General features: G+C 47.2%; 9 protein-coding genes across 12 annotated transcripts; 3 read left to right on the forward strand and 6 right to left on the reverse strand.

Annotated features, from left to right (window-relative positions):
* Window positions 1–9,925: 9,925 nt before the first annotated feature.
* LOC136157700 (zinc finger protein 470-like) lies at window positions 9,926–37,543 on the reverse strand. Its single transcript, XM_065919503.1, is given in 10 exon segments — window positions 9,926–11,304; window positions 11,307–11,729; window positions 11,815–11,898; window positions 17,522–17,579; window positions 17,666–17,739; window positions 20,461–20,615; window positions 25,241–27,107; window positions 29,378–29,473; window positions 29,634–29,760; window positions 36,745–37,543. Coding segments are annotated over 10 exon segments (3,570 nt in total). The 5' UTR covers window positions 36,973–37,543; the 3' UTR covers window positions 9,926–10,846.
* A 1,405-nt stretch (window positions 37,544–38,948) lies between these two features.
* Window positions 38,949–160,474, reverse strand: ZFP28 (ZFP28 zinc finger protein). 3 transcript variants are annotated; one of them, XM_065926873.1, is made up of 8 exons: window positions 160,056–160,474; window positions 159,533–159,624; window positions 154,865–154,991; window positions 154,682–154,777; window positions 152,878–153,029; window positions 152,067–152,178; window positions 41,494–43,106; window positions 38,949–41,445 (listed from the first exon to the last, which is right to left on the reverse strand). In XM_065926873.1, the coding sequence occupies exons 1-8, from the start codon at window positions 160,261–160,263 to the stop codon at window positions 41,353–41,355; spliced, it is 2,493 nt and encodes an 830-aa protein (XP_065782945.1). In that variant the 5' UTR covers window positions 160,264–160,474; the 3' UTR covers window positions 38,949–41,352. The 3 variants fall into 3 exon arrangements, with proteins under 3 accessions (XP_065782945.1, XP_065782946.1, XP_065782944.1); XM_065926874.1 differs by having other exon boundaries at window positions 38,949–43,106; window positions 152,956–153,029; window positions 160,056–160,473; XM_065926872.1 differs by having other exon boundaries at window positions 38,949–43,106; window positions 160,056–160,473.
* A 600-nt stretch (window positions 160,475–161,074) lies between these two features.
* ZNF835 (zinc finger protein 835) lies at window positions 161,075–166,486 on the reverse strand. The gene is made up of 3 exons (XM_065926893.1): window positions 166,356–166,486; window positions 165,302–165,396; window positions 161,075–164,062 (listed from the first exon to the last, which is right to left on the reverse strand). Exons 1-3 carry the CDS (start codon window positions 166,404–166,406, stop codon window positions 162,463–162,465), a joined length of 1,746 nt encoding a protein of 581 aa, XP_065782965.1. The 5' UTR covers window positions 166,407–166,486; the 3' UTR covers window positions 161,075–162,462.
* Window positions 166,487–202,009: 35,523 nt separating this feature from the next.
* LOC136157701 (olfactory receptor 6Z7-like) lies at window positions 202,010–202,975 on the forward strand. The gene has a single exon (XM_065919504.1). The coding sequence runs from the start codon at window positions 202,010–202,012 to the stop codon at window positions 202,973–202,975; it is 966 nt and encodes a 321-aa protein (XP_065775576.1).
* Window positions 202,976–208,228: 5,253 nt separating this feature from the next.
* Window positions 208,229–209,167, forward strand: LOC136161820 (olfactory receptor 6Z7-like). The gene has a single exon (XM_065926934.1). It carries the CDS (start codon window positions 208,229–208,231, stop codon window positions 209,165–209,167), a length of 939 nt encoding a protein of 312 aa, XP_065783006.1.
* A 13,095-nt stretch (window positions 209,168–222,262) lies between these two features.
* LOC136157702 (olfactory receptor 6Z7-like) lies at window positions 222,263–223,237 on the forward strand. Its single transcript, XM_065919505.1, has one exon. The coding sequence runs from the start codon at window positions 222,263–222,265 to the stop codon at window positions 223,235–223,237; it is 975 nt and encodes a 324-aa protein (XP_065775577.1).
* Window positions 223,238–227,932: 4,695 nt separating this feature from the next.
* LOC136157703 (olfactory receptor 6Z7-like) lies at window positions 227,933–228,871 on the reverse strand. The gene has a single exon (XM_065919507.1). The coding sequence runs from the start codon at window positions 228,869–228,871 to the stop codon at window positions 227,933–227,935; it is 939 nt and encodes a 312-aa protein (XP_065775579.1).
* A 29,680-nt stretch (window positions 228,872–258,551) lies between these two features.
* Window positions 258,552–267,494, reverse strand: ZIM2 (zinc finger imprinted 2). Its single transcript, XM_065926910.1, has 6 exons — window positions 267,116–267,494; window positions 265,253–265,356; window positions 264,604–264,651; window positions 261,186–261,312; window positions 260,898–260,990; window positions 258,552–259,492 (listed from the first exon to the last, which is right to left on the reverse strand). The coding sequence occupies exons 1-6, from the start codon at window positions 267,492–267,494 to the stop codon at window positions 258,552–258,554; spliced, it is 1,692 nt and encodes a 563-aa protein (XP_065782982.1).
* Window positions 267,495–280,119: 12,625 nt separating this feature from the next.
* Window positions 280,120–288,133, reverse strand: LOC136161822 (uncharacterized). 2 transcript variants are annotated; one of them, XM_065926937.1, is made up of 7 exons: window positions 288,042–288,133; window positions 285,684–285,800; window positions 284,982–285,073; window positions 283,608–283,755; window positions 281,337–281,426; window positions 281,056–281,147; window positions 280,120–280,560 (listed from the first exon to the last, which is right to left on the reverse strand). In XM_065926937.1, the coding sequence occupies exons 2-7, from the start codon at window positions 285,754–285,756 to the stop codon at window positions 280,351–280,353; spliced, it is 705 nt and encodes a 234-aa protein (XP_065783009.1). In that variant the 5' UTR covers window positions 285,757–285,800; window positions 288,042–288,133; the 3' UTR covers window positions 280,120–280,350. The 2 variants fall into 2 exon arrangements, with proteins under 2 accessions (XP_065783009.1, XP_065783008.1); XM_065926936.1 differs by having other exon boundaries at window positions 285,684–285,776; window positions 288,042–288,132.
* Window positions 288,134–288,358: the final 225 nt, after the last annotated feature.

Here is a 288,358-nt window from a genome sequence, read left to right on the forward strand (position 1 = left end):
AGTATGTCAAACGATGACAAGTGCTCTAGAGACAAATAAAACAAGTAAGGGAACAGGGAGCTTAGAGAGGATGGCCAGAGGGTGGTGCAGGCAAGCGTGAAAACTCACACACACACACACTCCACAACCAAAGCACAGACCCAGAAGCTTTTAGCAAAAGAGAGCACCCCTGCCCCCGCCGCCATAACCCCTCTGGCTGCAGAAAGAAGGACCCCAGTCTTCCCTCGAGCCCCCTGCAGCCTTGACTTTCTCCTCTGTGATCATTACGGAGAAGGAAGAGGAGGAGTATTTGACAGACAAGGATTAAAAAAAAAAAAAATCTAATTTAGAGACTTCCATGGCGGCCCAGTGGCTAAGATTCCGAGGTTCCGATACGGGGGGCCAGGGTTCCATCCCCGGGCAGGGAACCGACCCACACACCACAACTAAAGATCTGCATGCCGCAAACCCTGAGTGCTGTGACGAAGGCCTGGCATAGCCAAAAATATATAAATAAATACTTCTTTTTTCTTGTCTCCTCCATCCCCCGCCCCCTCACCTGCATTCTCTCCACTTCCCATGCCTTCTCACCCCTCAGTTAAAAACACACGGTTCATTACGTCTCATATTAAAGCCAAAATACAATGTCAGCAAGGACCTACGGAGCGGTACGGGGAACTGGACTCTGTTCTGTACCAGCCTCGATGGGAGAAGAAGAGACACAGGTACAAGTGTAACTGAGTCACCTCCTTCAACGCCTGAGACCAACACAGCACTGCGAACCGGCTGCACCCCAGCATGAGGTGAAAATTAAGCAGCCCAAAGCAATAAACACTACTCCCTACCAGGGCTGTCTCGCTACTAGCCAACGCTAGCTTTTGCTTTTGTTTTCTTGGGAAACGTCCGTGCCCACAGCCTCCTTTCTGCACCCCCTCCACACTCCCCAGCCCACAACGCAGCTGCAAACGGGCAGCCCCAGGGTCTCACCTGGCCCCACCGCCTGTGCAGGTGGCTTACACGATGTCTTCAAGCTTTGGAAATAATTATTGGCATTTTAAAATGTGGACGATGTCAACTGCAAATACAGATTTCCAGTGTTTTCTCCAGAAATCAGATGATGGGGGCTCTGGGCCCGCATCCTCACTGGGCGGAGTGGGGTGGCTTGTCCACATAGAGCCCTACACAACTCCACCACCCGTTTCGTCTCGCCACGCTCGCCTCCGCTGAGACTTCCTCATGCTTCCCTTACAGTAGAGGATGTCTTGGACCCGATTTCATTTTCACAAGAGTGAAAGTAAAGGACAAGGAGGAAGGGGGCTCTCGATCTATTTTTTTACACTCAGCCTGCTCATATGATCTGCTCGACTGCATGCGGGATCTTAGTTCCCCCACCAGGGATCGGGCCTGGGCCCTCTGTTTCGGGAACCTGGTGTCTTGGCCACTCAACACCCAGGGAACCCTGTGCTCCTTTTTAAAGTGATTGTTCAGGAGGATACTCGGTGGGTTGCATTGTGCAAGGTGGGTAATACATGCAACGCCCTAGAACAAGAACACAGAACCAGCTTGTAGCCTCTCGAGGTAAATGATCACATATCAAGCAGTTAACCCTGTGTTTTAGCTGAGGGGTAAGAAGGCATGGGAAGTGGAGAGAAAGCAGGTGAGAGGGTGGGGGATGGAGCAGACAAGAGTCCCCCGACCCAAGTCAGAAGATGAAGAACAGGATTCATGGAGGAGGAGGGAGGGGCCCAGGACAGAGAGAAATCTGCGGGTGTGACAGGGCTGTGTGCGTGTGAATTCACACCTAAGAGCCTCAAGTATTATCTTATCATATTATCACAGTGACCGGTCTTCCTCTGAGAAGGACGGACCACGACACTATCGCAACCAAGCCGGCCCCGCCATTGGCTTTGGTAGGTGTATGACAATCGATTGTCATCTTTATTGCCGCAATGTGTTAAGCGTTGTATACTGGGTACTATCTAGTTTGTTTCAGGTGGAAAGTATTCTTTGAGTTTCCACTTTGAATGTATTTGGACTAAACAAAAAATAAACTACGGATGTCTGAAAAAGGGAGGAAGAGGAAGACGGAGACGCAGTAACCATCACCATCACCACAGTAAAGTAACATGCAACCGCCGCTTCCTGGCGCAGCCCCCGGGAGAACTCCGCCTCTTTCTATAACCTAATCCCCGCCGCCGGCTGTTCTCCGCGGCCCGCAAATCTGTTCTGTTACAGACGGGGAAGGCCCTTGATCAAAGGCACGCAGCTAACAGGGGCCAGGCAGGGACCCTACACCGGACCGACTCCAGCGCGCGCGCTCCTCGCCCGTGCAGGCGGTACGCACGCGCCCAGGCAGACACTCGGCGCACACACGCTCCCGGGCGCACGCGCGGGCACACAGGGACGGCGCGGTTATCACGCGGATCCCGCGAGTCAGACCCGGGACCCCCGCCAGCCCGGAGCACCCACGCACGCAGCTGACGCTCCAGGCAGGCAGGGCGGTTCCCGGTTCCCCCGTGCGACCCGCAGGAGGCAGGCAGACAGGGCGGGACGGAGAAACTGGGCGAACCGCAGCCCCAGCCCAGCCCACTGCCACTCGCGGGACCTGGACACTCCCCCGCCCCAGACCCACACCCCCTGGGGCGCTCCTCGTCCTCACCCCGTGCGCATTCACCCCGGCACGCAGCACGCTCACACGCGCGCGTCCCCGGCCCGCGTCCGACCCCCAGCCCCTTTCCCCCGCCCGGCTCCTGCCCGCGGGGTCCCTCGGAGGACTCACCCGCCCCGAACACACCCAGTCCAGCGCCGCAGAGCTGGCGCCGCAGGGGCCGCGGCTGCGCAGACGCGGAGGCTGCGGGAGGTGGGGAAGTCAGAGCCGGCGAGCGGCCTTCTCCCCTGCGGCCCCCACCTCCCGGGGAGCCGGCGCCTGCAGGGGGCGGGGGAGAGCGGAGGGGCGACGGCGACCACGTGTCAGCAGGGCGGCTGGGGGGCTGCGCACGCGGCGAGCGTGGGCCAGAGTGGAACGAGCCTTCCACCCCCGCCGGCTGGGCAGGCCCCCGGCTGCGCAACTTCGCAGGCCTCTAGGTGGTTCCTAGCCTACAACCAGCGCCTGGGGTGGGGGAGGCGGGAGCAGACGGGGCAGGAGTTTGACAGTGCGGGGACCCTGAGGCCAGACCGCCTGCCCTGGCACTAGCTTCTCCTTGGGTGTCTCACCTGTCATTTTGTGCCTCAGCTTCCCATTCTGTTAAGTGGGAAGAGCTATGCTTACCACCCGCCCGCACTGCTCTGAAGGTGAAAAGTAAAGAGTGTATATACTCCGCTCAACAGCTATTAGCTGTGCTTGCTAACTTTCTCAGTCACGTCTGACTCCTTGTGGCCCCATGGACTGTGGCTCACCAGGCCTCTCCGTCCATGGGGTTTCCCAGGGAGGAATACTGGAGTGGGTTACCGTTTCCTTCGTCAGGGGATCTTCCCAACCCAGGGACGGAACCCTCGTCTCCTGCATTAGCAATCGGATTCTCTACCATTGAGCCACCAGGGAAGCCCCTATTAGCTGTTAGCTGCTATTATCATCAGTAATACAATACAGTGAACTCTGCCAAATCGCTCTCCTGGAGGCTATATCAAAACTTAAAATTTTCGACAAAGTCATAATTGGGGAGGGGGTGGAAACAGTCTTTCTTTATAGTCTTATTTTCTCTTTTTTAAAAATTGTTTATTTATTGGACTGCACCAGGTCTTTGTTGTGGCGTACAAACTCTTGGAGTAGCCCCTGCTTGCCACAACTAGAGGAAACCCGTGCAGAGATGAAGACCCAGCACAGCCAAATCAATTACAAACAAAAACAAAAACAAAAAAACCTTGGGCCAGCACATATGACCACCATTCTGGCAGAAGTCGAGTGCTGTTGACATCTCTTCAGGGCTCCATGACTAGCTGAAAATTCATTCATTCATTCATTCGAAAAATAATTTTGAAACAGCTGCTATGTGTTAGATGCTTTGTTTTGGGTGACTAGGCCAGTCAAGCTATATGACTTAATAAAGTTTACATGCTAGTAATGATGTTAGACAAAAGGCCAATAAATTAAAAAATATAAAACATACTTTGTGCTAATTCTATGAAGTATGTAATTGTATTGTACACTTATTGCACAATAAATCCCTGTATTGTAATCGTATTGTACAATCGTACTGTACATTGTACAATTACAATGTGATTGTAACGGTGAGGCCACTTTAGATGGGAGTTGCTTTTTTGGCCATACTTCAAGGCACAGGGATCGTTTTCTGACCAGGGATCAAACCTGCGCCCCCTGCAGTGGACGTGTGGAATCGTAACCACTGGATCACCAGAGAAGCCCGGGCGGTGATCTTTTTTAAGCGGCAGCATTTTGAGCTTAATCCTGAAAGGTGGCAAGGAACCAGTTATGCAAGAATTCGTGGCAGGGAGAGCAGCATGCACAAAGGTCCAGAGGTACAGCAAGGAGGCCAGCGTGACCAGAGTGGTCAGGCAAGGGAGAGAGTGATGGACGATAATGTCAGAGAGGCATCCAGGGTTTTAAAGCCACAGTAACATCTTTGAATGTTATTGTAGGTGTGCTGGGAATCCATGGAGGGGTGTGATATAATACGATTTAAATTTTCAAAACATCACTAAAACTATTATACAAGAAATTATATACAAGGGGCTATAGGTTCAGTGACTTCCCACGGCGGCGCAGTGGTAAAGAACCCGGCTGCCAATAAGAGACGCGGGTTCCATCCCTGGGTGGGGAAGATCCCCTGGAGGAGGAAATGACAACCCACTCCAGTATTCTTGCCTGGAGAATCCCAAGGACAGAGGAGCCTGGTGGGCTACAGTCCATGGGGGCGCGAAGAGTCGGACACGACTGGGCGCTCACTGGTCTTCACCATCATAGGCACAGTGGGAGGGTCAGTTAGGAGGCTGCTGCAATGAACCAGGTGGGAAACGATGCAGTGCGGTGGTGGCAGTGGGTGTGGAAAACTGTGGACAGATTCAAGGAGTAGTTAGAGTTGCAGCTGAGAGTCCGCAAGCACGGGTGGAAGGAGAGGAGAGGAAAGACTGCTGAGCTTTGAACCTGGCCGGTTGAGTGCCGCGTGCTGCACTAAGGAGGACCGCGTTTAGTGTGTGTGGAGAAAACCCCAAACCCCGTTTGGTGCATGTTAAGTGTTCAGTGCCCGAGCTTCTGAGATCAGCACCAGGAGAGCCCGGATTACTCAGATTATCAGCATTCAAGTACCCTGAGGGTGAGGATTGGGCGCGGGCTCAAAACTCTGCTCAAAGAGGACACCCATCCAGGAGGTGGTGCTGGTTTAGTCGCTAATTGATCTCCGATTCTGCAACCCCATAGACTGTAGCCTGCCAGGCTCCTTGTCCATGGAATTCTCCGGGCAAGAACACTGGAGTAGGTTGCCATTTCCTTCTCCAGGGGATCTTCCCAACCCAGGGACCGAACCCTGGTCTCTCGCAATGCAGGCGGATTCTTTGTGGCCGAACCACCAGGAAGTTCTGAATCCCGCAGAAGCAATGGAGAAAGTAGGTTCCCTGCGCTGTCCGTGGTGCTGAACGCTTTCAGGCGGACCTGTCCGTGGTGCTGAACGCCGCGCGCTAGCTGTCCGTGGTACTGAACCTCTGGGCAAACGAGCTGGAGATTCTCTGTCTCCCCCTCCTCCCTCCCTCCCTCCCTCCCTCTCTGTCACTTTTCAAAGCACACATCTTCCTGACCCTGCTGGTGCCTGGAAACAGAACTCTCTGGGCTCTGGCGAGCGTGGAATGAATGCAAAAGAGCGAAAAACAAACGAAGAAACTGCAGAGTCATTTTGGCTTGTAGGAAGGCAGGACTTGGTTACTTCTTACTGGAATTACTAACACAAAGTTTCCAAAGCATCTGTGACAGAGAAATGCACAAATCTATAAAAAAGAAAACATGAAAAAGATGTGCCAGGACTCAGGTTGTTGGTTACGTTGGATTGGGGGCGGCAGGGAAATGAGATGGGGAAAGCTCGATGAGCGTGTGTGTGTGTGTGTGTGTGTGTGTGTGTGTGTGTGTGTGTGTGTGTGTGTGTGTGTGTGTGTGTGTGTGTGTGTGTGTGTGTGTGTGTGTGTGTATGCGCGTGCGCACTCAGTCACCAAATCATGTCTGATTCTTTGTAACCCCATAGACCGTAGCCCATCAAGCTCCTCTGTTCATGGGATTTCCCAGGCAAGAATACTGGAGTGGGTTACCATTTCTTTCTCCAGGAAATCTTCCAGACCCAAGGATCGAAACCATATCTTTTGCATTGCAGGCGAATTCTTCACTACTGAGCTATCAGGAAAGCCCCTATGTATATAAGTATATGTAACTTACTGACGAGGCTTCGTTTTGATCTTGTGAGGTGGGGACTGCAAGGATATTATTGTAATTTATATAAATACATCAGGGCTATATTTCATGCTACCTTGAATTATAAACATTTGAAATCAGGACCTTTTTAGTGGCACGTTTTGAAATGACAAGAAGCCTTTTGCAATTTAAAAAAACCTCAAAAATCCATACTTGCAAATAACTGTGTAAACTGTGTTGTTTTGCATCATTTTAGTTGGTGAATAAATGTGCCAACCTTCTTTCATTAGGATTAGTCTCAAATTATGTGGGACTTGAATTGGGTAAGATTAAAAATAATTTTTTTCCCCCATGCCACAGGGCATGAGGGATCTTAGTTCCCTGACCATGGATCAAACCCACACCCCCTGCATTGGAAGCTTGGAGTCTTAACCACTGAACCATCAGGGAAGACCTACTAATTTTGTTAAAATGATTAACAAAGCCCAAAAGTTCATGACAGATCATCAAATCTCTTTCTTATTTTCTTTTTCAACTGCGATATCTTAGTTCCCCAACCAGGGATTGAACCTTTGCCCCCTGCAGTGGAAGCACGGAATCCTAACCACTGGGCCATCAGGGAAATCCCAAGACCCTCAAATCTCAGCATGAGAAAGCTCAGGGGTAAAGCTGGTTTTGCCGGAACTCCAGGCTTACAGGGAGCGTTTCCTTATCTGGGGATCAGGAGAAGGGGTGCAAACTGACTTTCCTTCCTGACTGTGGCATACCGTGGCAGGGTGTGGGCAGGGCTGGTCTCTCTGAAGGCCTCTCTCCTTGGCTTGCAGATGGTGGTCCTCTTGTGGCCTCTTCACGTGTCTGTCGCTCTGCCTATGTGTGGCCTCGTGTTTCTCTCTCAGAAGGGAGGAGTCCTCAGAAGGAGGAGTCCCTCAGAAGGGACTGAAGGCCCTCCCGCACGACCTCATAGAGTCCCATTTATCTTCAGTGCAGTCATGTTCTGAAGTTACTGGGTGTGAAGGTCTCAGCATTCGAATTTGCAGGGAACACGTGCAATCTACAACACCCCCAAACGGCTAGAAACTGAGCCTTTTATAACTTGGCTGCTGTCTCCCTGGTACTGGGGAACTTGAGCGCTCGCTTTGCATTTTGCGGGCGGGGGGACAGCGACCCCTCCTCCCCCACCCCCTCTTCACTTTCCTTCCTTCTTGCTGCTGAGTCAGTCCTGCCAGAGACCGCATTTCCCACTTGCAGCTGGGAGGGGGCGTGAACCCCTCCAGTGCTGAGACTGCTGAGTCCAGGAAAACCTGGGCCACCGCCAGCTGCCCTTCCCCCGACCGCTGCCTGGATGCCGACCCCCAGAGCGTCTCCAGAAGCGGGCGGGGGGGGGGGAGGGGGGGGGGCTGGAGGTGGTGCGGACGGACTGACTACACGATCTGCCTGGACAGGCCATCACATGCAGCCCGAGGGACGGGGTCTCCACTTCGTCCTGGACCTGCCCCTAGACGACATCTCCCAGCCGCCACGTAGGTCTGAGGGGAGCCGGCTGTGAACCACGAGGCACATGAGGGGACACGCTGGGCCGCTTCTCCTCCGGGCGCTGAGACATGGATCAGACTCACCTCCTCCAGGCTGGAATGCTGGTGGGCTGACACCCGGCTCTGACCAGCCCTGCGTCCCCAGGGATGGAAGTCCCAATGGCCACAAGGAGCGGGACCGCGTGGGTTTTTGGTCTGAAACAGAGAGAGGTGAGAGAGCAGGAGAGGGACAGAGCGAGCGAGGGCAGGGGCCCTGCTGTCTGCGGCTCTGTGTTGCCAGGACCTGCCGCTTAGCTGCCCCCAACTGCCCTATCATCGACTCCGGAGATGCCCAACTGTTCAGTCGCTCAGTTATGTCCGATGCTTCTGCAACCCCGTGGACTGTGGCTCACCAGGCTCCTCTGTCCATGGGATTCTCCAGGCAAGAATACTGGAATGGGTTGCCTTGTCCTCCTCCAGGGGATCTTCCCCATCCAGGGTTCAAACCTGTGTATCCTAAATTGGCAGGAGGGTTCTTTACCACTGAGCTAGCTGGGAAACCCAGAGATGCCCATTACCCCCATTTTAAAGTACTGAACCGCGGCACAGAGGGCCACAAGGAGCTCGCTCAGTCACGGCTGGTGCTCACCCACGTGTGTGCACCCAGGGCTCACACTTGCCCTGGGAGCCACGGTCACTCTCCTGGCCACACACTACCCCCCAGCCGGAGCAGGAAACCTGGTCACGTGACATCTGGTCTTGCCGATGGAGACCAAAGTTGAAGCAAAGAGATGTCACCTGGAGCCCAGAGGACAGACAGGACTGAAGGCCGTCCCAGTGACCGAAGAAATGTCAGAACAGACATTTGTTGTTCAGCAGAAGCCCACGGTCATGACAAAAATCAGAGAGGCCATCCGACTTTAAATGTTAGCCTCCAGCAGCATCATGACCTTGGGGCTGGCTTCTCCCCGACTGTGACCTGGGTGGAACCGACCCCACACCCACGTCGCGGGTGGACGGTGGTTTCAGGCCGACCTGGGCAGTCACTCCCACTCATTCCCCTTCCCCAGCTACTATTTTGGGGATGAGGGCGGGACCCAGATCTAAGCCAAGCCGCACGTGGCATTCCTCTCCTCAGAATAATCAGTTCCTGCTGAGTACAACTGAAAGAAACTCAGGTTGTTTTGTGTTTTATTTTTTTGCCAATGACTGGAAGAGGCCTGTCTCCAACTGGATGTGACTGAGGAAATGTGTCAAGAGGAGCTGTTGGAAAGCACAGGAAGCCACGAGGGAAGCCAGCCTGAGGACGAGACCAGTGGGCGAAGGGAGTCAGAGCCGTGGCTGATGCACGGCGCCTGGATCAAGCCCACCCCGATGCCCACACCCTGCCAGACATTCAAGAACCGTTCATGTTTATACATGGCTGAGCGGCTGCTCTTTTGACCTGCAACACGAAGCGCACTTATGTAAAAAGTGACAGTGAAAGTTCCTCAGTCGTGTTCGACTCTTTGTGACCCCGTGGACTTTACAGTCCATGGAATTCTCTAGGCTAGAATACTGGAGTGGGTAGCCTTTCCCCTCTCCAGGGGATCTTCCCAACCCAGGGATTGAACCCAGGTCTCCCAGATTGCAGGTGGATTCTTTACCAGCTGAGCCACAAGGGAAGCCCAAAAATACGGGAATGGGCAGCCTATCCCTTCTCCAACAGATCTAAGTGGTTGCTTAAATTGAATTATTTATTCTTTGTAAACACTGGCATCAGGAAGTGTGGGACACTCAGACATACCAGAACATTTGTGACCGGTAGCACTGAACATTAAAATAACAAAAGTGGTGGGAAAGGCCCCGGTATTCCCTGGTGGCCGAGTGGTTAGGGCTCTGGGTTTTCACTGCCTTAAGCTGGGTTCAGTCTTTGCTTGGGGAACTGAGATCCTGCAAGCCTGCAGCAAAACCAACCAACCGAACAAAAAAGGCCCCAGAAAGAGGAGACTCAGGGAACTCGATGTGCACACAGAGCTTCAGGTCAATCTGAGCACATTCCTTCAAGTTCAACTGCAAAAACAGCTATGAAAAGAGACTCCAGCACACAAGCTTATTGAATCCAGTAAGATTTAACCCTGAATATTAGGCCTGCTGCTACTCACTCCCCACCTTCTCCCACAAGCACTGAAACCGACTCTGACTGCACACCCGGTCCCTGTTTCTTTCTCGCCTGATAACTATTTAAAATGACGTTGGACTTGCTTTGTGAAAAGTTTTATTAAAAAGATTTTGAACAGACCACCATGAGAAACTTTGGCATCTGAAGCAGTCACTGGTATTGCTAACTCTGAATAAAAAACTTTCCCCCCTCACGAATAACTCGCCAGCTTCTACCACTTGTTAGCTTGGAGTGGGGTGGGGTCTTCCGGGACGGTTCAGCGAGGCTGCAGCGGGGCTGGGATGCGGAAGGATGGAGGGTCCCCCTCTAGATCTTAGGGAACTCACAGACGGTGACCGCCTGGTTAGGGCTAGACCGCGGGTGTGAGTGCCAAGAGGAGAAAAGTCCCCACGCTCTTATCCAGACACCTCCTCCACGCCCCTCCCCACCGTACTATCAGAACGGAGACCGGAGGCTGGAGACGCTCCAGCCCGGCGCTTATTTACTGAGAGCTCGGATTGGCACTCCGGCGCCCTGGGTTCCTGGTGCTCCTCTGGGTTTCCAGCCACATCCAACTTCGCAGAGTTCCCAGTACACTGAGCACGGAGGAACGTGCCTTCTGGTACAGAGATGAGGACGCCGGGCCAAGCAGCGCGCATAAACCGGGAGCCTGTCCTGGAGCCCCGAACCCTAAGACTGTGTGGGGCTGCGCCACCCTGGGCCCCCAAGCCATAGCGCCCCCGCTTACAGCCGAGGTAAGGGCCCGCCCACCTGGTGGAGATTCAAGCTAATGACCCCGCCCACCTGGCGGAGACTCCGATCCTAGGACCCCGTTCACCTGGTGCAGATTGGGGGGCCCCAGCCTCTCTAGATGTGGACCCTCAGGTGCCGCGTGAGGTTGGTGTTCCTGCTGAAGGCCTTCCCGCACTCGCCGCACGCGTAGGGCTTCTCCGCGGTGTGGATCCGCTGGTGCACGGTGAGCGAGGAGTTCTTGATGAAGGCCTTGCCGCACTGCGCGCACCGGTAGGGCTTCTCGCCGGTGTGCAGGCGCTGGTGCTGGATCAGGTAGGAGCTCTGGATGAAGGCCTTGCCGCAGTCGCCGCACGCGTACGGCTTCTCGCCGGTGTGGTTGCGCCGGTGCAGCGTCAGCGCCGAGCTCCTGTTGAAGGCGCGGCCGCAGTCCCCGCAGGCGTAGGGCTTCTCGACCGAGAGCGTGCGCCGCTGCACCGCCAAGTGCATGCTCTGGCTGAAGGCCTTGCCGCAGTCCCCGCAGGCGTACGGCTTCTCGCCCGTGTGCACGCGCCGGTGGACGGCCAGCGACGCTCCAGAAACTGCTTCCCGCACGCGTCGCACCGGAGGGGCTTCTCGCCGGTGTGGATGCGCTGGTGCTCCGTCAGCGACGAGCTGCGGCCGAAAGCCTTGCCGCACTCGCTGCAGCCGAAGGCGCTCTTCTCCGCGTCCGGCCTGCAGGGATTCCCGAGGTCCGAGTGACCTGCGAGGCCCTTTCCCCGCATGGCTGACCCGGGGGCCGCCGGGGGGCACTCGGGGGCCGACTGCCGGGAGGTTCCCCGCCGCCCCGGACGGGTCGGAGCGCTCCCCCGCGGCGTGTCCACGCGGTCAACCTGCGTGCGCGCTCCGCCCAGCGCGGCACCCCCAGCCCCGTGCCTCACGGGCCCTTCTGCGGATGGTCCGTCTTCCGAAATCTCCTCCTTCGGGTCCGGTTCTTTCACTGTGGGCCGAGTGTCCACGTCTGGAGGGGGCGGAGGAAGAGAGGAGGAAACGCGCAGGGTTAGTGCTGGAAGGAAGGAACTTCCCAAGCCCGGAGATGGACACACCGCGGGGCGCAGACGGAGCCGCTAAGAGCAGAGCAGAGCAGAGCAGTGGGCAGAACCGACCGAGGAGCGGTGTCCCTTTGGGAGCTGGGAGGAGAGCAGGGGGCGGGTCAGTAACGGGTTACTGCAGAATCCATCCTGAACATCCGCTACCGGTTAGGCTTCTGGGAGTACCAGCTTTTATTAGAAAGAGTATCGACACAGCTGCGGTAGGTGGCTTGTGAAGGTGACCCCGCCTTCCACCTCCATCCCTCCCCACCCCGCCCGGCTGGGGGCCTCACTCCCATCCTCAGACGCCCAGTTCTGGGGCGCAGGTATCCCCGTGGGCGGGCTGCAGACCTCTTCTTTTCACCCGTCCATCCTTCCTTGCTAATCCCGGCCGAGGGGACTCTCCAGCCCCCTCCTACAGGTATCCTGTTCAGTCCTATTTCCAGTCTTGAGTTCCCTTAGTGGGAACTCCGTATCCTAGCCTTGATGGCTCCATTCCTGACACTTAAAAACTGAGATCTTACACAACAATGTCGTGAAAAGTGGGAGGATACAGTCACAAAAAGCCCTTACTTCTATGAGGCAATAAAAAGCATATCAATCCGCACCTGGCCTCACCAGCACTTGAGTTTGAGAACCCCTCAGCTAAGTGATGCCAGACCTTCATGGTCTGGACTTAGGTAGCTGCTTCTTTTTAAAAAGTTTACTTATGTTTAGTTGGAGGATAGCTGCTTCACAACATTGCGCTGCTTCGGCATCTTCTGTTTGCGGATGCCTCTCGAGCCTATGCCACCCCTCCACCCCAAACTCTTGGCAGTCCCTTGGACTTCAAGGCGATCAAATCAGTCCATCCTAAAGGGAATCAACCCTGAATATTCATTGGAAGGACTGATGCTGAAGCTGAAACGCCAATACTTTGGCCACCTGATGCGAAGAGCTGACTCACTGGAAAAGACCCTGATGCTGGTAAACATTGAAGGCAGGCAAAGGGGGCGACCGAGGATGAGATGGTTGGATGGCATCACTGACCCGATGGACATGAGTTTGAGCGAACTCTGGGAGACAGTGAAGGACAGGGAAGCCTGGTGTCCTGTGGTCCATGGCGTTGCAGAGTTGAATAACCGGACAACAACAAGGGACGCCGTTCCCTGTCAGCACCTACAAAGAGTGCTCATCTTTGAAAAGCATGGCTTCTATCCTATGCTACACCTTGATACGTTAGTCAGTCTTGTATAGGTGGGCATTTAGGTCGTTTCTTTTTTTTTTTCCCCCCTATGGAAACTTTTGCACACCTAAGAGAAAGATTTCTTAAAGGATAGATCTCTAAAAAATGGAATTGTTCAAAATTGGTTGCTAATGCCAAGCTGTCCTCCAAAAGAGTTGTCCCAACATTATACTCCTAAAAGGACAGAGTCCATTTCTGATAACTTCATAATTCAGGCTATTATTCTTTACCATCTCTGTGTACCTCATGAGCAAAAACTATTTCTTTGGCTCAGTTTATATTACTGGTTCTTTGACTACTAGTAAGGTTTAAAGGGGCTTCCCAGGTGGCTCAGCAGTCCCCCAGACATCCGGTTCCCCCATTGCTTCGACCACAAAAGAAGAAGGACACTCCTCTGCTCTTGCCTCCAACCTGGAAGGTCCAGCAGACTCTGAAACAACCCGCAGCGGAGATCCCGGAAGAACAAACGGAAACCACCAGGACGTCCTGCGCGGGCAACTCAGCAAGCCTCCATACCCACATGGGGGCAAATTAAGTCACTCTGTCATCAAGCACAGAGAATAGCTTTCCTGCAGGGATCCTCAGCCTCTCCCGAAAGGGTTTTCATTGCTATGCTTGCTTTACTGTCTTGTCAGGCAAGTGCTACCTCTACTTCAGAAGAATACTGGGCTTATTTCCCTGGTCCCCTGACCTTCCAAGTAGTTACTTGGAACAGTGACCCTATACAGGTCAACACAGACCAGCCTCATCTCTTGGGAGGATCCTATACTTCTTATGATAAAGATCACTACCCCATCAATTTTAACTATACTTTTAGGGGATTAACGGATGATCTTCCCATTTGCTTTAACCTCCCCCATAGTCACAGAAGTGATCTCATCACTCCCTCTAAGGAGGGGTGTGTTGGAGCCTCCAAGAAAGCAATTCTGACAGATTCTCCAGCATCAAAATTTTCAGACAAAACAGGAGATCGGCTGGTTTGGATATTACAGGCCCATATGCCCGGGGTTCTTGACTCCTATAAATCCTTGTTCCTTAATGCTCCAACAAAATATCCAAATTGTATTGACATTGCTTCGTCAGATGTCGTATGGAAAACTATAGACAACCGCCTTGGATATCCAGTATGGAAATCTTGTACTTATAATTCAAAAATAGATTATAAAATAGTGGGAGGCAGAAACTATTCGGTACAAGACTGGAGCAATCCAAATCCAAGTCAGAATCTAGGATCTGTTTCTGACCATGTCAGTAGGTTTAGCAATTGGAAAAATGATTCCCTCCCTTGGCCACTGGTGGCCAACAGATGACATTATAATCAATTTGTTCCCCCCATGTTGTCCTATACTACTAAGGGCAAAACCTTTTGGCAACCAGAAATTTGTAGAGCCCTTGCTGCCACCTCCCTTGTTACTCTATCTCGGCCAGAAAATGATTCCACCTATTCTGTGCTGGCTTGTTTACCCTCCCCTTACGTTTTTTTGTTCACTAATGATTCAAAAGGGCTTCATATACAAATGAATTATTCAGGTGGACCCAATATAGTCTACTGTGAACCATGCATGCTCTCATCCTGTTTAACCCCTCAATATAATATTTGTTCTTTTGTGGTGCTTCAACGCCCACCTTATCTTATGGTGCCTGTCACAGTGAATGCTTATTGGTATGACAATCACGGTTTAGCCGTTCTGCAACAACTACAAGATTTAATGCGTTCCCGACGGTTTGTAGGACTACTTATCCTAGGGATTTCAGCTTTGATAACAGCAATTACCTCTGTCACTGTGGCGGTGATATTGACTCAACAGGTACATACTGCTCAATATGTCAATGATATGTCAAAAAATGTTTCTTTAGCTCTAGCTATGCAAGAGATTATAGATAGGAAATTAGAAGTAAAAATAGATGCCCTAGAAGAAGCAGTCATGCATATTGGAACTGAGTTGCAAGCTTTAAGGGTAAAGTTAGTGTTATCCTGTCACGCCGACTATCGGGTGGATCTGTGTAACGCCCCTGAAAGTAAATGATACAGATTACAATTGGGAAAGGATTAAAAATCATATTTCAGGTGTATGGAATAGCTCCAGCATTAGTTTAGATCTTGGAAAGCTTCACGGTCAGATAAAAACCTTAGAACATTCCCGCCTGGACTTTACTGCTGCAGGAGCTGCTTATGATTTTTTTTTCATACCTTTTCTAACTTTATTACTGGAAAAAATATCCTATCAACTATCTTCAGTTACGCTGCTGTAGCAGCCCTAGTTTTACTTCTCATTATAATCCTTCCTTGCATTGTCAGAACTCTCTGGCAGAGCACTCAGAAGCTCGCGACCGAGATCCATCTGGCTGTCTTAAAAAGTGAAAAAAGGGAGAGATGCCGGGAGCCAACACATGAGACCCTACCCATGACAAGGTCATGAGGGAGAAAGCCTGACAGGCAAGGCGGATCAGGTTTTCAGGGATTCCGAAAAGCTGCCCCTGTGCTCACCTTAAAGATGATATCTGTCTTTCTGATGCTTGCTTCAATAGACTACTCCCTAATTTCTGTGACACAGGCAGAAGGCCTTCCCTGATCTCTTTCCTAATAAGGATCAATTTAGAACTTTAATCAATAAGTTTCCCAGGTGGTGGTATTTTATGAGATTATCCAGGGTGAAAGGAGTGTTTTAATTTAAACTCCTTTGCTGTATTTTAGTTTGTTTGGCAAATGTGTTTATGCCCTTGGTACTAACATGCATGATTGCTTACAATACCCTAATCATAAAACAGCATAAAGAACCTGATCACATAAGGCCCTAATAGACACAGAGCCCTTCGGTGGTGAGGAAGCCCTATTAGAGAACATAAAAATATTATTCTAAAAGTGGTTATAGTTAAAGATTTAGAAAACTAAGAGTTTTTTTTTTTTTTTTTTAAACGAGTTTAAACCTGTTAATTTTAACCAGGAATGCTAAACAGGGGCTGCCTCACCGGAGCTGCAGAGTCTGTGTGTGGTAAACCTTTTAGATAAATTTAACTGGTTACTTCTGCAAAAGGACTGACCTTTGTGTTCATTAAAGAATAGATTACAGGAAACAGCTTTGCATTCACCTAGGTCACAAAATGTCAATAGGCCCCAAGGCCAGAAGATAATGTATAAGACTCTCACAAAGAAGTTGCAGAAAACACCTTGGTTTCATGAAGGATAAACTGATGTAATATTAAACTATCTTCCCCTTAAAAATGTACTAACTTAGAATATAAAAGCTACGGAAAAAAAATAAAGATTTGGCAGACTCTACTACACCCCTCCAGTCTGGTCTCTCTCTCTCTCTCTCTCTCTCTCTCTCTCTCTCTCTCTCGCCGATGCCGTTCATCCTGAGGGTACCTCCTGGATCCTGCCAAGGCTGAACCCTGGCATGTAACTGTGAACATAATGTGACTTTTCATTTTGATGACTATTTTGCTTTACATTTGTAACTATATAATGGGGTTTTCTAACCGTCTAAAAGCTTTTAATTTACAAATGGTTGTCTGAGCTCCTATGAGTGCCACAGCCTCCTCCAACTATTACTTGGGGCCCCTGAATCAGAGACCCTCAATATGAGGATTAGGAAAATATGTTGCCTCAACAGTTCAGGGACTACGCCCCTAAACAGCAGAAAGTAGTTATGAAATGAAAACAATGCCCCTTTCCCTTGACAACATAATTCTCCTAAAAGAAATGGGGGGAGTGAGTCATTTCCTAGGCAGGTTGATAGGAAGTCTAGGGGTCCCCAAGGAGAGAGAGGTCTGGGATATTCAAGGAGGAAGAAAGGACAAACTTTTTACTTTTTTCCTCTACATTCCTTAGGATTATATAACAATAATGTATCCTGCCTGAGGACAGTCTTTGAATTGAACCCTCTGGCTAATTCTGTTATCTTACAATGTAGATTATGGGAGTAGGTCTGGTCTTTACAAGGATGTATCCTGCCTGGGGACAGTCTTTGGACTAAACCTTCTGGCCAACTGTTATCTTAAAATGTAAATTATGGGAGTAGATCTGGTGAGGTCTTTACAACCTCCAGACATTCTTTGGATTCACTGGAGAGTATATAACTCCATTGCTAAGACTAGCAAGCCGGTACTTTCTACTCCCTTCTGATGTCTATGTCAGAAGCTTTCTCTATCTCCTTTATACTTTAATAAAACTTTACTGCACACACACACACAAAAACAATAAAACATCAGGAAACTTTACACTGAGAGCAGGGACGCCCACCCGCGGGCAGCACCCACGGTGTCCTCCCCTCCCGGGGGATGACTGCTGGCTGAAATGTGTGGGTCTCGTTCCAGCGAGCCTTGTACACATTTAAACCTGCCCTTTCTAGGTGCCCTCCTGCATCTCCTGAGGGCCCCCAGGGCAGAACCGGTCATGCCCCAGCTGTCCTGACCTCCTCAGTTGACCAAAGTCAGTGTCAGGGGCAGGCAAGAGGCTTCGGGGTTTGAAGGGGGCAGAGTGGATAGAAGCATCACCCCTGAACACCGGGTGGGCAGAGTCCCCAGGAGGTGGGGACACAGGCCCTGGGCAGGCCTGGGGGGTCAGAGGGTCATCCCTGGGCAGAAGCCCAAACCCGCGGGCTGAGCCTCTGGAAAGGAAAGGGAGGCAGCAGGACTCACCAGGACCTCATCAGTCAGCAGCTGGGTGGCCATCCCTCCACTGCCCACAGTGACCTGGATTGGCAGGCTGTGGTCTGGGGAGAGAGAGGGAGGCACGGTGAGAGGTCAGGCCTAGGTCTGCCTCACAATGCAGACAGGACAAACACACACTTGCCCCCAGAGAGGCAGGCGGGAGGGACACACACACACACACACACACACGTTAATAGCAAACACTCAGGTGCTTGCCACCCGCAAAGCACTGGACCGACATCTCTCACTTAATCCCCCTAATACCCCTGAAAGGTGGGCACTATTTCCACCCACCCCGTTTCACCATATGGTATCTATATGTGGAATCTAAAATACGACAGAAGTGCACATATGGACGAAACAGACTCACAGAGAGAGCACACTTGCGGTTGCAAGGAGGAGCAGGGGCATCAGGGAAGGATGGACTGGGAGTCTGGGGTTAGCTGATGCAAACTATTATATGTAGACTGGAGAAACAGCAAGGTCCCACTGTACAGCACAGGAATTACAGCCAATATCCTGTGACAAACCATAATGGAAAAGGACATGAAAAAGCATATAAGTGCATATCTAAATTGCTTTGCTGTAGAGCAGAAATTAACACAACATTGTAAATCCACTGCACTTCAATAAAAAAGAACATTACCAATGTTGGTCCCTATAAATTTTAAACAATGAAATTTCAAATAAAAAAGCAATATAATTATTATTTTTTAAAAAGCCCCACTGTGTATCACAAAGGATCATAAACACACGAGGCTGGTGTCTTCCACAAACGTCAGAGCACCATGCCTTGCACACACAAATGCCTGAGCAAGCCCTCAGCAAAAACGTCCTTGAGCTTAAAATTCTAAGGCTTCCCACGGGCATTAGAAATCAGGAGTCTTCACCACTGCCCACGTAGCCCTTATGGTCTGCCCTGGGGACCTTCCCCCTCCCGCTCTACTCCCCTCTCAAACACTTGGCCTCAGGTGCCTTTGCAGCTGCTGTTCCCTCTGCCAGAAATGCTCTTCCCTTAGCTGGCTCCTTCTCACTGTCAACTCAAATGTCACCTCCTTGGAGAAGTTTCCCATTCCCAGGGCCCCAAGCTCAAGCATTAATAGCAACCACCCCTCACCCTCTGCCATCTTCTTATAGCCTGCAACATTGCTGACAACTGTCTTTAAAAAGTTATTTTCAAGCTTGTCATCTGTCTTTCCTCCCCAAGAATAAAAGTCTGGGGGAAGCAGAAATGATATGTGGATTGTGATTCTGGCATCCAGGATAACAACTTGTTGTTGTTTAGTTGCTAAGTCACGTCTGACTCTTTGCGATCCCTTGGAAAAGTGACAGATGAGACAGGTGGACACCTGGATGACACTCTCACAAAGACCCCATGGACAGAAATAAAGGCAGACACACAACTAAGGATGTGGACACGGGTGATTACCCAGAGATATCCCCCAACAGGGACAGGCAAAGACTAGACACAGGGGACACCCACACAGACCAAGACAGGTAGGCGCGCACACATACATGCAGACACACACCGATGTGCATGCAGCCACAGTCACACGCACACAGGGATTCGCCTCCTTTCCCATACCTTCAGATTAGATTGGTAACGGCTTCCAGTTGACTCCAGGCTTCCTCCCCGCCTCTCGCTGAGCCGGCACGCCCCTCACCGGAGCCCCACAGCTTGCCCTCAGTCCACCCGCCCTCACCCAGCTCTTCCTCGCGCTCAATTCCCACCTGGGCCCTCACGCCCCTCCCCTGGGCCCTCACGCCCTCTCACCGCCGGTACACCCTTCCCTCAGCCCTCAGTTCCCACTCAGACCCTGGCGCCCCTCCCGCCCCTCCCGCCTCTCCCCTGGGACCTCCCGCCCTCCCCCTCAGCGCTCCCCTGAACCCCCACGCTCCTCACCTCAGACCTCAATTCCCACCTGGGCCCTCACGCCCCTCCCCTGGGCCCTCACGCCCTCTCACCGCCGGTACACCCTTCTCTCAGCCCTCAGTTCCCACTCAGACCCTGGCGCCCCTCCCGCCCCTCCCGCCTCTCCCCTGGGACCTCCCGCCCTCCCCCTCAGCGCTCCCCTGAACCCCCACGCTCCTCACCTCAGACCTCAATTCCCACCTGGGCCCTCACGCCCCTCCCCTGGGCCCTCACGCCCTCTCACCGCCGGTACACCCTTCCCTCAGCCCTCAGTTCCCACTCAGACCCTGGCGCCCCTCCCGCCCCTCCCGCCTCTCCCCTGGGACCTCCCGCCCTCCCCCTCAGCGCTCCTCTGAACCCCCACGCTCCTCACCTCAGACCTCAATTCCCACCTGGGCCCTCACGCCCCTCCCCTGGGCCCTCACGCCCTCTCACCGCCGGTACACCCTTCTCTCAGCCCTCAGTTCCCACTCAGACCCTGGCGCCCCTCCCGCCCCTCCCGCCTCTCCCCTGGGACCTCCCGCCCTCCCCCTCAGCGCTCCTCTGAACCCCCACGCTCCTCACCTCAGACCTCAATTCCCACCTGGGCCCTCACGCCCCTCCCCTGGGCCCTCACGCCCTCTCACCGCCGGTACACCCTTCCCTCAGCCCTCAGTTCCCACTCAGACCCTGGCGCCCCTCCCGCCCCTCCCGCCTCTCCCCTGGGACCTCCCGCCCTCCCCCTCAGCGCTCCCCTGAACCCCCACGCTCCTCACCTCAGACCTCAACTCCCACCTGGTCCCTCACGCCCCTCCCCTCGGCCCTCTCCTCGCCCCTCACGCGCCTCCCTTCAGTCCGCACCCCTCTCCTCGGGACCCGCCGCCGGACTCACCCACGCCGCTCTGTCTGGACAATGACCAGGCGCAGCGCGGCCTGGCCAAGCACACTTCCCAGAAGCCCGCGCGCGGAGCGGAACCCACCCGAGACCCGACCGCGCCCCTCCACTCCCAGAGGCCCCCGCGGCACCGGAACCGCGGCCAATGGAAGCTGGATAGGAAGAGGGAAGGAATCAAGGTCCGGGAAGAGAGAAGGAAAACGGAGACAGTGCGGAGGAAGAGAGATGGGGGAGGGAAGGGCAGAAGAGTGGAGAGGAGAGTGACTGCTGGATGGAGAAAAAATTCCAGAAAAGGAGGGAGCAAGGTCCACCCATCTCCTGGGCTGGATTGAGGGATGGTTCTGGACAGCTTACTTAAGCGTGATATTATACAAAATAGCTGAATTATAGAAATTTTGTGAAACATACAGAGATGCAAAGCAACAAATGATCATAAGAAAAAAACAGCATTCACCCTCTGGGTCAGGAAGATGCGCCAGAGAAGGGGATAGGGTACTCACTCCAGTATTCTTGGTCTTCCCTTGTGGCTCAGCTGGTAAAGAATCTGTCTGCAATGCAGGAGACCTGGGTTTGATCCCTGGTTGAGAAGATCAAGGGAAAGGCTACCCACTCGAGTATTCCTGCCTGGAGAACTCCATGAACTGTGTAGTCCGTGGAGTCGCAAAGAGTCAGATATGACTGAGCAACTGAACTTATATGCCAGCTCCTGTTGTTGGCGTTTTGATGACTTAAGAACGTGTTTAATCCTCACAACCAAGCTTCCAGATGAGACGGTGGTACAGACAAGAGAGGCGGCACAGGAGCACCATGGAGGGGCTGGGGCGGGAACCAGGCCTCCCGGCTGGGCCTCTTACACGTAAATGACAAAGCCAAGCACAGAAGCATTTGCTCAAATGTCTGGGTGGCCACAGAAATGTGACGAGTCAGCTAGTCTTAAGTCATTAATGACTTCCATTAAATATTTTGACAAGTGTAGATACACATGCAGCTGTAAAAAAAAACAAAACAGAAATCATAGAGATCTAGTGTACCATTTATCTGGTTCCCGTAAGGATGACATCTGTTGTTACCTAACCAGGTTCATTTGCCCAAGGCACAGCAAGAAAGGCAAGGTCTGCAACAAGGAAAAAGTTTATTCCTAGGCAGCCAAGCAAGGAGCTGGGAGAACATTGCATCTGCCTCCCTGAGGGGAGGGGCTGGAGATATTTTGGGTTAAAGAAGCAGAGTGGTCTTAGGCATGGGGAAAGGTACTGGAGGTGGGGGAATGTGAGACAATCTGTGTTTTGTGCAGGTATGTCTGAGTTACTTGCTTCCTCATGTACTCAACTGTAGCACAGGGTATGGCCAGCTACTCAAAGGAAAAGGAGATTATAGTCAAAAGGAGAAGGCAAGGAAAACTGGGCAGAGAAAAACAGAAAAACATGTATTTAGGGTTTACTTTTTATATTATGAGTTCACACTAGACTACAGGTCTGAAAAAAATGCTTTTCATTTAATATAGCACAATATCTTTTATGACTATACACACATTTTTTTCAACAGTTGCATGTAATTCTATTGAATGAATTCAGCGTAATTAACTTACCCATTTGCCCATGACCTAAAATTGATAAGTTTATCATTAAAATTTTTCCCATTATACATTTACCTACCTTTGTACACTTTGGTTTCTGAGGAATATTGATTCAAATGGTCTATATCTATATAGCAATTTATATAATGGGAAATGAAATTGCCTTGTTTTTCACACATTCACCAAAACTGGATTATTATCACTCTTCTATGGTTTAAATCAGTCTATTGGGGAAAAAAATTAGATTATATTATCACTTTATTTTGCATTGCCTTGATTACTAATGATAGTGGGTAATTTTCTTTTGCTGTCTTAATATCAGGGAGTATTGCCCTTGTCATATTTGGTGTAAACATTTTTTTTTTCAGTCTTTCATTTATCTCTTAACTGATGGTTTCACACAGAAGTGTTACTCAGTTTGATGTCACCTCCTGCGTTATGTGTAATGCTTACGAAAGTGTGCCTCAAACCAAGGTTACAGAAATATTCTGTTTTTCTTGCACTTTAGTACTGTACATTTAGCTCTCTAATCTGTCAGAACGTCATCAGGTGCAAAGCATACATCTGTTTTTCCAGAGAGCTAACTGTCCCAAGGCCATCTGATGAATCTGCCTTCGCCCCACTGAAATGAAAACCCCCTTTTATCATATATAAGGGCAATCAAAAATCTCCACGTGCTCTTGGTAAGACCACCCATCTCCTAGCCTCTATGCCCAAGTAAAGAGGAAGCCCCAAACTCCATTTTCCAGTGGTTGTGTCCTCCGGACACGAGCTCCCCTCACGTGGCCTTAACTGGCAGCCGAGAGGAGACAGGAGAGCTCTGGATGCTCCAGGAGCCTCCAGAGGTGTGCAGTGCTCCAGGTTATGTGTTCTCCACCAGGAGTGAGAGCGTCCACTGAAGGGCAGGGGATCTCTGTTTAGGTGATGGTTACCCAACCCTGAACTTAGAAAAGTTACTGAATTTTATCTATGTATATATGTGGCTTCCTAAGTGGTTCAGTGGTAAAGAACCCTCTTGCTAACATAGGAGACACAAGAGACTCGGTTTCCTTTCCTGGGTCAGGAAGGTACACTGAAGGAGGAAATGGCAACCCACTCCAGTATTCTTGCCTGGAATATTCCATGGAGAGAGGAGCCTGATGGGCTACAGACCAGGGCATTGCAGAGAGTCAAACACCACTGAGCGCGCGTGCACGTGCGCACATGCACGCATGCGCGCGCGCGCGCACACACACACACACACACACACACACACACACACACACACACACACACACACACACACACCTCACAGCAGTGAAAGTACTGAGTCTCAACCACTGGACTGCCAGGGATTTCCTTGAATCATATACTTTACATGGCGAGTCACAGCTCAGTAACACTGCTGCCAAAACAAAATGAAAACATTTGATCCCTGGTCAGGGAACTAGATCCCTTATGCTGCAACTGAGGATTCTGCATGCTGCAACTAAGACCCAGCACAGCCAAATACATATAAAGGAAAAAAATAAAAACAAAAACCTCTAACAGCCTCTAAACCACGATTCACAATGGGTGAAAAGAACTCTCATGAACCTTGTTAAACCATCAGTTCTCCCTGAATCACTCAAAGCATCGTAATTATCCACTTTGAGACTATCACAATTATTCTCATTCTGTCCTTTGTGGCTGACATTTTTTCCTAGTTCTTCCCTCATTCCTTGGCTCTAATGCCCATATGTTCTGGGGGAGTAAGGCATCCCCTGCCAGAACCCTGGATCCACCTGGATCCCCCTTTAGATCATTTGGCATCACGGCACACGTCACATACTTACAATATAGTATTGCACTTCAAATTTTAGTTTGCTTTTTCCCACTAGATCTGCAAGATCAAACTTTTTTTGGTACATTTCGCACCTGGCTGCACCCCCAGTACCCCAAACAGTGCCTGGAACATTAGTAAATGTTCAAGTAATCTTAATTTAATGAGCATTAGAGAACTATACTTCTTGCTATATCACAATACCATATAGATGGTCTAGATGAGCCTGTCAACTTACACATTTGGACTTCTACTGGAATACAAGTGAATTCACGTATTTAACTTGGGGAGAAATGTCTCTGCCAGACTCAGTGTGTCTATAGAGAGACATGTCTAGCTTTTCATTTCCTCTGCTTTTTAATATTTAAAGAATATCTGCTTTAACATCTACATTCGTAAGCCAACTGCAATATATGTGTTTTCCTGTTTTGGTATTTGTCTCGTCAGTCTCACAGAACAAGATGGGAAGCTTTACTGTATTTATTTTATACGCTAGAACAATTCAGTATCACAGGAACTGTCTGTGGTACTTTCCCACAGTTGAAAGTTTTGAACTATCTTTTGTAGTTTATTTCATGGCTATTAACCTACTCAAGTTTTCCAGCTAGTTCATTTTAGTTTTTTTTAAATACTCTCCCCTGGCAAATCCCACATTCTATCAAATGTTTTTGTTCTAACTGGCCTAGTCTCACTTCTAAGTGCCAGGTGAGGTGAGATTTCCTCATCAACGATGCTAGATGTCTCCTTTTTTTTAAGCCTTATTCTGCTAAAGGTTGTTGTTCAGTCATTATATACTGTCTGACTCTTTTGTGACCACATGGACTGTAGCCCACCAGGCTCCTCTGTCCATGGAATTTCCCAGGCAAGAATATGGACTGGGTTGCCATTTCCTCCTCCAGTAGATGTCTTTTTATTTATTCATACAGAAGGAAGGGCAAGCCACCGTGTTACCTTAAATGTCATAGAATCTTTCAATTCTGAATGTGCTCATCTTTCCGACCTACAAGGAGAGTAAAGAGTTCTCTGTCTACTCTAAAGTTTTAGGCTTCTTAATCTTGACCTACTGGCTCATTATACTTATAGCTGAACATCCCTGTAAGGAAAACTCTACCTTACTGGCACTAACTGTAAGTCTAGGATATCATGCTAAATGCTTTAAGTGGATTACCTAATATACTTTTCAAAATAAGTGTTTTAAATGAAAAAGTAACATGAATAAATTCTTTATTTTTAAAAGATTCAGTTGGATACAGTGTTAAAAATGCACCTGAGGGGAGCAAAAGGAAATATGGTTGTAACGCTATGCGGAAATCCAAATGAGATGGTTGCATCTTGGACTGTGATAATGGCATGCTGCACTGGAAAAAAGTGATAGAGTCTAGAAATGTTTAGAAGATTGAAACTAGAGGACATGGTGGTAGGAAGAGGAGGGAATCACTGCGGATGACTCTCCAGTATGAATTCGCTGATGGTGAGCCAGATGTACAGTCTGCCTAAACGCTTTTCCACATGCTTTACACTCATACGGCCTTTCTCCAGTATGGATTCTCCTGTGCAGCGTCAGATGGGCAATCTGGCTGAAGGCCTTGTTGCATTCCTTACACTCATAAGGTTTCTCTCCTGTGTGAATTCTCTGATGCAGAGTAAGGGATTTACGATGACTAAAGGCTTTCCCACAGATGTTGCATTTGTAAGGCTTCTCGCCCGTGTGACACCTTTGGTGACAGATCAGGGATGCCCTCTGTCTGAATGCCTTCCCACATTCGAGACACGCATAGGGCCTTTTGCCAGTGTGAAGTGTCTGATGCTGAGCAAGATAGGAGCCATCACTGAAGGCCTTCCCACACTGAAAACATTCATAAGGCTTCTCGCCAGTGTGAACTCTCTGGTGCTGAATAAGGTGAGCAATCTGACTGAAGGCCTTACCACATTCCTTACATTCATATGGCTTCTCTCCAGTGTGTATCTTCTGATGCTGTGTGAGGTGGGCATTCTGGCTGAAGGTTTTGCTGCATTCCTTACATTCGTAAGGTTTCTCCCCAGTGTGGATTCTCTGATGGTGGGCGAGGTGCGTGCTCTGCCGAAAAGCTTTCCCACAGTCCTTACATTCATAGGGTTTCTCTCCAGTGTGGACTCTCTGATGAAGAGTGAGCGAGCCACGATGGCTAAAGGCTTTCTCACAGACACTGCATTCATAGGGTTTCTCTCCTGTATGAATTCTCTGATGGACGGTCAGGGAGGAGCCATGGCTAAAAGCCTTTCCACACACATCACATTTGTAGGGTCTCTCTCCAGTGTGAATTCTCTTATGCTGGATAAGTCCTATGTGATCGGTGAAAGCTTTCCCACAGTCGATACAATCAAAGGGCTTTTCTCCGGTGTGACAGTACCTTCGATGACGTATAAGAGAGGCGTTCTGCCGGAAGGCCTTCCCACAGTCGATGCACTTGTAGGGTCTCTTTCCAGTGTGAATCCTTCGATGATGAGCCAGGGATGAACAGTCACTGAAGGCCTTCCCACATTCGATACACTCATAGGGTTTCTCTCCAGTGTGGACCCTCTGGTGTTGGGCAAGATGCGCCAGCTGGCTGAAGGCCTTGTTACACTGCTGACACCGATAAGGTTTTTCTCCAGTATGAACTCTCTGATGTTGAATGAGATGGGCATTCTGGCTGAATGCTTTTCCACACTCGGTACATTTGAAGGGTTTTTCTCCTGTGTGGATTCTCTGATGCTGAGCAAGGTGGGCGCTCTGGCTGAAGGCTTTTCTGCATTGGAGACATTCATAGGGTCTCTCTCCAGTGTGGATTCTCTGATGAAGAGTGAGAGTTGAGATTTTGCTGAAAGTTTTCTCACAACCATTACATTTCAAAAGTTTCTTCTCTCCATAGACCTGCTTGTCTTTTTGCACAAAGGAATGTGTCTTTAAGCGTTTCTTATCTGTGTCAAAATTACATATGCTCTCTTTGATGGGAAATACCTGTTTTATATAACATAATGTATTCAGATGAAAAACTGTCCCGGATTTATTAAAGTGGTCTCCTTTCTCAATAAGGGTATCTATGTGACTGACTGTCTCTTGCCTAAAATGTGTCTTTGGACTTACCAGCTCCCTCTCAAACAGGTCTTCATATTTCCAGTTTTCCCCTAATGTGGAACATTCAAGGTCATAGCTTGTAAGGCTTTCCATTATCATTGCTTGGGATAATTGTTCCTCATAGATGTCCTGGTTTAGAGATAATTCCTTTTTCATCCACACATACTCCAAGTCTGAAAGATATTAAGAAAGCAAATGTCTCGTTTATTTAATGCTTGAAGAACAGAAACTTGCAAAACAAAACCATGTGAATCACAACAGCTGCCGAAGCCTATAAAGGGACATGTTTTTGACAGTTCTTCAAGTCAGGTGGTGTGACCATCTCTGCATTTCTAGAATAAACCCTCCTTGGCTATGGTATATTATTTCACCATGACTTTTTATTTAAGATATTGCACCAGTATTTATTATTGCATTAATAATTCCATTTTTTGGGATGCTATTTTGTTTTTTGTGGTTTTTTTTGGAATTTTTTTTTTTTTTTAATTAGTGGAGGCTAATTACCTCACAACATTTCAGTGGGTTTTGTCATACATTGACATGAATCAGTCATAGAGTTACACATATTCCCCATCCCGATCCCCCCTCCCACCGGGATGCTATTTTGGTATCAAATGTTACACTATCTTCACAATAACATTTTAAAATAGTTCTTTTTATTCTCTGTCAAGGAAAACTTCAAACAATGATTTTTTTCTTTACAAGCTTTATATAATTACTGTGTGAAACTATTCGGGGTTAATTGCTTCTTTTTTGGGAGGAGGCAGTTCTTAAATGACTTCCTACATATTTTTAGTGGTACCTGGTCTGTTCAAATTTTCTATCTCTGGTGTCAGTTCTGGTAATTATAGTCTCATAAAGCATCATCCATTTCATTCAGATTTTCAAACTGTTTACAAATAGTTGAGTTTCAAAAATGGATTCATATGATTCTTTTAAGTACTTAGGCATCATTTACCATCATTTCTTTCCCTGTGTCTTCTCGCATTTGTCCCAACAGTTTATATACTTTCATCTCTAGCAATATAAATCACTATGTGTAACTTATTTCCGTTGTCCCGAGGGTCATTGTTTTTTCTAATATCTTGAATTGAATGCTTAATTCATTTAAAATTTATTTATTGTTTATTAACATACAGTTTTAGTGACCTACCAACATCCAATTCTTGAAACTCTGAGAAATGAAAGCAGGAAAAGGCCACACAACAAGCCTCAGAATAAACTAACCTTCTCACTTGAAGCTCATTTCCCTGCAACATATGTCCACAGGCTCTCATCTATTGCTCTAAACCAGAAAAACAGCTTTTAAGCAGGACAGGATTAAAAAAACTAATAAACTGAAGAAAGTAACCTGAGCCAAAAAATTCTAGTAAGTACAGTAAAAGGGAGAAGACAAAGAGGTAGGAAGGAGATAACATTAGTGAGTTAATTTCTTCATCTTTCATATGGGTATCAAAAGATGTTATTTTGAATTTCAAGTGGATGAGTTTTAAAATGCAAATTAAAAAATACATGAAGTCATAAAGTTAACAACTTTCAGAACTAAACTTTTTCAATTCAAGGGGTGCAATGGTGTGAAGGGGGATTAAAGAAGAAGCACAGACAGCAAAACAAAAAGAAATAACAACAATAAAAAAGAAACAACAAAGAGAAAAATGATTAAAGGCAGAGAGAAAAACATAGCTATATACTGGCTAACTTGATAAGTCACATTTTAAAGGAAGGAAAATATTTAAACAAGTTTGAAAAACTAGACACAAACCTGTCTGAAGAATTAAAAAATGGCTCAAAATCAGGAATAATTATAACAATATAGTACTTGAGCAGAACTAGGTACACATCAATGGAACATAACAGAGTTCAGAAAATCAGAGTGGTAGAAAATCAGTAAAGGTAAAGGTGGTATATTGTACCAGTGCGGAAGAGAAGAAAAGACCCACTTAAAAAATACTAGTAGAGCATTTCCCTGGTAGTCCAGTGGTTTAGAACTGGCCTGCCAATGCAGGGGACATGGGTGTGGTCCCTGGTCTGGGAAAATCCCACATGATGCAGGGCAACTAAGCCTGTACACCACAGCTACTAGGCCCATGTCCCGTGACTATTAAAGCCTGCTCACCTAGAGTCCATGCTCTGCAACAAGAGAAGCCACCCCAGTGAGAAGCCCGTGCACTGCAGTGAAGGGCAGCCCCTGCCCACTGCAACAAGGACCAGGACAGCCAAAAATAAACGGACAAATAAAGGGCTGTGTATGCGTGTGTGCTCGGTCGCTCCGTTGTAGCCCAACAGGCTCCTCTGTCCATAAAATTCAAAATGGTACAAAAAAAAAGTTGTAGAACAAAAAGTTTCAATTTGGGAAGGACTCTGAGAGGTATTTTCCAACAAGTATCAGAGGGAAGAAACACCTTTAGAGTTGTTTTCCTAGCTCTACTCATCCTGCATTTACCTGCGCACGGGCCTCTTGTCAACTCTCCTTTCATCGTCCAGGGCTCTTTATCTTGCTCCAGTAAGCAGATCACATCTGGTTTAGAAACGCAAAGACCTGCATGTAAGAGAAAACAAGAAAATGACCTATGCTGTGGGTGTTCCAGAGCTACATGGTACTGAGGGAAGAGAAACTCTGTAGGAACATGTTGATGAGGACATGAGACCACTGAGGCGGAAAGACTCCTAAGGGGAGACATGAGGAGGCATGTTCTCACCCAGTGAAGCCAGGTTGCTGTAGTTCTCTATCATCACTTTCTTGTACAGAGTCCTTTGAGCAAGAGTCAGCCATTCCCACTCATCTTGGGAGAAGTCGACGGCTACATCCGTGAAAGTCACTGCATCCTGAAATGACACAATTAGTGTTCATCCCCTGACTTAGCTGGCTCTAGGGTTATAAATTAGGGAAAAAAAAAAACTGGGTGAGTAATTGCAGTGGGGTGTCTAAATGATAGAGATCAAGTAGTTAGTTGAGAATTGAACAACTTTTCTGCCTAGTTACACTGTACATATTAGGAAAAAGAAAAATACAGAGATGCTCTCCGTTCTTAAGGCATTTTATGGTGTGAGGAGATATTCTCACATGAAAAAATGTTGACTGCATTCAAAACACAGTATCATGGGAATTTCGGTTACCTGATGCAAAGAGCCACCTCACTGGAAAAGACCCTAATGCTGGGAAAGATTGACAGCAGAAGGAGAAGGGGGTGGCAGAGGATGAGATGGCTAGAAAGCATCCCCGAGTCAATTCACGTGAATTTGAGCAAACTCCAGGAGACAGTGAAGGACAAGGAAGCTTGGTGTGCTGCAGTCCATGGGGTCTCAAAGAGCAGGGCATAGCTTAGTGACTGAACGACGACGACAATCATGGGAATTTCCCTGGCAGTCCAGTTGTTAAGACTCCATGCTCCCACTGCAGGGGACACGGGTTCAATCCCTAAGATCCTGCATGCCTTGCAGTGCAGCCAAAAACATAACACAACAGAACAAACAAAAACCCTAGAATATTATGAAGCAGGAAACTATTTTATATGTTAGAAGTTAGCTCACTTTTCTACATGGAGAAACAAAAGAGCAGTGGGACTGCAATAGAAAGTTTCAAGGAATGAGGCTGACCTGATGAGCATGACTTCAAGCTCCACAATATATTCTAAGAAATCTTAGTGTTCTCAAGATACTGAGGTATGCCTAAAAAATGAAAGAAAAAATGCCTAGCAATACTACTCTCTTTTGAAATACAAATATATTTGGATTAGGAGACAACTCACTCGGCAAAGTGTTTTTTGAAAATCTGCTGAGAAGGATCAGGAGAGATAAGCACATGACAAGCAACCTGGGTTTTGTTACGTGAGCTGAATTTATAACCAAGCATGAAGTGAGGTTGATTCTAGGATTGATGGGATATTTTCCGTTCCTCTTTTTGTGATTTCATTTATATCAATATCTTAGAAGGAGTTTTAAATATACACCAGTCTTGAGTAAGACCAGAGGAAAAGGTCAGATTAGTCAAAGAGTTCAGACTCTGACACTGGCCAGCTGGGTGAGCTATGCCAAGTTGATCAACCCCTTCGTGCTTCAAGATTTCCCTCCTAAAAGAATGGGAATAATTTCAGTACATACCTTAGAGCAGCACTGTGAGAATTAAATGAAGTAACAGGCACACTGCAGGCTAAGTACTCAAGAATTGTTATCGATGATAATGATGAAGGAAAGATGGGAATAAAAGAAGAGGAGGCCAGAAAGAGGTGAAACATTTGGTTTAATATTTCAATAAAAGCTTTGCTTATATTTTTACTAGTTTCAGTTTGTTATGGTAGTTAAGAACACGGCTGTGGTGGTGTCTCGCAGAAATAATTCTCATAAGCACACAGGATTATGAGAGAGAGTGCAGAGAGAGCTCATGGAAGAACAACTCCCTGAGGAAACTGCTGAGAGCATGTTTATGAGAAGCTCATCTGACAGTGCTCAGCGGAGTACGACAAAAACCGGAAATCAAGCACAAAGGCAAACATCTGAGGGAAATGGAATGCGCGTGTACACGACTTCTTTGAGGTCAGCCAAGGATCACATGGGATTCACAAGGAGTTGTTCTGTGTGCAGAACAACATCTGCAGTGGGCTGATATGTCAGCCAAAATATCTGTCTTATGGGCACGAGCAAGGTTACACAAGAAATAGCACAGCTACAAGATAGCAGAGCTCATAGGAAGACTAGAAAGGATATTCTCCCACACGTGGTCGCTGAAGCCAGAACACCTATGTTCAAGTCCTGTTCTGCTCAGCAAACCTAAGCTATTAGTTTTGTTTTCAACCACTTAAGATATTTTAAATTAAAAAGAACAGTTGATTGCATTTACATAGAAATATCACTGACTTGATGGACACGAGTTTAAGTAAGCTCTGGGAGTTGGTGATGGACAGGGAAGCCTGGCCTGCTGCAGTCCATGGGGTTGCAAAGAGTCGGACATAACTGAACGACTGAACTGAACTGATCTACCATTTCCGCTGCTGCTGCTGCTAAGTCATGTCAGTCGTGTCCGACTCTGTGCAACCCCATAGACGGCAGCCCATCAGCCTCCCCCATCCCTCGGATTCTCCAGGCAAGAACACTGGAGTGGGTTGCCATTTCCTCCTCCAATGCATGAAAGTGAAAAGTGAAAGTGAAGTTGCTCAGTCGTGTCCGACTCGTAGCGACCCCATGGACTGCAGACCACCAGGCTCCTCCATCCACGGGATTTTCCAGGCAAGAGTACTGGAGTGGGGTGCCATTGCCTTCTACACTTCCTTAAATCCCCATGTTCCAATTTTCAGAAGAAAATAAACCTGCCAAAATCCTGAAAAGCAAGCTATTACTTTAGGAGAAAAAAGGGAATACTAACCAGGGACATGGCTTTAAGAAGTTCAATTCCCATCACCTCTTCATCCTGGCTCCTCATGGGGAGAAGGGCTTTACCCCGAGAGGGCAGAGCTGGGAGGAGGAGAAAGGAATGAGGAGAAAGTGAGTGGCTCTGATGGTCACAGCCCAGAAACACTTCCCTTCAGCTCGCTCTGTCCTCTACTCCACGCTCCTATTCCCACTGCACCCTGCCCTCCCAGTCCAGGAAGTTGCTAGGAAACCTTTAAGTTACAGCTGGGGTTCTGCTCTGCTCTGGATTTTCAGGCTAAGCACAATCTCTTTCTCGCCCCAATCCCCCCTTTCATTAACAATAGAGATGTATGAGGTGTGCTGCATGTGTTAAAACTCTTATGTGACTTCAGAATCTTCAACAAAAATGGGGAATCTGGTCACAGTTTCACACATGAAAGCTCTGGGAAGTGCAGTCTTTTGCACAAGTCACAAGCTTGTAAACAGTGGAGCCTAGTCACCAACGTAGATCTGCCTGACGCTTCCACCCAAGTTATTTACTCAAGCAGACACCAGAATATAACAGAAAAAAATCCCCCATGTACAACTAACTACTAAGGATTTGCAAAGAGTCCCTGAGACTTGAAAAAAGCCATCTTCCTGAGAAAGAAGTATTATTATCTTGGTTACAACAGAGTTCATGTGGCTTGCAGAGAGTTGGACCAGAAACCTGTCAGGAGGCTCAGGTTCCCATCTTGCTCTGGGACAAACTATTTAGTTCTGAAGAAGTCCCCTGTGCCCTGGAGCCAAGCTTCTTCAATCAGGAAGAGCATAAAAATATCTGACTTGATTCTGGTTTCTTTCTTCTAAACTCCAGTGCTTTTTCAAAGCATTATAATCATGATTAAAAGAACGAACACTTATTAAGCACTGGTTATTATGTGGTAGGGACTACATCATGCACGTCGCAGGCATGAGCTCACTTAATCCTTATAACAGTCTTATGATGTATATAACATCATCCTCATTTTACATAACAAAAGCTGGATCTGAAAGTTTAAAGGAAAAAACTAGTGCAGTGGAGGTCTTGGGATCTGAACTCTTGAGGTTATTTAACCCTCTCAGGGTCAGTTTCTCAACTGTCAAAGGTGGTTAAGAACGTCACCTCAAGCAGTTGTGGAGGGGCTTACATGAGACCCAGTACAAGGGGGACTCTAGACTCAGCCTGTCCTGGATGTGAATCCTGGCTCCTCTACTTACTGATTACTTGTTCCTTCTATGCGTCAGTATCCTCATCTGTAAAAAGGAGACAAGACAGCTTCCACTTCATACTGTTTTGAGGTTTGGTGTTAATATCCCCCAAAGGTCATAGAACCGTGTCTGGCCTAGAGAAAGCACTCAGCAAACATTAGCTACCGTTGCTGCATGCAGAAAAACAAGTGAAGAACAATAAGGCTATGGGCACTCTTTCTCCCCCTCCTCTCTTTACTCACTCTGGTTGTAACAGAGAAGTGTGAGGTAGGAATGGGGGAGTACTTTTATTCACCTACTAAAAGGTGACTAAGTCATGGAAAGGCTGGGATCCCTCAGCACTTCCAAATGAAGCTGTGAATCTCGCCTTCCTCCCATGTCTCACCCCGGGATAAATGGGACAGGACTCTAACAGATTTTTTAATTCATTAATTTTTAATTGGAGGATTACTGCTTTACAATGTCATACTGATTTCTAACATACATCGACATGAATCAGCCATAGGTATACTCATGTTCCCTTCATCTTGAACCTCCCTTCTACCATACCTCTAGGTCATTAGAGCACCAGGTTTGAGTACCCTGCATCACACGGCAAATTCCCACTAGATATCTATTTTATACAAGGTAATATATATGTTTCCATGGGACTCTCCCTATTCCCCACCCTCTCCTTCCCCAGCTGTGTCCACAAGTCTGATCTCTATGTCTGCCTCTCTACTGCTACCAGGCAAATAGGATCATCAGTACCATTTTTCTAGACTCCATATGTATGTGTTAATATATGATATTTGTTTTTCTTTCTGACTTACTTCACTCTGTATAACAGGCCCCAGGTTCATACACCTCATTAGAACTGACTCAAATGTGTTCCTTTTTATAGCTGAGTATCAAATCCCTTATGATTATACAGTGGAAATGACAAACAGACTCAGGGCATTAGATCTGATGGACAGAGTGCCTGATGAACTATGGATGGAGGTTCGTGACATTGTACACGATGCGGTGATCAAGACCATCCCCAAGAAAAATAAATGCAAAAAGGCAAAATGGTTGATTGGGCCTTACAAATAACTGAGGAAAGAAAAGAAGCTAAAGGCAAAGGAGACAACGAAAGATAAATCCATTTGAATGCAGAGTTCCAAAGAATATCAAGAAGAGAGAAAAAAGTCTTCCTCAGGGATCAATGCAAAGAAATAGAGGAAAATAATAGAATGGAAAACACTAGAGATCTCTTCAAGAAAATTAGAGATACCAAGGCAACACTTCATGCAAAGATGAGTACAATAAAGGACAGAAATGGTATGGACCTAACAGAAATAGAAGATATTAAGAAGAGGTGGGAAGAATGCACAGAACTATACAAAAAAGATCTTCATGACCCAGATAACCCAGATAATGATGTGATCATTCATCTAGAGCCAGACATCCTGGAATGTGAAGTCAAGTGGGCCTTAGGAACCATAACTACAAACAAAGCTAGTGGAGGTGATGGAATTCCAGTTGAGCTATTTCAACTCCTGAAAGATGATGCTGTGAAAGTGCTGCACTCAATATGCCAGCAAATTTGGAAAACTCAGCAGTGGCCACAGGACTGGAAAAGGTCAGTTTTCATTTCAATCCCAAAGAAAGGCAAGGCCAAAGAATGCTCAAACTACCGCACAATTGCACTCATCTCACACGCTAGTAAAGCAATGCTTAAAATTCTCCAGGCCAGGCTTCAATAATATGTGAACCGTGAACTTCCAGATGTTCAAGCTGGATTTAGAAAAGGCAGAGGAAGCAGAGATCAAACTGCCAACATCTGCTGGATAATCAAAAAAGCAAGAGAGTTCCAGAAAAACACCTACTTTTGCTTTATTGACTATGCCAAAGTCTTTGACTGTGTGGATTACAACAAACGGTGGAAAATTCTTAAAGAGATGGGAATACCAGACCTCCTGACCTGCCTCCTGAGAAATCCGTATCCAGGTCAAGAAGCAACAGTTAGAAATGGACATGGAACAACAGACTGGTTTCAAACCAGGAAAGGAGTATGTCAAGGCTGTATACTGTCACCCTGCTTGTTTAACTCATATGTAGAGCACATCATGAGAAATGCTGGACTGGATGATGCACAAGCTGGAATCAAGATTGCCGAGAGAAATATCAATAACCTCAGATATGCAGACACCACCCTTATGGCAGAAAGTGAAGAACTAAACAGCCTCTTGATGAAACTGAAAGAGGAGAGTGAAAAAGCTGGCTTAAAACTCAACATTCAGAAAACTAAGATCATGGCATCAGGTCCCATCACTTCATGGCAAATAGACAGAGAAACAATGGAAACAGTGAGACTTTATTTTCTTGGGCTCCAAAATCACTGCAGCTGGTGACTGCAGCCATGAAATTAAAAGACGCTTGCTCCTTGGAAGAAAAGCTATGACCAACCTAGACAGCATATTAAAAAGCAGAGACATTACTTTACCAACAAAGGTCCATTGAGTCAAAGCTATGGTTTTTCCAGTAGTCATGTATTGATGTGAGAGTTGGACTATAAAGAAAGCTGAGCACAGAAGAATTGATGCTTTTGAATTGTGGTGTTGAAGACTCTTTGAGAGTCCCTTGGACTGCAAGGAGATCCAACTAGTAAATCCTAAAAGAAATCAGTCCTGAATATTCTTTGGAAGGATTGATGCTGAAGCTGAAACTCTAATACTTTGGCTACCTGATGCCAAGAACTGACTCACTGAAAAAGACGCTGATGCTGGGAAAGATGGAAGGCGGGAGAAGGGGACGACAGAGGATGAGATGGTTGGATGGCATCACCGACTCAATGGACATGAGTCTGAGTAAACTGCAGGAGTTGGTGATGGACAGGGAAGCCTGGCATGCTGCAGTCCCCAGGGTCGCAAAGTCAGACACGACTGAGCGACTGCACTTAACTGAATATTCTGACAATAACAGATTTGAAAAAAAAAATTAAATACTGAGGTCCTCCTTGAAGAGCAGCAGAGCACTCAGCTAATGTTCTAAATGTGAATGCTCTCTCTCCTCGGTCCTTGGGGACACCCATACAGATCTCTAAGAGGAGGGCAAGTCAAGGTCCCTCCCTGAATTCAGGTCCATACTCTAGTCCTAGGTGACCGTTCAAATTTTTGAACTTCTGCGTCCACCACAGTCTGAGGCAAGGGCCATCATCCTCCAGTCCCTGGGCCCACGAGCAGCACCCCCAACCCCAATTTCCACTCTTACCTCCATCCTCAGGCCCGTGGACAGGTATGGTGTCCCGACTTCCACATCCTCCAGGCGGGCAGGCAAGAAAGGCTTCAGGCAAGAAGGTGCCCCGAGCGGGCACCTCACCAAGATTCCAAGGCTTTGGGCCACACCGAACGTTCGGGGGGAGAGTCGGGCGTGCTGGACTGGAGTGGGATGGTCTCCTCCGGGGGCGCTTCCCGCTCTCAGCCACGTAAGATCCTTCATTCGTTCCGGTACACGCGGCTGGGACAGGCAAAGTGCAGAAGAGACACGCGCAGAAACACGCGCCCCAGTCACACACCAGCCTGCTCTGCGGCCCGCCAGTCACGCGTCACACCTGCACACACACCCTCTGTTCACACACGTACCCGCCTCTCTTCCCGGTCACAGTCGCCAAGTCAGGCGCGCACGATCACGACCCCCGCCCTCCCGCGCGCAGACCGAAACGCCGACCCCGAGGCGCCTCCCCGGGCCGGCTCAGCAGCGGCCGCCACGCGGACCGGACTCTTCCTCAGAACCGGCCGGACTCGGTCCGGGCTTCAAGTCCTCGCCAGAGGTGGGCGAGTCCTCACAGCACAAAGGCCCCTGGGAAATGTAGTCCCAGTAGGGACGCCGGCTTTCTGAGGCCGGGCGACCGGGGTTCCTCTCCCCTGCCCGGTGCCCGGTGCCCGGTGCCCGGTGCCCCCTCTCGGTGCCTCCTGTTCCGGAATGGGGCGGCCTGGAAGCCTTACAGCTCCGACCCTGGGTCCTAGAAATACCGCTACCTCCATGAAGGGAGCGGAGTCCCGGGGGCTTCTGGGAAGCGTCTCCGGGCTCGGAGTGCGCAGGCGCAGCGAGCTGAGGCCGGGGGAGCGGAGGTCGATAGTGGGCGGGGTCACAGGGTGCGTGGAGCGCGCAGGCGCTAGGAGCCGGAGGATGGCGTACGACGTGGGCGGAGCCTCCAGGATAGAACGCGATGGGAGATTTCAGATTTCTTCTGATGCTTTATAACTGTGTATACTTACGTGGTGTCTGGGGTCGGGGGCAAGGGGAGGCAGGTAATTTCCAAAGGTCTGCAGATTGGAGAGGACTTCCTAAGGGGCGCTAGCGGTAAAGAACCCGCCTACCAATGCAGGAGACGTAAGAGACACCGGTTGGATCTGTGGATTGGGAAGGTCCCCTGGGGCAACCCACTCCAGTATTCTTGCCTGGAGAATTCCATGGACAGAGGAGCCTGGAGGGCCACAGTCCATAGGGTCGCATAGATTCAGACACGACGGAAGCGACTTAGCCCTCACAGGTCGAAGAACTGACGTTTCACTTTAATTATCTAATTCACTTGTAAAAGAGCATCACATTTACCCTTAGAGCCAGCATATCTCATCGCCGTTAGTTTTTGCTAAGAGCTCTCCAGACCCTGTGCACAGTGGGCTTGTGACCCTGCTGTATCACAAGTATTCCTTCCTAATAAAACATGGGATTTCGTTTCCCTTTTGACCTCTTTCAACCAGTCCATACCAGCTTCTCTGTAGTTCTGAGAATCACCCTCTAGTACCAACTTCTACATGAGAATAAAAGATGACTTTAACTTCGAAGTTACAGTATTGGAAGGATACCAGGGGCCTTGAAGATTTAAAGAACTTAGCAAAACTAGGATGTGGGGAAGCAGGAATCATTTTAATGCATCAGATTGGTAGGGATGCAGAAATCTTCAGGATGCTTCCAAAGCTTGACTCAGTTCCACCTATTTGCAGTCCAGGAGTGATATTCCACATCCTTAACAGCTAGTACAAGGAGGGGCAGAGCCAATCAAAATGAAGAGTGAGCTATAAGAAAACATCCCTTATGGCCCATGAAAGTAAAAGTCTCTCAGTGGTGTCTGACACTTTGCGACCCCATGGACTATACAGTCCTGTACAGTCCGTGGAATTCTCCAGGCCAGAATACTGGAGTGGGCAGCCATTCCCTTCTCCAGGGGATCTTCCCAACCCAGGGATCGAACCCAAGTCTCCCGCATTGCAGGTGGATGCTTTACCAGTTGAGCCACAAGGGAAACCCATAAATGAAGCCTAATATTGGCCCTGAGTCTCCAATCAAAATACAAAGAATGAAAAATCTGACTGGCTTGTTGTACTGTTCAACAGAAAATACAAAATGAAGAAAGACAAAGTGCCAACAAAGAGCTAACGTGTGTTAAAGACAAAAACAGATTTCAATATATATATTGAGAAAATAGATATATTGGGTTGGTCAAAAACTTAACTTGGGTTTTAACACGGAAAACCTGTATCAACATTTTAGTGAACTCATATACAGACACACATGCACACACACACACACATATATTAAATATTTTGACTCTATATGACAAGATCATTTTACACATAAGGTTCTGCAAATCACATATTTCATTTAATATAATTGTGTACGACAATACTCCATAGGAGCAAATATAGAATTTCATCTTTCTACTAACTGGGCAATATTGTATTGAATAATCACAATTGCATCAATCTGTGTTGTAATTAAAACAACTTTGCAATAAACATTATTTATACTTATATATTTATTCCAGTGGGATGAAACTCCTAGATCTAGAGTTACTGTTTCAAAAGGAACTCATGTTTATAAAGTGAACAGGTCATGCCACATTGCCACTCCAAAACAGAGCAGACACATTGACACAGGTAATGATGACCAGCCTCCGGTTTTCCACACTGATAAAGGTATGGCATATTAACCAGGTAAGATTTTAACCCATCTGAGAGCCAAGATTTGTACTAAATCTGTAGTTTTCTGACCAATGGGGTTAAGAACCCAACATGTGTTCTTTATTGGAGTTCTTCGAGCATGACGCATCTGTTGGCATGCACCACCTATTTCCCTGCTTTGTATGTGTCACAGCACTCTGTTCTTAAATGACACATTTATTCCTACGCAATGTTATTTTCTGCCAGTTGTCTATTACATCTTTTTGGCACCTTCTGCCATGCCAAAGTTGATTTAGTCGTGTCTGACTCTTGCGACACCATGGACTATAGCCTGCCAGTCTCCTCTGTCCATGGGATTCTCCAGGCAAGAATACTGGAGTGGGTTGCCATTTATTTCATAATTAGAGCTGCTAAATACAATTATCTCATATTTCTTTGTAAGGTCTAGGTATGTTTTTTTGGAGAGTGGACAATTGACTGTTAAAACATCATTTCCCCAATGATGAAAACCTGATCTTAAATATAGGTTGTTGTTTAGTCACTAACTTGCATCTCTTTGGGACCCCATGACTCTTTGGGACAGCCAGGTCCTCTGTCCGTGGGATTCTCCAGGCAAGGATACTGGAGCGGGTTGCCATTTCCTTCTCCAGGGGATCTTTCCCACTCAGGGTTTGAACCTGCATCCTGCACTGGCAGGTGGATTCTTTACACCCAGGGAAGCCTCTGATTATAAACCAAAACATTTTTTAAATGTCCTGCTATGTTTGACAAATCACCCTTCGGTGTTTTTCACTGAAATTATCAGAGCAAACATATCCTACTGGGAGTCTGTTGTGAATGGCAGTTTACATTTTAATGGCATTACTTCATCTAGAAAAATATCGTATTTCTCCTTTCGTGGACATTGTTTCCTCATATTTCCTATTGTCTGATGCTTTAATAATGTCCTTTCACCTCTATTCACAAATTGGTTTAGTTTTTCTTGTTTTTGACGGGAGAGTTCTATTATTGTCAGGGAAGTAATTAGAACCTTTTGTATGCTTTTTTTCCTCTGCACGGAGGGGAGCTGGCGAGCTTTTGCCGCAGGAGGATGGTAAGTAAATACTCGAGGCTTTGCGGATGACAGGGTCTCTGCTGCAGCGTCTCAGCTCTGCTACTGCGGCCTCACAGCCGCCGCAGGCAGCAGGGAACCGTGCGGTCAGCCACGGCTGCGAGTCAGTCTCAGGCTTTATTTACGGACTCTGAAATTTAAATTTCATGTAAGTTCCATGTTGTCATAAACTATTTTTCTTCTCACTTGTTCCTCCGTTAAACTGGTTTTTAAAAATTAGGCCATGGGCTGTTGGAACAGTCAGTGACACTTGGGCCGTGAGTCACACGGTCCAGATCAACTTGCCTGAGGGTTAGCGGTTCCTTGGGTTTAACGGAATTCACTCACAGCCCTGGTGGCTTGAAATGATCAAGTCTTGCTGAGTGTAAAGCAATTCTCTTACCAACGTCGCAGCACCACACAGGCAGATAAATGACCAGCCCCCATAGTAACTCAACATTGTGGAACTGAGTTTTAAACCGAAACCGGAAAAGCCTCGCTGTCTTGAACCGCCCTTTCCTGACCTAAAAGCCGGCCTCTCTTAGCTTCGCTCTGGGCACCGTTTTTCCTCAGCTGCCAATGGTAACTTTTCCGTGTCCAAAAATAGCGTCCTGTAAAGAGCTAAGCTCACTCAGCCCTTGGTACGGACCACTCCTCGCGCTACACACCCCTCACGCGTTCACCGCATCCCCGGTTTTCACGTGAGGAGCACCGGGTTCGCGCTCACTCTACCTGGCAACCTGAGGAGAAACGCAGGAGCGGGGCGGTGCTCGGGGAAGAGGGGCGCGGGGCTCGAGGCGCGGCCGCCGGCCGCAGAGCAGCGCCTCAGGACGGCAGGGACGGCAGCGAGGGCGGGCTCCAGAGGAACGCGGGCAGCAGGTCCGCGGGGCCGGCCGCGCGCGCGGGCTGCGCGGGCGCCTCCCCCCGGAGCGTGTGCGCCTCTCCCCGGAGCGTGTGCGCGTGCGCCTCCCCCGGGAGCGTGCGCGCGTGCGCGCAGTGCGCGCCCTGCCGGAAGGCCCGGCGGCTCCTCCGGGGGCCGGGCGGCCTCTCCCCCGAGTGCACCCTCTTGTGCTGGTTGAGGTGGCCGATCTGGATGAAGGTCTTGCGGCACTCCTTGCACTCGTAGGGCTTCTTCCCGGAGTGGATCCTCTGGTGCACGCTGAGGGACTGCCGGTGGCTGAAGGCCTTGCCGCAGGCGCCGCACTCGTAGGGCTTCTCGCCGGTGTGGCTCCGGCGGTGGCAGATGAGCGACGACTTGGTCTTGAAGGCCTTCCCGCACTCCGCGCAGCCGTAGGGCCGCTGGCCCGTGTGGAGCCTCTGGTGCTGCGTGCAGGACGAGTTGTCGCCGAAGGCCTTCCCGCACTGCAGGCACTTGTAGGGCTTCTCCCCGGTGTGGACGCGCTGGTGCTGGGCCAGGTGCGTGGTCTGGCTGAAGGCCTTGCCGCACTCCTTGCAGGCGTAGGGCTTCTCCCCCGTGTGGGTCTTCTGATGCTGGGCCAGATGGGCCTTCTGCGTGAAGGCCTTGCTGCACACCTTGCAGGCGTAGGGCTTCTCCCCCGTGTGGATCCGCTGGTGGGTGGCCAGCTGCGAGCTGATGCTGAAGGCCTTGCCGCAGTCCGCGCACTCGAAAGGCTTCTCCCCGGTGTGGATCCGCAGGTGGCTGGCCAGGTGGATGTTCTGCCTGAAGGCCTTCCCGCACTCCTTGCATTGGAAGGGCTTCTCCCCCGAGTGCACGCGCTGGTGCTGGGTGAGGGAGGCATGGTGGCTGAAGGCCTTGCGGCACACCTCGCAGGCGTAGGGCTTCTCGCCGGTGTGGATGCGCTGGTGCACGGTCAGCGACGAGCCGTAGCGGAAGGACTTGCCGCAGGCCTCGCACCTGTACGGCTTCTCGCCGGTGTGGATCCGCCGGTGCTGGTTCAGCCCGATGTGGTCGCTGAAGGCTTTCCCGCAGTCCAGGCAGTCGAAGGGCTTTTCCCCGGTGTGGTAGTACCTCCAGTGGCGGACGAGCGATGTGTTCTGGATGAAGGCCTTCCCGCAGTCCAGGCACTCGTAGGGCTTCTTGCCCGAGTGGCACCGCTGGTGGCGGGCGAAGGACGAGCCGTCGCTGAAGGCCTTGCCGCACTCCTTACACTTGTAGGGCTTCTCGCCCGTGTGGATCCTCTGGTGGACGGTGAGGGACGAGCTCTGCGTGAAGGTTTTCTTGCATTCGTGACATTTGAAGAGTTTTTTCCCTGCGTAGATTCCTGCATGTTTTATCAGCACTGAGTTTGGGGTCAAAGCTTTCTTAACCGAGTCACGGCTGTGGAACCGCTCGTCTGAGACGTCCAAGTGGAACCACCTTCCTGGTCTGTTATATGGACACTCTCTCCCCTCAGAGAGGGTTTTGTGGCAAGCGACTGCCTCCTGCCTGAGCACTGTCTCCTCACCTGCCAGTTTCCTTTCAAACAGACCCTCAGTGTCCCAGTTTCCGCTGAGCGTGGAACGCTCTAAGTTAGTGTCTGAAGTTCTGTCTGTCACCACTTCAGCAAAGGAACTCTGCTTTGGAAGTAACTCCTGAGTCTCCTGTATAGACTGCTGGCCTGAAAGATACCAAGGAGATAAAACAACAAACACACGTGCTTTATTGTACACAGGGGAAAACAGGAATCTGCTAAGAGGGAAACTGTGTAGAAACTCACAGGTGAATGAAACCCTAATGGAACCACTAAATCATGCACCGCTGAACCAAGGGAAAGGGAACTCACTGCGGAATGAAACCCTAATGGAACCACTAACACGCGCACTGCTGAAACACGGGAAAGTGAACTCGCTGGTGAATGAAACCCTAATACAACCACTAAACTGTGCACAGCTTAAACACGGGAACGTAGACTCACTGTTGAATGAAAAACTAATGGAACCACTAAATCGTGAACTGCGGAAACAGGGGAAAGTGAACTCGCTGGTGAATGAAACCCTAATATAACCACTAAACCGTGCACCGCTGAAACACGGGAATGTGATCTCACTGGTGAAGGAAACCCTAATGAAACCACTAAACTGTGCACAGCTTAAACACGGGAATGTGGACTCACTGTTGAATGAAAAACTAATGGAACCACTAAATCGTCAACTGCTGAAACAGAGGAAAGTGAACTCACTGGTGAATGAAACCCTAATAAAAGAACTAAACCGTGCACCGTTGAACCATGGGAAAGTGAACTCACTGGTGAATGAAACCCTAGTACGACCACTGAGCCATGCACCGCTAAACTGTGGGAAAGTGAACTCACCGGTGAATGAAATCCTAAAGAAACCAGCAAAGCATGCACCGCTGAAACATGGGAAAGTGAACTCACTGGTGAATGAAATCCTAAAGAAACCAATAAACCGTGCACCGCTGAACCATGGGAAAGTGAACTCTCTGGTGAATGAAACCCTAATGAACCACTAAACCGTGCACTGTTAAACCATGGGAATGTGAACTCACTGGGAATGAATCTGTAAAGAAACCAATAAACTGTGCACCGATGAATCATGGGAAAGTGAACTCACAGGTGAATGAAACCCTAACAAAACCACTAAACCGTGCTCCGCTGAAGCATAGGAAAGTGAACACACTGGTGAATGAAATCCTAATGAAAACATTAAAACATGCACTGGTGAAACACGGGAAACTGAACTCACTGGTGAATGAAACCCTAATGGAAACACTAAACCGTGCACTGCTGAAACACGGGAAAGTGAACTCAGTGGAGAATGAAACGTTAATGAAACGACTAAACCGTGCACTGCTGAACCATGGGAAAGTGAACTCACTGGTGAAAGAAACCCTAAAGAAAGCAATAAAATGTACACCGCGAAACACGGGAAAGGGAACTCATTGTTGAGTGAAACCTTAAAGAAACCACTAAACCATGCAAGCTGAAACACGGGTAAGTGAACTCCCTGGTGAATGAAACCCTAAAGAAACCACTAAACCGCGCATCGCTGAATTACCGAAAGTGAACTCCCTGGTGAATGAAACCCTAATGAAACCACTAAACAGTGCACCTGAACCATGGGAAAGTGAACTCACTGGTGAATGAAACCCAAATACAACCACTGAGCCTTGCACCGCTGAACTGTGCGAAAATGAACTTACTGGTGAATGAAATCTTAATAAAACCACTAAACCGTGCAGGGCTGAAACACTGGAAAAGTGAATTGACTGGTGAATGAAACCGTAAAGAAACCAATAAACTGTGCACCGCAGAAACATAGGAAAGTGAACTCACTGGTGAATAAAACCCTAATGAAACCACTAAACCGTGTCCTGCTGAAACACAGGAAAGAGAAGTCACAAGTGAATGAAACCCTAATAAAAGCAAAAAACTGTGCACCGCTGAATAACGGGAAAGTGGACTCACTGGTGAATGAAACACTAATGAAACAGCCAAACTGTGCCCGCCGAAACACGGGAAAGTGAACTCACAGGTGAATGAAACCCTGATGAAACCTCTAAACCGTGCACCACTGAACCACGGGAAGGTGAACTCACTAGTGACTGAAACCCTAAAGAAACCACTAAATCATGCTCCACTGAGATACGGGAAAGTGAACTCACAGGTGTATGAAACCCTAATGAAACCACTAAACTGTGCTTCACTGAAACACGGCAAAGTGAACTCACAGGTTAATGAAACCCTAATGGAACCAGTAAACCATATACCGCTGAAACATGGGAAAGTGAACTCCCTGGTGCATGAAACCCTAATGAAACCATTAAATCGTGCACCGCTGAAACACGGAAAAGTGAACTCACAGGTGAATGAAACCCTATGAAACCTCTAAACTGCGCGCCGCTGAAGCGTAGGAAAGTGAACTCACTGGTGAATGAAATCCTAATGAAACCATTAAACCGTGCATCAATGAAACAAGGGAAAGTGAACTCACAGGTGAATGAAACCCTAAAGAAACCACTAAATCGAACACCGCTGAAACAAGTGAAAGTGAACTGACAGGTGAATGAAACCCTAATGAAACCATTAAACCGTGCTCAGCTGAAACACGGAAAAGTGAACTGACAGGTGAATGAAACATTAATGAAACCTTTAAACTGCGCACTTCTGAAGTGTAGGAAAGTGAACTCACTGCTGAATGAAATTCGAATGAAAACATTAAAAGTGCACCGCTATAACACGGGAAAGTGAACTCGCTGGTGAATGAAACCATAATGGAACCACTAAACCGTGCACCGCTGAACATGGGAAAGTGAACTCACTGGGAAATCAAACCCTAATGAAACCACTACACCGTGCACCGCTGATTCACGGGGAAATGAACTCACTGGGGAATGAAACCCTAATAAAAGCATTAAACCCTGCACCGCTGAAACACGGGAAAGATAACTCACTTGTGAATGATCTAAAGAAACCACTAAATCGAGCACCGCTGAATCATGGGAAAGTGAATTCCCTGGTGCATGAAACACTAATGAAATCACTTAACCGTGCACCAATAAAACACGGGAAAGTGAACTCACAGGTGAATGAAACCCTAATGAAACCTCTAAACCGAGCACTGCTGAACATTGGGAAAGTGAACTCACAGGTGCATGAAACCCTAATGAAATCACTAAACCGTGCTGCGCTGAAACATGGAAAAGTGAACGCACAGGTGAATGAAAACCAAATGAAACCTCTAATCTGTGCTCTGCTGAAACAAGGGAGAGTGAACTCACAGGTGAATGAAATCTTAATGAAACCTCTAAATGCACACGGCTTTATTGAACGAATGTGAACTCACTGGTGAATGATATCCTAATGAAACCGATAAACCGTGCTCCGTTGAAATACGGGGATGTAAACTCACAGGTGAAAGATACCCTAATGAAACCACTAAACCATGCCCTGCTTAAACACGGGAGAGTGAAATCACAGGTGACTGAAACCCTAATGAAACCACTAAATCCTGCCCTGCTGAAACACGGGAAAGTGAACTCACAGGTGAATGAAACCCTAATGAAACCAAACTACCTGGCCTGCTGAAACACGGGAAAGTAAACTCACAGTGAATGAAATCCGAAAGAAACCACTAAACCGAGCACGGCTAAACCATGGGAAAGTGAACTCTCTGATGAATGAAACCCTAATGGAACCACTAAACCGTGCTCAGCTGAAACACGGGAGTGTGAACTCACAGGGGAATGAAACCCTAATGAAACGAAAAAACCGTGCCCTGCTGAAACACAGGAGAGTGAAGTCACAGGTGAATGAAACCCTAAGGAAACCAAAAAACCATACCATGATGAAAGACGGGAGAGTGAACTCACAGGTGAATGAAATCCTAAGGAAACCAAAAAACCGTGCCCTGCTGAAAGACGGGAGAGTGAACTCACTGGGGAATGAAACCCGAATGGAACCACTAAACCTGGCCCTGCTGAAACACGGGAAGGTGAACTCACAGGTGAATGACACCCTAATGAAACCACTAAACCGTGCTCCGCTGAAACACGGGAGAGTGAACTCACAGTGAATGACACCCTAATGAAACCACTAAAACGCGCTCCGCTGAAACACGGGAAAGTGAACTCACAGGTGAATGAAAACCTAATGAATCCTCTAAAACGTGCCCTGCTGAAACACGGGAGAGTGAACTCACAGGTGAATGAAACCCTAATGAAATCACTAAAGCGTGCTCCGCTGAAACATGGGAAAGTGAGCTCACTTGTGAATGAAACCCTCAGAAACCACTAAACTGTGCACCGCTGAACCATGGGAAAGTGAACTCTCTGGTGAGTGAAACCATGGTGAAACCACTAAACCACGCACATCTGAAACATGGGTAAGCGAACTCACAGGTGAATGAAAACCTAAGGAAACCAATGAACCGTGCCCTGTTTAAAGAAGGGAGACTGAACTCATAGGTGACTGAAACCCTAATGAAACCACGAAACCCTGCCCTGCTGAAACACGGGAAAATGAACTCACTTGTGAATGAAATCCTGAAGAAACCACTAAACCGCGCACCGCTGAACCATGGGAAAGTGAATTCTCTGGTGAATGAAACCATGGTGAAACCACTAAACCATGTACGGCTGAAACATGGGAAAGTGAACTCACAGGTGAATGAAAACCTAACGAAACCAATGAACCGTGCCCTGTTTAAACACTGGAAAGTGAACTCACAGGTGAATGAAACCCTAATGAAACCAAAAAGCGTGCCATGCTGAAACACGGGAGTGTGAACTCACAGGTGAATGAAACCCTAATAAAACCACTAAACCGGGCTCCGCTGAAACACAGGAAAGGGAACTCACAGTGAATGACACCCTAATGAAACCACTAAAACGCGCTCCGCGGTAACACGGGAAAGTGAACTCACAGGTGAAGGAAACCCTAATGAAACAGTGAAACCGGGATCCGCCGAAACAGTGGAAAGTGATCTCACTGGTGAAGAAATCCTAATGAATCCTCTAAAACGTGCCCTGCTGAAACACGGGAGACTGAACTCAGTTGTGAATGAAATGCTGAAGAAACCACTAAACCGCGCACCGCTGAACCATGGGAAAGTGAACTCTCTGGTGAATGAAACCATGGTGAAACCACTAAACCATGCACGGTTGAAACATGGGAAAATGAACTCACCGAGGAAGGAAACCCGAAAGAGACCAATAAACCGTGCCCTGTTTAAACACGGGAAAGTGAACTCACAGGTGGATGAAACACTAATGAAACAATTAAACTCTGCCCTGCTGAAACACGGGAGAGTGAACTCAGAGGTGACTGAAACCCTAATGAAACCTCTAAATGCGCACGGCTGTATTGAAGCATGTGAACTCACTGTTGAATGATATCCTAATGTAAACTGTAAAGCGAGCACCCGTGTAACACGGGAAGGTGAACTTACTGGGAAATGAAACCTAAAGAAACCGCTAACCTGTGCCCTGCTTAAGCACGGGAAAGTGAACTCACAGGTGAATGAAACACTAATGAAGCCAAAAAAACGTGCCCTTCTGAAACACGGGAAAGTGAACTCACAGGTGAATGAAACAATAATGAAACCACTAAACCCTGCCCTGCGGAAACATGGGAAAGTGAACTCACAGGTGAATGAAACCCTAATGAAACCACTAAACCCTGCCCTGCGGAAACACGGGAAAGTGAACTCAGAGGTGAATGAAACCATAATGAAACCACTAAACCCTGCTCCAATGAAACACGAGAAAGTGAACTCCCTGGTGCATGAAACCCTAATGAAATCAATAAACCGAGCTCCGCTGATTCATGGGAAAGTGAATTCTCTGGTGAATGAAACCCTAGTGAAACCACGAAACCATGCACGTCTGAAACAAGGAAAAGTGAACTCACAGGTGAATGAAAACCTAAGGAAACCAATGAACCGTGCCCTGTTTAAACACTGGAAAGTGAACTCACAGGTGAAGGAAACCCTAATGAAACCAAAAAGTGTGCCATGCTGAAACACGGGAGAGTGAACTCACAGGTGAATGAAACCCTAATGAAACCACTAAACCGTGCTCCGCTGAAACACGGGAAAGTGAACTCACTTGTGAATGAAATCCTGAAGAAACCACTAAACCGCGCACCGCTGAACTATGGGAAAGTGAACTCTCTGGTGAATGAAACCATGGTGAAACCACTAAACCATGCACGGCTGAAACATGGGAAAATGAACTCACTGAGGAAGGAAACCCCAAAGAGACCAATAAACAGTGCCCTGTTTAAACACGGGAAAGTGAACTCACAGGTGGATGAAACACTAATGAAACAATTAAACTCTGCCCTGCTGAAACACGGGAGAGTGAACTCACAGGTGACTGAAACACTAATGAAACCACTAAACCCAGGCCTGCTGAAACACGGGAAAGTGAGCTCACAAGTGAATGAAACCCTAAAGAAACCACGAAACCCTGCCTTGCTGATACACGGGAAAGTAAACTCACAGGTGAATGAAACACTAATGAAACCACTAAACCCTGCCCTGCTGAAACACGGGAAAGTGAACTCACAAGTGAATGAAACCCTAAAGAAACCACTAAACCCTGCCCTGCTGATACACGGGAAAGTGAACTCACAGGTGAATGAAACAGTAATGAAACCACTAAACCGTGCTCTGCTGAAACACCGGAAACTGAACTCACTTGTGAATGAAATCCTAAAGAAACCACTAAACCGTGTACCGCTGAACCATGGGAAAGTGAGCTCTGATGAATGAAACCCTAATGGAACCACTAAACCGTGCTCAGCTGAAACACGGGAGTGTGAACTCACAGGGGAATGAAACCCTAATGAAACGAAAAAACCCTGCCCTGCTGAAACACAGGAGAGTGAAGTCACAGGTGAATGAAACCCTAAGGAAACCAAAAAACCATACCATGATGAAAGACGGGAGAGTGAACTCACAGGTGAATGAAATCCTAAGGAAACCAAAAAACCGTGCCCTGCTGAAAGACGGGAGAGTGAACTCACTGGGGAATGAAACCCGAATGGAACCACTAAACCTGGCCCTGCTGAAACACGGGAAGGTGAACTCACAGGTGAATGACACCCTAATGAAACCACTAAACCGTGCTCCGCTGAAACACGGGAGAGTGAACTCACAGTGAATGACACCCTAATGAAACCACTAAAACGCGCTCCGCTGAAACACGGGAAAGTGAACTCACAGGTGAATGAAAACCTAATGAATCCTCTAAAACGTGCCCTGCTGAAAGACGGGAGTGTGAACTCACAGGGGAATGAAACCCTAATGAAACGAAAAAACCGTGCCCTGCTGAAACACAGGAGAGTGAAGTCACAGGTGAATGAAACCCTAAGGAAACCAAAAAACCATACCATGATGAAAGACGGGAGAGTGAACTCACAGGTGAATGAAATCCTAAAGAAACCACTAAACCGTGCACCGCTGAACCATGGGAAAGTCAACTCTCTGGTGAATGAAACCATGGTGAAACCACTAAACCATGCACGGCTGAAACATGGGAAAGTGAACTCACTGAGGAAGGAAACGCTAAAGAAACCAACAAACCGTGCCCTGTTTAATCACGGGAAAGTAAACTCACAGGTGAATGAAACCTTAATGAAACCAAAAAAGCACGCCCTGCTGACACTCGGGAGAGTGAACTCAGTGGTGAATGAAACCCTAATGGAACCAGTAAAACGTGCTCCGTTGAAATACGGGAAAGTGAACTCACAGGTAAATGAAACCCTAATGAAACTTCTAAATGCGAAAGGCTGTATTGAACGAATGTGAACTCACTGGTGAATGATATCCTAATGAAACCAGTAAACCGTGCTCCGTTGAAATACGGGGATGTGAACTCACAGGTGAAAGATACCCTAATGAAACCACTAAACCGTGCCCTGCTTAAACACGGGAGAGTGAAATCACAGGTGACTGAAACCCTAATGAAACCACTAAATCCTGCCCTGCTGAAACACGGGAAAGTGAACTCACAGTGAATGAAATCCGAAAGAAACCACTAAACCGAGCACGGCTGAACCATGGGAAAGTGAACTCTGATGAATGAAACCCTAATGGAACCACTAAACCGTGCTCAGCTGAAACACGGGAGTGTGAACTCACAGGGGAATGAAACCCTAATGAAACGAAAAAACCGTGCCCTGCTGAAACACAGGAGAGTGAAGTCACAGGTGAATGAAACCCTAAGGAAACCAAAAAACCATACCATGATGAAAGACGGGAGAGTGAACTCACAGGTGAATGAAATCCTAAGGAAACCAAAAAACCGTGCCCTGCTGAAAGACGGGAGAGTGAACTCACTGGGGAATGAAACCCGAATGGAACCACTAAAACTGGCCCTGCTGAAACACGGGAAGGTGAACTCACAGGTGAATGAAACACTAATGAAACCACTAAACCGTGCTCCGCTGAAACACGGGAGAGTGAACTCACAGTGAATGACACCCTAATGAAACCACTAAAACGCGCTCCGCTGAAACACGGGAAAGTGAACTCACAGGTGAATGAAAACCTAATGAATCCTCTAAAACGTGCCCTGCTGAAACACGGGAGAGTGAACTCACAGGTGAAGGAAACCCTAATGAAATCACTAAAGCGTGCTCCGCTGAAACATGGGAAAGTGAGCTCACTTGTGAATGAAACCCTCAGAAACCACTAAACCGTGCACCGCTGAACCATGGGAAAGTGAACTCTCTGGTGAGTGAAACTCTAATGAAACCACTAAACCACGCACATCTGAAACATGGGTAAGCGAACACACTGAGGAAGGAAACCCTCAAGAAACCAATAAACAGTGCCCTGTTTAAACACGGGAGACTGAACTCATAGGTGACTGAAACCCTAATGAAACCACGAAACCCTGCCCTGCTGAAACACGGGAAAATGAACTCACTTGTGAATGAAATCCTGAAGAAACCACTAAACCGCGCACCGCTGAACTATGGGAAAGTGAATTCTCTGGTGAATGAAACCATGGTGAAACCACTAAACCATGTACGGCTGAAACATGGGAAAGTGAACTCACAGGTGAATGAAACCCTAATGAAACCAAAAAGCGTGCCATGCTGAAACACGGGAGTGTGAACTCACAGGTGAATGAAACCCTAATGAAACCACTAAACCGGGCTCCGCTGAAACACAGGAAAGGGAACTCACAGTGAATGACACCCTAATGAAACCACTAAAACGCGCTCCGCGGAAACACGGGAAAGTGAACTCACAGGTGAAGGAAACCCTAATGAAACAGTGAAACCGGGATCCGCCGAAACAGTGGAAAGTGATCTCACTGGTGAAGAAATCCTAATGAATCCTCTGAAACGTGCCCTGCTGAAACACGGGAGAGTGAACTCACTTGTGAATGAAATCCTGAAGAAACCACTAAACCGCGCACCGCTGAACCATGGGATAGTGAACTCTCTGGTGAATGAAACCATGGTGAAACCACTAAACCATGCACGGCTGAAACATGGGAAAATGAACTCACTGAGGAAGGAAACCCGAAAGACACCAAAAAACCGTGCCCTGTTTAAACACGGGAAAGTGAACTCACAGGTGGATGAAACACTAATGAAACAATTAAACTCTGCCCTGCTGAAACACGGGAGAGTGAACTCACAGGTGACTGAAACCCTAATGAAACCTCTAAATGCGCACGGCTGTATTGAAGGATGTGAACTCACTGTTGAATGATATCCTAATGTAAACTGTAAACCGAGCACCCGTGTAACACGGGAAGGTGAACTTACTGGGAAATAAAACCTAAAGAAACCGCTAACCCGTGCCCTGCTTAAGCACGGGAAAGTGAACTCACAGGTGAATGAAACACTAATGAAGCCAAAAAAACGTGCCCTTCCGAAACACGGGAAAGTGAACTCACAGGTGAATGAAACAATAATGAAACCAAAAAAAGGTGCCCTTTGAAACACGGGAAAGCGAACTCACAGGTGAATGAAACCCTAATAAAACCAAAAAACTGTGTCCTGCTGAAACACGGGAAAGTGAACTCACAGGTGAATGAAACCCTAATGAAACCAAACAACCGTTTCCTGCTGAAACACGGGAAAGTGAACTCACAGGTGAATGAAACACTAATGAAACCACTAAACCCTGCCCTGCGGAAACACGGGAAAGTGAACTCACAGGTGAATGAAACCCTAATGAAACCACTAAACCCTGCCCTGCGGAAACACGGGAAAGTGAACTCACAGGTGAATGAAACCCTAATGAAACCACTAAACCCTGCTCCAATGAAACACGGGAAAGTGAACTCCCTGATGCATGAAACCCTAATGAAATCAATAAACCGGGCTCCGCTGATTCATGGGAAAGTGAATTCTCTGGTGAATGAAACCCTAGTGAAACCACGAAACCATGCACGTCTGAAACAAGGAAAAGTGAACTCACAGGTGAATGAAAACCTAAGGAAACCAATGAACCGTGCCCTGCTTAAACATTGGAAAGTGAACTCACAGGTGAAGGAAACCGTAATGAAACCAAAAAGCGTGCCATGCTGAAACACGGGAGTGTGAACTCACAGGTGAATGAAACCCTAATGAAACCACTAAACCGTGCTCCGCTGAAACACGGGAAAGTGAACTCACTTGTGAATGAAATGCTGAAGAAACCACTAAACCGCGCACCGCTGAACTATGGGAAAGTGAACTCTCTGGTGAATGAAACCATGGTGAAACCACTAAACCATGCACGGCTGAAACATGGGAAAGTGAACTCACTGAGGAAGGAAACCCCAAAGAGACCAATAAACAGTGCCCTGTTTAAACACGGGCAAGTGAACTCACAGGTGGATGAAACACTAATGAAACAATTAAACTCTGCCCTGCTGAAACACGGGAGAGTGAACTCACAGGTGAATGAAACACTAATGAAACCACTAAACCCAGGCCTGCTGAAACACGGGAAAGTGAGCTCACAAGTGAATGAAACCCTAAAGAAAACACGAAACCCTGCCTTGCTGATACACGGGAAAGTAAACTCACAGGTGAATGAAACACTAATGAAACCACTAAACCCTGCCCTGCTGAAACACGGGAAAGTGAACTCACAAGTGAATGAAACCCTAAAGAAACCACTAAACCCTGCCCTGCTGATACACGGGAAAGTGAACTCACAGGTGAATGAAACAGTAATGAAACCACTAAACCGTGCTCTGCTGAAACACCGGAAACTGAACTCACTTGTGAATGAAATCCTAAAGAAACCACTAAACCGTGTACCGCTGAACCATGGGAAAGTGAACTCTCTGGTGAATGAAACCATGGTGAAACCACTAAACCATGCACGGCTGAAACATGGGAAAGTGAACTCACTGAGGAAGGAAACGCTAAAGAAACCAACAAACCGTGCCCTGTTTAATCACGGGAAAGTGAACTCACAGGTGAATGAAACCCTAATGAAACCAAAAAACCATGCGCTGCTGACACTCGGGAGAGTGAACTCAGTGGTGAATGAAACCCTAATGGAACCAGTAAAATGTGCTCCGTTGAAATACGGGAAAGTGAACTCACAGGTAAATGAAACCCTAATGAAACTTCTAAATGCGAAAGGCTGTATTGAACGAATGTGAACTCACTGGTGAATGATATCCTAATGAAACCAGTAAACCGTGCTCCGTTGAAATACGAGGATGTGAACTCACAGGTGAAAGATACCCTAATGAAACCACTAAACCGTGCCCTGCTTAAACACGGGAGAGTGAAATCACAGGTGACTGAAACCCTAATGAAACCACTAAATCCTGCCCTGCTGAAACACGGGAAAGTGAACTCACAGGTGAATGAAACCCTAATGAAACCAAACTCCCTGCCCTGCTGAAACACGGGAAAGTGAACTGACAGTGAATGAAATCCGAAAGAAACCACTAAACCGAGCACGGCTGAACCATGGGAAAGTGAACTCTCTGATGAATGAAACCCTAATGGAACCCCTAAACCGTGCTCAGCTGAAACACGGGAAAGTGAACTCACTTGTGAATGAAATCCTGAAGAAACCACTAAACCGCGCACCGCTGAACTATGGGAAAGTGAACTCTCTGGTGAATGAAACCATGGTGAAACCACTAAACCATGCACGGCTGAAACATGGGAAAGTGAACTCACTGAGGAAGGAAACCCCAAAGAGACCAATAAACAGTGCCCTGTTTAAACACGGGAAAGTGAACTCACAGGTGGATGAAACACTAATGAAACAATTAAACTCTGCCCTGCTGAAACACGGGAGAGTGAACTCACAGGTGACTGAAACCCTAATGAAACCACTAAACCCAGGCCTGCTGAAACACGGGAAAGTGAGCTCACAAGTGAATGAATCCCTAAAGGAACCATAAAACCCTGCCTTGTTGATACACGGGAAAGTAAACTCACAGGTGAATGAAACACTAATGAAACCACTAAACCATGCCCTGCTGAAACACGGGAAAGTGAACTCACAAGTGAATGAAACCCTAAAGAAACCACTAAACCCTGCCCTGCTGATACACGGGAAAGTGAACTCACAGGTGAATGAAACAGTAATGAAACCACTAAACCGTGCTCTGCTGAAACACCGGAAACTGAACTCACTTGTGAATGAAATCCTAAAGAAACCACTAAACCGTGTACCGCTGAACCATGGGAAAGTGAACTCTCTGGTGAATGAAACCATGGTGAAACCACTAAACCATGCACGGCTGAAACATGGGAAAGTGAACTCACTGAGGAAGGAAACGCTAAAGAAACCAACAAACCGTGCCCTGTTTAATCACGGGAAAGTAAACTCACAGGTGAATGAAACCCTAATGAAACCAAAAAAGCACGCCCTGCTGACACTCGGGAGAGTGAACTCAGTGGTGAATGAAACCCTAATGGAACCAGTAAAACGTGCTCCGTTGAAATACGGGAAAGTGAACTCACAGGTAAATGAAACCCTAATGAAACTTCTAAATGCGAAAGGCTGTATTGAACGAATGTGAACTCACTGGTGAATGATATTCTAATGAAACCAGTAAACCGTGCTCCGTTGAAATACGGGGATGTGAACTCACAGGTGAAAGATACCCTAATGAAACCACTAAACTGTGCCCTGCTTAAACACGGGAGAGTGAAATCACAGGTGACTGAAACCCTAATGAAACCAAACTCCCTGCCCTGCTGAAACACGGGAAAGTGAACTCACAGGTGAATGAAACCCTAATGAAACCAAACTCCCTGCCCTGCTGAAACACGGGAAAGTGAACTCACAGTGAATGAAATCCGAAAGAAACCACTAAACCGAGCACGGCTGAACCATGGGAAAGTGAACTCTCTGATGAATGAAACCCTAATGGAACCCCTAAACCGTGCTCAGCTGAAACACGGGAAAGTGAACTCACTTGTGAATGAAATCCTAAAGAAACCACTAAAGCGAGCACGGCTGAACCATGGGAAAGTGAACTCTGATGAATGAAACCCTAATGGAACCACTAAACCGTGCTCAGCTGAAACACGGGAGTGTGAACTCACAGGGGAATGAAACCCTAATGAAACGAAAAAACCGTGCCCTGCTGAAACACAGGAGAGTGAACTCACAGGTGAATGAAACCCTAAGGAAACCAAAAAACCATACCATGATGAAAGACGGGAGAGTGAACTCACAGGTGAATGAAATCCTAAGGAAACCAAAAAACCGTGCCCTGCTGAAAGACGGGAGAGTGAACTCACTGGGGAATGAAACCCGAATGGAACCACTAAACCTGGCCTTGCTGAAACACGGGAAGGTGAACTCACAGGTGAATGAAACACTAATGAAACCACTAAACCGTGCTCCGCTGAAACACGGGAGAGTGAACTCACAGTGAATGACACCCTAATGAAAGCACTAAAACGCGCTCCGCTGAAACACGGGAAAGTGAACTCACAGGTGAATGAAAACCTAATGAATCCTCTAAAACGTGCCCTGCTGAAACACGGGAGAGTGAACTCACAGGTGAATGAAACCCTAATGAAATCACTAAAGTGCGCTCCGCTGAAACATGGGAAAGTGAGCTCATTTGTGAATGAAACCCTCAGAAACCACTAAACCGTGCACCGCTGAACCATGGGAAAGTGAACTCTCTGGTGAATGAAACCATGGTGAAACCACTAAACCATGCACGGCTGAAACATGGGAAAGTGAACTCACTGAGGAAGGAAACGCTAAAGAAACCAACAAACCGTGCCCTATTTAATCACGGGAAAGTAAACTCACAGGTGAATGAAACCCTAATGAAACCAAAAAACCAGGCCCTGCTGACACTCGGGACAGTGAACTCAGTGGTGAATGAAACCCTAATGGAACCAGTAAAACGTGCTCCGTTGAAATACGGGAAAGTGAACTCACAGGTAAATGAAACCCTAATGAAACTTCTAAATGCGAAAGGCTGTATTGAACGAATGTGAACTCACTGGTGAATGATATCCTAATGAAACCAGTAAACCGTGCTCCGTTGAAATACGGGGATGTGAACTCACAGGTGAAAGATACCCTAATGAAACCACTAAACCGTGCCCTGCTTAAACACGGGAGAGTGAAATCACAGGTGACTGAAACCCTAATGAAACCACTAAATCCTGCCCTGCTGAAACACGGGAAAGTGAACTCACAGGTGAATGAAACCCTAATGAAACCAAACTCCCTGCCCTGCTGAAACACGGGAAAGTGAACTCACAGTGAATGAAATCCGAAAGAAACCACTAAACCGAGCACGGCTGAACCATGGGAAAGTGAACTCTCTGATGAATGAAACCCTAATGGAACCCCTAAACCGTGCTCAGCTGAAACACGGGAAAGTGAACTCACTTGTGAATGAAATCCTAAAGAAACCACTAAACCGAGCACGGCTGAACCATGGGAAAGTGAACTCTGATGAATGAAACCCTAATGGAATCACTAAACCGTGCTCAGCTGAAACACGGGAGTGTGAACTCACAGGGGAATGAAACCCTAATGAAACGAAAAAACCGTGCCCTGCTGAAACACAGGAGAGTGAAGTCACAGGTGAATGAAACCCTAAGGAAACCAAAAAACCATACCATGATGAAAGACGGAAGAGTGAACTCACAGGTGAATGAAATCCTAAGGAAACCAAAAAACCGTGCCCTGCTGAAAGACGGGAGAGTGAACTCACTGGGGAATGAAACCCGAATGGAACCACTAAACCTGGCCCTGCTGAAACACGGGAAGGTGAACTCACAGGTGAATGAAACACTAATGAAACCACTAAACCGTGCTCCGCTGAAATACGGGAGAGTGAACTCACAGTGAATGACACCCTAATGAAACCACTAAAACGCGCTCCGCTGAAACACGGGAAAGTGAACTCACAGGTGAATGAAAACCTAATGAATCCTCTAAAACGTGCCCTGCTGAAACACGGGAGAGTGAACTCACAGGTGAAGGAAACCCTAATGAAATCACTAAAGCGTGCTCCGCTGAAACATGGGAAAGTGAGCTCACTTGTGAATGAAACCCTCAGAAACCACTAAACCGTGCACCGCTGAACCATGGGAAAGTGAACTCTCTGGTGAGTGAAACTCTAATGAAACCACTAAACCACGCACATCTGAAACATGGGTAAGCGAACTCACTGAGGAAGGAAACCCTCAAGAAACCAATAAACAGTGCCCTGTTTAAACACGGGAGACTGAACTCATAGGTGACTGAAACCCTAATGAAACCACGAAACCCTGCCCTGCTGAAACACGGGAAAATGAACTCACTTGTGAATGAAATCCTGAAGAAACCACTAAACCGCGCACCGCTGAACCATGGGAAAGTGAATTCTCTGGTGAATGAAACCATGGTGAAACCACTAAACCATGTACGGCTGAAACATGGGAAAGTGAACTCACAGGTGAATGAAAACCTAAGGAAACCAATGAACCGTGCCCTGTTTAAACACTGGAAAGTGAACTCACAGGTGAATGAAACCCTAATGAAACCAAAAAGCGTGCCATGCTGAAACACGGGAGTGTGAACTCACAGGTGAATGAAACCCTAATGAAACCACTAAACCGTGCTCCGCTGAAACACAGGAAAGGGAACTCACAGTGAATGACACCCTAATGAAACCACTAAAACGCGCTCCGCGGAAACACGGGAAAGTGAACTCACAGGTGAAGGAAACCCTAATGAAACAGTGAAACCGGGATCCGCCGAAACAGTGGAAAGTGATCTCACTGGTGAAGAAATCCTAATGAATCCTCTGAAACGTGCCCTGCTGAAACACGGGAGAGTGAACTCACTTGTGAATGAAATCCTGAAGAAACCACTAAACCGCGCACCGCTGAACCATGGGAAAGTGAACTCTCTGGTGAATGAAACCATGGTGAAACCACTAAACCATGCACGGCTGAAACATGGGAAAATGAACTCACTGAGGAAGGAAACCCAAAAGAGACCAACAAACCGAGCCCTGTTTAAACACGGGAAAGTGAACTCACAGGTGGATGAAACACTAATGAAACAATTAAACTCTGCCCTGCTGAAACACGGGAGAGTGAACTCACAGGTGACTGAAACCCTAATGAAACCTCTAAATGCGCACGGCTGTATTGAAGCATGTGAACTCACTGTTGAATGATATCCTAATGTAAACTGTAAACCGAGCACCCGTGTAACACGGGAAGGTGAACTTACTGGGAAATGAAACCTAAAGAAACCGCTAACCCGTGCCCTGCTTAAGCACGGGAAAGTGAACTCACAGGTGAATGAAACCCTAATGAAGCCACTAAACCCTGCCCTGCTGATACACGGGAAAGTGAACTCACAGGTGGATGAAACACTAATGAAACAATTAAACTCTGCCCTGCTGAAACACGGGAGAGTGAACTCACAGGTGACTGAAAGCCTAATGAAACCTCTAAATGCGCACGGCTGTATTGAAGGATGTGAACTCACTGTTGAATGATATCCTAATGTAAACTGTAAAGCGAGCACCCGTGTAACACGGGAAGGTGAACTTACTGGGAAATGAAACCTAAAGAAACCGCTAACCCGTGCCCTGCTTAAGCACGGGAAAGTGAACTCACAGGTGAATGAAACACTAATGAAGCCAAAAAAACGTGCCCTTCCGAAACACGGGAAAGTGAACTCACAGGTGAATGAAACAATAATGAAACCAAAAAAAGGTGCCCTTTGAAACATGGGAAAGCGAACTCACAGGTGAATGAAACCCTAATAAAACCAAAAAACTGTGTCCTGCTGAAACACGGGAAAGTGAACTCACAGGTGAATGAAACCCTAATGAAACCAAACAACCGTTTCCTGCTGAAACACGGGAAAGTGAACTCACAGGTGAATGAAACCCTAATGAAACCACTAAACCCTGCCCTGCGGAAACACGGGAAAGTGAACTCACAGGTGAATGAAACCCTAATGAAACCACTAAACCCTGCTCCAATGAAACACGGGAAAGTGAACTCCCTGGTGCATGAAACCCTAATGAAATCAATAAACCGGGCTCCGCTGATTCATGGGAAAGTGAATTCTATGGTGAATGAAACCCTAGTGAAACCACGAAACCATGCACGTCTGAAACAAGGAAAAGTGAACTCACAGGTGAATGAAAACCTAAGGAAACCAATGAACCGTGTCCTGTTTAAACATTGGAAAGTCAACTCACAGGTGAAGGAAACCCTAATGAAACCAAAAAGCGTGCCATGCTGAAACACGGGAGTGTGAACTCACAGGTGAATGAAACCCTAATGAAACCACTAAACCGTGCTCCGCTGAAACACGGGAAAGTGAACTCACTTGTGAATGAAATCCTGAAGAAACCACTAAACCGCGCACCGCTGAACTATGGGAAAGTGAACTCTCTGGTGAATGAAACCATGGTGAAACCACTAAACCATGCATGGCTGAAACATGGGAAAGTGAACTCACTGAGGAAGGAAACCCCAAAGAGACCAATAAACAGTGCCCTGTTTAAACACGGGAAAGTGAACTCACAGGTGGATGAAACACTAATGAAACAATTAAACTCTGCCCTGCTGAAACACGGGAGAGTGAACTCACAGGTGAATGAAACACTAATGAAACCACTAAACCCAGGCCTGCTGAAACACGGGAAAGTGAGCTCACAAGTGAATGAAACCCTAAAGAAACCACGAAACCCTGCCTTGCTGATACACGGGAAAGTAAACTCACAGGTGAATGAAACACTAATGAAACCACTAAACCCTGCCCTGCTGAAACACGGGAAAGTGAACTCACAAGTGAATGAAACCCTAAAGAAACCACTAAACCCTGCCCTGCTGATACACGGGAAAGTGAACTCACAGGTGAATGAAACAGTAATGAAACCACTAAACCGTGCTCTGCTGAAACACCGGAAACTGAACTCACTTGTGAATGAAATCCTAAAGAAACCACTAAACCGTGTAGCGCTGAACCATGGGAAAGTGAACTCTCTGGTGAATGAAACCATGGTGAAACCACTAAACCATGCACGGCTGAAACATGGGAAAGTGAACTCACTGAGGAAGGAAACGCTAAAGAAACCAACAAACCGTGCCCTGTTTAATCACGGGAAAGTAAACTCACAGGTGAATGAAACTCTAATGAAACCAAAAAAGCATGCCCTGCTGACACTCGGGAGAGTGAACTCAGTGGTGAATGAAACCCTAATGGAACCAGTAAAACGTGCTCCGTTGAAATACGGGAAAGTGAACTCACAGGTAAATGAAACCCTAATGAAACTTCTAAATGCGAAGGTCTGTATTGAACGAATGTGAACTCACTGGTGAATGATATCCTAATGAAACCAGTAAACCGTGCTCCGTTGAAATACGGGGATGTGAACTCACAGGTGAAAGATACCCTAATGAAACCACTAAACCGTGCCCTGCTTAAACACGGGAGAGTGAAATCACAGGTGAATGAAACCCTAATGAAACCAAACTCCCTGCCCTGCTGAAACACGGGAAAGTGAACTCACAGTGAATGAAATCCGAAAGAAACCACTAAACCGAGCACGGCTGAACCATGGGAAAGTGAACTCTCTGATGAATGAAACCCTAATGGAACCCCTAAACCGTGCTCAGCTGAAACACGGGAAAGTGAACTCACTTGTGAATGAAATCCTAAGGAAACCACTAAACCGAGCACGGCTGAACCATGGGAAAGTGAACTCTGATGAATGAAACCCTAATGGAACCACTAAACCGTGCTCAGCTGAAACACGGGAGTGTGAACTCACAGGGGAATGAAACCCTAATGAAACGAAAAAACCGTGCCCTGCTGAAACACAGGAGAGTGAAGTCACAGGTGAATGAAACCCTAAGGAAACCAAAAAACCATACCATGATGAAAGACGGGAGAGTGAACTCACAGGTGAATGAAATCCTAAGGAAACCAAAAAACCGTGCCCTGCTGAAAGACGGGAGAGTGAACTCACTGGGGAATGAAACCCGAATGGAACCACTAAAACTGGCCCTGCTGAAACACGGGAAGGTGAACTCACAGGTGAATGAAACACTAATGAAACCACTAAACCGTGCTCCGCTGAAACACGGGAGAGTGAACTCACAGTGAATGACACCCTAATGAAACCACTAAAACGCGCTCCGCTGAAACACGGGAAAGTGAACTCACAGCTGAATGAAAGCCTAAGGAAACCAATGAACCGTGCCCTGTTTAAACACTGGAAAGTGAACTCACAGGTGAAGGAAACCCTAATGAAACCAAAAAGCGTGCCATGCTGAAACACGGGAGAGTGAACTCACAGGTGAATGAAACCCTAATGAAACCACTAAACCGTGCTCCGCTCAAACACGGGAAAGTGAACTCACTTGTGAATGAAATCCTGAAGAAACCACTAAACCGCGCACCGCTGAACTATGGGAAAGTGAACTCTCTGGTGAATGAAACCATGGTGAAACCACTAAACCATGCACGGCTGAAACATGGGAAAATGAACTCACAGAGTAAGGAAACCCCAAAGAGACCAATAAACAGTGCCCTGTTTAAACACGGGAAAGTGAACTCATAGGTGGATGAAACACTAATGAAACAATTAAACTCTGCCCTGCTGAAACACGGGAGAGTGAACTCACAGGTGACTGAAACCCTAATGAAACCACTAAACCCAGGCCTGCTGAAACACGGGAAAGTGAGCTCACAAGTGAATGAAACCCTAAAGAAACCACGAAACCCTCCCTTGCTGATACACGGGAAGGTAAACTCACAGGTGAATGAAACACTAATGAAACCACTAAACCCTGCCCTGCTGAAACACGGGAAAGTGAACTCACAAGTGAATGAAACCCTAAAGAAACCACTAAACCCTGCCCTGCTGATACACGGGAAAGTGAACTCACAGGTGAATGAAACAGTAATGAAACCACTAAACCGTGCTCTGCTGAAACACCGGAAACTGAACTCACTTGTGAATGAAATCCTAAAGAAACCACTAAACCGTGTACCGCTGAACCATGGGAAAGTGAACTCTCTGGTGAATGAAACCATGGTGAAACCACTAAACCATGCACGGCTGAAACATGGGAAAGTGAACTCACTGAGGAAGGAAACGCTAAAGAAACCAACAAACCGTGCCCTGTTTAATCACGGGAAAGTAAACTCACAGGTGAATGAAACCCTAATGAAACCAAAAAACCACGCCCTGCTGACACTCGGGACAGTGAACTCAGTGGTGAATGAAACCCTAATGGAACCAGTAAAACGTGTTCCGTTGAAATACGGGAAAGTGAACTCACAGGTAAATGAAACCCTAATGAAACTTCTAAATGCGAAAGGCTGTATTGAACGAATGTGAACTCACTGGTGAATGATATCCTAATGAAACCAGGTAACCGTGCTCCGTTGAAATACGGGGATGTGAACTCACAGGTGAAAGATACCCTAATGAAACCACTAAACCGTGCCCTGCTTAAACACGGGAGAGTGAAATCACAGGTGACTGAAACCCTAATGAAACCACTAAATCCTGCCCTGCTGAAACACGGGAAAGTGAACTCACAGGTGAATGAAACCCTAATGAAACCAAACTCCCTGCCCTGCTGAAACACGGGAAAGTGAACTCACAGTGAATGAAATCCGAAAGAAACCACTAAACCGAGCACGGCTGAACCATGGGAAAGTGAACTCTCTGATGAATGAAACCCTAATGGAACCCCTAAACCGTGCTCAGCTGAAACACGGGAAAGTGAACTCACTTGTGAATGAAATCCTAAAGAAACCACTCAACCGAGCACGGCTGAACCATGGAAAAGTGAATTCTCTGGTGAATGAAACCATGGTGAAACCACTAAACCATGTGCGGCTGAAACATGGGAAAGTGAACTCACAGGTGAATGAAAACCTAAGGAAACCAATGAACCGTGCCCTGTTTAAACACTGGAAAGTGAACTCACAGTTGAATGAAACCCTAATGAAACCAAAAAGTGTGCCATGTTGAAACACGGGAGAGTGAACTCACAGGTGAAGGAAACCCTAATGAAACAGTGAAACCGGGATCCGCCGAAACAGTGGAAAGTGATCTCACTGGTGAAGAAATCCTAATGAATCCTCTAAAACGTGCCCTGCTGAAACACGGGAGAGTGAACTCACTTGTGAATGAAATGCTGAAGAAACCACTAAACCGCGCACCGCTGAACTATGGGAAAGTGAACTCTCTGGTGAATGAAACCATGGTGAAACCACTAAACCATGCACGGCTGAAACATGGGAAAATGAACTCACTGAGGAAGGAAATCCTAAAGAGACCAATAAACAGTGCCCTGTTTAAACACGGGAAAGTGAACTCACAGGTGGATGAAACACTAATGAAACAATTAAACTCTGCCCTGCTGAAACACGGGAGAGTGAACTCACAGGTGACTGAAACCCTAATGAAACCACTAAACCCAGGCCTGCTGAAACACGGGAAAGTGAGCTCACAAGTGAATGAATCCCTAAAGAAACCATGAAACCCTGCCTTGCTGATACACGGGAAAGTAAACTCACAGGTGAATGAAACACTAATGAAACCACTAAACCATGCCCTGCTGAAACACGGGAAAGTGAACTCACAAGTGAATGAAACCCTAAAGAAACCACTAAACCCTGCCCTGCTGATACACGGGAAAGTGAACTCACAGGTGAATGAAACAGTAATGAAACCACTAAACCGTGCTCTGCTGAAACACCGGAAACTGAACTCACTTGTGAATGAAATCCTAAAGAAACCACTAAACCGTGTACCGCTGAACCATGGGAAAGTGAACTCTCTGGTGAATGAAACCATGGTGAAACCACTAAACCATGCACGGCTGAAACATGGGAAAGTGAACTCACTGAGGAAGGAAACGCTAAAGAAACCAACAAACCGTGCCCTGTTTAATCACGGGAAAGTAAACTCACAGGTGAATGAAACCCTAATGAAACCAAAAAAGCACGCCCTGCTGACACTCGGGAGAGTGAACTCAGTGGTGAATGAAACCCTAATGGAACCAGTAAAACGTGCTCCGTTGAAATACGGGAAAGTGAACTCACAGGTAAATGAAACCCTAATGAAACTTCTAAATGCGAAAGGCTGTATTGAACGAATGTGAACTCACTGGTGAATGATATCCTAATGAAACCAGTAAACCGTGCTCCGTTGAAATACGGGGATGTGAACTCACAGGTGAAAGATACCCTAATGAAACCACTAAACTGTGCCCTGCTTAAACACGGGAGAGTGAAATCACAGGTGACTGAAACCCTAATGAAACCAAACTCCCTGCCCTGCTGAAACACGGGAAAGTGAACTCACAGGTGAATGAAACCCTAATGAAACCAAACTCCCTGCCCTGCTGAAACACGGGAAAGTGAACTCACAGTGAATGAAATCCGAAAGAAACCACTAAACCGAGCACGGCTGAACCATGGGAAAGTGAACTCTCTGATGAATGAAACCCTAATGGAACCCCTAAACCGTGCTCAGCTGAAACACGGGAAAGTGAACTCACTTGTGAATGAAATCCTAAAGAAACCACTAAAGCGAGCACGGCTGAACCATGGGAAAGTGAACTCTGATGAATGAAACCCTAATGGAACCACTAAACCGTGCTCAGCTGAAACACGGGAGTGTGAACTCACAGGGGAATGAAACCCTAATGAAACGAAAAAACCGTGCCCTGCTGAAACACAGGAGAGTGAACTCACAGGTGAATGAAACCCTAAGGAAACCAAAAAACCATACCATGATGAAAGACGGGAGAGTGAACTCACAGGTGAATGAAATCCTAAGGAAACCAAAAAACCGTGCCCTGCTGAAAGACGGGAGAGTGAACTCACTGGGGAATGAAACCCGAATGGAACCACTAAACCTGGCCCTGCTGAAACACGGGAAGGTGAACTCACAGGTGAATGAAACACTAATGAAACCACTAAACCGTGCTCCGCTGAAACACGGGAGAGTGAACTCACAGTGAATGACACCCTAATGAAAGCACTAAAACGCGCTCCGCTGAAACACGGGAAAGTGAACTCACAGGTGAATGAAAACCTAATGAATCCTCTAAAACGTGCCCTGCTGAAACACGGGAGAGTGAACTCACAGGTGAATGAAACCCTAATGAAATCACTAAAGTGCGCTCCGCTGAAACATGGGAAAGTGAGCTCATTTGTGAATGAAACCCTCAGAAACCACTAAACCGTGCACCGCTGAACCATGGGAAAGTGAACTCTCTGGTGAATGAAACCATGGTGAAACCACTAAACCATGCACGGCTGAAACATGGGAAAGTGAACTCACTGAGGAAGGAAACGCTAAAGAAACCAACAAACCGTGCCCTATTTAATCACGGGAAAGTAAACTCACAGGTGAATGAAACCCTAATGAAACCAAAAAACCAGGCCCTGCTGACACTCGGGACAGTGAACTCAGTGGTGAATGAAACCCTAATGGAACCAGTAAAACGTGCTCCGTTGAAATACGGGAAAGTGAACTCACAGGTAAATGAAACCCTAATGAAACTTCTAAATGCGAAAGGCTGTATTGAACGAATGTGAACTCACTGGTGAATGATATCCTAATGAAACCAGTAAACCGTGCTCCGTTGAAATACGGGGATGTGAACTCACAGGTGAAAGATACCCTAATGAAACCACTAAACCGTGCCCTGCTTAAACACGGGAGAGTGAAATCACAGGTGACTGAAACCCTAATGAAACCACTAAATCCTGCCCTGCTGAAACACGGGAAAGTGAACTCACAGGTGAATGAAACCCTAATGAAACCAAACTCCCTGCCCTGCTGAAACACGGGAAAGTGAACTCACAGTGAATGAAATCCGAAAGAAACCACTAAACCGAGCACGGCTGAACCATGGGAAAGTGAACTCTCTGATGAATGAAACCCTAATGGAACCCCTAAACCGTGCTCAGCTGAAACACGGGAAAGTGAACTCACTTGTGAATGAAATCCTAAAGAAACCACTAAACCGAGCACGGCTGAACCATGGGAAAGTGAACTCTGATGAATGAAACCCTAATGGAATCACTAAACCGTGCTCAGCTGAAACACGGGAGTGTGAACTCACAGGGGAATGAAACCCTAATGAAACGAAAAAACCGTGCCCTGCTGAAACACAGGAGAGTGAAGTCACAGGTGAATGAAACCCTAAGGAAACCAAAAAACCATACCATGATGAAAGACGGAAGAGTGAACTCACAGGTGAATGAAATCCTAAGGAAACCAAAAAACCGTGCCCTGCTGAAAGACGGGAGAGTGAACTCACTGGGGAATGAAACCCGAATGGAACCACTAAACCTGGCCCTGCTGAAACACGGGAAGGTGAACTCACAGGTGAATGAAACACTAATGAAACCACTAAACCGTGCTCCGCTGAAATACGGGAGAGTGAACTCACAGTGAATGACACCCTAATGAAACCACTAAAACGCGCTCCGCTGAAACACGGGAAAGTGAACTCACAGGTGAATGAAAACCTAATGAATCCTCTAAAACGTGCCCTGCTGAAACACGGGAGAGTGAACTCACAGGTGAAGGAAACCCTAATGAAATCACTAAAGCGTGCTCCGCTGAAACATGGGAAAGTGAGCTCACTTGTGAATGAAACCCTCAGAAACCACTAAACCGTGCACCGCTGAACCATGGGAAAGTGAACTCTCTGGTGAGTGAAACTCTAATGAAACCACTAAACCACGCACATCTGAAACATGGGTAAGCGAACTCACTGAGGAAGGAAACCCTCAAGAAACCAATAAACAGTGCCCTGTTTAAACACGGGAGACTGAACTCATAGGTGACTGAAACCCTAATGAAACCACGAAACCCTGCCCTGCTGAAACACGGGAAAATGAACTCACTTGTGAATGAAATCCTGAAGAAACCACTAAACCGCGCACCGCTGAACCATGGGAAAGTGAATTCTCTGGTGAATGAAACCATGGTGAAACCACTAAACCATGTACGGCTGAAACATGGGAAAGTGAACTCACAGGTGAATGAAAACCTAAGGAAACCAATGAACCGTGCCCTGTTTAAACACTGGAAAGTGAACTCACAGGTGAATGAAACCCTAATGAAACCAAAAAGCGTGCCATGCTGAAACACGGGAGTGTGAACTCACAGGTGAATGAAACCCTAATGAAACCACTAAACCGTGCTCCGCTGAAACACAGGAAAGGGAACTCACAGTGAATGACACCCTAATGAAACCACTAAAACGCGCTCCGCGGAAACACGGGAAAGTGAACTCACAGGTGAAGGAAACCCTAATGAAACAGTGAAACCGGGATCCGCCGAAACAGTGGAAAGTGATCTCACTGGTGAAGAAATCCTAATGAATCCTCTGAAACGTGCCCTGCTGAAACACGGGAGAGTGAACTCACTTGTGAATGAAATCCTGAAGAAACCACTAAACCGCGCACCGCTGAACCATGGGAAAGTGAACTCTCTGGTGAATGAAACCATGGTGAAACCACTAAACCATGCACGGCTGAAACATGGGAAAATGAACTCACTGAGGAAGGAAACCCGAAAGAGACCAATAAACCGTGCCCTGTTTAAACACGGGAAAGTGAACTCACAGGTGGATGAAACACTAATCAAACAAACTCTGCCCTGCTGAAACACGGGAAAGTGAACTCACAGGTGAAGGAAACCCTAATGAAACAGTGAAACCGGGATCCGCCGAAACAGTGGAAAGTGATCTCACTGGTGAAGAAATCCTAATGAATCCTCTGAAACGTGCCCTGCTGAAACACGGGAGAGTGAACTCTCTTGTGAATGAAATCCTGAAGAAACCACTAAACCGCGCACCGCTGAACCATGGGAAAGTGAACTCTCTGGTGAATGAAACCATGGTGAAACCACTAAACCATGCACGGCTGAAACATGGGAAAATGAACTCACTGAGGAAGGAAACCCAAAAGAGACCAACAAACCGAGCCCTGTTTAAACACGGGAAAGTGAACTCACAGGTGGATGAAACACTAATGAAACAATTAAACTCTGCCCTGCTGAAACACGGGAGAGTGAACTCACAGGTGACTGAAAGCCTAATGAAACCTCTAAATGCGCACGGCTGTATTGAAGGATGTGAACTCACTGTTGAATGATATCCTAATGTAAACTGTAAACCGAGCACCCGTGTAACACGGGAAGGTGAACTTACTGGGAAATGAAACCTAAAGAAACCGCTAACCCGTGCCCTGCTTAAGCACGGGAAAGTGAACTCACAGGCGAATGAAACACTAATGAAGCCAGAAAAACGTGCCCTTCCGAAACACGGGAAAGTGAACTCACAGGTGAATGAAACAATAATGAAACCAAAAAAAGGTGCCCTTTGAAACACGGGAAAGCGAACTCACAGGTGAATGAAACCCTAATAAAACCAAAAAACTGTGTCCTGCTGAAACACGGGAAAGTGAACTCACAGGCGAATGAAACACTAATGAAGCCAGAAAAACGTGCCCTTCCGAAACACGGGAAAGTGAACTCACAGGTGAATGAAACAATAATGAAACCAAAAAAAGGTGCCCTTTGAAACATGGGAAAGCGAACTCACAGGTGAATGAAACCCTAATAAAACCAAAAAACTGTGTCCTGCTGAAACACGGGAAAGTGAACTCACAGGTGAATGAAACCCTAATGAAACCAAACAACCGTTTCCTGCTGAAACACGGGAAAGTGAACTCACAGGTGAATGAAACCCTAATGAAACCACTAAACCCTGCCCTGCGGAAACACGGGAAAGTGAACTCACAGGTGAATGAAACCCTAATGAAACCACTAAACCCTGCTCCAATGAAACACGGGAAAGTGAACTCCCTGGTGCATGAAACCCTAATGAAATCAATAAACCGGGCTCCGCTGATTCATGGGAAAGTGAATTCTATGGTGAATGAAACCCTAGTGAAACCACGAAACCATGCACGTCTGAAACAAGGAAAAGTGAACTCACAGGTGAATGAAAACCTAAGGAAACCAATGAACCGTGTCCTGTTTAAACATTGGAAAGTCAACTCACAGGTGAAGGAAACCCTAATGAAACCAAAAAGCGTGCCATGCTGAAACACGGGAGTGTGAACTCACAGGTGAATGAAACCCTAATGAAACCACTAAACCGTGCTCCGCTGAAACACGGGAAAGTGAACTCACTTGTGAATGAAATCCTGAAGAAACCACTAAACCGCGCACCGCTGAACTATGGGAAAGTGAACTCTCTGGTGAATGAAACCATGGTGAAACCACTAAACCATGCATGGCTGAAACATGGGAAAGTGAACTCACTGAGGAAGGAAACCCCAAAGAGACCAATAAACAGTGCCCTGTTTAAACACGGGAAAGTGAACTCACAGGTGGATGAAACACTAATGAAACAATTAAACTCTGCCCTGCTGAAACACGGGAGAGTGAACTCACAGGTGAATGAAACACTAATGAAACCACTAAACCCAGGCCTGCTGAAACACGGGAAAGTGAGCTCACAAGTGAATGAAACCCTAAAGAAACCACGAAACCCTGCCTTGCTGATACACGGGAAAGTAAACTCACAGGTGAATGAAACACTAATGAAACCACTAAACCCTGCCCTGCTGAAACACGGGAAAGTGAACTCACAAGTGAATGAAACCCTAAAGAAACCACTAAACCCTGCCCTGCTGATACACGGGAAAGTGAACTCACAGGTGAATGAAACAGTAATGAAACCACTAAACCGTGCTCTGCTGAAACACCGGAAACTGAACTCACTTGTGAATGAAATCCTAAAGAAACCACTAAACCGTGTAGCGCTGAACCATGGGAAAGTGAACTCTCTGGTGAATGAAACCATGGTGAAACCACTAAACCATGCACGGCTGAAACATGGGAAAGTGAACTCACTGAGGAAGGAAACGCTAAAGAAACCAACAAACCGTGCCCTGTTTAATCACGGGAAAGTAAACTCACAGGTGAATGAAACTCTAATGAAACCAAAAAAGCATGCCCTGCTGACACTCGGGAGAGTGAACTCAGTGGTGAATGAAACCCTAATGGAACCAGTAAAACGTGCTCCGTTGAAATACGGGAAAGTGAACTCACAGGTAAATGAAACCCTAATGAAACTTCTAAATGCGAAGGTCTGTATTGAACGAATGTGAACTCACTGGTGAATGATATCCTAATGAAACCAGTAAACCGTGCTCCGTTGAAATACGGGGATGTGAACTCACAGGTGAAAGATACCCTAATGAAACCACTAAACCGTGCCCTGCTTAAACACGGGAGAGTGAAATCACAGGTGAATGAAACCCTAATGAAACCAAACTCCCTGCCCTGCTGAAACACGGGAAAGTGAACTCACAGTGAATGAAATCCGAAAGAAACCACTAAACCGAGCACGGCTGAACCATGGGAAAGTGAACTCTCTGATGAATGAAACCCTAATGGAACCCCTAAACCGTGCTCAGCTGAAACACGGGAAAGTGAACTCACTTGTGAATGAAATCCTAAGGAAACCACTAAACCGAGCACGGCTGAACCATGGGAAAGTGAACTCTGATGAATGAAACCCTAATGGAACCACTAAACCGTGCTCAGCTGAAACACGGGAGTGTGAACTCACAGGGGAATGAAACCCTAATGAAACGAAAAAACCGTGCCCTGCTGAAACACAGGAGAGTGAAGTCACAGGTGAATGAAACCCTAAGGAAACCAAAAAACCATACCATGATGAAAGACGGGAGAGTGAACTCACAGGTGAATGAAATCCTAAGGAAACCAAAAAACCGTGCCCTGCTGAAAGACGGGAGAGTGAACTCACTGGGGAATGAAACCCGAATGGAACCACTAAAACTGGCCCTGCTGAAACACGGGAAGGTGAACTCACAGGTGAATGAAACACTAATGAAACCACTAAACCGTGCTCCGCTGAAACACGGGAGAGTGAACTCACAGTGAATGACACCCTAATGAAACCACTAAAACGCGCTCCGCTGAAACACGGGAAAGTGAACTCACAGCTGAATGAAAGCCTAAGGAAACCAATGAACCGTGCCCTGTTTAAACACTGGAAAGTGAACTCACAGGTGAAGGAAACCCTAATGAAACCAAAAAGCGTGCCATGCTGAAACACGGGAGAGTGAACTCACAGGTGAATGAAACCCTAATGAAACCACTAAACCGTGCTCCGCTCAAACACGGGAAAGTGAACTCACTTGTGAATGAAATCCTGAAGAAACCACTAAACCGCGCACCGCTGAACTATGGGAAAGTGAACTCTCTGGTGAATGAAACCATGGTGAAACCACTAAACCATGCACGGCTGAAACATGGGAAAATGAACTCACAGAGTAAGGAAACCCCAAAGAGACCAATAAACAGTGCCCTGTTTAAACACGGGAAAGTGAACTCATAGGTGGATGAAACACTAATGAAACAATTAAACTCTGCCCTGCTGAAACACGGGAGAGTGAACTCACAGGTGACTGAAACCCTAATGAAACCACTAAACCCAGGCCTGCTGAAACACGGGAAAGTGAGCTCACAAGTGAATGAAACCCTAAAGAAACCACGAAACCCTCCCTTGCTGATACACGGGAAGGTAAACTCACAGGTGAATGAAACACTAATGAAACCACTAAACCCTGCCCTGCTGAAACACGGGAAAGTGAACTCACAAGTGAATGAAACCCTAAAGAAACCACTAAACCCTGCCCTGCTGATACACGGGAAAGTGAACTCACAGGTGAATGAAACAGTAATGAAACCACTAAACCGTGCTCTGCTGAAACACCGGAAACTGAACTCACTTGTGAATGAAATCCTAAAGAAACCACTAAACCGTGTACCGCTGAACCATGGGAAAGTGAACTCTCTGGTGAATGAAACCATGGTGAAACCACCAAACCATGCACGGCTGAAACATGGGAAAGTGAACTCACTGAGGAAGGAAACGCTAAAGAAACCAACAAACCGTGCCCTGTTTAATCACGGGAAAGTAAACTCACAGGTGAATGAAACCCTAATGAAACCAAAAAACCACGCCCTGCTGACACTCGGGAGAGTGAACTCAGTGGTGAATGAAACCCTAATGGAACCAGTAAAACGTGTTCCGTTGAAATACGGGAAAGTGAACTCACAGGTAAATGAAACCCTAATGAAACTTCTAAATGCGAAAGGCTGTATTGAACGAATGTGAACTCACTGGTGAATGATATCCTAATGAAACCAGGTAACCGTGCTCCGTTGAAATACGGGGATGTGAACTCACAGGTGAAAGATACCCTAATGAAACCACTAAACCGTGCCCTGCTTAAACACGGGAGAGTGAAATCACAGGTGACTGAAACCCTAATGAAACCACTAAATCCTGCCCTGCTGAAACACGGGAAAGTGAACTCACAGGTGAATGAAACCCTAATGAAACCAAACTCCCTGCCCTGCTGAAACACGGGAAAGTGAACTCACAGTGAATGAAATCCGAAAGAAACCACTAAACCGAGCACGGCTGAACCATGGGAAAGTGAACTCTCTGATGAATGAAACCCTAATGGAACCCCTAAACCGTGCTCAGCTGAAACACGGGAAAGTGAACTCACTTGTGAATGAAATCCTAAAGAAACCACTCAACCGAGCACGGCTGAACCATGGAAAAGTGAATTCTCTGGTGAATGAAACCATGGTGAAACCACTAAACCATGTGCGGCTGAAACATGGGAAAGTGAACTCACAGGTGAATGAAAACCTAAGGAAACCAATGAACCGTGCCCTGTTTAAACACTGGAAAGTGAACTCACAGTTGAATGAAACCCTAATGAAACCAAAAAGTGTGCCATGTTGAAACACGGGAGAGTGAACTCACAGGTGAAGGAAACCCTAATGAAACAGTGAAACCGGGATCCGCCGAAACAGTGGAAAGTGATCTCACTGGTGAAGAAATCCTAATGAATCCTCTAAAACGTGCCCTGCTGAAACACGGGAGAGTGAACTCACTTGTGAATGAAATGCTGAAGAAACCACTAAACCGCGCACCGCTGAACTATGGGAAAGTGAACTCTCTGGTGAATGAAACCATGGTGAAACCACTAAACCATGCACGGCTGAAACATGGGAAAATGAACTCACTGAGGAAGGAAACCCCAAAGAGACCAATAAACCGTGCCCTGTTTAAACACGGGAAAGTGAACTCACAGGTGGATGAAACACTAATGAAACAAACTCTGCCCTGCTGAAACACGGGAGAGTGAACTCACAGGTGAATGACACAATTATGAAACCAAAAAAAGGTGCCCTTTGAAACACGGGAAAGCGAACTCACAGGTGAATGAAACCCTAATAAAACCAAAAAACTGTGTCCTGCTGAAACACGGGAAAGTGAACTCACAGGTGAATGAAACCCTAATGAAACCAAACAACCGCTTCCTGCTGAAACACGGGAAAGTGAACTCACAGGTGAATGAAACCCTAATGAAACCACTAAACCCTGCCCTGCGGAAACACGGGAAAGTGAACTCACAGGTGAATGAAACCCTAATGAAACCACTAAACCCTGCTCCAATGAAACACGGGAAAGTGAACTCCCTGGTGCATGAAACCCTAATGAAATCAATAAACCGTGCTCCGCTGATTCATGGGAAAGTGAATTCTCTGGTGAATGAAACCCTAGTGAAACCATGAAACCATGCACGTCTGAAACAAGGAAAAGTGAACTCACAGCTGAATGAAAGCCTAAGGAAACCAATGAACCGTGCCCTGTTTAAACACTGGAAAGTGAACTCACAGGTGAAGGAAACCCTAATGAAACCAAAAAGCGTGCCATGCTGAAACACGGGAGAGTGAACTCACAGGTGAATGAAACCCTAATGAAACCACTAAACCGTGCTCCGCTGAAACACGGGAAAGTGAACTCACTTGTGAATGAAATCCTGAAGAAACCACTAAACCGCGCACCGCTGAACTATGGGAAAGTGAACTCTCTGGTGAATGAAACCATGGTGAAACCACTAAACCATGCACGGCTGAAACATGGGAAAATGAACTCACTGAGGAAGGAAACCCCAAAGAGACAAATAAACAGTGCCCTGTTTAAACACGGGAAAGTGACTCACAGGTGGATGAAACACTAATGAAACAATTAAACTCTGCCCTGCTGAAACACGGGAGAGTGAACTCACAGGTGACTGAAACCCTAATGAAACCACTAAACCCAGGCCTGCTGAAACACGGGAAAGTGAGCTCACAAGTGAATGAAACCCTAAAGAAACCACGAAACCCTGCCTTGCTGATACACGGGAAAGTAAACTCACAGGTGAATGAAACACTAATGAAACCACTAAACCCTGCCCTGCTGAAACACGGGAAAGTGAACTCACAAGTGAATGAAACAGTAATGAAACCACTAAACCCTGCCCTGCTGATACACGGGAAAGTGAACTCACAGGTGAATGAAACAGTAATGAAACCACTAAACCGTGCTCTGCTGAAACACCGGAAACTGAACTCACTTGTGAATGAAATCCTAAAGAAACCACTAAACCGTGTACCGCTGAACCATGGGAAAGTGAACTCTCTGGGGAATGAAACCATGGTGAAACCACTAAACCATGCACGGCTGAAACATGGGAAAGTGAACTCACTGAAGAAGGAAACGCTAAAGAAACCAACAAACCGTGCCCTGTTTAATCACGGGAAAGTAAACTCACAGGTGAATGAAACCCTAATGAAACCAAAAAACCACGCCCTGCTGACACTCGGGAGAGTGAACTCAGTGGTGAATGAAACCCTAATGGAACCAGTAAAACGTGCTCCGCTGAAATACGGGAAAGTGAACTCACAGGTGAATGAAACCCTAATGAAACCAAACTCCCTGCCCTGCTGAAACACGGGAAAGTGAACTCACAGTGAATGAAATCCGAAAGAAACCACTAAACCGAGCACGGCTGAACCATGGGAAAGTGAACTCTCTGATGAATGAAACCCTAATGGAACCCCTAAACCGTGCTCAGCTGAAACACGGGAAAGTGAACTCACTTGTGAATGAAATCCTAAAGAAACCACTAAACCGAGCACGGCTGAACCATGGAAAAGTGAACTCTGATGAATGAAACCCTAATGGAACCACTAAACCGTGCTCAGCTGAAACACGGGAGTGTGAACTCACAGGGGAATGAAACCCTAATGAAACGAAAAAACCGTGCCCTGCTGAAACACAGAAGAGTGAAGTCTCAGGTGAATGAAACCCTAAGGAAACCAAAAAACCATACCATGATGAAAGACGGGAGAGTGAACTCACAGGGGAATGAAATCCTAAGGAAACCAAAAAACCGTGCCCTGCTGAAAGACGGGAGAGTGAACTCACCTGGGGAATGAAACCCGAATGGAACCACTAAACCTGGCCCTGCTGAAACACGGGAAGGTGAACTCACAGGTGAATGAAACACTAATGAAACCACTAAACCGTGCTCCGCTGAAACACGGGAAAGTGAACTCACAGGTGAATGAAAACCTAATGAATCCTCTAAAACGTGCCCTGCTGAAACACGGGAGAGTGAACTCACAGGTGAATGAAACCCTAATGAAATCACTAAAGCGTGCTCCGCTGAAACATGGGAAAGTGAGCTCACTTGTGAATGAAACCCTCAGAAAACACAAAACCGTGCACCGCTGAACCATGGGAAAGTGAACTTTCTGGTGAGTGAAACTCTAATGAAACCACTAAACCACGCACATCTGAAACATGGGTAAGCGAACTCACTGAGGAAGGAAACCCTCAAGAAACCAATAAACAGTGCCCTGTTTAAACACGGGAGACTGAACTCATAGGTGACTGAAACCCTAATGAAACCACGAAACCCTGCCCTGCTGAAACACGGGAAAATGAACTCACTTGTGAATGAAATCCTGAAGAAACCACTAAACCGCGCACCGCTGAACCATGGGAAAGTGAACTCTGGTGAATGAAACCATGGTGAAACCACTAAACCATGTACGGCTGAAACATGGGAAAGTGAACTCACAGGTGAATGAAACCCTAATGAAACCAAAAAGCGTGCCATGCTGAAACACGGGAGTGTGAACTCACAGGTGAATGATCCCTAATGAAACCAGTAAACCGGGCTCCGCTGAAACACAGGAAAGGGAACTCACAGTGAATGACACCCTAATGAAACCACTAAAACGCGCTCCGCGGAAACACGGGAAAGTGAACTCACAGGTGAAGGAAACCCTAATGAAACAGTGAAACCGGGATCCGCCGAAACAGTGGAAAGTGATCTCACTGGTGAAGAAATCCTAATGAATCCTCTAAAACGTGCCCTGCTGAAACACGGGAGAGTGAACTCACTTGTGAATGAAATCCTGAAGAAACCACTAAACCGCGCACCGCTGAACTATGGGAAAGTGAACTCTCTGGTGAATGAAACCATGGTGAAACCACTAAACCATGCACGGCTGAAACATGGGAAAATGAACTCACTGAGGAAGGAAATCCCAAAGAGACCAATAAACAGTGCCCTGTTTAAACACGGGAAAGTGAACTCATAGGTGGATGAAACACTAATGAAACAATTAAACTCTGCCCTGCTGAAACACGGGAGAGTGAACTCACAGGTGACTGAAACCCTAATGAAACCACTAAACCCAGGCCTGCTGAAACACGGGAAAGTGAGCTCACAAGTGAATGAAACCCTAAAGAAACCACGAAACCCTGCCTTGCTGATACACGGGAAAGTGAACTCACAGGTGAATGAAACAGTAATGAAACCACTAAACCCTGCCCTGCTGAAACACGGGAAAGTGAACTCACAAGTGAATGAAACCCTAAAGAAACCACTAAACCCTGCCCTGCTGATACACGGGAAAGTGAACTCACAGGTGAATGAAACAGTAATGAAACCACTAAACCGTGCTCTGCTGAAACACCGGAAACTGAACTCACTTGTGAATGAAATCCTAAAGAAACCACTAAACCGTGCACCGCTGAACCATGGGAAAGTGAACTCTCTGGTGAATGAAACCATGGTGAAACCACTAAACCATGCACGGCTGAAACATGGGAAAGTGAACTCACTGAGGAAGGAAACGTAAAAGAAACCAACAAACCGTGCCCTGTTTAACCACGGGAAAGTAAACTCACAGGTGAATGAAACCCTAATGAAACCAAAAAACCACGCCCTGCTGACACTCGGGAGAGTGAACTCAGTGGTGAATGAAACCCTAATGGAACCAGTAAAACGTGTTCCGTTGAAATACGGGAAAGTGAACTCACAGGTAAATGAAACCCTAATGAAACTTCTAAATGCGAAAGGCTGTATTGAACGAATGTGAACTCACTGGTGAATGATATCCTAATGAAACCAGTAAACCGTGCTCCGTTGAAATACGGGGATGTGAACTCACAGGTGAAAGATACCCTAATGAAACCACTAAACCGTGCCCTGCTTAAACACGGGAGAGTGAAATCACAGGTGACTGAAACCCTAATGAAACCACTAAATCCTGCCCTGCTGAAACACGGGAAAGTGAACTCACAGGTGAATGAAACCCTAATGAAACCAAACTCCCTGCCCTGCTGAAACACGGGAAAGTGAACTCACAGTGAATGAAATCCGAAAGAAACCACTAAACCGAGCACGGCTGAACCATGGGAAAGTGAACTCTCTGATGAATGAAACCCTAATGGAACCCCTAAACCGTGCTCAGCTGAAACACGGGAAAGTGAACTCACTTGTGAATGAAATCCTAAAGAAACCACTCAACCGAGCACGGCTGAACCATGGAAAAGTGAATTCTCTGGTGAATGAAACCATGGTGAAACCACTAAACCATGTACGGCTGAAACATGGGAAAGTGAACGCACAGGTGAATGAAAACCTAAGGAAACCAATGAACCGTGCCCTGTTTAAACACTGGAAAGTGAACTCACAGGTGAATGAAACCCTAATGAAACCAAAAAGTGTGCCATGTTGAAACACGGGAGAGTGAACTCACAGGTGAAGGAAACCCTAATGAAACAGTGAAACCGGGATCCGCCGAAACAGTGGAAAGTGATCTCACTGGTGAAGAAATCCTAATGAATCCTCTAAAACGTGCCCTGCTGAAACACGGGAGAGTGAACTCACTTGTGAATGAAATGCTGAAGAAACCACTAAACCGCGCACCGCTGAACCATGGGAAAGTGAACTCTCTGGTGAATGAAACCATGGTGAAACCACTAAACCATGCACGGCTGAAACATGGGAAAATGAACTCACTGAGGAAGGAAACCCCAAAGAGACCAATAAACCGTGCCCTGTTTAAACACGGGAAAGTGAACTCACAGGTGGATGAAACACTAATGAAACAAACTCTGCCCTGCTGAAACACGGGAGAGTGAACTCACAGGTGACTGAAACCCTAAGGAAACCTCTAAATGCGCACGGCTGTATTGAAGGATGTGAACTCACTGTTGAATGATATCCTAATGTAAACTGTAAACCGAGCACCCGTGTAACACGGGAAGGTGAACTTACTGGGAAATGAAACCTAAAGAAACCGCTAACCTGTGCCCTGCTTAAGCACGGGAAAGTGAACTCACAGGTGAATGAAACACTAATGAAGCCAAAAAAACGTGCCCTTCCGAAACACGGGAAAGTGAACTCACAGGTGAATGACACAATAATGAAACCAAAAAAAGGTGCCCTTTGAAACATGGGAAAGCGAACTCACAGGTGAATGAAACCCTAATAAAACCAAAAAACTGTGTCCTGCTGAAACACGGGAAAGTGAACTCACAGGTGAATGAAACCCTAATGAAACCAAACAACCGTTTCCTGCTGAAACACGGGAAAGTGAACTCACAGGTGAATGAAACCCTAATGAAACCACTAAACCCTGCCCTGCGGAAACACGGGAAAGTGAACTCACAGGTGAATGAAACCCTAATGAAACCACTAAACCCTGCTCCAATGAAACACGGGAAAGTGAACTCCCTGGTGCATGAAACCCTAATGAAATCAATAAACCGTGCTCCGCTGATTCATGGGAAAGTGAATTCTCTGGTGAATGAAACCCTAGTGAAACCATGAAACCATGCACGTCTGAAACAAGGAAAAGTGAACTCACAGCTGAATGAAAGCCTAAGGAAACCAATGAACCGTGCCCTGTTTAAACACTGGAAAGTGAACTCACAGGTGAAGGAAACCCTAATGAAACCAAAAAGCGTGCCATGCTGAAACACGGGAGAGTGAACTCACAGGTGAATGAAACCCTAATGAAACCACTAAACCGTGCTCCGCTGAAACACGGGAAAGTGAACTCACTTGTGAATGAAATCCTGAAGAAACCACTAAACCGCGCACCGCTGAACTATGGGAAAGTGAACTCTCTGGTGAATGAAACCATGGTGAAACCACTAAACCATGCACGGCTGAAACATGGGAAAATGAACTCACTGAGGAAGGAAACCCCAAAGAGACAAATAAACAGTGCCCTGTTTAAACACGGGAAAGTGAACTCACAGGTGGATGAAACACTAATGAAACAATTAAACTCTGCCCTGCTGAAACACGGGAGAGTGAACTCACAGGTGACTGAAACCCTAATGAAACCACTAAACCCAGGCCTGCTGAAACACGGGAAAGTGAGCTCACAAGTGAATGAAACCCTAAAGAAACCACGAAACCCTGCCTTGCTGATACACGGGAAAGTAAACTCACAGGTGAATGAAACACTAATGAAACCACTAAACCCTGCCCTGCTGATACACGGGAAAGTGAACTCACAGGTGAATGAAACAGTAATGAAACCACTAAACCGTGCTCTGCTGAAACACCGGAAACTGAACTCACTTGTGAATGAAATCCTAAAGAAACCACTAAACCGTGTACCGCTGAACCATGGGAAAGTGAACTCTCTGGTGAATGAAACCATGGTGAAACCACTAAACCATGCACGGCTGAAACATGGGAAAGTGAACTCAATGAGGAAGGAAACGCTAAAGAAACCAACAAACCGTGCCCTGTTTAATCACGGGAAAGTAAACTCACAGGTGAATGAAACCCTAATGAAACCAAAAAACCAAGCCCTGCTGACACTCGGGAGAGTGAACTCAGTGGTGAATGAAACCCTAATGGAACCAGTAAAACGTGCTCCGTTGAAATACGGGAAAGTGAACTCACAGGTAAATGAAACCCTAATGAAACTTCTAAATGCGAAAGGCTGTATTGAACGAATGTGAACTCACTGGTGAATGATATCCTAATGAAACCAGTAAACCGTGCTCCGTTGAAATACGGGGATGTGAACTCACAGGTGAAAGATACCCTAATGAAACCACTAAACCGTGCCCTGCTTAAACACGGGAGAGTGAAATCACAGGGGACTGAAACCCTAATGAAACCACTAAATCCTGCCCTGCTGAAACACGGGAAAGTGAACTCACAGGTGAATGAAACCCTAATGAAACCACTAAATCCTGCCCTGCTGAAACACGGGAAAGTGAACTCACAGTGAATGAAATCCGAAAGAAACCACTAAACCGAGCACGGCTGAACCATGGGAAAGTGAACTCTCTGATGAATGAAACCGTAATGGAACCACTAAACCGTGCTCAGCTGAAACACGGGAGTGTGAACTCACAGGGGAATGAAACCCTAATGAAACGAAAAAACCGTGCCCTGCTGAAACACAGAAGAGTGAAGTCACAGGTGAATGAAACCCTAAGGAAACCAAAAAACCATACCATGATGAAAGACGGGAGAGTGAACTCACAGGTGACTGAAACCCTAATGAAACCTCTAAATGCGCACGGCTGTATTGAAGGATGTGAACTCACTGTTGAATGATATCCTAATGTAAACTGTAAACCGAGCACCCGTGTAACACGGGAAGGTGAACTTACTGGGAAATGAAACCTAAAGAAACCGCTAACCCGTGCCCTGCTTAAGCACGGGAAAGTGAACTCACAGGTGAATGAAACACTAATGAAGCCAAAAAAACGTGCCCTTCCGAAACACGGGAAAGTGAACTCACAGGTGAATGAAACAATAATGAAACCAAAAAAAGGTGCCCTTTGAAACACGGGAAAGCGAACTCACAGGTGAATGAAACCCTAATAAAACTAAAAAACTGTGTCCTGCTGAAACACGGGAAAGTGAACTCACAGGTGAATGAAACCCTAATGAAACCAAACAACCGTTTCCTGCTGAAACACGGGAAAGTGAACTCACAGGTGAATGAAACCCTAATGAAACCACTAAACCCTGCTCCAATGAAACATGGGAAAGTGAACTCCCTGGTGCATGAAACCCTAATGAAATCAATAAACCGTGCTCCGCTGATTCATGGGAAAGTGAATTCTCTGGTGAATGAAACCCTAGTGAAACCACGAAACCATGCACGTCTGAAACAAGGAAAAGTGAACTCACAGGTGAATGAAACCCTAATGAAACCAATGAACCGTGCCCTGTTTAAACACTGGAAAGTGAACTCACAGGTGAAGGAAACCCTAATGAAACCAAAAAGCGTGCCATGCTGAAACACGGGAGAGTGAACTCACAGGTGGATGAAACACTAATGAAACAATTAAACTCTGCCCTGCTGAAACACGGGAAAATGAACTCACTTGTGAATGAAATCCTGAAGAAACCACTAAACCGCGCACCGCTGAACTATGGGAAAGTGAACTCTCTGGTGAATGAAACCATGGTGAAACCACTAAACCATGCACGGCTGAAACATGGAAAATGAACTCACTGAGGAAGGAAACCCCAAAGAGACCAATAAACAGTGCCCTGTTTAAACACGGGAAAGTGAACTCACAGATGGATGAAACACGAATGAAACAATTAAACTCTGCCCTGCTGAAACACGGGAGAGTGAACTCACAGGTGACTGAAACCCTAATGAAACCACTAAACCCAGGCCTGCTGAAACACGGGAAAGTGAGCTCACAAGTGAATGAAACCCTAAAGAAACCACGAAACCCTGCCTTGCTGATACACGGGAAAGTAAACTCACAGGTGAATGAAACACTAATGAAACCACTAAACCCTGCCCTGCTGAAACACGGGAAAGTGAACTCACAAGTGAATGAAACCCTAAAGAAACCACTAAACCCTGCCCTGCTGATACACGGGAAAGTGAACTCACAGGTGAATGAAACAGTAATGAAACCACTAAACCGTGCTCTGCTGAAACACCGGAAACTGAACTCACTTGTGAATGAAATCCTAAAGAAACCACTAAACCGTGTACCGCTGAACCATGGGAAAGTGAACTCTCTGGGGAATGAAACCATGGTGAAAACACTAAACCAGGCACGGCTGAAACATGGGAAAGTGAACTCAATGAGGAAGGAAACGCTAAAGAAACCAACAAACCGTGCCCTGTTTAATCACGGGAAAGTAAACTCACAGGTGAATGAAACCCTAATGAAACCAAACTCCCTGCCCTGCTGAAGCACGGGAAAGTGAACTCACAGTGAATGAAATCCGAAAGAAACCACTAAACCGAGCACGGCTGAACCATGGGAAAGTGAACTCTCTGATGAATGAAACCCTAATGGAACCCCTAAACCGTGCTCAGCTGAAACACGGGAAAGTGAACTCACTTGTGAATGAAATCCTAAAGAAACCACTAAACCGAGCACGGCTGAACCATGGAAAAGTGAACTCTGATGAATGAAACCCTAATGGAACCACTAAACCGTGCTCAGCTGAAACACGGGAGTGTGAACTCACAGGGGAATGAAACCCTAATGAAACGAAAAAACCGTGCCCTGCTGAAACACAGAAGAGTGAAGTCACAGGTGAATGAAACCCTAAGGAAACCAAAAAACCATACCATGATGAAAGACGGGAGAGTGAACTCACAGGGGAATGAAATCCTAAGGAAACCAAAAAACCGTGCCCTGCTGAAAGACGGGAGAGTGAACTCACCTGGGGAATGGAACCCGAATGGAACCACTAAACCTGGCCCTGCTGAAACACGGGAAGGTGAACTCACAGGTGAATGAAACACTAATGAAACCACTAAACCGTGCTCCGCTGAAACACGGGAGAGTGAACTCACAGTGAATGACACCCTAATGAAACCACTAAAACGCGCTCCGCTGAAACACGGCAAAGTGAACTCACAGGTGAATGAAAACCTAATGAATCCTCTAAAACGTGCCCTGCTGAAACACGGGAGAGTGAACTCACAGGTGAAGGAAACCCTAATGAAATCACTAAAGCGTGCTCCGCTGAAACATGGGAAAGTGAACTCTCTGGTGAATGAAACCATGGTGAAACCACTAAACCATGCACGGCTGAAACATGGGAAAGTGAACTCACTGAGGAAGGAAACCCCAAAGAAACCAATAAACAGTGCCCTGTTTAAACACGGGAAAGTGAACTCACTTGTGAATGAAATCCTGAAGAAACCACTAAACCGCGCACCGCTGAACTACGGGAAAGTGAACTCTCTGGTGAATGAAACCATGGTGAAACCACTAAACCATGCACGGCTGAAACATGGGAAAGTGAACTCACTGAGGAAGGAAACCCCAAAGAGACCAATAAACCAGGCCCTGTTTAAACACGGGAAAGTGAACTCACAGGTGGATGAAACACTAATGAAACAATTAAACTCTGCCCTGCTGAAACACGGGAGAGTGAACTCACAGGTGACTGAAACCCTAATGAAACCACTAAACCCAGGCCTGCTGAAACACGGGAAAGTGAGCTCACAAGTGAATGAAACCCTAAAGAAACCACGAAACCCTGCCTTGCAGATACACGGGAAAGTAAACTCACAGGTGAATGAAACACTAATGAAACCACTAAAACCTGCCCTGCTGAAACACGGGAAAGTGAACTCACAAGTGAATGAAACCCTAAAGAAACCACTAAACCCTGCCCTGCTGATACACGGGAAAGTGAACTCACAGCTGAATGAAACAGTAATGAAACCACTAAACCGTGCTCTGCTGAAACACCGGAAACTGAACTCACTTGTGAATGAAATCCTAAAGAAACCACTAAACCGCGCACCGCTGAACCATGGGAAAGTGAACTCTCTGGTGAATGAAACCATGGTGAAACCACTAAACCATGTACGGCTGAAACATGGGAAAGTGAACTCACTGAGGAAGGAAACGCTAAAGAAACCAACAAACCGTGCCCTGTTTAACCACGGGAAAGTAAACTCACAGGTGAATGAAACCCTAATGAAACCAAAAAACCATGCCCTGCTGACACTCGGGAGAGTGAACTCAGTGGTGATTGAAACCCTAATGGAACCAGTAAAACGTGCTCCGTTGAAATACGGGAAAGTGAACTCACAGGTAAATGAAACCCTAATGAAACTTCTAAATGCGAAAGGCTGTATTGAACGAATGTGAACTCACTGGTGAATGATATCCTAATGAAACCAGTAAACCGTGCTCCGTTGGAATACGGGGATGTGAACTCACAGGTGAAAGATACCCTAATGAAACCACTAAACCGTGCCCTGCTTAAACACGGGAGAGTGAAATCACAGGTGACTGAAACCCTAATGAAACCACTAAATCCTGCCCTGCTGAAACACGGGAAAGTGAACTCACAGGTGAATGAAACCCTAATGAAACCAAACTCCCTGCCCTGCTGAAACACGGGAAAGTGAACTCACAGTGAATGAAATCCGAAAGAAACCACTAAACCGAGCACGGCTGAACCATGGGAAAGTGAACTCTCTGATGAATGAAACCCTAATGGAACCCCTAAACCGTGCTCAGCTGAAACACGGGAAAGTGAACTCACTTGTGAATGAAATCCTAAAGAAACCACTAAACCGAGCACGGCTGAACCATGGGAAAGTGAACTCTGATAAATGAAACCCTAATGGAACCACTAAACCGTGCTCAGCTGAAACACAGGAGTGTGAACTCGCAGGGGAATGAAACCCTAATGAAACGAAAAAACCGTGCCCTGCTGAAACACAGGAGAGTGAAGTCACAGGTGAATGAAACCCTAAGGAAACCAAAAAACCATACCATGATGAAAGACGGGAGAGTGAACTCACAGGTGAATGAAATCCTAAGGAAACCAAAAAACCGTGCCCTGCTGAAAGACGGGAGAGTGAACTCACTGGGGAATGAAACCCGAATGGAACCACTAAAACTGGCCCTGCTGAAACACGGGAAGGTGAACTCACAGGTGAATGAAACACTAATGAAACCACTAAACCGTGCTCCGCTGAAACACGGGAGAGTGAACTCACAGTGAATGACACCCTAATGAAACCACTAAAACGCGCTCCGCTGAAACACGGGAAAGTGAACTCACAGGTGAATGAAAACCTAATGAATCCTCTAAAACGTGCCCTGCTGAAACACGGGAGAGTGAACTCACAGGTGAATGACACCCTAATGAAATCACTAAAGCGTGCTCCGCTGAAACATGGGAAAGTGAGCTCACTTGTGAATGAAACCCTCAGAAACCACTAAACCGTGCACCGCTGAACCATGGGAAAGTGAACTCTCTGGTGAGTGAAACTCTAATGAAACCACTAAACCACGCACATCTGAAACATGGGTAAGCGAACTCACTGAGGAAGGAAACCCTCAAGAAACCAATAAACAGTGCCCTGTTTAAACACGGGAGACTGAACTCATAGGTGACTGAAACCCTAATGAAACCACGAAACCCTGCCCTGCTGAAACACGGGAAAATGAACTCACTTGTGAATGAAATCCTGAAGAAACCACTAAACTGCGCACCGCTGAACCATCGGAAAGTGAATTCTCTGGTGAATGAAACCATGGTGAAACCACTAAACCATGTACGGCTGAAACATGGGAAAGTGAACTCACAGGTGAATGAAAACCTAAGGAAACCAATGAACCGTGCCCTGTTTAAACACTGGAAAGTGAACTCACAGGTGAAGGAAACCCTAATGAAACCAAAAAGCGTGCCATGCTGAAACACGGGAGAGTGAACTCACAGGTGAATGAAACCCTAATGAAACCACTAAACCCAGGCCTGCTGAAACACGGGAAAGGGAACTCACAGTGAATGACACCCTAATGAAACCACTAAAACGCGCTCCGCGGAAACACGGGAAAGTGAACTCACAGGTGAAGGAAACCCTAATGAAACAGTGAAACCGGGATCCGCCGAAACAGTGGAAAGTGATCTCACTGGTGAAGAAATCCTAATGAATCCTCTAAAACGTGCCCTGCTGAAACACGGGAGAGTGAACTCACTTGTGAATGAAATCCTGAAGAAACCACTAAACCGCGCACCGCTGAACTATGGGAAAGTGAACTCTCTGGTGAATGAAACCATGGTGAAACCACTAAACCATGCACGGCTGAAACATGGGAAAATGAACTCACTGAGGAAGGAAACCCGAAAGAGACCAATAAACCGTGCCCTGTTTAAACACGGGAAAGTGAACTCACAGGTGGATGAAACACTAATGAAACAATTAAACTCTGCCCCGCTGAAACACGGGAGAGTGAACTCACAGGTGGATGAAACACTACTGAAACAATTAAACTCTGCCCTGCTGAAACACGGGAAAGTGAACTAACTCACAGGTGAATGAAACCCTAATGAAACCAAACAACCGTTTCCTGCTGAAACACGGGAAAGTGAACTCACAGGTGAATGAAACCCTAATGAAACCACTAAACCCTGCCCTGTGGAAACACGGGAAAGTGAACTCACAGATGAATGAAACCCTAATGAAACCACTAAACCGTGCTCTGCTGAAACACCGGAAACTGAACTCACTTGTGAATGAAATCCTAAAGAAACCACTAAACCGTGTACCGCTGAACCATGGGAAAGTGAACTCTCTGGGGAATGAAACCATGGTGAAAACACTAAACCAGGCACGGCTGAAACATGGGAAAGTGAACTCAATGAGGAAGGAAACGCTAAAGAAACCAACAAACCGTGCCCTGTTTAATCACGGGAAAGTAAACTCACAGGTGAATGAAACCCTAATGAAACCAAACTCCCTGCCCTGCTGAAGCACGGGAAAGTGAACTCACAGTGAATGAAATCCGAAAGAAACCACTAAACCGAGCACGGCTGAACCATGGGAAAGTGAACTCTCTGATGAATGAAACCCTAATGGAACCCCTAAACCGTGCTCAGCTGAAACACGGGAAAGTGAACTCACTTGTGAATGAAATCCTAAAGAAACCACTAAACCGAGCACGGCTGAACCATGGAAAAGTGAACTCTGATGAATGAAACCCTAATGGAACCACTAAACCGTGCTCAGCTGAAACACGGGAGTGTGAACTCACAGGGGAATGAAACCCTAATGAAACGAAAAAACCGTGCCCTGCTGAAACACAGAAGAGTGAAGTCACAGGTGAATGAAACCCTAAGGAAACCAAAAAACCATACCATGATGAAAGACGGGAGAGTGAACTCACAGGGGAATGAAATCCTAAGGAAACCAAAAAACCGTGCCCTGCTGAAAGACGGGAGAGTGAACTCACCTGGGGAATGGAACCCGAATGGAACCACTAAACCTGGCCCTGCTGAAACACGGGAAGGTGAACTCACAGGTGAATGAAACACTAATGAAACCACTAAACCGTGCTCCGCTGAAACACGGGAGAGTGAACTCACAGTGAATGACACCCTAATGAAACCACTAAAACGCGCTCCGCTGAAACACGGCAAAGTGAACTCACAGGTGAATGAAAACCTAATGAATCCTCTAAAACGTGCCCTGCTGAAACACGGGAGAGTGAACTCACAGGTGAAGGAAACCCTAATGAAATCACTAAAGCGTGCTCCGCTGAAACATGGGAAAGTGAACTCTCTGGTGAATGAAACCATGGTGAAACCACTAAACCATGCACGGCTGAAACATGGGAAAGTGAACTCACTGAGGAAGGAAACCCCAAAGAAACCAATAAACAGTGCCCTGTTTAAACACGGGAAAGTGAACTCACTTGTGAATGAAATCCTGAAGAAACCACTAAACCGCGCACCGCTGAACTACGGGAAAGTGAACTCTCTGGTGAATGAAACCATGGTGAAACCACTAAACCATGCACGGCTGAAACATGGGAAAGTGAACTCACTGAGGAAGGAAACCCCAAAGAGACCAATAAACCGGGCCCTGTTTAAACACGGGAAAGTGAACTCACAGGTGGATGAAACACTAATGAAACAATTAAACTCTGCCCTGCTGAAACACGGGAGAGTGAACTCACAGGTGACTGAAACCCTAATGAAACCACTAAACCCAGGCCTGCTGAAACACGGGAAAGTGAGCTCACAAGTGAATGAAACCCTAAAGAAACCACGAAACCCTGCCTTGCAGATACACGGGAAAGTAAACTCACAGGTGAATGAAACACTAATGAAACCACTAAAACCTGCCCTGCTGAAACACGGGAAAGTGAACTCACAAGTGAATGAAACCCTAAAGAAACCACTAAACCCTGCCCTGCTGATACACGGGAAAGTGAACTCACAGGTGAATGAAACAGTAATGAAACCACTAAACCGTGCTCTGCTGAAACACCGGAAACTGAACTCACTTGTGAATGAAATCCTAAAGAAACCACTAAACCGCGCACCGCTGAACCATGGGAAAGTGAACTCTCTGGTGAATGAAACCATGGTGAAACCACTAAACCATGTACGGCTGAAACATGGGAAAGTGAACTCACTGAGGAAGGAAACGCTAAAGAAACCAACAAACCGTGCCCTGTTTAACCACGGGAAAGTAAACTCACAGGTGAATGAAACCCTAATGAAACCAAAAAACCATGCCCTGCTGACACTCGGGAGAGTGAACTCAGTGGTGATTGAAACCCTAATGGAACCAGTAAAACGTGCTCCGTTGAAATACGGGAAAGTGAACTCACAGGTAAATGAAACCCTAATGAAACTTCTAAATGCGAAAGGCTGTATTGAACGAATGTGAACTCACTGGTGAATGATATCCTAATGAAACCAGTAAACCGTGCTCCGTTGGAATACGGGGATGTGAACTCACAGGTGAAAGATACCCTAATGAAACCACTAAACCGTGCCCTGCTTAAACACGGGAGAGTGAAATCACAGGTGACTGAAACCCTAATGAAACCACTAAATCCTGCCCTGCTGAAACACGGGAAAGTGAACTCACAGGTGAATGAAACCCTAATGAAACCAAACTCCCTGCCCTGCTGAAACACGGGAAAGTGAACTCACAGTGAATGAAATCCGAAAGAAACCACTAAACCGAGCACGGCTGAACCATGGGAAAGTGAACTCTCTGATGAATGAAACCCTAATGGAACCCCTAAACCGTGCTCAGCTGAAACACGGGAAAGTGAACTCACAGGTGAATGAAATCCTAAAGAAACCACTAAACCGAGCACGGCTGAACCATGGGAAAGTGAACTCTGATAAATGAAACCCTAATGGAACCACTAAACCGTGCTCAGCTGAAACACAGGAGTGTGAACTCGCAGGGGAATGAAACCCTAATGAAACGAAAAAACCGTGCCCTGCTGAAACACAGGAGAGTGAAGTCACAGGTGAATGAAACCCTAAGGAAACCAAAAAACCATACCATGATGAAAGACGGGAGAGTGAACTCACAGGTGAATGAAATCCTAAGGAAACCAAAAAACCGTGCCCTGCTGAAAGACGGGAGAGTGAACTCACTGGGGAATGAAACCCGAATGGAACCACTAAAACTGGCCCTGCTGAAACACGGGAAGGTGAACTCACAGGTGAATGAAACACTAATGAAACCACTAAACCGTGCTCCGCTGAAACACGGGAGAGTGAACTCACAGTGAATGACACCCTAATGAAACCACTAAAACGCGCTCCGCTGAAACACGGGAAAGTGAACTCACAGGTGAATGAAAACCTAATGAATCCTCTAAAACGTGCCCTGCTGAAACACGGGAGAGTGAACTCACAGGTGAATGACACCCTAATGAAATCACTAAAGCGTGCTCCGCTGAAACATGGGAAAGTGAGCTCACTTGTGAATGAAACCCTCAGAAACCACTAAACCGTGCACCGCTGAACCATGGGAAAGTGAACTCTCTGGTGAGTGAAACTCTAATGAAACCACTAAACCACGCACATCTGAAACATGGGTAAGCGAACTCACTGAGGAAGGAAACCCTCAAGAAACCAATAAACAGTGCCCTGTTTAAACACGGGAGACTGAACTCATAGGTGACTGAAACCCTAATGAAACCACGAAACCCTGCCCTGCTGAAACACGGGAAAATGAACTCACTTGTGAATGAAATCCTGAAGAAACCACTAAACTGCGCACCGCTGAACCATCGGAAAGTGAATTCTCTGGTGAATGAAACCATGGTGAAACCACTAAACCATGTACGGCTGAAACATGGGAAAGTGAACTCACAGGTGAATGAAAACCTAAGGAAACCAATGAACCGTGCCCTGTTTAAACACTGGAAAGTGAACTCACAGGTGAAGGAAACCCTAATGAAACCAAAAAGCGTGCCATGCTGAAACACGGGAGAGTGAACTCACAGGTGAATGAAACCCTAATGAAACCACTAAACCCAGGCCTGCTGAAACACGGGAAAGGGAACTCACAGTGAATGACACCCTAATGAAACCACTAAAACGCGCTCCGCGGAAACACGGGAAAGTGAACTCACAGGTGAAGGAAACCCTAATGAAACAGTGAAACCGGGATCCGCCGAAACAGTGGAAAGTGATCTCACTGGTGAAGAAATCCTAATGAATCCTCTAAAACGTGCCCTGCTGAAACACGGGAGAGTGAACTCACTTGTGAATGAAATCCTGAAGAAACCACTAAACCGCGCACCGCTGAACTATGGGAAAGTGAACTCTCTGGTGAATGAAACCATGGTGAAACCACTAAACCATGCACGGCTGAAACATGGGAAAATGAACTCACTGAGGAAGGAAACCCGAAAGAGACCAATAAACCGTGCCCTGTTTAAACACGGGAAAGTGAACTCACAGGTGGATGAAACACTAATGAAACAATTAAACTCTGCCCCGCTGAAACACGGGAGAGTGAACTCACAGGTGGATGAAACACTACTGAAACAATTAAACTCTGCCCTGCTGAAACACGGGAAAGTGAACTAACTCACAGGTGAATGAAACCCTAATGAAACCAAACAACCGTTTCCTGCTGAAACACGGGAAAGTGAACTCACAGGTGAATGAAACCCTAATGAAACCACTAAACCCTGCCCTGTGGAAACACGGGAAAGTGAACTCACAGATGAATGAAACCCTAATGAAACCACTAAACCCTGCCCTGCGGAAACACGGGAAAGTGAACTCACAGGTGAATGAAACCCTAATGAAACCACTAAACCCTGCTCCAATGAAACACGGGAAAGTGAACTCCCTGGTGCATGAAACCCTAATGAAATCAATAAACCGTGCTCCGCTGATTCATGGGAAAGTGAATTCTCTGGTGAATGAAACCCTAGTGAAACCATGAAACCATGCACGTCTGAAACAAGGAAAAGTGAACTCACAGCTGAATGAAAGCCTAAGGAAACCAATGAACCGTGCCCTGTTTAAACACTGGAAAGTGAACTCACAGGTGAAGGAAACCCTAATGAAACCAAAAAGCGTGCCATGCTGAAACACGGGAGAGTGATCTCACAGGTGAATGAAACCCTAATGAAACCACTAAACCGTGCTCCGCTGAAACACGGGAAAGTGAACTCACTTGTGAATGAAATCCTGAAGAAACCACTAAACCGCGCACCGCTGAACTATGGGAAAGTGAACTCTCTGGTGAATGAAACCATGGTGAAACCACTAAACCATGCACGGCTGAAACATGGGAAAATGAACTCACTGAGGAAGGAAACCCCAAAGAGACCAATAAACAGTGCCCTGTTTAAACACGGGAAAGTGAACTCACTTGTGAATGAAATCCTGAAGAAACCACTAAACCTGGCCCTGCTGAAACACGGGAAGGTGAACTCACAGGTGAATGAAACACTAATGAAACCACTAAACCGTGCTCCGCTGAAACACGGGAGAGTGAACTCACAGTGAATGACACCCTAATGAAACCACTAAAACGCGCTCCGCTGAAACACGGGAAAGTGAACTCACAGGTGAATGAAAACCTAATGAATCCTCTAAAACGTGCCCTGCTGAAACACGGGAGAGTGAACTCACAGGTGAAGGAAACCCTAATGAAATCACTAAAGCGTGCTCCGCTGAAACATGGGAAAGTGAGCTCACTTGTGAATGAAACCCTCAGAAACCACAAAACCGTGCACCGCTGAACCATGGGAAAGTGAACTCTGTGGTGAGTGAAACTCTAATGAAACCACTAAACCACGCACATCTGAAACATGGGTAAGCGAACTCACTGAGGAAGGAAACCCTCAAGAAACCAATAAACAGTGCCCTGTTTAAACACGGGAGACTGAACTCATAGGTGACTGAAACCCTAATGAAACCACGAAACCCTGCCCTGCTGAAACACGGGAAAATGAACTCACTTGTGAATGAAATCCTGAAGAAACCACTAAACCGCGCACCGCTGAACTATGGGAAAGTGAACTCTCTGGTGAATGAAACCATGGTGAAACCACTAAACCATGCACGGCTGAAACATGGGAAAATGAACTCACTGAGGAAGGAAACCCCAAAGAGACCAATAAACAGTGCCCTGTTTAAACACGGGAAAGTGAACTCACAGGTGGATGAAACACTAATGATACAATTAAACTCTGCCCTGCTGAAACACGGGAGAGTGAACTCACAGGTGACTGAAACCCTAATGAAACCACTAAACCCAGGCCTGCTGAAACACGGGAAAGTGAGCTCACAAGTGAATGAAACCCTAAAGAAACCACGAAACCCTGCCTTGCTGATACACGGGAAAGTAAACTCACAGGTGAATGAAACACTAATGAAACCACTAAACCCTGCCCTGCTGAAACACGGGAAAGTGAACTCACAAGAGAATGAAACCCTAAAGAAACCACTAAACCCTGCCCTGCTGATACACGGGAAAGTGAACTCACAGGTGAATGAAACAGTAATGAAACCACTAAACCGTGCTCTGCTGAAACACCGGAAACTGAACTCACTTGTGAATGAAATCCTAAAGAAACCACTAAACCGTGTACCGCTGAACCATGGGAAAGTGAACTCTCTGGGGAATGAAACCATGGTGAAACCACTAAACCATGCACGGCTGAAACATGGGAAAGTGAACTCACTGAGGAAGGAAACGCTAAAGAAACCAACAAACCGTGCCCTGTTTAATCACGGGAAAGTGAACTCACAGGTGAATGAAACCCTAATGAAACCAAAAAACCATGCGCTGCTGACACTCGGGAGAGTGAACTCAGTGGTGAATGAAACCCTAATGGATCCAGTAAAACGTGCTCCGTTGAAATACGGGAAAGTGAACTCACAGGTAAATGAAACCCTAATGAAACTTCTAAATGCGAAAGGCTGTATTGAACGAATGTGAACTCACTGGTGAATGATATCCTAATGAAACCAGTAAACCGTGCTCCGTTGAAATACGGGGATGTGAACTCACAGGTGAAAGATACCCTAATGAAACCACTAAACCGTGCCCTGCTTAAACACGGGAGAGTGAAATCACAGGTGACTGAAACCCTAATGAAACCACTAAATCCTGCCCTGCTGAAACACGGGAAAGTGAACTCACAGGTGAATGAAACCCTAATGAAACCAAACTCCCTGCCCTGCTGAAACACGGGAAAGTGAACTCACAGTGAATGAAATCCGAAAGAAACCACTAAACCGAGCACGGCTGAACCATGGGAAAGTGAACTCTCTGATGAATGAAACCCTAATGGAACCCCTAAACCGTGCTCAGCTGAAACACGGGAAAGTGAACTCACTTGTGAATGAAATCCTAAAGAAACCACTAAACCGAGCACGGCTGAACCATGGGAAAGTGAACTCTGATAAATGAAACCCTAATGGAACCACTAAACCGTGCTCAGCTGAAACACAGGAGTGTGAACTCGCAGGGGAATGAAACCCTAATGAAACGAAAAAACCGTGCCCTGCTGAAACACAGGAGAGTGAAGTCACAGGTGAATGAAACCCTAAGGAAACCAAAAAACCATACCATGATGAAAGACGGGAGAGTGAACTCACAGGTGAATGAAATCCTAAGGAAACCAAAAAACCGTGCCCTGCTGAAAGACGGGAGAGTGAACTCACTGGGGAATGAAACCCGAATGGAACCACTAAAACTGGCCCTGCTGAAACACGGGAAGGTGAACTCACAGGTGAATGAAACACTAATGAAACCACTAAACCGTGCTCCGCTGAAACACGGGAGAGTGAACTCACAGTGAATGACACCCTAATGAAACCACTAAAACGCGCTCCGCTGAAACACGGGAAAGTGAACTCACAGGTGAATGAAAACCTAATGAATCCTCTAAAACGTGCCCTGCTGAAACACGGGAGAGTGAACTCACAGGTGAATGACACCCTAATGAAATCACTAAAGCGTGCTCCGCTGAAACATGGGAAAGTGAGCTCACTTGTGAATGAAACCCTCAGAAACCACTAAACCGTGCACCGCTGAACCATGGGAAAGTGAACTCTCTGGTGAGTGAAACTCTAATGAAACCACTAAACCACGCACATCTGAAACATGGGTAAGCGAACTCACTGAGGAAGGAAACCCTCAAGAAACCAATAAACAGTGCCCTGTTTAAACACGGGAGACTGAACTCATAGGTGACTGAAACCCTAATGAAACCACGAAACCCTGCCCTGCTGAAACACGGGAAAATGAACTCACTTGTGAATGAAATCCTGAAGAAACCACTAAACTGCGCACCGCTGAACCATCGGAAAGTGAATTCTCTGGTGAATGAAACCATGGTGAAACCACTAAACCATGTACGGCTGAAACATGGGAAAGTGAACTCACAGGTGAATGAAAACCTAAGGAAACCAATGAACCGTGCCCTGTTTAAACACTGGAAAGTGAACTCACAGGTGAAGGAAACCCTAATGAAACCAAAAAGCGTGCCATGCTGAAACACGGGAGAGTGAACTCACAGGTGAATGAAACCCTAATGAAACCACTAAACCCAGGCCTGCTGAAACACGGGAAAGGGAACTCACAGTGAATGACACCCTAATGAAACCACTAAAACGCGCTCCGCGGAAACACGGGAAAGTGAACTCACAGGTGAAGGAAACCCTAATGAAACAGTGAAACCGGGATCCGCCGAAACAGTGGAAAGTGATCTCACTGGTGAAGAAATCCTAATGAATCCTCTAAAACGTGCCCTGCTGAAACACGGGAGAGTGAACTCACTTGTGAATGAAATCCTGAAGAAACCACTAAACCGCGCACCGCTGAACTATGGGAAAGTGAACTCTCTGGTGAATGAAACCATGGTGAAACCACTAAACCATGCACGGCTGAAACATGGGAAAATGAACTCACTGAGGAAGGAAACCCGAAAGAGACCAATAAACCGTGCCCTGTTTAAACACGGGAAAGTGAACTCACAGGTGGATGAAACACTAATGAAACAATTAAACTCTGCCCCGCTGAAACACGGGAGAGTGAACTCACAGGTGGATGAAACACTACTGAAACAATTAAACTCTGCCCTGCTGAAACACGGGAAAGTGAACTAACTCACAGGTGAATGAAACCCTAATGAAACCAAACAACCGTTTCCTGCTGAAACACGGGAAAGTGAACTCACAGGTGAATGAAACCCTAATGAAACCACTAAACCCTGCCCTGTGGAAACACGGGAAAGTGAACTCACAGATGAATGAAACCCTAATGAAACCACTAAACCCTGCCCTGCGGAAACACGGGAAAGTGAACTCACAGGTGAATGAAACCCTAATGAAACCACTAAACCCTGCTCCAATGAAACACGGGAAAGTGAACTCCCTGGTGCATGAAACCCTAATGAAATCAATAAACCGTGCTCCGCTGATTCATGGGAAAGTGAATTCTCTGGTGAATGAAACCCTAGTGAAACCATGAAACCATGCACGTCTGAAACAAGGAAAAGTGAACTCACAGCTGAATGAAAGCCTAAGGAAACCAATGAACCGTGCCCTGTTTAAACACTGGAAAGTGAACTCACAGGTGAAGGAAACCCTAATGAAACCAAAAAGCGTGCCATGCTGAAACACGGGAGAGTGATCTCACAGGTGAATGAAACCCTAATGAAACCACTAAACCGTGCTCCGCTGAAACACGGGAAAGTGAACTCACTTGTGAATGAAATCCTGAAGAAACCACTAAACCGCGCACCGCTGAACTATGGGAAAGTGAACTCTCTGGTGAATGAAACCATGGTGAAACCACTAAACCATGCACGGCTGAAACATGGGAAAATGAACTCACTGAGGAAGGAAACCCCAAAGAGACCAATAAACAGTGCCCTGTTTAAACACGGGAAAGTGAACTCACTTGTGAATGAAATCCTGAAGAAACCACTAAACCTGGCCCTGCTGAAACACGGGAAGGTGAACTCACAGGTGAATGAAACACTAATGAAACCACTAAACCGTGCTCCGCTGAAACACGGGAGAGTGAACTCACAGTGAATGACACCCTAATGAAACCACTAAAACGCGCTCCGCTGAAACACGGGAAAGTGAACTCACAGGTGAATGAAAACCTAATGAATCCTCTAAAACGTGCCCTGCTGAAACACGGGAGAGTGAACTCACAGGTGAAGGAAACCCTAATGAAATCACTAAAGCGTGCTCCGCTGAAACATGGGAAAGTGAGCTCACTTGTGAATGAAACCCTCAGAAACCACAAAACCGTGCACCGCTGAACCATGGGAAAGTGAACTCTGTGGTGAGTGAAACTCTAATGAAACCACTAAACCACGCACATCTGAAACATGGGTAAGCGAACTCACTGAGGAAGGAAACCCTCAAGAAACCAATAAACAGTGCCCTGTTTAAACACGGGAGACTGAACTCATAGGTGACTGAAACCCTAATGAAACCACGAAACCCTGCCCTGCTGAAACACGGGAAAATGAACTCACTTGTGAATGAAATCCTGAAGAAACCACTAAACCGCGCACCGCTGAACTATGGGAAAGTGAACTCTCTGGTGAATGAAACCATGGTGAAACCACTAAACCATGCACGGCTGAAACATGGGAAAATGAACTCACTGAGGAAGGAAACCCCAAAGAGACCAATAAACAGTGCCCTGTTTAAACACGGGAAAGTGAACTCACAGGTGGATGAAACACTAATGATACAATTAAACTCTGCCCTGCTGAAACACGGGAGAGTGAACTCACAGGTGACTGAAACCCTAATGAAACCACTAAACCCAGGCCTGCTGAAACACGGGAAAGTGAGCTCACAAGTGAATGAAACCCTAAAGAAACCACGAAACCCTGCCTTGCTGATACACGGGAAAGTAAACTCACAGGTGAATGAAACACTAATGAAACCACTAAACCCTGCCCTGCTGAAACACGGGAAAGTGAACTCACAAGAGAATGAAACCCTAAAGAAACCACTAAACCCTGCCCTGCTGATACACGGGAAAGTGAACTCACAGGTGAATGAAACAGTAATGAAACCACTAAACCGTGCTCTGCTGAAACACCGGAAACTGAACTCACTTGTGAATGAAATCCTAAAGAAACCACTAAACCGTGTACCGCTGAACCATGGGAAAGTGAACTCTCTGGGGAATGAAACCATGGTGAAACCACTAAACCATGCACGGCTGAAACATGGGAAAGTGAACTCACTGAGGAAGGAAACGCTAAAGAAACCAACAAACCGTGCCCTGTTTAATCACGGGAAAGTGAACTCACAGGTGAATGAAACCCTAATGAAACCAAAAAACCATGCGCTGCTGACACTCGGGAGAGTGAACTCAGTGGTGAATGAAACCCTAATGGATCCAGTAAAACGTGCTCCGTTGAAATACGGGAAAGTGAACTCACAGGTAAATGAAACCCTAATGAAACTTCTAAATGCGAAAGGCTGTATTGAACGAATGTGAACTCACTGGTGAATGATATCCTAATGAAACCAGTAAACCGTGCTCCGTTGAAATACGGGGATGTGAACTCACAGGTGAAAGATACCCTAATGAAACCACTAAACCGTGCCCTGCTTAAACACGGGAGAGTGAAATCACAGGTGACTGAAACCCTAATGAAACCACTAAATCCTGCCCTGCTGAAACACGGGAAAGTGAACTCACAGGTGAATGAAACCCTAATGAAACCAAACTCCCTGCCCTGCTGAAACACGGGAAAGTGAACTCACAGTGAATGAAATCCGAAAGAAACCACTAAACCGAGCACGGCTGAACCATGGGAAAGTGAACTCTCTGATGAATGAAACCCTAATGGAACCCCTAAACCGTGCTCAGCTGAAACACGGGAAAGTGAACTCACTTGTGAATGAAATCCTAAAGAAACCACTAAACCGAGCACGGCTGAACCATGGAAAAGTGAACTCTGATGAATGAAACCCTAATGGAACCACTAAACCGTGCTCAGCTGAAACACGGGAGTGTGAACTCACAGGGGAATGAAACCCTAATGAAACGAAAAAACCGTGCCCTGCTGAAACACAGAAGAGTGAAGTCACAGGTGAATGAAACCCTAAGGAAACAAAAAAACCATACCATGATGAAAGACGGGAGAGTGAACTCACAGGAGAATGGAATCCTAAGGAAACCAAAAAACCGTGCCCTGCTGAAAGACGGGAGAGTGAACTCACCTGGGGAATGAAACCCGAATGGAACCACTAAACCTGGCCCTGCTGAAACACGGGAAGGTGAACTCACAGGTGAATGAAACACTAATGAAACCACTAAACCTTGCTCCGCTGAAACACGGGAGAGTGAACTCACAGTGAATGACACCCTAATGAAACCACTAAAACGCGCTCCGCTGAAACACGGGAAAGTGAACTCACAGGTGAATGAAAACCTAATGAATCCTCTAAAACGTGCCCTGCTGAAACACGGGAGAGTGAACTCACAGGTGAATGAAACCCTAATGAAATCACTAAAGCGTGCTCCGCTGAAACATGGGAAAGTGAGCTCACTTGTGAATGAAACCCTCAGAAACCACAAAATCGTGCACCGCTGAACCATGGGAAAGTGAACTTTCTGGTGAGTGAAACTCTAATGAAACCACTAAACCACGCACATCTGAAACATGGGTAAGCGAACTCACTGAGGAAGGAAACCCTCAAGAAACCAATAAACAGTGCCCTGTTTAAACACGGGAGACTGAACTCATAGGTGACTGAAACCCTAATGAAACCACGAAACCCTGCCCTGCTGAAACACGGGAAAATGAACTCACTTGTGAATGAAATCCTGAAGAAACCACTAAACCGCGCACCGCTGAACTATGGGACAGTGAATTCTCTGGTGAATGAAACCATGGTGAAACCACTAAACCATGCACGGCTGAAACATGGGAAAGTGAACTCACAGGTGAATGAAAACCTAAGGAAACTTCTAAATGCGAAAGGCTGTACTGAACGAATGTGAACTCACTGGTGAATGATATCCTAATGAAACCAGTAAACCGTGCTCCGTTGGAATACGGGGATGTGAACTCACAGGTGAAAGATACCCTAATGAAACCACTAAACCGTGCCCTGCTTAAACACGGGAGAGTGAAATCACAGGTGACTGAAACCCTAATGAAACCACTAAATCCTGCCCTGCTGAAACACGGGAAAGTGAACTCACAGGTGAATGAAACCCTAATGAAACTAAACTCCCTGCCCTGCTGAAACACGGGAAAGTGAACTCACAGTGAATGAAATCCGAAAGAAACCACTAAACCGAGCACGGCTGAACCATGGGAAAGTGAACTCTCTGATGAATGAAACCCTAATGGAACCCCTAAACCGTGCTCAGCTGAAACACGGGAAAGTGAACTAACTCACAGGTGAATGAAACCCTAATGAAACCAAACAACCGTTTCCTGCTGAAACACGGGAAAGTGAACTCACAGGTGAATGAAACCCTAATGAAACCACTAAACCCTGCCCTGCGGAAACACGGGAAAGTGAACTCACAGGTGAATGAAACCCTAATGAAACCACTAAACCCTGCTCCAATGAAACACGGGAAAGTGAACTCCCTGGTGCATGAAACCCTAATGAAATCAATAAACCGTGCTCCGCTGATTCATGGGAAAGTGAATTCTCTGGTGAATGAAACCCTAGTGAAACCATGAAACCATGCACGTCTGAAACAAGGAAAAGTGAACTCACAGCTGAATGAAAGCCTAAGGAAACCAATGAACCGTGCCCTGTTTAAACACTGGAAAGTGAACTCACAGGTGAAGGAAACCCTAATGAAACCAAAAAGCGTGCCAGGCTGAAACACGGGAGAGTGAACTCACAGGTGAATGAAACCCTAATGAAACCACTAAACCGTGCTCCGCTGAAACACGGGAAAGTGAACTCACTTGTGAATGAAATCCTGAAGAAACCACTAAACCGCGCACCGCTGAACTATGGGAAAGTGAACTCTCTGGTGAATGAAACCATGGTGAAACCACTAAACCATGCACGGCTGAAACATGGGAAAATGAACTCACTGAGGAAGGAAACCCCAAAGAGACCAATAAACAGTGCCCTGTTTAAACACGGGAAAGTGAACTCACTTGTGAATGAAATCCTGAAGAAACCACTAAACCTGGCCCTGCTGAAACACGGGAAGGTGAACTCACAGGTGAATGAAACACTAATGAAACCACTAAACCGTGCTCCGCTGAAACACGGGAGAGTGAACTCACAGTGAATGACACCCTAATGAAACCACTAAAACGCGCTCCGCTGAAACACGGGAAAGTGAACTCACAGGTGAATGAAAACCTAATGAATCCTCTAAAACGTGCCCTGCTGAAACACGGGAGAGTGAACTCACAGGTGAAGGAAACCCTAATGAAATCACTAAAGCGTGCTCCGCTGAAACATGGGAAAGTGAGCTCACTTGTGAATGAAACCCTCAGAAACCACGAAACCGTGCACCGCTGAACCATGGGAAAGTGAACTCTGTGGTGAGTGAAACTCTAATGAAACCACTAAACCACGCACATCTGAAACATGGGTAAGCGAACTCACTGAGGAAGGAAACCCTCAAGAAACCAATAAACAGTGCCCAGTTTAAACACGGGAGACTGAACTCATAGGTGACTGAAACCCTAATGAAACCACGAAACCCTGCCCTGTTGAAACACGGGAAAATGAACTCACTTGTGAATGAAATCCTGAAGAAACCACTAAACCGCGCACCGCTGAACTATGGGAACGTGAACTCTCTGGTGAATGAAACCATGGTGAAACCACTAAACCATGTACGGCTGAAACATGGGAAAGTGAACTCACAGGTGAATGAAACCCTAATGAAACCAAAAAGCGTGCCATGCTGGAACACGGGAGTGTGAACTCACAGGTGAATGAACCCTAATGAAACCACTAAACCGGGCTCCGCTGAAACACAGGAAAGGGAACTCACAGTGAATGACACCCTAATGAAACCACTAAAACGCGCTCCGCGGAAACACGGGAAAGTGAACTCACAGGTGAATGACACCCTAATGAAACAGAGAAACCGGGATCCGCCGAAACAGTGGAAAGTGATCTCACTGGTGAAGAAATCCTAATGAATCCTCTAAAACGTGCCCTGCTGAAACACGGGAGAGTGAACTCACTTGTGAATGAAATCCTGAAGAAACCACTAAACCGCGCACCGCTGAACCATGGGAAAGTGAACTCTCTGGTGAATGAAACCATGGTGAAACCACTAAACCATGCACGGCTGAAACATGGGAAAATGAACTCACTGAGGAAGGAAACCCGAAAAGAGACCAATAAACCGTGCCCTGTTTAAACACGGGAAAGTGAACTCACAGGTGGATGAAACACTAATGAAACAATTAAACTCTGCCCTGCTGAAACACGGGAGAGTGAACTCACAGGTGACTGAAACCCTAATGAAACCTCTAAATGCGCACGGCTGTATTGAAGGATGTGAACTCACTGTTGAATGATATCCTAATGTAAACTGTAAACTGAGCACCCGTGTAACACGGGAAGGTGAACTTACTGGGAAATGAAACCTAAAGAAACCGCTAACCTGTGCCCTGCTTAAGCACGGGAAAGTGAACTCACAGGCGAATGAAACACTAATGAAGCCAGAAAAACGTGCCCTTCCGAAACACGGGAAAGTGAACTCACAGGTGAATGAAACAATAATGAAACCAAAAAAAGGTGCCCTTTGAAACACGGGAAAGCGAACTCACAGGTGAATGAAACCCTAATAAAACTAAAAAACTGTGTCCTGCTGAAACACGGGAAAGTGAACTCACAGGTGAATGAAACCCTAATGAAACCAAACAACCGTTTCCTGCTGAAACACGGGAAAGTGAACTCACAGGTGAATGAAACCCTAATGAAACCACTAAACCCTACCCTGCGGAAACACGGGAAAGTGAACTCACAGGTGAATGAAACCCTAATGAAACCACTAAACCCTGCTCCAATGAAACACGGGAAAGTGAACTCCCTGGTGCATGAAACCCTAATGAAATCAATAAACCGTGCTCCGCTGATTCATGGGAAAGTGAATTCTCTGGTGAATGAAACCCTAGTGAAACCACGAAACCATGCACGTCTGAAACAAGGAAAAGTGAACTCACAGGTGAATGAAAGCCTAAGGAAACCAATGAACCGTGCCCTGTTTAAACACTGGAAAGTGAACTCACAGGTGAAGGAAACCCTAATGAAACCAAAAAGCGTGCCAGGCTGAAACACGGGAGAGTGAACTCACAGGTGAATGAAACCCTAATGAAACCACTAAACCGTGCTCCGCTGAAACACGGGAAAGTGAACTCACTTGTGAATGAAATCCTGAAGAAACCACTAAACCGCGCACCGCTGAACTATGGGAAAGTGAACTCTCTGGTGAATGAAACCATGGTGAAACCACTAAACCATGCACGGCTGAAACATGGGAAAATGAACTCACTGAGGAAGGAAACCCCAAAGAGACCAATAAACAGTGCCCTGTTTAAACACGGGAAAGTGAACTCACAGGTGGATGAAACACTAATGATACAATTAAACTCTGCCCTGCTGAAACACGGGAGAGTGAACTCACAGGTGACTGAAACCCTAATGAAACCACTAAACCCAGGCCTGTTGAAACACGGGAAAGTGAGCTCACAAGTGAATGAAACCCTAAAGAAACCACGAAACCCTGCCTTGCTGATACACGGGAAAGTAAACTCACAGGTGAATGAAACACGAATGAAACCACTAAACCCTGCCCTGCTGAAACACGGGAAAGTGAACTCACAAGTGAATGAAACCCTAAAGAAACCACTAAACCCTGCCCTGCTGATACACGGGAAAGTGAACTCACAGGTGAATGAAACAGTAATGAAACCACTAAACCGTGCTCTGCTGAAACACGGGAAACTGAACTCACTTGTGAATGAAATCCTAAAGAAACCACTAAACCGTGTACCGCTGAACCATGGGAAAGTGAACTCTCTGGGGAATGAAACCATGGTGAAACCACTAAACCATGCACGGCTGAAACATGGGAAAGTGAACTCACTGAGGAAGGAAACGCTAAAGAAACCAACAAACCGTGCCCTGTTTAATCACGGGAAAGTGAACTCACAGGTGAATGAAACCCTAATGAAACCAAAAAACCATGCGCTGCTGACACTCGGGAGAGTGAACTCAGTGGTGAATGAAACCCTAATGGATCCATTAAAACGTGCTCCGTTGAAATACGGGAAAGTGAACTCACAGGTAAATGAAACCCTAATGAAACTTCTAAATGCGAAGGCTGTATTGAACGAATGTGAACTCACTGGTGAATGATATCCTAATGAAACCAGTAAACCGTGCTCCGTTGAAATACGGGGATGTGAACTCACAGGTGAAAGATACCCTAATGAAACCACTAAACCGTGCCCTGCTTAAACACGGGAGAGTGAAATCACAGGTGACTGAAACCCTAATGAAACCACTAAATCCTGCCTGCTGAAACACGGGAAAGTGAACTCACAGGTGAATGAAACCCTAATGAAACCAAACTCCCTGCCCTGCTGAAACACGGGAAAGTGAACTCACAGTGAATGAAATCCGAAAGAAACCACTAAACCGAGCACGGCTGAACCATGGGAAAGTGAACTCTCTGATGAATGAAACCCTAATGGAACCCCTAAACCGTGCTCAGCGGAAACACGGGAAAGTGAACTCACAGATGAAGGAAACCCTAATGAAACAGTGAAACCGGGATCCGCCGAAACAGTGGAAAGTGATCTCACTGGTGAAGAAATCCTAATGAATCCTCTAAAACGTGCCCTGCTGAAACACGGGAGACTGAACTCAGTTGTGAATGAAATCCTGAAGAAACCACTAAACCGCGCACCGCTGAACTATGGGAAAGTGAACTCTCTGGTGAATGAAACCATGGTGAAACCACTAAACCATGCACGGCTGAAACATGGGAAAATGAACTCACTGAGGAAGGAAACCCCAAAGAGACCAATAAACCGTGCCCTGTTTAAACACGGGAAAGTGAACTCACAGGTGGATGAAACACTAATGAAACAATTAAACTCTGCCCTGCTGAAACACGGGAGAGTGAACTCACAGGTGACTGAAACCCTAATGAAACCTCTAAATGCGCACGGCTGTATTGAAGGATGTGAACTCACTGTTGAATGATATCCTAATGTAAACTGTAAACCGAGCACCCGTGTAACACGGGAAGGTGAACTTACTGGGAAATGAAACCTAAAGAAACCGCTAACCCGTGCCCTGCTTAAGCACGGGAAAGCGAACTCACAGGTGAATGAAACCCTAATAAAACCAAAAAACTGTGTCCTGCTGAAACACGGGAAAGTGAACTCACAGGTGAATGAAACCCTAATGAAACCAAACAACCGTTTCCTGCTGAAACACGGGAAAGTGAACTCACAGGTGAATGAAACCCTAATGAAACCACTAAACCCTGCCCTGCGGAAACACGGGAAAGTGAACTCACAGGTGAATGAAACCCTAATGAAACCACTAAACCCTGCTCCAATGAAACACGGGAAAGTGAACTCCCTGGTGCATGAAACCCTAATGAAATCAATAAACCGGGCTCCGCTGATTCATGGGAAAGTGAATTCTATGGTGAATGAAACCCTAGTGAAACCACGAAACCATGCACGTCTGAAACAAGGAAAAGTGAACTCACAGGTGAATGAAAACCTAAGGAAACCAATGAACCGTGTCCTGTTTAAACATTGGAAAGTCAACTCACAGGTGAAGGAAACCCTAATGAAACCAAAAAGCGTGCCATGCTGAAACACGGGAGTGTGAACTCACAGGTGAATGAAACCCTAATGAAACCACTAAACCGTGCTCCGCTGAAACGCGGGAAAGTGAACTCACTTGTGAATGAAATCCTGAAGAAACCACTAAACCGCGCACCGCTGAACTATGGGAAAGTGAACTCTCTGGTGAATGAAACCATGGTGAAACCACTAAACCATGCATGGCTGAAACATGGGAAAGTGAACTCACTGAGGAAGGAAACCCCAAAGAGACCAATAAACAGTGCCCTGTTTAAACACGGGAAAGTGAACTCACAGGTGGATGAAACACTAATGAAACAATTAAACTCTGCCCTGCTGAAACACGGGAGAGTGAACTCACAGGTGAATGAAACACTAATGAAACCACTAAACCCAGGCCTGCTGAAACACGGGAAAGTGAGCTCACAAGTGAATGAAACCCTAAAGAAACCACGAAACCCTGCCTTGCTGATACACGGGAAAGTAAACTCACAGGTGAATGAAACACTAATGAAACCACTAAACCCTGCCCTGCTGAAACACGGGAAAGTGAACTCACAAGTGAATGAAACCCTAAAGAAACCACTAAACCCTGCCCTGCTGATACACGGGAAAGTGAACTCACAGGTGAATGAAACAGTAATGAAACCACTAAACCGTGCTCTGCTGAAACACCGGAAACTGAACTCACTTGTGAATGAAATCCTAAAGAAACCACTAAACCGTGTACCGCTGAACCATGGGAAAGTGAACTCTCTGGTGAATGAAACCATGGTGAAACCACTAAACCATGCACGGCTGAAACATGGGAAAGTGAACTCACTGAGGAAGGAAACGCTAAAGAAACCAACAAACCGTGCCCTGTTTAATCACGGGAAAGTAAACTCACAGGTGAATGAAACCCTAATGAAACCAAAAAACCACGCCCTGCTGACACTCGGGACAGTGAACTCAGTGGTGAATGAAACCCTAATGGAACCAGTAAAACGTGTTCCGTTGAAATACGGGAAAGTGAACTCACAGGTAAATGAAACCCTAATGAAACTTCTAAATGCGAAAGGCTGTATTGAACGAATGTGAACTCACTGGTGAATGATATCCTAATGAAACCAGGTAACCGTGCTCCGTTGAAATACGGGGATGTGAACTCACAGGTGAAAGATACCCTAATGAAACCACTAAACCGTGCCCTGCTTAAACACGGGAGAGTGAAATCACAGGTGACTGAAACCCTAATGAAACCACTAAATCCTGCCCTGCTGAAACACGGGAAAGTGAACTCACAGGTGAATGAAACCCTAATGAAACCAAACTCCCTGCCCTGCTGAAGCACGGGAAAGTGAACTCACAGTGAATGAAATCCGAAAGAAACCACTAAACCGAGCACGGCTGAACCATGGGAAAGTGAACTCTCTGATGAATGAAACCCTAATGGAACCCCTAAACCGTGCTCAGCTGAAACACGGGAAAGTGAACTCACTTGTGAATGAAATCCTAAAGAAACCACTCAACCGAGCACGGCTGAACCATGGAAAAGTGAATTCTCTGGTGAATGAAACCATGGTGAAACCACTAAACCATGTGCGGCTGAAACATGGGAAAGTGAACTCACAGGTGAATGAAAACCTAAGGAAACCAATGAACCGTGCCCTGTTTAAACACTGGAAAGTGAACTCACAGTTGAATGAAACCCTAATGAAACCAAAAAGTGTGCCATGTTGAAACACGGGAGAGTGAACTCACAGGTGAAGGAAACCCTAATGAAACAGTGAAACCGGGATCCGCCGAAACAGTGGAAAGTTATCTCACTGGTGAAGAAATCCTAATGAATCCTCTAAAACGTGCCCTGCTGAAACACGGGAGAGTGAACTCACTTGTGAATGAAATGCTGAAGAAACCACTAAACCGCGCACCGCTGAACTATGGGAAAGTGAACTCTCTGGTGAATGAAACCATGGTGAAACCACTAAACCATGCACGGCTGAAACATGGGAAAATGAACTCACTGAGGAAGGAAATCCTAAAGAGACCAATAAACAGTGCCCTGTTTAAACACGGGAAAGTGAACTCACAGGTGGATGAAACACTAATGAAACAATTAAACTCTGCCCTGCTGAAACACGGGAGAGTGAACTCACAGGTGACTGAAACCCTAATGAAACCACTAAACCCAGGCCTGCTGAAACACGGGAAAGTGAGCTCACAAGTGAATGAATCCCTAAAGAAACCATGAAACCCTGCCTTGCTGATACACGGGAAAGTAAACTCACAGGTGAATGAAACACTAATGAAACCACTAAACCATGCCCTGCTGAAACACGGGAAAGTGAACTCACAAGTGAATGAAACCCTAAAGAAACCACTAAACCCTGCCCTGCTGATACACGGGAAAGTGAACTCACAGGTGAATGAAACAGTAATGAAACCACTAAACCGTGCTCTGCTGAAACACCGGAAACTGAACTCACTTGTGAATGAAATCCTAAAGAAACCACTAAACCGTGTACCGCTGAACCATGGGAAAGTGAACTCTCTGGTGAATGAAACCATGGTGAAACCACTAAACCATGCACGGCTGAAACATGGGAAAGTGAACTCACTGAGGAAGGAAACGCTAAAGAAACCAACAAACCGTGCCCTGTTTAATCACGGGAAAGTAAACTCACAGGTGAATGAAACCCTAATGAAACCAAAAAAGCACGCCCTGCTGACACTCGGGAGAGTGAACTCAGTGGTGAATGAAACCCTAATGGAACCAGTAAAACGTGCTCCGTTGAAATACGGGAAAGTGAACTCACAGGTAAATGAAACCCTAATGAAACTTCTAAATGCGAAAGGCTGTATTGAACGAATGTGAACTCACTGGTGAATGATATCCTAATGAAACCAGTAAACCGTGCTCCGTTGAAATACGGGGATGTGAACTCACAGGTGAAAGATACCCTAATGAAACCACTAAACTGTGCCCTGCTTAAACACGGGAGAGTGAAATCACAGGTGACTGAAACCCTAATGAAACCAAACTCCCTGCCCTGCTGAAACACGGGAAAGTGAACTCACAGGTGAATGAAACCCTAATGAAACCAAACTCCCTGCCCTGCTGAAACACGGGAAAGTGAACTCACAGTGAATGAAATCCGAAAGAAACCACTAAACCGAGCACGGCTGAACCATGGGAAAGTGAACTCTCTGATGAATGAAACCCTAATGGAACCCCTAAACCGTGCTCAGCTGAAACACGGGAAAGTGAACTCACTTGTGAATGAAATCCTAAAGAAACCACTAAAGCGAGCACGGCTGAACCATGGGAAAGTGAACTCTGATGAATGAAACCCTAATGGAACCACTAAACCGTGCTCAGCTGAAACACGGGAGTGTGAACTCACAGGGGAATGAAACCCTAATGAAACGAAAAAACCGTGCCCTGCTGAAACACAGGAGAGTGAACTCACAGGTGAATGAAACCCTAAGGAAACCAAAAAACCATACCATGATGAAAGACGGGAGAGTGAACTCACAGGTGAATGAAATCCTAAGGAAACCAAAAAACCGTGCCCTGCTGAAAGACGGGAGAGTGAACTCACTGGGGAATGAAACCCGAATGGAACCACTAAACCTGGCCCTGCTGAAACACGGGAAGGTGAACTCACAGGTGAATGAAACACTAATGAAACCACTAAACCGTGCTCCGCTGAAACACGGGAGAGTGAACTCACAGTGAATGACACCCTAATGAAAGCACTAAAACGCGCTCCGCTGAAACACGGGAAAGTGAACTCACAGGTGAATGAAAACCTAATGAATCCTCTAAAACGTGCCCTGCTGAAACACGGGAGAGTGAACTCACAGGTGAATGAAACCCTAATGAAATCACTAAAGTGCGCTCCGCTGAAACATGGGAAAGTGAGCTCATTTGTGAATGAAACCCTCAGAAACCACTAAACCGTGCACCGCTGAACCATGGGAAAGTGAACTCTCTGGTGAATGAAACCATGGTGAAACCACTAAACCATGCACGGCTGAAACATGGGAAAGTGAACTCACTGAGGAAGGAAACGCTAAAGAAACCAACAAACCGTGCCCTATTTAATCACGGGAAAGTAAACTCACAGGTGAATGAAACCCTAATGAAACCAAAAAACCAGGCCCTGCTGACACTCGGGACAGTGAACTCAGTGGTGAATGAAACCCTAATGGAACCAGTAAAACGTGCTCCGTTGAAATACGGGAAAGTGAACTCACAGGTAAATGAAACCCTAATGAAACTTCTAAATGCGAAAGGCTGTATTGAACGAATGTGAACTCACTGGTGAATGATATCCTAATGAAACCAGTAAACCGTGCTCCGTTGAAATACGGGGATGTGAACTCACAGGTGAAAGATACCCTAATGAAACCACTAAACCGTGCCCTGCTTAAACACGGGAGAGTGAAATCACAGGTGACTGAAACCCTAATGAAACCACTAAATCCTGCCCTGCTGAAACACGGGAAAGTGAACTCACAGGTGAATGAAACCCTAATGAAACCAAACTCCCTGCCCTGCTGAAACACGGGAAAGTGAACTCACAGTGAATGAAATCCGAAAGAAACCACTAAACCGAGCACGGCTGAACCATGGGAAAGTGAACTCTCTGATGAATGAAACCCTAATGGAACCCCTAAACCGTGCTCAGCTGAAACACGGGAAAGTGAACTCACTTGTGAATGAAATCCTAAAGAAACCACTAAACCGAGCACGGCTGAACCATGGGAAAGTGAACTCTGATGAATGAAACCCTAATGGAATCACTAAACCGTGCTCAGCTGAAACACGGGAGTGTGAACTCACAGGGGAATGAAACCCTAATGAAACGAAAAAACCGTGCCCTGCTGAAACACAGGAGAGTGAAGCCACAGGTGAATGAAACCCTAAGGAAACCAAAAAACCATACCATGATGAAAGACGGAAGAGTGAACTCACAGGTGAATGAAATCCTAAGGAAACCAAAAAACCGTGCCCTGCTGAAAGACGGGAGAGTGAACTCACTGGGGAATGAAACCCGAATGGAACCACTAAACCTGGCCCTGCTGAAACACGGGAAGGTGAACTCACAGGTGAATGAAACACTAATGAAACCACTAAACCGTGCTCCGCTGAAATACGGGAGAGTGAACTCACAGTGAATGACACCCTAATGAAACCACTAAAACGCGCTCCGCTGAAACACGGGAAAGTGAACTCACAGGTGAATGAAAACCTAATGAATCCTCTAAAACGTGCCCTGCTGAAACACGGGAGAGTGAACTCACAGGTGAAGGAAACCCTAATGAAATCACTAAAGCGTGCTCCGCTGAAACATGGGAAAGTGAGCTCACTTGTGAATGAAACCCTCAGAAACCACTAAACCGTGCACCGCTGAACCATGGGAAAGTGAACTCTCTGGTGAGTGAAACTCTAATGAAACCACTAAACCACGCACATCTGAAACATGGGTAAGCGAACTCACTGAGGAAGGAAACCCTCAAGAAACCAATAAACAGTGCCCTGTTTAAACACGGGAGACTGAACTCATAGGTGACTGAAACCCTAATGAAACCACGAAACCCTGCCCTGCTGAAACACGGGAAAATGAACTCACTTGTGAATGAAATCCTGAAGAAACCACTAAACCGCGCACCGCTGAACCATGGGAAAGTGAATTCTCTGGTGAATGAAACCATGGTGAAACCACTAAACCATGTACGGCTGAAACATGGGAAAGTGAACTCACAGGTGAATGAAAACCTAAGGAAACCAATGAACCGTGCCCTGTTTAAACACTGGAAAGTGAACTCACAGGTGAATGAAACCCTAATGAAACCAAAAAGCGTGCCATGCTGAAACACGGGAGTGTGAACTCACAGGTGAATGAAACCCTAATGAAACCACTAAACCGGGCTCCGCTGAAACACAGGAAAGGGAACTCACAGTGAATGACACCCTAATGAAACCACTAAAACGCGCTCCGCGGAAACACGGGAAAGTGAACTCACAGGTGAAGGAAACCCTAATGAAACAGTGAAACCGGGATCCGCCGAAACAGTGGAAAGTGATCTCACTGGTGAAGAAATCCTAATGAATCCTCTGAAACGTGCCCTGCTGAAACACGGGAGAGTGAACTCACTTGTGAATGAAATCCTGAAGAAACCACTAAACCGCGCACCGCTGAACCATGGGAAAGTGAACTCTCTGGTGAATGAAACCATGGTGAAACCACTAAACCATGCACGGCTGAAACATGGGAAAATGAACTCACTGAGGAAGGAAACCCAAAAGAGACCAACAAACCGAGCCCTGTTTAAACACGGGAAAGTGAACTCACAGGTGGATGAAACACTAATGAAACAATTAAACTCTGCCCTGCTGAAACACGGGAGAGTGAACTCACAGGTGACTGAAACCCTAATGAAACCTCTAAATGCGCACGGCTGTATTGAAGCATGTGAACTCACTGTTGAATGATATCCTAATGTAAACTGTAAACCGAGCACCCGTGTAACACGGGAAGGTGAACTTACTGGGAAATGAAACCTAAAGAAACCGCTAACCCGTGCCCTGCTTAAGCACGGGAAAGTGAACTCACAGGTGAATGAAACACTAATGAAGCCAAAAAAACGTGCCCTTCCGAAACACGGGAAAGTGAACTCACAGGTGAATGAAACAATAATGAAACCAAAAAAAGGTGCCCTTTGAAACATGGGAAAGCGAACTCACAGGTGAATGAAACCCTAATAAAACCAAAAAACTGTGTCCTGCTGAAACACGGGAAAGTGAACTCACAGGTGAATGAAACCCTAATGAAACCAAACAACCGTTTCCTGCTGAAACACGGGAAAGTGAACTCACAGGTGAATGAAACCCTAATGAAACCACTAAACCCTGCCCTGCGGAAACACGGGAAAGTGAACTCACAGGTGAATGAAACCCTAATGAAACCAAACAACCGTTTCCTGCTGAAACACGGGAAAGTGAACTCACAGGTGCATGAAACCCTAATGAAACCACTAAACCCTGCCCTGCGGAAACACGGGAAAGTGAACTCACAGGTGAATGAAACCCTAATGAAACCACTAAACCCTGCTCCAATGAAACACGGGAAAGTGAACTCCCTGGTGCATGAAACCCTAATGAAATCAATAAACCGGGCTCCGCTGATTCATGGGAAAGTGAATTCTATGGTGAATGAAACCCTAGTGAAACCACGAAACCATGCACGTCTGAAACAAGGAAAAGTGAACTCACAGGTGAATGAAAACCTAAGGAAACCAATGAACCGTGTCCTGTTTAAACATTGGAAAGTCAACTCACAGGTGAAGGAAACCCTAATGAAACCAAAAAGCGTGCCATGCTGAAACACGGGAGTGTGAACTCACAGGTGAATGAAACCCTAATGAAACCACTAAACCGTGCTCCGCTGAAACACGGGAAAGTGAACTCACTTGTGAATGAAATCCTGAAGAAACCACTAAACCGCGCACCGCTGAACTATGGGAAAGTGAACTCTCTGGTGAATGAAACCATGGTGAAACCACTAAACCATGCATGGCTGAAACATGGGAAAGTGAACTCACTGAGGAAGGAAACCCCAAAGAGACCAATAAACAGTGCCCTGTTTAAACACGGGAAAGTGAACTCACAGGTGGATGAAACACTAATGAAACAATTAAACTCTGCCCTGCTGAAACACGGGAGAGTGAACTCACAGGTGAATGAAACACTAATGAAACCACTAAACCCAGGCCTGCTGAAACACGGGAAAGTGAGCTCACAAGTGAATGAAACCCTAAAGAAACCACGAAACCCTGCCTTGCTGATACACGGGAAAGTAAACTCACAGGTGAATGAAACACTAATGAAACCACTAAACCCTGCCCTGCTGAAACACGGGAAAGTGAACTCACAAGTGAATGAAACCCTAAAGAAACCACTAAACCCTGCCCTGCTGATACACGGGAAAGTGAACTCACAGGTGAATGAAACAGTAATGAAACCACTAAACCGTGCTCTGCTGAAACACCGGAAACTGAACTCACTTGTGAATGAAATCCTAAAGAAACCACTAAACCGTGTAGCGCTGAACCATGGGAAAGTGAACTCTCTGGTGAATGAAACCATGGTGAAACCACTAAACCATGCACGGCTGAAACATGGGAAAGTGAACTCACTGAGGAAGGAAACGCTAAAGAAACCAACAAACCGTGCCCTGTTTAATCACGGGAAAGTAAACTCACAGGTGAATGAAACTCTAATGAAACCAAAAAAGCATGCCCTGCTGACACTCGGGAGAGTGAACTCAGTGGTGAATGAAACCCTAATGGAACCAGTAAAACGTGCTCCGTTGAAATACGGGAAAGTGAACTCACAGGTAAATGAAACCCTAATGAAACTTCTAAATGCGAAGGTCTGTATTGAACGAATGTGAACTCACTGGTGAATGATATCCTAATGAAACCAGTAAACCGTGCTCCGTTGAAATACGGGGATGTGAACTCACAGGTGAAAGATACCCTAATGAAACCACTAAACCGTGCCCTGCTTAAACACGGGAGAGTGAAATCACAGGTGAATGAAACCGTAATGAAACCAAACTCCCTGCCCTGCTGAAACACGGGAAAGTGAACTCACAGTGAATGAAATCCGAAAGAAACCACTAAACCGAGCACGGCTGAACCATGGGAAAGTGAACTCTCTGATGAATGAAACCCTAATGGAACCCCTAAACCGTGCTCAGCTGAAACACGGGAAAGTGAACTCACTTGTGAATGAAATCCTAAGGAAACCACTAAACCGAGCACGGCTGAACCATGGGAAAGTGAACTCTGATGAATGAAACCCTAATGGAACCACTAAACCGTGCTCAGCTGAAACACGGGAGTGTGAACTCACAGGGGAATGAAACCCTAATGAAACGAAAAAACCGTGCCCTGCTGAAACACAGGAGAGTGAAGTCACAGGTGAATGAAACCCTAAGGAAACCAAAAAACCATACCATGATGAAAGACGGGAGAGTGAACTCACAGGTGAATGAAATCCTAAGGAAACCAAAAAACCGTGCCCTGCTGAAAGACGGGAGAGTGAACTCACTGGGGAATGAAACCCGAATGGAACCACTAAAACTGGCCCTGCTGAAACACGGGAAGGTGAACTCACAGGTGAATGAAACACTAATGAAACCACTAAACCGTGCTCCGCTGAAACACGGGAGAGTGAACTCACAGTGAATGACACCCTAATGAAACCACTAAAACGCGCTCCGCGGAAACACGGGAAAGTGAACTCACAGGTGAATGAAACACTAATGAAGCCAAAAAAACGTGCCCTTCCGAAACACGGGAAAGTGAACTCACAGGTGAATGAAACAATAATGAAACCAAAAAAAGGTGCCCTTTGAAACATGGGAAAGCGAACTCACAGGTGAATGAAACCCTAATAAAACCAAAAAACTGTGTCCTGCTGAAACACGGGAAAGTGAACTCACAGGTGAATGAAACCCTAATGAAACCAAACAACCGTTTCCTGCTGAAACACGGGAAAGTGAACTCACAGGTGAATGAAACCCTAATGAAACCACTAAACCCTGCCCTGCGGAAACACGGGAAAGTGAACTCACAGGTGAATGAAACCCTAATGAAACCACTAAACCCTGCTCCAATGAAACACGGGAAAGTGAACTCCCTGGTGCATGAAACCCTAATGAAATCAATAAACCGGGCTCCGCTGATTCATGGGAAAGTGAATTCTATGGTGAATGAAACCCTAGTGAAACCACGAAACCATGCACGTCTGAAACAAGGAAAAGTGAACTCACAGGTGAATGAAAACCTAAGGAAACCAATGAACCGTGTCCTGTTTAAACATTGGAAAGTCAACTCACAGGTGAAGGAAACCCTAATGAAACCAAAAAGCGTGCCATGCTGAAACACGGGAGTGTGAACTCACAGGTGAATGAAACCCTAATGAAACCACTAAAACGCGCTCCGCTGAAACACGGGAAAGTGAACTCACAGTGAATGACACCCTAATGAAACCACTAAAACGCGCTCCGCTGAAACACGGGAAAGTGAACTCACAGCTGAATGAAAGCCTAAGGAAACCAATGAACCGTGCCCTGTTTAAACACTGGAAAGTGAACTCACAGGTGAAGGAAACCCTAATGAAACCAAAAAGCGTGCCATGCTGAAACACGGGAGAGTGAACTCACAGGTGAATGAAACCCTAATGAAACCACTAAACCGTGCTCCGCTCAAACACGGGAAAGTGAACTCACTTGTGAATGAAATCCTGAAGAAACCACTAAACCGCGCACCGCTGAACTATGGGAAAGTGAACTCTCTGGTGAATGAAACCATGGTGAAACCACTAAACCATGCACGGCTGAAACATGGGAAAGTGAACTCACAGAGGAAGGAAACCCCAAAGAGACCAATAAACAGTGCCCTGTTTAAACACGGGAAAGTGAACTCATAGGTGGATGAAACACTAATGAAACAATTAAACTCTGCCCTGCTGAAACACGGGAGAGTGAACTCACAGGTGACTGAAACCCTAATGAAACCACTAAACCCAGGCCTGCTGAAACACGGGAAAGTGAGCTCACAAGTGAATGAAACCCTAAAGAAACCACGAAACCCTCCCTTGCTGATACACGGGAAGGTAAACTCACAGGTGAATGAAACACTAATGAAACCACTAAACCCTGCCCTGCTGAAACACGGGAAAGTGAACTCACAAGTGAATGAAACCCTAAAGAAACCACTAAACCCTGCCCTGCTGATACACGGGAAAGTGAACTCACAGGTGAATGAAACAGTAATGAAACCACTAAACCGTGCTCTGCTGAAACACCGGAAACTGAACTCACTTGTGAATGAAATCCTAAAGAAACCACTAAACCGTGTACCGCTGAACCATGGGAAAGTGAACTCTCTGGTGAATGAAACCATGGTGAAACCACTAAACCATGCACGGCTGAAACATGGGAAAGTGAACTCACTGAGGAAGGAAACGCTAAAGAAACCAACAAACCGTGCCCTGTTTAATCACGGGAAAGTAAACTCACAGGTGAATGAAACCCTAATGAAACCAAAAAACCACGCCCTGCTGACACTCGGGAGAGTGAACTCAGTGGTGAATGAAACCCTAATGGAACCAGTAAAACGTGTTCCGTTGAAATACGGGAAAGTGAACTCACAGGTAAATGAAACCCTAATGAAACTTCTAAATGCGAAAGGCTGTATTGAACGAATGTGAACTCACTGGTGAATGATATCCTAATGAAACCAGGTAACCGTGCTCCGTTGAAATACGGGGATGTGAACTCACAGGTGAAAGATACCCTAATGAAACCACTAAACCGTGCCCTGCTTAAACACGGGAGAGTGAAATCACAGGTGACTGAAACCCTAATGAAACCACTAAATCCTGCCCTGCTGAAACACGGGAAAGTGAACTCACAGGTGAATGAAACCCTAATGAAACCAAACTCCCTGCCCTGCTGAAACACGGGAAAGTGAACTCACAGTGAATGAAATCCGAAAGAAACCACTAAACCGAGCACGGCTGAACCATGGGAAAGTGAACTCTCTGATGAATGAAACCCTAATGGAACCCCTAAACCGTGCTCAGCTGAAACACGGGAAAGTGAACTCACTTGTGAATGAAATCCTAAAGAAACCACTCAACCGAGCACGGCTGAACCATGGAAAAGTGAATTCTCTGGTGAATGAAACCATGGTGAAACCACTAAACCATGTGCGGCTGAAACATGGGAAAGTGAACTCACAGGTGAATGAAAACCTAAGGAAACCAATGAACCGTGCCCTGTTTAAACACTGGAAAGTGAACTCACAGTTGAATGAAACCCTAATGAAACCAAAAAGTGTGCCATGTTGAAACACGGGAGAGTGAACTCACAGGTGAAGGAAACCCTAATGAAACAGTGAAACCGGGATCCGCCGAAACAGTGGAAAGTGATCTCACTGGTGAAGAAATCCTAATGAATCCTCTAAAACGTGCCCTGCTGAAACACGGGAGAGTGAACTCACTTGTGAATGAAATGCTGAAGAAACCACTAAACCGCGCACCGCTGAACTATGGGAAAGTGAACTCTCTGGTGAATGAAACCATGGTGAAACCACTAAACCATGCACGGCTGAAACATGGGAAAATGAACTCACTGAGGAAGGAAACCCCAAAGAGACCAATAAACCGTGCCCTGTTTAAACACGGGAAAGTGAACTCACAGGTGGATGAAACACTAATGAAACAAACTCTGCCCTGCTGAAACACGGGAGAGTGAACTCACAGGTGACTGAAACCCTAATGAAACCTCTAAATGCGCACGGCTGTATTGAAGGATGTGAACTCACTGTTGAATGATATCCTAATGTAAACTGTAAACCGAGCACCCGTGTAACACGGGAAGGTGAACTTACTGGGAAATGAAACCTAAAGAAACCGCTAACCCGTGCCCTGCTTAAGCACGGGAAAGTGAACTCACAGGCGAATGAAACACTAATGAAGCCAGAAAAACGTGCCCTTCCGAAACACGGGAAAGTGAACTCACAGGTGAATGAAACAATAATGAAACCAAAAAAAGGTGCCCTTTGAAACACGGGAAAGCGAACTCACAGGTGAATGAAACCCTAATAAAACCAAAAAACTGTGTCCTGCTGAAACACGGGAAAGTGAACTAACTCACAGGTGAATGAAACCCTAATGAAACCAAACAACCGTTTCCTGCTGAAACACGGGAAAGTGAACTCACAGGTGAATGAAACCCTAATGAAACCACTAAACCCTGCCCTGCGGAAACACGGGAAAGTGAACTCACAGGTGAATGAAACCCTAATGAAACCACTAAACCCTGCTCCAATGAAACACGGGAAAGTGAACTCCCTGGTGCATGAAACCCTAATGAAATCAATAAACCGTGCTCCGCTGATTCATGGGAAAGTGAATTCTCTGGTGAATGAAACCCTAGTGAAACCATGAAACCATGCACGTCTGAAACAAGGAAAAGTGAACTCACAGCTGAATGAAAGCCTAAGGAAACCAATGAACCGTGCCCTGTTTAAACACTGGAAAGTGAACTCACAGGTGAAGGAAACCCTAATGAAACCAAAAAGCGTGCCATGCTGAAACACGGGAGAGTGAACTCACAGGTGAATGAAACCCTAATGAAACCACTAAACCGTGCTCCACTGAAACACGGGAAAGTGAACTCACTTGTGAATGAAATCCTGAAGAAACCACTAAACCGCGCACCGCTGAACTATGGGAAAGTGAACTCTCTGGTGAATGAAACCATGGTGAAACCACTAAACCATGCACGGCTGAAACATGGGAAAATGAACTCACTGAGGAAGGAAACCCCAAAGAGACCAATAAACAGTGCCCTGTTTAAACACGGGAAAGTGACTCACAGGTGGATGAAACACTAATGAAACAATTAAACTCTGCCCTGCTGAAACACGGGAGAGTGAACTCACAGGTGACTGAAACCCTAATGAAACCACTAAACCCAGGCCTGCTGAAACACGGGAAAGTGAGCTCACAAGTGAATGAAACCCTAAAGAAACCACGAAACCCTGCCTTGCTGATACACGGGAAAGTAAACTCACAGGTGAATGAAACACTAATGAAACCACTAAACCCTGCCCTGCTGAAACACGGGAAAGTGAACTCACAAATGAATGAAACCCTAAAGAAACCACTAAACCCTGCCCTGCTGATACACGGGAAAGTGAACTCACAGGTGAATGAAACAGTAATGAAACCACTAAACCGTGCTCTGCTGAAACACCGGAAACTGAACTCACTTGTGAATGAAATCCTAAAGAAACCACTAAACCGTGTACCGCTGAACCATGGGAAAGTGAACTCTCTGGGGAATGAAACCATGGTGAAACCACTAAACCATGCACGGCTGAAACATGGGAAAGTGAACTCACTGAAGAAGGAAACGCTAAAGAAACCAACAAACCGTGCCCTGTTTAATCACGGGAAAGTAAACTCACAGGTGAATGAAACCCTAATGAAACCAAAAAACCACGCCCTGCTGACACTCGGGAGAGTGAACTCAGTGGTGAATGAAACCCTAATGGAACCAGTAAAACGTGCTCCGCTGAAATACGGGAAAGTGAACTCACAGGTGAATGAAACCCTAATGAAACCAAACTCCCTGCCCTGCTGAAACACGGGAAAGTGAACTCACAGTGAATGAAATCCGAAAGAAACCACTAAACCGAGCACGGCTGAACCATGGGAAAGTGAACTCTCTGATGAATGAAACCCTAATGGAACCCCTAAACCGTGCTCAGCTGAAACACGGGAAAGTGAACTCACTTGTGAATGAAATCCTAAAGAAACCACTAAACCGAGCACGGCTGAACCATGGAAAAGTGAACTCTGATGAATGAAACCCTAATGGAACCACTAAACCGTGCTCAGCTGAAACACGGGAGTGTGAACTCACAGGGGAATGAAACCCTAATGAAACGAAAAAACCGTGCCCTGCTGAAACACAGAAGAGTGAAGTCTCAGGTGAATGAAACCCTAAGGAAACCAAAAAACCATACCATGATGAAAGACGGGAGAGTGAACTCACAGGGGAATGAAATCCTAAGGAAACCAAAAAACCGTGCCCTGCTGAAAGACGGGAGAGTGAACTCACCTGGGGAATGAAACCCGAATGGAACCACTAAACCTGGCCCTGCTGAAACACGGGAAGGTGAACTCACAGGTGAATGAAACACTAATGAAACCACTAAACCGTGCTCCGCTGAAACACGGGAAAGTGAACTCACAGGTGAATGAAAACCTAATGAATCCTCTAAAACGTGCCCTGCTGAAACACGGGAGAGTGAACTCACAGGTGAATGAAACCCTAATGAAATCACTAAAGCGTGCTCCGCTGAAACATGGGAAAGTGAGCTCACTTGTGAATGAAACCCTCAGAAAACACAAAACCGTGCACCGCTGAACCATGGGAAAGTGAACTTTCTGGTGAGTGAAACTCTAATGAAACCACTAAACCACGCACATCTGAAACATGGGTAAGCGAACTCACTGAGGAAGGAAACCCTCAAGAAACCAATAAACAGTGCCCTGTTTAAACACGGGAGACTGAACTCATAGGTGACTGAAACCCTAATGAAACCACGAAACCCTGCCCTGCTGAAACACGGGAAAATGAACTCACTTGTGAATGAAATCCTGAAGAAACCACTAAACCGCGCACCGCTGAACCATGGGAAAGTGAACTCTGGTGAATGAAACCATGGTGAAACCACTAAACCATGTACGGCTGAAACATGGGAAAGTGAACTCACAGGTGAATGAAACCCTAATGAAACCAAAAAGCGTGCCATGCTGAAACACGGGAGTGTGAACTCACAGGTGAATGATCCCTAATGAAACCAGTAAACCGGGCTCCGCTGAAACACAGGAAAGGGAACTCACAGTGAATGACACCCTAATGAAACCACTAAAACGCGCTCCGCGGAAACACGGGAAAGTGAACTCACAGGTGAAGGAAACCCTAATGAAACAGTGAAACCGGGATCCGCCGAAACAGTGGAAAGTGATCTCACTGGTGAAGAAATCCTAATGAATCCTCTAAAACGTGCCCTGCAGAAACACGGGAGAGTGAACTCACTTGTGAATGAAATCCTGAAGAAACCACTAAACCGCGCACCGCTGAACTATGGGAAAGTGAACTCTCTGGTGAATGAAACCATGGTGAAACCACTAAACCATGCACGGCTGAAACATGGGAAAATGAACTCACTGAGGAAGGAAATCCCAAAGAGACCAATAAACAGTGCCCTGTTTAAACACGGGAAAGTGAACTCATAGGTGGATGAAACACTAATGAAACAATTAAACTCTGCCCTGCTGAAACACGGGAGAGTGAACTCACAGGTGACTGAAACCCTAATGAAACCACTAAACCCAGGCCTGCTGAAACACGGGAAAGTGAGCTCACAAGTGAATGAAACCCTAAAGAAACCACGAAACCCTGCCTTGCTGATACACGGGAAAGTGAACTCACAGGTGAATGAAACAGTAATGAAACCACTAAACCCTGCCCTGCTGAAACACGGGAAAGTGAACTCACAAGTGAATGAAACCCTAAAGAAACCACTAAACCCTGCCCTGCTGATACACGGGAAAGTGAACTCACAGGTGAATGAAACAGTAATGAAACCACTAAACCGTGCTCTGCTGAAACACCGGAAACTGAACTCACTTGTGAATGAAATCCTAAAGAAACCACTAAACCGTGCACCGCTGAACCATGGGAAAGTGAACTCTCTGGTGAATGAAACCATGGTGAAACCACTAAACCATGCACGGCTGAAACATGGGAAAGTGAACTCACTGAGGAAGGAAACGTAAAAGAAACCAACAAACCGTGCCCTGTTTAACCACGGGAAAGTAAACTCACAGGTGAATGAAACCCTAATGAAACCAAAAAACCACGCCCTGCTGACACTCGGGAGAGTGAACTCAGTGGTGAATGAAACCCTAATGGAACCAGTAAAACGTGTTCCGTTGAAATACGGGAAAGTGAACTCACAGGTAAATGAAACCCTAATGAAACTTCTAAATGCGAAAGGCTGTATTGAACGAATGTGAACTCACTGGTGAATGATATCCTAATGAAACCAGTAAACCGTGCTCCGTTGAAATACGGGGATGTGAACTCACAGGTGAAAGATACCCTAATGAAACCACTAAACCGTGCCCTGCTTAAACACGGGAGAGTGAAATCACAGGTGACTGAAACCCTAATGAAACCACTAAATCCTGCCCTGCTGAAACACGGGAAAGTGAACTCACAGGTGAATGAAACCCTAATGAAACCAAACTCCCTGCCCTGCTGAAACACGGGAAAGTGAACTCACAGTGAATGAAATCCGAAAGAAACCACTAAACCGAGCACGGCTGAACCATGGGAAAGTGAACTCTCTGATGAATGAAACCCTAATGGAACCCCTAAACCGTGCTCAGCTGAAACACGGGAAAGTGAACTCACTTGTGAATGAAATCCTAAAGAAACCACTCAACCGAGCACGGCTGAACCATGGAAAAGTGAATTCTCTGGTGAATGAAACCATGGTGAAACCACTAAACCATGTACGGCTGAAACATGGGAAAGTGAACGCACAGGTGAATGAAAACCTAAGGAAACCAATGAACCGTGCCCTGTTTAAACACTGGAAAGTGAACTCACAGGTGAATGAAACCCTAATGAAACAGTGAAACCGGGATCCGCCGAAACAGTGGAAAGTGATCTCACTGGTGAAGAAATCCTAATGAATCCTCTAAAACGTGCCCTGCTGAAACACGGGAGAGTGAACTCACTTGTGAATGAAATGCTGAAGAAACCACTAAACCGCGCACCGCTGAACCATGGGAAAGTGAACTCTCTGGTGAATGAAACCATGGTGAAACCACTAAACCATGCACGGCTGAAACATGGGAAAATGAACTCACTGAGGAAGGAAACCCCAAAGAGACCAATAAACAGTGCTCTGTTTAAACACGGGAAAGTGAACTCACAGGTGGATGAAACACTAATGAAACAATTAAACTCTGCCCTGCTGAAACACGGGAGAGTGAACTCACAGGTGACTGAAACCCTAATGAAACCTCTAAATGCGCACGGCTGTATTGAAGGATGTGAACTCACTGTTGAATGATATCCTAATGTAAACTGTAAAGCGAGCACCCGTGTAACACGGGAAGGTGAACTTACTGGGAAATGAAACCTAAAGAAACCGCTAACCCGTGCCCTGCTTAAGCACGGGAAAGTGAACTCACAGGTGAATGAAACACTAATGAAGCCAAAAAAACGTGCCCTTCCGAAACACGGGAAAGTGAACTCACAGGTGAATGACACAATAATGAAACCAAAAAAAGGTGCCCTTTGAAACATGGGAAAGCGAACTCACAGGTGAATGAAACCCTAATAAAACCAAAAAACTGTGTCCTGCTGAAACACGGGAAAGTGAACTCACAGGTGAATGAAACCCTAATGAAACCACTAAACCCTGCTCTGCGGAAACACGGGAAAGTGAACTCACAGGTGAATGAAACCCTAATGAAACCACTAAACCCTGCTCCAATGAAACACGGGAAAGTGAACTCCCTGGTGCATGAAACCCTAATGAAATCAATAAACCGTGCTCCGCTGATTCATGGGAAAGTGAATTCTCTGGTGAATGAAACCCTAGTGAAACCATGAAACCATGCACGTCTGAAACAAGGAAAAGTGAACTCACAGCTGAATGAAAGCCTAAGGAAACCAATGAACCGTGCCCTGTTTAAACACTGGAAAGTGAACTCACAGGTGAAGGAAACCCTAATGAAACCAAAAAGCGTGCCATGCTGAAACACGGGAGAGTGAACTCACAGGTGAATGAAACCCTAATGAAACCACTAAACCGTGCTCCGCTGAAACACGGGAAAGTGAACTCACTTGTGAATGAAATCCTGAAGAAACCACTAAACCGCGCACCGCTGAACTATGGGAAAGTGAACTCTCTGGTGAATGAAACCATGGTGAAACCACTAAACCATGCACGGCTGAAACATGGGAAAATGAACTCACTGAGGAAGGAAACCCCAAAGAGACAAATAAACAGTGCCCTGTTTAAACACGGGAAAGTGAACTCACAGGTGGATGAAACACTAATGAAACAATTAAACTCTGCCCTGCTGAAACACGGGAGAGTGAACTCACAGGTGACTGAAACCCTAATGAAACCACTAAACCCAGGCCTGCTGAAACACGGGAAAGTGAGCTCACAAGTGAATGAAACCCTAAAGAAACCACGAAACCCTGCCTTGCTGAAACACGGGAAAGTAAACTCACAGGTGAATGAAACACTAATGAAACCACTAAACCCTGCCCTGCTGATACACGGGAAAGTGAACTCACAGGTGAATGAAACAGTAATGAAACCACTAAACCGTGCTCTGCTGAAACACCGGAAACTGAACTCACTTGTGAATGAAATCCTAAAGAAACCACTAAACCGTGTACCGCTGAACCATGGGAAAGTGAACTCTCTGGTGAATGAAACCATGGTGAAACCACTAAACCATGCACGGCTGAAACATGGGAAAGTGAACTCAATGAGGAAGGAAACGCTAAAGAAACCAACAAACCGTGCCCTGTTTAATCACGGGAAAGTAAACTCACAGGTGAATGAAACCCTAATGAAACCAAAAAACCAAGCCCTGCTGACACTCGGGAGAGTGAACTCAGTGGTGAATGAAACCCTAATGGAACCAGTAAAACGTGCTCCGTTGAAATACGGGAAAGTGAACTCACAGGTAAATGAAACCCTAATGAAACTTCTAAATGCGAAAGGCTGTATTGAACGAATGTGAACTCACTGGTGAATGATATCCTAATGAAACCAGTAAACCGTGCTCCGTTGAAATACGGGGATGTGAACTCACAGGTGAAAGATACCCTAATGAAACCACTAAACCGTGCCCTGCTTAAACACGGGAGAGTGAAATCACAGGTGACTGAAACCCTAATGAAACCACTAAATCCTGCCCTGCTGAAACACGGGAAAGTGAACTCACAGGTGAATGAAACCCTAATGAAACCACTAAATCCTGCCCTGCTGAAACACGGGAAAGTGAACTCACAGTGAATGAAATCCGAAAGAAACCACTAAACCGAGCACGGCTGAACCATGGGAAAGTGAACTCTCTGATGAATGAAACCCTAATGGAACCCCTAAACCGTGCTCAGCTGAAACACGGGAAAGTGAACTCACTTGTGAATGAAATCCTAAAGAAACCACTAAACCGAGCACGGCTGAACCATGGAAAAGTGAACTCTGATGAATGAAACCGTAATGGAACCACTAAACCGTGCTCAGCTGAAACACGGGAGTGTGAACTCACAGGGGAATGAAACCCTAATGAAACGAAAAAACCGTGCCCTGCTGAAACACAGAAGAGTGAAGTCACAGGTGAATGAAACCCTAAGGAAACCAAAAAACCATACCATGATGAAAGACGGGAGAGTGAACTCACAGGTGACTGAAACCCTAATGAAACCTCTAAATGCGCACGGCTGTATTGAAGGATGTGAACTCACTGTTGAATGATATCCTAATGTAAACTGTAAACCGAGCACCCGTGTAACACGGGAAGGTGAACTTACTGGGAAATGAAACCTAAAGAAACCGCTAACCCGTGCCCTGCTTAAGCACGGGAAAGTGAACTCACAGGCGAATGAAACACTAATGAAGCCAAAAAAACGTGCCCTTCCGAAACACGGGAAAGTGAACTCACAGGTGAATGAAACAATAATGAAACCAAAAAAAGGTGCCCTTTGAAACACGGGAAAGCGAACTCACAGGTGAATGAAACCCTAATAAAACTGAAAAACTGTGTCCTGCTGAAACACGGGAAAGTGAACTCACAGGTGAATGAAACCCTAATGAAACCAAACAACCGTTTCCTGCTGAAACACGGGAAAGTGAACTCACAGGTGAATGAAACCCTAATGAAACCACTAAACCCTGCTCCAATGAAACATGGGAAAGTGAACTCCCTGGTGCATGAAACCCTAATGAAATCAATAAACCGTGCTCCGCTGATTCATGGGAAAGTGAATTCTCTGGTGAATGAAACCCTAGTGAAACCACGAAACCATGCACGTCTGAAACAAGGAAAAGTGAACTCACAGGTGAATGAAACCCTAATGAAACCAATGAACCGTGCCCTGTTTAAACACTGGAAAGTGAACTCACAGGTGAAGGAAACCCTAATGAAACCAAAAAGCGTGCCATGCTGAAACACGGGAGAGTGAACTCACAGGTGGATGAAACACTAATGAAACAATTAAACTCTGCCCTGCTGAAACACGGGAAAATGAACTCACTTGTGAATGAAATCCTGAAGAAACCACTAAACCGCGCACCGCTGAACTATGGGAAAGTGAACTCTCTGGTGAATGAAACCATGGTGAAACCACTAAACCATGCACGGCTGAAACATGGAAAATGAACTCACTGAGGAAGGAAACCCCAAAGAGACCAATAAACAGTGCCCTGTTTAAACACGGGAAAGTGAACTCACAGATGGATGAAACACGAATGAAACAATTAAACTCTGCCCTGCTGAAACACGGGAGAGTGAACTCACAGGTGACTGAAACCCTAATGAAACCACTAAACCCAGGCCTGCTGAAACACGGGAAAGTGAGCTCACAAGTGAATGAAACCCTAAAGAAACCACGAAACCCTGCCTTGCTGATACACGGGAAAGTAAACTCACAGGTGAATGAAACACTAATGAAACCACTAAACCCTGCCCTGCTGAAACACGGGAAAGTGAACTCACAAGTGAATGAAACCCTAAAGAAACCACTAAACCCTGCCCTGCTGATACACGGGAAAGTGAACTCACAGGTGAATGAAACAGTAATGAAACCACTAAACCGTGCTCTGCTGAAACACCGGAAACTGAACTCACTTGTGAATGAAATCCTAAAGAAACCACTAAACCGTGTACCGCTGAACCATGGGAAAGTGAACTCTCTGGGGAATGAAACCATGGTGAAAACACTAAACCAGGCACGGCTGAAACATGGGAAAGTGAACTCAATGAGGAAGGAAACGCTAAAGAAACCAACAAACCGTGCCCTGTTTAATCACGGGAAAGTAAACTCACAGGTGAATGAAACCCTAATGAAACCAAACTCCCTGCCCTGCTGAAGCACGGGAAAGTGAACTCACAGTGAATGAAATCCGAAAGAAACCACTAAACCGAGCACGGCTGAACCATGGGAAAGTGAACTCTCTGATGAATGAAACCCTAATGGAACCCCTAAACCGTGCTCAGCTGAAACACGGGAAAGTGAACTCACTTGTGAATGAAATCCTAAAGAAACCACTAAACCGAGCACGGCTGAACCATGGAAAAGTGAACTCTGATGAATGAAACCCTAATGGAACCACTAAACCGTGCTCAGCTGAAACACGGGAGTGTGAACTCACAGGGGAATGAAACCCTAATGAAACGAAAAAACCGTGCCCTGCTGAAACACAGAAGAGTGAAGTCACAGGTGAATGAAACCCTAAGGAAACCAAAAAACCATACCATGATGAAAGACGGGAGAGTGAACTCACAGGGGAATGAAATCCTAAGGAAACCAAAAAACCGTGCCCTGCTGAAAGACGGGAGAGTGAACTCACCTGGGGAATGGAACCCGAATGGAACCACTAAACCTGGCCCTGCTGAAACACGGGAAGGTGAACTCACAGGTGAATGAAACACTAATGAAACCACTAAACCGTGCTCCGCTGAAACACGGGAGAGTGAACTCACAGTGAATGACACCCTAATGAAACCACTAAAACGCGCTCCGCTGAAACACGGCAAAGTGAACTCACAGGTGAATGAAAACCTAATGAATCCTCTAAAACGTGCCCTGCTGAAACACGGGAGAGTGAACTCACAGGTGAAGGAAACCCTAATGAAATCACTAAAGCGTGCTCCGCTGAAACATGGGAAAGTGAACTCTCTGGTGAATGAAACCATGGTGAAACCACTAAACCATGCACGGCTGAAACATGGGAAAGTGAACTCACTGAGGAAGGAAACCCCAAAGAAACCAATAAACAGTGCCCTGTTTAAACACGGGAAAGTGAACTCACTTGTGAATGAAATCCTGAAGAAACCACTAAACCGCGCACCGCTGAACTACGGGAAAGTGAACTCTCTGGTGAATGAAACCATGGTGAAACCACTAAACCATGCACGGCTGAAACATGGGAAAGTGAACTCACTGAGGAAGGAAACCCCAAAGAGACCAATAAACCGGGCCCTGTTTAAACACGGGAAAGTGAACTCACAGGTGGATGAAACACTAATGAAACAATTAAACTCTGCCCTGCTGAAACACGGGAGAGTGAACTCACAGGTGACTGAAACCCTAATGAAACCACTAAACCCAGGCCTGCTGAAACACGGGAAAGTGAGCTCACAAGTGAATGAAACCCTAAAGAAACCACGAAACCCTGCCTTGCAGATACACGGGAAAGTAAACTCACAGGTGAATGAAACACTAATGAAACCACTAAAACCTGCCCTGCTGAAACACGGGAAAGTGAACTCACAAGTGAATGAAACCCTAAAGAAACCACTAAACCCTGCCCTGCTGATACACGGGAAAGTGAACTCACAGGTGAATGAAACAGTAATGAAACCACTAAACCGTGCTCTGCTGAAACACCGGAAACTGAACTCACTTGTGAATGAAATCCTAAAGAAACCACTAAACCGCGCACCGCTGAACCATGGGAAAGTGAACTCTCTGGTGAATGAAACCATGGTGAAACCACTAAACCATGTACGGCTGAAACATGGGAAAGTGAACTCACTGAGGAAGGAAACGCTAAAGAAACCAACAAACCGTGCCCTGTTTAACCACGGGAAAGTAAACTCACAGGTGAATGAAACCCTAATGAAACCAAAAAACCATGCCCTGCTGACACTCGGGAGAGTGAACTCAGTGGTGATTGAAACCCTAATGGAACCAGTAAAACGTGCTCCGTTGAAATACGGGAAAGTGAACTCACAGGTAAATGAAACCCTAATGAAACTTCTAAATGCGAAAGGCTGTATTGAACGAATGTGAACTCACTGGTGAATGATATCCTAATGAAACCAGTAAACCGTGCTCCGTTGGAATACGGGGATGTGAACTCACAGGTGAAAGATACCCTAATGAAACCACTAAACCGTGCCCTGCTTAAACACGGGAGAGTGAAATCACAGGTGACTGAAACCCTAATGAAACCACTAAATCCTGCCCTGCTGAAACACGGGAAAGTGAACTCACAGGTGAATGAAACCCTAATGAAACCAAACTCCCTGCCCTGCTGAAACACGGGAAAGTGAACTCACAGTGAATGAAATCCGAAAGAAACCACTAAACCGAGCACGGCTGAACCATGGGAAAGTGAACTCTCTGATGAATGAAACCCTAATGGAACCCCTAAACCGTGCTCAGCTGAAACACGGGAAAGTGAACTCACAGGTGAATGAAATCCTAAAGAAACCACTAAACCGAGCACGGCTGAACCATGGGAAAGTGAACTCTGATAAATGAAACCCTAATGGAACCACTAAACCGTGCTCAGCTGAAACACAGGAGTGTGAACTCGCAGGGGAATGAAACCCTAATGAAACGAAAAAACCGTGCCCTGCTGAAACACAGGAGAGTGAAGTCACAGGTGAATGAAACCCTAAGGAAACCAAAAAACCATACCATGATGAAAGACGGGAGAGTGAACTCACAGGTGAATGAAATCCTAAGGAAACCAAAAAACCGTGCCCTGCTGAAAGACGGGAGAGTGAACTCACTGGGGAATGAAACCCGAATGGAACCACTAAAACTGGCCCTGCTGAAACACGGGAAGGTGAACTCACAGGTGAATGAAACACTAATGAAACCACTAAACCGTGCTCCGCTGAAACACGGGAGAGTGAACTCACAGTGAATGACACCCTAATGAAACCACTAAAACGCGCTCCGCTGAAACACGGGAAAGTGAACTCACAGGTGAATGAAAACCTAATGAATCCTCTAAAACGTGCCCTGCTGAAACACGGGAGAGTGAACTCACAGGTGAATGACACCCTAATGAAATCACTAAAGCGTGCTCCGCTGAAACACGGGAAAGTGAGCTCACTTGTGAATGAAACCCTCAGAAACCACTAAACCGTGCACCGCTGAACCATGGGAAAGTGAACTCTCTGGTGAGTGAAACTCTAATGAAACCACTAAACCACGCACATCTGAAACATGGGTAAGCGAACTCACTGAGGAAGGAAACCCTCAAGAAACCAATAAACAGTGCCCTGTTTAAACACGGGAGACTGAACTCATAGGTGACTGAAACCCTAATGAAACCACGAAACCCTGCCCTGCTGAAACACGGGAAAATGAACTCACTTGTGAATGAAATCCTGAAGAAACCACTAAACTGCGCACCGCTGAACCATGGGAAAGTGAATTCTCTGGTGAATGAAACCATGGTGAAACCACTAAACCATGCACGGCTGAAACATGGGAAAATGAACTCACTGAGGAAGGAAACCCGAAAGAGACCAATAAACCGTGCCCTGTTTAAACACGGGAAAGTGAACTCACAGGTGGATGAAACACTAATGAAACAATTAAACTCTGCCCCGCTGAAACACGGGAGAGTGAACTCACAGGTGGATGAAACACTACTGAAACAATTAAACTCTGCCCTGCTGAAACACGGGAGAGTGAACTCAGAGGTGACTGAAACCCTAATGAAACCTCTAAATGCGCACGGCTGTATTGAAGGATGTGAACTCACTGTTGAATGATATCCTAATGTAAACTGTAAACCGAGCACCCGTGTAACACGGGAAGGTGAACTTACTGGGAAATGAAACCTAAAGAAACCGCTAACCCGTGCCCTGCTTAAGCACGGGAAAGTGAACTCACAGGCGAATGAAACACTAATGAAGCCAAAAAAACGTGCCCTTCCGAAACACGGGAAAGTGAACTCACAGGTGAATGAAACCCTAATAAAACTAAAAAACTGTGTCCTGCTGAAACACGGGAAAGTGAACTCACAGGTGAATGAAACCCTAATGAAACCAAACAACCGTTTCCTGCTGAAACACGGGAAAGTGAACTCACAGGTGAATGAAACCCTAATGAAACCACTAAACCCTGCTCCAATGAAACACGGGAAAGTGAACTCCCTGGTGCATGAAACCCTAATGAAATCAATAAACCGTGCTCCGCTGATTCATGGGAAAGTGAATTCTCTGGTGAATGAAACCCTAGTGAAACCACGAAACCATGCACGTCTGAAACAAGGAAAAGTGAACTCACAGGTGAATGAAACCCTAATGAAACCAATGAACAGTGCCCTGTTTAAACACTGGAAAGTGAACTCACAGGTGAAGGAAACCCTAATGAAACCAAAAAGCGTGCCATGCTGAAACACGGGAGAATGAACTCACAGGTGGATGAAACACTAATGAAACAATTAAACTCTGCCCTGCTGAAATACAGGAAAATGAACTCACTTGTGAATGAAATCCTGAAGAAACCACTAAACCGCGCACCGCTGAACTATGGGAAAGTGAACTCTCTGGTGAATGAAACCATGGTGAAACCACTAAACCATGCACGGCTGAAACATGGAAAATGAACTCACTGAGGAAGGAAACCCCAAAGAGACCAATAAACAGTGCCCTGTTTAAACACGGGAAAGTGAACTCACAGGTGGATGAAACACTAATGAAACAATTAAACTCTGCCCTGCTGAAACACGGGAGAGTGAACTCACAGGTGACTGAAACCCTAATGAAACCACTAAACCCAGGCCTGCTGAAACACGGGAAAGTGAGCTCACAAGTGAATGAAACCCTAAAGAAACCACGAAACCCTGCCTTGCTGATACACGGGAAAGTAAACTCACAGGTGAATGAAACACTAATGAAACCACTAAACCCTGCCCTGCTGAAACACGGGAAAGTGAACTCACAAGTGAATGAAACCCTAAAGAAACCACTAAACCCTGCCCTGCTGATACACGGGAAAGTGAACTCACAGGTGAATGAAACAGTAATGAAACCACTAAACCGTGCTCTGCTGAAACACCGGAAACTGAACTCACTTGTGAATGAAATCCTAAAGAAACCACTAAACCGTGTACGGCTGAACCATGGGAAAGTGAACTCTCTGGTGAATGAAACCATGGTGAAACCACTAAACCAGGCACGGCTGAAACATGGGAAAGTGAACTCAATGAGGAAGGAAACGCTAAAGAAACCAACAAACCGTGCCCTGTTTAATCACGGGAAAGTAAACTCACAGGTGAATGAAACCCTAATGAAACCAAAAAACCACGCCCTGCTGACACTCGGGAGAGTGAACTCAGTGGTGAATGAAACCCTACTGGATCCAGTAAAACGTGCTCCGTTGAAATACGGGAAAGTGAACTCACAGGTAAATGAAACCCTAATGAAACTTCTAAATGCGAAAGGCTGTATTGAACGAATGTGAACTCACTGGTGAATGATATCCTAATGAAACCAGTAAACCGTGCTCCGTTGAAATACGGGGATGTGAACTCACAGGTGAAAGATACCCTAATGAAACCACTAAACCGTGCCCTGCTTAAACACGGGAGAGTGAAATCACAGGTGACTGAAACCCTAATGAAACCACTAAATCCTGCCCTGCTGAAACACGGGAAAGTGAACTCACAGGTGAATGAAACCCTAATGAAACCAAACTCCCTGCCCTGCTGAAACACGGGAAAGTGAACTCACAGTGAATGAAATCCGAAAGAAACCACTAAACCGAGCACGGCTGAACCATGGGAAAGTGAACTCTCTGATGAATGAAACCCTAATGGAACCCCTAAACCGTGCTCAGCTGAAACACGGGAAAGTGAACTCACTTGTGAATGAAATCCTAAAGAAACCACTAAACCGAGCACGGCTGAACCATGGAAAAGTGAACTCTGATGAATGAAACCCTAATGGAACCACTAAACCGTGCTCAGCTGAAACACGGGAGTGTGAACTCACAGGGGAATGAAACCCTAATGAAACGAAAAAACCGTGCCCTGCTGAAACACAGAAGAGTGAAGTCACAGGTGAATGAAACCCTAAGGAAACAAAAAAACCATACCATGATGAAAGACGGGAGAGTGAACTCACAGGAGAATGGAATCCTAAGGAAACCAAAAAACCGTGCCCTGCTGAAAGACGGGAGAGTGAACTCACCTGGGGAATGAAACCCGAATGGAACCACTAAACCTGGCCCTGCTGAAACACGGGAAGGTGAACTCACAGGTGAATGAAACACTAATGAAACCACTAAACCGTGCTCCGCTGAAACACGGGAGAGTGAACTCACAGTGAATGACACCCTAATGAAACCACTAAAACGCGCTCCGCTGAAACACGGGAAAGTGAACTCACAGGTGAATGAAAACCTAATGAATCCTCTAAAACGTGCCCTGCTGAAACACGGGAGAGTGAACTCACAGGTGAATGAAACCCTAATGAAATCACTAAAGCGTGCTCCGCTGAAACATGGGAAAGTGAGCTCACTTGTGAATGAAACCCTCAGAAACCACAAAATCGTGCACCGCTGAACCATGGGAAAGTGAACTTTCTGGTGAGTGAAACTCTAATGAAACCACTAAACCACGCACATCTGAAATATGGGTAAGCGAACTCACTGAGGAAGGAAACCCTCAAGAAACCAATAAACAGTGCCCTGTTTAAACACGGGAGACTGAACTCATAGGTGACTGAAACCCTAATGAAACCACGAAACCCTGCCCTGCTGAAACACGGGAAAATGAACTCACTTGTGAATGAAATCCTGAAGAAACCACTAAACCGCGCACCGCTGAACTATGGGACAGTGAATTCTCTGGTGAATGAAACCATGGTGAAACCACTAAACCATGCACGGCTGAAACATGGGAAAGTGAACTCACAGGTGAATGAAAACCTAAGGAAACTTCTAAATGCGAAAGGCTGTATTGAACGAATGTGAACTCACTGGTGAATGATATCCTAATGAAACCAGTAAACCGTGCTCCGTTGGAATACGGGGATGTGAACTCACAGGTGAAAGATACCCTAATGAAACCACTAAACCGTGCCCTGCTTAAACACGGGAGAGTGAAATCACAGGTGACTGAAACCCTAATGAAACCACTAAATCCTGCCCTGCTGAAACACGGGAAAGTGAACTCACAGGTGAATGAAACCCTAATGAAACCAAACTCCCTGCCCTGCTGAAACACGGGAAAGTGAACTCACAGTGAATGAAATCCGAAAGAAACCACTAAACCGAGCACGGCTGAACCATGGGAAAGTGAACTCTCTGATGAATGAAACCCTAATGGAACCCCTAAACCGTGCTCAGCTGAAACACGGGAAAGTGAACTCACAGGTGAATGAAATCCTAAAGAAACCACTAAACCGAGCACGGCTGAACCATGGGAAAGTGAACTCTGATAAATGAAACCCTAATGGAACCACTAAACCGTGCTCAGCTGAAACACAGGAGTGTGAACTCGCAGGGGAATGAAACCCTAATGAAACGAAAAAACCGTGCCCTGCTGAAACACAGGAGAGTGAAGTCACAGGTGAATGAAACCCTAAGGAAACCAAAAAACCATACCATGATGAAAGACGGGAGAGTGAACTCACAGGTGAATGAAATCCTAAGGAAACCAAAAAACCGTGCCCTGCTGAAAGACGGGAGAGTGAACTCACTGGGGAATGAAACCCGAATGGAACCACTAAAACTGGCCCTGCTGAAACACGGGAAGGTGAACTCACAGGTGAATGAAACACTAATGAAACCACTAAACCGTGCTCCGCTGAAACACGGGAGAGTGAACTCACAGTGAATGACACCCTAATGAAACCACTAAAACGCGCTCCGCTGAAACACGGGAAAGTGAACTCACAGGTGAATGAAAACCTAATGAATCCTCTAAAACGTGCCCTGCTGAAACACGGGAGAGTGAACTCACAGGTGAAGGAAACCCTAATGAAATCACTAAAGCGTGCTCCGCTGAAACATGGGAAAGTGAGCTCACTTGTGAATGAAACCCTCAGAAACCACTAAACCGTGCACCGCTGAACCATGGGAAAGTGAACTCTCTGGTGAGTGAAACTCTAATGAAACCACTAAACCACGCACATCTGAAACATGGGTAAGCGAACTCACTGAGGAAGGAAACCCTCAAGAAACCAATAAACAGTGCCCTGTTTAAACACGGGAGACTGAACTCATAGGTGACTGAAACCCTAATGAAACCACGAAACCCTGCCCTGCTGAAACACGGGAAAATGAACTCACTTGTGAATGAAATCCTGAAGAAACCACTAAACTGCGCACCGCTGAACCATGGGAAAGTGAATTCTCTGGTGAATGAAACCATGGTGAAACCACTAAACCATGCACGGCTGAAACATGGGAAAATGAACTCACTGAGGAAGGAAACCCGAAAGAGACCAATAAACCGTGCCCTGTTTAAACACGGGAAAGTGAACTCACAGGTGGATGAAACACTAATGAAACAATTAAACTCTGCCCCGCTGAAACACGGGAGAGTGAACTCACAGGTGGATGAAACACTACTGAAACAATTAAACTCTGCCCTGCTGAAACACGGGAGAGTGAACTCACAGGTGACTGAAACCCTAATGAAACCTCTAAATGCGCACGGCTGTATTGAAGGATGTGAACTCACTGTTGAATGATATCCTAATGTAAACTGTAAACCGAGCACCCGTGTAACACGGGAAGGTGAACTTACTGGGAAATGAAACCTAAAGAAACCGCTAACCCGTGCCCTGCTTAAGCACGGGAAAGTGAACTCACAGGCGAATGAAACACTAATGAAGCCAAAAAAACGTGCCCTTTCGAAACATGGGAAAGTGAACTCACAGGTGAATGAAACAATAATGAAACCAAAAAACTGTGTCCTGCTGAAACACGGGAAAGTGAACTAACTCACAGGTGAATGAAACCCTAATAAAACCAAACAACCGTTTCCTGCTGAAACACGGGAAAGTGAACTAACTCACAGGTGAATGAAACCCTAATGAAACCAAACAACCGTTTCCTGCTGAAACACGGGAAAGTGAACTCACAGGTGAATGAAACCCTAATGAAACCACTAAACCCTGCCCTGCGGAAACACGGGAAAGTGAACTCACAGGTGAATGAAACCCTAATGAAACCACTAAACCCTGCTCCAATGAAACACGGGAAAGTGAACTCCCTGGTGCATGAAACCCTAATGAAATCAATAAACCGTGCTCCGCTGATTCATGGGAAAGTGAATTCTCTGGTGAATGAAACCCTAGTGAAACCATGAAACCATGCACGTCTGAAACAAGGAAAAGTGAACTCACAGCTGAATGAAAGCCTAAGGAAACCAATGAACCGTGCCCTGTTTAAACACTGGAAAGTGAACTCACAGGTGAAGGAAACCCTAATGAAACCAAAAAGCGTGCCAGGCTGAAACACGGGAGAGTGAACTCACAGGTGAATGAAACCCTAATGAAACCACTAAACCGTGCTCCGCTGAAACACGGGAAAGTGAACTCACTTGTGAATGAAATCCTGAAGAAACCACTAAACCGCGCACCGCTGAACTATGGGAAAGTGAACTCTCTGGTGAATGAAACCATGGTGAAACCACTAAACCATGCACGGCTGAAACATGGGAAAATGAACTCACTGAGGAAGGAAACCCCAAAGAGACCAATAAACAGTGCCCTGTTTAAACACGGGAAAGTGAACTCACTTGTGAATGAAATCCTGAAGAAACCACTAAACCTGGCCCTGCTGAAACACGGGAAGGTGAACTCACAGGTGAATGAAACACTAATGAAACCACTAAACCGTGCTCCGCTGAAACACGGGAGAGTGAACTCACAGTGAATGACACCCTAATGAAACCACTAAAACGCGCTCCGCTGAAACACGGGAAAGTGAACTCACAGGTGAATGAAAACCTAATGAATCCTCTAAAACGTGCCCTGCTGAAACACGGGAGAGTGAACTCACAGGTGAATGAAACCCTAATGAAATCACTAAAGCGTGCTCCGCTGAAACATGGGAAAGTGAGCTCACTTGTGAATGAAACCCTCAGAAACCACGAAACCGTGCACCGCTGAACCATGGGAAAGTGAACTCTGTGGTGAGTGAAACTCTAATGAAACCACTAAACCACGCACATCTGAAACATGGGTAAGCGAACTCACTGAGGAAGGAAACCCTCAAGAAACCAATAAACAGTGCCCTGTTTAAACACGGGAGACTGAACTCATAGGTGACTGAAACCCTAATGAAACCACGAAACCCTGCCCTGCTGAAACACGGGAAAATGAACTCACTTGTGAATGAAATCCTGAAGAAACCACTAAACCGCGCACCGCTGAACTATGGGAACGTGAACTCTCTGGTGAATGAAACCATGGTGAAACCACTAAACCATGTACGGCTGAAACATGGGAAAGTGAACTCACAGGTGAATGAAACCCTAATGAAACCAAAAAGCGTGCCATGCTGAAACACGGGAGTGTGAACTCACAGGTGAATGAACCGTAATGAAACCACTAAACCGGGCTCCGCTGAAACACAGGAAAGGGAACTCACAGTGAATGACACCCTAATGAAACCACTAAAACGCGCTCCGCGGAAACACGGGAAAGTGAACTCACAGGTGAATGACACCCTAATGAAACAGAGAAACCGGGATCCGCCGAAACAGTGGAAAGTGATCTCACTGGTGAAGAAATCCTAATGAATCCTCTAAAACGTGCCCTGCTGAAACACGGGAGAGTGAACTCACTTGTGAATGAAATCCTGAAGAAACCACTAAACCGCGCACCGCTGAACCATGGGAAAGTGAACTCTCTGGTGAATGAAACCATGGTGAAACCACTAAACCATGCACGGCTGAAACATGGGAAAATGAACTCACTGAGGAAGGAAACCCGAAAAGAGACCAATAAACCGTGCCCTGTTTAAACACGGGAAAGTGAACTCACAGGTGGATGAAACACTAATGAAACAATTAAACTCTGCCCTGCTGAAACACGGGAGAGTGAACTCACAGGTGACTGAAACCCTAATGAAACCTCTAAATGCGCACGGCTGTATTGAAGGATGTGAACTCACTGTTGAATGATATCCTAATGTAAACTGTAAACTGAGCACCCGTGTAACACGGGAAGGTGAACTTACTGGGAAATGAAACCTAAAGAAACCGCTAACCTGTGCCCTGCTTAAGCACGGGAAAGTGAACTCACAGGCGAATGAAACACTAATGAAGCCAGAAAAACGTGCCCTTCCGAAACACGGGAAAGTGAACTCACAGGTGAATGAAACAATAATGAAACCAAAAAAAGGTGCCCTTTGAAACACGGGAAAGCGAACTCACAGGTGAATGAAACCCTAATAAAACTAAAAAACTGTGTCCTGCTGAAACACGGGAAAGTGAACTCACAGGTGAATGAAACCCTAATGAAACCAAACAACCGTTTCCTGCTGAAACACGGGAAAGTGAACTCACAGGTGAATGAAACCCTAATGAAACCACTAAACCCTACCCTGCGGAAACACGGGAAAGTGAACTCACAGGTGAATGAAACCCTAATGAAACCACTAAACCCTGCTCCAATGAAACACGGGAAAGTGAACTCCCTGGTGCATGAAACCCTAATGAAATCAATAAACCGTGCTCCGCTGATTCATGGGAAAGTGAATTCTCTGGTGAATGAAACCCTAGTGAAACCACGAAACCATGCACGTCTGAAACAAGGAAAAGTGAACTCACAGGTGAATGAAAGCCTAAGGAAACCAATGAACCGTGCCCTGTTTAAACACTGGAAAGTGAACTCACAGGTGAAGGAAACCCTAATGAAACCAAAAAGCGTGCCAGGCTGAAACACGGGAGAGTGAACTCACAGGTGAATGAAACCCTAATGAAACCACTAAACCGTGCTCCGCTGAAACACGGGAAAGTGAACTCACTTGTGAATGAAATCCTGAAGAAACCACTAAACCGCGCACCGCTGAACTATGGGAAAGTGAACTCTCTGGTGAATGAAACCATGGTGAAACCACTAAACCATGCACGGCTGAAACATGGGAAAATGAACTCACTGAGGAAGGAAACCCCAAAGAGACCAATAAACAGTGCCCTGTTTAAACACGGGAAAGTGAACTCACAGGTGGATGAAACACTAATGATACAATTAAACTCTGCCCTGCTGAAACACGGGAGAGTGAACTCACAGGTGACTGAAACCCTAATGAAACCACTAAACCCAGGCCTGTTGAAACACGGGAAAGTGAGCTCACAAGTGAATGAAACCCTAAAGAAACCACGAAACCCTGCCTTGCTGATACACGGGAAAGTAAACTCACAGGTGAATGAAACACGAATGAAACCACTAAACCCTGCCCTGCTGAAACACGGGAAAGTGAACTCACAAGTGAATGAAACCCTAAAGAAACCACTAAACCCTGCCCTGCTGATACACGGGAAAGTGAACTCACAGGTGAATGAAACAGTAATGAAACCACTAAACCGTGCTCTGCTGAAACACGGGAAACTGAACTCACTTGTGAATGAAATCCTAAAGAAACCACTAAACCGTGTACCGCTGAACCATGGGAAAGTGAACTCTCTGGGGAATGAAACCATGGTGAAACCACTAAACCATGCACGGCTGAAACATGGGAAAGTGAACTCACTGAGGAAGGAAACGCTAAAGAAACCAACAAACCGTGCCCTGTTTAATCACGGGAAAGTGAACTCACAGGTGAATGAAACCCTAATGAAACCAAAAAACCATGCGCTGCTGACACTCGGGAGAGTGAACTCAGTGGTGAATGAAACCCTAATGGATCCATTAAAACGTGCTCCGTTGAAATACGGGAAAGTGAACTCACAGGTAAATGAAACCCTAATGAAACTTCTAAATGCGAAGGCTGTATTGAACGAATGTGAACTCACTGGTGAATGATATCCTAATGAAACCAGTAAACCGTGCTCCGTTGAAATACGGGGATGTGAACTCACAGGTGAAAGATACCCTAATGAAACCACTAAACCGTGCCCTGCTTAAACACGGGAGAGTGAAATCACAGGTGACTGAAACCCTAATGAAACCACTAAATCCTGCCTGCTGAAACACGGGAAAGTGAACTCACAGGTGAATGAAACCCTAATGAAACCAAACTCCCTGCCCTGCTGAAACACGGGAAAGTGAACTCACAGTGAATGAAATCCGAAAGAAACCACTAAACCGAGCACGGCTGAACCATGGGAAAGTGAACTCTCTGATGAATGAAACCCTAATGGAACCCCTAAACCGTGCTCAGCGGAAACACGGGAAAGTGAACTCACAGATGAAGGAAACCCTAATGAAACAGTGAAACCGGGATCCGCCGAAACAGTGGAAAGTGATCTCACTGGTGAAGAAATCCTAATGAATCCTCTAAAACGTGCCCTGCTGAAACACGGGAGACTGAACTCAGTTGTGAATGAAATCCTGAAGAAACCACTAAACCGCGCACCGCTGAACTATGGGAAAGTGAACTCTCTGGTGAATGAAACCATGGTGAAACCACTAAACCATGCACGGCTGAAACATGGGAAAATGAACTCACTGAGGAAGGAAACCCCAAAGAGACCAATAAACCGTGCCCTGTTTAAACACGGGAAAGTGAACTCACAGGTGGATGAAACACTAATGAAACAATTAAACTCTGCCTTGCTGAAACACGGGAGAGTGAACTCACAGGTGACTGAAACCCTAATGAAACCTCTAAATGCGCACGGCTGTATTGAAGGATGTGAACTCACTGTTGAATGATATCCTAATGTAAACTGTAAACCGAGCACCCGTGTAACACGGGAAGGTGAACTTACTGGGAAATGAAACCTAAAGAAACCGCTAACCTGTGCCCTGCTTAAGCACGGGAAAGTGAACTCACAGGTGAATGAAACACTAATGAAGCCAAAAAAACGTGCCCTTCCGAAACACGGGAAAGTGAACTCACAGGTGAATGAAACAATAATGAAACCAAAAAAAGGTGCCCTTTGAAACACGGGAAAGCGAACTCACAGGTGAATGAAACCCTAATAAAACCAAAAAACTGTGTCCTGCTGAAACACGGGAAAGTGAACTCACAGGTGAATGAAACCCTAATGAAACCAAACAACCGTTTCCTGCTGAAACACGGGAAAGTGAACTCACAGGTGAATGAAACCCTAATGAAACCACTAAACCCTGCCCTGCAGAAACACGGGAAAGTGAACTCACAGGTGAATGAAACCCTAATGAAACCACTAAACCCTGCCCTGCGGAAACACGGGAAAGTGAACTCACAGGTGAATGAAACCCTAATGAAACCACTAAACCCTGCTCCAATGAAACACGGGAAAGTGAACTCCCTGGTGCATGAAACCCTAATGAAATCAATAAACCGTACTCCGCTGATTCATGGGAAAGTGAATTCTCAGGTGAATGAAACCCTAGTGAAACCACGAAACCATGCACGTCTGAAACAAGGAAAAGTGAACTCACAGGTGAATGAAAGCCAAAGGAAACCAATGAACCGTGCCCTGTTTAAACACTGGAAAGTGAACTCACAGGTGAAGGAAACCCTAATGAAACCAAAAAGCGTGCCAGGCTGAAACACGGGAGAGTGAACTCACAGGTGAATGAAACCCTAATGAAACCACTAAACCGTGCTCCGCTGAAACACGGGAAAGTGAACTCACTTGTGAATGAAATCCTGAAGAAACCACTAAACCGCGCACCGCTGAACTATGGGAAAGTGAACTCTCTGGTGAATGAAACCATGGTGAAACCACTAAACCATGCACGGCTGAAACATGGGAAAATGAACTCACTGAGGAAGGAAACCCCAAAGAGACCAATAAACAGTGCCCTGTTTAAACACGGGAAAGTGAACTCACAGGTGACTGAAACCCTAATGAAAGCACTAAATCCTGCCCTGCTGAAACACGGGAAAGTGAACTCACAGGTGACTGAAACCCTAATGAAACCAAACTCCCTGCCTGCAGAAACACGGAAAAGTGAACTCACAGGTGAATGAAACCCTAATGAAACCACTAAACCGTGCTCCGCTGAAACACGGGAAAGTTAACTCACTTGTGAATGAAATCCTGAAGAAACCACTAAACCGCGCACCGCTGAACTATGGGAAAGTGAATTCTCTGGTGAATGAAACCATGGTGAAACCACTAAACCATGCACAGCTGAAACATGGGAAAATGAACTCACTGAGGAAGGAAATCCTAAAGAGACCAATAAACAGTGCCCTGTTTAAACACGGGAAAGTGAACTCACAGGTGGATGAAACACTAATGAAACAATTAAACTCTGCCCTGCTGAAACACGGGAGAGTGAACTCACAGGCGACTGAAACACTAATGAAACCACTAAACCCAGGCCTGCTGAAACACGGGAAAGTGAGCTCACAAGTGAATGAAACCCTAAAGAAACCACGAAACCCTGCCTTGCTGATACACGGGAAAGTAAACTCACAGGTGAATGAAACACTAATGAAACCACTAAACCCTGCCCTGCTGAAACACGGGAAAGTGAACTCACAAGTGAATGAAACCCTAAAGAAACCACTAAACCCTGCCCTGCTGATACACGGGAAAGTGAACTCACAGGTGAATGAAACAGTAATGAAACCACTAAACCGTGCTCTGCTGAAACACGGGAAACTGAACTCACTTGTGAATGAAATCCTAAAGAAACCACTAAACCGCGCACCGCTGAACCATGGGAAAGTGAACTCTCTGGTGAATGAAACCATGGTGAAACCACTAAACCATGCACGGCTGAAACATGGGAAAGTGAACTCAATGAGGAAGGAAACGCTAAAGAAACCAACAAACCGTGCCCTGTTTAATCACGGGAAAGTAAACTCACAGGTGAATGAAACCCTAATGAAACCAAAAAACCACGCCCTGCTGACACTCGGGAGAGTGAACTCAGTGGTGAATGAAACCCTAATGGAACCAGTAAAACGTGCTCCGTTGAAATACGGGAAAGTGAACTCACAGGTAAATGAAACCCTAATGAAACTTCGAAATGCGAAAGGCTTTATTGAACGAATGTGAACTCACTGGTGAATGATATCCTAATGAAACCAGTAAACCGTGCTCCGTTGAAATACGGGGATGTGAACTCACAGGTGAAAGATACCCTAATGAAACCACTAAACCGTGCCCTGCTTAAACACGGGAGAGTGAAATCACAGGTGACTGAAACCCTAATGAAACCACTAAATCCTGCCTGCTGAAACACGGGAAAGTGAACTCACAGGTGAATGAAACCCTAATGAAACCAAACTCCCTGCCCTGCTGAAGCACGGGAAAGTGAACTCACAGTGAATGAAATCCGAAAGAAACCACTAAACCGAGCACGGCTGAACCATGGGAAAGTGAACTCTGATCAATGAAACCCTAATGGAACCACTAAACCGTGCTCAGCTGAAACACGGGAGTGTGAACTCACAGGGGAATGAAACCCTAATGAAACGAAAAAACCGTGCCCTGCTGAAACACAGGAGAGTGAGTCACAGGTGAAGAAACCCTAAGGAAAGCAAAAAACCATACCATGATGAAAGACGGGAGAGTGAACTCACAGGTGAATGAAAACCTAATGAATCCTCTAAAACGTGCCCTGCTGAAACACGGGAGAGTGAACTCACAGGTGAATGAAACCCTAATGAAACCACTAAAACGCGCTCCGCTGAAACACGGGAAAGTGAACTCACAGGTGAATGAAAGCCTAAGGAAACCAATGAACCGTGCCCTGTTTAAACACTGGAAAGTGAACTCACAGGTGAAGGATACCCTAATGAAACCAAAAAGCGTGCCATGCTGAAACACGGGAGACTGAACTCATAGGTGACTGAAACCCTAATGAAACCACGAAACCCTGCCCTGCTGAAACACGGCAAAATGAACTCACTTGTGAATGAAATTCTGAAGAAACCACTAAACCGCGCACCGCTGAACCATGGGAAAGTGAATTCTCTGGTGAATGAAACCATGGTGAAACCACTAAACCATGTACGGCTGAAACATGCGAAAGTGAACTCACAGGTGAATGAAAACCAAAGGAAACCAATGAACCGTGCCCTGTTTAAACACTGGAAAGTGAACTCACAGGTGAATGAAACCCTAATGAAACCAAAAAGCGTGCCATGCTGAAACACGGGAGTGTGAACTCACAGGTGAATGAAACCCTAATGAAACCACTAAACCGGGCTCCGCTGAAACACAGGAAAGGGAACTCACAGTGAATGACACCCTAATGAAACCACTAAAACGCGCTCCGCGGAAACACGGGAAAGTGAACTCACAGGTGAAGGAAACCCTAATGAAACAGTGAAACCGGGATCCGCCGAAACAGTGGAAAGTGATCTCACTGGTGAAGAAATCCTAATGAATCCTCTGAAACGTGCCCTGCTGAAACACGGGAGAGTGAACTCACTTGTGAATGAAATCCTGAAGAAACCACTAAACCGCGCACCGCTGAACTATGGGAAAGTGAACTCTCTGGTGAATGAAACCATGGTGAAACCACTAAACAATGCACGGCTGAAACATGGGAAAATGAACTCACTGAGGAAGGAAACCCGAAAGAGACCAATAAACCGTGCCCTGTTTAAACACGGGAAAGTGAACTCATAGGTGGATGAAACACTAATCAAACAAACTCTGCCCTGCTGAAACACGGGAGAGTGAACTCACAGGTGACTGAAACCCTAATGAAACCTCTAAATGCGCACGGCTGTATTGAAGGATGTGAACTCACTGTTGAATGATATCCTAATGTAAACTGTAAACCGAGCACCCGTGTAACACGGGAAGGTGAACTTACTGGGAAATGAAACCTAAAGAAACCGCTAACCCGTGCCCTGCTTAAGCACGGGAAAGTGAACTCACAGTGAATGAAATCCGAAAGAAACCACTAAACCGAGCACGGCTGAACCATGGGAAAGTGAACTCTCTGATGAATGAAACCCTAATGGAACCCCTAAACCGTGCTCAGCTGAAACACGGAAAGTGAACTCACTTGTGAATGAAATCCTAAAGAAACCACTAAACCGAGCACGGCTGAACCATGGAAAAGTGAACTCTGATGAATGAAACCCTAATGGAACCACTAAACCGTGCTCAGCTGAAACACGGGAGTGTGAACTCACAGGGGAATGAAACCCTAATGAAACGAAAAAACCGTGCCCTGCTGAAACACAGGAGAGTGAAGTCACAGGTGAATGAAACCCTAAGGAAACTAAAAAACCATACCATGATGAAAGACGGGAGAGTGAACTCACAGGTGAATGAAAACCTAAGGAAACCAATGAACCGTGCCCTGTTTAAACACTGGAAAGTGAACTCACAGGTGAATGAAACCCTAATGAAATCAAAAAGCGTGCCATGTTGAAACACGGGAGAGTGAACTCACAGGTGAATGAAACCCTAATGAAACCACTAAACCGGGCTCCGCTGAAACACAGGAAAGGGAACTCACAGTGAATGACACCCTAATGAAACCACTAAAACGCGCTCCGCGGAAACACGGGAAAGTGAACTCACAGGTGAAGGAAACCCTAATGAAACAGTGAAACCGGGATCCGCCGAAACAGTGGAAAGTGATCTCACTGGTGAAGAAATCCTAATGAATCCTCTAAAACGTGCCCTGCTGAAACACGGGAGAGTGAACTCACTTGTGAATGAAATCCTGAAGAAACCAGTAAACCGCGCAACGCTGAACTATGGGAAAGTGAACTCTCTGGTGAATGAAACCATGGTGAAACCACTAAACCATGCACGGCTGAAACATGGGAAAATGAACTCACTGAGGAAGGAAACCCGAAAGAGACCAATAAACCGTGCCCTGTTTAAACACGGGAAAGTGAACTCACAGGTGGATGAAACACTAATCAAACAAACTCTGCCCTGCTGAAACACGGGAGAGTGAACTCACAGGTGAATGAAACAATAATGAAACCAAAAAAAGGTGCCCTTTGAAACACGGGAAAGCGAACTCACAGGTGAATGAAACCCTAATAAAACCAAAAAACTGTGTCCTGCTGAAACACGGGAAAGTGAACTCACAGGTGAATGAAACCCTAATGAAACCAAACAACCGTTTCCTGCTGAAACACGGGAAAGTGAACTCACAGGTGAATGAAACCCTAATGAAACCACTAAACCCTGCCCTGAGGAAACACGGGAAAGTGAACTCACAGGTGAATGAAACCCTAATGAAACCACTAAACCCTGCTCCAATGAAACACGGGAAAGTGAACTCCCTGGTGCATGAAACCCTAATGAAATCAATAAACCGTGCTCCGCTGATTCATGGGAAAGTGAATTCTCTGGTGAATGAAACCCTAGTGAAACCACGAAACCATGCACGTCTGAAAGAAGGAAAAGTGAACTCACAGGTGAATGAAGCCTAAGGAAACCAATGAACCGTGCCCTGTTTAAACACTGGAAAGTGAACTCACAGGTGAAGGAAACCCTAATGAAACCAAAAAGCGTGCCATGCTGAAACACGGGAGAGTGAACTCTCAGGTGAATGAAACCCTAATGAAACCACTAAACCGTGCTCCGCTGAAACACGGGAAAGTGAACTCACTTGTGAATGAAATCCTGAAGAAACCACTAAACCGCGCACCGCTGAACTATGGGAAAGTGAACTCTCTGTTGAATGAAACCATGGTGAAACCACTAAACCATGCACGGCTGAAACATGGGAAAATGAACTCACTGAGGAAGGAAACCCCAAAGAGACCAATAAACAGTGCCCTGTTTAAACACGGGAAAGTGAACTCACAGGTGGATGACACACTAATGAAACAATTAAACTCTGCCCTGCTGAAACACGGGAGAGTGAACTCACAGGTGACTGAAACACTAATGAAACCACTAAACCCAGGCCTGCTGAAACACGGGAAAGTGAGCTCACAAGTGAATGAAACCCTAAAGAAACCACGAAACCCTGCCTTGCTGATACACGGGAAAGTAAACTCACAGGTGAATGAAACACGAATGAAACCACTAAACCCTGCCCTGCTGAAACACGGGAAAGTGAACTCACAAGTGAATGAAACCCTAAAGAAACCACTAAACCCTGCCCTGCTGATACACGGGAAAGTGAACTCACAGGTGAATGAAACAGTAATGAAACCACTAAACCGTGCTCTGCTGAAACACCGGAAACTGAACTCACTTGTGAATGAAATCCTAAAGAAACCACTAAACCGTGTACCGCTGAACCATGGGAAAGTGAACTCTCTGGTGAATGAAACCATGGTGAAACCACTAAACCATGCACGGCTGAAACATGGGAAAGTGAACTCACTGAGGAAGGAAACGCTAAAGAAACCAACAAACCGTGCCCTGTTTAATCACGGGAAAGTAAACTCACAGGTGAATGAAACCCTAATGAAACCAAAAAACCACGTCCTGCTGACACTCGGGAGAGTGAACTCAGTGGTGAATGAAACCCTAATGGAACCAGTAAAACGTGCTCCGTTGAAATACGGGAAAGTGAACTCACAGGTAAATGAAACCCTAATGAAACTTCTAAATGCGAAAGGCTGTATTGAACGAATGTGAACTCACTGGTGAATGATATCCTAATGAAACCAGTAAACCGTGCTCCGTTGAAATACGGGGATGTGAACTCACAGGTGAAAGATACCCTAATGAAACCACTAAACCGTGCCCTGCTTAAACACGGGAGAGTGAAATCACAGGTGACTGAAACCCTAATGAAACCACTAAATCCTGCCCTGCTGAAACACGGGAAAGTGAACTCACAGGTGAATGAAACCCTAATGAAACCACTAAATCCTGCCCTGCTGAAACACGGGAAAGTGAACTCACAGTGAATGAAATCCGAAAGAAACCACTAAACCGAGCACGGCTGAACCATGGGAAAGTGAACTCTCTGATGAATGAAACCCTAATGGAACCCCTAAACCGTGCTCAGCTGAAACACGGGAAAGTGAACTCACTTGTGAATGAAATCCTAAAGAAACCACTAAACCGAGCACGGCTGAACCATGGGAAAGTGAGCTCTGATGAATGAAACCCTAATGGAACCACTAAACCGTGCTCAGCTGAAACACGGGAGTGTGAACTCACAGGGGAATGAAACCCTAATGAAACGAAAAAACCGTGCCCTGCTGAAACACAGGAGAGTGAAGTCACAGGTGAATGAAACCCTAAGGAAACCAAAAAACCATACCATGATGAAAGACGGGAGAGTGAACTCACAGGTGAATGAAATCCTAAGGAAACCAAAAAACCGTGCCCTGCTGAAAGACGGGAGAGTGAACTCACTGGGGAATGAAACCCGAATGGAACCACTAAACCTGGCCCTGCTGAAACACGGGAAGGTGAACTCACAGGTGAATGAAACACTAATGAAACCACTAAACCGTGCTCCGCTGAAACACGGGAGAGTGAACTCACAGTGAATGACACCCTAATGAAACCACTAAAACGCGCTCCGCTGAAACACGGGAAAGTGAACTCACAGGTGAATGAAAACCTAATGAATCCTCTAAAACGTGCCCTGCTGAAACACGGGAGAGTGAACTCACAGGTGAATGAAACCCTAATGAAATCACTAAAGCGTGCTCCGCTGAAACATGGGAAAGTGAGCTCACTTGTGAATGAAACCCTCAGAAACCCCTAAACCGTGCACCGCTGAACCATGGGAAAGTGAACTCTCTGGTGAGTGACACTCTAATGAAACCACTAAACCACGCACATCTGAAACATGGGTAAGCGAACTCACTGAGGAAGGAAACCCTCAAGAAACCAATAAACAGTGCCCTGTTTAAACACGGGAGACTGAACTCATAGGTGACTGAAACCCTAATGAAACCACGAAACCCTGCCCTGCTGAAACACGGGAAAATGAACTCACTTGTGAATGAAATCCTGAAGAAACCACTAAACCGCGCACCGCTGAACCATGGGAAAGTGAATTCTCTGGTGAATGAAACCATGGTGAAACCACTAAACCATGTACGGCTGAAACATGCGAAAGTGAACTCACAGGTGAATGAAAACCTAAGGAAACCAATGAACCGTGCCTTGTTTAAACACTGGAAAGTGAACTCACAGGTGAATGAAACCCTAATGAAACCAAAAAGCGTGCCATGCTGAAACACGGGAGTGTGAACTCACAGGTGAATGAAACCCTAATGAAACCACTAAACCGGGCTCCGCTGAAACACAGGAAAGGGAACTCACAGTGAATGACACCCTAATGAAACCACTAAAACGCGCTCCGCGGAAACACGGGAAAGTGAACTCTCTGGTGCGTGAAACTCTAATGAAATCACTAAACCGTGCTCCGCTCAACCATGCGAAAGTGAACTCTCTGGTGAATGAAACCCTAGTGAAACTACTAAACCATGCTCAGCTGAAACACGGGAAAGTGAACTCACAGGTGAATGAAATCCTAATGAAACCTATAAACCGTGCCCTACTGAAACACGGGAAAGTGAACTCAGAGGTGAATGAACCAAAAATTGTGCAAGCAGTTATATTCCAATAAATATACGTAAATAAAAGTCGTATCGGGGAGAGAGATGATGCAGAGTCAGCTGTCTGGGAAAATATCTTAAAAGAGGGAAAATAAAAGCACTTTTTAAAAATGCCACATGAACACTGAAGACTTTTCTTGTCAGTTCACTGACAAGACAAGCATGCCTGGGAAATTCCAGCCAGAGCGAGGAGACATAGAAATAAAAGGCATCCAAGTTAGAAAGGAAGAGATAAAACTTACTTGCAGACGATATGATCTCACATATAGAAAACCCTACAGAATCCATAAGAAGAGTATGAGGGCGAACATAGCAAGTCACCAAAACTGCAGAATATAGGATCAAAGCAAAAAAATCAGCTGTATTTCCATACACTAGGAATGAACAATCTGAAAAGGAACTATGAAAACAATTCCATGAAATACAGCACTGAAAGAATAAATTATTTAGGAATAAAATTACCTAAAAAGGTGCTAGACTGTACCTGAAAAGTACCAATGTTGATTAATAAGAGTAAGGAGACCTAGGTAACTGGAAAGACGTCTGTGCTCGTGGACAGAAACAAGATTACTAAACTAGCCAGAGCAGCTCGGCCCCCACCCCCGCCCCGCAGAGGCACCTTCGCCCGGCCGCCCGGCCGCCTGAGGACGGGGCCCTGACCAGCCCTCCACCCACCGTCCAGGGCGCCTTCCTGTGCTCCAGCAGAGACCGGGTCTGGCTCGGACGCACGGCGTCCTGCAGACAGGAGGAGACACGACGTCTGGCACACCCTGGGCGGCCTCGGACGGACAGCCAGCGCCCTGGCTTGGACGGAAGAGTGTCACTACAGCAAGGCCCAGGAAGAGAAGCGAAGAGCATCTATGGCGAAGATACCAACTTTCAACTCTACAAACACCACACTCTTAAGGAGCGGAGTAAGAATTCAACCCACGCTTTAGAAGGCGGCTCCCCCTGCCGCCCCCCACAAACACGCACAATTCACAACCGAGGACCGAGCACGGGGGCTCCTGGAGAGTCAGGTCTGGGAGAGGAAGGGCCTTACCTCCTGTCCGCGGATGGCGGTGCTGCCACACCACGCTCCTACAGAAACTCCCCGCAGCGGGGTCTGGCTGCTGCGAGACGTCTGAAGCCACGTCCGTGACGGCCACCATGCCCTGCAACGGCAGACACGCGTTTCCATCGAGCCGTGATCATGACCCTAAGATGGCTCTGGGGGTGGCCATGTCCACACGCCACGAGACACTGCGTACCAGGAATTCTCACCAGTTCTGAGTGATCCCCTCATGTAACGACAGAGCTGGTTGTGTTGTTTAAGTTTGAGGGGAGGCGGGGAAGGACTGAAAAATCGGGAAAACCATTTCTGCCACGGAGAACTTGCAACGTGGTGGAGAGTGAATGCCCACGGGATGGACATTCATGGACTTTCTAGAGCTCACTGGAGGCTTCCTCACACCTGACACACGGGGTTCACTTAATCCTGCAGAGGGCTGTCCCCTGGTATGAGATCTCTGATGACAAGGAAGGGCTGAGATCCTGCTCAGAGCTCTCTCACACCCACGACATGTGGAACGACCCTGCTTTAAAGGCCGCTTTAGGACTCTCTGGGCCCCAGTGCTCCCCCCACGTGTGTGTCCGACTGCAGCCGCTCTCCCTTGCGGGGAGCACTCTGTGTGAGAAGTCCTGGACTCAAACGGAAATCCGCCCACACTTGCTAGAGACAAGATCCCTCTCCAAAGCCGCACTTCTCTGTGAAGGAGACTTTGTCTCCCGCCAGCCCTGTCCTGCTGAAGCAAGGAAGCCTCTGGAACCCCGCAAACTGCCTCCTGCCAGTTTTTTGCTTGTGCCCGACTCACTGGCGCCGCCTCACACCCAGCGGCGTAAGCCCAGCCTTCCCCGAGGACGGCGCGCTCCGCGGGCCTCTCCGTGTGCACCTCCTGGGACAGCGCCTCTTCACTGAACTTCTTCTCTGAAGGCAACTCCTGGGTCTTCAGCGGAATCTGCAAGTCTAAAGGATAGTTTTAAGACAGTATCTCTTTTACTACACGTTAGTATGAAGACATTTTCCCAAATGCAACCAGATGGAAAAAGATTCTCAGAAAATACACATCGTTTTGAAAGCTTTTACACGGCCCGCTGGCCTTCCAATCCCAAACTTGTGTGGCTTTAAAACTACCACACACAATGTGAGCTTTCACACCTAGATGTTGAGCGAGTACTGCATGTTATATTTTTGGCAGGAGACTAGAGAAAGAGATACAAATGCAGGAGATGAGGGAGTTCACAGAGATTTAAATCTAAGATGAAATGTGGCTGGGAGAAAGAGTGGGCAGAGGTCATAGAAGTAAACACTTATTAAGTCTCTCTTTGAATCTGTCTCCATTTTATTTAGCAAAGGTTTCTTTGCTTGCTCTTTTCTTTTTTAATAATATAAACTTTAAAAAAATTATGATGATGCTAACTAGCCAATGTTCAGATCCTGGCTTATGTGACAAGTCTTCAAAATCAACTAGAATCTCAGCAAGAGAGAAAGCATCAACAGAAGGGGAAAAAAAACAGTTCTGTCTCAGCAAACCAGCTCAGAGAAAGCCACTGAGTTCTACGATAAGAGGAAAACTTTCCCCCAAAACACCATTCCCGTTCTCCTGGGTGTACAACGACCCTGGGAGTACGATGACCCACGGGAGTCGACACAGTTGTTAACTGTCCCGTGGATATAAACTTTCCTCTGAAGTACGCTTTGAACAAAGGGGTCTTACAAGATTCTCAACTCTAGGAACAGTAGTCATTTCCGATTACTGGACCCACCACGAGGAATCTGTACTTCTGACTCCTCGTGACTAACCTGCTGTCCCAGAAATAATGCTGTGACAGAACACTCTGCACTCCCCGTGGTATACATACTGGCAAACGTCTGCAAGAACGTGCCATCGGATCAGGATCAGAGTCCTCTCCTGAGAGCCGGTCGCCTGCCCGCCCGGCGGCCTGCACACACGTGTCCACCCAAAGCCCAGACCGATCACGCCCAGCCCCGATCGCCTCCAGACCTACCAACCTGTCCTCCCCTTCTCACCTGTCTCCTCGAGGCTCTGTGCTCCTGCCTTGTCCTCCTGGCGTGAAACCGAGAGGGACTTTCTCTTCCTCCCGAGTCCCTCCCTACACTGTCACACGTGGGACAGCCCTTTCTACCGCGCTTGTGTGCACAGAGACGTGCCATCTCGCCCACGGGAGGGTGACTTCTCTGACAGCTCCCCCTCGACTTCCCAGCCGGCACCTGCAGCCTCACTCAAAGCTGACACAGTGAAAGTCAGTCAGGGGAGGCCCTGAGTGCAAGTCATTTCATCAAAGGGAGATAGACAGAACCACAGCACCGTCAGCCGTGCGAAGAGCAGAGATGCCTGCGTGAGTCTGAGTGACGGGAGGTCACAGCGGGAGCTGGTGACAGACGCGGTCCAGAGAGAGGACCCGGGGTACGTGTGGAGGGAGGGGAGCGCAGGTGGAGAGGAGAGGTGGGGCAGGGGAGATGTGCAGAGCCCAGGCCTCGAGTCCTCGATTTTCCCTGCGGGGCAGGGCGGTTCAGGAGCCTGGTGACGGTCCCAGGTGTCCGAGGGCGGGGAGCCGTGGGATCCCCCCGCCTCCAGCCCTCCCCCCCATGCTCACCTGGGCACCTGCCTCTGGTCGACTTTGCCTTCACAGCCCAGGGCTCCTTGCTCTGTTCCAACGACGAGATCATCTCGGGCTTAGACATGCAAAGCCCTAAATGCGTAAGAGACAGGCACAGGTCGGTCCTTGGGGCAGCGGTGAGGGGGCGGGGCGGGCGGTGAGGGGGCGGCCGGCCCTTACCCAGCGAGGCCAGGTTCCTGTAGTTCTCCAGCATCACGCTCCGGTGCAGGCTCCTCTGGGCCGAGTCCAGCCAGGCCCACTCGTCCCCGGAGAACTCCACCGCCACGTCGCCGAACGTCAGCGGGCTCTGGGGCGACAGGACCGCGTGCGCGCTGGACCAGAGCTCACGCCCCCCGCCCCGGCGCCGCCCCCAGGATGTGCCGGGACCTGGGGCCGGGGCCTTCAGAGAGGTGACCAGGAGCTGCGCGCTCTTGTAGGAGGGAGAACCCGGGGGTGGTGGGCGCAGAGGGGGACCCCGGGGGAAGCTCCCCTGCTGACCCCGGAACTGTGAACAGTCACTGTGTCGCTGAAGCTGCCCGCCCCGTGGAGTTCTGTTACGGCAGCCCTCACAGACTAACACAACGGGAGAGTTATCTCCTCTTCATTTTAGGTAGACTGTACGTGTAGAGAGCCATATCCAGTAATGTGGAAATCTGGTTAATGATTGGGCCTCATCCAGTCAAACTCCAAAGGAAGAGAGAGAGAGAGAGCGCCCCCACCCTTGGAGCAGCGCAATCTTGTGCAGGAGAGGGGGGCCCACAAGTGAAATCCGGGACGCCACCTCAAGCAACAAGCCAGGGAGGCGGAGCTGTCCCAGTCCCCTGCACAGCCGGTCCCAGAGCGCTTTCTACTGAGAGGACGTCAGGGGGTCCGGATCGGCGCAAGAGTGGGGACGCAGGCATGCTGTGGGAAACGTCCCCCCGTTCCTGACTTCCTGCGGGTAATAACAAGTCCTCTCCCTCTCCAGGGGAAAAGAGAAAAAAGAATGGGGAAGTAAACCCCGTGACCCACGTCACGAGCGCGGCACTCAGAACGTGCGGTGCTTCAGAAACGCTGGCGACGCTGACCAGGCCCACCCGCTCCGCCTAAAGACTGCCATCGTGTTACCGGGAACACGAAGCCCCTCGGAGGGCCGCGATCTGTGGGACACTACACAGTCACATGTTCTCTAACTCACACAAACTCTGAAGACATCTTTAACCAAACTGTGTGAAGACGGGTCACAAGGGTTCTGTGAGTGCACACTTATCCTCATATTCATAGAGTCGTACGTATTAAAAACCTGTCAATCTTGCCTCAATAAAGTGGTTTGGAAACAAACTAAAAGACAAAACATTTCAATGAAGATACTTTTTTGGCAGATACTTTCAACTGCGTTCAAAGGCACAGGTGCTCAGACAGGGGCTACTTTTCTGCTTCTTTTCTGACCCAGTTCTAAAAGACAGGTTTTTGCAGATTCCAGTCTAAGTCTTCCTGCTCCTCGGCTGGCAAGGAGCTTACGCTTTCCCCCCCCAATATTCAAACATCTTTCAGATATCCCTTACTAAATGAAGCAAAACATATACAGTATATGTAGCATATCAACTGTGCACAGATTACTCTATCTTTATACAGCATATTGCCGCATACACTACAGCTATACATACTACAGATGCATATACTGCAGCATCATTATAGTAACTCTTTAAGCTAGAGCCAGAGAAAACGTTGCCTGTTTTTTTCAGCATCTGTCACTACTTTGTCTTTGGTAAAACTGGAATTTGGGGGCCCTTAAGGAGAAGAATACAAGTTCACATATTTTCTTGTACTTGGCAACTGGGTTTTTCTGGCTTCGTTTTTTTCCTTGATAAGAACCGTCCCTTCCCCACCTCTCTAACCCCGTGTTAGAGAGGGGCCCCGTGTCAGAGTGAGTGCACATCCTCTGAACTCTTTTCCCAATTTCTACAGACGGCTCCTCATACACAGGACTAACGACTCTGGTTAGTTCTCCATCTGACTGTTTCTGTCCCCCTCCCTGTCACGGGCTGAGATCCCAACCCCCGTGTGATGGTATTACTTGGAGACAGGGACTGTGGGGAAACCCTCTCCCCAAGAATGGGATGAGTGTCCTCACAGAAGAGACCCCAGAGAGCTCCCCAGCTCCCTCCATGTGAGGACGAGAAAGTGCAGGTCCTGTTCTCATTCCTCTTGCCATCATATAGACGCGTAAATTTTCAAATGGGTTTCACAGAGTCACACTACACCCAGAGAAAAGACACAGCTATAGAATCTGTACCTCACGTAAGAATGTGATCGGTGCCTTAACGCTGCCATAATAAAGATGAGATGGACTTCAAAAACAAACAGATAAAAACTAAAAAGCAAGCTTATCCTCACAGAAAAATATTGTGCTAATATTTTACAGGAAAAGATGAATAGAAAGTAATATTTTATAGAAAAAATACATTAAAGAGGGTCTTTTTTGTTCAATTCAGGTAATTTTTCAAGTGCACAAATGAAAAGTTGGTAATAAATTATTTTGGTGACATTTACTGTATTTCTTTAGTAAAAAAGTAAAAACTAGAATTCTAGCTTTTGAGGCCATACTGCCACTTCACCCACGTATAATTTTTAAAGTATTTTGCTTTCATGTAAGTTTGGTGAACTTTAATCCACAAGGTAAGAAAAACTTCTGGGAATATACTTAGAGGAAATAATCAGAGACAATGCATATTCTACGTATAAAAATTATTATTGTGACACTATATTAAATAGTGAAACACTGGCTTCCACGAGCACTTTAATATGACTACGTTCACACATTCATCCACCCTATACTTGCTGCATCAGGCACTGGGGCAAAACTACCGAGAACTCCTGCCTCTGTCAAATGTACTTTCTGGTAAGAGAATCCGACAAGAGAAAAGCGTGTAAATGAAGTATACGGAATGCTGAAAAGTGCTGAGTCTTTAACAAGTAAAGCAGGGATGTGAGGAATTCGGGTGGAAGGCTCTGAAGCTTTAGACTGCGCAGTCGGGAAAAGGAGAAGGCAACTTTTGAGAAGGCAAAGTGAGTGATTGGGGGCGTGTGGTCCATGTCAAAGGCAGGGCCAGGTGGCCGGGGGTGGGGGGGGCCGTCAGCCCCGAGAAGGGGAAGCCACAGGAGTGTCTGAGCAGACCTCGCAGCACAAACTTCTCTGGCTGCGGCGGTGGGCGGGGACTATGGGGGGCGTGAGCTGAAGATAAGAGGACAGAGGTGGGGGCGGTGACAGCTGTCAGACTGTGCGCACCACGTGAAAACAGTGCCGACAGGATTTGCCAATGAACCAAATACAGGAGGTGAGGGCAGGAGAGGAGAGGAGGAATGACGCCAGCTTTGGCCCAAGGAACTGGGGCATGAAACTGCCGCAGATGGACAGACACAAGGGCAGGGGCTGGTTTATGGGGGGACCCCAGGAGCCTGGGGCTGAATGTGTCTGCTGTGAGTTCCCTGCTGGACACACAGCTGGACACCGAGGCCTGGAGCTCAGAGAGAGGACTGGGCTGGAAAGGGGACCAGGAGAAGCCAGGCAGACAGACAAGAACAGAGAGGCTAGTACAGGGCCCGGAGGCCCAGCGACAGCTGCAGCTGAGGACGATGAAGAGCTGTGACAGCAGAGAAGTCAGGAAGCGGGGAGGGCCCGGTGAGCTCTTTCAGGGGTGACTGTCACCCGTTTCTGTCAATCAAGTTTCACTGGAACACAGCCTCGCCCAATCACTTACATATGGTCTGTAGCTGCTTCTAGAAGGCAGAGGGGAGCAGCCGCAGCAGAGACCTCACAGCCTGCGGAGCCTGAATATTTACTACCCGGCCCTTTACAGTGACAGCCTGCCAACCCTGAATGACTTCAGATGCCAACAACAGTCAAGACAGACCAAGCCCTGACCACCGCCTTTGGTAGTGTGGATGGAGCTCACTGGGCGACTGAACCGGGCTCCTACATGGATGAGCTGGCGATGACACGTAGGAGACACAGCGGACAGACACAATTTATCAGCATTCTAAGAAGCAACACAACCAAGCGGGGAAAAGACAGCCTTACACACTGCACCAGGGCTGCCCTTCCCTCTTCTATTTGCCAAACTCTTCCTGCAAACCATGAGGCCTGGGACTTCCCTGGTGATCCAGTGCTTAAGAATCCGCCTAGCAATGCAGGAGACGGAGGTTCAATCCCTGGTGGGGGAACAAAGTTTCCACACCCTGCAGGGCAACTAGAGAGCCCACGTGTCACCATGAGAAGCCCTTGCACTCTAACTAGAGAGAGTCCATATGCTGCAATGAAGACCTAAGCATAGCCAAAGAAAAATACTGAAAAAAAGAAACATGGGGCTCAGAGATCCCCTCCCTGCCTTTCCGGGACAGGCACCAAGACGCCAAGAGTTCCTCCAGCCCACTCGCACCGTGATAGAACTCACACTCAGAACCCTGTATGCTTCCACAACTCTCCACTAACAGGCTGTGAGCTCCCAGGGGGCAGGGGCCAGAGCTCAGCCATCTGTCTCTCCAGGGGTTGGCTCAAAGAGAACATCAGACAAACCGGGTTCAACACAAGGGGCTGTCCTGTCTGTGCTGAGGAGTACCTTTCTGCTCTAGGGAGGGGCTGACTCAGTCCTTCAGTGACCACCAAACAGAGAAAGACATGGAGAGGAGGCAGGGAGGGAGGTCCTGGGCTGCCCCTGTAGCCCACCACTCACCAGGAATGTGGGCAAATGGGAACCAGCTCCCCCGACAGGTCTCTGATACTGAAAACTTCTACAAGAAAATAAACGTCATTAAGCCCTGAAGAGCAAGCTTGCCTTTTAGAGAGGAGAAGAGGGAACGCCCCCTCACCTGGGACGTGGCTCGCAGGTCAATTCCTGTCCCGGCCGCCTCCTGCTTGGGCCTCCTCTCCCGGAGGGCGGCCGTGTCCCTGGAAGGCAGAGCTGGGGGAAGAGAAAAAAGTTAGCTAGAGGCCAGGTCTCCACCTGGCTCCCTTCCTGCTGAGTCTTAAACGACGGCCACAAATACGAAACGGATTCAACACGTGGAGAGTCAAACGCTCCAGCATGAGCGGCCAGGGACCAATTTTGAAGGGGCAGCCGGAATAAGGTCACCAGCCTACGAGGGGCAGGCACGGTCTGGAGCGGGGTTTCTGGGAGCACTGAAACAGGGGTGTCCAGTGAGGGTGACCCTGACCGACGCTCTCAGGCTGAGTTTCCAAGCTTTGGATGCCCGCCCCCACCCCTCACAGCCCAGGGACGCCATTCACCAGCACCTGGGCCCCGGGAAGCCTCCTGCCCCAGACGCCACGCTCCCCTCACCCTGAGAGGAGGGGTTCGTCCCGTCGGCTCGCCCGGTCACCCGCCACCCTCACCTCTGTCCTCAGGTGCCGTGGTCACCGCTCCTCGCCGGCCCTTAGGCGTGGGGCCACTTCTTGAGCGCGGCCTTCCCCGGGCGGGGCGGGCGAAGGCGACCGGGGTCCCCGCGCTCCGGCCTCGGCCCGCCCTGGGCTTGGTGCGGGGGGCGCCTCGCCGCGGCGGCGACACCAGCCCGCGGGGCCCCGCGCTCACCGCCCCCCGCATGTCGGCGCGGAGCACGCCCGCCGCCGGCCGGCCACACCCCGCCAGCGCGCGGCCGGCAGCCGAGCCCACCGCCCGCCGGGCCCGCTGGGAGCCGGGCCCCGCGCGCCGCCGCCGGAAGGGGGCGTGTCCACCGCCGCGGCGCCCTCTGGGAAACGGAGTCCCGGCCGGCGGCGCCAAGGGTAGCTCGGGCGGCGGCGAGGCCCGCGCCCGTCAGCCCCGCCCCAGGTCAGCCGCTCCCGGCCCTTCCGGCCCGCGGCTGCCCGCACAGGCCGCGGGTCTGGCTGAGCGTACGGGTTGCCTCGCGAGACAGAAGCGTACCCCGAGGGCTTCTGGGAGTCGTGCCGGCCGTGGAGGGCGCAGGCGCAGTTGCAGGGGGGTAGAGCCTGCGGCGAGGGGCGGGGCCGTGGGATCGGAAAATGATTTGATGGGCAGGGCAGGTAGCGTGGTCCTTGCCGGGTATCACCCATCAGAATTGGGGGACGCGCAAACAGACGGGCAATACTGGGCCTGGGCGGGGTCGAGACGTGATTGTGACGGGGTGTCTGAGGAGCAGCGTGCCTTCGGCGTCCGGTCTGAATTCCCCCATGACCTCAGGTGGTCCCCTCTCCTGTTACAGGTGCATCCCTCATCTGTCAGCCCCATCCTCCAAATGCCAGACCCCAGAGCAATCTTTCCCCAAACTTCTCTCTGGGTTGGCTCCTTTCTTTCATTCGCTTGTCATCCCCTGGGAGTGATCTGGCCAGCCTCGTAAGTACCACCAATTCCCTGTCAATGAAAATAATCGATGAATACTGTGTAATAAAAATAGGAAAGAGTTTTATTTGAGTCAAATTGAGGACTACAACCCAGTAGACAGCCTCTCAGATCATTCTGAGAAATTGCTCCAGAGAAACATGGTTTTCAGCAGTTTTACGTATTGTCAGAACAAAATGTTAAACAAGTCAGGGATATGTTTCTTCAAGTTTTCAAAACAAATGGACTGCCATGCATACATGATGCTTTGGCAGTATGGCCTTGGCACCTGGAAGGAAGTATTAGTGATGGAGTACCAGCACTGGCGTCCCAGGAAGGGAGGCAGCACATGCTTTACTTCTGGTCCATGTCCCCTTTTATAATTAAAGCAGATGTACAATGCGTATTTGATACACCGAAAACAAGCTAGTTTAGTTCAGTTCAGTCGCTCAGTCGTGTCAGACTCTTTGCGAACCCATGTGCAGCAGGCCAGACCTCCCTGTCCATCACCAACTCCCAGACCTTGCTCAAACTCATGTCCATTGAGTCAGTGATGCCATCCAACCATCTCATCCTCTGTCGTCCCCTTCTCCTCCCACCTTCAATCTTTCCCAGCATCAGGGTCTTTTCCAATGAGTCAGTTCTTCGCATTAGGTAGCCAAAGTATTGAAGGATTTTAGTTAGAGTAAAATTAAAATTAACACATATAAGACAGAATGACTTCCCCATATCTTTTAAAATCCTGTCCATAACATTTATCTTTATCTGAGTTAGCTGACCCTTTTATGGGCTTACCTGGTGTAAAGCTCAGTTGTAAAGCATTCTCCTGCAATGCAGGAGTTGAGGGTTTGATCCCTGGGTCAGGAAGATCCCCTGGAGGAGGAAATGGCAACCCACTCCAGTATTCTTGCCTGGAGACTCCCAAGGACAGAGGAGCCTGGCAGGCTACTGTCCATGGGGTCACAAAGAGTTGGACACGACTGAGCGACCACACACACACAATTCTATGATTTTGAACCAGGGAGACTGGCAGATGTGGGCTTGATCTTGGCACTGGCATGTCAGCCTCAAGTGAGGAGAGAACCTCACGGAGCCTCTCAGAGCCTCGCTTTCCTCACGGGCATCACCGGGGTGGTGGTATGTCTCCTCGCCGGCGCCAAGATCCTGCGCACGAGGTAGAGAAGGTTCAGTGAGCCCCCGCCTGTAGGAGGTCCCCGTAGACCTCAGCCTTCATTCGTGGGCTGGTCCTCCGAGGTTATGTCTCATAGCATGTACAGAGGATGAGGGTCAGATGGTTAGACAGCATCACCGACTCAGTGGACATGAGTTTGCGACCTCCGGGAGATACTGAAGGACAGGGAAGCCTGGCGTGCTGCAGTCCACGGGGTCGCCAAGAGTCAGGCGCGCCTGAGCGGCTGACAGCAACCACACCAGCACCGAGGCTCCTGCAGGCTCGCCGCTGTCAGATCAGCAGGCTCCTCCTCCGGCCGGGAGCTCGGGAGTGGAGGCGGCTGCGGCCGTGGGGCTGAGCGGTCCCCCAGCCTTCTTGCCCGCAGCGTGCGTCTTCTGGTGCCGGATGAGCGCGGAGGAGAAGCTGAAGGCCTTGCCGCAGCCGCCGCACTCGTAGGGCTTCTCGCCAGTGTGCACGATGTGGTGCTGGACCAGGTAGGCGCGGTTGCTGAACGCCTTGCCGCACTCGGGGCAGGCGTAGGGCCGCTCGCCCGTGTGCGTCCGCCGGTGCAGCGTCAGCGACGAGCCGTGGCTGAAGGCGCGGCCGCAGTCGCCGCAGCGGAAGGGCTTCTCGCCCGTGTGCACCTTCTGGTGCTCCAGCAGCGAGGACACGTGGCCGAAGGCGGCGCCGCACTCGGGGCACTTGTAGGGCCGCGCGCCCGTGTGCGCCAGGTGGTGCTGCACCAGATGCGAGCGGTTGCTGAAGGCGCGGCCGCAGGCCCCGCACGCGTAGGGCCGCTCGCCGGTGTGCGTGCGCCGGTGGCGGCTCAGGTGCGACACCTGCGTGAAGGCCTTGCCGCACTGCGCGCAGGCGAAGGGCTTCTCGCCCGTGTGGATGCGCCGGTGCTCGGTGAGCGAGGCGCTCTGGCTGAAGCGCGCGCCGCACTCGGTGCAGGCGAAGGGCTTCTCGCCCGTGTGCACGCCGCGGTGCTGCGACAGGTGCGCGGCCTGCGTGAAAGCCTTGGCGCACTGGCCGCACGCGTAGGGCCGCTGGGCCGTGTGCGTGCGCTGGTGGCGGAGCAGCGCCGACGAGAAGCGGAAGGCCTTGTCGCAGCGCGCGCAGGCGAAGGGCTTCTCGCCCGTGTGGATGCGCTGGTGCTCCCGCAGCGACGAGCGGCTGCGGAAGGCCTTGGCGCACTGGCCGCACGCGAAGGGCCGCTCGCCGGTGTGCACGCGCCGGTGCTGCGCCAGGTGCGTGGGGCGCGCGAAGGCCTTGCCGCAGTCGGCGCAGCGGTGGGGCCGCTCGCCCGTGTGCACGCGCCCGTGCGCTGCCAGGTAGGAGCCCTGGCTGAAGGCCTTGCCGCACTCGGCGCAGGCGAAGGGCCGCTCGCCGGTGTGCACGCGTCGGTGTTGCGCCAGGTGCGCGCTCTGGCTGAAGGCGCGCCCGCAGTCCGCGCAGGGGAACGGCTTCTCCCCGGTGTGCGTCCTCTGGTGCAGCGTGAAGGCCGAGCAGTAGCTGAAGGCCTTGCCGCAGTCCCCACACTTCCACGGCTTGCTGGGGCCGTCGCCCCCTCGCTCCGCCGCCGCCGCCTCCGCGCTGGCGGCAGCCTTCTTCAGGGTCCTGCGCTTTCTTGGGGCACCGCGCCTCTGGAGGGGAGTCGGGGGGCTGCAGCTGGTCTCGGGGGTTCCGGCGGCTAGCTCATCCTGCTCGGGCACCCCGTCCCCGGTGGGGTCTTCCTTGCAGGCCTCCTGCTTCAGACAGCTTTCCGGGTTCTCCGACCCGACCTTGAACCCATCCTCGGGTTTGGGGGTTCCCCCCGACTCGCAACTCTGGGGAGCGGTGTCCTCCAGGAGTGCTTCCATCCCGGCTTTCCGAGCTGCTGCCTCGATTTCACATCTTTGTTACGGGAAAAGTAGGGGAGGAGGAGGGGCAGGGGGACGGAGGGATGGAGAAAGAAGGAAGGAAAGACAGAAAACAACGGAGAACCGAACCGGTCTGTCACCTGTCTCAGGCCGGAAAAGGGTCAGCGCTGGGGCTGTCTACTGGCCAGACCGTTCTTTGTCCTGGGGCCACCCCGTGCGTTCTATTCAACAGGACATGGAACAGGATCTCGAGCCTCTCTGATGCCAGCAGCTCCCCCACTCCCCCCAGGAGTGACAACGGAAAACCTGTCTAAACCCTGCTGCTAGGGGTTCAACTGCGTCCACGCAAAATGCATACTGAAGCCCTCACTGCCGGTGCGAGCGAACGTGCTCACGTGTGTAATGGGGCAGCCCCCTAGGGCAGGCGGGCCAAGTGGGGGGCCATCCTGGGGGTGATGGGTTTCTCCTGGCATCACCCTCTGAACACACCCTTCCCTGAAAGACCCTGGACCCAGAGGGCCGTGTGTCTGCCCCCTGGGCTTGAGCCTTGGGTGAAACTGTCTTCCATGAAATTGGTCCCTGGTGCCAAAAAGGCTGGGGCCTGCTGCTTTAAGCTCTTGCCACATATGTGCTCTTTTATTCCACAGCGAGGCTCCTGGAAGCAGAGACGCCAGGCCCACACTGAGGCTGCGGGGCTCCAGAGCTTTCCCCCTTTCTCTCTCCCCTCCACGTAAAGTCACCAATGGCTCCATGAAAGCCTTTCTGCTCTCCGTGGTCTGCACAGCAGCCCCCTAACCTCAGCCTCTACCCCACCCTCCCCTGCTCTGAGCTTGCCCGTCTCCAGTCAAAGGCCTCCTCCCTGTTCCACAAATGACTCCAGGCATGCTCCTGCCACAAGGCCTTTGAACTGGCGTTCCATCTGCCTGGAAGGCTCGTCCTCCAGTGCAGGCCTCACTGAGGAAGTGATGGAGTGAGCATTCCGGGCTGTAAGCACTGCCAGTACAAAGGGCCTAAGGTGGGACCACAACCAGGGTGACAGAGGAAATGTAAAGGGGCTGGATGCGGGGCGAGGGCTGGAGAAGTGTGACCCGGGCAGAGAGCAGGGAGGCTTGGGATGACGCATGAGGGCAGGTGACGCAGGGTCTTTGTGCAGAGTGAGAACTCTGCCGGCGGGAGCCAGGCTGGGCTGGTCCCAGTGTGGGGTCACCCCTCCGGCAGCCCTCAGGCGTGAGCAGGGCCTGGCTGGGTCCCCAGGGCAGGCGGTGGTACCCACCTTGTGGGTTCAGGAGCACCGGGTCCCATCCACGTCTCTCGGGCTGTGGCGCCTGTCCCGGCTGCACGTGCCTCCCGCGTGGGTCCAGCTGACGTCTGTGTGAGAAAGCAGCAGGGACGTGAAGGCAGACGCCCGGGGAGACGGACACAGGGTGTCCCCTCCGTGTGCGTGCGGGGACGGCAGGTGGAGTCGGGGCGGGGCGGACCTGGGTCGGGCAGGTACACAAACGGGCAACCGAAGGGAGACACAGACATGCTCAGAGGCAGTCCCATCACCCACAGACTGGGGTGTCACGCGACCATTCTGGGGGAGGAGGCGGTTAACACCATCCCTCCCCTTGGCACCCGGATGCCCTTACACACCCATATGTTGTGATGACAAGGAGGCCGGCCCCCTCACACACGTGCACAACTCCAAGTGCTCCGGCAGTCACGCTTGCCCCCGCACACACACGGCTACACACACCGTGAGTCCCACGTGGCAGCTGCCCAGCAGGCAGGCCCGGCCTGCGGCTGCACCTGCATTGGCACGCCCTCCACACGCAGGCACGCTCAGGCACACGCAGACCATGCGGCTCCAGGCAGACACACCTGCGGAGCCTTCCCGCGCGGGTGCACGCCCAGGAACGGTGGAATGATGTACCTCACACCTACCCAGAAGAACAAATTCCACACAAGACAGAGGTCCCCAAGTGCTCGAATTCTGGGGCAGAGGCCGCGAGGGCCAGGCACGTGCAAAGCGACGGACCCTTGAGGACGGACTCACGAAGTCACACGCACAGGTGCACGGGCACCCAGCTCCGGTGTGGCAGGCGGGCTCACACGCACGGCGACACACGCGGACACACGCCGCACCGGGACAAACTGGAGCGGCACGCGGGGCGGGTGAGGACGTGCCGGGGGCACACGGACACACACCGGGACGCGCGCACAACACCCGCACAGGCGCACACCACCCCCGGCGCCCTCGCCGCAGGGTCAGCCTCGAAGGCCTCGGGCGGCCCCCGCCAGGCCTGGCGGGTTCGGGTCAGTTTCTCCACCGTCTCTGGCCCTACCTGGTCCACGCGGACCCCCTGCGGCCCCTCGTCCCGCGGTGGCGCGGACATGCAGGCCTCACGGGCGGGCTCAAGCGCCGGGTCGACCCGCAGTGTGCACGCGCGCCGGGAGAGCTGCGGCCCGCTCGGGGTTGCCAAGAACTACAACTCCCAGAAGGCGCCGCGCTGCGTCCACACAGCGACTGAGCCCCTCGCCCCCGTGCCGGCGTCACCGAAACTACCATTCCCAGAAGGCCCTGCGTCAGCACGCGATGTGATGAATACTCTCAGCCTCTCCAGGAGCCCGAGGAGGGCGGGGCCGGCAAATGGGGGCGGGACCCCGCCTCCTCAAGGAGGGGGCGGAGTCCGCAGAGCCTCAAAAGACTGAGGACCAGAGAGGTTAAGTCAGTCACCCCAGGTCACACAGCACTGTGGTTTACAAGCCATAGTTCACCATTAAGCAATGGAAGTCATTTGTCTCAGACGATTACTGTAGTCCCAGCTCAGAGTAGAGAAAGTGAAAAACTCACTGACGTGGGCAAATGATTATAGTAGAGAGCTTGAATAGGAGTCATTATTGGCCTGCCATTACTGTAAAGTGCTTCTCCATAGAATTAGACTTCCTAAATTATTCTCTTCATAGGGTGAACCTTTGTAAATTATTCACTTGTCTATTAGAGAAGTGGGCACAAGCTCATTTTTAGATCGTTGGAAAGGCAGAGAAACGTGCGAACGTACAATCATGTATGACGTGACAAATGTATGTCCCTGGAATCACAACTTCCTGTGAGACATCATATTACTTTATGTACTCCCAAGGCTGCCCATTAAACCATAACACCTGCTTTTATTATTAAATTCAAGTATAGTCGCTGTACAATATTATATGTTTCAGGTAGACAGCATAGTGATGCACGATTTTTGAAGATTATATTCCATTTAGTATATCGGAATATATATATATTTCAGTTAGTATAAAATATTAGCTATATTTTGTATTTAGCACAATATGTGCTTGTAGCTTATTTTATACATAGTAACTTGTGTTTCTTAAGCCCATACTCCTATTTTACAGCTTCCACCTTCGCTGTCTCTGCTGAACCTGCTCTCTTTACCCTTCAAATTTTTATTTTGTTTATAGACCCCCACAGGCATTGTGGGTTTCCTCCATCCTTCTGGAAGCTTCCAGCTCTGTATGGTAAGAATACACCCAGTACCCCTCCCAGCTTGGGCCTCAAGGAGCAGAACCTCCCTCCAACCTACAGACCCTGGAGCATGACATTAAAGGATTGTTCTCTTAAGCCACCAAGTCTTTTTTTCATTTTTTTCTGGTTTAATTTTACATTTGAAGATTTAAAAACATCTCTTTAACATTCCATAAACCATACAGGTTTATGGGAGGAAGCTCAGAAGACAAACATCTTTTTTCTAATCACTAAAAAGCTTTTTTTCCCCATTAAAAGAAAGTGGGAATTAATCCAATACAAGAAAGGACTTTTCTATTCAAGTACATGGTGTGGAGGTATCATGAAGAAAAACATTTTATTATGCTCATTATTCCGTGCTTGTCAGAGAAAACGGTCTATGAGTAGAAAGTGGGGCACAAAGGGAGGGCAGCATCTCCGCCCCATCCCGCTGTGGACTGCACGGAGGGGCGCGTGTGAAGGGCGGGGGGGTGGCTGAGGCTGACTCAGTTGACCCGAACGTCTGGGGCCTGCCTCTTTTCCCCATAGTGGCGGCTGGGAATGGTCAGACACCTCCACGTGGCCCGCTTGGGCCTCCTCACGGCATGCTGGACTCAGAACAGGAGCACTTCTTATGTGGTGTGCTTTAGGGCTTCAGTAGGAATTGCATAAACCAGGAGCAAGCCACTGGTGTGATGAACCAACTCACTGGAAAAGACCCTGATGCTGGGAAAGACTGAGGGCAGGAGGAGAAGGGGACGACAGAGGGTGAGATGGTTGGATGGCATCACCGACTCGATGGACATGAGTTTGAGCAAATCTGGGAGATGGTGATGGACAGGGAGGCCTGGCGTGCCGCAGTCCACGCGGTCACAGAGAGTCAAACAGGCCTGAGCGACTGAACAGCAAAGCTCCTGAGTGGGGGGGTGACTCATTATTACACAGCAGTTTATTGGCAGTAAGCTGACTGAGACAGAGGCAGGGCCAGAGATGAGGCCGAAGGGGTAGGCCAGGTAGTTCAGGGTGCTGCTGGCCGCGCGAAGAACCTTCCCTGAGGGGCTTCCCTGGAGGGCCAGTGGTTAAGGCTCTGCAATTCCACTGCAAGGGGGCACGGATTCGAACCCTGATGTTGGAACTAAAATCCCACAAGCTGTGCAGCATGGAGGAAAAAAAAAAGCAGACTGACGTTAGCTGTTGACCACATCTACAGAATAACTTCACAGAAACATCTGAGTCTGATCCAATCCCTGGGTACCACAGCCTGGTCGAGGTGACACGTGAAACTAACCATCACAGGAATTCTCCCGGGAAAAGTGGGTGGGGAGAGAGTGTGCAGAGAACTGACAGGGAGAGAAATGAGATCAAAGTCAGCTCTCGGGATAGTTAGAAAAATCACCAATAAGCCTTAAAAAAAAAGGAAATCAGCCAACTGTAAACCAGGGTAAATACAGTTTCTTCGCAGTCCCCTGCGGAGACACCACCGAGACGCGCTCACACGCATTTCTCAAACGAGGTGGCGCCAAGCCTTAGTGAACACTTGAGGGCGCTGTGGCTCCACAGAAAGAAGACTAAAATCCGCTCAAACGAAATCGTTTTCTTTTTTCCCGCAGAAATAGGAAGGATAAAAGGAGATTTCCGTGGAAGGCTCTGAGGTCAAGGGCTAGGGAAGGAGAGGCAAAGAAGTCACTCTAAGCTGGATTGGGGTCCTCTTCCCCTTAGGCCAAGAGATGCGATGCTAGCAACCCCCTCTCCCGGACAGTAATCCTTGGAAAGGGGGCTGCTGGAGGCGCAAGAAATACACTTGAAATGGGCACGTTTTCCCGAACGCAAATTGGTAAGCAAAGGGATACGATCCTCAAAAGTCACCACGTTCCTGTACCCCTCCTCCCCAGGGCCTGGGTCCAAGCGCACGGGGTGGGAGAGGGGATCAAGGTTGTCATGACGACGGTGGGACTGGGACTGACGCGATGCTGTCTTTAACCCTCGCAGCGTGGGGCTGACTGGGCGATGATGAAGCTGCCGCGGCGCCTGGTGGTTAGGGGTCCACGCACTTGCCTTGGGTGGGACCCGGTTCAGATCCTGATTCCACTACCTCCTAGCTGAACGTCCTGGGGCAAGTTATTTAACCTCCCTGTGCCTAGTATCACAGATGGTGACTGGAGCCATGAAATTAAACGAGGCTTGCTCCTTGGAAGGAAAGCTATGATCAACGTAGACAGCATATTAAAAAGCAGAGACATTACTTTGCCAGCAAAGTCAATCTAGTCAAAGCTATGATTTTTCCAGTAATCTTGTATGGATGTGAGAGTTGGACCATAAAGAAAGCTGAGCACCATAGAATTGATGCTTTTGATCTGTGGTGTTGGAGAAGACTCTTGAGAGTCCCTTGGACTGCAAGGAGATCCAACCAGTCCACCCTAAAGGAAATCAGTCCTGAATATTCACTGGAAGGACTGATGTTGAAGCTGAAACTTCAATACTTTGGCCACCTGAAGTGAAGAACTGGTTCATTGGAAAAGACCCTGATGCTGGGAGAGATTGAAGGCGGGAGGAGAAGGCAATGACAGAGGATGAGATGGCTGTATGGCATCACCAACTCCATGGACATGAATTTGAGTAAATTCTGGGAGTTGGTGATGGACAGGGAGGCCTGGTGTGCTGCAATCCATGAGGTTGCAAAGAATTGGACTGAGCAACTAAACTGAGATGAACTCTGCCTTGTCTGTGAAATGGGCAAATTAGCTTGTGGAGAGGAGCAAATGAATTAAATCTGTGACGTCTTTGGAAGAAAAAGCCGATGTCTTAAGTACTTACTCCCCCTAAGATATTAGTGTAACAGAAAAGCGACAATGTTAATTTACCAGGTTGTTGTTGTTGTTTAGTCCCTAAGTCTGACTCTTTGTGACCCCATGCATGGACTGTAGCCCGCCAGGTTCCTCTGTCCATGGGATTCTCTAGGCAAGAATGCTGGAGTGGGTTGCCATTTCCTCCTCCAAGCCATCTTCCCGACCCAGGGATCGAACCTGCAACTCTTGCATCTCATGCATTGGCAGGCATATTCTTTACCACTGTGCCACTTGGGAAGCCCATATATGTTTATATCACATTACAAACACATTTATAATTATAGAAAATACAGAATAGAAACTGGGGTTTCTTCATCCCAAACCTTTCCTAGGCTTTTTTATTTTAAAACTTTATATTTTGTATCAGGGTTTAGCTGATTAACGAACCCTGTTGTGATCCTTTCAGGTGAACACGCTATGTACAGCAGAAATTAACCCAACGTTGTAAAGCAATTGTACTTCAATAAAACTCTTTTAAACAGTGGAAGGACCAGTGCAGCTGGGCCGCCAGTGGGGTCAAAGCTCTGGGGGCTCAAGTTGTGGAGAGAGGGGCTCGTCAAGGTCTAGGAGGTGACCTGGGGACGAGCAGCTGAGGTCCTTTGCAGGACGAGATCACTGCGCGGAGATCAGACCCTCGGAAGGTCAGGGAGATTTCCTTCATCCTGCAACCATGACAGTTACTTAGTGATGGGCCGTGCGTGCGTGTTGGGCACTGCACAAGTTCTCAGACCTGGGGTTCAGACTGAACCTCCCCCACCCCCCGAATTTCCTACTCCAAGGTGATTTTCACAGGCCACTTGTTTCTTTACAGCAATTACTGACAGCCCGGCCTCACAAAGATCTTCTGTCAGAGAACGGAATGTAGAGAGAGCGAATGTTGAAAATGTGATCCGCTGGAACTGGTAGCTCCTGAGGTGTCAGACAGATGTTAAAATACTGCAGATTTAAAATATCCAGGTGAAAAATGATAAAGATGATCCTATTGGCAAAGCAGAAGTAGAGACACAGGCATAGAGAATGGATACCAAGGGGGGAAGGTGGGGTGGGATGACTCGGGAGATTGGAGTTGGCATACATACGCCATATGGATAAAACCGGTAGCTAATGAGGACCTACTGCAGCGCACAGAACTCTGCTTAATGCCCTGTGGTGATCTAAGTGGGGAGGAAAGAGGAAAGGGAGAGGATCTGCATATATGTCTATGTGTGGCCGATTCACTTTGCTGTACTGCAGAAATGACCACACCATAAATCAACTACACTCCAATACAAATTAATTAAAAATAAAATGAAATAGCCAAGATGCCTCGGTGTACAGTTTGGGAACCATTGGTATATTCCCTTCCCAAACATGTATTCTGGGCATGTAAAGAGATTATATGGAGGAGGAAATGGCAACCCACTCCAGGATTCTTGCCTGGGAAATCCCATGGACAGAGGAGCCTGGCAGGTACAGTCCATGGTGTTGTGAAGAGTCGGACATGAAGGAAGTGATTTAGCAGGCATGCAAAGAGATTATATGGTGTATAAGGCTTGGTAATCATGCTTTTTATCCTTTAACAACACATAGCAAGAACTATTTTTTCTTGTCATTAAGACTTTTTTTTTCTGCAATGTATTTAAATGGCTGCCAGTTTTTGGGCCAGCACTTTCTAAAAACGTTGACTTTATTCGCTGTTACTATATTTAACACCCACAGAGGTTCATTCAATACCACCATCACCACCACAGTCAAGATGCAGAATGTTTCCACTGCCCTCAAACCCTCCTCTGTTTCCCGCTTTTATAATCACTTCCTGCCTTGTCCCCCAGACCCTGTCAACAACCAATCTGGTTGCCGTCTCTATAATTTCGCCTTTCCCAGGCTATCAGACAAGTGGATCAGAGACATCTTCAAGAGGATGGAATGTCCTGGTTGCCATGGTAACCTGCAGCAGGAAGTGCCACTCAATCAGAGAAAGGAATTCAGAAATCAAGAGAAAGAATGTACACAGTGATTTATTTCTTGGTGGTGGTGGGGGGGGGATAATTAGATCAGTCCCCTCCCCTGCAGCTCATGTCATGCTATGTCGCTTCAGGCGTGTCTGACTCTCTGCGACCTCATGGCCTGCAGCCCACCAGGCTCCTCTGGCCATGGGATTCTCCAAGCAGGAAAACTGGAGAGGGTTTCCATGACGTTCTCCAGGGGATCTTCCCGACCCAGGGATCGAACCTGCATCTCTTGCGTCTCCTGCATTGCCAGGCAGGTTCTTTACTACGAGCGCCACCTGGGAAGCCCTCATGTCAGGGATTCCTAACCCTCCTCTGTAGCTGGGGTGAGTTTCGAGGTGAAATTCCCTACAGGCGTCTCCCCAGGGCCCCCTCCTCACTGATTCCCAGGGTGGCCGCTGCTGCCCGAGCCTGCACAGAACACGCTCTCTTTACGTTAGACGTAATCTCCACGCACAGACGTCTTGTGGTTTTCCACTGTTAGCTATCAATACAGATTGGCACTTGCTATGGGTGCTCACCACCCACCTCCGCAAAGATTAAATCGGGTGCCGCTGCAGCTGCTGACCTTCAGCACCCCCTGAAAGGCGTTCAGGGTGAGGAGCATAAATGAGGTGCTCTGTGCTCTGGGAAAAACTGGCCGGACAGGCCTTCAGATAGTTAGATACACTCAGGAGCTGAGTTTAGGAGCCCAGTTCTTGTAACGCCTCATATCTAGAAAAGCACTGAACTCCTTCATGGTGATGACTGCTTCTTGTAACTAGCAGAAAACCTCATCAAACTAGCAGAAGCCTTCTGGGAAATCATGTGCTTGATTGCATGCATTCCCCCTCCACCAAAACCACATCTATACTGACCTTACCCCACCTCTGAGCAGTTTCTCAGAGCTACCTGAGGTGCTGTCTCCTGGGCTGCAGTCCTCATTTTAACCAAAATACAAATTAACTCGCAACTTTCATGTTGTGCATTTTTTTTACCTGGACCATACTCAGTAACAAAAGTATCTCACTTGTTTTCTGTTTCAATTTAAGGGAATGCCTCTGAGTTCATGAAGGCTGGGACCGTGGCTCAGACGGTAAAGAATCTGCCTGCAATGCAGGAGACCTGGGTTCAATCCCTGGCTTGGGAAGATCCCCTGGAGGAGGAAATGGCAGCCCACTCCAGTATCTTGGCCTGGAGAATTCCATGGACAGAGGAGCCTGGCTACAGTCCACGGGGTTGCAAGGAAGCGGACATGACTGAGCAACCAACTCGCTGAGTTCATAAAGTGCCTGTCAGACCACTAGATGGCGCCCTTGGATCGTGAAAAAGTTAGGTCTTTTTCATGAAAAACAATTTTTTTCCCCCTATTGTGAAACATAACGCATGTAGAAAAGTACACAGGCCAAGATTTTACAACGCAGTAAAATTCAACAGTAATCACATATAACCATAGCCCCTTCTTCGTAAAACCATACCTTTTGTTATTCCCAACGATTTTTTTTTCTTGTTTCCCTTCATCACTAGCCTCTGGCCTCCCTCTAGACATGAGTATTGATACAGTACTGGTGTCTGACAGTATAATTTTGTTTTAGCTGTGACTGGATTTTGCATATGTAGATTCGTGTGCTACCCATGGTCCTGGAAATCATGTTCAAAGGGACTTCCCTTGTGGCGCTAGTGGTAAAGAGCCCCCCTGCCGATACAGGAGGCGTCAGAGACACGGGCTCCATCCCTGGGTCTGCAAGATCCCCTGGAGGAGGGCATGGCCACCCCCTCCAGTGTTCTTGCCTGCAGAGTCCCACGGACAGAGGAGCCTGGCGGGCTACCGTCCGTGGGGTCGCCAAGGGGCAGATGAGACTGAAGGGATTTCGCACACACGCACGCGTCTTGTTTAACACATTTGTGAGGCTGAGCTGTGTGGTTGCATGTAGGTGTCATTTTTAAAAAGTATTTGTTTATTTATCTGGCTGCACGGGAGTGTTAGTTGTGGCCGCAGGATCTTCAGTTGCGGCGTGTGGGGTGTAGGTCCCTGACCAGGGAGCGAACCTGCGCCCCATACACTGGGAGCTCAGTCTTAGCCACTGGCTCATCAGGGAGGCTCTCATTTGGTCATTTTAACAATTTTTTTGTGTGTGTAATTTAGGTCCATTTTGTTTACAGTGAAATTTTATCTCCAGAATGTTATATTTTTCTTTTTTTTTTTTTGGTTAAGTTTTCCCTATATTTTGATGTCAATGGGCATTCATGTGGTTTCTGGTTTGACACTGCTAGAGGCTCTTGTACGTGTCTGGGTGCTCAAGGCATCACCGTCAAGTGCACATGCAGGAGTGGAACTGCTTTGTCATAAATTTGTGTATGTTCAGCTTTGGTAGATTCTGCCAAATTGACTGTGGCAGCCTCAGCAGTGGTGGACGAGGATTCCCACGTACCTTCCACCGTAAAACTTGGCGGGAAGCCCCGTACATGAGGGTTTGCAGTCCTACCTCATTACGTCTTCCTTTTGCATTTCCCTGACTGCTAACCAGCTGGTGGATCCTTTTTCATCTGTTGAATGGCAGTTCAATACTGCTCTTTCTGAGGGGTTAGTTTAAGTTTCTTCCCCAATGTTTTCTTCTCAAGCTTTTTCCTCTGCTTTTGGCTTTATCGAAGTTATTTCCAGGTTCAAGACATGAACATATGTTCAAAGATAGGTGTTGGGCATAATTTCCCACATTATAGCTTGACTTTTCATCCCTTCCATTGTGTGTGTGTGATTAACAGAGTCCTTAATGTGGTCAAAACCGTTGTTCTGGTTTAGCAGTCTAAACAGACCTCAAAGAATGGATCGCCTGCTATCTTCTCTGAGCTTTATTGATTTTGAATTTACTTTTTTTCTTCCTTTTTGTCTTTTACGTTTTAAATTTTCTTGGCATATAGTTGATTCACTATGTTCTGTTAGTTTAGATTTTGTTTATATATAGAGGGAACATAATTTTAAGAATAATTTGGGCTTGAGGAAATTTCACATTCTCTCCTAATAGTGCAGAATCGGCCTAAAGCCATTTATTGAAATGCCTTTACTTTCTTCACTTCCCGGCAATGCTGTATTTTTTTGTATAAATAAACATTTGTGTGTTGGCTCAGTTCTTTGCTATCTTTGGTAGCTCATTGGTCAGATTTCCTTAATTTTAGTTTAACTGACATTTTAATTTTAATTAAAGTTTGATTTTAATTTAAGTTTTAATTTAATTGAAATAAAAAATGTTTTTTTGATTGACACTTTAATTTCAATTTAATTTCTGTAGCTTTGAGATAAGCATTGCTTTTCAGTAGAGTAGGTCCTTTATCTTCCCACATAACTTTTAGATTTGGTTTGTCTAGTTTTACACACACTTACACACACACACCCCCGCGTGGGATTTTCACTGGGATGGCACAAAATATAGACCAACATGACTGCAGCCATGAGATTAGCAGACGCTTGCTCCTTGGAAGAAAAGCTATGACAAACTTGTTGTTTCTCAGTCTCTGAGTTCCCCGCGGGTGGTCACGCCTCACGGTGGCGGCCCTGCTCCCCGGCACGGCCAAATCCACGGACATGATGCCCCAAGACAAGACCATCCACGACCGAGACCAGGTCGTGTCCGTGGCCCACGGCGTCCTCATCCCCGCGGTGAGGCCCGTCATCTGCAGCCTGTGCAACAAGGACGGGAAGGGGCCTTCAGGACAGTCCCTGACCTCTGAGATGCGGTGTCAAGGGGAGAAGAAATAAATTAACACTGTGACTTGCTTAATCTAGGCTGTGGACTCTGTCCTTGCAATAATTCTATGGATGATGTGTTAGACAAACACACACACACACACACACACATACACAGACATACACACACAAACTCAAACACACGAAACTTATTTTTAAAAAGCAATCATATACTATTTCCTCTGAGGACGTGAAGCAGGAGGCAATTGCTGTTTAGTCCTTAAGTCATTCCCGACTCTGAGACCCCATGGACTGTAGCCCGCCAGGCTCCTCTGTCCATGGGATTCTCCGGGCAGGAATACTGGAGCGGGCTGCCGTGTCCTCCTCCAGGGGATCTTCCCGACCCAGGGGTGGAACCCGAGCCTCCTGCATTGGCGGGTGGATTGTTCCCACTGAGATACCAGGAACCCAAGACCCATTAAGCAGGACAAAGGCTAGAGCCTAGGTTCCGTGTGCGCGCGTGTGTGTGTGTGTGTGTGTGTGCGTGTGCGTGTGTGTGCGCGTGTGTGTGGTGTGGATGAGAAAGGGACTGCCCCAGAAATTCTGAGTGGCTGGAGGGGGAGGTGTGGACAGGCGGTCCCAGCCCGTGCTGACCTTCTCCCACGGCTGGTTTCGGGGCCCAGCGGCCCGCCCCCAGCAAGGCCGACCCCAGCCTCTGCGGCTGCCTCAGCGCCTCCCTCCAGAAGCTGAAGTTGGCGTGTGTATTTCAGAGGCACTGGGGTGGCCGCCCTCGTGGTCCCTGCCCGCCTGTACAGCCTGTCAATAAGAGTGTGGGAAGGGCGGGGGTAAATCAGGAACGCGGGGTGAACACACACACCCCGCTACACATGAGACACACGACCAGCAAGAGCCTACCATGAGCACTGGGCCCTGGACCCGACATTCCACAATGACCTCTGTGAGAAGAGAGCCTGAAAACCAATGAGAACATGTGTATGAGAAAATGAACCACTTTGCTACACACCTGAAACTATCACAACATTTTTAACCAACTATACGCCAATAGATTTAAAAAAAAAAAAAAGGAAGTGTGAAAGATTTGGATTTGACCTACTTACAAACTCGTCTATTAAGTGGATGCTGGAAAACAAACATGAGGTGGGACTTCTCAGGCGTCCAGGGCTGGTTGAGACCCCGTGCTTCCAATGCAGGGGGCAGGGGTTTGATCCCTGGTCTGGGGAAGGAAGATCCCACATGGTGTGGGCAGGGCCTCCCCCCAAAGACATTAGGTTCTGAGCCAGAGACACAGCGCTTTGCCACTCACGGCTGAAGCAGGCCCAAACGCTTCGTGTGTGTGCCTCGGTTATCCGCACCCCCTGAGAGTCAGAGGGAGGCCCACAAAGAGCTCATTAGCGGGAACTGCACGTGGGGTGGGCCGTAAAACAGGAGAGGAACACTCAGCTGCAAGGACCTGCTTCTCTTCTGGTCAAAGGGAGTTTGCTCCGTGTGTAGGAGACGTTCTTCTGCTTCTGCAAGCTTTCTCCTTGCACACACATCCCTGAGAAGTGACCCGGGGGAGGAGAAGTCAGCTCGCTGTCCCGGCCTTCCCAGTGAGAACGTGCACCAACAGTCGGGGACTAGCGGTGATCTTCCCAGCATCGCCCCCTTCCTCTCCAGTACTCGGTCTTGTGGCCCCATTTGGTAAGAGTGGAAAGTTGACAGCGGGTAGCCCCGAGACCCGTCGCTGGGTGATGGGTACAGGCCAGATGCAGGGCAGTACCCCGATGTCACGCCCCCTTGCAGCACAGCGCGGCTGCACAACGAGAGGAAAAGGCGGGGAGGTGAGTCGCCCGCTGGCCATCCTGGCGTCCTTCTATCCCGGCCTGGCTGACTTGAGACCGTCCCCTAGGCCCGAGGTGTCATTTCCCCCTGTGTTGGAAAGGACTGGGAAATTCATGATCATAGCTGGCATATTCAACTACTGTTGTGTTCCTAACTCTCCAAGTCACTCTGTATTGCTTCTTTGTCCATAAGTTATAAACTCGGTAGTAAAGATTAATACATCACATCCGTAATGCAGGCAGACATTTCTCTGCTCAAATCTCTTCCCTTTATCTGCCCGGCCCCGTCATTGACTAAAATCCGTCCCTGCTGCTGAAACGACATTGAGATTGTGGATTCTATGACAGCTAAGGGAGGCAGATGATGCTAACCAACTTGTGCCAAGGTGACCTTGAAACATACTGATGTGAAGTCAGGACCCACTGTTTTTATAAAGAAGAGGAAAGGTCCCAACTGGGGACACGCTGTGGCTTCAGCCACACGAGGAGTCCGCATATGCCCTTATTTCAGCCTCAAGAGTCACTTAGTACAGGCCACGTGACAGGAGTCGAGCTGGTCCTGGAGCGACAGCACAGAGATAATGCATCTATGACTCCTCTTTTCCTCCCCAAACCCCAACACCTATGATTCCTGAATCCACAATGCTTTATGGTGTGTTTAGGGTGTGCCTATGGGCACTATGGTGACTTTGTAGAACATTCACATGCCTGTCTCCCCAATTTAGAACAGTTCCTGAATGCAAAACGTGCCTACAAAATTGGCTTTGGCAACCCTGAAAAAAAATCATACTATTTTGAAGACTGGATAAGAAAAAGGAAAAAAGAGGGTGACATGGGAGAAAGAGAGAAGATACAGCGGGAGACAAGGTCAAAGAACGGAAGGACAGCACATTCAGAAGGAAGGAGATTCTAGGAGAGAAACGGACAGGCAAACGGAGGATGCTGGAGAGAGCCAGGGGGTAGAAGACACCCGCAGAGATGCAGGTATTGACCACGGGCGTCAGAGAGGTGATGAGAAATGAAACGGAGCGAAAGACAGAACTGAGGTGGCCAGGAGACCCGTAAAGACTTTGCAGAGACGGCAACAGAGAAAGATGACGTGGAAAAGGCAGACACAGACACAGAGGAGGATGAGAAACTGAACTGATGGCGCCCAGGGTGAGGGAGACGGGACGTCCGCAGAAGTGGACTGAGGTATTTAGAGAGCCGAGCGAGGAGGGGGGATTACACGGCGTGCCTTCAATTCCCACCTCCAGGGAGGGCAGGCGGGGCTCCCCGCAGAGCCAGGGGGAGCCGGTGCTCTTGTGCCGAGGTCTCCCCCGAAGCGTCGTCGGGAGCGATGGCCAAATACTAGGGGGCCTATGGGGGTCAAGGGCGCTGCCCAGAGCCCTGCGCGGCGGCTGGGCACAGCGAGTCTGTGGCTTCCTCCAGTCCCGGGAGACAAGGCTCTCAGAGGAGCCAGTCAGCGCGCTTTAATTCTTCCTGCGAGGAGGCCGGTCTGGACGTCTGGCCACCTTCCTCAGCGTCTGAGCTCGGGCTCCAGGAACCCAGACACGCGGGCCGTCCTTGCTCCTGGAACCGGAGGCTGCCCTGCGGTGGGGACTTGGAGCTTCGAAGCTGCCTCAGGAGGAAGGAGGTGGGTGTGTGGGAGGCTGCGGAATTTGGGGGGACTCACAGGTAGGCAGCATGGGGTTTTGTGCTCCAGAGACCCCGATACACAAAACTGTGTGAGTGAGTGCGGGAGGGCAGCGTTGGCGGGCATGGTGTCCGCTCTCTGAAGACTCCTGACACGGAAGGCGCACACGACGGCACGCGGCCCTCCAGCCAGGACTCACCGCACCCACGGCTTCAGCGGGCCTTCAGAGGTGAGGGCGTCTGAGCATCTCAAACCTCAGTCTCCACTCATCAACTTTCCCAAACCCCAGACTCAGGTATACAGCTGCCTGTTGGAGATAGTCATTTTTTTTTTTTGGACTCCCAAACCCCTAAAAACACAGTCAGTCTAAAATATCAAGTTCCCTTCCAAAATTTGTGACTGCTTGGAAAACAGGGTTTCTCTTCTCTTTTTTTTTTTTTTGAATTGGAGTATAATGGCTTTGGGCTTCCCTAGTGGCTCAGATGGTAAAGATCCCCTGGAGGAGGAAATGGCAACCCACTCCAGTCTTCTTGCCTGGAGACTCCCAGGCACAGAGGAGCCTGGTGGGCTGTGGTCCAGGGGGTCGAACAGAGTCGAGGACTGAGCTCACGTCATCGCTTACAATGTTGCGTTAGTTTCTGCTGCACAACATCCTGAAGCAGCCATAGGGATACACACGTCCCCTCCCTCTTAAACCTCCTCCCCCGCCGCTAGGCCATCACACGGCACCGAGCTGAGCCCCCTGTTCGGTACAGCAACATCCCCCTAGCTGTCTATTTGACACATGGCACTGCGTATACTGGGCTTCCCTGGTGGTGCAGTTGGCAATCTGCCTGCAGTGCAGGAGACCCAGGTTCTATCCCTGGGCAGGGAAGATCCCCTGGAGAAGGGAATGGCAACCCACTCCAGTCTTCTTGCCTGGAGACTCCCACGGACAGAGGAGCCTGGCGGGCTACATACAGTCCATGGGATCGCAAAGACCACACATGACTGAGCGCACACACACAGCGCACATATATGTCAATGCTTCTCTTTCAGTTGGTCCCCCCTCTCCTTCCCCCACTGTGCCCCAAAGTCTGGAGAACAAGTATTCTTAAATTTCAGGTTCATTACGGTGGTCCAGCTGTAAGCACGGCCGTGCACACGGCGTGTGCCTAAGACCCATACTCACTGCAAGACCAGAATCCGCAACTTCTCTCCAGCTGCGGCAGGTTTTACAGATGGGTCTTGTGCCGTCTGGTCGCCTCTGTGCATGGTCTGCTCGTCCCCACAGGGTCCACCTTCCACTCGCTTCCGTGGCCCTTCCCTTAGGGACAGCACTCAGCCACGCATCCTGTCTGTTCCGCCCACCAAGCGCATTCCTGCCTCGGGAGGCTTGCACTTGCAGTGTTCTCTGCCTCCAACGCTCAGTCCCCGGATAGTTAGGGCAAGGATCCTCCTCCTCTTCACGGCGTGAGAGTTACAGAGGTCGGGCAGAAGAGACGGGCCGGGGGTCTCCTCTGCTCACTGTCCACCCTGGGCTCGACCCTTCCCCGCCCTTGTGCTGGGGGAGGAGGAGCAGAGTCCCGGACTCGGCTGTCCCCACCAAGGCCGGACCTCAGCGGCTGGTACGGAGGAGGGCGGAGCCGGAGGAAGAGTCTGGAAGGATGATGAGAGAGGGAGATGGAGGGGAGGGAATGACGGGGTGCAGGAAGAGCCCAGGAGACGGAGAAGTCCAGAGGAGAGAAGGAAGCCGAGAAGTGAGCGACTGGGGGTGTGGGAGAGAAAGGGGGCAAGAGGGGTGACACGCGTGTATCACCGTCTCATCATCATTCTTATGAGGCTTGGGCAGAAGGAGAGAGACAGGGGGGTGAATAAAGCCAGGACACGTGAAGACGAGGGAGGGGAGAGAAGCGGGGAGAAATCAAGGAGGGAAGGAAGGGGGAGGGCGGGAGGGGAGATCAGCGATTCGGGAGGTGATCCGCAGCCGGGGATGCGATGGATAGACAGCGCCGGAAAGAGCAGGTGAGCGCACGGGGCGGGACAGGAGTGCGGGGCAGAGGCCGAGGGAAAGGCCCGGCGCCCGGCCCCTCAGCCCCTCCGGGGACCCTCCCCCAGGATGGGCCGGGCCGTCGGGAACCGGGCGGGGACCTCGGACTTGCTGCTGCGGCGTTTGCTGCCGACGGCGCCCTGCTGGGGCGCATCGCCCCGGACCAGCGGCCGCAGCGGCCGGTGTGCCGCCCGCCCGCCCCGCTGGCGCCGCCGGCCACGGCCTGGGTGAGCGCCCCGCTCCCGCAGGCTCCGGCGCAGCCCGGGGCTCCCGTGCGCCCACAAGCTGGTGGCTGTTCTCTGCCTCGTCGTCACGCCCGTCCTGAACCCGCTCATCGACAGCCTTCGGAACCGTGAGGTCCACCCGGCGGCTGCTCTCCCCTGGCCGGGCTCCGGGGGTCAGGAACGGCGCGGGGCTGACCCTGGGGACACGCGGACACCTACCCGGGAGCCCCCTCCTGGCTCCGAGGAGTGGGTCTGTAATCTTGTGCGCCCAATCTCTGCGCGTTTTGGTGCGCTCAGCCTCGAGGGACCCGCTGGGCCCAAGTCAGCGGCCCACCAACATTTCTTTTTTCTTTTCATTTATTTTTATTAGTTGGAGGCTAATTACTTCACAACATTGCAGTGGGTTTTGTCACACATTGACATGAATCAGCCATGGAGTTACACGTATTCTCCATCCCGATCCTCCCTCCCACCTCCCTCTCCACCCGATTCCTCTGGGTCTTCCCAGTGCACCAGGCCTGAGCACCTGTCCCATGCATCCCACCTGGGCTGGTGATCTGTTTCCCTATAGATAATATACATGCTGTTCTCTCGAAACATCCCACCCTCACCTTCTCCCACAGAGTCCAGAAGTCTGTTCTGTACTTCTGTGTCTCTTTTTCTGTTTTGCGTATAGGGTTATCATTACCATCTTTCTAAATTCCATATATATGTGTTAGTATGCTGTAATGATCTTTATCTTTCTGGCTTACTTCACTCTGTATAATGGGCTCCAGTTTCATCCATCTCATTAGAACTGATTCAAATGAATTCTTTTTAACGGCTGAGTAATATTCCATGGTGTGTATGTACCACAGCTTCCTTATCCATTCGTCTGCGGATGGGCATCTAGGTTGCTTCCATGTCCTGGCTATTATAAACAGTGCTGTGATGAACATTGGGGTGCACGTGTCTCTTTCAGATCTGGATTCCTCAGTGTGTACCCACCGACATTTCTATAGAGGGCCAGAGAGGAAATATTTTCAGCCTTATCACCTATTGTTCTCTGTTGCTACTGCTCAGCTCTGCCATCACAGCCTGGAAGCCACAGAGGATCCACGGATGAATAGGACTCTGTTCACCAAAAACTCTCTGCTGTTATTCAGTCGCTAGGGACTCTTTGTGACCCCATGGACTGCAGCACCAGGCTTCCCTGTCCCTCACCATCTCCCAGAGTTTGCTCAGACTCATGTCCATTGAGTCACTGATGCCGTCCAACCATCTCATCTTCTGTTGGCCCTTAAAAGCTCATTAGGGATGTCAAAATTTGAATTTTATGTAAATGCTTATTGTTCACAAACTATTACTCTTCTAATTTTGTTTCCAATCATTTAAAAATTTGAATACTGTGAGCTTTTTTGGGGGGGTGCTTGAGGACGGTAGGCAATGGGCAAAGGGCCACAGTTCGCTGACCCTTGATATAGGATAAAAGACTGACCCAGGGACTTCCACGGTCGTCCAGTGGTTAGGACTCCCAGCTTCTGCACAGGTTCTATCCCTGGGTGGGGAGCTAAGATCTTGCTTGGCTATGCAACACGGAAAACAAAACAACAAAAAAGGGGAGCAGCGCCTCAAGTAGCGGGAAGAGCAAGTGCAAAGGCCCTGAGGTGAGCAGGAGAGGCAAGTTCCTGGGTCATGAAGTCCCTGAGGCTGGACTTAAGAGAGCAAGACCAGAGGGAGCTGGTGCTGGAGAGGTGGCCGTGAACCGGCTCCCAAGGGACCCTGGAAAAGGGAGGCCGCGCTGCAAACAGCAGGTGGCGCTAGTGGTAAAGAGCCCCTCTGCCGATGCAGGAGACTTGAGAGAGGCGGGTTCTGTCCGTGGGTGGGGAGGATCCCCTGGAGGAGGGCACGGCAGCCCCGTCCAGTATTCTTGCCTGGAGAGTCCCATGGACAGAGGAGCCTGGCGGGCTACAGTGCATGGGGTTGCAGAGTTGGACACGACTGAAAGGACTTAGCATGCACGCAGGGTGCACGCACCAGGGGAAGCGTGTTTCACTGGCAGGACAGCAGTGCAAAGGCCCTGAGGCCCAACCAGGCCCTGAGAGTGGACCTCAGGGAAGCAGAGTCCGAGGGGTGTGGCCGCAGGCCAGCCAGGGCCGCCCGGCCTCAGTAAGGCCCTGGGGTCTCACCCCACGTTCACCGAGCCTGCAAGGCGGGTCCTGCTTGTGGGGGTGCAAGCATCCAGTTTACCAATCTGACCTCTTCGAAGTTGCAGAATGCTTTGAAATTCTAACAACACCCGGAATGTCAGCTCATAGAGAATAATAAAATTTCTGGTCACCTTAAATAAGAAATTTCGATTTGGTTCAAACATACAATTTAGAAGCTTGATCCATTATATTATCTTTAAAAAGCTAATATAGAAAAGGTAGGAGTCTGTTATTAAAAGAATTAAATCTCAAACAATAACAACAGAAAAACCAACCCTGTTTGTCTACTAGCCTGTCTAGTCAGATTTACGCTTTAGTAAGACCCTCTCCCTGGGCTTCCCAGGCGGCGCTAGTGGTAAAGAACCTGCCTGTCAGTGCAGGAGACATAAGAGATGCAGGTTCGATCCCTTGGGGGGGGGGGGAGATCCCCGGGAGGAGGAAATGGCAACCCACTCCAGTATTCTCACCTGGAGAATCCCGTGGACAGAGGAGCCTGGCGGGCTACAGCCCATGGGGTCTCAGAGTCAGACACGACTGAAGGGATTAAACACACACACACACAGACACTCACTCTCTACTCACACTCACACTCACACTCACACACACACACACACACTCACATACTCACACACAGTCACACACGCTCACACAGTCACACACACACACTCTCACACACACACACACACCCTCTCACTCACACACACACACTCTCACACACACTCATACACACACACACACACTTATGCTCACACACACTTACTCTTACACACACTCACACACCCTCACAACACACCCACTCCCACACACACACTCACACACACACTTATGTTCACACTCACACACTCACTCTTATACACTCACACACACATGTGTGCACACACTCACGCACACACTCACACACACACGCACGCACACACTCACATACACACACACACACACACACACACACACACACACACACACACACACACTTGCACACGACGCCCCCTCTGTGCAGAGGCCAGGCAGGCGCAGCTTTCCTGTACCTCTTCCCTCCCCCAGGCCCCTTCTTCCCCTGGGTCTGTGTCCTGGCCACGGTGCCAACCCGGGAGGTGCCGGCGACGTCACCCCCGGGCTCTGCTCGCGTGCCCACGCTGGCCCCGCCGCTCGCTGCGCTCTCCCACCTGCATCCCTGCTTGCTCCTCGGGGCACCTGTGCTCCCGCCCTGCCGGCCCTGCTGGAGACCTGCCTCCTCTGGACGTCACACCCCGGCTGCGGCCCGGGGCGGCGTCTCCCCCGCGGGCGGTGCCCGGCAGCCGCTCCAGTGCTGTCCTGTGTCTTGGGCGGGCCCCCCTGATCCCCGGGGCCGGGGGGTGCTGCGTGTCTGTCTGCAGGCACGTGCACTCTGGGGCCATCACAAGCCGGCAGCTCTGCCAGCTCCTGGCTGCCGCCTGCTGGCTGGCCGGAGTCCCCGTGTCGCTGGTCCTCACCATCAGGCCGTCTGCTTCCCCTTCAGCGAGCCCCCAGTGTCCACTGCTGCTGTGACATTGCCCGTCTGCTGAGCCCCGTGTGTGCGGACCCCAGGGTCTTCCAGGATGATGCACTGGTGGCCACAGAGCTGGTCATCACGGTTCCCCTCTTTCTGATAGACATGTCCTACACCAAGATTCTGGCCACTGTGCTCCGGAGGCCAGCGGCCCTGTCCACGTGTGCCTCCTACCTCGTTGCATTAGTTCTGCTTTATGGCGCAACAGGGGTCATCCACCCACGACCCAAGGCCAGCTGTTCCCCAGAGAGCAAGCAGGTGGTGTCCTGTTCCTCCACCCTGGGGACCACCAAGCTCGTTTCCTCATCTACAGCCCTCAGAACAAGGAGGTGAAGGCTGCCCTGGGCCGACGGTGCCGTCCTTACCAGGGGTCTGGATTCCAGGAATGGCCTTTTCAGGACGACATTTCAGAGTCCGGAATGGTCAGTGTCCGACTTTGCAGAGGAACTGTCTACAGATACGTGATGCACTTGGATTTTTTTTTTTCTGGGAAGTGTGCTTTTTCCTCAAAGTCATAACGGTGCTGATTTCACCTTTCTGTCCAAGAAAAGGCACAGACGGAGTGCTCATGATGTTTGGTAGTGGTGGGCAAATGAAACTAATTTGGGTCAACTAGAGTGTATCAGTCAGCGACTGGCACAGAACTGCTATGTAACAAACCATCCTAAAAATGAAGTGTCTTAAAATGGTCATTTGTCCTCACGAGTCTTCAGTCAGCTGGGGGGTTAGCTAATGTCTTCTGGGGTCATTTGAATGGCTCTTCTGCTCTTGGTTAGGCTTGCTTGTGCAAATGAATGAGGGCTGACTGATGTGGGTGTGGCTTAGTTAGAGACACCCTGGTTTATACTTCCTGTCTTTATTATGGGACCAGAGGACTAGATCAGGCATGAGTTTTCTCATTGCAATAGCTGAGTGAGAAGGTCCCAGTTGGGGGGTGGAATTTCAGAGCTTTGGTAAGGCCACAGAACACAGGTCCCGTTGTTGTACAGTTGCTGAGTTGCGTCCTGCTCTTGTGACCCCATGGACCATAGCACTCCAGGCTCCTCTGTCCTCCACTATCTCCCAGGGTTTGCTCAGATTTGTGTCCATCGAGTCAGTGATGCCATTTAAGCATCTCATCCTCTGTCACCCCCTTCTCCTCCTGCCTTCCATCTTTTCCACCATCAGGGTCTTTTCCAGTGAGTCGGCTCCCTGCATCAGATGGCCAAAGTATTAGAGCTTCAGCTTCAGCATCAGTCCTTCCAATGAATAGTCAGGGTTGATTTCCTTTAGGATTGACTGGTTTAACCCCTTTCAGGTCCCATGGCCTAAGTCAGACTCATGGGGGAAGGAAGTACATACTATCTGGGGGAGGAACAGTAGAGTTACTTGACAAATAACCTTGATATAGGGAAGAGTGAGGAACTGGGAGCGTTAGAATCTACTTCAGAGAGCCCGACAGTTCAGTTCAGCTCAGTCGCCATGTCCGACTCTTTGTAGACCCACGGACTGCAGCACGCCAGGCCTCCCTGTCCATCACACTCCCAGAGCTTACTCAAACTCATGCCCATTGAGTCGGTGATGCCATCCAACAATCTCATCCTCTGTCGTCCCCTTCTCCTCCTGCCCTCAATCTTTCCTGGCTTCAGGGTCTTTTCAAAGAGTCAGTTCCTTGCATCACGTGGCCAAAGGATTGGAGTTTCAGCTTTAACATCAGCCCTTCCAATGAATATTCAGGAGTGATTTCCTTCAGGATGGACTGGTTGGATCTCCTTGCAGTCCAAGGGACTCTCAAGAGTCTTCTCCAACACCACAGTTCAAAAGCACAAATTCTTAAACGCTCAGCTTTCTTTATAGTCCAACTCTCACATCCATACATGACCACTGGAAAAACCATAGCCTTGACTAGATGGAACTTTGTTGGCAAAGCAATGTCTCTGCTTTTTAATATGCTGTCTAGGTTGGTCATAACTTTCCTTCCAAGGAGTAAGTGTCTTTTAATTTCATGGCTGCAATCAGCATCTGCAGTGATTTTGGAACCCAGAAAAATAAGGTCAGCCACTGTTTCCACTGTTTCCCTGTCTATCTGCCATGAAGTGATGGGACCGGATGCCATGATCTTAGTTTTCTGAATGTTGAGCTTTAAGCCAACTTTTTCACTCTCCTCTTTCACTTTCATCAAGAGGCTTTTTAGTTCCTCTTCACTTTCTGCCAAAAGGGTGGTATCATCTACATATCTGAGGTTATTGATATTTCTCCCGGCAATCTTGATTCCAGCTTATGCTTCATCCAGCCCGTGCTTCATCCAGCCCAGCGTTTCTCATGATGTACTCTGCATATAAGTTAAATAACCAGGGTGACAATATACAGCCTTGATGTACTCCTTTTCCTATTTGGAACCAGTCTGTTGTTTCATATCCAGTTCTAACTGTTGCTTCCTGACCTGGATACAGATTTCTTGGGAGGCAGGTCAGGTGGTCTGGTATTCCCATATCTTTCAGAATTTTCCACAGTTTGTTGTGATCCACACAGTCAAAGGCTTTGGCATAGTCAATAAAGCAGAAGTATATGTTTTTCTGGAACTCTATTGCTTTTTTGAAGGTCTAATGAATGTTGGCAATTTGATCTCTGGTTCCTCTGCCTTTCCTAAAACCAGCCTGAACATCTGGAAGTTCACAGTTTACGAACTGTTGAAGCTTGACTTGGAGAATTTTGAGCATTACTTTGCTAGCGTGTGAGATGAGTGCAATTGTGCAGTAATTTGAGCATTCTTTGGCATTGCCTTTTTTTTGGAATTAGAATGAAAACTGACCTTTTCCAGTCCTGTGGCCACTGCTGAGTTTTCCAAATTTGCTGGCATATTCAGGGCAGTACTTTCACAGCATTATCTTTTAGGATCTGAAATAGCTCAACTGGAATTCCATCACCTCCACTAGCTTTGTTCATAGTGATGTTTACAAAGACCTACTTGACTTCGCATTCCAGGATGTCTGAGTCTAGGTGAATGATCACACCATCGTGATTATCTGGGTTGTGAAGATCTTTTTTGTATAGTTCTTCTGTGTATTCTTGCCACCTCTTCTTAATATCCTCTGCTTCTGTTAGGCCTATACCATTTCTGTCCTTTATTGAGCCCATCTTTGCATGAAATATTCCCTTGGTATCTCCAATTTTCTTGAAGAGATCTCTAGTCTTTTCCATTCTATTGTTTTCTTCTATTTATTTGCATTGATCACTGAGGAAGGTTTTCTTATCTCTCCTTGCAATTCTTTGGAACGCTACATTCAGATGCGTATATCTTTCCGTTTCTCCTTTGCTTTTTGCTTCTTTTCTTGTATTCTTTGATTATATTCTTTGCAGGCAAAGATGGAGAAGCTCTATACAGTCAGGTAAAACAAGACCGGGAGCTGACTGTGGCTCAGATCATGAACTCCTTACTGCCAAATTCAGACTTAAATTGAAGGCAGTAGGGAAAACCACTAGACCATTCAGGTATGACCTAAATCACACCCCTTACGATTATACAGTGGAAGTGACAAATAGATTTAAGGGACTAGGTCTGATAGACAGAGCGCCTGAAGCACTATGGACAGAGGTTCGTGGCACTGTACGGAAGAGCCCGATACTGAGAATTTTATTCAGACTTCTCTTCACCCAGAGACTTGGAGGGTGAAGATGTAGGTTTGTATAACTAATAAGGACCCTCTGTGGAGCACAGGAAACTCTGCTCAGTACTCTCATGGCCCAGGTGGGAAAAGAGTCTGTGAAAGAGTGGATATGTGCAATGTATAAGGGCTTCACTTGGCCGTACACCTGAAAGTAACTCATCGTTGCTGACACAGTACCTCAGCTCTACTCCAGTGAGGAGTCCACTTGCCAATGCAAGAGACGCGGATTCAGTCCCTGGGTCGGGAAGATCCCCTGGAGAAGGAAGCGCAGCCCACTGCCGTATCCCGGGCTGGAGAATCCCACGGACAGAGGAGCCTGGCGGGCTAGTGTCAGCGGGGCCGCGCTATGACAGAGAGCTGGACACGACACACAGAGAGCACACACACGTGCGTGCGTGCTAAGTGGCTTTAGTCGTGTCCAGCTCTCTGCAACCCTGCGGACTGTGTCCTGTCAGCTCTTTCTGTCCGCAAGGTTCTCCAGGCAAGAATACTGCGGTGGCTTGCCACGCCGTCCTGTAGGGAATCTTCCTGACCCGGGCACTGAATCCGAGTCTCCTGTGTCTCCTGCATTGGCAGGTGGGATCTTTACCACGTGGGAAGCCCGCGCGCAAACACACACAGACACACACTAATAAGGACCCACGGCAGGCACAGAGAGCTCTACTCACCACTCTCACGGCCCAGGTGGGCAAAGATTCTGTGAAAGAGTGGACATATGTGTAGAGAGAAGTTTATATACCAATACATTTTAAAAAGAATTACCGATGATCCTACCTGCAGGGCAAGCAAAGGAGACACAGACGTAAACATCAGACTTTCGGACACAGTGGGAGGAGGAGAGGGTGGGACGATTTGAGAGAATAGCATTGAGACATATACAGGACCATATGTAAGACAGACAGCCAGAGGGAGTTTGGTGTAAGATGCAGGGAACCCTAAGCCGGTGCTCTGTGACAGGCTGGAGGGATGGGGCGGGGAGGGAGGGGACACACGTGTGCCCATGGCCGATCCATGTGGATGTACGGTGAAAACCGTCAGAATATTGCCGAGTAATCATCCTCCAGTTAAAAGAAATTAATTTTAAAAAAGAAATACATCAATAAAACATTTTCAAAAAGATGTAAGCTTGGAGATGTCAGCAACTACCTACTCTTTACTGGGCGAATCCCTTCTTCATGATGGAGTCAATGCAAAGAAAGTCAGAATCAGTGGCGGAGAGGAGAAAAATGCGGCGCTAATGACTCTGTTGAGTGTTGGGGTCCAGGCATGCCTGGAGGCTGTTCCACCCTTGGGACTTCCTCTTACGTGAACCAATCAATTCACTTTTCACCGAAACCACGTTGGGTTGATGTTCGGTCTCTTTTAGTGACCTTATTTACTGATTTCATTTCCAACAACTAATGTGGCATGTAAGCTACCTTATTTCTTCTCTCAAGCTCATTAGGAATTTTTTTGAAATATGGGGAACTCGCTGGAGGTCCAGTGGTTAGGACTCCTTGCGCCCATCATGAGGGGCCAGGATTTAATCCCTGATCTGGGAACTAAGACCCTGCATGCTCCTCGGTTTGGCCAAAATAAATAAATAAAAACTAAAGTGTCAGTTAAAAAGGGATTTTTAAAAATATAAGTAGATGTATCAGAGAAGTTTTCAGCTCATAGACAACCAGTGATGGGCTCTAGTTTTATAGAGGGGAAGAGTTTCTCACTCATCTCTGTACTCCAGGATCTAAGTGAAGGGCCTGTGATCTGGGAAGACATCAGTCAGCACCTGATGGCCTGGACTAATGGAGGCTCTAAGGCTGACTTTCCTTTGCTCCTCCTCCCTTCAAACCTCTCAGAGCATCTGTAAAAAGCGTTCTCTGCTCTGTGCCTTCTACAAATCCACAGAGACCGCAGAAGGTCTCTGAGGTCCGGAGCTCCAGGTTAAGCCTGCCTCCCTCTCACCGTGCCAGCAGCTCAGAGCCGCCAGACCTGCAAAGACAAGCAAGGGCGGAAGCGGTGGGCGCCTTGCTCAGGAGTAGGTCCTCCCATGATGGACTGAGCGGCACTTCCTCCAGTCCTCAGCATCTCCTCCTCTGGGCAGGAGCTCGGTCCTCCTGGAACCAGAGCCTCCTCCAGGTTCAGAGTCAGCAAGAAGGAATCCGGACCTCTTAACCTTCAGCCGTTGAATGAAGAGACCCCATGCGATCTTTTGGGGGTGAGGAGAAGAGACCCCAGAAAGGAACTTTCTCTTACAGAACACCCAAGCTGCACCAGGTACGGACTTGAGATACTTTAGATGTGTTAACTGATTTAACCCTCGCCCAGGGGTTACTCCATATCGCATGTTGATTCACCAGGCGCCGTGGGTGAGCCAGCTTGTTGAAGACGAGACCGTTATAGAGAGAGAGCTTGGGTTTCTCTCTCTCTTCTTGGCCGTGCTGGGTCCCCACTGCTCCGAGGGCTTTTCCCCTGGCCGTGGTGCGCGGGGGCCACCCTCTAGTCACAGCACCTGGGCTTCTCTCGCTGCGGCTCCTGGGTGCTGAGCACAGGCTCAGTAGCTGTGGCTCGTGGGCTTAGCTGCCCCACGGCATGTGGGAGCCTTCTGGACCGGGGATCGAGCCCCGTCTCCTGCACTGACAGGCGGATTCCTCACCACTGAGCCACCAGGGGAGACCAACAGGTATCTTGCTCCTCGTGTCTGTCTGACTTCACAAGTCCTTGCTCCGGAGCACTGTGTCCTACCATCCCCAGAGTTCTTGCATGAAGTGTCTGTTAGTATACATAATTTATTAATGATAAGGGAAAGACCAGGGCTCCCAAATTACAGAGGTGGTCCAGTGGTTAGGACAACACACTTCCACTGCAGGGGGCGTGGGTTCGATCCCTGGTTGGGGAAGTAAGGTCCCGCGTACCATGTGTCATGGCTAAAGAAACAGAAAAAGGAAAAAGAGCTTTCCAATGAGAGAAAGTCCGAGTTTCATTCAGGACAATAGAATTTGACACCAGTTCTGGGTTTAAGTTCTGAGGCCCAGTGTAACTATCACACTCTACTGTCCCTTTTCCTACAGCCTAGAGATTATATTGTTCAAGGGGTCAGTGATGACTTATAATTTGAATAAGATAAAACAGGCTTGAAGAGGTTAAGCAGAATATGCAAGGAGACAATGGAGGCAGAAAATATTGTGGCCTGAATTCTTCTGAGAGTGAGTATTTATTCAACATCATGTCTCCTTCAAAACTAGCATAGATGTTAAAAACGATCCGTGAATAAAAAATATTTGGGGAGATGGAATAGTCTCTGAGTGCTCTAGTTCTGGGATTCAGGATACTAGCATGAGGCTTTGTTGGGCGTGTTTATAGTTTTTCTATAAATTACCCGTGACCACTTTGGTTAACCTGAAGTCCTAAGTTAGGGAGGGTGACTATGACCTCTGCTGCGTTGTTACTTGTGACAGACGACTGTAAAAGCCTGATTTGCCAAGGTTTTGTGCTGACCACTCCTTCCCTACCTCTCCATCCTCATCTTCTGCTCCTCTCTGTTGTGGTCTAAAGTGGATTCATTTATTTTGTTAATAATTGTTACAATTTATAAGTCTAAGTTACCCTGAAGATATGATATTCCTTCAGTAGATACGATTAGCAAATGGAACATTTCAGTTTTCCTCAGAGATAAACAGAAGCCTCAGGAGAGAAAGACGAAGCTTCTTACATGGAAGTTCATGCATTCTAAATGTCAGTGTCTTAATATACTCTAAACTCTTCCTAAAGGGAGTTAAGGCAAATGGCCTCAAATGTGCTTCCAGTTATATTTCAACATGTTTTTTCCTAGACAAACAGGTTGCACATGCATGAACAATTTATGAAGCCTAACGGCTCTGTGAACAATCATAAACAGCGCTTTTCACTGAGCGTGGGCTTCCCAGGTGGCTCAGTGGTAAAGAATCTGCCTGTTCTGCAGGAGAATGGGTTTGATCCCTGGGTTGGGAAGATCCCCTGGAGAAGGGAATGGCAACCCACTCCAATCTTCTTGCCTGGAGAATCCCATGGATCGAGGAACTTGGGGGGCTATAGTCCCCATGTCCCAAAATAGTTGGATATGATTGAGCGACTAAACAACATTTGTTGAGCATAAACATAAGAACTCCGTGAAGTGTGCATAAACGGGCATGATACATCTGCAATCAAGAACACCACAACCCAACTAGTTGTTATCTTCATGATGGCTACTGAATCCTTGTCCAGCCTCTACAATTGCCAGATGTACCCTGACCGACATAAATTAGGTCTATATACGTGTGAAACTTTGAGCTGTGTATCCTACATCCCTGTAGAACATTTGCTCACTGAGCCCAGCTGCAAAGACCTCCTCAGGACCCCTGATAACTGCCATCTCTCTCATGCTAGGCTCTTGGCGCTTGCTGTCCTTTCTGCCTGCGGGGCTGCTCCCCTCAGCTCGGTGCATGTACGGATCATCCCCACCCTCTCCGTCTCTGTTCAAACAGCGTCTTCTAGGGTCACGTCCCTCGTGGTCAGAACTAACGTAGCCAGATACCCGCCCACCCCACCACATCTAATTATCGGAAGTCATCTTGGAATTCAGACTTTGTTTAATAAGGCCTATTTCCACCTATAACTCTGAAGCCCATTGAAATAGACACATTCCCTCCTAGGGCCCGATACAATCTTTTCCCACCAGATACTGTCAGAAGTCCTACATCCTAAGGGGTTTTGTGAAGAACACATGAGTTGCTAGTGCTGGGGCTGCTGTAGAGGAAGCACTCGATAAATGTGGGACCATGTGTTCATCAGCTTCGGCGTTTCTTAAATATTGCTTCATTTATTTTCGGCTGTGCTGGGTCTTTGTTGCTGTCCACGGACTTCCTGTAGTTGCGACCTGGGGGCTGCTCTCTAGGTGCGGTGCACGCTTCTCCCTGTAGTTGCGACGAGCGGGGGCTGCTCTCTAGGTGCAGTGCACGCTTCTCCCTGTAGTTGCGACGAGCGGGGGCTGCTCTCTAGGTGCGGTGCACGGCTTCTCTCTGCAGGGGCTTCTCCTGTTGCAGAGCTCTAGGGCTCTAGGGTGCTGGGGCTTCACGAGTTAGCAGTTCCCGGGCTCTAGAGCACAGGTTCCATCACCGGGACACGGGCGCTTAGTTGCTCTGTGGCAGGTGGGATCTTCCCAGACCAGGGATCAAACCCGTGTCTCCTGCATCGGCAGGCAGGGTCTTGACTGCCGTGCCACCAGGGAAGCCCTGTTTGTTTGTTAAATAAATCCAAAACCTCCATAAGAGGTTCTTCTCCCTGCATGCACGTTACCCAGAGGGTGAAGCCCAAATGCACTGTCGTCATTGCACTCAAGCTACCTGTTAGCGTTCCCTGTTGGTTCACTCATCTTCATCACACCACAGTCGTCACCCTCAGACCCTGTGCTGGGATCTGAGGACTGAACAGACAGATCAGACCTCCTCTCATCAGGATCTTCACGATGTCTTGGGATAGCTTGGGAGACACCTCCTGTGGAAGTGGTGGTTACGACGCCTCCACACCAGAGACCATCCTGCAGCTTTTAAAGGGATGAGGTCAGCTCCGGGCTGCTGCAGAATCAGCTTCAAGACATGTTATTAGTGAACATTCAGGATGCAGAACGTATGCCTAGTATGTCGCTCTTCGTGTTTATCGGGGCCACGCACCTACAAACGATGGTGATGACAAGATCTATTTCTCCGGACCTCCCTGGTGGTCCAGTGGTAGGGGACATGGATTCGATTCCTGGCCGGGGAACTAAGATCTCACGTGACTCGGGGCCAGGAAGCCCAAGCTCCACAGAAAGAGAAGCCTGCCTGCCACAGCAAAGATCCAGCACAGCCAAACAAACAAAACAAAAACAGAACCAAGATCTATTTCTTGAGGATCCCCCGAGAGACTGGTCAGGTGGTTGCCTCAAAAGAAGGTCTAAGGACGAGGTGTCAGCAGTTAGAGTGAATTGACTTGATTTTTTAACCTTAAGATGTATTATCTTATAAGAGTAAGTGGCAAAATACAATGCCTATTGCTAATGAGAATGGAGAGAGAGGGACTGTCTCCGATCATAGGTAAGAACATTGAAGTGACGGTTGTCAGGCCCTTGAGGTCTTGGAACCAAATATGGCAGCTGCAGTTTTGAACGTCATCTGGCTGGTGTTGGTCGAAGAGAGAATGGCCAACTGGCTCCTTGCACACCGTCTTGTTGACGGGCTCACTTAGCGTTGTGCAAAACAGTGGCCACTACGGAGAAGGGCTGGGAAGGCTTGGCCCATGACAAGTGGTTGAAGGACAGGAGACCCTTCACATTTGCAATTGAGATTCCTCTGGTCAGAATGCCGTCCCTATCTTTTCCCGTGTGGGATCTCTCACCGCTGACCGTGTTAGCTTTTGTAATCCCCAGTGCCTTATCTCAGGGCCCTTCATGCACTTCACCACAACCTTAATCCCTTCAAAAAGGCTTTGCCTATTATTGGCTTTTTTCTTCATTATCTGTTTTCCTCACAAGTCAGCACACTGCAGATACACTCATGTATTCTTGAAAGCGTTAGCTGCTCAGTCACGTCTGACTTTTTGCGACCCCCATGGACTGTAGTCTGCCAGGCTTCCCTGTCCATGGAATTCTTCAGGCAAGAATACTGGAGTGGGTTGCCATTCCCTCCCCCAGGGGATCTTCCCGACCCAGGGATCTAACCCTGGTCTCCTGACCTCGCAGGCAGGCTCTTTACCAGTGGACCACCAGGGAAGCCCATTCCTGAATTAATTATCAACTCAATAAAAGTAGATGGGGCACCCTTGGAAGGCGTATGGAAAAGGAATGAAATAATTGTTTCTCCTGCCATGAAAATCAGACCTTCAAAGACAGGACCTGAGCCATACTAATTTTTTCTGATTTTCAGAGTAGAAATGAAGGGGTAGATTAAACAGGAAAGGGGGATTGACTTGAGACATATATAAGGGTTGAAATCGATAAGCCTTGGAAAGTAGCTGGTTGTGGTTGGCAGTGGGGGCTAAGGGGAGTTTCAGGTAATTTTCACATTAACCTGATAAAAACAGTGTTTGCCTGTTGAGATGGGGATGACAGAAGAATCAGAGCGGATTTGAGTTTAATGTGGAGTGACTTAGAGAGGCTTGGGGGGCTCCTCAATGAAGAAATTCTGAGAGTCTAAGAAACTGAAAGCGGTAGTCGCTCAGTCGTGTCCGACTCTTGGTGACCCCGTGGACTGCAGCCCGCCAGGCCCCGCCGTCCGTGGGATGCTCCAGGCAAGAGCACTGGAGCGGGTGGCCATTTCCTTCTCCAGGGGATCTTCCCCACCCAGGCATCAAACCGGGTATCCTGCATTACAGGCAGATTCTTCACCATCTGAGCCAGCAGGGAGCCTAAGGAACCACTTAAATTTAGAAAATCAAGCCATGGGGAGTGCCCAGTCTGGAGACAGAGGTTTTGATGCTTCAACTTTTAGGTGTCGTTTTCAGCTGAAATAGGTTGATACTCTGGACATTGTCAGTAGCGCTGCCCTAAAAATAGGGGTGCAAGTATCATTTCACATTATGATTTTCCTGGGGTCCAAGTCAAGGAGTGGGCTGGTTGGACAGGTAGTAACTCCGTATTTAGTGTCTCTGGTCGGTGGTTGGTGAGAGGTGATACCTCATTATAATTTTGGTCTGCTTTGCTCTAAGATTTCAGGAGGTGAAATTTTTCCACTAATTTTATTTATTTATTTATTTATTTTTTGGGGTGTGTGTAATAAAGTTTTATTAAAGTATAAAGGAGATAGAGAAAGCTTCTGACATAGGCATCAGAAGGAGGCAAAAGAGTACCCCCTTTGCTAGTGTTAGCAATGGAGTTATATACTCTCCAATGAATCCAAAGAATGTCTGGAGGCTGCAAAGACCTCACCAGACCCACTCCCATAATTTACATTTTAAGATAACAGAATTAGCCAGAAGGTTTAATCCAAAGACTGTCCTCAGCCAGGATACATTATTGTTATATAACGCTAAGGAATGTAGAGGAAAAAAGTAAAAAAGTCTGTCCTTTCTTCCTCCTTGAATATCCCAGACCTCTCTCTTCTTGGGGACCCCTAGACTTCTTATCAACCTGCCTAGGAAATGACTCTCACTCCCCCCTTTCCTTTTAGGAGAATTATGTTGCCTAAGGAAAAGGGGCATTGTTTTCATTCCATAACTGCTTCCGAGCTGACAAGGGGCGTTGTTCCTAAATTGTTGAGGCAACATATTCTCCTAATCCTCATAGTGAGGATGTCTGATCCAGGGGCTCCAAGTAATAGTTGGAGGAGGCTGTGGCACTCTAGGAGCTCAGACAACTATTTGTAAATTAAAAGCTTTTAGACGGTTAGAAAACCCCATTATACAGTTACAGATGTAAGGCAAAATAGTCATTAAACCAAGTTAAAATCAAAATGAAAAGTCACATTATGTCCATAGTTAAGGTACAAAGTATTGCACCAGTTCATTCTAGGGTTGTTAGATGTCGTCAGACGGAGAAGAGGCATCACATGTGATTGTTGAAGGTATTCGCAGACTTGGAGAAAGTCTTTTCCTTGAAGTGGAGATGTCCACCACGGGAAGCCTTCCACCGATGAAGTGGGGAGTGCTCCGCAGACCCAGCAGTTAGACCGATTGTGGAATGCAACATAAGAGTGAGCCCAGGACAGGAAGGCATTGTCTTGAGGATCAAACGGCAGACTCAGGATTTCTGGAGTCAGCAGAAGTAGGCTGACACAGATTATCAGGCCCATCTTGTCCTGAAGGATCCCGGACGAGCCCCCAAGATGAAAGGTTGTTACTGAACGATGAGACGTGGGATTCTTGGCCTCCGGAGGAGATGAATTCAATCCGGGGCCAGAGACGAGGCTGGATCGCTCAGAGCTTTTGTGTAATAAGGTTTTATTAAAGTATAAAGGAGATAGAGAAAGCTTCTGACATAGGCATCAGAAGGGGGCAAAAGAGTACCCCCCACTAATTTTATTTTTAAGCAGTGTGAGTAAAACTGACCTCTCCAGAGTGGCCTCTCGATTGTCTGCCCTGTTTTGAATCTCTCTCCAGGACCTACCCGAGGATCTTTGTTGAGGACAACTGCTTTCTCCCTCTGTCCTCCTGGCTGCTGAATATGAAGAGCCCAGTTAAGAGATGTTTTCAGTTCATGTGCCACGTGGTTTTTTTGTTATTTTACTAGTTTAGTTCTTTTTCCCCTTTGGAGTAAGCTTGATTTCTGTTGTTCTGTTTGCTTTGGGCTTACAGGAACGTGATTGAGCTCTACACAGATGTGCACCTATTCTGTTCTTCTCAGGGGTCTTTTCCCATATCGGTTCTCGCAGTGTGTTCAGTAGACTTCCTTGTGCTTCAGTAGGTCCTTTTGTTTTATCTTTGATAATAGATAGTGTGTGTGTGTTAATCCCAACCTCTTAAGGTCTCCCTTCCCCTACCTTTTATTTTAATTATCATAAATGGGTTTTCTCAGTCCATGTGTAGATGGACCAGCTACTCTTCATTTTTCTATTGATGGACATTTTAGTTGATGCTGTCAATATTGTCAATAGCGCTGCCTTGAAAATAGAGTTGCAAGTATCATTTTACATTATGATTTTCTCTGGCTCTAAGGCAAGGGGTGGGCTTGCCAGATCATGTGGCAGCTCTATATTTACTGTTTTAAGGAATCTCCATACTGCTTTCCTCTGTGGCCGCACCCACCCATTTCCCTCCCTGCCCACACTGTAGGAGGATTCCTTGTTCTCCTCACCCTCGGCAACACCGAATCTCTGCAGCTCTTTCGGAGGATGGCCATTCTGAGCGGTGCGAGTTGAAATGTTGCTGCAGTTTTGATTGGCATTTCTCTAACAGTGACGCTGAGCATCTTTCATGGGCTTTATGACTATCTGGATGCCTTCTTAAGACAAAGGTCTGTTTAGATCTCTGGCCTGTTTTTCTATTGAGTTGATTGTTTTATGATACTGAGCTGAATAAACTCTTTGCTTGTTTGCAGGTGAATCAATTGTTCTTAAATTTTATCACAACCATTTTTCCCCATTTGAGGGTTGTCTTTTTCTTTCATTTAGAATTTCCCTTGCTGTGCAAAAGCTTTTGAGGTTACTTTTATTGGGTTTTGTTATTTTTCATTTTTCTAAGAGTGAAATCAAAAAGTTGCTGTGATTGATTTCAAAACCTCTTCTGCCCATATTTTCCTCAAGAAGTTTAGAGTATCCATCCCTCCATGTAGCTCTTTAAGATATTTGGAGTTTCTTTTCTGTATAAGGTTAGGGAGAGACATAATTTTATTCCATTTTCCCTTGTTTAAGAAATCTCCATACTGTCCTCTGTTCTGGCTGTTTATTTACATTGCCAGCATCAATATAGGAGAATTAATGTTCCCCCAAAACCTCTCCACCATTTACAGTTTGTAGACTTTTTTTTTTAAGGTGGAAAGTGTATTTTACTTTATTTTTAAAATTGATTTCTTTATTTTAATTGGAGGCTAATTACTTTACAACACTGTAGTGGTTTTTGCCATACATTGACATGAGTCAGCCACGGGTGTACGTGTGTCCCCATCCTGGACCCCCCTCCCACCTCCCTCCCCACCCCATCCCCATGGCTGTCCCGGTGCACAGGCTTTGAGTGTCCTATTTCATGCATTGAACTTGATGATCTATTTCAAATATGGTAATATACATGTTTCAATGCTATTCTCTCAAATTATCCCACCCTGACCTCCACCCACAGAGTCCAAAAGTCTGTTCTTTACATCTGTGTCTCTTTTGCCATCTCCCATATAGGGTCATCATTACCATCTTTCTAAATTCCATATATAAGCGTTAATATATTGCATTGGTGTTTTTCTTTCTGATTTACTTCACTCTGTATAATAGGCTCCAGTTTCATCCACTTCATTAGAACTGATTCAAGTGTGTTCTTTTTAATGGCTGAGTAATATTCAATTGTGTATATGCACCACAGCTTCCTTATCCATTCATCTGCTGATGGGCATCTAGGTTGCTTCCATGTCCTGGCTATTATAAACAGTGCTGCGATGAACATTGGGGTGCATGTGTCTCTTTCAGATCTGGTTTCCTTGGTGTGTATGCCCAGAAGTGGGATTGCTGGGTCATATGGCAGTTCTATTTCCAGTTTTTTAAGGAATCTCCACACTGTTCTCCACAGTGGCTGTACTAGTTTGCATTCCCACCAACAGTGTAAGAGGGTTCCCTTTTCTCTGCACCCTCTCCAGCATTTATTGTTTGTAGCCTCTTTGATAGCATCCATTCTGACCAGTAGGAGCTGGTACCTCATTGTGGTTTTGATTTGCATTTCTCTGTTAATGAGTGATGTTGAACATCTTTTCATGTATTTGTTAGCAATCTGTATGTCTTCTTTGGAGAAATGTCTGTTCTTTGGTCCAATTTTTATTGGGTCATTTATTTTTCTGGAATTGAGCTGCATGAGCTGCTTGTATATTTTTGAGATTAGTTCGTCAGTTGCTTCATTTGCTATTATTTTCTCCCATTCTGAAGACTGTCTTTTCACCTTGCTTATAGCTTCATTCATTGTGCAAAAGCTTTTAAGTTTAATTAGGTCCCATTTGTTTATTTTTGCTTTTATTTTCATTACTTTGGGATGTGGGTCATAGAGGATCCTGCTGTGATTTAAGTCAGAGAGTGTTTTGCCTATGTTCTCCTCTAGGAGTTTTATAGTTTCTGGTCTTATGTTTAGATCTTTAATCCATTTTGAGTTTATTTTTGTGTATGAGGTTAGAAAGTGTTCTAGTTTCATTCTTTTACAAGTGGTTGACCAGTTTTCCCAGCACCACTTGTTGAAGAGGTTGTCTTTTTTCCATTGTATATCCTTGCCTCCTTTGTCAAAGATAAGGTGTCCATAGGTTCGTGGATTTATCTCTGGACTTTCTATTCTGTTCCATTGATTTCTGTCTTTGTGCCAGTACCATACTGTCTCGATGACTGTGGCTTTGTAGTAGAGTCTGAAGTCAGGCAGGTTGATTCCTCCAGTTCCATTCTTCCTTCTCAAGATTGCTTTGGCTATTCAAGGTTTTTTGTAGCTCCACACAAATTGTGAAATTATTTGTTCTAGTTCTGTGAAAAATACTGTTGGTAGCTTGATAAGGATTGCATTGAATCTCTAGATTGCTTTGCATAGTATACTTATTTTCACTATATTGATTATTTCAATCCATGAACATGGTATATTTTTCCATCTGTTTGTGTCATCTTTGATTTCTTTCACCAGTATTTTATAGTTTTCTATATATAGGTCTTTTGTTTCTTTAGGTAGATTTATTTCTAAGTATTTTATTCTTTTCGTCACAATGGTGAATGGAATTGTTTCCTTAATTTCTCTTTCTGTTTTCTCATTGTTAGTATATAGGAACTCAAGGGATTTCTGTGTGTTAATTTTATATCCTGCAACTTTACTATATTCGTTGATTAGCTCCAGTAATTTTCTGGTGGTGTCTTTAGGGTTTTCTATGTAGAGGATCATGTCATCTGCAAACAGTGAGGGTTTTACTTCTTCTTTTCCAATCTGGGTTCCTTTTATTTCTTTTTCTTCTCTGATTGCTGTGGCTAAAACTTCCAAAACTATGTTGAATAGAGGTGGTGAGAGTGGGCAACCTTGTCTTGTTCTTGACTTTAGGGGAAATGCTTTCAATTTTTCACCATTGAGGACAATATTTGCTATGGGTTTATCATATATGGCTTTTATTATGTTGAGGTATGTTCCCTCTATGCCTGCTTTCTGGTTCACAAGTCTACAGCATTTCTCTTCATAACAGCCCATTTCCAAGAGAATTTGGGTTTGCCAGTATCTGAGTTCCCAATACACTGTGAACTTTTTCCCAATATTGTATACTATGTGTCTTTGCAGGAATCAGGATGTCGATAAACCTTGTCTCTCCACAGACAGAGAGATCCCTAGAGTTGGGCAACATGACAAGGGTCCAGGAATTCATCTTGCTGGGCTTGTCCACGAGCCCAGAAACAAGGGAAGTCCTGTTTCTCGTCTTCCTGATCCTCTACCTGCTGACCCTCCTGGAGAACGCCCTCATCGTCTTCCTCGTCTGCAGCCACGCCGAGCTCCACAAGCCCATGTACTTCTTCCTGGGCAACCTGAGCTGCCTGGAGATGTGCTACGTGTCCGTGACCATGCCCAGCCTGCTCGCGGGGCTGTGGACGGGACCCTACCACGTGCCCTTCACAGCCTGCATGACCCAGCTCTTCTTCTTCATCGTCCTCATCTGCACAGAGTGCACCCTCCTGGCCTCCATGGCCTATGATCGCTATGTGGCCATCTGCCGCCCGCCGCACTACCCGCTGCTCATGCGGCCCCAGGTCTGCCGGGGCTTGGCCAGGACTTCGTGGCTTGGTGGGCTGCTGGTCTCGGCGGTCAAGACAACATGCATTGCCAGCCTATCCTACTGCGGTCCCAATGTTCTCAATCAATTTTTCTGTGACGTCTCCCCGCTGCTCAACCTGTCCTGCACCCACGTGGCCCTGACCGAGCTGGTGGACTTCCTCTCAGCCATCGTCATCCTCTGGGGCTCCCTCCTGGTGGCCATAGCCTCCTATGTGGCCATTGGCAGGGCCGTGCTCCGCATGCCATCAGCAGCTGCCCGGCGCAAGGCCTTCTCCACCTGCGCCTCCCACCTGCTGGTGGTGGGCATCTTCTACTCGGCGGCCCTCTTCATCTACTGCCGCCCCAGCCGCATCAGATCCATGGACCTCAACAAGGTGCTGTCGGTCATCTACACGGTAGCCACGCCCATGTGCAATCCGGTCATCTACTGCCTGCGGAACAGGGAGGTCCATGCAGCCCTGCTCAGAACTCTCCACTCGACTTGATCCTGGTTGGGACATTAACCCCCATCTCCTAATTTACATTTTCTCATGGCTTGAAACACCTTAAGGGATATTGGAAAAGCAAGTTACATACTGAAGGAATACATTTCTCACTTCTCATTATTGCTCACAAAGAAAGTGAAAGTGTAAGTCACTCAGTCATGTCCAACACTTTGTGACCCCATGGATTATAACTGGCCAGGCTCCTCTGTCCATGGAATTCTCCAGGCAAGAATACTGGAGTGGGTTGCCAGTTCTTTCTCCAGGGGATCTTCCTGACCCAGGGATCAAATCCAGGTCTCCTGCATTACAGGTGGGTTCTATACTATTAATATATATTAAGGCTATCCAAGAAGCCTTAATATATGTACGAATTTGAAGCAATCCATGACAAGATCATAGCCACCCAAGGGAAACGTGAACATTGTCTATGAGAAAGTAGATCATCAAAGATGACTGATAAGTGGCTGGTGACCCTGATGACAAGATGTTTTACTTTATGAGTAAGCCAGAAAAGTAAATCTAACCATCTCACCAGTTTTATTAAGGGAATATTGACAAATATTTATTTCCTAAATGTGTCTATATGTCCCCACAAGTAGAAATAAATATGTACAAGGACATTCATTGGATCTTTGCTTGTAAAGAAAAATAATAGGAAACAGCCTACATGTCCATCCAGTGCATAAATTAAAAATAGTACATTCATTGTAAGATAAGCATTAGGCTGTTAAAAAGAAATCAGTTTGTATGTTTTGACATGGATATTTGGTTCATATATATATGCTAAATTAAAAATAAAATAAAATGTAGTATGAAATAGTTTTGTATTTTTCTAAATTAACTTTTAAGTTTACAAGTGTACATTGAGCCAGAAGACCATTTTCTCTGCTCTTCAGATGCCCTGGTGCTTCTCAGAGCAAGTTGTGAACATGTGTTTCCATGAGAACATGCACCCTAGGATTGATTCAATGAAGGCAGGAGCAGTTTCTCGTTCATCTTTGTTTTTTTTTTTTTTAATTTTTGGCTGCACCCCATGGCATGAGGGACCTTCGTTCCCAGACGAGGAATGGAACCCTTGCTCCCTGCACTGGATGTCCAGGTCTTACCCACTGGACCAACAGGGAAACCCCTCTCACCCATCTTTATACTCCAGGCTCCAGGCACAGAGCTAGGCATTTGAGAAGGGATCCGTGAATGCACGATGGCCTCAACTAAGGGTGGGTCTGAGGCTGACTTTCCTCTTGTGTGTGTGTGTGCTAAGTCGCTTCAGTCATGTCTGCGATGTTTGTGATCCCATGGACTGTAGCCCCCCAGGCTCCTCTGTCCATTGGATTCTCCAGGCAAGAATACTGGAGTGGGTTGCCATTTCCTCCTCTAGGGGATCTTCCTGATCCAGGGATCTAAGCCGAGTCTCTTACATCTCCTGCACTGGCAGGCGGCTTCTTTACCACCAGTGCCACCTGGGAAGTCCTCTCCTCCCCTAAGCCTCTGAAAAGTTATAAAAAAAAAAAAAAAAAAGATTCCTCTTCCCAAATCCACAGAGATGGGGGAAGTCTCTGAGGTCCAGAGCGCCAGCTTAAGCCTGCCTCCTTCTCACTATGAGGGCAGTCCCCTTAGCAAGTCAGAGCATCCAGAACAACGGAGAGAAACAAGGGTGGGGCGGTTGGTTGAGGTGGGTGCCTCACTCAAGACCAGGAGCAGATCCTTCCAAGATGGACTGGAAGGTCATTCCTCTGTTCGTTGGCATCTCCTCCTCTGGGCAGGAGGCCGACCTGCCTGAACACCAGAGCCTCCTCCAGCTACAGCATCAGCAAGAAGGGATCTGTACCTTCTGTCTTTAAGCCATCAGGTGAGGGAACAAAGTCCTTATGGGTGCAGACAAGTAACAATGGAAAGACGTGATCTTTATAGAACACCCAAGGCATACCTCGTACCAACTCTAAAAGTTTGTACCTGTCTCTATAGAGAGCATGGACATGTTCTACCAGACATGACTTCTCTGGGCAAGTAGGTCAAGTGTATTCGTGAAGAAAATCCAGCTACTAAGGGAGCAATATCCTGAAAGTCACGTCTATCTGGCTCCGAAGTGGTTTTCAACCACCATGTTTTACCACCCCAAGAGATCAGGTATACAGTAGCTACTATTATATGAACTTGATAAATTCTAAGGGAAGAAAAATTACCTATACGTTACAGATAAGGAAAAGGAAGCTAATGGATGAAGTAGCTTTCAGTCACTGTCTGAGAGTTGTCAGTGTCGTTGTCATTGTTGTTCAGTCGCTCAGTCGTGTCCGACTCTTTGTGATCCCACGGGCTGCAGCACACCAGGCTTCCCTTCATTATCTCCTGGAGTTTGCTCAAACTCATGTCCATTGAGTCGGTGATGCTATTTCAGTCGTAGGTTGTTAGAACAAATTAAGTGAAGCAATTGATGGCACATCGCAATACCAAATAAATTACAATTTTTGTCACTTAGGGTCTGAGAAGCACTGGGCCCACTGCTTGGCACACAGAAAGAGCTTAATATATAGTAATCATGCTGGCTACTACATCTGCCATTATAACCTGTGTGCTGACTGGAGTATTAGCATTAAATGTTTACAATAACCAGGATGGGTGGATAGAGTGCATTGTTTACAAATACTATAGCTTTTTCCTTTTCCCTTGTTGGACATAAGACTTTAGGCAAGCCACTTTTACTTCCTGAAGCTCAGTGATCCCCCTTGAAAAATAAGATAATGAGAGCAGTTCTTACAGGTTCCTTGAGGCAAATGAATAAAATAACATGAAAAACTCCTAGCACGGTGCCTGGAATGCCATGTTGAAGAATAGACTTCAGAAACACTCTGATCTTTGCTGCATTGTTCATTGTGGCAAATGACTGCAAAACTCTTACACTGCCAAGGCTTCACGTGGACCAGTCCTTGGCCAACTATCCATCCTCATCTCTTTCTGTTCTTCGTGTTCTCTAAGACCAGTCTAAAGTGTGTCCAGTATTTTGCCTGAAGCGTCTTGACTGTGGACATCTTTGCCCCCCAAGCATTTTTGCCACAATGATTTTCACTGCATAACTGATGGTCTGTTTTGCAATGTGTGTGTGGCGTCTGACTCTTTGCAGTCCGTTGGACTGTAGCCCGCCAGGCTCTGCTGTCCATGGGATTCTCCAGGCAAAAATACTGGAGAGGGTTGCCATTTCCTTTTCCAGGGGATCTTCCCGACCCAGTGATAGAACCAGCATCTCTTGCGTCTTCCGCACTGGCAGGCGGATTGCTTACCCATGAACCATTGGGGAATAAAAGATTAAATGACTGGCTGACAGTTTGACATAAATGATTCAGCACCAAAGTCTGTCTCACCTGTGACTGATCCTGGGGTTGTCACTTCCCGGCTGTGAGGTCGTGGGGCAGCGAATTGACCTGTCTGGGCCCCACACATGCATTTTTGCATAGAACTGAGAGGATAACCAATAGGAAGGCCAGAGGTCCCCAAGCAGCAGGAGGAAATAAACTGCAAATGGCAGACTTTTTTTCCCCTTTTCTGCTGATGAAACTGGTTTTGGCTAAGACTACCATTTGTTTTTTCTTTTCTCAAACCTTGGGCTGATAATGGCTCAACAAACCAGTACTCATGCCAATTGTTTTATGGCCAGGGATGACACAGCTTGTGCCATTCCATCTCAAAAATGCATATTTTGGGAGAGGGGCCTGGGGAGACTCCCTCAGCCTTGAAGTGTTTCTTTTACCTGATTAGAAGCTTGCTAACAGACATAAAAATGCCTTGTTAAAAATGAGCAAAAAGTGGGCACTCTTTCTGTCCCCTTCTGATGTCTATTTCCGATCTTTGTTATACTTCAATAAAACTTTGCCACACAAAAATCTCCAAGTAGTCAAGCCTCGTCTCTGACCCCAGATTGTAATCCTCTCCTCCAGAGGTCACGAATCCTGGCATAACACACAGCTCGCAGCAGCCACCTTTCAGAACCAAGAATACAACTACAGTTTCTGGCAGTTTACTGGCTCATAGTAAGGGCTCAATGGAATTATAGATGTTTCCATGATTAGATTGTGTGCCCCGGTTTATATCAATAGTTTCCTCTGTGAGCCTCAAGTGCCTTAAGTGTAATGGTGGGGAAATGATGTGCATGCCTGTGTATGATCACACTGATTGAATACAGAACTTACATTTTCAACCTTCTGCTGGAAAGCCAATTCATTTCTGTGGGAATCCCTCTGTGATTCAGCGACAAAGCTGTCCCTTTGTCCTTCTTGAACACTGTAATTGAGAGTCATATAATCTAGAAAATAAAATCACATTAAAGGTAGAGGAATATTTTTACAGAAAGAGGGAACTGACTGTCTTGGATTTTTATTTAGAATACTCATAAATTTTTGTGTGGGCTTCCCTGGTGGCTCAGTGGTAAAGAATCTGCCTGCCAATGCAGGAGATATGAGTTCAGTTCCTGGGTCAGGAAGCTCCCCTGGAGAAGGAAATGGCAGCCCACTCCAATTTTCTTGCCTGGAGAATCCCATGGACAGAGGAGCCTGGCAGGCTGCAGTCTATGGGGTCCCAGAAGAGCTGGACATGACTTAGTGACTAAATAACAACAACAAATTCCTGTTCAGTGTGTAAAGAGAATGGAAAAATTAATTTGGAGAGAATTGTCTTTCAGGACAGAAATGACAAAAAAAATCTAATTTATTTGATACAGCAATTTGCTCTCAATTGCTTCACTTAATTTATTATAACAACCTAACTGGCTTGGCTGGTGGCTCAGTGGTAAAGAATCTGCCTGCAATGCAAGATCTGCAGGAGATTCAGCTTCAATCCTTGGGTTGGGAACATCCCCTGGAGGAGGAAATGGCAACCCACTCCAGTATTTATTCTTGCCCAGAGAATCCCAAGGACAGAGAAGCCTGGCAGGCAATAGTCCATAGGGTAGCAAAGAATCAGTTAAGACTGAAGTGACTTAGCATGCAAGCAACTGGAGGTAAGTGTTATTTTTCCAATTTTCAGTTGGCGTAGTTTGTGTTAAGACCTAGAGTCACTACAGAGAATAAGCAGAATACCCAAGCTGTCTGCTTTCACGGATCTAAAGTGTATTTCTCTGTAACAGTCAATTTCCAAGAGAAGCTGGGCGGCCACTTCACTAGGGCACCCACACGTTGTGAACGTCTTCCTAATATATATATATCTTCCCCCCACTACTGTGCCTCTGCAGAAAACAGAATGTCTGCAAACTTTGTCTCTCTGCAGATGGAGCGGTCCCTGGAGTTGGGCAACGTGACGAGGGTCCAGGAATTCATCTTGCTGGGCTTGTCCACGAGCCCAGAAACAAGGGAAGTCCTGTTTCTCATCTTCCTGGCCCTCTACCTGCTGACCCTCCTGGAGAACGCCCTCATCGTCTTCCTCGTCTGCAGCCACGCCGAGCTCCACAAGCCCATGTACTTCTTCCTGGGCAACCTGAGCTGCCTGGAGATGTGCTACGTGTCCGTGACCATGCCCAGCCTGCTCGCGGGGCTGTGCACGGGACCCTACCACGTGCCCTTCACAGCCTGCATGACCCAGCTCTTCTTCTTCGTCTCCCTCATCTGCACAGAGTGCGCCCTCCTGGCCTCCATGGCCTGTGACCGCTACGTGGCCATCTGCCGCCCCCTGCACTACCCGCTGCTCATGCGGCCCCAGGTCTGCCTGGGCTTGGCCGGGACTTCGTGGCTTGGTGGGCTGCTGGTCTCGGTGGTCAAGACAGCGTGCATCGCCAGCCTGTCCTACTGCGGCCCCAACGTCCTCAATCAATTTTTCTGTGATGTCTCCCCGCTGCTCAACCTGTCCTGCACCCACGTGGCCCTGACCGAGCTGGTGGACTTTCTCTCTGCCATTGTCATCTTCTGTGGGACGCTGCTGGTCGCCCTGGCCTCCTACTCGGCCATCGGGGTGACGGTGCTCCGCATGCCATCAGCAGCCGCCCGGCGCAAGGCCTTCTCCACCTGCGCCTCCCACCTGCTGGTGGTGGGCATCTTCTACTCGGCGGCCCTCTTCATCTACTGCCGCCCCAGCCGCATCAGATCCATGGACCTCAACAAGGTGCTGTCGGTCACCTACACGGTAGCCACGCCCATGTGCAATCCGGTCATCTACTGCCTGCGGAACAGGGAGGTCCATGCGGCCCTGCTCAGAACTCTCCACTCGACTTGATCCTGGTTTTGGGACATTAGACTTCTCCTCATGTCCTGAACGTAGGCAGCTTTTTCACTTTCCTCTATCACTCTCATCAAGAGGCTCTTTGGTTCCTCCTCACTTTCTGCCCTTAGAGTGGTATCATCTGAAAGTCCCTTGGACTGCAAGAAGATCAAACCAGTCCATCCTAAAGGAAATCAACCCTGAATATTTATTGGAAGGACTGCTGCTGAATCTGAAGCTCCAATCCTTTGGTCACCTGATTTGAAGAGCTGACTCACTGGAAAAGACCCTGATGCTGGGAAAGATTGAGGGCAAAAGGAGAAGGGGGCTCCAGAGGATGAGATGTTTACCTAGCATCAACCACTCAATGGACATGAATTTGAGCAAACTCTGGAAGATAGTGGAGGGTAGAGGAACCTGGGGGGTTATAGTCCATGGGGTCTCAAAAAGTCAAACAAATTTAGGGACTGAACAACAACAACGTGTTTTAATTTAAATGTTTTACGATTCCAAATGCCATAATATCAAAGGCAAGTAAAGTGCTGGAGAAATATATTTCCCACTGGGTAGACATGAGCAATCAATATATACTGATTGCTATTGATTGATTATTATAGCAATCAACAGCAAACTCTGAATTACGCTTGTGAAAAAGGAGCAATGTCCACAAGAAAGCAGGTCGTTAAAGATGAGCTGTAATTGACTGGCAACTCACATTACTAGAGGCTCAAATTGACTAGTAAAGGGGGAAATGCAGGTATAACAACCCCATCAGTTTATTCCTAGAAAACAGACAAGTATTCCCCCAACCTTTCTGTATGTTCCGACAGATAGAAATAGATAATACATACAATGATATTCTTTGCATCCTTGTAAAGAAAAAAGAGAAACAACCTAAGTGTCCATCAAAAGTGAATGGATAAAATACATTATACTACATTCATCTGAGGTGAACACTGGGCTATAAAATTAACAGAAACAGATTTTAATATTCTCTTAAAAAATGTTTTTTGACCGCACTCTGCAGTAGGTGGGACCTTAGACCCCTCACCAGGGAACCAACCTGTGGCCACTGCATTGGAAGACAGAGTCTTAACCTCTGAACTATCAGGGAGTCCCAAGAGATAGATGTTTATGTTTGATGTGCAAATATGGTTGAGATATATATGCTAAATAAAAACCATGACAAACAACTACGGGTTTCGTTAGTTTCATTTTTTTGTTTGTTGACCATTATTTTTACATAATTTCAGACTTACAGAAAAGTTGCAAGCATGTTTTTAGCACTCTAATGTATTTGCTGTGGTATTGTCACAAATTGTATGTTCCTCCATTTGTTTGCCCCCTTTTTCTCCCCATCACACCCATTTATTTCTTTCAAAATGATGTGAACATGGTTTAGAGATATTGTACCCTTTTACTCATATACGCTTTAGTGTTTATTTCCTAAGAACAAGGATATTATTTTGCAGTTCAGAGCAGAGGAATTAACTGACTTCTAACCCATACCTCTTTGAAAAGCAACTCTATTAATTAGTGCTTAATATTTGTTTTTAGTTTTCTGTATATAAAATTTACGTACAGTGATATACACAAATATTAAATGTTCAAGTCAATATTTTTTTTACAAATGTGTATATCACCACCTCCATTAATATAAAGGGCATTTTTCACCCTGAACGTTCCCTTGTGCCCCTTTTCTGTTAGTTCTGCCAGAGGTAATCACTTTGGCTTCTTTTTAAATCATTGATTAGTTCTTACCTGTGCCAGAATTTCATGTAAATGGAGTCCAGACATGGAAGCAACCTAGATGTCCATTGGCAGATGAATGGATAAGAAAGCTGTGATACATATACACAATGGAATATTACTCAGCTATTAAAAGAATGCATTTGAATCAGTTCTAAAGAGGTGGATGAAATGGGAGCCTACTATACAGAGTAAAGTAAGTCAGAAAGAAAAACATCAATAGAGTATATTAACGCATATATATGGAATTTAGAAAGATGGTAACAATGACCCTATATGGGAGACAGCAAAAGAGACACAGATGTAAAGTACAGACTTTTGGACTCTGTGGGAGAAGGTGAGGGTGGGATGATTTGAGAGAATAACATTGAAACATGCATATTACCACATGTGAAATAGATCGCCAGTCCAGGTTCAATGCATGAGACAGGGTGCTCAGGGCTGGTGCGCTGGGATGACCCTGGGGGATGGGATGGCGAGGGAGGTGGGAGGGGGGTTCAGGATGGGGACACATGTACACCCATGGCGGATTCATGTCAATGTCAATGTATGGCAAAAACCCCTAAAATATTGTAAGTAATTAGCCTCCAATCAAAATGAATAAATTTTTAAAAACCTTGGTAAATTCAAAAAAATTGAAATCATTTCAAGCAACTTTTCTGATCACAATGCGGTAAGATTAGATGTCAATTACAGGAAAAAGACTATTAAAAATACAAACATATGGAGGCTAAACAACGTGCTTCTGGATAACCAACAAGTCACAGAAGAAATAAAGAAATAAAAAAAATGTCTAGAAACAATGGAAATGAAAACACGACAACCCAAAACCTATGGGACTCAGTAAAAGCAGTGCTAAGGGGAAGGTTCATAGCAATACAAGCTTACCTGAAGAAACAAGAGAAAAATAAAATAAATAACCTAACTTCACACCTAAGGCAACTACAAAAAGAAGAAATGAAGAACCCCAGGGTTAGTAGAAGGAAAGAAATTATAAAAATTAGGACAGAAATAAATGAAAAAGAAACAAAGGAAACTTTAGCAAAAATCAACAAAACTAAAAGCTGGTTCTTTGAGAAGATAAATAAAATAGACAAACCATTGGTAGACTCAACAAGAAAAAAGAAGATTCAAATCAATAAAATTAGAAATGAAAATGGAGAAATCACAACAGACAACGCAGAAATACAAAGGATCATAAGAGACTATTATCAGCAACTATATGGCAGTAAAATGGACAACTTGGAAGAAATTGATGAATTCTTAGAAAAGTATAACCTTCCAAAACTGAACCAGGAAGAAATAGAAAATCTTAACAGACCCATCACAAGCATGGAAATTGAAACTGTAATAAAAAATCTTCCAACAATCAAAATCCCAGAACCAGATGGCTTCACAGGTGAATTCTACCCAAAATTCAGAGAAGAGTTAACACCTATCCTACTCAAACTCTTCCAGAAAATTGCAGAGGAAGGTAAACTGCCAAACTCATTCTATGAGGCCACCATCACCCTAATACCAAAACCAGACAAAGATGTCACAAAAAAGAAAACTACAGGGCAATACCATTGATGAACATAGATTCAAATACCCTCAACAAAATCCTAGCAAACAGAATCAAACAGCATATTATAAAGAACATACATCATGACCAAGTGGGCTTTATCCCAGGGATGCAAAGACTCTTCAATATTTGCAAATCGATCAATGTGATACACCACATTAACAAATTTAAAGTTAAAAACCATATGATTATCTCAATAGATGCAGAGAAAGCCTTTGACAAAATTCGACATCCATTTATGATTTAAAAAAACCCTCCAGAAAGCAGGCATAGAAGGAACATACCTCAACATAATAAAAGCCATATATGATAAACCCACAGCAAACATTACCCTCAATGGTGAAAAATTGAAAGCATTTCCGCTAAAGTCAGGAACAAGACAAGGGTTCCCACTCTCACCACCTCTATTCAACATAGTTTTGGAAGTTTTAGCCACAGCAATCAGAGAAGAAAAAGAAATAAAAGGAACCCAGATTGGAAAAGAAAAAGCAAAACTCTCCCAATCAAAAAATGGGCCAAAGAACTAAACAGACATTTCTCCAAAGATGACATACAGATGGCTAACAAACACATGAAAAGATGCTCCACATCACTCATCATCAGAGAAATGCAAATCAAAACCACAATGAGGTACCATTACACGCCAGTCAGGATGGCTGCTATCCAAAAGTCTACAAGCAATAAATGCTGGAGAGGGTGTGGAGAAAAGGGAACCCTCTTACACTGTTGGTGGGAATGCAAACTAGTACAGCCACTATGGAAAACAGTGTGGAGATTTCTTAAAAAACTGGAAATAGAACTGCCATATGACCCAGCAATACCACTTCTGGGCATACACACTGAGGAATCTAGATCTGAAAGAGACACGTGCACCCCAATGTTCATCGCAGCACTGTTTATAATAGCCAGGACATGGAAACAACCTAGATGCCCATCAGCAGATGAATGGATAAGGAAGCTATGGTACATATACACCATGGAATATTACTCAGCCGTTAAAAAGAATTCATTTGAATCAGTTCTAATGAGATGGATGAAACTGGAGCCCATTATACAGAGTGAGGTGAGCCAGAAAGATAAAGAACATTACAGTATACTAACACATATATACGGAATTTAGAAAGATGGTAACAATGGCCCTATATGCAGGGCAGAAGAAGAGACGCAGAAGTACAGAACAGACTTTTGAACTCTGTGGGAGAAGGGGAGGGTGGGAAGTTTCGAAAGAACAGCATGTATCAAGTGCTCGGGCCTGTTGGGCTGGGAAGATCCAGAGGAATCGGGTGGAGAGGGAGGTGGGATGGGAGACCGGGATGGGGAATTCGTGTAACTCTAGGGCTGATTCACATCAATGTATAACAAAACCCACTGAAAAATAAAAAAATTAAAAAAAAAAAAAAAAAAAAAAAAAGCAAAACTCTCACTGTTTGCAGATGACATGATCCTCTACATAGAAAACCCTAAAGACACCACCAGAAAATTACTGGAGCTAATCAATGAATATAGTAAAGTTGCAGGATATAAAATTAACACACAGAAATCCCTTGAGTTCCTATATACTAACAATGAGAAAACAGAAAGAGAAATTAAGGAAACAATTCCACTCACCACTGTGACAAAAAGAATAAAATACTTAGAAATAAATCTACCTAAAGAAACAAAAGACCTACATATAGAAAACTATAAAACACTGGTGAAAGAAATCAAAGATGACAGAAACAGATGGAGGAATATACCATGTTCTTGAATCGAAATAATCAATATAGTGAAAATGAGTATACTACCCAAAGCAATCTATAGATTCAATGCACTCCCTATCAAGCTACCAACGGTATTTTTCAGAGAACTAGAACAAATAATTTCACAATTTGTGTGGAAATACCAAAAAACCTCGAAAAGCCAAAGCAATCTAGAGAAAGAAGAATGGAACTGGAGGAATCAACCTGCCTGACTTCAGACTCTACTACAAAGCCACAGTCATTAAGACAGTATGGTACTGGCACAAAGACAGAAATATAGATCAATGGAACAGAATAGAAAGCCCAGAGATAAATCCACGAACCTATGGACACCTTATCTTTGACAAAGGAGGCAAGAATATACAATGGAGAAAAGACAACCCCTTTAACAAGTGGTGCTGGGAAAACTGGTCAACCACTTGTGAAAGAATGAAACTAGAACACTTTCTAACCTCATACACACAAAAAAACTCAAAATGGTTTAAAGATCTAAATGTAAGACCAAAAACTATAAAACTCCTATTGGAGAACATAGGCAAAACACTCTCTGACATAAATTACAGCAGGATCCTCTATGACCCACCTCCCAGAGTAATGGAAATAAAAGCAAAACTAAACAAATGAGACCTAATTAAAGTTAAAAGCTTTTGCACACACACACACAAAATAAATAAATAAAATCTTTTGCACAATGAAAGAAACTATAAGCAAGGTGAAAAGACAGCTTTCAGAATGGGAGAAAATAATAGCAAACAAAGCAACTGACAAAGAATTAATCTCAAAAAATATACAAGCAGCTCATGCAACTCAATTCCAGAAAAATAAGTGACCCAATCAAAAAAATGGGTCAAAGAACTAAACAGACATTTCTCTGAAGACCTACAGATGGCTAACAAACACATGAAAATATACTCAACATCACTCATTATCAGAGAAATGCAAATTAAAATCACAACGAGGTACCATCTCACACTGGTCAGAATGGCTGCTATCAAAAAGTCTACAAACAATAAATGCTGGGGAAGTTGTGGAGAAAAGGGAACCCTCTTACACTGTTGCTGGGAATGCAAACTAGTACAGCCACTATGGAGAACAGTGTGGAGATTCCTTAAAAAACTGGAAATAGAACTGCCATATGACCCAGCAATCCCACTGTTGGGCATACACGCCAAGGAAACCAGATCTGAAAGAGACACGGGTACCCCAGTGTTCATCGCAGCACTGTTTATAATAGCCAGGACATGGAAGCAACCTAGATGCCCATCGGCAGATGAATGGATAAGAAAGCTGTGGTGTATATACACATCAGCTAGTGAATCAGTTCTAATGAGGTGGATGAAACTGGAGCCTATTATACAGAGTGAAGTAAGTCAGAAAGAAAAACACCAATACAGTATACTAATGCATATATATGGAATTTAGAAAGATGGTAATGATGACCCTATATGGGAGATGGCAAAAGAGACACAGATGTAAAGAACAGACTTTTGGACTCTGTGGGAGAAGGTGAGGGTGGGATGATCTGAGACAATAGCACTGAAACATGTATACCATCATATGTGAAACAGATCACCAGTCCAGGTTTGATGCATGAGACAGGGTGCTCAGGGCTGGTGCACTGGGATGACCCTGGGGGATGGGATGGGGAGGGAGGTAGAAAGGGGATTCAGGATGGGGACACATGTAAACCCATGGCTGATTCATGTCAATGTATCACAAAAACCACACAATATTGTAAAGTAATTAGCTTCCAATTAAAACAAATAATTTTTTTTAAAGTAAAAAAAGAAAAATCGAGTCCAGGGTATACACTTGTTTGTATATGACTTCTTCAGACCACAGTGTTTACCAGAAGCAACTGGAAGCTATACAAATATTTATTTATTTTAAAGATTTTTTTTAATGTGGACCATTTTAAAGTGTTTATTGAATCTGATGCAATATCGCTTCTGTTTTATGTTTTGGGTTTTGTTTTTTGCTGCAATGCATGTTAGTTCCCCAACCGGGGAACAAACTCCTGCCCCCTTTGCTGGAAGCTTGGAGTCTTAGTCACTGGACCAGGGAAGTCCTGTCAAAAATATTTCTTGGGAGGTAGAGAGGCTTAAGAGGGAGAGGATGGAGATATATATTATATATATATATACACACACACACAGCATTATGACTGATTCTAGGTGAGGTACTGCAGAGACCACCGCGACACTGTAAAGCAATTATTCTCTAGTAAAAACAATGCTTGCTTATCAACTGCAGCATAATGTGGACTGATGGTCTTACTGCTCAAGAAAAAATGCTCTGCTAGAATTATGAACGCACTAAGTTTATTTTATTTGATCACACAAAAGGGGAAAATAAACATAATAAAAAACAATACATTGATAGTACTTCCCCCAAATATGCATTCTTCATTCTAGGAATGGATATTTGGTGGGGAGTCCAAGGCATAGAGGCTTCCCAGGTGGCTCAGAGGTAAAGAATCTGCCTGTCAGTGCAGGAGACGTGGGTTGGATCCCGGGGTTGGGAAGATCCCCTGGAGAAAGAAATGGCAACCCACTCCAGCATTCTTGCCTAGGAAGTTCCATGGACCAAGGAGCCTGGGGGTTACAGTCCAGGGGGTCACAGACAGTAGGACACGATCTAGTGACTGACAACAGCAACAGCAGTGGCCAAGTTGTGTCTGACTCTTTGAGATCGTGGATGGTAGCCTGCCACCAGAAAAAAAAGTCTTTCCTCTTAATCAGGTTCCTTTGGGGTGCAAGACGCTGGGTGGATGCCTCGGAGACTATTTTGGGCTTAATCGTCACAGCAGCCTGAAGGAGTCAGGATTATTATCCCCCTACTGAAGATAAAGACGTGAGGCTCAGACCATAAGAGCTTTTGTCAGAAAGAGCTTAAGTCAGAGAGAGCCCGGGCTACACCCAGAATTTAACTCCAAAACCCTCCTGTTAACCTGAGCAACAGTATATTTACTGAGGCTCATAAAATAAGTTATTAGGTTGATACTAGCAATAAAAATCACACGGCACAGAACACAAGAGAAAATCTTTAGAGGACTCAAAGTGAGGGTAAGTATTTTTTGTTAAACTTCTCTCCCTTTCTCCCTGTATTTGTGATTTTGACTGGAGGAGCACAATGTGAAATGTATTTCTTATTGTGGGCCATGGCAAAAACACTATATTATGCTGCACCTAAATTCCTTCATACAGAGATAGGTAATAAAGGAAAGCTATCATCATACAGTATCTTTTTTTATTCCTGATGCAAGTATTATTATCTTAAGCAATAGGCAAGTTGGGGGCTTCCCAGGTGGCTCAGTGGTAAAGAATCCACCTGCAATGCAGGAGACCTGAGTTCAGTCCCTGGGTCGGGAAGATCCCCCAGAGAAGGGAATGGCAACCCACTCCAGTATTCTTGTCTGGGAAATCCATGGGCAGAGGAGCCTGGCAGGCTGCAGTCCATGGGGTCAAAAGACTCGGACACCGCTGAGCAACTGAACAGCGGTAGCAATGGGTAAATCAGGCTTGGAGAGATTAAGAACCTTACAGTTAGTCAAAGAGAGAAGAACAGGTATCGTGTATTAAGGCATACATGTGGAATCTAGAAAGACGGCTGATGCACCTATTTGCAGGCAGCAGTGGAGACGCAGACATAGAGAGACTTGTGGACACAGTGGGGCAAAGAGGGCGGGATGAACTGAGAGAGTAGCATGGAAGCATATGCACTGCCATGTGTAAATAGAGAGCTGGTGGGGAGTCGCGTATGACCCAGGGAGATGGGTGGGACGGGGTGGGGGTGGAGGGAGGCTCGGGATGGAGGGGATATGTGCACACTTATGACTGATCCCCCTGCTGTAAGCAGAAACTAACAACATTGTACAGCAATTACACTCCAATAGAAAATTAACACACCTAAAATGGGTACTTTGGTGCATAGTGACATGAATTTTAACACATGTAGAAGGTCTTTTTATGCATGACTTCCATATGAATAGTGAGTAGATGCAAAAGAAAATATGCAACCCAGGAGGCACAATATAAAAATAACAAAGCAGGGAGTCCCTTGTACGCAGTGAATCAGAACCACATCTAGCATCATGCCCCTTTATAGGGGCTTCCCAGGTGACGCTAGTGGTAAAGAACCTGCCTGCCAATGCAAGAGACATAAAGAGATACGGGTTCGAGCCCTGGGCCAGAAAGATCCCCTCGAGGAGGGCATGGCAACCCACTCCAGTATCCTTGCCTGGCAAATCCCATGGACAGAGGCGCCCGGCAGGATACAGGCCACGGGGTTGCAAAGAGTTGGACACGACTGAAGTGACTTAGCACGCATGCACTCCTTTATAGAAAGAGATCACAATTCGCTTTTCAATTTTATTATTGAATACTTGGAATGTTTACATTCTCTTTTTTGCTAGTAAAATTGTACTTCTATGAACATTACTCTGGAAATATATATACGCTTGGAAACAGAGTTTCTGGGGCATAATCATGTCTTACCATTTACTTGATAATGACAAATTGTTTTCTGAAGTTATCAAACCAATTCAGACTCCCAGAGGCAGTGTATGAAACTTTCTATTGTTAATATTTTCAGAAGTTTGTAGTTATCCCAATTCCACAGGTATGAATTGGTACCTAGTTTTGGTTTTAATTTCCATTTCTTTGGTTCCTAATAAGGTGAGTATATTTTTGTTTTGAGTGATGAATATTTTTTGGTGAGGTATGCATTCAGAACTTTTGCCCAATTTTCTGCTAAAAAACTTTTTTGCATATTAACTGACCAATTTCTCTGTATATCCTACACAAGGATCCCTCCACACTTATACATGAAGGTGAAGGTATCAGTCACTCAGTCATGTCCAACTCTTTGTGACCCATGGACTGTAGCCCGCCAGGCTCCTCTGTCCATGGGATTCTCCAGGCAAGAACACTGCAGTGAGTTGGCATTTCCTTCTCACTTATGTATACTGCAAGTATATTTTTTCCAGTTTGTGGATTTTCCTCTAATAATCTGTGGTGTTCAGAATTTTTCAATGCTGCTAATTTTTTTTAATTTTAAAGTGTAAGGTTTTTTCCTCTCTTCTTATTGTAGTCTAAACCCCCAGTGACATAAAAGAGCTCTCCCTGTAGCTCAAACAGTAAAGAATCTACCTGTGCTTCAGGAGACCAGGGTTCGATCCCTGGGTTGGAAAGATCCCCTGGAGAAGGGAATGGCATTCCATCACTATTCTTGCCCAGAGAATCCCATGGACAGAGAAGCCTGCGGGGCTACAGTCCATGGGGTCACGGAGTCAGACACGACTGAGCAACTCACACACAATGTCATAAAGGCAAGCTTCTGCATGGTTTTCTAAAATCTCAGAGGTTCGCACTCCACATGTGTGTTTTTTAGCTCACCTGAAACTGATTTTTCACGTGTGTTGTGTGATGTAGGGTTCCAATCTCTTTTTATTTTTATTTTTTAAAACCATGTATTTATTTTAACTGAAGGTGGATTGCCTTACAGTTGTTGCGCTGGCTTCTGCCGCACACCAGCATCAATCCACCACGGGCACACGTGTGTCCGCTCCCTCCCTCCCAGCCCACCCCTCTAGGCTGTCACCCAGCGCCAGGTGAGTTTCCATGGGTACCCCAATTATTTGAGAGCCATTTCTTGCCAAATTCATCCTTTTCCTCACTTGTCTCCAGTAAAGTTATGTCATCAATCAAGTCTGTATGCCTGCTTGGTGTGTTTCTGGGTTTTATTCCATTCTACCATTCTGATTACCTCTGAAACAATTTTCTTTTTCTTTTTTTTTTTTTTGAAACAATTTTCATTGGGAGTGTTTTAAAGATTTTTTTTTTTTGATGGGGACCATTTTAAAGTCTTTATTGAATGTGTTACAATACTGCTTCTGTTTTAGGTTTTGGGTTTTTTTGGCCCTGAGGCATGCGGGATCTTATCTCCCCGGCCAGTGATCGAAACCACACCCCCTGCATTGGAAGGAGACGCCTTAACCACTGGACCAGCAGCGAAATTCCTCATTGGGAGCGTTTGGCACAGAGATGGGAACACTGCGAGTCGCTTAGAAAGTGTTGGGGAGGAGATGAAGCCACAGAGAAGTAGGTTTTGCTGATATAGATGGAAGAACTCTGATTTCCTCCCCTTTCTCTTACTTCTCTATCCTTCAGCTATACTGGCTTTTCTTTTTTTTTTTTTTTCTAGAAGACACTAAACTCCTTCCTGACTTAAGTTTTTTGCAATTGCTTTTCCTCGTTCCACTTAAAATACTCTTCTGCCAGCTCAATGCTCACTCATCCTTTCCCATTAGTTAAAAACAAGCTCAAACGTCACTACCCACCTCAAAGAAGTTTTCTCCGACTGCCCATCCTAAAATAACCTCCTTCAGACCTTGTGGACCATCCTGCTTTGCTTTCTTCTTAGCCCTGACCCGCTGAAATTCTGTATTTGTCCTCTGTCAGCCTCCTCTATTCCTCACTACCTAGAATGAGAATTTGAACACACTCACTGGTTGATTTCATGCACCTCATGTATAGTATACACTCAATAAGTATTTGCTCCTGAATACATAGAATAGGGCTTCCCTGGTGGCTCAGATGGTAAAGAATCTGCCTACAATGCAGGAGACCTGGGTTTGATTCCTGGGTCAGGAAAACCCCCAGCAGAGAGAATGGCACCCGCTCCAGTATTCCTGCCTGGAGAATCCCATGGACAGAGGGGCATGGTGGGCTACAGTCCATGGAGTTGCAAAGTCAGACACGACTGAGTGACTAACACTTTCACAGTTTTTTCAAACATAGGATAAGCGATAAGTCAGAAATAAGTCCAAAGAGCACTGTCTGTGTATCTCAGTCACCTGAAACTCTAAGTGAATTCCTCATATTAATGGTAGAGGCAAAGATCCCTTATTTATGTAACTCCATCCTTTTGTGCAAGTTACTTGCTGCCTATGAGTTTCAGTTATGTATATGAACTGGTAGAATAAAGCCTATTTTTGAAGGGTCATGAAAGTCCATTGATCTCCATGTGTTCAAAAAAAACGCCACACAGTGTAAGAGTGCCTAAGTGATTCTCAGCATATGTGTTTCGTTTCTTTCCTTAGAAAAAAAGACACTCTCTTTCTGGAAGGGGTCACCTTTAGAAGTATTCAGGCAAAAAACTTATCATTGGTCTTTTTTTTTTAATTCATTTTTGGCTGCTCTGAGTCTTTGGTGCTACGCGGGTTTTCTCTAGCTGTGGTGAGCTACCCTCTAGTTGCAGGGCTTCTCATTGCGGTGGCTTCTCGCGTTGCAGAGCACACACTCTAAGGCATGCAGGCTTCAGCCGCTGCAGCCCGTGGGCTTAGCTGCCTGGGGGCATGTGGAATCTTCCCAGACCAGGGATCAAACCCGCTTGCATTGGTAGGCAGATTCTTAACCACTCGCCCACCAGGGAAGTCCATCTCATGGGTCTTTTGTTTGTTTGTTTGTTTAAAGAAACCATTACTGCTGGACCTTCTCTCTAATAAACAGTGGCAAATTTCCTCTAGAAATCTAACCCAGTTTAGAGAAGTGTCTCACATTAAGGAACTGTGAATCTTCCTTTACTGAAAACAGCACGACAACTTCTGGAGTCCTGGAACATTTTCTTCAAAACAAAAAGAAAGAAATCCAATCCGGAAAACACCACTTAAGGTCCCCAGATGTAAAGGAATAATTGTGCCTTGCTTTATAGAGCACTTTCTCATCTGTTCCCGTGTTTAGTAGCCGTAAGGACCAAAGGTTCTGTGGGGTCCCATAGCTTTGAGCTCCCTCTCACAGATGACGTGATCGAGATCATGCAAATGCACACTCGTTCAGGACTTGTGTCTTCTCTGTGGTTACAGATGCAGCAAGGACAGTGTTAACCTTCCTGTTTCCAGTTTTGCAATCTCCCCGTTGCTCCTTGCCGTGCTCCTCACAACGGCCAGGCTGTAGCAAAGCAGCCTTGTCCCAAAGCCCCTAACTGCACATGCTCTTCCTTGCTGGCCTGCTTATTTCTGGTGGACGCTCTCCAAGAGCCTGTTTCTTCCTCACTTAGATGGAGAGGGCTCTGTCCTTGGTCAATGTGTCCGGAGTGCAAGAGTTCGTCCTGCTGGGTCTGTCTGCCAGGCAAGGCATGAGGCTGGCGGTGTTTGTCGTCTTCCTGGCCCTCTACCTGCTGACCCTCCTGGAGAACGCCCTCATCGTCTTCCTCGTCTGCAGCCACGCCGAGCTCCACAAGCCCATGTACTTCTTCCTGGGCAACCTGAGCTGCCTGGAGATGTGCTACGTGTCTGTGACCATGCCCAGCCTGCTCGCGGGGCTGTGGACGGGACCCTACCACGTGCCCTTCACAGCCTGCCTGATTCAGCTTTTTTTATTCCTCTCCCTCATCGGCACCAAGTGTAGCCTCCTGGCCTCCATGGCCTGTGACCGCTACGTGGCCATCTGCCGCCCGCTGCACTACCCGCTGCTCATGCGGCCCCAGGTCTGCCTGGGCCTGGCCGGGACTTCGTGGCTTGGTGGGCTGCTGGTCTCGGCGGTCAAGACGGCGTGCATCGCCAGCCTGTCCTACTGCGGCCCCAACGTCCTCAACCACTTCTTCTGTGACGTCTTCCCGCTGCTCAACCTGTCCTGCACCCACGTGGCCCTGCCGGAGCTGGTGGCCTTCCTCTCCGCCATCGGCATCTTCTGCGGGACGCTGCTGGTCGCCCTGGCCTCCTACTCGGCCATCGGGGTGACGGTGCTCCGCATGCCATCAGCAGCCGCCCGGCGCAAGGCCTTCTCCACCTGCGCCTCCCACCTGCTGGTGGTGGGCATCTTCTACTCGGCGGTCCTCTTCATGTATTCCCGCCCCAGCCGCGTGGAGCCCACTGACCTGCACAAGGTGCTGTCGGTCGTCTACACGGCGGTCACGCCCGCCTGCAGCCCGGTGGTCTACTGCCTGCGGAACAGGGAGGTCCACGCGGCCCTGCGGAGAGCCCTCCACCCCCGCAAGGGCTCCTCCGCGATCTCGGACATCTCCCGCTCCTGATTTTAAAGCTTCCACGGCCAACACACACACACACACACACACACACACACACACACGCGCGCGCGCGCGCAACCTCCAAAGCCAAATAGAAACCCAGAGGGAAGTATTTGCAATATAACAAAGGATTCTTTAAATAAAGGAGAAACATATGAAGACTCAAGAGAAAAAACAAAATGAAAATTGTCATGAACAAGAAGATTCTTGAAGGAAACATGTAGGTGGCTGATAACCTACCCCCAAATGTGCATCCTCTCCAGTAATCCAAGAAATGGAAATTTACTCCTTGCCTGCTGAAAAAAGGTTATGCAATATTTAAGCTTAAGTACAAGCTTTTATTATTACATTGTGAAATTTGGAATAAACGTTATTTTATTGAAAAATTTTGCAAATAATTGCCCACCAACATGAAATTATTTAAACGTTGTGTTATATGTTGTGCTGTGCTGTGTTTAGTCGCTCAGTCGTGTCTGACTCTTTGCAACCCCATGGGCTGTAGCCCACCAGGCTCCTCTGTCCATGGGGATTCTTCAGACAGGAAGATTGGAGTGGTTGCCATGCCTCAGGGGATCTTCCCAATCTAGAGCTTGAACCCAGGTCTCCCACATTGCAGGTGGATTCTTTACCATCTGAGCCACCAGGAAAGGCCATGAATACTGGAGTGGGTAGCCTACCCCTTCTCCAGGGGATCCTCCTGACTCAGGAATCGAACTGGGGTCTCCTGTATTGCAGGCGGATTCTTTACCAGCTGAGCTACCAGGGAAGCCCATTATGTTCTATATACAGTGTGAAATCACATGCATTCATTAAAGAGATTAAACCAGATACTGTCATGGGGAGATGGTATGTTGTTGAGTTAAACATGAAAGAAGCAGTATAAAAGTATGTCAAAGATTTGTAGAGCAATAATAGTAAATAGACTAGTTGTAGTAGTTATTTAAGTTAATATTTGCCTAGAAAGTTGGACCAGAAAGAAGGTTGAGTGCCAAAGAATGGATGCTACTGAACTGTGGTGTTGGAGAAGACTCTTGAGAGTCCCTTGGACTGCAAGGAGATCCAACCAGTCCATCCTAAAGGAAATCAGTCCTGAACATTCACTGGAAGGACTGATGCTGAAGCTGAAGCTCCAGTACTTTGGCCACCTGATGGGAAGTGTGGACTCACTGGAAAAGACGCTGATGTGGGGAAGAGTGAAGGCAGGAGGAGGAGGGGACGGCAGAGGGTGACAGGGCTGCGTGGCATCACTGACTCGGTGGACATGGGTTTGAGCAAGCCCTGGGACATGCTGAAGGACAGGGAATCCTGCTGTGCTGCAGCCCCTGGGGTCACAAAGAGTCGGATACGACTTAGCAACTGAACGAAACAGTAATGCCTAGAAAAAGGGCTTCCCAGGTGGCTCAGTGGTAAAGAACCTGCCTACCAGTGCAGAAGGCACAGGAGACGTGGGTTCAATCCCTGGGTCAGGAAGATTCCTTGCAGAAGGAACTGGAAACCCACTCCAGTTTTCTTGCCTGGGAAATCCCAAGGACTGAGGAGCCTGGCGGGCTACAGTCCAAGCGGGTCGCAGAAAAGTCAGACACAGCTGAGTAAACACACAGGGGCTTAGAGGATATCTAGAAAGGAACCTGAAAAGATGTATATCAGTTATTAGCTGTGATTTTAGGTGTGAGACCTCAGGGGACTTGTATTTTCTATTTTATACATTTGACTATTTTTCAATTATCTAGGATTACCTGTATAATTGAAAAACTAAGCATATTATAAGAGAAAATAGAAATTCCAAGAATGAACTTCTGTAGAATGATCTACTCATCATCCTAGCATATTTTTACTTTAAGTAATAAAAATTCATGTTGACAGTGCCTCAAGAGAAATGCCCATGTTCTAGTGTGGTTTGTGAGAGTTAATGTCGGTATGTTTTAGAATAGCAGTTTACTAATAAATAACAAAAAGCCTTGAAAGTTTGGATGGCCTTGCATTCATTAATTCTACTTTGGGAATTTATCCTGGAGAAGAAAGGGGTTGATATGGGCAAAACTGACCTATCACAGGGCCTTCTCTGCTGGTCCAGTGGATAAGACTCAATGCTCTCAATGTAGAGGGCGTGGGTTCAAACTCTGGTTAGGGAACTAGATCCCACATGCTGCAACTAACACCTGGTGCAACCATTAAATAAAAAATTTCTGAAAAGTTGACCTACACTGTCACACATTCTAAACTATTTGTGCACAAATAAACCAATAGTTCATCCCCCAAAAGTCAACAGGAATGGCCAATAAACTATGGAATACTGTTCCACCTCCACCTCTACTAAAGAAATGAAACCCAAAGTGGTGGAATGAAAGCTGGTAGTGGAACATCTTTTAATATGCTCACAGCACATTAAAAGGAAATCCTCTGAGAAAACGCAGTGTTGGTTGGACGTGGGGGCAGCTTCCCTCCCAGACTGCTGTGGGCATGTAGGTTGAAGCTGTGTTTCTGGAAAGCAATTTGCTAGTATTTATCAAATTTTGAATTCACGTGAACTGACATGGCTATTACCATTCTTATCTTCATGTTCTAGAGCTTCACATAGCCTTGGATTCTGTTCATCAAAGTTTCCAGCCCTCTGTCCTCCATGCTCTTTCTGCCTGGGTGGGATGATGTGAGTGGCCAGTCCTAGACCAAACCACTTAATCCCTGGCACTTTAATCTAGAATGCTACTGGAATCATTCTCATATGTCTATTTTTATAGATCAGTGCTTTAATCTTCCTGTGAGATATCTGCAGAAGTGGAGATTCTGCGTCAAACTGTAGGCAAAATTCAAATACCAGTTTGTTCTCAAAGAGGGTTTCAGCAATTTATGCCTCCACCAGCAGTCTTTGAGAGGGAATTACCATGCTTCAAAGCCACCTCAGCTGTTAGTTGCTCAGTCGTATCTGACTCTGAGACTGCCCATGGACCCCAGGCTCCTCTGGAATCCATGGAATTCTCCAAGTATGAATACTGGATTGGGTTGCCACTCCCTTCTCCAGGGGATCTTTCCAACCCAGAGATCAAACCCAGGTCTCCTGCACTGTAGGCAAATTCTTTACCGTCTGAGCCACCAGGGACACCCCAACCTCAGCTCAGCTTTAGGTGTTAACAGTCTCTTGAATCTTTCCTGATCTGATACAGTGATGGAAAAACACCATAACTAGCATTTTTGCTGAGTATTAAGGAGATTTATTAGATTCGTTGGTCATTTGCATGATCTCATCTATAAATTGCCATTTATAATTGCCCTGCTTACCCTGCCACATATATATTTTGAAAGCAGAATATCGGTCACTTTGAAAGAGCTTGACAGTTCTTCAAAAAGTTAAACATAGCATTAGCATGTGTGCTGCATGCTAAGTCGCTTCATTTGTGTCCGAATCTTTGTGATCCTGTAGACTGTAGCCCACTAGGCTCCTCTGTCCATGGGATTTCCCAGGCAAGAATACTGGAGTGGGTTGCCATTTCCTCCTCTAGGGGATCTTCCTGACCCAGGGATTGAACCCATGTCTTTTACGTTTCCTGCGTTGGTAAGCAGGTTCTCTACCACTTGCACTGGGAAGCCCCTAGCATTAGTATATGACCCAGCAATTCCACTGCTATGCATATACCCAAGATAGAAGAAAATGTGTTTCCACAGAAAGGGTGCTATAAACATGTTTACAACAGCACCATCCCTAACAGCTAAAAAGTGAAAACAAATGAAATGTCTTTCAGCTGAGCAATGGGCAAACTCGATGTGATATATACATATAATGGAAAATTGTGCAACCATAAAAAGGAATAGGGTACTGAAGCATGCTGCAATATGCACAAACCTGAAAATACTATGCTAAATGAAAGAAGCCGCATTTAAAAGCCCACATATTATCTGATTTCAATTATGTAAAACGTCTAATCAGGCAAATCCATACAGAGAGAAAGATGAATGGTTTCTTAGGGCTGGAGGGTGGAATAGGGGATTGCGAGTGTCTTGTGGTGTGTACAGGTTTCTTGTTTAAAACATTGGAATATAATCGCTTTACAATGCCATTAGTTTCCGCTGCACGGCAGTGTGAATCAGCCTTATGAATACATAGATTCCCCTCCCTCCTGAACTTCTCACCCCGCATCCCACTCCACCAGGTCGGCACAGGGCGCTGCGCTGAGCTCCCTCTGCCGTATGTCACATTCCCCTCAGCCATCTGTTTTACTCAGGATAGTGTATACATGTCAATGCCACTCTCTCCACTCATCCCACCCTCCCCTCTGCCCTTGTGTGCCCACAAGTCCATTCTCTACATCTGTATCTCTATTCCTCCTCTGGAAATAGGCTCATCTGTACCATTTTTCTAGATTTCATATGTATGCATTAATATACAACATTTGTTTTTCCTTTTTCTGATTTACTTCACTCTGTATGACAGACACTCGTTTCATCCAGATCACGACAAATGACCTGATTTTGATCCTTTTCACGGCTGAGTAATATTCCATTGTACATCTCTACCACATCTTCTTTATCCATTCGTCTTGGTGGTGATGAAAATGTCCTGGAATCAGATAACGGTATTGGTTGCACAATGTTGTGAATGTGCTAAATACCCACTGATTCATACATTTTCAAAGGATGACGTGTATGCTGTGTGAATATCAAGTATTGACAACTTGAGTTGTCCACCACGCCCTTAGCTGGTCAGCCTCAGGACCCACGTAGAGTTCTACGGAAAGCTGCCTGGACCTCCCTGTTCCGCAGGCAGTAGATGACCGGATTGCACATGGGCGTGACCACCGTGTAGGTGACCGACAGCACCTTGTTGAGGTCCATGGCTTCTATGCGGCTGGGGCGGGCGTAGATGAAGAGAGTGGCTGAGTAGAAGATGCCCACCACCAGCAGGTGGGAGGCGCAGGTGGAGAAGGCCTTGCGCCGGGCAGCTGCTGATGGCATGCGGAGCACGGCCCTGCCAATGGCCACATAGGAGGCTATGGCCACCAGGAGGGAGCCCCAGAGGATGACGATGGCTGAGAGGAAGTCCACCAGCTCAGTCAGGGCCACGTGGGTGCAGGACAGGTTGAGCAGCGGGGAGACGTCACAGAAGAAGTGGTTGAGGACGTTGGGGCCACAGTAGGACAGGCTGGCGATGCACGCTGTCTTGACCACCGAGACCAGCAGCCCACCAAGCCACGAAGTCCCGGCCAAGCCCCGGCAGACCTGGGGCCGCATGAGCAGCGGGTAGTGCAGGGGGCGGCAGATGGCCACGTAGCGGTCACAGGCCATGGAGGCCAGGAGGGCGCACTCTGTGCAGATGAGGACGATGAAGAAGAAGAGCTGAGTCATGCAGGCTGTGAAGGGCACGTGGTAGGGTCCCGTGCACAGCCCCGCGAGCAGGCTGGGCATGGTCACGGACACGTAGCACATCTCCAGGCAGCTCAGGTTGCCCAGGAAGAAGTACATGGGCTTGTGGAGCTCGGCGTGGCTGCAGACGAGGAAGACGATGAGGGCGTTCTCCAGGAGGGTCAGCAGGTAGAGGCTCAGGAAGACGACAAACAGGACTTCCCTTGTTTCTGGGCTCGTGGACAAGCCCAGCAAGACGAATTCCTGGACCCTCGTCATGTTGCCCAACTCCAGGGACCTCTCCATCTAAGCACAAAGCATACTGCAAAGTAGTTCACAGTTCTGCCTCTGTATACCTTGCCTCACCCCAGATCCCAGCCATCTGTCGCTCGGGTGCATGAGACACCCTCTTCTCTGGCCTCCCTGATTCCATGCTTGCTGCTACAATCCTCCACAAAGTGGCTAATGGAGCCTCTGAAAAACACAGTCCTCTAGGGTCACTCCTCTGCTTAAAGCTTTCAATCTCTCCCCCATGATTCTTAGAGTAAACCTCATGTTCCTCATCAAACTTTGTCAGTTGCTTCAGGTTTTGTTTTTTGGTTTTTGGAGGGGGAAGAGGACTTTTTCAACATTAATTTTTATTGGAGTATACTGGCCTTACAATGTTGTGTTAGTTCCTGCTGTAAAACAAACCAAATCAGCCCTGCGCGTACATATACTCCCCCCGTCAGGACTTCCTTCCCCGTGAGGTCCCCGCAGATTGCTGAGCAGAGTTCCCTGAGCTCTACAGTCGGTTCCCATTACTCGTCTATTTTACAGACAGTACCAACAGTGGATACGTGTCAATCCCGGTCTCCCAGCTCATCCCACCCCACCACTCCACATTCCCCTTTGGTATCCACACGTTCATTCTCTATGTCTGTCTCTCTTTCTGCTTTGCCAATAAGATCATCTGTACCACTTCCCTATATTCCACGTACGTGTGTTAATATATGATATTTGTTGTTCCCTTTCTGGCTTACTTCACTCTGTGTGACAGTCTCGAGCTTCGGCCACATCTCTACAAATGACCCCGTTTCATTCTTTTTTATGACCGAGTACTATGCCATTTGTATATATGTGCCACATCTTCTTTATCCATTCCTCTGTCGACGGACACTTGCGTTGCTTCCATATAGTGCCTATTGCAAATAGTGCTACAATGAACATTGGGGGATGCATGTATATTTTGAATTATGCTTTTCTCTGGGTATATGCCCAGGAGCGGGATTGCTGGGTCATATGGTAGCTCTAGTTTTAGTTTTTTAAGGAACCGCCATACTGTTTTCCCAGTGGCTGTATCAGTTTTAACTCACATCATCGTTCCTCTTCTTCCATCTATCAAAGCCATACAGGGACATTTCCATTTCCTCAAACGTTGCAAGGTCCTGCCAGCCTTATAGAACTCCCACATGTCCCTTTTGTCTGGAACACTTTCTCCCCCTTCTTGCTGTTCCCATTTCTGGGAATCCTAGACATCTTTGGCATAGTTTTTCAATTTCTTGTCTTCAGATAAACCTCCCTTAAAAAATTCTCTATCAAACCGTGTGTCTTTACTTTCTCTCTGTGTATTACAAACTGTTATCATGTTAAACTACTTGTATGTTTGTGCAGTTGTTCAGTGTCTCTCCAACTGGGCTGTAAGCCTGGGGGAAGGAGCTAGGTCTATCTCACTCAGAACTCTACCCTGGAGACCTAGCAAAAGAGCACGTTGCCCGGTACATTATAGGTACTCAGGACATGCTTATCTAATGTGTGATGGCTCAACGTTGGATTTAAGGGCATCGCATTTTCTAGGAGGTGCAGACACCCAGGTGGGGTGTTGGCTGGGAGCACCTGATCTCGGCCTTGGTGACTGTCTTCAGTTGCTGGTGGTTGTTGGTTTGGAAGGGAGCTGACATGGTGTGGGTGGAAGAATACACAGCTGGAGTCAGGACTCCTGCCTTGTCTGCTTATCCCATCCCACAGACATTTCGGGAGCATCGACATGCACTCTGCCCAGTACAGAGTGGGTGTGAAGATAAACATCGTGGCCCGTCCAGTAGGCGTTTTCTCTCTGCGTATGAGTGTGTGCGTGCATTAGTTGCTCGGTCGTGTCCAACTCTTTGTGAGCCCATGGACTATATCCGCCGGGCTCCTCTGTCCATGGGATTTCCCAGAGTACTGGAGTGGGTTGCCCTTTCCTTCTCCAGGGGATCTTCCTGACCCAGGGATTGAATCCAGGTTTGCTGCACTGCAGGCAGATTCTTTCCCCCCTGAACCACCAGGGAAGCCCAGTGTTCTATCTAAGTATCCTTTATTGGCTAAACTTGGGCAAGTTATTTAACCTCTTCTACCCTCAATAGACTTTCAAGGGAAAAAAAGAAAGTACATGTAATTAGCTTCATCTCAGATGATCTAATATCTGCATCATTAAATAAAAGTCAGATAGACCTTGATCTGAACATTCAATCTTCCACCAAATAGCTGTGTCCACGGGGTCGCAAAGAGTTGGACACGACTTAGCGACTGAACGACAATGACTGAATAGCCGTGAGATTTAGACAAGCTACAGATTCTTGTAAAACCTCATATGCAAGTTGGGGATAATTTTAGTTCTTGTAGAGTACTCATAGGGTTGCTATGTATCAAGTTTCTGACACAGGGTACACAACCAATGTTATCTGTTAATATTAAATAGTATGCCAGGGGCTTTCTTGGTGGTTCAGTGGTTACGGCTCCATGCATGCTTCCACTGCAAGGGGGTGTGGCTTTGATTCCTGGTCAGGGAACTAAAATCTTGCACACAGTGTGGCCAAAAAAAAAAAACTAAACAAAAAGTATGCCATCCAAATACAGGTATCATCTCTCATTAATTATTACTAATGAATAACAATTGAATGAATAAATGACGTAAAATAATAATAATTAATGAATACTAATTGATAACTATTAATTAACAATTTCAATAGATATACGTTATTTCATCAACACAATTTGCGACCATTCTGTGAGTGAAGTGTTATGTGCTGCATTTTGCAGACAAGGAACTAACGCTTGGAGAAGGGAGGAGACTTGCTCAGGGTCACACTGGGTCCCTAGTCCTGAAGCCAGAGATCATTCCTTTAGACTCTGCCGCTTCTGCAAGTGAAATGACTCACACGTGCTTGAACCTGTACCATGAAGTTGTCCTTTGCTCTGACCTCCAAACTGGATTTCAGCCCTGGCTCATTCCTTTAACCCGTTCTCACAGAGGAAGCACTCATGCACACGGCAAGAAAGGGCAGAAGTTTGATGAAGGGGTATCTATTTGCACAAGGAAGGGCTGGGGGAAACCTCTGACATTTTAGCTGAGCCTTGAAGGGTTCCTGGAATTCTGAAAGTTGGAAAATGGATACAACGATGGGCTACCCAGGGAGAAGGAACAGCTCCAGCAGAGACGTAAAGCTGTGACCAGAGTTGGACCCAAGTCACTCAGCTTTCTGGGAACTCCAGCCCTGATTCTTAGCTCCCAGCCCAGCTGTTCCTTCTCCAGCATGCCTGAGTGACATCTTGGTACAACAGAAAGAATTCAGGGTTCAGAATCACGTGGACCTGAAGTCCAGCTCCAAATTCTCTGTGCTTACTGGGATCAAGTCAAGCATTTTTACTTACTCTTACTGAACTTCAGTTTCTCCGTTCATAAAACAGGAGCCATATTTATAAGTTTGTTGTTGTTCAGTTGCTAAGTTATGTCTGCCTCTTTGCAACCTCATGGACTGCAGCACTCCAGGCTTCTCTGTCCTTCACTATCTCCCAGAGTTTGCTCAGACTCATGTCCATTTAGTCAGTGATGCCATCCAACCATCTCATCCTCTGTCGTCCCCTTGTCCTCTTGCCTTCAATCTTTCCCAGAATCAGGGTCTTTTCCAATGAGTTGGCTCTTCACACCAGGTGGCCAAAGTATTGGAGTTTCAGCTTCAGCATCAGTCTTTCCAAAGAACACTCAGGACTGATCTCCTTTAGGATGGACTGGTTGGATCTCCTTGCAGTCCAAGGGACTCTCAAGAGTCTTCTCTGACACCACAGCTCAAAAGCATCAATTTTTTGGCGCTCAGTGGCTCAGATGGTAGAGTCCCATCTGCAATGCAGGAGGTCCAGTTTCAATCCCTGGGTCGGGAAGATTCCTTTGGAGGAGGAAATGGAAACCCACTCTAATATTCTTGCCTGGAAAATCCCATGGACAGAGGAGCCTGGTGGGTTACAGTCCATGGGGTCACAAAGAGTTGGAAATGACTGAATGACTAACACACACAGCCTTCTTTATGGTCCAACTCTTATATCTGTACATGACTACTGGAAAAACCATAGCTTTGACTAGGCAGACCTTTGTTGGCAAAGTAATGTCTCTGCTTTTTAATATGCTGTGTAGGTTTGTCATAGTTTCCTTCCAAGGAGCAAGCATCATTTAATTTCATGGCTTCAGTCACCATCTGCAGTGATTTTGGAGCCCAAGAAAATAGTCTATCACCATTTCCACTTTTCCCCTATATACTTGCAATGAAGTGATGGGACCAGATGCCATGATCTTAGTTTTTTTTTAATGTTGAACTTTAAGCCAGCTTTTTCACTCTCCTCTTTCACCCTCATCAAGAGCTCCTTTAATTCCTCCTTGTAAGTATATCATAGGATTATTTAGAGAATTTATGGAGATAACACAGGGGAACCACTCAGCAAAGCATCTGACACAGAGTAGCTGTCTGTATGTACCGTTTCCTGTCTTACCTTCTTTACATTTCCTTCACTTGGTTCCCCAGCAAATGAAATACCCAGTATCCTTACCAGAAAATCTGGAGTAAGATGAGTCTATCAGAATGGATACAGTTAAGTCTCTTTCCTTCTTGATGTCTCTGGTCAGTGCCAAGATGGTGAGAGCATCCACTTGGGGACAGAATTTTCAGGAAGCGGCCAGAGGGTTCAGCAGTCGGAAGACAAGGGCAGCTCCTTGAATTCATGCCAGCGTGGGAGGAGCTGACCTTGATGCTGAGCGGGAGGTCCCAGCAGAGCCACCGCACACCGTGACCCACCACATCCTCCAAACTGCGTGAGTCTGGACACAGCCAGGGTGCCTTTGTCCTCCCTGCCGACCAGCAGGGAGAACGTCTTAAGCTAAAGCTGAGGCTCTCTGACACCTCCCTCCCCTGTTCTCTGTGGAATTACAGAACCACTGGGAAAGTTTTTTTTTTCCCCTCTAAATTTCAACTGGACTTGGCATAAGTAGGCAAAAGCATCCCTAATTTGCAATCTGTCTTTAGGCCATATCAGTAAGCACTCATTGATAGCCTACTGTGTGCTAGAATGTGATCTGTATGCTGGGAACACAAAACTAACAGATTTCACTTCTGTCCAAGGTCTGTAGTAGAGGTGGACATGGATCTAGATGAGGACCAGAAATCGGCAAAGTGGAGAGGAAGGAGACTCGGCTAGTCATGGGGACTTACAGGAGAATTCTGGCTTCCCAGGTTGCTCAGAAGGTAAAGAATCTGCCTGTCAGTGCAGGAGAACCAGGTTCGATCTCTGGGTCAGGAGCATCCCCTGGAGAAGGAAATGGCTACCCACTCCAGTATTCTTGCCTGGAGAATCCCATGGACAGAGGAGCCTGGCGGGCTACAGTCTCTGGCATCACAAAGAGTCAGACATAACGGAGAGGCTAACACTTAAAAAAACACTAGAGCAGATTTTCCAAAAAATGTAGTAACCGAATTAAAGGTTGAGAAAGACGTCTAAGATTACCTTCACTCAGCACAAGTCAGAGGCACTTTGTATGTAAGGCAGGCACACAGTAGGTCACGAGTAAGATTCTTTCAAGCACTCCCCTCTTTGTCTGCTGTGTGAACTTAGAATTTCTCAGCGTGACATTTCAGCTTACATTGTGTGTACCCAAGCTATGACCCTGCCTAAGTCCTCTTAACTAGATGAGTCTATTTCCATAGTCCTGGACACCTCCCCAGGTCTGGGACACCTAGTTGCCTTTCATAATTGTTATCTGGGCTTATTCTGATCCATCTCCCTGGAATACGCTCCCCCGTTTCCCTTCCTCCTGCAGAAATACGAGCCTTCTCTTCCTGGTTTGTTCATTTTGCTTTGGTCTGGCCACACTATGCGGCATGCGGGATCTTAGCTTCCCGACTCGGGGTGGAACCTGCACCCTCTGCAATGAAAGCGTGGGTTCTCAACCACTGGAGCACCAGGGACGTCCTCTGAGTCATCTTCTGAGGCTGAATAATTTGGGAAAGCTACCACTAGCCTCCTTTATCACTGACCCCAATCATCCCTTTTCTTTTCTTAATGGAATTTCAATTGGCAAAGTATGCCTAACAAAATGTACCATTTTAGCCAGGCTATCAGCATACAGTCCAGTGACACTGGTGGTGGCCGTGGCTTAGACTCTAAGTCATGTCCGACTCGCATGTCTAACTCTTACGACTCCCTGGACTGCAGCCCGCCAGGCTCCTCTGTCCTTGGGAGTCTCCAGGCAAGAACAACCAGCGGGTGGCTCTGCTCTAGGGGATCTTCCCGACCCAGGGATCAAACCTGTGTCTCTTATATCTGCTGCATTGGCAGGTGGGTTCTTTACCACTAGCACCATCTGGGAAGACCTAGGTGATATCCTTGTGCTTTAATAGCTGAGGGCTTGGTATGACTTTTCTACCAATATACAAAGGTTGGAGAAGTATTAAAAATATGTGAAGCTTTTAATTCTTCCAATTACGAAGCAAATTTGGGGGGGAGGGGGGACTATGCCCACAGCTTACAAAATCTTAGCTCCCTGACCAGGGATTGAACCCAGGCCCAAGGCAATGAGAGTGCCAAGTCCTAACCTCTGGACTGCCAGGGAGTTTCCAATATTTTCTTTTAATAAGAAGCTTGAATCTTATGAAACCATATGGCAGAAAGTGAAGAAGAACTAAAGAGCCTCTTGATGAAAGTGAAAGAGGAGAGTGAAAAAGTTGACTTAAAGCTCAACAATCAGAAAACGAAAGTCATGGCATCTGGTCCTATCACTTCATGGCAAATAGATGGGGAAACAGTGGAAACAGTGGCGGACTTTATCTTTTTGGGCTCCAAATCACTTCAGACGGTGATTGTGGCCATGAAATTAAAAGACGCTTGTTCCTTGTAAGGAAAGTTATGACCAACCTAGACAGCAAATTAGAAAGCAGAGACATTACTTTGCCAACAAAGGTCCGTCTAGTCAAGGCTATGGTTTTTCCAATGGTCATGTATGGATGTGAGAGTTGGACTGTGAAGAAAGCTGAGTGCTGAAGAACTGATGCTCTTGAACTGTGGTGCTGGAGAAGACTCTTGAGAATCCATTGGACAGCAAGGAGATCCAGCCAGTCCATCCTAAAGGAAATCAGTCCTGGGAGTTCATTGGAAGGACTGATGCTGAAGATGAAACTCCAATACTTTGACCTCCTGATGTGAAGAGCTGACTCATTTGAAAAGACCCTGCTGCTGGGAAAGATTGAGGGCAGAGGGAGAAGGGGACGACAGAGGATGAGATGGTTGGAGGGCATCAACAACTCAATGGACATGGGTTTGGGTGGACTCCGGGAGTTGGTGATGGACAGGGAGGCCTGGCGTGCTGCGGTTCATGGGGTCGCAAAGAGTTGGACACGACTGAGCGACTGAACTGAATGGAAAGAATAACAACTTTACCTCCCCTGACAGTGAAGTGAAAGCGTTCGTCGCTCGGTTGTGTCCGCCTCTTTGCGACCCCGTGGACTGTCGCCTGCCAGGCTCCTCTGCCCATGGGATTCTCCAGGCAAGAAGACTGGAGTGGGTTGCCATGCCCTCATCCAGGGGAGCTCCCCGACACAGGGATGGAACCCGAGTCTCCTGCGTTGCAGGCGGATCCTTTATGACCGCACCACCTGGGATGCCAGTGGGTGCCCTGTAAACTGCAGGGGGCTTCTTGCTCTCCAGCTGCCCCTGAAGGCTGGGAGCTTTCTGGGGACTGGTCTGTGTCTAATTTATCTCTGGGTTCTCAACGTCTAGCAGAACCTAGCACAGCATAGGGGTGTGTGTGTGTGTGTGTGTGTGTGTGTGTGTGTGTGAGTTACAAGTCTTTGGTTGTAAGCAATGGAAATTGACTCTATCAGGAGCACAGGATCCCAGACCTCCACATTTCAACTGGCAGAAGCCTTGAGGGGCCCCTAACATCGACATACTCCTCCCAAGTCCTCCCCCTTTTTCTTCTCACCCCAACACTCTCAACCTTACCATTGCTTTCTGTGTGGAAACTATCAGGACTTAACTCCTTGGGTCTTTTGCCACTCAGCGTATAAAGTCAGGTCCCCTGGGTCGTCCGGCATTCTTTGGACTCGAAGGCTTTCACCAATCTGTGGTTCTTGTTCTTGCTGTTCAGTCGCTCAGTCGTGTCTGACTCTTTGCGAACCCATGGACTGTAGCACGCCAGGATCCCCTCCTTCACTGTCTCCTGGAGTTTGCTCAACCTCATGTCCATCGAGTTGGTGATGCCATCCAACTATCTCATCCTCTGTCATCCCCTTCTCCTCCCACCTTCAATCTTTCCCAGCATCAGGGTCTTTTCCAGTGAGTCAGCACTTCACATCAGGTGGCCAAAATATTGGAGTTTCAGCTTCAGCATCAGTTCTTCTACTGAATATTCGGGACTGATCTCTTTTAGGATTGACTGGTTTGATCTCCTTGCAGTCCAAGGGATACTTAAGAGTCTTCTCCAACACCACAGTTCAAAAGCATCAATTCATCAGTGCTCAGCCATCTTTATGGTCTAGTTCTCACATCTGTACATGACTACTGGAAAAACCATTGCTTTGACAGTCAGACCTTTGTTGGCAAAGTGATATCTCTGGTTTTCAACACACTGTCTAGGTTTGTCATAGCTTTTCTTCCAAGGAGCAAGCATCTTTTAATTTCATGGCTGACAGATAGTCGAAACACTGAGGCATTCCTTGTCCCCTTGCCAGGTTTTAGAGTCTAGTATTGTTGCAGCTGACGGATTCAGCTGTGCCTGAAGCCAGCCACATCCTCCATTGCACGGAACACTGTAGAACATGCCATGTACTTCATGTGACTTGCTTATTGTCTGACTTTTCCACCATAGTGTAGTGAGCTCCATGAGGACAGGGCTTTGGTTTATGTCGTTCACTACTATATCCCCAATGCTTAGAACGGTGCCTAGCACATAGTAGGCACTGGATAAAGAGTTCTTGATGGAATTAGGAAGTTGCTTAATCTAACTTCAGCAAAAGTATTGAATCTGTTGGAAGTCTATGACATGCCTGGTAGAATCTATGGAAAAGCCGAATCATTATATCTCAGACAACACGGAATGGAGGCAACTCCAAGGACCCCAAGACTGAATGACTCTCTTCAGGAATGTTTCTGACAACTTGGATTCAGACATTTTGCATCCTTGAGGCACAAGAAGGAACAAGAAATTGGCCACCCCTTGGCCAAAGGAGGACAGGGTGCCATGGTTGGATATTTTGCCTACATAGAACGCTTCCTTGTCTCTGTAGTGATGCATTTGGCTACAAGAAGTCAGATGACTTCTGACTTCTTCTCAGAATACATCTGACTTCTTGTAGCTTAATGCATCAGTATTGTAAAGTAATTAGCCTCCCCCAAAATAAATAAATAAATAAATAAAACCTGCAGGCTAAAACAAATAAATAAATAAAAGTGGTATAAGTTGGGGACTCCCCTGGTGGTCCAGTGACCGTGACTACTCACTCACTCGCAGTGCAGGGGGCCCGGGTTTGATTCCTGGTCAGAGAACTAAAGGTCTTGAATGCTGCAACTAAGACCTGTCACAGCCAAATAAACAATTTTTTAAAAAAGTGGCCTGAGTCATAGAATAAGAAAAGTCACAGACTGAAAGGGAATACCTCGAAAGACACCTCTGGTACAGGACTGCTATCCAAAATACACAAAGAACGCTTCATACTCAACCTTAAGGAAAACAATCACCCAATTTTAAAACCAGGCAAGAGAACTTAATAGACATCTCACCAAAGATATACAGATGCCAAATAAGCATATGAAAATATCCTCCACATCATATGTCTTAGGGAAATACATATTAAAACAACAAGATACACACCTGTTAGAATGACAAAAATTCAGAACAGCAGCAACAGTAGGTGAGTGGATAAACTATGGTAGTCAGAACTTAAATGGTTTGTACGTGGGCACATTTTACAGGCCATGCCTGCATGCCTGCCATGCCGCTTCAGTCGTGTCTGACTCTTTGTGACCCCATGGACCACAGCCCACCAGGCTCCCCTGTCCACGGGATTCTCCAGGCAGGAGTACTGCAGCGGTGGACTTCCTTGGGGGTCCAGTGGCTGGGAGTCCGCCTCGAACTGCAGGGGACGCTGGCTCTATCCCTGGTCCCGGAGGGTCCCACGTGCTGCGGAGCGGCTGTGCCCATGTGCCGTAGCCACAGAGCCTGCCCTCTGGGGCCCTAGAGCCACACGTGCTGAACCCATGTGCCTGGACTCTGCCCCACAGCTGGGGAGGCCCGCAGGGAGGGGCCTGCACACCACAGCTGGAGAGAATTCCCCACACAGCAGCAAAGACCCAAAATAGCCAGAAAAGATGTGTATCTTCTCAGTAAAAAAAAAAAAAAAAAAAATTACTGGAGTGGGTTGCCATGCCCTCCTGCAGGGGATCTTCCTGACCCAGGGATCGAACCCATGTCTCATCTCTCCTGCATTGGCAGGCGGGTTCTTTACTGCTGGTGCCCCCTGGGAAGCCCTTTACATGCCATAAGTATGCCCACATAGTTCTTGTAATGACCACTTGTGAAAGCAGAAATCGTGGGGTCACTGGTTTTGTTCCCCAAGCCTGAGACCCAAAAGACAACAGACAACCGTCAGCCCTTGGGGAAGGTGAAACCGTTGGTAGAAACTCAGCTCCTTGTGAGCAGGCAAACTGAGGACCCCAGGTTTTTGTCAGAACTTTGTGTTGCTGTTACGCAGTCGCTAAGTTGTGTCTGACTCTGCGACCCCATGGGCCTGCAGCACGCCAGGCTTCCCTGTCCTTCACCGTCTCAGAGTTTGCTCGAACTCATATGCATTGAGTCAGTGATGCCATCCAACCACCTCATCCTCTCTCGCCGCCTTCAGAACAGAGTTGTGAACAGCAGAAGAGAAGTTTTTGTATGCGGAGCCCCCCGGAAGGGGAGGAGAGCCATATACTGTGTAACGTGAATCAAACGGTATATGGAGGGGTGGAGTGGGAGCCTCGAGAAGGTTTCATTAATGATTCATCTTGGGAAACTTGCGTATTGTTCTCCAGAGGATATCTCAGTTGGATTGGGTTTTAAATGACAATTTGCCAGAGAGGAGTAGAACAGTTTCAGAAAGGAAGATAGGGCTGAAGTGGGTGATAAATAGGACCCAGCATTGAGGGCCTGGAAGGCCTGACTCCAAGTTTAAACGTCATCCCTAAGGCAGAGGAGAGCGGAAGTGCGTCATGATCAAATGGGAGTGTTGTAGTAAAAATTTGCCTCAGGATGGTAACCTGATGGTATCAGGGACTGACCCTCAGTCAAGACTTCTTTTGACCAATGCTTTAGCTGTTTAAAAATTTTGAACTTGCAAAAACATCACAAAAATTGTTCAACAAACACCTGTCCACCTCTCACCGGTTCGCCAGTTGTTAACACTTTTCTCCATTTTCTTTATCTTCTTGCATAGCACTGGTCCTCAGTTTGGTGGGATCCTGATTCTGATTGGCTGAGATTGAGTTCACACTGAAGCAGTGCCTCTGAAATTGACTGGTTGAGGCTTGGTTCACACGCTCAGGCCCTGAAGCAACGTCTCTCTGATTCTGATTGACTGAGGTTGACCCTATGGGGTCCCCTCCACCCTGTAGGAGCGCATTTGAGGCCATTAAGAAACAGCTTTTATCTTCACAAGCTGGGGAGCGTGTGACTGCATCTAGTGGTGGAGGCCAGGGATACAGCTGGACATCCTACGATGCAGACAGTACCTCCGACAAGAATTGTCCCAGTCCAAACGTCAGAAGTGCCATGATTGAGAAACTCCACTTTCACGTACAGTCCCCTTTTGATAAACCAACTGAAAATGTGTGGCAGGTATCATGACTCTTCACTCTTAAATACTTCCGCAGGCATCTCCCAAGAACAAGGGCATTCTCTTTCATAACGACACTCCTCTTTCTTAACATTTACACAGTTCAACCATCAAATATGGTATTATTTATATACCGTATTAAAAGTTCTTTGGTTGTTCCCATGTTTTTGTACCTATTTTTTTTTTAAATGAAATACCCAGAATAGGATCAAGGATCCACGTGGCATTCAACTATCATGTTAATTTGGTTTCTTTTAATCTAGGATGGCTTTTGTTTTGTAATTTTTTTTTAAGTTATGAGGTAGTTTTATAGCTTGTTGGTTGAGTAAATATGGAAATAACGCTTTCTAAATATATATATATATATATTTTTCAAACTTTAAACTTTTATTTTGTATTGGGATATAGGTAATTAACAGCGTTGTGATAGTTTCATCGAACAGCGAAGGGACTCAGCCACACACATACATGCACCCATTCTCCCCCAAAGCCCCTCCCCATCCAGGCTGCCGCAGAACATTAAAATTTATTTTTAAGTGAAGGGTAATTGCTTCATAACGTTGTGTTGGTTTCTGCTGTACAACAACATGATTGCAATATTAGTTTTTAAAGAATTTAGTCTATTTTTGAAGAATTTCATCAACTTTTAAATATATTTTTGGCAATAAAACTGCATATTTGGTACATCACGCCTGGAGACACAGGACATGCTGCATTTTTGTCTCCAGTTCCACTTCTCTGAGAGGAGATATGCCAGTTGTCACAAATAAAGAGTGTGTGTGGTGGGTGGGGGTCAGGCCTTTCCCAGTAGAAAGAGGACTTCTCAGGGGCAGGGGCCACGGCGAGCTCATCAGAGAGGCCCGGTGCACCGCCAGGGCCTGCTTTGAGTAAATGCCCAGTGAATGTTTGAAAGGCGGAGAAGCGAGGGCGAAACCATGAAGCAGGTCGGTAGAGGTCATTATCACTCATTCCATTCAGTACACGTCAGTGGCTCATCTGCTGTCTCAGACGAGGTTCTAGTTGCTGGAGACGCATCGGCAAACTAGTCAGCCCGAAGCCCTAGACCTTACTCTCTGGTGGAGGGAGTGACTGTAGACAAGTCTACGAGCGTTCCTCAGCCTCAGCACGATTGAAATTCTCAGGGGGGTCATTTTTTGTTGTGGCGGGCCTGTCTGTGGGCTGTAGGATGCTGAGCAGCCTCCCTGGCCTCTGCCCGTTACACGCCAGGGGCAACCCCTCTCTCCAGCTGCGGCGACAGAGAACATCTCTAGACATTGCCGAGTTCTCTGAGGAGCAGAGGCACTCCTCACTGAGAACTGCTGCAGCAGGAACTCTGCTCAGGCTTATGTGGCAGCCTGGATGGGAGGGGGGTTTGGGGGAGAGTGGGTACGTGTATGTGTAGGCCTGAGTCCTTTTGCTCTTCACCCGGAACTATCACAACAGACTCAATCAGCTGTACTCCAATAGGAAATAAAAAGTTAAAAAAAAGTATACATAAAGGTTCTACATCAAACCAATACGTATAGATAATTGTAATAATGCAATTTGTCATGAAATACTGAAAACTCTATCTATGCAGATATTACAAAATATTTCTAAGATATTGTAAAAATAAATGAGTTTGTGCCATAAAAAAAGGTAAAAGAAATAAGTTCTGCATTTCAGGCACTGCCATTCAACGAGTTTTCATCGGGTGTGTGGCAAAAGATGCAAAGAGGGAACCAGACAGTCAAGGCTCCATCTTCACCGTGGGTCCATTTTACAAAGGAAATTACTTCTTGTAAAGACTAAATTTCTCTGATTAAGGAGCCACCGCACTGGGCCACGTGGGGGGAAATCTCTTCCTGGCTATGAACTCTGAGATATGTTTTCTCAGACAAAGACAGAGCCGCTGCCCCTGGGGAAGAAGTGCCTGCCAGGTCCTCAGCTTCTTTGCTAATGAGCTCAACAAATCAAAAAGTTTCTTCCCAACTCCCACGCCCTTCTCTGCTCGCCTGTTCCTAACGAGCTCAGAGGCCTTGGTCCCCAGCGGCCATCGGAGGTGACAGAGGCCAATTACGCCAGTCCCATCTGGCCCTCCCTGCTGTAGACCCGGCCCTGCATGGCTGGACCGAGGGATCTCTCCGAGCGCTGGGCTTGTGAGCAGAGTTCTCATCCTTGGGGACCCACCGGTTTCAACTTCGTGAGGCTTGATGAGCTAAATTGACTTGGGGCGGATGGAATTTACCGTTTGTGTTAGCGAGTGAGCGCAGTCTCACTGGACACCAGGATTTGCAGAGGGGGGTTGATTGAGGTCCCTTGGAATCAGCCTCTCTTGTGTGTTCTTAACCAAGCGACATCACCTCTCTGTAGACACTGAACTTAACATTCAGCTCAAACAGCAACGCTGAAGGTGTGTACTCTTTAATAGACATGAATTCCTGAGTGAAAATACCCAGACCCGTGGCTTTAATTGGCATTCACATGTTGACGGCTCCCCAAGATGTATACCTCAAGCCAGGACCTCCCCTCTAACTCCCAATGCCACGGAGCCCCCACTGACTCAGCTTTTCCACTTGCAGGTCTAACAGATGTCATAAGGTCACCTCTATCTAATTTAATATTTTTTAATTTTTATTTGGAGGATAATTGCTTTACCATGCTGTGTTGATTTCTGCCATACAGTAACATGAATCAGACATATGTCCATACACACACACACATTTCCCCTCCCCCTGAACCTCCCTCCCAAGTCCCACCACATCCCCCCCAGGTCATCACGGAGCGCTGTGCTGAGCTCCCTGCCTCATACAGCTAATTCTCACTGGCTCTCTGGTCTACGTGTGATAATGTTCATGCTTCAGCGCTACTCTCTCCAATTGTCCCAGCCTCTCCTTCCCTTACTGCTTTCACAGCTCTGTTCTCTATGTCTGTGTCTCCTCTTTTGCCCTGAAAATAGGTTCATCAGTACCATCTTTCTAGATTCCATATACATATATATATATATAAATATGACCAAACATGCCCCCGCCTCAGAAGGCGAGCCAGTGCTAGTCGCTGAGTCGTGTCTGATGCTTTGTGACCCCATGGACTGTAGCTCGCCGGGTTCCTCCGTTCATGGGATTCTCCAGGCAAGAATACTGGAGTGGGTAGCCACTTCCTTCTCCAGGAGAACTTCCCCACCCAGGGATCGAACCCGGGTCTCCTGCATTACTGGCAGACTCTACCGCCTGAACCAGGTAAGCCTGACCCATATATAAAAATATATACATATATATATACACACACACGTTAATATACAATACTTGTTTTTCTGACTTACTTCACTCTGTATAATAGGCTCTAGGTTCATCCACCTCATTAGAATGGACTCAAATGTGTTCCTTTTTATAACTGAGTAATTTAATACATTGATAGGGGAGTTAAATATGTTTTTTAAAGCTAAGAAATCTGGTTTTCAAAAGAGAAACATCCCACTCTCCACTTGTACGCGAGAATGTGTGAGTGAACAGTTGTGCTTCACGGGCACTTTGTTACCAAAGATTCTGTTGCCGGAAGCAGACTGAAATCAGAGACGTTCATTTTAGGATGACTCTCTGCATCACTGGGCCTTGGACAAAGGGGACAAAGTTTTTCTGCTGTAACGGAGCTTCCCACAAACTTCCATATATGTAGAGAGATATACATATATGTCTAGACAGTGCAATATAATTGACATACAACAGTATGTAAGCTAAAGGTATGCAATGTAGTAACTTGGTACATACATGTGCATACATGATGTAGGTGTATCAGGTGTATGCATATATATTACAAAGTGATAACCATAAGGTCAGTTAACACCTCCATCATCTCTCACAATTATATTTTTGTGTGCTTGGTGAGAACTTAGACACCTTCATGAAGGAAATTACTTTAAAAGATTTAATATGGCCCTTCAATCCCACTCCTGGGCGTACATCTGGAGAAGAACGTGGCACGTGTACCCCCAATGTTCATTGCAGCAATTTTTACAATAGCCAAGACATGGAAGCAACCTAAATGTTCATGGACAGAGAAGTGGATAAAAAAGATGTGGTACACACATTCAATGGAATATTACTCAGCCACTAGAAAGAGTGAAATAATGCCATCTGCAACATGGTTGGACCTAGAGAGGGTCATTGAGTGAAGTCAGTCAGAGAAACAGAAATATCATATGATATCCCTTATTTACAGAATCTAAAAAGAAATGATACAAATGAAGTTACTTGCAAAACAGAAAGAGACTCACAGACTTCGAGAACCAACTTATGGTTACTGGGTGTGGGGTAGGGATAGACTGGGAATCTGGGGTGGACATGTACACACGGGTATATTTAAAGTGAATAACCAACAAGGACCAATGTATAGCACCGGGAATTCTGCTGTTAGGCCTCAGCCTGAGTGAGTGCAGAGTTTTGGAGGAGAATGGATACACACATACATTCATCACTGAGTCCCTTCGCTGTTCACCTAAAACTGTCACAACGTTGTCATTTGACTATATGCCAATATAAAATAAAAAGTTTTTAAAAATTAAAAAAAAAGATTTTCTGAAAAACATAAGATGTCAGAGAAAAGTACAAGAATGCTAACAGCAGTGTTGTTCATCTTGGCAAAAAAAAAAAAGTGTTGAAAACAAACTAAAAGTCCACCAACATAGGGGTGACTACACTGATTTTTCATTCATAGTATGGGATACTCTGCAGCAGTCAAAAAGAAAGATGTATTTGTGTGGGGTCCATGTTTATTCAATGGGAATATCTCCAGAGCATGATAAGCAAAAAAGAAAAAAGCACATCGCAGAAAAATTATTCCTGATAATAACCCGTATTAATGATGTTCAATAGCAACAGCTATCACGGCTTTTGATACTACCAGAACACTCTAGAAAGGTCTGTAACCAGGAGGCATGAGTCAGGCCCTCCTTGTCAGAGCCTCGTTCTCATCCACTGTGGGGCAGGAAGTCCCCGGAGGTGACGCTGGATGAATTCCCAGGATGAGCGGGACGCAGGCAACCGGGGGTGCTGTGCCCCAGGGCACACGCCGACAGATGTCCACAACGCTGGCCCACCCTCCCTGCTTTCCGTGCCCGCAGCTTGCAACTCAGGTTCCACCCCAGAGCCAGGAATCCTCTTGCCTCTCTAGCACCTCATCCCCTGGGAAGAACTGGCCTTCCCCCAGCCCAGCTCAGCACCCAGAAGAGGCTGGACCTCACCTGATGGCCCGGGGGAGCCGTCAGGACACACAGCTAGGTAGGTCAGGCTGCTCCAAGCTTCTGCGTGGGTTACAGCTCATACCTGGGGTGACTGGAGGCAGCAGAATGATTAGAACCTGTGGTTATAAGGGGGAGTCAGCTGGTCTGAACCCCACCACTACCACTTGCTATGTACGTGGTTGTTCAGCCTCTAAGTCGTGTCCAACTCTGTGACCCCCACGGACTGCAGCACGCCAGGCTTCCCTGTCCTTCACCATCTCCCGGAGCTTGCTCAAACTCATGTCTACTGAGTCTGTGATGCCATCCAACCATCCCATTCTCTGTCGTCCCCTTCTCCTGCCCTCAATCTTTTCCTCAGGGTCTTTTCCATTGAGTCAGTTCTTTGCATCAGGGGCCAAAGTACTGGAACTTCGGCCTCAGCATCAGTCCTCCCAGTGAGTAGTCAGGGTTGGTTTCCTTTGAGATGGACTGGTTTGTTTTCCTTGCAGTCCAAGGGACTCTCACGAGTCTCCTTCAGTCTTCTCATTTCTTCTTCTATGAGACCTTGGCAGATTGCTTAACCTCTGTGGCTCAGTTTTTCGATCTGTGAAAGGGGGGATGATAAAATGGGTCCTGCCTCCTGGCGTGGTTGGGAGAATTAGGTGTGTCATATGCAAAAGTGCTCACTTGGGTTGGTATCTGGCTCTCAGGAGGAATATTTTTTTTTTAAGATTTAAAAAAATATAGACCATTTTTAAAGTTGTTTCTTTTTTTTTTTTACAATGTTGGTTGTGTTTTATGGGAGATTTTTTGGTCACAAGGCATGTGGGATTTTATCTTCCCGACCAGGGATAGAATCTGCACCCCTTGCACTGGAAGGGAAGTCTTGGGAAAGGACGTTTAAATCCTCATTATCACTCTGCGGATGTAGTATCAGGGTTCAGGCCTGCGTGGTCAGAGCGGCAAGCTTGGCGCCGCTGCTGCCTGGGAGCCGGATCCGTCTCTGCTGTGGGGGTGGTCCCGTGCACTGTAGGGTGTTGACCAACATCCCTTGTCTCCACCCAAGGGTGTCCCCAGATGGTGCTACAGATCCCTTGTTTTGGGGGGGCATGATCATCCTTGTATGAGAACCGCTGCTGTGAGATCCCCACGAGTGGAGGCATGTAAGCCAGAGCTATGAGACTGCGGGGTGGAGAGGCAGTTCCTAAAATCTCACCCTACCCCTGAGGCGATGCTTCCGCGCCACTCAGCAGCCAAGCTGACGTCTCACAGTGGCTGATGGCTCAAACCCAGGGTGTCTGCTCCCCTCCACTGCTTCAGATTATGACTCTTCTTAAGTTATTTGTTTCCTTTTGGCTGCACCGGGTCTTCGTGGCTGTGCACGGACCTTCTCTAGTTGCAGCGAACGGTAGCTGCTCTAGGGTTGCAAGACGTGGTGTTCTCATTGTGGTGGCTTCTCTCCTTGCAGTGGGGAAGGCAATGGCAACCCACTCCAGTACTCTTGCCTGGAAAGCCCCACGGACGGACGAGCGTGGCAGGCTACAGCCCACGGGGCTGCAAAGAGTCGGACAAGACTGAGCGACTTCCCTCACACCCACTCACTCTCGTGGCAGAGCACGGGCTCCAGGGCGCACCGGCTTCATAGTTACGGCCTGCGGGCTCAGGAGTCATGGCGCACCGGCTCAGCTGCCCCGCAGCACGTGGAATCTTCCCGGACCAGGGATCGAACCCGGGTCCCCTGCACCGGCAGGCGGATTCTTGACCACTGGACCCCATGGGAAGTCCCCGATTATGATGTTTGCAGTGCTGTTACTTTTATCCACGCAGAGGTCGTACCACAGTTCTGAGAAACACAGACGCGCGCATTTGGAGAAAACAATAGAGACAGTATTTTCCGTACCAGGCACTGTTCTCAGTTACACCTGTACTAACTTTACTTAATCCTCATGACGATGCTATGGTGGCTGAGGGGACACTGTTATTCCTACCTGTTTCAGATAAAGAAGCCAAAGCACAGAGAGCTTAAGCAACTTGCCTGACGTCACACAGGTGGTAGGTGGCTGGGCTAGGATTGCACCTTGGAGGGGGGCATTTGATATGCACAGTGCCATTTCCTCTTCCTCTTCCATCTGGCTGGTTAGGATCTGCCCAACCCAGGGATTGAACCCGAGTCTCCTCTGTCTTCCTGCATTGGCAGGCAGGTTCTTTACCACTAGTACCACCTGAGAAGCCCTTTATATTTGAATTAATTGCCAAGTCAAGAAGTTTAAACAATCACCACCAGGAATTCAGGTTCTCTTGAAAAGTATCAGAGAATCTGGCAGGGCTTGGTCCACTGCCACCAGCTGGCAAGAGCTTGGAGTGGCTGCCTCATTCCAACAGATTCCGTTTCTCCAGAGCCGTCTCACTCCCTATTCTATCAATTGGCTGGATTTACTAATTCACTAATAATTCACTGGATGAGTTTGCCCAGCCTCTGCAGATACTAGATTTTCGGACCTCCAGGGAAGAAAAACCATGCATGTGTGGTTTTGTCTGTTGTTGTTTGCTTTTTAGGAGCCTATCCATAGTAATCTTTAGTTCAGTCCTGTCTACGTTACAGAGGATAGTTGATTTAGGTTTCGTTCCTCTGTGTGTGGGGGGGGGCGGGGGGCATGCTCAGTGGCTTCCAACTTTTTGAGACCTCCTGGACTGCAGCAGCCAGGCTCCTCTGTCCGTGGGATTCTCCGGGCAAGAAGACTGGAGTGGGTTGCCACTTCCTCCTCCAGGATTCTTCCCGACCCAGCGATCAAACCTGCATCTCCTGCACTGGCAGGCAGATTCTTTACCACTGGGCCACATGGGAAGCCCCAGGACAGCGGAGGGATCCAGAAGCTCAGCCTCACAGGCTGAATTTTCCTCACATTTTCCTTGTGGCTGTTGAAAAAAAGAAGTTTTCACATATTGAGATATAGGGAAGCCATTTCGGCTCATACATGAGTTAACCTGAATTCCATGCTAACTAAAATAGCATCTTTTTGGCCTAACAATGCATATATGCATTGTACATCTGGTTCAATTATTTAGGAAAAGGGCACCTTGACCGGAAATAATGTCCATGTTAAAAGTAAAGATTAAAGACCCTCCTTCTGGGTCGCCAGGGCTTGTCCTTCTTTGATAGTAACACTGCCTTCCCAGATGCCAAGTCCACACTGACTTGATATGTATGTGCTGGTCTCTCTTTCAACTCTAAAGAAATATAATCCCCGTCTTGTTTAACATTTTTGTTCTGTTGTTTTGCAGTGGTTATGTCTGACTCGTGACATCATGGACTGCAGCACGCTAGGCTCCTCTGTCCACTATCTCCGAGTTTGCTTAAACTCACGTCCATCAAGTTGGTGATGCCATCCAACCGTCTCTCATCTCATCCTCTGTTGTCCCCTTCTCCTCCTGCCTTCAATCTTTCCAGGCATCAGGGTCTTTTCTAATGAGTCAGCTCTTCGCATCAGGTGGCAAAAGTATTGTAGCTTCAGCTTCAGTCCTTCCAATGAATATTGAGGGTTGATTTCCTTTAGGATGGACTGGTTGGATCTCCTTGCTGTCCAAGGGACTCTCAAGAGTCTTCTCCAATATCACAGTTCAAAAGTATCAATTCTTCGGTGCTCAGCCTTCTGACAGCCTTTGTTCTGACAAGATATAAAACTGTGCTGAAAACTTGGAGCAGCTTCTCAGAATAATCTGGGAAGATGACTTTCAGGTTGGCCCTCAGTTTGGCTTATAAAAATCAAGACTTTTCTATTGTACATAAACAGAACTCTTCTCTCATTATAGACTACTATTATTTTCATTGGCACTGCTTTGCAGAGACAGCAGGATGTCCAAAAAGCCCACATGAGCTCGCCTGGAGTCTACTCTGGGCCAGGGCTCAGTACCAAGCACGCGGTCTTTGAGCCCCTGCGGCATCCCAGCGCCCTCAGGTGAGTCCGTGAGCTTCTCCTTCTATCTGTTGTTCAGTCGTTAAGTCATGTCCGACTCTGACCCCATGGACTGCAGCACGCCAGGCTTCCCTGTGCTTCACTATCTCCCAGAGTTTGCTCAAACTCATGTCTGTTCAGTCGATGATGACATTCAACCACCTCATCCTCTGTCACCCCCTTCTCCTCCTGCAATATCTGGATCACCTTATATTAAGTGATGGTCCACGACTTTTATTTGAGCTGTTACGTTAAGACCTGGAGTCTGAAGAGGGTGACAATCCTTTTTTCTAAGCAAAGGACCTAGGGGGAAGTTCCAGGTAGCAAGGCCTGGGATTTTGGAGTGAACTGGGTTGGCTTTTTAAAAAATGTGGTTAAAACTGGAAATTTAATTTTTGATTTGCATTCTATAATAGAGCGAAACTAAAAGAAAGCGGGAGACAGTGCTTCCCAGTCAGGCGCCACCCTCTGGAGCTCTGGCTGGCTTCTACAATTGGTAGGTAGAACTAAGATCCCGTAGGACATGTGGTATGGCCAATCCTGCCCCACCCCACAAGAAAAACCAAAGCCCAAGAAAAGAAATGATGAAACCTATCGTCAACTGAGCCAAACCAGTCTTTTATCTGAAAGGCTGAAGTGGGCCGGGTATCATGGCAATGGGTCCTGTACTTCTTCCCTCTTTCAGGGTCCCCCCTGGAGGAGACCAGATAATCGGCTGGCCTGGGTCCCAGCCCTGGACCCAGGGTGAGAGGAGATTCAAAACTCAAGCTGGGGGCCGGGTGTGGGGGTGGTATTTGCAAGTTGTGTGTGCGTGTGCTCACATACATAATGCCATGCTTTTCCTGCATCTTCCTTTGGAGAATCTGCGGCCCCCACCTGCTTCTGGAAGCATAGGGCTTGGCTAGCTTGAGTGCATGCAGTGGGGCAACACTAGGAATAGTAACACCATTCCTAGGATGCTGGCTTTGGGGGGAATTATAACAAACAAGAAAAAGCCTACACAATGAAGCCTACAACTGCAAAAGTATGTGGAAATAACTAAGGAAAACTTATGACAAAAACAAAAAACCACACTGCTTTACCAGTTGATAAAAACACTTGAATATATAAAAGAACATCATATTCCTGGATGCTAATAAGTGTAACAATGTCAATTCTTCCTAACTCATTTGTAAGTTCGCATCAATAATCATTAAAAAGCTGTTTTTAATTGGTAAACAAATTTTTTATCCAGAAGGGTAATGATCATAACTTTCTCATATAAATACACATACACATAAATGCACTTTTTAAAGGCACAATGACAGAAAACTCATATAAGGCTATATACAAATTAAAAATATAGATCTAGGATATGTAAAGGGTGACAAAACAAACAATTTGGATGATACAGATACAGAACTGTATTATAAAATAACATATTATGACTTGATGTGCCATTTGCTAAAATTGATGTCAGGGCAGTTAATGGGAGACCATTTTTATTTTCACATAATACATTCAAAGTAAATTCAATAATAGTTAAACTGTATTTTATATAATAAAAACTGTAGAATAAAACATTAATGTTTAGAGAAGGTTAGATTTTGTAGAAAAGATATCAGAAGAATTGAGCTATATAAAAATTGAAACCTTGTCAAAAAAATTATCCAAACAAACTGGGGAAAATGTTTATGGCCAAAATGAAGACAGATAATATCCTTATTATATAAAGAGACTGCTCAAATTGATTGGAAGATATTAAAGCCACACAGACAATGAATGCAAAGAGGAGAAATATAGCTGCTTAAGAAGCTCAGTGGAAAATATTCAGTGTCCTTAAAATGAAATAAATACAATTAAAATTAGATGTCCTTTCCCTTGTTAAATTAGCAAAGGTGAAAAGTACTCTTCATACATAATGCTAGCGAGAATGTATGGAAAACACAGTCATGAGTTAATGGCAGCAGTGCAAATCAGTTTGTTTTCGAAAGCAAATTTAGATGTGTATCACGAACCTTAAACAACTATTCCCCTTCCAAAACAATTACTCCCCCTCCGATACAGGAACTCCCCTTTGGCGAAATCTTAAAGAATCCTAAGTTTAGAAAAATATTTTAAGGACCAAAATGTTCATCACAGTCTTCTTTACAATTGTGAAAAACCAGAGCTAAATTAAACATTCAAACAGAGGGAGGGCCACACAGATAAATCTCTGGGCGTACTGTGCAGCCATGAACAAGGTGCAAACGGCTGACCGGGGTGACAGCGGTGTGTGAGTTGTGCGATTACGTGGAAAAAACACGTCATGCCCACATGGGGTGATCACTGGTAAATGAAAACTATGAACACCTTAAAACAGGTAATACGGCCACACGTGTGCATAGGTGAGAGAACAGAGGTACCACGGAAACCAGACTTCCTCCCCACTACTTCCTAGAGACAAGCACCTCCATAGTCTGATGATTATTTTTAAATTATAAGAAAACAGAGGACTTCCCTGGCGGTCCAGTGGTTAAGACCCTGCGCTTCCCAACACAGGAGGCTCAGGTTCAATCCTTGTTTGGGAAACTAAGATCCCGCATGCAGTATATGCAGCCAAAAAAAAATTATGAGAAAACAAACTAAAATGACCAAAACGGTAACGGTGTTTATGATGTATTGGAGTGGGGGGCGGGGGATGGCAAGGCAGAGAGAGAGATCTACCTTTTCGTAAAATTGAAATTGTTTTTAATGAGTCAAGTACTGCTCTCAAATGAACAACAGGAATCCTTCAGAAATGCATACTTTAAACAAAAAGGAAAACCAGTTCGTGCAAATCAGTAAAAAAAAAAAAAAAAAAAGCACAAAGACAAAATAGTAAAATGGGCAAAAGGCCTAGATTATACACAGAGAAGTTTAAAAGCATACACGGGCGGGAGGGAATTCATGAGTTAGCAAGAATCACTTTTTTGGCTTATCAAACAGGCAGACATTTTGTTGGCTCAAGTAATAAATATCCAATGCTGGCAAAGTTGTTCAAATGCTTATTTATACCAGGCATGGCAAAGACACTTCTTTGCAAATATGAACTGCTCAGTCTGTCTGACCTGGAGTGCCATGATGAGAAAGGCTGTGGCCAGTCTTCGGGTTCAGGGCCAGCGTGACTGATCAGCTACGCACATCCCTGCCCACCCACCTCCTGCCCTGCCCTCAGCTGGCGGCTGTGAGTGCTGCCCCTTGGGAAACAAATTCTGCACCATCTTTTGAGAAGCACAGAAATGCTTCTCACGTCTCATCTGGTAATATCACTTTTTGGAACTCTATCTTAAGCAAGCAACTACAAATACAATGCTTTATGATCTGTTAATCAAACCTTTATACTATTGTCATTTTTAAACTGTCATTACAAATTAGTGAGAAAAAGAGAGCTTCAAATCTGTAACTATATGAAAAATGCTTACTCAGAAGAAAAATTTTTTACGTTACAGTGAATACTACACATGGTAAGATGTGGCTGTGCCTGATGCATGGCTGGGGTTTATAATTCTGTGGTTTACCAGCTATCACTAACAGAACTTTAAGAACACCAAGTGCCTACTATGTACCAGGCGCTGTTAGGCTCTGTTGCACAGACGAGTTCCAGGCCTTTCAAGAGATCCAAAGGGAGGCACTGTTATCGCATTTCCTAAGAAAGTGAGGCTAATCAGCTTCTGAGGAGGGGGCTGCCTCTGGCTTCAGCTTGGCCTGGCTCCAAAGCCCACGCTCTCCCTGCCCTGCCAAGGGGCTCCTCAGCCAGTGAACACAAGCATGGTCCTGGGTGTGTGCTCCGAAGAGAGCACCCCGGGGGGAGTTTATTAGCCTGCTGTGCTTCTGAAATTTTATTTAATATGCTTAATACTATTTAATGAGGAAAGTAAACCTAACACAACTGGTAAAATAGGGTCTGAACAAACTACTTCATCTGTGGATCTTTCCAGGCCTGACATCAGGCCTCTTATTCCCTAAGGGGGGTTAAGAATGCAAATTCTTAATGGAGAAAGTGAGTATAGGGGAGAGTTGAGTAGTTCAGTTGCTCCCAAGAGAAAAAAAAAATATCAAAAAATCTTTTAGACCTTGAGGAAAGAAGGCCAGGAGTGCTTCCAAAGCCTTCAAGATACATACACCTTTTGGCCCAGAAAGTCTATTGCTGGGAACTTCTCCTTGGGGAACACAACCACATGCAAAGATATCAGAGCAAGTTGCTGATGGAAATTTCAAGATTCAGGAGGTAATGGGGAAGCAGTGCACACGTAAAAGATAGTTTCAGGTGTACAGTACAACACAGGGAGTGAGTATTCTTATACATTACGAAACAATCACCACAGTGAGCCCAGCTACCATCTGCCACCACAAAGCTGTCACAATATTATTGACTATATTCCCTATTTGTACATTATATTCCTGTGACTTATTTTATACCTGGAAGTTTGTACTTCTTAATCCTGTGCACCTTTCTGGTCTATCCCCCCATCCTCACATAATACAATATGCTAATTATAACTAAATAAAAAGAATAAAAGCTTCACAACGGAATAAAGAAAAGAGATAAAGAACAGTAACCCCAGTTTCCAGCCCTAGAAGTCTAGTGAAATAAACTAGGCCATATCTATGCATCCAAGTATCAGGCAGTCCCGAAAGATGAAACTGGGGGATATATTTAGGAATGTGGGAAGATGTTCATGATATATTAGAAGAAAAATTGCAACCTTTAAAATAGTATGTATTTAAAAATCTATATAAACCTATACACAGGAAAAAATGTCTGAACAGTGTATACCTCTTTTAGCAGCAAGTATATCTAGGACAGGGAAATACAAATATTCAAAAAAAAACCACCCCAAAACCTCAAAGATGATAGTATTTTCTAATCGTCTTCAACAGATATGTATTACTTACATAATCAAAGAAAGCTTAAAACATGAGTGATTCTAAATTGAAAAAAAATTAACCTGAGTATAAGAGCAGTGCCCAAACTGTCTGATGTATTAGGAACTGGTTGGGAAAAGCTAGGAAGACTAGCATTATCCTTAGGGGCCCACTAGAACAGCAGCAAGAAAAGCAGCAAGGTGGGAGACGACAGGCTGAGGTGCCTGCCACCACGGGCAGCTCGAGTTCAGTTTGTAAAGTGTGGAGGCAGCGGCTTGTGCATATTCTGTAAATTCCACCTAGTCCAGGGATGACCGGCACAGTTAACTATCCATGTTGTCACCGCTGCCGTCTGTGGTATGAAAGAAGCATCGGAACACAGTCAAGTCTGATGCTCCCTGGCTTGCTAGAGCCAAGGCCTCTTAAGAAGCCTTGGCCCAGGGCCCTCGACAAATGGTCCACAGCAGACCCACTCAAGGAGTCTCCATCACCTCTTAATCCAAATATCTAAAGAGCACGATGGAGTAATGGAGGGAGGTACATAAAGAAAAGTCTAGAAGAGGTGGTGAAGAAGGAACATGCAGCTGGATCATGAAGAGTCCACGGATGGTGAAAACTCTGAAACCTTCCTGCCTGTGAATGGTACAGTGGCTTGGAGAATGACTTCAAGAGCCTAGACCTTTGGGAAGGGCAAAAAGCTAGACAGGATATGATATAAAGTACCCAAAACCACCTACGAGGTATTCTTGCCAAAGCAGCTGAAGATGAATCAAATTAAATTCTCCAGAGTTTAGCGCTAACTTCCATTTATAGAAAATACAGAGAGAGGGACAAGTTAAGGATACCACATGAAGCAAACGGACACATTTAGAAGGGGTAACATTCCAGAGGACAACTGACCTCATTTCTGCCAGTACTACTTCCATAATCACACAAAGCTTTAAAAAAAAAAAAAAGAGCTAGAATGATGGTTGCCATGGCTGGAGGGAGAGGGAAATGGGGAGTTATTGTTTAATGGATACAGAATTTGAGTTTTTCAAGATGAAAAAGTCCTGAGTATCCACTGCACAATAATGTGACTCTACTTAACACTACTGTACACGTAAAAATGTTTGAGATGGTTAATTTTTTGTCACGTATTTATCAGAATTAAAAATAAATAAAAAAATGGGTGCCTCTAAATTTAAAAAGTTAAATCTTAAGATAAGCAATATAAAAACTGTTAGCTATATTAGGAATTGGGTGGAGAGAAATATATTTCTACATTATTCTTGGGGTCACAAAAGGCATTAAGGAAAAGTGAGAGGAGATTGTTTTAGATTAAGAGAAACTTGAAATAAGACAACCAAATGCAATCAATGGAGCACATTTGGATCCAGATTCAAAGAAGCCAGCTATAAAAGGACATCCCGCAAATGACTAAGAAAATCTGATTACGGTCTGGTTAAGACACTTTGATTTAAAATTTTCCTTTTTAGGTAGATATACTGAAGTTTAAAAAACAGAGATGACACAATTGAAAGAGTGCTAAACAAATAATAATTGAGATAGTATGTAGATTTAGCAAAAATGGTGAAGGAAGAAATGAAATGGCAGACTGATAAGGGCATGAGTAAAGCTATGATCCCGGGGAAAGAGGCAGATTTCACAAGGTAGTGGTGAGGTAGAAGTTATCATAAAGAAATGACAGAGTTTTCCTGGAGTTGAATGGAGAGAATAAGGAAAAGTTACAACTGTTCAGAAAAGGATGGGGTCTTGTTGAAAAGGCACAGGAGCCAACTTGAAAGGATTCCCAGTGACCAGAGCTGGAACAATTCTAAAATAAGTAACGGTCGTGTTGAATTACAGCCCTTGCCACAAATCCATCCTGATATAAATAAATTACTGAATAAAAATATAGGGAAGCAACTTTTCCTCACAGAATTCTAATTACTAAATGTAGAAGGGATGAGGAAAATTTAAAAATCACCATTATAATATGACAGAGTAAAAATGGCTGGAGGTAAAATCTACTTGCTAGATGCTAGAATTCAGTAGGTAAGTTTGAGGAGAAATTGGAAGCTCTCCTCGAAGTTTCTCCTGAGAGATATTTATAAATTACAAAGAGAAACAAATAAAGGTTAATTAAAAACATCAACAATAAGCCACACTGACATTATGTCCCTTTGAGGCAGTTGTGGCAGGATCAGAAACAAAGACACAGTGGGTGGGAGGGTGGCCTGGGGGAGGAAACAGGGTCAGTCAGTGAGGGCTGTCTCATCAGGACCTTGGGAAAGGAGGAAGAGGGCTGTGAGTGAGCGTTCATGTGGAGCAAGTGCTCATTTGGCTGGTGCAGGTCCTAATAAGTCATGTTTGTTTTTAATTTCATGACTTTGGAGCCACACATCATAGATCAGAAATGGCAGGATGAGAAAAAGCAAGGCAGTGAATAACAATAGACACAACCTACCCTTCTAGGCAAGGAGTTAGATTCTGAGACACCAGGTCTACCTGGTTCCCACGTGTCTTTGCATCCTACCATCATTCAAGTCGGTGATGCAAAACCTTTACGTTAGAACAGCATGGTGTGAGAAATTTTCAGTACACTCTGTGGTTCATACCTTTGAATGAAGTATGCCCACCGTAGAAACAGGACTTTAGGTGAAGCTGGCTGTGCTGACGATTCCAGAGTCCAAGAACAGAAACAGTTTTAAAATACTGCTTCCTTTTTCAAAAATACAAAACCCCAAATAAACCCTCAAATATAAAATTACAAAAAATTCTATTTGATCAGTAGCAGATTTACGATCTACAAGACCAATTATAAGAAAGTGTTTAGCAAAAATATACTTCCCTGATCAGTGTCCCCAAAATTCACCTAATCCTAAATTGTAAAAGAAATGGCTATCAGAACTTCACTTTAAAAATCTTTTTGATCCCCTAATACTATAAGTGTCCCCATCAGATTTAACATGAAATAACATTAAAATTACTAAAGAGGAAGGTGGCTTCAGTCAGTACAACTGTTACTTTTCTTCAGAGAGGATGTGGCAGGAATAGAATAAAACAAACCTGGGTTGAGCATCAAGATTTAAAATAAGTATCTCATGGACTCGCAAAAGCCAAATAATTAAACCAAACCAAGCTGGGGTTCAGTTCTTGTCCCATTACTTACAACCCAGGTCAAATCAAATGACAACTTGGAGTTTCAAGTTTGCTCTATCTGAAATATGAAATAAGTATCGTCAAACTAACTGCAGTGCAGCATTCCTTAAAAGAGCAAGTAATACATACGGCAATGTTTTCAAAATTATGAAGTACTATGTAAACACATTACCAGTTACTTCAGCTTTGTGGACTGATCACTATAGGTACACCTCAAGAATCTTTTTACAATGCCCTCTGCTGATACATCCCATGTGGTAAAGATATTGTATGTGAACACTCCTGTAAAAACTCAGGCAACAGAGTTCCTGTCTGGAGCCCACCTGCCAGTCACAAATTTTTTGTCAGAATGTCAAAATTGAGGTTCTCCATTCTATGGACACCACCAGAGAAGGGCAAAATCTATCGGCTTCTTTCCCATGCAACAAAAATACTCTGTAAGGTTTTCTGCTTCAGTGACTGACACACATGCTGACTGTCCATCTGCAAAAAGATTGTTCTATCCCCTTGCAAGTGCTTGCTGTTTTCTGACTACACCATGACACATTTTCAAGTTGTTAACAAGGTGGGATGGCTGTAGAAGACCTTCTTACATTCAGAGCACTTGAAGGGTCTCGCTCCAGGAGAAAGCCTAAGATGTTGAGAATGTTCTGACTGGAGGTTTTTCAACAGTAATGTCACTCAACGGGCTTCTCTTGGAAATGGAGCTGGTAATGTTGAGTGAGGTAGGAGGGTCGGCTGAAACACTTCCCACACAGCTGGCACTGGTAAGGCCTCTCCTGGGCGTGAATCCTGTAGTGCTGGATGAGGTGTGAAATTTGACAGAACCTTTTGCCACAGTCGCAACACTGACAGGCTCTTTCTCCAACGTAGTTGTGCTGCCGCTTATACCGAATCAAATACATCTTGTTTCGGGGCAACTCAAGCGGCAGGTCTCTTGCTTCTTCGTGGGCTTTGAGATGCTGGAAAAGATGTGCAGCCTGGATAAATGTTTTGCCGCACTGGAAACACTCATGGCAGTCCTGACTCTGAATTCTCACGCGGCCATGGCCATCTGCACGCTGGGTCAAGGACTTCCCATCTGAGTGAGTCTTCTGATGTCTGGTGAGGTGTGGCATGAGGTAGAAGGCTTCCCCACACTGTTTACATACAAAGGGCTTCTTCCCCATGTGGATCTGCTGGTGTTTCTCCCGGCCTGGTCGGGTACTGAAGTTTCTTTCACAAAATTCACATCTGTAGTGTTTGTTCTCTTGGAGGAAAAACAAGTTGTGGGCCAGCTGGGACCTGGTGCAGACTCCAGGAGTAGTGTGCTCCTGAGGATCCTTTCCAGGAAGACTCTCCGATGGTTGGTCACGTTCTGAGCTTTCCTCTAGTTGATCACCCTCGTGGCTTCCTTCCTGAGCAAGGCTCTTGGGGTCACTTACTTCTGTGGGACTCAAAACTTCCACTGGCTGGACCTGTTGCGACTCCAGGGGATCATCAGCAGAAGACTCTCCTGTGTGGGCACACCCGGAGTCACCTGCCTCCAAATCCTCTATTCCTGCCCCCGAGGATGAGTTTTCTACAGGCAGGCTTTGCTCTGGAGTTAGATCTCTGGTTTCAGGTTGTTCCTCCCAATCTAAAAGAAATGTAAAAGGTCCTCTACTATTTTTACTCAGAGAGAAACATCACTATAGTAGAAACAGAAGAAAGAGACCAAAAATTACAGAATAGTTAGTACAGAGGGTCGAGCTTTCTGGGAACCTGAGGAGAGAGTGGAAGAAGGATGGAGAAAAGAGTAAGCAAGGACAGGTGAGGGAGAGGCAGAAAAGCCCACCTAGGAGGACTGAACACTGACGAAGATGCCAGAGACACCGACAGCAGAATGAGCAGGAAGCCAGACAAAGGGGGGACTGGGGCTTGGCTGCAGCTTCCAGACCACGCTTGGTACATCGCTGCTGTTTGGAGGAACTAACGTGACTGTGGCCATAAAGGGATTCTGTTGTCAGGTCAATCTGGGAGACGCCGTATGATGCAGGTCAGTTTTCCCTCTTGCAGGACTCTTCGGATTCCTTAACCAGCATCTCATATCTCAAAGAGGGGAAATATATCTCTAACTGATCTTGTTAGGGAACACTTTTTTTTTTTAAAAAAGAACCCCTATTATCATAATTCTGTAGGACTATTGGGGGAGACACTGGAGTACACCCGTCAACAACCTCTCACTCAGAATAAAGCAAGAGAATTCCAACTCTTTTCTTGGCCCCCAATCTCTCGTTTTACCCATTCAATTTAACATTTATTAAATGTCGATTTTGAGCAAAGCATTATCTAACTGGATGTTCATAAGTCTGTACAAAGACTCTAAGCAGGCTATAAATGTACAAAAGGAGAGTTTGGGGAATTAATTTCATTTGGGAACAGAAAAAGTTCAGGGAGGAGAAGGCATTAGGGCTCAGCAAGCCCTAATGGGCGGCAAAGCTTATTCTGAGCAGACACTGAACTATGAAAGTACACAGTCCTGGGGAGCAGCAATACAGGGTTCTACTAGGAGTATCTATGAGAGATGAAGCTGAATGTGACTTTTAGGCCAGAATGTGACAGATTTAAATGTTTTGCTAGAAGTTTGGCTTTTCTTTTGAGAGTGGTAAGAATCTGATCAAAAGTTTGTGCTTTATAAAGTCAATTCCCTGAGTGGGGCTGGAAAGAGCAGTGGTATCATACCAAGGTTTTCGCTTGTCTCAGTGAGAGAGGCAAGACCTCTGATTTCTAGCTATCTGGGGAAAGGCACAAATGAATGCAGGGGCTTGAACACTAGAGGATAGGGAAACTGGCCTCCCTGGAGCTGAGCAGGAGAGGAAGAGATGAGCTTTGGAGAGGAGATAAAAGAAGTACTGAGTGAGCATGATGTGAGGAGGCCACATGAGCCCCTGACGTGAAAGCACCTACCAGCCTTCCTAAGCCTAGTGGGCTTTGAGGACCAGCTCTCAGCCCCCGCTCACTGAGCAGGGCTGTCTCCCCAAGACTCCGGTCTCTCTGCTCACCTTGACATGTCACTGTACTCCCGTCTTCCTCCCTAGCATGTGACTCCTCCTCTTCCAGCTGTGAGATGATGTCAGGTTTAGGGAACTGGTACCCTGTTGAAGAAGGAGACTTATAACTTGGGGGTTCTGTCCTGTACCCTCAGGAACTCCCAGACTGGTTTCTAAAGACTCTGAGAGAACAGGGAAAGTGCAAATTTACACACAAGAAAAATAAAGCCTGTTTCCAAATATTTCGCCACTAGGGACATATACCAATGTCCGGAAACAATTTTGGTCATCACAGCTTACCGAGGGAGACCAGGTTCCTGTAATTTTCCAACATCACCTCCCGGTAGAGGTTCCTCTGAGAAGCACTGAGGTAGGGTAATTCCTCTGGACTGAAGTCCACAGCCACATCCTCGAAAGTCACCAACTCCTGAAATGCCAGACATACTCCTAAATGACTGAAATCCAGAATTGTCCCAAAGAGGGGAAAGGTGCCTGCTAAGAGGGGACTGACCATGAAGCAGACATTCAGACAAGCAGAAAGACTCTAATCCAAAGGTTTCAGGGACCTAGAAGTGTATCTCTCCTTTAAGTCTTTCTCATTAAAATGTTTTCTTCTCTGCAATCACCCTCTGTTTTTTTCAGTCTCCTAACTTTATAGAGGCTTTCAATGGCTAAGTCAAAGATCTCTCTTGGGAAATGTCCCACTGCACTTGAAAATATGTGGGTTATTTTTCAATATCTTTTGGTATTAATTTCTAACATAATTCCACAGTGATGAGAGAACAGACTGTATATGATTTCAATACCTTCAGACCATGAAATGTTTGCACTTTGTTTTATGTCCCTGGATATGTTCCAGTGTCTCCTAGTTTATAGTCTATGGGAACTTGAATAGAATTTGGATTCTCTTGTTGTGTGAAAACTATATAAATCTGAATTATGTTGAATTGGTTCATAGTGCTTTTCAGATCTACTGTATCCTTCTACTTTTATTCATTCTATTAAGTTTGAGTTTGATATTGAAAGTCCAACTAAAAATCTTAATTTATCTACTTAAAAATAATTGTAATTTATAGCGGAACTTCCCTCATAAGAGAAGAACCAGAACTTAAACCCAACTGTCTCTTTTTCCTGAGATTGAGGTATACTGCTCAGCTTTTATTCACATTTTTCTCTCATTTTATAAAGGAACGTAAAAGGATCTTTCTCCTCCAACACAAATCTCTAGAAATTAGCAATAGGAGCTATCTTAGAAATATTCTAAGATATTCAGTTGGTAAAGAATATGCCTGCAATGCAAGAGACTCGGGTTTGATTCCTGGGTCGGGAAGACCCCTGGAGAAAGAAATGGCAACCCACTCCAGTATTCTTGCCTGGAGAATCCCATGGACAGAGTATCCTGGCAGGCTACAGTCCATGTGATCACAAGAATTGGACATGACTTAGCAACTAAACCACCAATCACCACATAGTGGAACTATATGTAACTTTGTTCTGAACTCTCCAAGACTCCTGTAAATGTGTTATCATACGATCATAATTTAAAACATAAAAAAGAAAGAGAAAAAAGAAGTATATCTTTCTTTTGTCTTGAAGTCTGAGAGAAGTGGGAATATTTCTAAGATAGCTCCTATTGCTAATTTCTAGAGATTTGTGTTGGAGGAGAAAGATCCTTTTACGTTCCTTTATAAAATGAGAGAAAAATGTGAATAAAAGCTGAGCAGTATACCTCAATCTCAGGAAAAAGAGACAGTTGGGTTTAAGTTCTGGTTCTCTCTTATAAGCTCTGTGAGTGTGGATAGGTTAAGTCTCAGTGACTCATCCATAAAACACAAACAGCTCATAAATATGAAGAGAGAGCTAATCTTATTATAACAAGAAAATGCATTTCAAAATGACAAAGTATGACTTTATACCCATTCAGCTGACAAAAATTAGGAAGTCTGACAATACCAAATACTGTCTAGAATGTGGACTCTTGGTGGTGGTGGTTTAGTTGCTCAATCGTGCCTGACTCTTTGAGACCCATCCACAGTAGGAAAGCTCTGTTGTCCATGGGATTTCCAAGGCAAGAATACTAGAGAGAAGGTTCCCATTTCTTTTCCAGGGGATCTTTCTGACCAAGGATTGAACCTCCATCTCCTGCACTGCAGGCAGATTCTTTACTGACTGAGCCATCAAGGAAAACCTTAGAATGTTGGCTTTTGAGACCTCTTCAGTTCAGCTCAGTTCAGGTGCTCAGTCGTGTCTGACTCTGCAACCCCACAAACCGCAGCACGCCAAGTCTCCCTATCCATCGCCAACTCCCGGAGTCCACCCAAACCCATGTCCACTGAGTCGGTGATGCCATCCAGCCATCTCCTCCTCTGCTAAAAGTGAAGCTGCTCAGTTGTGTGCGACTCTTGGCGACCCCATGGACTGTAGCCCACCAGGCTCCTCTGTCCATGGGATTTTCCAGACAAGAGTACTGGAGAGGGTTGCCATTTCCTTCTCCAGGGGATCATCTCGATCCAGGGATTGAACTCAGGTGTCCCACACTGCAGGTGGACTCTTTACCATCTGAGTCACCAGGGAAATGTAAATTGGTAAACCACTTTTGGTCCAGAAATATACCTATTCCTAGGTATATCTGCTCATGTGTACTGTCTTATAACCTCCAAAATCTAGGAAAGACTCAAACATTCATTTATGGTAGAAGAAATAAATGTATTATGATATTGGGGCTCCCCAGTGGCTCAGATGGTAAAGAATCTGCCTGCAATGCAGGAGACCCGGGTTTAATCCCTGAGTTGAGAAGATCCCCTGGAGAAAGGAAAGGCAACCCACTCTAGTATTCTTGCCTAGAGAATTCCATGGACAGAGGAGACTGGCAGGCTACAATCCCTGTGGTTGTAAAGAGTCAGACACAACTGAGTAACTCAGTTCAGTTCAGCATCAATTCTTAAGCGCTGAGCTTTCTTTACAGTCCAACTCTCACATCCATATATGACACTGGAAAAACCATGGCCTTGACTAGATGGACCTTTGTTGACCAAGTAATGTCTCTGCCGTTTTAATATGCTGTCTAGGTTGGTCATAACTTTCCTTCCAAGGAGTAAGCATCTTTCAATTTCATGGCTGCAGTTACCATCTGCAGTTATTTTGGAGCCCCCAAAAATAAAGTCAGCCACTGTTTCCTCATCTATTTGCCATGAAGTGACGGGACCAGATGCCACGATCACTGAGGAACTAACAGACATACAATCACACCACGGAATAATAATCCAGTAATACAAGCAAATTAATTGCAGTTACATGCAACATTTTTGGTAACAGAAGGTTGAATGTAAAAAGCAGGTATTGGAAGACTACATAAGACTATGATACCCATTTTACTAATATACATCTTCTGTGTTTTCACGGAAACATTATGCAGATCAATGAACTAGAGAGCATGGACTGACTGCCCAGCTTCTATAGAGGGGTTTACTTGGCTCACATGTGTTTTTTATTCTTTCCTCAAAATTTTCCAACACCAAAATATTGGTATAATTCATATTATTAGTTGGATTTTTTTTGACTTCTCTTTAAAGAATCAGAAGGTCTAGAGACCTGGGTCCACATTCTCACATGGCACCATCAGCTGAAGCTGAGCCACAGCTGCACATGCACAGCCTTAGATGGGGCAGCTGCCCCCCGTTTGTCATAATCCACCCACTTACAAGTTCTTCTTTATTACCTCAGTAGTCTCTGTGGGCAGCGTCACTTGGGATCCTTGACACGAACACTGTAGGGACAGAGGGCTATTCTCAGGAACAGATCAACTAGAACAACGTTTCTCAAGCCTTTCCCCCTTATCTCTCCCTCAAGGAGCATTTTTAAACACTTTGTTTTCCTAATTGTCAAACGCCTTCCCCACCCATGAATTTTTTTCTAAAGGAAGCACAGCATGTTAGCTTCTTCTAGGTTTCAAAACATGATTTAACAAGAACATTAAGGAGCCAATTTTTAAAAATTCACAACAGTTATTTCATATATAAAAAGGAGCATAACAGTACAAATCACACGAGGGCTGCTTTGACTAAGTCAAAAGTGGAGATAAAATGGAATAACAATGAAAAATTAATTCGAGAGATAGGAAAAGAGAGAAAACATTAAAGATATGGTATGTGGGGGTGGCAGTAAGTGTGAGAAAAAGCAGGAAAGCAAATAAAAGAGTCAGAAGACAATTCTAATACAGAAGCCAGCGAAAGGCTCAGTTAGGTAAAGTTTATATAAAGGCTTTAAGGAAATGAGAAAGTTTAATTAGATAGTGGAGGCCTTGAAATCAGAAAGGGGAGCTCCGCTCCTCACACTGGAGAACTAAGTCAGAAGAAAACCTGACTCACCTGAGATCTAACAAGTGGCTTACTGTCAGACATCTCTGTGTCCTTCTTTTGGTGTTCTGTGGTGTTTCTCTTTTCTGCAAGAACAGAGTTCTGAGCAGAGGAATCTAGAAGGGAGAAGGAATGACCACAGAGTTGAGTTCAGTCTGGCAGCACCTACAGACACAGAGAGTAGCCTGCCAACCCCTCACCTGCCATGGGTGGAAGTAGCACTTTCTATGACAAGAGAAAGACCAGAAAAATATTTCTCAGCTCAGTGTGGCAATTCCAGAGAAGAGGTTTGGTTATCTCCCACCTCTAAACGCTTCCATTGATTTTCAGTGCCTTCCAATAAAGCAAAAGTTCCCTCTTTATTTGTATCAATGATCCTAGCTTCACTGTCCATTTAGTCACCAGGGAACCTCAGTTTCTCAATTGTAACATGAAAATTACGATAATATCTCTAATTCTACGGGCTCCTGTAAGGATTAAACATTACATATGTGAAGCACAAAGCAGGCATTTAAAAAAAATCCGTCAACTCTTATTACTACATCTTTTTCACTCAGGGATCTAGAAGACAACCACACCTTCCCTTACGAAACCTGAAGTCCTTCCTTGCTTGTGGTCTCTTTCCAAGAGTACCTTTTACTATTCTATAGTTTCTTTCTTATACCCTAGCAAGCTCTTTCCATTCCCTTGAATTTCAGCTCCATCAAACGCTGTGCCTTTGACCAAGTTTAAAAATTCTGTGGGACAATATGCCCTATGTCCACTGGAGGCAGTATCAGCCATGATTAATAGGAGGACAGACTCTGGAGCCAGTCAGGCAGGTCTGAACCCTGACTGCCAATTACTATTAATAATTGTGGACCACAGGCAAGTTGGACTTCCCTGGTGGCTCACATGTAATCCCTTGGAGAAATAAATGACAACCCACTCCAGTCTTTTTGCATGGAGAATTCCACTGGCGAGGAGCCTGACAGGCTATGGGTTCAAAAAGTCAGACACAACTGAACGACTAGCACTTTCACAGCTAAGTTATTCAACCTCCCTGTGCCTCTGTCTTCTCATCTGTGGAATGAGCGTAATATCTATTTCAAGAACTACTAACAGAAGTAAATCACTATTATAAAATATTTAGAATGTAGTACATTTTAAGTGTTCAACGTGTTTACTATTAGCATCTTCAAAATTCTTTTAATGAATGCAGGTGCACAGAACTGGACTAATCAAAATCTTTGAAACATCAGCATTCAGTCATACATGACCCTCATGTTTATTTCAAATTTACTTGTTTATACTTTTCAATGTAATCAACCCATTCCACTGGTCCACATCCCAGTCTTGTTCCCTTGCCTTTCTCTCCTTGTCTATTTATATATATACAAACAATGCTTTGTTTTTAGTATACATTTCATTCAGCTTTGCTTTTAGTATCAATTTCATTCAAAGGGCTATTAGGAGTGAATGGCTTTCTTCTATCATCACTAAAATGCCCTTAGTTCCAATCTAGTAACTTTGAGCTTCTAAGAGACCAGTCAAATTTTGACAGAATTTAAATTTCAGGTCTCATATCTCCCATATTGCATGGCCTCTTTTTTTTTTTTTTTTTTTTTTTACTGTGTACTGTTTTGTGTTAACACTAAGGTTTAGGCTCAAACTGAAATGCGGAAGAGGGGGAACAAAGCAGAGAGAAGGCATACTCTCAGAAAACAGCATTAAAAGCAAAAGCCAAACCTCAAGTTTTTTTTCATTTCACATAAGATTAGGCAGATTAGATTGGAGATTATAAAATTCATTCACTCATTCATTTAACAAGTTTTTATTTAGCTCCCTCTTACATGCCAGGCATACAGCAAATGTTCAAAAAGTCCCTCCTCTTACCTTCCTCCTCACATGCTTGGATCAAGTTTGCCACCAGGTCTCCTGCTTCTTTGCTGCTCTTGGGCTGTTTTGACCTTACCCATATCTGAACCTTCTTTGGCAAGGTATTCAGAAACTGCTCCAGCACCAGCTGCTCCATCATCTGCTCTTTGGTGTGGATCTCTGGCTGCAGCCATCGCCAGCAGAGCTCCTGGATTTGACTCACAGCTTGGTGAGGCCCTGTCATTGACAGGGACTGAAAATACCTAAGGTTTTGATGAAAAGTTCTTGGAGACTCTGGGTTTCTTATGGGGGTGGTTTCTGGACTTTTTTCTTGATCACGTAGATGAACGAGCTGGGGATTCCTCGAGGTATCCAAAACCTCTTTCACGTGGTGCATTTTTACAGCTTGATCCTTCAAAGGATGGAGATACTCTAAAAGGCAGGCTGCTTCAAAGCACAGTTTGATGCGCTGAGTTGTATCAGATGAAGAAAAGAGCCAGAAACCTTAAGATCTGCAGAAATTACACAGAGAGACTCACAAATGGCTTGCACAGTTTAACTGGACAGTAGAGGTTATGTGAATCAAAGGAAGTTAGTTCATTTCACAGAAATGCCTAAATGAATATCCACACAGATTTGCACATCTACAGACAGGTTGTTGCCTCAGTCACAGTATCAGGTCTAGAATATCCACAGACGCGGGCTAGAAAAATCTCAGAAATGGCACTGAATGAAAGAGACTTGAACCTCAAACCACAATGAACTGAACTAACTGATGAACCATATAAGAATATCATTTTAAAAATGAGTTAATACAAAATGAGGAAAGATTGTTGCAATACATTCATCCTGCAAAGGACTGGATTCATATGCAAAACATATAAAGAAATCATACAAATCTGTAAGGAAAAGGCAGAGATCAGTTAAATATTCAAATATATTTTCTTATTTCTTTATTTAAACATTTTAATTATTTAGCTAGAAGTTAGTCTAGAAAAAAAAAGTTAGTCTGGGATAACATACGAGAAGACTGTAATTTTTTCTAAATACTTTTCCCCCTACCATCAATTTTAAATTTATTACTTCCTTTTTTTAGATGTATGATATCCCCACTGAACTGAATTTCTGTCTCTACAAACTGCAGCGTAAGATTCTGAGAAAGGAGTAGCAGAAATGACTGTGAAATCCTGGCAGCCAGCCTCCCTAGGCAACCCAGGTCCCAAGCTAGAGCAGAGAGTCACAATCCTTTCTCCTCGCCTAGAGAGGGAAAAGTAGGATAAAAGCAGCTAATGTTAAATACTTGAAAAAAAAAAAAGCCAAAGAGTCCCTAAAAAACATATGAGTGGTGGTAGGTTCCTTGATTTCAGAGTAGGGAAGAAATTCCAGAGAAATGGGGATGAGTGTTGGGAGAAGGGAGTGGAGACCAAGAGATTCCAGGTGGGCAGAGGCTGTGGCAGGAGGAAGCAGGGACTGAAGGGAGCCACCTAAAGAGAAGTGCTGAGGTATGGGGAAAGGAGTAAAGCAAGGCCAGACAGGACGCAGAGCTGAAGCAGAGGAGAAGGGGGCAAGGTGAAGAGGAAGAACCAGTCTGGGCTAGGAGAGGTGTCCAGGGAGTAGGCACCCAGAGAGAAGGGGTGGGACTGAGGTAAAGGGGGAGCAGAAAGGAGAGGCAGAACTAAGGAGAGGGAGGGGGCCAGGTCGGAGGGAAGCGGAGCAGGAAGGGGCAGGAAGGAAGGACCAGGGCCAAGGCAGAAGTGGGGGACAGCAGGAAGGCTGAGGGAAGGTGAGGGCTGGGAACGGAGAGGTGGGGCTAGAGCCGGGGGGGGGAAAACGCAGATGAAGTGGGACAGAAGGTAAAGGGCGAGCTGAATGAGGAAGCGCCTCTGAGCTAGGTAAAGGGGGTGGAGCCGGGAGAGAGGCCGGAGCAGAGCAGAGAAGAGGGAGAAAGGCGGGGCCAAGGCTGAGGGCGGTGTCTTGAGGGGAGAGGTGGGGGCCTAAGGGAAAGGGGGGGTCTGAATGTGGGGGAGGCTGGAGGGAAGGGCCCGGGGGTTTGGAAAGGAACGGGGGTCTTCAAAGGGGAAGAAGGGTGGTTCTGGTGGGGGAGAGCGAGAGTGGGGTCCTAGAGGGAGGGCTGAGGAGCATCCTCGAAGGGGAGGGTGGAGGTCCTCAAGGCGGAAGGAGGGTATCCTGAGGGGACGGCAGGGGGTATGTGAGGGGGAAAACTGGGGGATCCTCGAAACGAGGGGGCGGGAAGGGAAGGGAGGGATCCTCGAGGGGGAAGGAGGGTTTTCTAAGGCAGGAGTCCCTGAGGAGACCAAGAGGTGTCTCTCAAGGGGAAGGCCCGTGGGGTCCTCGAAGGGGAGGGCAGGGATCCGAAAGGAGGGGGAGGGGCCTTAAGGAGCGCGTTCTCGGTGCGGGGGCGGGGGGAGCGGAGGGGCCCGAAAAAGGGACGGTCTGTGGGGTCCTGGGGGGGGCAAGGAAGGTGTTCGACGCGGGAGGACCAGGGCGGGCGGACCCGGCCTTCCGGAAGGCCTTGAGGCCGAGGAAGCACTGGCAGGAAGCCGGGGCGTGAGCAGCAAGGAGGCCGCCGCGTCCGCCTCAGAGCCGCCTTCGCCCGCGCGGCCTCCCGCACCCCTTCCCCTCAGGGCCGCTACTTGGCGCCTCCCTTCCCATCGACTGCCCCGCGAAGGGGCGCGTCTGCCCGGCGTCCTCTCAGGGACGCCCGCGCCTCCCTGCCCGCGAGCCGTCCTCTCGCCTCGCGTCCGGACCCGGGCCGCCGCGTGCTCACCTCGCAGACGGACACCCTCGCCTGACCGAACCTCTCCACCTCGGACTTGCCGCGCAAACCCGCGACGCATGCGCAGCGTGCGGTCTGCGCGTGCGCACTGTGGGACGGCCGCAGCGCCGCGCAGGAAACGCAGGCCGCTTCCGGCCGGCTCCGCTGGGGGGCGCGCGAGGACCACGCTGCATCGGGAGGGCTGGGAGGGGCCGGAGGACTACCTCCTTTAGATGCTTTACTGATTTTTCCAGTACTTAGCACGTGGTTTAAAATTTTTAAAAAATAAACAGTATGCAGTGAAAAGCCTTCTCACTGTGTGTGTGTGTGTGCCACCGACCAAATTTTTATGCTATAAACCATGTAACAGGTGACCGGTGTAATTATTTGGATATTTATGAATAATTATATTGAATAATTATGAAAGCTTGAACATGTTGTCAGTGTCCTTCCACAGTGACTTTGTGTATATGGAAATAGAGATATATGTGTATATACATATGTACATTATACACACATGCCTGTGGTTATCATTGATATAAATATCTATACTATAAATCTGGTGTATATATATATCTGTAATAGATATAAATATTTTAAAATACAAAATATATTTTCTAAATAAGAAATGTGACGATATAACAATCTATAATGTGACACAATGTGATATATACTGTAGCTTAAAATGTGTACTTAAGTATTATAAGTACTTCCTTGATAGTAATATAAGAATTCCCTGGAAGCTCAGTTGGTAAAGAATCCATCTGCAATGCAGGAGAGCTGGTTCGATTCCTGAGTCAGGAAGATCCATTGGCGAAGGGATAAGCTACCTACTCCAGTATTCTTGGGCTTCCCTTGAGGCTCAGCTGGTAAAGAATCTGCCAGTAAAGCAGGAGATGCTGGTTCGATCCCTGGGTAGGGGAGATCCCCTGGAGAAAAGAAGACAACTCACTCCAGTATTCTTGCCTGGAGAATTTCATGAACTGTAGAGTCCATGGGGTCTCAAAGAGTCAGACATGACTGACTGACTTTCACTTAAGTAATATATAATACATATATCATGATGACACATAGATTTATAGTATATATAATTAAATATTTGTACAAATATAATACATATATTTTTATGTTTGCCAAAGTAGTCATAGTCTCATTTCCTACCCTTTTTATACAGAAGGTGGCAGACTGTACACATTGTTCTATGCCTTAATTTTTTCCTTATCTCAGAGAGCTTTTTATATCAGTACAAAGAGAATTTGCCTAGTGTTTCTGAACAGCTGTTTGAATTCTGTTGCACTGTTGTTGTGACTTGATTTATTTAACCCTTTATTTAACCCATTCTTGACTTTTGGGTGGTTGAGTTGTTTTCAGCCCTTTGCTACCAGTATTCTGTGCAAAACTATGAGCTTCAGCAGTTCTGCTGGTGTGTAAACCTTCTGGGAAGATAAAGCCCCTGGAGTGGAATTGCTGAGCCACAGTGCACAAGTGTGTGCCATTTTGATAGAGATTTCTAAGCTGCCTTCCATAGACACTTGCATCTCAGACCCCCACCAGCCTATGTGAGCAACCCGGCATTCCCAGTGTTATAGGATGCTTTTTCAGTTTTTCCAAAACTAGGGTTGAGAAATTTTCCTTGAGCAAGGTAGAATATGTTTTCCTGTGTTGAGAAGCCATTTGTATTTAACTAAAAAATATCTATCAGGGCCTCAAGATATGTAGGGAAAGTATAGCGAAACGTGCAATAATTATTTACTTGATTATGATGATGATGACATAATGGTTAATATTCTTGACACTGACTTGTGACCAAAATTAACTCAAAATGGATCACACAGCCAAATGTAAAACCAAAACTAGAAAATTCCAGGAAGAGAACTTAAGAGAAAACCTATGACCTGAGATTTGGTGGTGACTTTTTAGGTATACACATGCAGCTCACAAACCCCTGGTGTGGGGGATTCCCCAGAAGTGCTCTCCTATATATTTTATCTGAAAACCTACAATTTGGAGGTCATTTAAGCTCTCTGAGCGTCAGTTTGTCCTTTGAGAATAAAAGGACAGCAAGTTATTAAATGTAAGGATTAAAATATGTGGAGGTGGAAAATCTTTTCTTCCACCTGTTGAAGGTCGCTGGGTGGGTCTGAAAATTAACCAACAATGACAGATCAACAGTAGAAAAGCTTACAACTTATTTTAATATGTTTTAAGTGACACAGGAGCCTTCCTAAAGAAATGAAGATCTAAAGAAACAACCTTGAGTATTTCAAACTAGATTTGATGAGGCGTGGATAGTTGTGGAAGAATATGATAGGTTAAGGAATAAGAGGTAAGTGTAATAAGCTGGCAGAAAACTTAGCAAGGCCTGTGTGTTAGGCTTCTTCTTGGAAGTGTTCCTCAGCCTTTGGAGATAAGAATGCTCCTTTCCTCCTGGTATAGGGAGGGTACCTCTCCCATGAGGGAATTATGACTTGTTTCACAGAAGAAGGGGGAAGGGGAAGTGAGAGTGAGCTTCCTGCTTCTGCTGTTTTCTCAAACTGCTTCACCTTCAATATGCCAGGTGCCATATTTTGGGGTGAGGTATCCTGAACCCCATCACATGTCAAATGATAAGGTGGTGTCTGAGATCTATACAGGCAGTTTATATGTTGGCTACAACTTTATTAGAAGACTCTTGAGAGTCCCTCAGACTGCAAGGAGGTCAATCCTAAAGGACTGATCAGTCAATCCTAAAGGAAATCAACTCTGAATATTCATCGGAAGGGCTGACGTTGAAGCTGAAGCTCCGATACTTTGGCCACCTGATGCGAAGTGCAGACTCCTTGGGAAAGACCCTGATGCTGGGAAAGACTGAAGGCAATAGAAGAAGGAGGCAACAGAGGATGAGATGATTGGAGGGCATCACTGACTCACTGGGCATGAGCTTGGGTGGACTCCGGGAGCTGGTGATGGACAGGTGTCGGGAGCCGCCGGGATGCACCCAGTCCGTGACAATTCATGGGACGAGAGGGGAACCTGCAAGGCAGCTCTCCTTCACATGGGGCTGCCCCGGGGGCCCAGTACATCCCCTCCAGAGCCACTGGGACGAGAAAGGAGCCTGCAAGGCAGCTCTTCCCCTCGAGGTTGTCCCGGGGCCCGGCATGTCCCTTTCTTCCTTCTGTCTTACTGTTGTTGGGCTTTCTATTAATTTTTGGAAATTATAATATATAGTAATAAGGCCTCGCTGGAAAAGTCCAAGCCTTTTTGGAAATGCTCAAGATTGCTCTGGCTCAGGACACGACCATAAACATCAAGTCATAAAAGAAAAGGCCACAGGTATAGTTTGGCTGCTTGCTTGAAAGATTATAATGTTCCAGAATAGAAAAGAGTAGAGGTGTTTAGATTTAGAAGTAGATATACTGCTTTAGTTTACTTGCTCCGTGGTTGATAGGGTTTTCACTATTGCTATTTCCTTGCTGCTATTTGTTCATTATTTCCCTTTCTTTAAACAACATGGGATATTATGGGTATTTTTGTAAAATTAGAAAAAGGGGTATATAGGATTTTAATAGAAGACTTATATTAACCAGCTTTACTGCCAATATCTTACTATTAATAGAAGTGTTTTGCTGCTTTAGAGGTGTTTTTGCTGTTTAATAGTTAATCATTGTAAATTGAGATTTTGTGGTTTCAGGTAAAGTAAAATATCAGGTTTTTCTTATGGTAGTATTTTCAGAAATGTCAAACGTGTTACTGTGACCCTTCCCATGTATTGTTTTGTTGTCCAAAGAATTTACATTATACCTGAGACTTGTGGAACATTGTTTTTGTTAGAGTGAGAATGTTAGGCCATTGAGGCAAGAAGACTATGTACAGGCCATTTAAGTATAAACCCTGTAATCGGAAACATTCTAGATGAATGCTTAGGGGAGAAACATGGGGAAAAAAATATTGATGGAAGCACAAGTCAATATCTGATGTAATATGTGGTGACTTAAGGGGGAGGTAACATTCATTCTATAAAAACTGAGCTATCCTAAAAATAAAAAAAAAAGCTGCCTCTTCTACGCAACTGTCTGTGTGTGTCTGTCTGTCTTCTTCCTCGCCGACACCACTCATCCCTTGGGTACTCCTGGTCCTGCCAGGGCTGGACCTCGGCAGACAGGGAGGCCTGGCGTGCTGCAGTCCATGGGGTCGCAAAGGGTCGGACACGACTGAGTCATTGAACTGAAGATATAATACCCAAATCCATAGAAAAGCTGAATGCTCAAGTGAATTTTATCTCATATCCCTCCCAGCCTAGCTCAGGGCTCCTTAACCTCAGAGCATTGCTCACTGGGGTATGGATGACAGCGGCGCCATCCTGTGCATCACAGGCTGTTGGAAGCAGCGTCTTCCGCCTCTACCCACTAATCCCCTGTCCTGAAACTGTGATAAAATGCTGCCAGGCACCCTCTGGGGACAACCACTCCCCGCTGAGAGACAGTGGCCAGAGCGATGTAAAGAATGTGTTTTTGTCCAGTGTGATCTATCTCCCGCATATCTTTGAACATTTACGAGCCCAAGCACATACGCAAGCACACGCCACATCTGAAGGTCTGTGAGGCTCGTGATGGGGAACGTTGAGCGGCCGATAAACATCACCCTGACCTCCGGGGAGGAGGAGGAGGCCCAGGAGATGGAATTCAATCATGTGGCAAATGATGAAATCAACCCGGCCCGCATGATGGAACATTCACAAAGACCGGGACCCCCATGATGGAACACTAACAAACACCCGGGACCCTCGTGATGAAACACTAACAAACACCCGGGACCCTCAATGCTCGAGTGAGCTTCCCTGGGGACGCTCCTGGATGTGCAGGAAGGGGAGGCACCCCGAGAACCCTGAAGCGCGGTGCCTCTCTGCATTTGAGCATCGCAGCGACTTCCCTGGTGCTCCCGGGCTGGGCCTCCCCGCTCCCAGTGCAGACGGCCCGGGTTCCATCCCTGGTCAGGGAACGAGATCCCACATGCGGTCACATAGACCAGGCGCAGCCAAATGAATGAAAATAGCTATTAATGTATATATCCATATATATAACATCACATTGTGAGCACGGCGCTTTCCTGAATTCTGCGAGCCCCTCTAGTGAACAACAGAACTCGAGGGGCTGAGGAATCCCAAATTTGCAGCCAGTAAATCAGAAGCGTGGGCAGCCTGGGAACCTGCAGAGCACGCGTCTGGTGTCTAAAGAGAGGGCAGTCTTGCGCACCACCCCTCCCCCTGCCAAGTTAGGTGTGTAGACCCCAAATTCTATGAATGAAACTGAGTTAAGGCAGAAGAATGACAGCAAACCCAACAAAGACGTCATTAGCCTGTGTCTCATTAAGTGTGAGGCACACGGAAGCACCCAGAGATGAGTGACGCTAAGAGGGGTCAGAATTTGCAGTCTATGTACCTAACTTACGTCTTCTATGGCGGCTGAGACACTAAAGAATCTCTCCCGCTGGCGGGGGAGGCTGGGGGCTGTTGTGTAGGTCTGTGCGGTGTACCAGTTTCAGATGTAAGCGAAGGGGCTCCGTCTTACAGATACACGAATCCCTTCTCAGAAAGGCCTGGCGAAAAGGTGGCCAACATGAGCTCATTCCCCCTCAGTGGGCCACAGCAGACAGGTTCCCAGGGGCCTGGTGAGAGGAGCCACTTCCCGCCTCCCCGGGGAGAGGAGACGGGCAGGTCCGGCAGGATGCAGACCTTGGAGCGCAGGACCCCAGGCGCTCATCTCCCCCTCACGCCCCATTACTCCCCAAAGCAGAGCGACAGCATTTCCGAACGCCCCCGAGGACTTCCCCAGTCGTGACTTCACATTCATCTCAGGAGGCTGTGCCTCCAGATGACTTTAAACCCCGATCTGAGTACCACGGTGAACCGGACGGCATTTCTGAAGTCAGAAGCCCTTGTTTATTATTTTAAAAACACACACTTGGCAGCCAATACCTGATGTAGGTTTTGCGCCCCCTCCGCTCCCCCTCGACCCTGCTTTCTGCGCCTCAGGGGGTTCAGCTCAAGGATTCAAGGTCTCAATTTGGGTGACTGCAACTGGAAAATCTCCATCAGGAGTTAGAAACCAGCCTCAGTTTCTCCATCTTCAATCCCTTTCCTGCCCCCTCCGGGCCTGGGAACAGAAACAGCGGGGCGTTTCGCCCACCGCCGCTGCAACCCCCCGGGGAGATGTCAGAGCAGCCTCTGCTTCTTTTACACATATTTGCAAAAGAGAAAAATTCCTGCTGCGTACGCGTCACTCGGGCTTTGCCTGTGGCACAGGGGTAAAGAATCTGCTCGCTCATGCGGGAGATGCGGGTTCGACCCCTGGGGGGGGAGATCCCTTAGAGGGCGTGGCAACCCGCTCCGCTATTCCTGCCTGCAGAATCTCCTGGACAGAAGCAGCCTGGGGGCTGCAGTCCTCGGGCTCGCACACAGTGGCACACGACTGAGCGGCTAAACGACAATTTCGTTGTTCTTAGGGGGTGAGGGTCAGAAGACCTCTCCCGCCACCCGCTCTCCGGGGTCTCAGATCCCCGGCTGTGCCCCTGACCCTGAGCCCCGCGCTGCCCGCCGCCCGGGAAGACGCAGCCGCGAGGGCCCCTCGGCGCCGGCCGCCGCGTGCCCGGCCCCCGCCTCCCGCCCGCTAGGTGGCAGCCGACCTCCGCGGGAGCCCAGGCCGCCGGAGCGCCCGGCCCGGCGGAGAACCGCGGGCCTTCCCGGGCCGCCACCCCGCGCCCGCAGACCCGCTCCCAGGGCGCCCCCCGCCTTCCCCCTGCGCTTGCAGCGCCACCCCCTGCAGCCCCCCAGCCCTGAGCACCGCCCCCCACCCTTCAGAGCCACAGCGGGGGGCTGCGCCCGCCCCCCACATCCCGGCTGTGACCTGGCGCGGGTGCCCGGCGGCACGGAGTCGGGGAGGGGGGTTGGCGCAGTGCTGGTCCTGGCACCCCGCGCGGGGCGGGGGACCCCCAGGAGAAAAGCGCGGAAGGAGCGGCTCACGACCCCCGCAACCCGCGGCCACACGGGTACTCAGATGGAGCGGTTAGAACAGTGCCAGAAACAAGCCTGTTGTTATCAGGGCTGGAGGGCTGGAGAGTCTGGCCTCACACTCCTCTGTGAGCATCACTGTCTCCCTGGCGGGGGTCCCACCTGGGCCCCCCCCCGCGCCCCTCCCCCACCTGGACCCCGCCCGGGCCCCCCAAGTCTTCCAGGAGACGTGGAGTTGGCAGGGAAGAGCCGTGTTACGCTGCCAACCGGCGGAGACACGAGGGCCTGGCTGCCCGGGGCGGGCGTGGCACTGGCCTCTGGGGGCCCGCCCTGCAGAACCATCAGACACACAGTGACCCCCCAGATACGCGGCGACCCCTCTCCCAAACACCCACACACTCACTGCTGCTCACAACGGCCCACTCGCAAAACCCCGAGATGACGGCAACTGAGCCGCTCTTGGGATGCGCACACACTTGCCGAAACTCACCCCGCCTGGGCTGTCTGTTAAGGATGGTCCTTACCCTTAAGGATGGTCTCTGGTCAGACCTTAATCAAATGGACTCCCAGCGCAAATGGTGAGGCACGCTGTAGGCACTTGGGTAGCTGGCACTTTGGGACCACTATAAATGAACCTGTTATGAACACTCTTTATGCATATGCATGTATATATGTAAAGTTTATGTATACATGCATACATATATATATGATTCATTGGAAACACTGATGCTGAAGCTGAAACTCCAATCCTTTGGCCACCTGATGTGAAGAACTGACTCATTTGAAAAAAAACTCTGATGCCGGAAAAGATTGAAGGCAGGAGGAGAAGGGGACGACAGAGTATGAGATGGTTGGGTGGCATCACCGATTGGATGGACATGAGTTTGAGTAAGCTCCGGGAGTTGGTGATGGACAGGGAGGCCTGGCGTGCTGCAGTCCATGGGGTCGCAAAGAGTCAGACCCAACTGAGCGACTGAACTGAACTGAACTGAACTGAATATATGAGTTAACCTATATTTTTGCAGGCAGATTCTTTACTGCCTGAGACACGAGGGAAGCCTATATATACTGGCAGGCTGCAGTCCATAGGGTCACAAAGAGCGGACACTATGGAAGCGACAGCACATATATATATGAGTTAATTTTTTTTTAATAGAAGCATAGTGGATTTACGATGTTGCAGTAGTTTCTGGTGCACAGCAGAGTGATTCTGGTAGAGATATATATGATTTTTCAGATTGTCTTCCGTTATAGGATATTAGATAGAGCTCCCTGGGCTATGCAGCAGGACCTTATATATTTTTGTATATAGCAGTTTGTATCTGCTAATCTCAAATGCCTAATTTATCCCTTCCCCAACCCCTTTCCCTTTTGGTAAATATAAGTGTGTTTTCTATGTCTGTGAGCCTGTTTCTGTTTCCCAAGTTCATTTCTATGAGATTCCATCTATAAGTTATATCATATGATATTTATCTTTCTCTGCCTGGCTTCACTCAGTATGATTATCTCTAGGTCTATCCATGTTGCTGCAAATGGCATAATATTATTATTTTTTATGGCTGAGTGATATTCCATTGTGTATAGGTACCACATCTTCTTCATCCATTCATCTGATGATGGACACTTCGGTTGCTTCCATGTCTTGGCTATTGTAAACAGTGCTGCTCTGAACATAGGGGTACATGTATCTTTTCTAAGTAAAGTTTTCTTCAGATATATGCCTGGGAGTGGGATTGCTGGACGATATGATAGCTTTATTTTTAGATTTTAAGGCACCTCCACATTGTTCTCTAGAGTGGCTGCGCCAATTTATATTCCCACCAACAGTATAGGAGGTGCCATGAAACACTTTTGTACACACCCTCTGTTAGCTTAATATGCATTTCTGTCGGGAATATACCCGAGAATGGGGTTGCTGGGGTTGGACATGCATATGTGCGGTTATGCCAGCCACCAGCTTTCTCTTCTAAAGAGCAGCAGCAATCTACACTTCCACAACCACACACAGGCGTTCCAGCAGTTTCACCGCCTCACCAACTCTCATATCTTTCCTTTAGTCCGTCTGAAGGACGTGTGCTTGTACCCCTGGAATCTGGTTTTTGAAAGCAAAACTTTTGAAAGAAATTTTCCAAGCTGAATAGATTATAAATATCAGCAAAATTAAAACTTCAAAAGTAGAAGGTAGAGAAAGAGAGAGAGGCTTTGTTTGTTTGTTTGTTTTAATGAATACACCTTGTTACGACTTGGGATTCTTGTGAAATGCATGTATTATCTTAAAGAGAAAACTCGCTCTATAGTCTTCTAAATTGATGAGGTGCTGAAGCTCATGGGTGATCATTTTACTTCTCAGAAATGAGTGGGTGCTTTCCTAAGTAACAGAGGGCTGGAAACGTGATAATCTTAAAACCAGGCAGCAGCAAAGAACTGTCATAAATATCTCATAAGCCGTGAAGTCACCAATACCTGCATACAAGGAGCAACTGGAAAAGATGCTGACTGCGTCAGCGACAGAAAAACCCTGGGGGAGGGGCACTGCAGGGGGAGTAAGCGGCCAGTGCAAAGGCCCGAGTCAGGGTTTCTGTTGCCTGCCAGCAAAGGAGTCTGATACAGAGGACTGTTGTTGTTGTTTAACTGCTAAGTCCTCTTGGCACAGACTCTGGAGTCAGCCTCCCTGGATTTGAATCCTGGCTTGGCTCCTTCTGATCTGTGTGACCTGAAGGAAGTGACAGAAACTCTGGGCCTCTGTTCTCTTATCTCAGAAAGAGACAGAATAACAGAATTGGCTACATGGTCGTGAGCATTAAGGGGATCAAAATGTGTAAAGACACTGGTTTGGTGCCTGCCGCATGGTCAATGCCCAAGAAAAGTTCCTCATTCTAATTATCTGCATAAGAAAGGAGGGGAGGACACTCTGGTCCATGGAGGAGAGATACAGAATTGAAGAATACATTTATTCACTCGTGTGTTCATCACAACACGTGCTGGGGATAAATTAACGTAATAGACCTGATCAAAGGTGGACACATTACTCATTCTGCTTTGCTATAGTAATAGAAGCTATTGGATGACACAGGGTTGCCCGGCTAAAGACTACAGTTCCCAGCATCCCTTGCAACTAGATGTCGTCATGTGACCCGCTCTGGCCAATGAGCTGTGAGGAAAAGTACCCTGGGCTTCTTGTAGGAGTCGCCCTTTGAAGGACTGAAGCCTGTCTTCCCCTCTCCTCATCCCCCCACTTGCCCCGCACCAGAATGTGGACTGGGTGTGGGGTGAGCCCTCTCCAGCCGCGTGGCTCAGAGCACCGAGGTCCAAGGACGGGTCCAGCCGCCCCGCCCCGGCCCTGGGGGTTTCACACACAGACCACAGCCTTGGGAGAGACAGCAAGTTGGGTTTATTGAAGCCGCTGCATTGGGGGATTTTGCATCACGGTAGCCTAGCATGCATGATTCGGGGGCGCGCAGTCAGGAGCGGGAAGCGGACGGCCCTCGGAGCTTAGGAGGCAGTGACGAAGCTGAGGCAGCAGAGGGGACACTCGCACACCTTGACCTCGCGGAACTCCAGCACAGGCATAGGGACCGCGCTGCAGTTCGGGTCCGACTTCGAAGCCTCAGCAGCCGCCGGAGGCTCCGGCTCCGGCTCCGGCTCCGGCTCCGGCTCGACGTCATCATCCGGTTCCACGTAATAGCTGAAGCAGACACTCGGCTGGCAGGAGAGGGAGCAGGGAAACAAGGGGAGAGCGTCAGTGTCACACTGGTGACATTTGGGGGTCATGCCATTCCTTGCAGTGTGTGCGGGGGCATCCCATGCTTTGCAGAATCTGGAGTACCATCAATATTGTATCTAAATGTATATAAGAAAACATGCAAATAGAATATGTGGCAACACTCGGTGAATTTTGATAATCTTTGTACTGTTTTTATAAAATCTCGGATTCTCACATTAATTCCTAATAAGAAAACTTCTTTAAGAGTAGTACTAGTCGCACTAGTAGGTAAGGTGTTCTCGCGGGCATCTGACCCAGGGCCTCCCCTGACTTCTCCCCACGGGCCTCCTGCTCTCCCCAGGGTCCCTCCAGCCTCCCCTCCCGCCTGTTAGAAGCCCAGAGACAGAGCAGACGCCTCATTAAAGTGGTAGGTGTGCCTGACCTCTCATAACCTAGGAGATCTCAGGTCAAAGAGAAGAAACAAGCAGGCTTACTATGGGACAGAACGGCAGAACCTTGAAAGACAGTCTTCCTCTCATTCCTCTGGGCTTCTTCTTAGGCTCATCAGGATTCTCAGAAAGCAGCGCTGCATGTGGGGGAGGAAAGAGGCGTGAGACCATCTTGCCTGCGAGGCTTGAGAAACTCAGTAACAATATCTTCATCATGAAGTTGGGTGGGACTGGGCCAGTCTCCAGGGTCAACCCCTCCTCATCACCCTTGCCCTAGACCCTACCACTCCCGCCTGCCTATACTTCCCACCCCACGTGGGTCTCACCTCCTTTCTCCGGAGGCTTGGTCTGCACCTCCTCAGTTTCCTTGTCCTCGATGGTGCTCAGAGGCAGCATCATGACGCGGCAGGCCCTCCCTAGAGACAGGAGATAGAGCGGTTAGTGCCTGGGCGGTGGAGGGAGGGGGCCCGGGTCTGACTCTCAGAGGCTGGCTGAACTCAGACAGCCCCACCCCCTTCCCACGTCTCCAGATCCCCAGCATCCAAGGGGACGTGCTGGCAATGCCTCCTCCTGGTTCCCTCCAAGGCCCAGGGTGTGACCTGGGGAGAGTGGTAATCATGGCGCCCGGCAAGGACAAGGGCAGGGCTCGTGGTACCCGGGGCTCACCCCCTTTAAAACTAGAAAAACTGTGACATGAAGGGCCAGGACCAGGAAGCCGCAGCTCGGCTCACGGGGCACCAAAGGGCCTCTGGGGCCTGGCATACAGCAGGCGCTGCGTAAGTGCACGCGTGGAGCAGGGTCCGTGCTGTGTTTCAGCTCCGCCCCAGGGCTACCAGGCAGCCTGACCCGGGGGTTCAGACAGGCCGGCCCCTCCTGTGCCGCGCTCAGGGCCGAGGTGAAGGAGCAGGGCCTCAGACCCCCAGCACAGCCCTGGGCGGGGCCGGCCCTGCAGGGAGGGGGCTCCTCACCGCCCCAGCATCACCCCGGGCAGGCTGTGTGTCTCGGGTGAGAACTGGGGGATTCCACTCTTAACAGTCACGAGCTGGGGATCTCAAGGATCAAGTTCACCAGATTTAACAACTACATTACAACAAATACACAGCAAACTGAGATGTGAATTTCATATACACAGATCATATTGTACTATAACAAGGCCCAAACACTGCAAGGTAAGTATCTACCTAAAAGTCATTTATTTAATATACTAACCTATGTTTATGTATATATCCCTGGAAATACCTGGGACATACTTATGTCCAAAGGTAATTCATTATTTGTCTGAAATTCAAATGTAAGTAACCCTCCTACATTTTGGGTGGCAAGGAGATCAAACCAATCAATCCTAAAGGAAATCAATCCTGAATATTCATTGGGAGGATTGATGCTGAAGCTGAAGCTCCAATATTTGGCCACCTGATGAAAAGAACTGACTCACTGGAAAAGACCCTGATGCTGGGAAAATTGAGGGCAGGAGGAGAAGGGGACAACGGACGATGAGACGGTTGGATGGCATCACCGACTGGATGCACATGAGTTTGAGCAAGCTCCAGGAGTTGGTGATGGACAGGGAGGCCTGGCGTGCTGCAGTCCATGGGGTCGCAAAGAGTCAGACCCGACTGAGCGACTGAACTGAACTGAACTGATCCTGCGTTTTACCTGACAAGCTCTGATTCAGGGGTTATTAACTCTTGTTATGTCAACTCTCCCTTTCAGAAAAATGAGTAAAATTAATTATTAAACATGAAGCTTAAATATGGTTAGATTGACACATATTCAGAACACATTATCTGGAAACAGAGTTAACACCTTTGCCTTCTTTAAACCTTCTTTAAACATTTTAAAGAAACATAAGATGCAATCAGAGACCCTCACATATAATCCTGCAAAGAAAAGATGCTTCAGTTTGGGGAAACTCCCTCTGGCGGACCCCCAGACCCACACTCAGCCTCGCCCGGGCCCCTTCCCCAGAGGCTGCCCCTCAAAACCGCGCGCCCCAAACGTGCTCCCAGCCCCCACCCACAGCCACGCAGGCGCACGGAACCACTGGAAGCGCAAAAGCTGTTTTCCACGCGCCCTTCTCATCAGCGAACTTCTCATGCGTCCTCCGTGAACCCCCCAAACACATCCATAGGGGCTCCCGCCTCCTTCACACTGCCCTCTGGACCCCTCACAAAGTCGCTATCCTCTGTCTCATTCCGCACCCTCTCGCTGACCCCTGACACCCCGCTGGCTTCCCAGGTTGGGAGCAGCCCCTGGATCTCCGCCTCCCCCATCAAACCGCAAAGTTCCCGGGTCCGCCCCTCCGCTCCCCAAACCTGGGGACCAGAACCCGGGTCCCCCTCCGCCTGTCCTGGAGGGGGTCCCCGCCATCCCCGCCTCCAGACACCCCACTCCGGGGGGACCCACTCCTCTGTCCCTTCCAGGATGCGCTCCCCCCAGTGGCCCCAGAAATCCTGGGGCCCGGAGTCCCCGCGCGGCCCGGAAGGGTCCGAGGCCGCCCGCCGCCCTTGAGGAGCCCCCACCGCGCGCGCCCCCGCCCTCCCCGCGGAAGACCCCCTCCGCCCTCCCGCCGCCCCCCTGCCCCGAACTGCGCCAACCTTGATGGCCGGACCCCTCGGATCTGCGGCCGCGGGACCGACCTCCGGACCCGGGCTCGGGCTCGACGTCCGGGCTGGAGCGCGCCGGCTTGCTCACCGCTGGTCCCGGGGGCCCGGGCAGGGCTGGCTCCGTGGAAGTCCAGGGGTCCTGCGGGTACACTCTCGGGAATGAAGCGCGCCGAGCCGCTCAGCATCACTCACGGCGCCCCACCTCCACCCCCAACACAAGCAGGTGGTTAACCGCGGGCGTCTTGGCTTCACTTCTATCGTTGGGGGGAGCGGTCCCGGCCGCCTCCTCCTCACTGCTTAGAGAAACTGACACAGAGGGTGGCCTTGGGCGGGTTTTAGGTGGAGAAGACTCAGTGGTGCAGGTAATGAGGGTGAGGAGTGGTTCTTAAACTTGTTACTCAAATGCGAAGAAGCACATGGGCCACACGTAGAAACACACGCGTGTGGCATGTGTGCTGGACCCAGACGCCAAGGATGTCTCAGCCTGTGCATCAGAGTCACAGTAGTTGAAGAGTTTCCCTCCTTTTTCTAAGCATTCTCACACCTTCACCTGAACTGATGTCAGCCTGCATCTATTCGAAGCACCGTCATGCACCGCTGTCGTGGAAAGTGTCATGGCAAACTGCATAGCCTTTCTGGATCATCCAGTCTGCCTCTCAGCTACTGAATGTTACAATAAAAGAGCCCGGATTCTACCTAAGGTTGGGGGTGGGTGTGCCGAGAAGCCCTTATTCACACAAACAAGCTGTGGGCTGAATGACCGCAGTCTGCCCACCGTTGACCTAGGGAAATTTTTCTGCTACCTCCTGCTGGAAAGACAAGGCTGTTGGTAGAAGGAGGACTGGTACCAGGTGGACAGGGCCACAGCTGCCTTCGCAGGAGGGACCGTTCCCTGACTTACTCCTTCATTTAATCAGCCCGAGCCTATGTGTGCTGGTTACCTCTGTGTTAGGCAGAGGGGGATACGCCATTGAACAACAGAAGAGGCTCTTGACCCCACAAAACTACTCTAGTCGGAGAGAGAGATGGTTAAAACATAGATACAAGGCATGCTGTCAATAATTACTCTGAAGAAAATTCAGGAAGGTAAGGGGCTGGAGAGAAACAGGGTGAAAGGGAGCAAGGGGGGGGGGGGGGCCTCGTGGAGGAGCAGAACCGGGAATCAGCAAGGAGGAGGCAGGGAAGAGGCCAGCGCCCACAAGGAAAACCACCCCGCCCCACGGGATGGGGCCACATCCGGGACCAGGCAGGGGCAAGGGGCACCCGGGCACCCAAGGGTCTCTGGTGGGCAGAGGGGGTGGCCAAGCCCCGCGATCGCTCAGCCCAGGGGCCTCCAGGGAAAAGGGAGGAAGCAAGCAGGCTTACCACAGGGCAGAAGGGCAGGACTCTGAAGGACACAGTTCCCTTCATTTTCTTGGACTTCTTCGGCAGAGCATCAGACTTCTTAGAGAAAAATCCTGAGGGAGGAAGAAAGAGTCACGAGACTATCTGACCCTATGAGGCTTGAGAAACTCGGTCATAATACAGTCTTCATCATGAAGCCAGCAACAGGAGCTAATACGTTTCGAGTATGTTCCAGACACGCTTTTAAGTACTGCACATGCATTCGTTTATGTGGTTCTTCATAATAACTCTCTGAGATTGGTATTATCATCAACCCACTTTAGAGATGAGCCAACTGAGGCACAGAGAGGTGGGGACACTTGCTGGAGGTCGCCCAGGAGTGAGTGAGACCTGCATTCAATTGTATCCCAAAGGCCCCCAGGGAACAGACAGGAAGTGTCAGGGAGGGGAGGGCCTGGGGTAGGAAAACGGGGGTGTCCAGGCCACGAAAAGGGGCCCAAACGGGCTCAGCTCCCAGGAGCTCCCTGCAGGCTCTGAGCGGGGCAGTGACAGGACCCCCTGATGGGAGGTGATGGCAGGGAGGCTGCATCCTGGGTGTCCCTGCCCGGAAGAGCCAGTGGAGACATCTGGGGTCAGGGCCAATCTTCTGGGTAGATAGTTCCCAATCGGCCATGCCCTGGAGACCTCCCCACTCCCGCCTGCCCACAGTTTTCCGGGCCTCACCTCCTTTCTTCGGCGGCTTGGCCTTCACCACCTCCTCGGGTTCCTGGCTCTCGATGGTGCTCAGAGGCAGCATGGTGACTCCACAGGTGCTCCCTGCAGACGGGAGACAGTCAGTGCCTGGGCGGGGGAGCCGGGGGCCTGGGTGTGGCTCTCAGAGGACGGGCGGACTCAGACAACTCCATCTCCCCAAGTCCTCGGGTCCCCAACATCCAAGAGGACATGTTGGCAATGCCTCCCCCATAGAGTTGCTTCAAGGTTCAGTGTGGGATTCAGGGAGAGTGTCTGGTGTCTGGCAAGGGAAAGGGCGGGGTCCGTGGGTTTATGACCCTTTAAGAAACACAAGAAATATGACACAAAGGGCCCACACCCTGGACGTGCAGGTCAGCTCACTGGGCACCAGAAGGGCCTCTGGAGCCTGGCATAGAGCAGGCATCAGTAAGTGCAGCTGAAGGTCAGCATTACCATCACCGTGTTTCAGCTCCATCCCAGGGCTACCAGGCAGCCTGACCAAGGGCTTCAGACAGGCCCGCCCCTCCTATCCTCGGCCTGTCCAGGTACACGGGGCATCAGTCCCACCCTCGGGACCGTGGTGAAGGGAAGGGCCGGGCCCCAGACCCCCCAGCACAGCCCTGGGGGGGGCAGTCCTGCAGGGAGGGGGGTCCTCACCTCCACCGCAGCATCACCCTGGGCAGGACACAGGCCGTGTGTCTGGGGTGAGAACTGGGGGACTGCAGCCTGCCAGTCACTAGCTGGGGGATCTCAAGGATCAAGTTGGCCACATTTAACAACAGCAACGTTATAATAAATACACAGCAAATGGAGATTTGAATTTCAGATACACAAATCAAGTTTTAGTTTAAGTAGTCTTTAAACACTGCGTGGGTCATATCTACATTTTTTTAAAAATTATTAAAAATTTATTAAATTATCTTTACAGATGGGCTCCCAGAAAATATTTGTAACACATTTATACCAAAAGGTAATTCAGTATCTGTCTGAAGTTTGAATTTAAGAAGGCAGCTTGCATTTTACCTGGCAAGCCCTGATTTGGGGTTTTTTAACCTCTTGGGCTGTCAGCTTTCCCCTCCATGAAAATGAAGACTATAAATGATTAAACATGAGGATTAAATATGCTTAAAAACACATACTCAGCGCACATTATCTGGTAACCTAGAGTCAAACCTTTTCCTCTAAGCCTTTTTTGAAGATGCCTGAGACCCATCGCAGACCCTCACACATAATCCTACAAATACAGGGTGCGTCAAATAGCGCGGGAACCGCAGGCCAGACACACACACACTCACGCACACACCATCAGTGGAAACACACGTTTTCAGATGAAGACTGCAGAAATCAGGGCATAACCACACAGACACACCTGCAGACAAGTCCAGGGATGTACAGAGATCCCGACCACTCAGATGGGCAGGCCTGCTTTTCAGGGCTGAGCCCACTCCTCACAGGCAGTCCTGCTCACTCACACACACACACACACACACACATGCACGCCCTCCAGACAGGCACAAAGGCAGACCCACAGACTGAAATGACCCCTCACCCTCCCCAGTACCTTTCCCTCTGGCGGACACCCAGGCCCACCCTCTTCCTCGCCCGGGCCTCTCCCCCAGAGGCTGCCCCTCGAAACCGCGCGCCCCAAACGTGCTCCCAGCCCCCACCCGCAGCCACGCAGGCGCACAGAACCACTGGAGGCGCAAAAGCTGTTTTCCACGCGCACTCCTCATCTGTGAAGCTCGCTCTGCGCCCTTAGTGAACCCCAAACTCACCCAGAGGGTCTCCCCGGCTCCCCACCCGTCACACTGGCCTCCGGACGCCGCCCAGAATCATGCTCCTATCTTCTCTGCGGCCAGTTCCTTACCTGAGAGCGACTGACCTCGCTGGTGTGCATTGCAAACCTGTGCCTCCCGCCTCCTCCAGCAAACTGCAAAGTCCCCGGTCCGCCCCTCCCGCCCCCAAAACCTGGGGAGCAGGACCCGGGCTCCCCCTCCGCCTGCCCTGGAGGGGACCCCCGCCATCCCTGCCTCCAGACACCCCAGCCTCCTCTGTCGCCTTCAGTTTTCGCTTCTCCCAGTGACCAGTGAAATCTTTAGATCTGTAGTCTCCCCGAGGTGGAAAGGATCCGAGGGTCTGCACCGCCTCCAGGGGAAAACTTGGATTTCTCCGGGGCCCCCACCGCGCGCGCCCTGGGTCTCGGGGCCCCCAGGCAGCAGCCCCCCGCGCCAGCACCTCCTCCCGGGGCGCCCCCGCCCTCCCCGCGGGGACCCTTCCCTCGCCCCCCGCTCCGCGGGCGCCCCAGCCCTGCGGGCGCAGACCCCGCGGAGCGGCGGCCGCGGGACTGACCTCGGGGCCGCTTCGGTCTGGGTCGCTGGGCAGGGCAGGCGGGCTGGTTCCGCGCGCGTCCTTGGTGCCTGAGCAGAGCCGGCTCCGGAGACGCTCGGGGACGCGGTGGACAAACGCGCGCTTAAGTACTCAGGCTGAGCCGCTCGGCGACTCGCGCAACCCCCAAGCCCGCCCCCAAGGCCGAGTCAGGTGGTTCAAACCGCCTCTGACACCAGCACAGGCGTCAGAAGGTTCCGGCAACTTGGTTATTAGGGGGGAGGGTCGGGGGCCTCCTGCCTTCGTTGCTTCCAGAAAGCAATATAGGAGGTCGTGATGGG

This window comes from Muntiacus reevesi, chromosome 2 (assembly GCF_963930625.1).
Source record: "Muntiacus reevesi chromosome 2, mMunRee1.1, whole genome shotgun sequence".
NCBI classification, from domain to species: domain Eukaryota; kingdom Metazoa; phylum Chordata; class Mammalia; order Artiodactyla; family Cervidae; genus Muntiacus; species Muntiacus reevesi.

Bases quoted from the DNA above. Each gene is read 5' to 3' on its own strand.
- LOC136161822 (XM_065926937.1), bottom strand. From the start codon at position 285,756: ATGCTGCCTCTGAGCACCATCGAGAGCCAGGAACCCGAGGAGGTGGTG. The intron at 283,756-284,981 runs GTAAGCCTGCTT...GTGTACCCGCAG, and splicing joins TCCTGCCCTTCTGCCCTGTG to GACCCCTGGACTTCCACGGA. The intron at 281,148-281,336 runs GTGAGACCCACG...CCCCACATGCAG, and splicing joins CAAGCCTCCGGAGAAAGGAG to CGCTGCTTTCTGAGAATCCT.
- LOC136157701 (XM_065919504.1), top strand. From the start codon at position 202,010: ATGTCGATAAACCTTGTCTCTCCACAGACAGAGAGATCCCTAGAGTTG.
- LOC136157702 (XM_065919505.1), top strand. From the start codon at position 222,263: ATGGAGAGGGCTCTGTCCTTGGTCAATGTGTCCGGAGTGCAAGAGTTC.
- LOC136161820 (XM_065926934.1), top strand. From the start codon at position 208,229: ATGGAGCGGTCCCTGGAGTTGGGCAACGTGACGAGGGTCCAGGAATTC.
- ZIM2 (XM_065926910.1), bottom strand. From the start codon at position 267,494: ATGCACCACGTGAAAGAGGTTTTGGATACCTCGAGGAATCCCCAGCTC. The intron at 260,991-261,185 runs GTAAGCTGTGAT...CTTCTTCAACAG, and splicing joins CAGGAACCTGGTCTCCCTCG to GGTACCAGTTCCCTAAACCT. The intron at 259,493-260,897 runs GTGAGCAGAGAG...CATTTCTTTTAG, and splicing joins GAGTACAGTGACATGTCAAG to ATTGGGAGGAACAACCTGAA.
- ZFP28 (XM_065926872.1), bottom strand. From the start codon at position 160,263: ATGCGGGGGGCGGTGAGCGCGGGGCCCCGCGGGCTGGTGTCGCCGCCG. The intron at 154,992-159,532 runs GTGAGGGGGCGT...CTGTCGCCCCAG, and splicing joins ACCTGCGAGCCACGTCCCAG to AGCCCGCTGACGTTCGGCGA. The intron at 152,179-152,877 runs GTGAGTCGGGCA...CTGCCGTTGCAG, and splicing joins CTGGGTGTGAGGCGGCGCCA to GGCATGGTGGCCGTCACGGA.
- LOC136157703 (XM_065919507.1), bottom strand. From the start codon at position 228,871: ATGGAGAGGTCCCTGGAGTTGGGCAACATGACGAGGGTCCAGGAATTC.
- ZNF835 (XM_065926893.1), bottom strand. From the start codon at position 166,406: ATGTCCGCGCCACCGCGGGACGAGGGGCCGCAGGGGGTCCGCGTGGAC. The intron at 165,397-166,355 runs GTAGGGCCAGAG...TTTCTCACACAG, and splicing joins AGGGGGTCCGCGTGGACCAG to ACGTCAGCTGGACCCACGCG. The intron at 164,063-165,301 runs GTGGGTACCACC...CCCGTAACAAAG, and splicing joins GGTGCTCCTGAACCCACAAG to ATGTGAAATCGAGGCAGCAG.